This window comes from Oryx dammah, unplaced genomic scaffold (genome assembly GCF_014754425.2).
Source record: "Oryx dammah isolate SB20612 unplaced genomic scaffold, SCBI_Odam_1.1 HiC_scaffold_26, whole genome shotgun sequence".
NCBI classification, from domain to species: Eukaryota; Metazoa; Chordata; class Mammalia; order Artiodactyla; family Bovidae; genus Oryx; species Oryx dammah.
In genome coordinates this window covers 56,010,432-56,236,621 of record NW_024070210.1, presented here as the reverse complement: position 1 = coordinate 56,236,621, position 226,190 = coordinate 56,010,432, and the positions used below count along the sequence as shown (strand labels likewise).

The 226,190-nt window shown below is 42.2% G+C and overlaps 3 protein-coding genes and 1 non-coding gene across 7 annotated transcripts in view; 2 read left to right on the top strand and 2 right to left on the bottom strand.

Annotated features, from left to right (window-relative positions):
• HERC1 (HECT and RLD domain containing E3 ubiquitin protein ligase family member 1) overlaps positions 1-34,478 on the top strand; it is a 194,134-nt gene extending 159,656 nt beyond the window's left edge. Inside the window, exons 56-79 of the mRNA XM_040226709.1 lie at positions 756-807; positions 1,916-2,115; positions 2,516-2,621; positions 3,760-3,906; positions 4,249-4,350; positions 5,390-5,563; positions 6,814-7,107; positions 12,515-12,580; positions 12,755-12,880; positions 13,707-13,845; positions 15,139-15,320; positions 16,243-16,398; positions 17,116-17,238; positions 18,418-18,520; positions 20,070-20,239; positions 21,613-21,751; positions 23,676-23,845; positions 24,883-25,052; positions 25,317-25,482; positions 26,299-26,375; positions 27,138-27,390; positions 28,081-28,233; positions 30,653-30,958; positions 33,832-34,478. Coding sequence (XP_040082643.1) covers positions 756-807; positions 1,916-2,115; positions 2,516-2,621; positions 3,760-3,906; positions 4,249-4,350; positions 5,390-5,563; positions 6,814-7,107; positions 12,515-12,580; positions 12,755-12,880; positions 13,707-13,845; positions 15,139-15,320; positions 16,243-16,398; positions 17,116-17,238; positions 18,418-18,520; positions 20,070-20,239; positions 21,613-21,751; positions 23,676-23,845; positions 24,883-25,052; positions 25,317-25,482; positions 26,299-26,375; positions 27,138-27,390; positions 28,081-28,233; positions 30,653-30,958; positions 33,832-34,017 — 3,760 coding nt within the window. The 3' untranslated portion in view covers positions 34,018-34,478. The remainder of the gene's footprint in view (positions 1-755; positions 808-1,915; positions 2,116-2,515; positions 2,622-3,759; positions 3,907-4,248; positions 4,351-5,389; positions 5,564-6,813; positions 7,108-12,514; positions 12,581-12,754; positions 12,881-13,706; positions 13,846-15,138; positions 15,321-16,242; positions 16,399-17,115; positions 17,239-18,417; positions 18,521-20,069; positions 20,240-21,612; positions 21,752-23,675; positions 23,846-24,882; positions 25,053-25,316; positions 25,483-26,298; positions 26,376-27,137; positions 27,391-28,080; positions 28,234-30,652; positions 30,959-33,831) is intronic.
• A 5,393-nt stretch (positions 34,479-39,871) lies between these two features.
• FBXL22 (F-box and leucine rich repeat protein 22) lies at positions 39,872-44,415 on the bottom strand. The gene is made up of 2 exons (XM_040226707.1): positions 43,942-44,415; positions 39,872-40,862 (listed from the first exon to the last, which is right to left on the bottom strand). The coding sequence occupies exons 1-2, from the start codon at positions 44,274-44,276 to the stop codon at positions 40,517-40,519; spliced, it is 681 nt and encodes a 226-aa protein (XP_040082641.1). The 5' UTR covers positions 44,277-44,415; the 3' UTR covers positions 39,872-40,516.
• Positions 44,416-46,845: 2,430 nt separating this feature from the next.
• On the bottom strand, positions 46,846-139,791 carry USP3 (ubiquitin specific peptidase 3). Of its 4 annotated transcripts, none has more exons than XM_040226705.1 (17): positions 139,427-139,450; positions 112,032-112,092; positions 110,949-111,070; positions 109,113-109,195; positions 107,996-108,127; positions 94,304-94,387; positions 90,974-91,055; positions 89,935-90,017; positions 88,601-88,714; positions 85,960-86,073; positions 81,065-81,211; positions 77,684-77,790; positions 77,426-77,506; positions 55,991-56,109; positions 54,682-54,795; positions 54,479-54,546; positions 46,846-50,536 (listed from the first exon to the last, which is right to left on the bottom strand). In XM_040226705.1, exons 5-17 carry the CDS (start codon positions 108,022-108,024, stop codon positions 50,371-50,373), a joined length of 1,308 nt encoding a protein of 435 aa, XP_040082639.1. In that variant the 5' UTR covers positions 108,025-108,127; positions 109,113-109,195; positions 110,949-111,070; positions 112,032-112,092; positions 139,427-139,450; the 3' UTR covers positions 46,846-50,370. The 4 variants fall into 4 exon arrangements, with proteins under 4 accessions (XP_040082639.1, XP_040082638.1, XP_040082640.1 ...); XM_040226704.1 differs by lacking the exon at positions 139,427-139,450 and adding an exon at positions 114,594-114,618; XM_040226706.1 differs by lacking the exon at positions 109,113-109,195 and having other exon boundaries at positions 139,427-139,632.
• TRNAS-GGA lies at positions 102,320-102,391 on the top strand. The gene has a single exon. It is a non-coding gene; the product is annotated as a tRNA-Ser (tRNA).
• Positions 139,792-226,190: the final 86,399 nt, after the last annotated feature.

The window sequence follows — 226,190 nt, the reverse complement described above, 5'->3', positions numbered from 1 at the left end:
TTTTACCTCAGTCACTTGTGATTTAATATTCTGTTGTTATACAAAGTTTTGGGGCCATGTATATAAATGGAGAAGTCTGTGTAAGAAAGCCATTGAGTTAAGAGATAAAACTGAAACAGTGATATAGGATACCTTGGTCAGAGTACCTCCCAGTAATGCTAGAAATTCCATATATGAAGAATGATTCCGTTACCTTAAACAGAAGTTACCAGGTCAGCAGCTTATGGGGCCACTAGTTAAGTAACATAAATTCATGAAGCCAGTGGTTGGAACGTGTCCGACTCTTTGCGACCCCCTGGACTGTAGCCCACCAGGCTCCTCTGTCCATGGGATTCTCCAGGCAAGAATACTGGAGTGGGTTGCCATTTCCTTCTCCAGGGGATCTTCCCAAACCAGGGATCAAATCCAGGTCTCCTGCATTGCAGGCAGACGCTTTAACCTCTGAGCCACCAGAGAAGCCCTCTTGGAACGTGTGAAGGAGGGTAAAAAAGTCAGAAGAATAGAGCTTATTATACAGAGTGAAGTAAGTCAGAAAGAGAAAAACAAATATTGTGTACTAGCACATATATTGGAGAAGGCAATGGCACCCCACACCAGTACTCTTGCTTGGAAAGTCCCATGGACGGAGGAGCCTGGTAGGCTGCAGTCCATGGGGTCTCGAAGAGTCAGACATGACTGAGTGACTTCACTTTCACTTTTCACTTTCATACATTGGAGAAGGAAATGGCAACCCACTCCAGTGTTCTTGCCTAGAGAATCCCAGGGATGGGGGAGCCTGGTGGGCTGCCATCTGTGGGGTCGCACAGAGTTGGACACGACTGAAGCGACTTAGCAACTTAGCAGCAGCACATATATATGAAATCTAGAAAGATGGTACTGATGAACCTATTTGCCGAGCGGTAATGGAGACACTAGACATTGAGAATAGACTTATCGACACAGCTGGCGGGAGAGGAAGGAGAGGGTGGGATGTATGGAGAGAGTAACATGGAAACATACATTACCATATGTAAAATAGGTAGTCAGTGGGAATTTGCTAATATGACTCAGGGAACTGAAATGAGGATGGGGAACAAACTAGAGGGGTGGGATGGCAAGGGAGATGGGAGGGATGTTCAAGTGGGAGGGGCCATGGGTAAACCTATGGCCAATTCATGTTGATGTTTGGTAGAAACCAATACAATATTGTAAAGCAGTTATCCTTCAATTAAAAATAAATTTAAAAAAAATCAGAAGAACCCAGTGAAGACAACCGTATAAACATAAAACTTGTCCCAGATTCTCATAGTATTAGCTATTTTTAGTGTAAGAGATTCTTCTTTAAAAAAAAAACCCTCTTTTTCATATTTTGATAGTCAGTAGTCAATAAAAATAACTTTAAAAATGGTGATGAAAGATAACATATTCCCTCTGAATTAGAATTTCATAATTCATTCATCCAAGTAACATTTATTGGGCTTTGACTGCAGCAAATATATATAATGCAGCAAATATATATATTTTAATATATATATATATAAATGATGAGTTAGTTAGTGGTTGGAAATAATGTAATAGTATCTGATTTGCATAAAATGTCCATTTCAAAATAGTTGAGTGATAGAAGTATGAAGAAATGAAGTGAAGTGAAGTTGTTCAGTCGTGTCTGACTCTTTGTGACCCCGTGGACTGTAGCCTATCAGGCTCCTCAATCCATGGAATTCTCCAGGCAAGAATACTGGAGTGAGTTGCCATTTCCTTCTCCAGGGGATCTTCCTGACCCAGGGATCAAACCTGGGACTCGCACATTACAGGCAGACGCTTTACCATCTGAGCCACCAGGGAAGTGATAGAAGTATAGGTCATAAATTACTGAGTTTTAAGTGTTTGTAAAGCAAGCATTACTATGATATTTTTCTCCCTCTACCATTTTAAGGATACTCTTATTAGTATGAAGTGGGACCCAACGGGTCATATTCTTATGACATGTGCCAAAGAAGAAAATGTGAAACTCTGGGGACCAATTTCAGGGTGCTGGCGCTGTCTACATTCACTCTGCCATCCATCTATTGTAAATGGCATTGCTTGGTGCAGCCTTCCAGGGAAAGGATCCAAGTTGCATTTACTGATGGCCACGTATGTTATAAATTTGTGTGTGTGTGTGTCTTAATCTTTATATTAGGCTGTTACTTGCATTTTAAGTGTGGCTTCTCAAGAATTTTAAACTGTTTATTACCAGTTATTGTTCTTAAAATGTATAATACCATAAGATTACCTTAGAGAAATAAAGAACAGTTTTCCAATGTGAAGCTTTGGCTATGCAATCCAAAGATATGCCATCTTCTTTACCCCATGTAATATTGGTAAAAACATGGGTCCTACTTGTATTTCTTGTGAAATTATAGCATACCTACCACAAATAAATTTTTAAAATACATTGTAGTAGTTCTGTCAGGTCTTAATTGATAGCTGTTTGAAAATATTTTTACTTCTACATATTGACATGGTTTGGTTTTATGTGATCAAATTTTTCAAGTGGCTGTCAGAGTGGCTTAGTATGTGTTTGGCGTATTCCCCAAGATACCACACAGACCAGCGTGACTAGTTCAGAAGGATGGTGGGACCAGGAATCAAGTTGCCAGGTAAGTGTTCTACTGTTTTTTCAAGACTTCATTTGAAACCTTAGATAGTATCTGTTATCAAATAGTCCTCCTATTGGTATCTCAAACGTCAAGAATGGTTAGGGAAATGTGAATAATTGTCATACTTTGTGTGCTTTTTGAATTAGCTTTCTTTATTATTATTTTTTTTGTAAGAGATACCATAATTACTTGTTAAGGGGAGATACTCAGTAAATATCAAGTGGTGATCATTTATGGTATATAATTGACACTACCAATAGGTGAGTCCCAAGTTAAAGGTTTTTGGTACAGTGAAGTAGGAACACCACAGGAGCACGCCTATCCAAAGTATCTCCTACTGAAACCAGAATTCCATCTATAGAACCATTCCTTTATGTTAAACAGAGGTTAAAAATTAGAGTAGACAGGAAATTTCCTGGTGGTCCAGTGGTTAGGACTTGACACTTTCAGTACTAGGAAGAAAATACCACAGGAGCAAAGGTAGGAGCACTTGAGATAAATCTGATTTGCCCTCTCTGCTAAAAAGTAGCCCTTTGGACAGGCCTTAGTTATCTCATTGCTAAAACCTGCAGAGCAAACATGAGATTAAGTTGAGATTAAATACCATGTGACAGACAGAACCATAACAGAAAAAGGAACCTGTTTGTATAGCACCAGCATGTGCAATTCACAAATGTTAGAGGCAAAAAATGAAAATTACATAAAGCAAAATTTGAAAATTAAAAGTAGAAGTGGCCTTCCCTGGTGGTCTAGTGGTTACGACTCTGCACTTCCATTGAAGGGGATGGGGCTTGATCCTTAGTCAGGGAACTAAGATCCCACATGTTTCATGGCAGTGGCCCCCCCCCCCCCCCACAAAAGGTAAAAGTCAGAATTTTTCCTATTTCTGAGGGATAATTGAAACAAATGTAGTCTGTTTGAAGAGTAGGGAACTAGATTACAAGTACAATAGAAAAAAGATGAAATAGCATCAGTGAAGGAGAACCAGATTCATATCTTATTATTTTCTGTCAGGCTAACCCTTATGAGAAAGTTGTCCTTCCCTCTTCCCAACTTTATACTGAAATATAAAATTTCCAAGAATGAATTATAAATTGTTTTAATTTCATTATTTGTTAAAAATAAAAATTAATTGCAGGATGGATATAGGAAATCAGTTGGAGCCAAGTGTGTTTATCAATTGCGAGGACACATCACCCCTGTCCGGACCGTTGCCTTTAGTTCTGATGGGTTGGCCCTGGTGTCTGGTGGATTAGGTGGCCTTATGAACATTTGGTCTTTAAGGGTAAGAGTATAGATGTTATTTTCATCTTCAGAAATGTTTTTATATTAATTTATATACAGTAAAAGTTAACCAATCTTAGGAATATTTTGTGTAATAATATCTTGATTATTGAAGAAACCCTTTTCAGAATTCTCTGCCCTTTAATTTTTCTTAGTGATGTATTTTTAAAGTTCTTTAAAAAAGGCCCTAGAAAATTGGATAGTAATATGCAGTTGGACATTGCCAAATTTAGCTAAATGTAGGTTTTAGAATAAGTTTTTGTGAATGTTAAGTCTCAATTTAAAATGTAAGTAATGGCTAACCAGTTAAGGAGTGTGTATTGATGAATGCATTTAATTTTAGGACGGCTCTGTCTTGCAAACTGTTGTGATTGGCTCTGGAGCTATTCAGACCACAGTGTGGATTCCAGATGTTGGGGTGGCTGCTTGCTCAAATAGATCAAAGGTAATTTTATAATTAAATCATAAGTTGTTAACCTCTAAGGTATCTTTGAAATCGTAGTCCAAGGATCCGACTTTACAGAGAAGAAAACTGATATCCAAGATAACGCAACTGTCTAGTGGCAGAAGGAAAACTAGAACCTAGTACTCTTCTATACACTCTGCTTTGGGGGAAATGCTTAGTTATTGAATGACTTTCCACTGGAAGTTTCAAAGAGAACTTGTTACTTTCTGCCATGAATTTTGAGATAGGACTAAATTATCTTAAAATAATTTTCCCTAAAAAGAAGGACCACCTCATAAACCTTTCACTCAAGTATTCAGAATAGATTTTGGCTTTCAAATTTAATGTTCTAGTAAAAAATACTAGCCGTCTTCTGTGAAATAATTTTGTGATGACATTATCTCTTACAGTCCATGGGGTCTCAAAGAGTCGGACACAACTGAGCGACTTCACTTTCACTTTATCTCTTACAATATTGCCTTTCATACCCCTAATGAGTAGTGCCAATATCCTGCTTTGGTTTATATTTTATGTGGTTAAGTAATATTAAAATAGAGCTATAAACATGCATGAACAGTCCTACTAGATGTAAAATGTAGACTCGGACCATAGATAGTAGTGGACTGCATAGAATAAACCATCGGGCCATAGGGCAGTGCTGCTTCTCCTGTAGATGTGTGTCAGTCAGCAGAGTACTGCTTCCTCTAGTATCCCTTTGATCATGTCAGACTGTTAGAATATACTGGATGATTTTCCTGTAACTCCTATGAAATAGCAAATAATTAATGTCTCTTTAAGAAGAATCAGCTAATCCAAGGTAGTTCACAAATTTTATAGTTATTTCTTATTCACTTGTTTTTACCTTAGACAAAATTTAGGATATTTTGAAGTTCCTAGGCATTAAAAGTATAGCAAAAAATGTCTAAAAGGCAAAAGTATTTAATGCAGTTATTGGAAGGAATTTCTCATATATAAATGGTGGTGGAATTGTCTCTTTTATTTAAACAAATATCATGTGGCATGGTTTCTTTTTCATCAGGATGTTTTGGTCGTGAATTGTACAGCAGAATGGATTGCTGCCAATCATGTTTTAGCAACCTGTAGGACAGCACTGAAACAACAAGGTATTCTGGGATTAAACATGGCTCCCTGCATGAGAGCATTTCTGGAGCGGCTACCCATGATGCTTCAGGAGCAGTATGCATATGAAAAGGTAACTGATTACAGTCACTCTTGCAGATATACAGATGACTGGTGCTTTGGAATTTGAACTGTAGCTTTGAATTTATCCCTTAAAAGTATGAGATCTGAGTAAAATAAGTGGGGCTATTTGGGCAGAAGCAAATGAAAAAAAGTCATGCCTAAAATTGTTGTTCAGTAATCCTAAACCTGTTTTTACTTTATTTTAGTGGGAGTAAAATTTTTAAATAACCCTCAGATTTGTATAGTGCTTCTGTCATTCTTTTTCAGATTATTTGTTCATTCAAAACCTCTTTAAACCCCTGTACTTCAGAGTACATCATCTTCCCTTTTCTAACCCAAATATCTATTTTTGTGTAGCTTTGCTATCCCAAAGTTGAGAAGTGGAGTGGATATGGGCATCAGAGTGAATATCCTGTCCACTTAATCAAGTGAATCTTTGTGGAAAGTTTAGTAGAAGAGCTAAGGTTGAACTAAATAAGTAGGGTCGTTAAATACTAGAATGGGAAATATGGAGTTTGGACTTGGTGCCCAGGTTATGATCCTGTGTAACCTGTCTTCCAGCCCTCAGTAGTCACAGCATGCTGCTCTGAAGCAAAGTTCTTTGAGGTTTTTCCTTTTTCATTTGTTTGTTTGTTTGTTGCTGTGCTACACTGATCAGCTGTTACCATACCCAGTTAATTTCAGTGAGGTTTGCCCAGGTTTTCTTTTCTGAATCACTCAGTCACTCACAAAGTTGCTCTAGTACATCTAGAGAGGACCGTGGAAGAAGACTGTCTTTGGTGGCTTCCAGGGTTCTTTTGGTAAAGGAGGAAATGTGAGAGGGTGCAGGTCTCCATGGTTCAATTTTCTGCCCTTTTTTTGCTATTGTGAACTGACAACAAGAAACTGTAAAACTGTAATGAAAATATGCTAAATGCAGTGTAGTGTCTTGGGTTGAATCTTGGAGCAGAAAAAGAACATTAATGGGAAGCACCATGAGGTTCTATGGTTTAATTATTATTGTAACCAATGTTAATTTCTTAGTTTTAATTAATGTACCATGGTTATATAAGATGTTAACATTAGAGGTGATTGGGGTTTTATAGGAATTCACTGCACTAATCTCTATAACTCTCTATGTGCCTAAAATTATTTCTAAGTAAAAAGCTTAAAAAAGAACCAGTAAAGTTAAAATATGACTACAGGCTTTCAGAATGCAGTAAGCTAATTTATAATATTTGGCAGAGGCCCTTCAGCATCGTATCCCTGCCTTTCTCTTAGCCTCATGTGGTTTGTGGAGACCAGCTTGTTCACAGCCCCTACATGCAGTGTCTGGCCTCCCTTGCGGTGGGACTTCATCTGGATCAGCTGCTGTGTAATCCGCCAGTGCCCCCACACCACCAGCACTGCCTCCCTGACCCTGCATCCTGGAATCCAAATGAGTGGGCCTGGTTAGAGTGTTTCTCCACCACCATAAAAGCTGCTGAAGCCCTGACCAATGGAGCACAGTTTCCAGAGTCTTTTACTGTTCCCGATCTAGAGCCTGTTCCAGAGGATGAACTTGTACTCCTGATGGTACGTGTAGTATGAGCTACCACTATATGTAACTGAGATTGTGTTACATGGATGTTTAACAAATAGCAGACCAACAGTAAGTATTTGCTGGCTTGAATAGAAGCAAGAAGCGCCCCCTTAGATAAACTCAAAATATTTTGCTTTCAGATAGTCACATTCAGTCTGATAAAAGGTTTCTATGGTGACAGGGATTGATTATGAGAATTGTGGAGCTTGTATAAACTTGCTGGTTTTCAAAAACATCGTCTCATATTTTCTATTTTCTTGTTCTTAGGTATCTTGTTAGTATACATGCATATTTGTAAATATATTTTACCATCTTTTCCTGGCCATCTTTTTAGATTTATTCCACATATAGATTCTAAATTATTTAGCGCTTCAAACATGTTTAATAGAATATGAGAAGGCATTTTAGTTGTGATTTCTTTGCGATTGTATTTGAGAGTGTCTAGACACCAAACTGTGATAGAGATAAAATGCCTGGGTAGATAGTGCAGGCCAGCAGTTGATCTAACAACCCCCTTACCTAATTAAGATTTATAAAAACAAACATTTGAATATATAAATACACATACAATGTAAAATATTGTATGTTGTTCATATATTCAAATATATATTCACATATTTGAATATATCCATTTATTGAATATTTATTCATTGATAAATGAATTTATCAATTCATTTATTGAATATATTCATATATTAATAAATATGTGAATTGAAGAAAATGAGCAAACTCCGGGAGATGGTAAAGGACAAGGAAGCCTGGCGTGCTGCAGTCCATGGGGTCGCAAAGAGTAGGACACGATTAAGTGACTAAACAACAAGAACAATCTAAATGTAGATTATTTTAGTCAGGAAGTATTCTTCTGAGCTCATTTCTCTCAAATATGTCATATGTAGATGAGGAAAATGAAGCCTAGCAAGATGAAGTGACCTGCCCACAACTGTTCGAGTTCACAGGGGTGATGGCTCCTGCAAATGACCTTGTACCTGTGGGTGCTCAGAAGTGATTAGCTTTGAATCTCCAATGTGTTAGTGATAGTTGATAGTAAAAGTGTTTATCACCTCAGTGCAGTTCAGTCGCTCAGTAATAAGCGAGTCTTTGCGACCCTGTGAACCACAGCACGCCAGGCCTCCCTGTCCATCACCAACTCCCGGAGTTTACCCAAACTCACGTCCATCAAGTCGGTGATGCCATCCAACCATCTCATCCTCTATTGTCCCCTTCTCTTCCTGCCCTCAATCTTTTACCCCATTAGGGTCTTTTCCAATGAGTCAGATCTTCACATCAGGTGGCCAGAGTATTGGAGTTTCCGCTTCAACGTCAGTCCTTCCAATGAACACCCAGGACTGATCTCCTTTAGGGTGGACTGGTTGGATCTTCTTGCAGTCCAAGGGACTCTCAAGAGTCTTCTCAAGAGTCCTCTCTCAAGACTGTCAGAGTCTTCTTTGAACTTCTCCACAGTTCAAAAGCATCAGTTCTTCAGTGCTCAGCTTTCTTTATAGTCCATCTCTCACATCCATACATGACTACTGGAAAAGCCATAGCCTTGACTAGACAGATCTTTGTTGACAAAGTAATGTCTCTGCTTTTTAATATGCTGTCTAGGTTGATCATAACTTTTCTCCCAAGCAGTAAGCGTCTTTTAGTTTTATGGCTGCAGTCACCATCTGCAGTGATTTTGGAGCCCTCAAAAATAAAGTCAGCACTGTTTCCACTGTTTCCCCATCTGTTTGCCATGACGTGATGGGACCGGATGCCATGATCTTCGTTTTCTGAATGTTGAGCTTTAAGCCAACTTTTTCACTCTCCTCTTTCACTTTCATCAAGAGGCTCTTTAGTTCTTCAGTTCAGTTCAGTTCAGTTCAGTTGCTCAGTCGTGTCCAACTCTTTGCGACCCCACGAACCGCAGCACACCAGGCCTCCCTGTCCATCACCAACTCTTGGAGTCCACCCAGATCCATATCCATCGAGTCGGTGATGCCATCCAACCATCTCATCCTCTGTCATCCCCTTCTCCTCCTGTCCTCAATCTTTCCCAGCATCAGGGTCTTTTCCAGTGAGGCAGCTCTTTGCATCAGGTGGCCAAAGTATTGGAGTTTCAGCTTCAAAATCAGTCCTTCCAATGAACACCCAGGACTGATCTCCTTTAGGATGGACTGATTGAATCTCCTTGTAGTCCAAGGGACTCTCGAGTCTTCTCCAACACCATAGTTCAAAAGCATCAATTCTTCGGTGCTCAGCTTTCTTTATAGTCCAACTCTCACATCCATACATGACTACTGGAAAAACCATAGCCTTGACTAGACAGACCTTTGTTGACAAAGTAATGTCTCTGCTTTTTAATAAGCTGTCTAGGTTGGTCATAACTTTCCTTCCAAGGAGTAAGCATCTTTTAATCTCATGGCTGCAGTCACCATCTGCAGTGATTTTAGAGCCCAGAAAAATAAAGCCAGCCACTGTTTCCACTGTTTCCCCATCTATTTCCCATGAAGTGATGGGACCAGATGCCATGATCTTCGTTTTCTGAATGTTGAGCTTTAAGCCAACTTTTTCACTCTCCTCTTTCACTTTCATCAAGAGGCTCTTTAGTTCTTCTTCACTTTCTGCCATAAGGGTGGGGTCATCTGCATATCTGAGGTTACTGATATTTCTCCCGGCAATCTTGATTCCAGCTTGTGCTTCTTCCAGCCCAGCGTTTCTCATGATTTACTCTGCATAGAAGTTAAATAAGCAGGGTGACAATATACAGCCTTGACATACTCCTTTTCCTATTTGGAACCAGTCTGGTGTTCCATGTCCAGTTCTAACTGTTGCTTCCTGACCTGCATACAGATTTCTCAGGAGGCACGTCAGGTGGTCTGGTATTCCCATCTCTTTAAGAATTTTCCACAATTTATTGTGATCCACAGTCAAAGGCTTTGGCATAGTCAATAAAGCAGAATTAGATGTTTTTCTGGAACTCTTGCTTTTTTGATGATCCAGCGGATGTTGGCAACTTGATCTTTGGTTCCTCTGCCTTTTCTAAAACCAGCTTGAACATCTGGAAGTTCACAGCTCTTGTATTGCTGAAGCTTGGCTTGGAGAATTTGGAGCATTACTTTACTAACATGTGGAATGAGTGCAATTGTGCGGTAGTTTGAGCATTCTTTGGCATTGCCTCTCTTTGACATTGGAATGAAAATTGACCTTTTTCAGTAGTTTTCCAAATTTACTGACATACTGAGTACAGCACTTTCACAGCATCATCTTTCAGGATTTGAGCTAGCTCAACTGGAATTCCATCACCTCCACTAGCTTTGTTTGCAGTGATGCTTCCTAAGGCCCACTTGACTTCACATTCCAGAATGTCTAGCTCTAGGTGAGTGACCACACCATCGTGATTATCTGGGTCATGAAGATCTTTTTTGTACAATTCTGTGTATTCTTGCCACCTCTTCTTACTATCTTCTGTTTCTGTTAGGTCCATACCATTTCTGTCCTTTATTGAGCCCATCTTTGCATGAAATGTTCCCTTGGTATCTCTGATTTTCTTGAAAAGATCTCTAGTCTTTTCCATTCTGTTGTTTTCCTCTATTTCCTTGCATTGATCGCTGAGGAAGGCTTTCTTATCTGTCCTTGCTATTCTTTGGAACTCTGCATTCAAATGGGAATATCTTTCCTTTCCTCCTTTGCTTTTTGCCTCTCTTCTTTTCACAGCTATTTGTAAGGCCTCCCCAGACAGCCATTTTGCTTTTTTGCATTTCTTTTTCTTGGGGCTGGTCTTGATCCCTGTCTCCTATATAGTTTCACGAACGTCTGTCCATAGTTCATCAGGCACTCTATCAGATCTCGTACCTTAAATCTATTCCTCACTTCCACTGGATAATCATAAGGGATTTGATTAGGTCATACCTGAATGGTCTAGTGGTTTTCCCCACTTTCTTCAATTTAAGTCTGAATTTGGCAATGAGTTCATGATCTGAGCCACAGTCAGCTCCCAGTCTTGTTTTTGCTGACTGTATAGAGCTTCTCCATCTTAGGCTGCAAAGAATATAATCAGTCTGATTTCACTGTTGGCCATCTGGTGATGTCCATGTGTAGAGTCTTCTCTTGTGTTGTTGGAAGAGGGTGTTTGCTATGACCAGTGCGTTCTCTTGGCAAAATTCTATTAGCCTTTGTCCTGCTTCATTCTGTACTCCAAGGCCAAACTTGCTTGTTATCCAGGTGTTTCTTAACTTCCTACTTTTGCACTCCAGTCCCCTGTAATGAAAAGGACATCTTTTTTGGGTGTTAGTTCTAAAAGGTCTTGTAGGTCTTCATAGAACCATTCAACTTCAGCTTCTTCAGCATTACTGGTCGGGGCATAGGCTTAGATTACCATGATATTGAATCATTTGGCTTGGACGAACAGAGATCACTCTGTCGTTTTTGAGATTGCATCCAAGTACTGCATTTCAGACGCTTTTGTTGGCTGTGATGGCTACTCCATTTCTTTTAAGGGATTCCTGCCTACAGTAGTAGATATAATGGTCATCTGAGTTAAATTCACCCATTCTAGTCCTTTTTTTTTTTTTTTTTCCAGATATCTGTTGCTTGGAGTACATTGTGGCTTTTGGCTGTACAGGATAGAAAATTACTTTACAATTATGTTGGATATTTGTGATAGCAGGTAGGGAGTGGGAAAAATTAGATATCAGAATATGAATAAAGAGCAAAAGACAGTGTGAGTTAGCATAGGAAGTTATAGTGAGAGAAAAGAACCTGAATTTTTCAGCCAATCAGTATATGAAATCTTGGAAATTTCAAGTGATAATAGTTCACTTATAACTCTTTAGCCAAATAAGAGAGTATTATCAAAACAAAAGAGCATAATAAATGTTCTTTAAACCCAATTTGTTAATATTTATATACTTATTTATCCATAAAATTTTTTTTTCTCTTTATATGATCTTTTTATTAGAAAAGGAAGTAGAGTTAATAGAACTGAATTGAACAGTGTTTACAGAATCATTAGAGGTGTAAAGACAGACAGAAAATGGGAGAACAAAAACCCTAAGCAAATGTGAAACCATTCTAGTCCTTTTTAGGGAAATACTAACAATGCATAAAAATCAAGTCTGGCATGATTGTAAAACTGCTCTTAATTTCTCATAATATTACCAAATTTTTTTTTTTTTTGAAAGAAAACTTAGTTGTTAGTTAAGAACAAATGAATCTTTTGCAAAAAATTTTCTCAAAAAATGGCCTGGGAAAAAGGAGGGGTCCATTTTGGTCTTCTTCCTGCTTGTAACTGAACATGTGATCTTGGGCTTCTCCTTTTCTCTTAAAAAAAATATTAATTTGATCATTTTTAAGACTTCTTAAAGAAAAGATAAATATTGATTAAGCAAAGTTGATCCTGATGTTTGCCCTGTCTTATAGGATAACAGTAAATGGATTAATGGCATGGATGAACAAATTATGTCTTGGGCAACTTCCAGACCTGAGGTCAGTAAAGAGGGCAATAACTTTATGGTGGTTCTTCGTAAATCTTCTGGTTCTAAATGCTTATGTGTTTATACCCTGGTGTCCCCCATAGAGGCTTCTATACACTTAGTACCCAGTAGATGCTTATTTGAATGAATTAACAAATCATATTTTGATTTGTTTGTGGTTTTCTAGGACTGGCACCTGGGAGGTAAATGTGATGTCTACTTGTGGGGTGCTGGCAGGCATGGACAGCTGGCAGAAGCTGGAAGAAATGTAATGGTACCTGCAGCAGCTCCCTCATTCTCACAGGCCCAACAGGTAACTAGGAGGGTAAAGAATTGGAGAACTGACAGTTCTGATTACCTTAAGTTCAGTAGCTTACTTGGGATAGTTTGTCCACTGCATAATCTGTTGTGAGGAATCCAACAAAGTCATGATATAAAGCTTCTAAATAAAAGTTTTATAGAGTTTTTATCAGACTTAAGTTTTGTTAATATTCCGAAATTTTTCTTGTTTTCAAGGATAATGAAGTAACATCATGATGCTTTAAGCCTGCCCAGTACATATTTATAGATGTTAAGATATAGCTGATTATCAATTCTCTCTTTGGGGTCATAAACTTGCTGGGATCTTTAGCCAGATTTCATTGATACCCCTCCTCTCTTCTAATAATTGTGGTACTAAATCTCCAAACTCTTCTTAAGACTCCTGCTTTCACTTCTGTTCTTCTCTACCTCAGTAAGCCCCAAGATGCACTACTCTTTTTTGCAGATATCCCCTCCAGTTTCTGTTTCTTGGTGGCCTCCAGCCATCTTTACTGTTTTCCCATCACTGTTTCCTTTTTCTTCTTTTTATCTATTTTCTTCTTAAACTCTGCACAACTGACTGAAAGCTCTGTAGATAACATGTTTCTAAACTATCTTAAATCATCAGATGAGCCTCATACATCTTTTAGTTAAGTAAGCAGTTTTATAATAATCAAGGGCTTATAGGAATCCCATAATTATGTCAACTCTTCCACTTTAGTGAAAGGATGAAAGAACTGATAAAGGTATCCTAGATATACATGGAATCATTTTAAATGTTTGCATATTAAAGCTATGTAATAGAATATAATATATGTAACTTTGTGTTTTGATACTAGGTCATATGCGGTCAAAATTGTACCTTTGTCATCCAGGCCAATGGCACAGTGTTGGCTTGTGGGGAAGGAAGTTATGGCAGATTAGGACAAGGAAATTCAGATGACCTACATGTGCTGACAGTCATTTCAGCCTTACAAGGTAAATTATCCTCAGTTAAAAGCAGAGCAGAAACTGTGGCCTGTTTGTAAGAATGTTTGTTAATTACATTGCAACTCACCCAAACCTTTGCTAAATAAAGTCATGTAGGGTTTTCACTTATATTTATGTTCTTGTTTAGGCATGCACAACCTTAATTTTCCATATTTTAAGTTGTATTATTTTACAAGTTGTCATAGCATTGCTAGAATTCAGTGATATAAATTGCTGTGGTAATACTCACTGAAGATTATAAATAAATTCCTTAAAATTGCTGAATTGTAATTTGGTAACTATTACTAGCAGTAGTAGGGCTTCCCAGGTGGCTCAGTAGTAAAGAATTCACCTGCCAATGGAGGAGACACAGGAGACATGGGTTCCATCCCTGAGTTGGGAAGATTCCCCTGAAGGAAGAAACGGCAACCCACTCCAGTATTCTTGCCTGGAAAATTCTGTGGATAGAAGAGCTTGGCGGGCTACAGTCCGTGGGATTGCAAAAAGTCAGATACCACTGAGCAACTGAGCACACACGCAATAGCAATAGTAATCAGGCATGTGCTTCATTAACAATAAACATTAATTTACATAGAAATGTGCATATATACTAAAGCCTTTGAAAGGGCATCTCCATCAGAGTACTCTGTGACTTGGAGAAAGAATATCTCTGGAAAAAGCACTGCAGGGGGCCTCTGGCTTGTTTCTTAAGTTAACTTTTACTGGCTCTAAAGTCAATAGACAAAGCAAATTGAGTTTTTTAAGTAAAAGCATTTAAGTAACATAAGTTCATAATGAATTCTTGAATAGCTCTAAGTTCTCTTCCTTCAGATCTAAGTGTGAAGAGCACAACATTGGGGATGGGAGGGCTTGGTTCCTGTTCAGTTCTATTACATCCTGCCTCTGGTGCCTTGCATCAGCTACTAGACCTCTTTGTGACTCAGTTTCCCTAGTTGTACAAGTGGTGATGATAATATCTGCCTCATAGGCTCTGTGTGAAAATAGAAAATGAACGATCCATGTAAAGCACTTATAGGAGTGACTAGAACATAGTCCTTAGTGACTGGAATTGCTCCTATCACCCTTCTTCTGTTCCTTATCATCATCATCATTTTATGTTACTGCTCCCAAATTTCTAGTTTATGGCTACAATTTAGATTTAAAATTAAAGATATTCTTTTTTATTTCTGTAGTACTGTTGTGGTATTTTTTTTATTCTGTGAGACTACTTTGTAGTGGCTTCAACTAAAGAGGGAACTTTTACCACCCAGTGACTCTTGTTGCATTTCTGCTCTGTTGCAGGTTTTGTGGTGACCCAGCTGGTGACTTCCTGTGGTTCTGATGGGCATTCAATGGCCCTGACTGAAAGTGGTGAGGTCTTTAGCTGGGGAGATGGTGATTATGGCAAACTCGGCCATGGGAACAGCGACAGGCAGCGGCGGCCCAGGCAGATCGAGGCCTTACAAGGAGAAGAAGTGGTGCAGGTCGGGCAAGATATGAAGTTTATCTTTGAATGTAAACATACTGGGTTTAGTTCTCAAGATTGGGTAATGAAAAAACAGTAGTAAAAACATATTACCCCATCATAAAAGATCCAGTGTTTTTGGTGGTTCACAGTCATTCTTGAGTGTCTCAGGGGTTTAAGTAGGTTTTGGTATTAGAATGGACTGTTTTTCCTCTACCAACTGGTTGACCTAGGCCAGGGTGCTTCAGGTCTTTGTAAAAGGTGAGGTTTAACTCCTGTGCCACTGTTCTTGATCTACTACTAAATGGAAATCTTTACTTGCAACCTGTCATCATTATTACAAAGGTTGAGTTTGTATACTTTTTTCTGGAAAATCAATTAGCAATCTAAAATAGTGTTGTCAAATTGCATAGTACCTTAGAGTTTACAGGGATTCCCTGGTGGCTCAGAGGATAAAGCATCTTCCTGCAATGCAGGAGACCCAGGTTCAATCCCTGGGTTGGGAAGATCTCCTGGAGAAGGAAATGGCAACCCACTCTCGTATTCTTGCCTGGAAAATCCCATGGACAGAGGAGCCTGGCGGGCTACAGTCCACAGGGTTGCAAACAGTCGGACACGACTGAGTGACTTCACTTTCTTTAGAGTTTACAAAAAATTTCCCTATTCATTAACTCATATAGTCTAGGTCATCTCTGCAGCTGAAGAGCAGCAACAGTTCTTCCAAGGTGTGCTGTTTATCTTGGTCTTTCTGAAGATGATGAGTAGTTCAGACTTGCAGGATCAGGAGGGCCACTTGGGTGGATAGGACATACTGGTCTTGAAGATCCTGAGTTGCCAGTGGAGTTTATTTTAAAGATTATTACTGTATTAAAAACCCAAATGACTGATTTCTTAGTATACCCTCTTATTAACATTTTTGTTCTTGTTGGTTCTGTTTGTAGATGTCTTGTGGCTTCAAACACTCAGCAGTGGTAACATCAGATGGCAAACTGTTTACCTTTGGGAATGGTGACTATGGTCGTCTGGGTCTGGGCAACACCTCTAACAAAAAACTTCCAGAGAGAGTGACTGCACTGGAGGGATATCAGATTGGACAGGCATGGAATGAGTCAATAATATGTTCTATCTGATCATAGTTTCTTGTTTCCTCTGTGTGCACTTAGATACTGTCCTTTCAGGAAGATTAGAATCACCAGTTGTACTTATCCTGATGTACCTTTTATTTTGCCTAATTGGTAATTGGTTAACAAATGAAAGTCATAATTCAGGATGTGAATATTTCAAACTCCTCTTCATAATACTACTTGATATGAAACCTTTAAATAATATAGTAACTCCTGTTCAGTATCCTGGAGGTAGATGGCTGAATTACAGCATATTGGTAGCTGCTACTCTTAAGTAATAATTGTCCATGACCTATACATGTTGAGATTCTCTCTTAATGAAAAGAGGAGATAAAATATTATCTTCTACTATCTTTTATCTTTTATTATTCCTTAGACTGTCTCTGGTGTGAATGAATATTTTTTAATCATATGTACTTTTTTCCTGTCTTGTGTACTGTCTAATTCAGAGTTAGCCATAGATATTTGAAAGCTTTTTCTTTGAAGAAAAGAAGGTTGTCTTTTGTTTGTGAATGTTAAGAATATTTTCTTCATGACAAATTTGGTTAACATATGTAAAACCCTGAAACCAATAAAAATCTTCTGGAAACAGCCAACTCTTTGACTGAAGTGAAGAAAAAGGGTCCCAGAAATGGATATGTATTTTAGGTATTGTGATTTGCCTTACTGACCACCTTGTTCTTTCTCCAGGTGGCTTGTGGCTTAAACCACACGTTGGCAGTGTCAGCAGATGGCTCCATGGTGTGGGCTTTTGGAGACGGGGACTATGGAAAACTAGGTTTAGGAAATTCCACTGCAAAATCTTCACCTCAGGTCAGTATTGTCTTTAATCTAGGGGTGCAGACACCATGGTTTTCTTCTATGTCAGTATGTCTTTTTAGTTGGAAGTAATTTACTTCTAACATTTTTGGTAGTTCATAATGAAATATAGAAGCTTCCTTTGCTTATTCTTAAATTTCCATCACTCTAAGACCTTATTTTCGGAGAAGGCAATGGCACCCGACTCCAGTACTCTTGCCTGGAAAATCCCATGGGTGGAGGAGCCTGATAGGCTACAGTCCATGGGGTCACACAGAGTCGGACACGACTGAAGCAACTTAGCAGCAGCAGACTTTATTTTAAATAAGTCATTAATTACTAAACTGGATATAAAAATTCTGCAAGGGCAAGCATCTGTCTTTGTTATGGACAGAATAGTGTAGAACTATCCTCCATATAAAGAAGAAATAAGTATATATATATTCCAGGATATCTTATGGAGGGAAGTGTGAACAATCTTTTGTAACTCTGCTTGTGGCTGCCATTTCAGCTTGTTATTGCCACTGAATTATACAGGTGTTTGCCTTTTCAAAAGTAATAGGAAAACCCAGTGCATAAACAATAATTTAGAGTCTTTATGCACATTATAGAAGGTTTCTCGGCTCTTCAGAACTCTTGTACATTCTCTTTATGTGGATTTTTCTAATATGTTTAACGAACAGTGTGATTTACAAGTATTCAATTTACATTCAACTCCAGATTTCACTATCATATGTAGTCTGTGACATCTTGATAGGTAGATTGGTAAATATTCAGCAGTAGGTACAGAAGGGAAGGAAGTCCTCTCTGAAGAACATATAAAGCATTATTGTTACCTCTGAAAGTAGAAAACAATCTGACTGGGAGCAGCCTTTGGCTTTACCTGGTCTTTTAGTGTTCTTTAAACAGCAGCGAGTTCTCTTTGGTTTCTGTTGTGCAGAGCAGTGTTTCCACTTCACATGGGGTCTGGGGGATTTTAGTCAAACATCCCGTACCCCCTATAGAACTTGCCCAAATTCAGGTAGTCTGCAGAGCAGTATGAGAAAATAACATTTAGGAGTGTGGATTTGACTGGAAATAGGTGGGTGACTATTAATATTTTTCTGGAAGATAGTCCTTGAGTTTATACATACCAGTAGGCAAATTTGAGTGTTATTCTTTTTAAAGTATGTGCCTTACCCTTTTACTTTGCAGAAAGTTGATGTCCTTTGTGGAATTGGAATTAAAAAGGTTGCTTGTGGAACTCAGTTTTCTGTTGCATTAACCAAAGATGGTCATGTATATACCTTTGGTCAAGGTAAGGCATTTTCCAGGCATTAATTATATTGCTTATTTTGTGCACACATGTATTGAAGAAACATGTGCCCTCCAGCTGTATAGAAAATGCTTAAATTGAGTCACTTCTTATTCTGGGTAATGAGTGACCCTCATTCCCCAGCTACTTTTCAGCTCCTCTTTCATGATGTTTGCTGTTAGGACAAACTCTCCTGCTCATTGATCACCCCTCCTACCAGAGCCTTCATTCTTGCTAGAAGAATTCCTGCCAAAGCCTTCCCTTCCTCATCTCTGCTGCCTTTTTGCCTTGCTGCCGCAAACACTGCCTTGACCACCAGAGCTCCTCTGGATCCTGCCTCACTTTCCAGCCCTTGCAGGGACTGGGGGGTTCAGGTCTTAGGAATTCACAGGCATTCAGGATTCAAATCTTAAGTAAATCCAAATCTAGGCATCCACAGTGGGATTCCCTGGAAATGTGTTCACTTTTGTAAGTGGAACTTCCTGGCAAGTTGTAGTGACTGAAGGGTGTTTCAGGCAGATGTGAGGAAAAGGAAGAAGTAAGCTGTGATTGAAGTTTCTAGTCTTGGAAGAATGTTGACACCACTGACAGGACAAGGGGTTGGTTTGGGGGAAAGAGACGAGGAGCTTAGTTTTAGTCGTATTGAATTTGGGCCATGTACTCTAGGCTACATGTATGGAGAAGTCTGGCAAGTTACTGGGGATTTAGGTCTGCAACTCCAGAGAGATTGCTTATAGAGATGTTGGTTTGCCTAATGGATAATGTTGTAGTTAAAGCCATATAAATAGGCTCTAAGAAACCCAGGGAGAGAACATGGGATAGAAAAGTAAGAGGATAAAACTCTGGAATGTGAGTAAAGGGCATGTAAGCACAGGAAGAGGACTCAGGAGAACTGGCTTTGAAAGGAGTGGAGAGAGAGAGAGGTAGCCGGTGAGCCAGGACAGTGCAGTCTCTGAGGGGCAGGAGGAGCTGAGGCCACATTATCAGAAGGTAAAGTAGAGCTCCGTGGGCTGCAGTAGGCAGTTAGGAGCTATTTGTGGCTATTGAGAGTAGTTTCAGTGCAGTGATGAAAGTGGAAGTTAGGCTGCAGAAGGTGGCCAAGCCAAACAGCATGTGAAACAACAGGAACTAGCCTGCACTTTGTAGAAGTTTGGCGGCAAAGATAAGGCGAGAAGTTGGCTGTAAATTTGAGAACAAGAAAGGTTGCATGATGTGTTTTGTTAGGCTGCAAAAAGTTTAGAGCCTTTGTAACATGTGCAAGTCCTCTCAAGTATGAGGATGCTAGAGGTAACCTCTTGGTTTGAAGTAAGCTAATCATTTTAAATTTAATTTCATTTATTTTTATGAATAAGGAGATTGTGACATTTTGCAAAGAAGCAGTTTTAAACTTTATCCATTCAGAATACAGTATACCTTACCAGAAAACCAGTTTTTGCCCCAGTGAGATATATATATGTCATTGCCATACCACCATAGACATTAAATGACTCATTAGAAATTAGAAAAGGACTATGGTGTACCATCCATAAATGTCCTTTTGCTATTTTTTCAGATCGCTTGATAGGTTTGCCGGAAGGGCGTGCTCGCAATCACAATCGACCACAGCAAATCCCTGTCCTGGCTGGAGTGGTCATCGAAGATGTGGCCGTTGGAGCTGAACACACACTTGCTTTGGCATCAACTGGAGATGTGTATGCCTGGGGGAGCAATTCAGAGGGTCAGGTAGATTTACTTCACTGCTGCTCTCTCATGTCTAGAAATCTGACAGAATTGTTCATCTGGCAAAGAGATACGCTAGAAACTCAGAATATCTACACAAGGCCTCAGGCACATCATTGTGCTCTACATCAGATTATTTGGAGTCCAGTTGTGTGTATCTCTCTGTTGCTTGTGGCCTAATAAATGTATCATTGTTTAAAGAGAAATACGGCAATACAGCAAATGTAGTTAAGGGGATTAACTCAACATGTGTGTGTGTGTACACACTGAGAAGTGTCTGGCACATAATAAACGGCATTTTATAAGTATTTGCTACAGTCATCATTAATCATCATCATTTTCACTACAGTAATAAGAGAGATTACGTACTGGAAGCATCAGTTGATCTGAAAAAATGGAAAGAATAAAACAACAATACTTTTATGATATGACAGTGTACAAAGTATATTTGTGTTTGTTCAGGAGGTCTTGTCACTCCCATTATGCAGAGCAATAAACCGAGCCTGTAAGAGATTGACGAAAGACTCAAGAGGTTGATGTGTTCAGCCTGTCCTATATGTGGAGCAGGGACGTACTTTGATGGAGGAGGTCTGAGATGCCTGCTACTATAGTGGCTTTCAGCTCCACATACAGAACCACATCCCCTTCCTCTGTAAATCTGCTTTATTTATGGCTGCCTCTAGAACCAGCAGCCTTCAAGTTCAAGGTCCAGTATTGTTTATAGTAGCCTCATTTTGGCTCTGTGTTCTCATCATCATTATATTAACAGGTGGGGAAGCTGGTCATCACTCTGGTTGCACATTGTCTTAATGAGAAGAGTTGATGTGGGGACACCTTTGGAAGGTCCCTGGTGGACCTTGACATTATCCTGCCTGATGCTGTTGAGGTGCTCAGCCACCAAAACACTGGGTGTCGTAGTCAGGCCCTAAGAACAGAGATCTGGAGATGAGAATTTTATTCTGTGTGTATTTTTATAATTGTTTATTTACTGTTACACAGGCAATCTATGTTAAAAATCAAGAAATCAGTGTGTTTTAAGTAAAAACTCTAGGGATCGTTCTGTTATATATGTAATTTTTTTTAACTTTCCAAGAATTTATTTCCTGTCTAGAAGTGGAAAAGATGTTTTCAGTCATTGAGACTCCTTTGCTAGATTTGGAATGGCCTTGTTGCAGGTTAATTTATAGGAGACAGTAATGAGCTATGAGGATCATTCTGATAGAGAAAATAAAAATTAACTTCATTATTTTCATAGTTACTTGATACAGATAGTAACTTATTTATGTCTGCTATCCTCCAAGACAAAATTTTATCATCTTGGCTTCCTCTCTTCCTCTTTCTAATTGAATATCTGAGTATTTGTAATTTATTCCCAGCTTGGCTTAGGTCATACCAACCATGTTCGAGAACCAACCCTGGTAACAGTTCTGCAAGGGAAAAATGTCCGGCAGATCTCAGCTGGCCGCTGCCACAGTGCTGCATGGACAGCGCCGCCTGTCCCGCCGAGAGCACCAGGTGAGGGAGGAAATAGCTGTGCTGCGACAACCTCTCTTTGACCCCAGCTGCGCTGTCTGCTTGCCAGCTTCACACTGCATCCAGGCACCAGTCTGAAGCCACCAGACCTTCCCCCACACAACCAAAGCACTCTTTGTGCTACAGCACTGTAGATACTTTCAAAGCAGGCAGTTCTCCTACAGACTTCATTGCATAGTAGTCCCTCTCTGCTCCCCAAAAGAAGAAAACATATTACTTAGGCAAGCAAATTTATAATTTTAGAACAGCAGTGAAGTATTTTTTTATATGTAAAAGTGATGAATTACAGCTTTCTAAGGCATGCTGTTAATAAAAGATGAAAAGCCCTGAGACCACTTGTCAAATTCTCCACCCTAGTCAGTGGTTTGAAACGTGATGTTGTCTGTACAGTGGCATAGCAGAAAAAAAAAATTGTTACCATTTGCTCCAGTGATGGGATACTTCTATCTTTTGTGTGTTTTGCTTTTAATTTATTATGAAACCTTCTAGATCTACAAAACATATAAAGAAAATTAAACGCATCTCATTCCCCACAAGTGTAACCATTGCCTTAAGTATGATATTTATCATCCTATGCATTTCTTCATATTTGGGCTACCTCTTTCGTAAACCATCAAGTCCTCTCTGGTATCTGAAGCACTGGAATGTCCCTGAAGTGACCTTGTGCCTGAGAGCTGTTTTCTCATCCCTTTTTGGAGCCACCTACTTCTTGGCCACAGGTCCTTGGGGAAAACTCCCCATACCGATCATTTTCTCTTAGATACCCTTAGAGAGCAAGGTAGGCCTGCCAAGTAGATTCCAAACAAGAATGTTCTAATAGAATGAGGAGTGCTGCCAGGCCACTGACAATTTCAGGTTCTCAGGAGCTTCTTCAGCTTCCAGTCGGGTTTCCCTTCCACTTCAGGACAGAGACTAGACAGCGTGGTGGCTAAAGGTTCAGACTCAAAAACCACATTGCCCAGGTTGAATCCGCCACTTAGGGGCTGAGTGACCCTGAGATTCAGTTTCCTTGTCTATAAAACAAGCATAATAATAGCACCTATTATAAAGAACTACAGGAGTAAATGTATCAGTTCTTATGAAGCTCTTAGAACAGTGTCAGGCATATAGAAGTACTCAGTAAATGTTTGTTTAGTCGCTAAGTCATGTGACTCTTTGCGACCCCCGTGGACAGAGGGGGTCCATGTTAGCTTTAACTAATAGGAAAATACCTCTGAGAACTGAGCTGTACAAATGTTTATTTTCAGGAAACTCGAATAAGTTGAGTATCTCATTCTTAGAGTTTTGTGCATTTCTGTAAGAGGATACCCATGGATACAGTCCTTGCAGTCTTTGCTTCTACAGAGCTTATTCTTTAGTATAAAACCTCCATGAATCGTGGACTCATATCTTTCATTCTGTCATGTTAACTTTCTGTCAGAGCCCTAGTAAGTGTGGGAGGGGGTTCTGCTGAGTTGCCCATTTCCATTTTCCAGAACTTCCTCTCTGGTCCTGGTCTACACCTTGTGTTATTATGAAGATGTCAAGAATGAAATGTTATTGAATGTGAAAGAACGAATTTGGGTTTTTTGTTTTGTTTTGGGTTTGTGTGTGTGTGTGAAGAAACTAAGTCCATAGTTAAATGGGAAAGTAAATTAAAGGAGAAAAAAGTAAGTTTCCATAATGATAAATAAAAAAGATGTTTTACAAGCCAACACTAGTGCATCAAAAATTTAGGATGAATTGATGGATAGAGAAACTGATAAATAAGTGATAAAGTATACATAGCAAAATATTAATTATAAGTGGTAGGAATGGCTGTTCCATCATATACTTGCAACTTCTGTGTGTGTTTGAAAATTTTCAAAATGCTAAAAATGAAAACAATGCATTTTCCTTTACAAGTGTGCATTTGTGTTCTGGGCAGGTGTGTCGGTGCCTCTGCAGCTGGGCCTGCCCGATACAGTGCCCCCCCAGTACGGGGCTCTGAGGGAGGTGAGCATTCACACTGCGAGGGCCAGGCTCCGGCTGCTTTACCATTTCTCTGACCTCATGTACTCATCCTGGAGGCTGCTGAACCTCAGCCCCAACAACCAGGTAACGCGCTGGTTAGGAAGCGGTACCCGTGCTGTGCTCACCAGGTCCCTGGGCCTTTTCTTCAGCCTTCAGATACTTCCTCCATGGCTAATGCTTTTAGCACCCAGAAGATCTAGAAAAGGCAACAATTCTGTTCTTATTTTATTGCTGGATTAAGGATGATCCAGATACAGGTTATCATGCTGTTGGACACAAAACGGTCTTCCTTCAGTGTTTTGGTTTGTCGAAAGTTCAAGAAAGTATGAATGGCTGAGCATGTATTTTCTACAAACTGTAGTACATGATTTTAAAACTTAAGCACACAAAAGTATTAATACCTCAGTCAAAGGGGTTATATATAAGTGAGTGTGAGAAACTTTGGAGGCTTCTTGCTGTCCTTACAAATGAACATACCCTGTGGAGGGGTAGTGGGGAGATAAAGTAAATTTGGCTGATTTGATTGTCTTTGTAGAACAGTCTAGTAATTTAGGAAGAAAGCAAGCTGGCTATGTTTGTTGGTTTAATGTGTAGGCATGCCTGCCAAAATGTGTATTAGTTTGTAAAACTGTTAGTGAAAAATCCTTTTGGTAACCCAGTTATGGGTATATGAGAGATATGAGAAATTATTGTTGGAAATAGATAATCAACCTGGCAACAGAATACTGTGCAGCACTAACAGAATGTTAGCATCCTGTTTACAGTTAGTGAGAGAAATGTTTATGGTATAAATTGAAGTGAGAAAAACAGAAAATTTATATAAATAGTACAATCTCGAAAATGTGGAAAGGAAGGCAACTGGAAGGAAGTGGATAAAAGTGTTAATGGGGCCATCTCCATATGGTAATATTAGGGATGATTTTATTTGTGTGCTTATGTATATGTCCTTTTCTGTATTTTAAAAATAATAATCATACTTTATCAGAAAAATATTTTGAATAAATTGCTAATGAGGACTAATGCCCAGATTTATGCTTTTAAAGTGCATTTCTAAAAGTGACATGTTACTTCTTTTAAGCCCCAGATTGTACCATTTCTGCTAAGCTTACTTTCTGTTACAGAATAGTACGTCTCATTATAATGCTGGAACATGGGGCATTGTGCAGGGACAGCTTCGGCCTTTGTTAGCCCCAAGAGTCTACACCCTCCCAATGGTGCGCTCTATAGGAAAAACCATGGTTCAAGGCAAAAACTATGGACCTCAAATTACTGTAAAGAGGATATCAACCAGGTTAGCACATTATATATGTATGTTTCATTAACTGGCATATTTTGAGATGGACTTACGACTGACTAATCTCTGTGAACCTTAGCTTCCTCATTTGTAGAGTAGAATAGAAATAGTATTTTATGTCAGTACCCTCTGTAATTACAGTGAGCCTAGCACAGTGTTTGGCTGTTGTTAAGCTGGCCTGTTCCTTCACTGATGGGAGAATATCTTCAAGTGACATTTGTGGAGCATTATATTTTGCTCTGTTTTCTCTTTCTTTTAAAGAGGACGGAAATGTAAGCCTATCTTTGTTCAAATAGCGAGACAAGTAGTTAAACTGAATGCCTCAGACCTCCGTCTGCCCTCCCGAGCCTGGAAGGTTAAGCTAGTTGGAGAAGGTGCTGATGACGCCGGAGGAGTGTTTGATGACACAATCACAGAGATGTGCCAGGTATATTCATGCAGTGTCCCCTCCTGAGTTGTCTACTCGGATGGTAGGCATTTTACTATTTCCAGTGATGACTGTGGCATGTTTTTATAAATCTAAGCAAGAATTCATTTGTGATACTTAAATAAAGCCATGCTATTAGTAATGTATATGTGAATTATTGCAAGGGTTTGTGAAATGAAGATATGTTTCTGAGTTAGTGCCAGTGCTTGGCCATCTACCAATGACTTACCATCTGTTGTTCTATGTAACAGACAGAGGAAACAGCAGTGACACATATGTACCCTTCTGTAACAGACAAATCCAGGACCACTCATGTGCTCGCATTTATTTCGGTGCTTTTAGAACAAAGAACAGCCAGGCTCCAAGAAAATTAGAAAAACAAATCTTAAGAGTTTGAACAAGTCTATATTTTAAGATCTACAGTCACAGTTTTACTTCCAAATCAGCTCTGATGCTTCCAGCTTTGCCTCGTATCGGGATTTTTCTGATAAATCTGTATCTAAAATAATACTTAGCTATCATTTATTAAGTTTATTTGAATGTCACTATACCCTGCTCAGAGATACCTCAGCTCAGGCCCTGGATTGGCTTTTTCATCTTTATTCTGTATACTGCAGGACATTTTCTCCATGGGGGAGTTCCTAAATTCATTTTAAGTTCATTTAAGCCATGAAAATAATTACAGAGACTGCTGTTTGTCATATAGCATTATAAATTCCTCAGCATTCTCTTTTCAACATGATATTTAATGTTAATTGGTTCGTTTTCTTGATACATTTAACTGCATTTCTAAAGCAATTGTTCATTCTTCTACAGGAACTTGAAACTGGTATTGTGGACCTTCTTATACCATCTCCCAATGCTACCGCAGAAGTGGGTTACAATAGGGACAGGTAAGGGCAGTCAGCAAGTTTTACTGAATGTCTGCAGTAACAGTGTATATTTACTATATGCTAGGCACTGTTCTAAGTGTTTTACATGTATTATCCCATTGAATCTTCATTATAGCTCTAAGGAGTAGGAACTGTTACCGTTCTCCTTTTACAGATAGGAAAGTGAGGCACTTACATCATGACTTGTTATTTATTATGAAACCAACTGAATTATAATATAGAGGAATAGAGGAGGTGCAGACTTAAAAATGAAACCAGACTTCTTTTATATTTCTGAAGGCCCACATGGCCTTCCCTCAATGAATTAAAATTCATTAAAACCTTTGAAATGCTATCCAGTCACAGAAATTAGTATTTGCAATCATGTATTGTTCCTGTGTTTGTCAAATTTTGAATTTTGGATCCTGCTTTGTGGACTTGTAAATGGTAAATGATTTTAGGAAACAGGGCGTCTTTGAGCCGGTAGCTTAAGGACTAACAGAGCATTCACTCACCCTTTTTATGGTTCTTCAAAGGAATTCAAAGTACAGTCCCTGTGCCATCCAGAACAATAGCAGTAGGCCATATGTCACTGTTGAACACCTGAAATGTGGTTACAGGAGCTGCAGAACTAAATTTTAAATTTTATTTAATTAAATAGCTGCATGTGGCTAATGACTGCCATATTGGACAGCACAGGTCTAGACTAATGCTTTAGCTGTTTAATAACTTGTTTCTAATAGAAATGAGGACAACTTTGAAGTATTTCCTTTAATTCTTCAGGTTCCTTTTTAATCCTTCTGCCTGCCTCGATGAACACTTAATGCAGTTTAAGTTCTTGGGAATCTTAATGGGGGTTGCCATTCGCACAAAGAAGCCTCTGGACCTCCACTTGGCCCCTCTGGTGTGGAAGCAGCTCTGCTGTGTCCCACTCACCCTGGAAGACCTGGAAGAGGTGGATCTGCTCTACGTGCAGACTCTCAACAGCATTCTTCACATTGAAGACAGTGGGATTACTGAGGAGAGTTTCCATGAGGTAAATCCTGGCTGGTCCATGTTTCTGCTGGTGTTGATGAGAATTTTCCTGTGTAAAACTCAGATATAGCCTTCCTCTTGCTGTCCAGCTGACCCATGCCATATAACCATTGCTACACTTAGCAGTTCAACCTAGAAGTTTAAATAGCTGCTAACAGAGTCAGCTCCAGCACTCAGCTTCTGCTCCTTCCCCTTTAATCCATTCTCTCTGCTTGTTAGAGTGAAGGACAGAGAGAACCCAGGAGGCCTGGGATAGCCAGAGTTCATCTAACCTGGTTTGGAGACAGAGATTCAACTGCATTTTTAATGAAAACCAGATGAGTCACCACTCCCTGCTCATCAAGTAGCCCAAGAAGTTCCCCACCTTTTTGGTACCCACCAGGGACTGATTTCATAGAAGACAATTTTTCCATGGATGGGGGTAATCAAGGGGTGATTTGGGGATGACTTAAGCACATTACATTTATTATGCACTCTATTTCTATTATTATTATATCAGCTCTACCTCAGATCATTAGGCATTAGATCCTAAAAGTTGGGAACCCCTGAAGTAGCCTAATCAGCTATCTCAGTTGCCTTGTCTTCATCCATAAGATTTCTGATGTTGCTGATGTTCTGCTCTATTTGTGTTTAACACTTTTTGTGGTCATTTCTACCATGGAGTAAAAATTCTTTTTTCTTCTATTCATAGATGATTCCTCTTGATTCTTTTGTTGGCCAAAGTGCTGATGGCAAAATGGTTCCTATAATCCCTGGTGGAAATAGTATCCCACTCACATTTTCTAATAGGAAAGAATATGTGGAGAGGGCCATTGAATATCGACTTCATGAAATGGACCGACAGGTGAGAGGAAACATTTTGAGAGGTTCACATGAGAGGTTTGAGAGGTTTGCTTTTGACTCCAAACAGGAGCTGTCTGGTTTTTAGTGAATTTTGGTGTATGAGTTCACGGTGTTGGTTAATCTGTATCTATATTTCAGTCCCTATTCAGAGACTTTTCAGGCCATATCTCAGGGTCTGCTCTCTACTCAGAGCCTTGGGTGAGCCCTGGATTGGCCAGTGTTTGGCTGGGAGGCCAAGCCCCCGTCAGGCCTTCAGAACCTGCCTTCTCACTCGCACTCTTCCTCAGTCTTCTTTGTCTTCACGTCTTCCTGCCCCCCGGCCCAGTGTCCTGCTCCAGCTCAGTCAGGGTCCATGTGAATGAGTCCCTGAAGACCGGCCTTGTGATCCCATGAGGGCCTCTTTCCTCCAGGTCTGTAACTGTGCAGATCTTTTTTGTCACCTAGAAATCCCTCAAGCTATCACATACTTCTGAGTTGTAGACTAAGAATTAGGCTGCAGAGTTTGGGTCTTCTTTCTTCAGTTAGCGTGTGAGACGTTGAATGAAGAGTGTCTTTTTTATACCTAACTTATATATCCTTGTTCTCTGCTGATACTGAGTAAGCATTTAGTAAATGATGGGAATATGGTAAGTGACCTTAGAAATGAATGCTGTGTCCCAAAGCGGTGATTTTGGTTATATAGTCCTTCATAGCCAATTCAGTAATACCTTATTTGCAAAAGATGTTGGGCTTTTCTCAAGACTTGGATGTGGGGTCTGAGGCTGTGTAGTAAGTTGAATTATATATATTGTTTACTCTTCACTCCTGGTTCCTTCTTCGACTCTGGCTTTGGGCCAAGTCCAGTCAGAAAACTATACCCCTTAGCTTAGTAAGGGTGGATCCTGTCAGCAATGTTGTTGACACAGTCAGGGCTTAGGATTTGTCTCTAGTGTTTAAAGATGCTTACTCCTTATAGACTGAATAACTGACCAGAAATTCCCTGGTCACTTCGAACATGCCAGATGTAGTAGCATCCCCCCGCACGTGCAGTTTTCCCCATAGTTACTCGATGGGGAGATAGAAATTACTATCACCATTTCAGAAATGAATGCATGGAGTCCAGAGAAATGAAGTAATGTGCCCAAGGCAAAGCCACAATCACAAACCAGGTTTAACTGTGGTATCCAGGCTCTTGTGCTGACCTTTCCTATGAAGCCCAGATTGACCTGTTCTCCAGCAGCTGTGCTCTGCTCTGCCCTGGCTTTGTTCCTTTCTTGATAACAAGGCCTTCTTCCTCTTTCACTTCCTCCTTGTCTCTTAGAACCCCGTGTTCTTCCTATAGCTGTCCCAGTTGTTCCCCACTCAGGCAGCCATCCGTGTACCTCAGCTTGTTTTTTGGCACATTTTGGCCGGGCATTCCCTTTTCTGTCAGCAGAGGCTGTCCTTATTGCCCGTTCATTCCTTAGCCCTGGGCATGACAGCCTTACACAATCATAACTCCATGGCCTTCCCCAAGATGTGGCTTCTCTTCAGGTTCTCTGGTTTGGCAGATGATTCTGAACTGACCAAGAGTGGAGGAGTTGTTTATGAAACAAACCTTGAACAGTGGTAGGTCTGTGTGTAGAGTATGCTCTATTGTATAAGCTTGGAGTGTTTTCGCCAAACAGACTATGTAGGCAGCCTCTGACCGCACCCCTTCGGCACTCCTCAACTGATCTGTTCTCTGCACTGTGCTAACAAAAGCTAACTACCCAATCATTACAGACTCAGTTAAAATACCTATCATAATCATGTGAGCAGCAATTATTTGCCTTATTTTTTCAAATAAGAAAATTAAAAGTGGCAGGACTGGGATTTAGTACCCATCTCCTGATTAAATTCTCTGTCCTTTTTACTGCCTTCCTATGAAAGGACTTCTCAGTTTTACTTTCTTCTTTGTACTTTTCTAACTTTTTTTTTTTACAATCAGCACAAATGACTTTTACAAAAAGAATATAACTATTTTCAAAAGAAAATATAAATTACACAGACAGTAGAAGCCCTAGACACATCCTCCAAAAGCTGCTTACCCTGGTGAGAAGATGAAGTATTCCACAGCGCAGTTTTAACAGCCTGTGGCCATGTGTGGTTAGGAGTGTGAGTGAGTGGGGTTGGCATTAGAAGGGCCCCTATGGGCTAGAGTTTTGTGGGGCTGGGAAGGTAGGCCCCTGAATTGACTTGACCTGGAACAGGAAGGAATGTATGAATCCCACAAGCAGGGAGAAACTCTAACAAAGGGTCAGAGGCAAGAAGGTTGGACCGTGTGCAGTCATGCCAGTTCTGAGGGACAAGTAGAGGGTCTGGGAGCAGACTAGCAACATGAGGTGCCCGACCCGATTGGGTCCACCATGGGTGCCCAGTCTGCACACAGATGTTGAATGAACAACCTCTCCTGGGAGCAGGTGGCTGCAGTCCGAGAAGGAATGTCCTGGATCGTCCCTGTGCCGCTGTTGTCCCTCCTCACAGCAAAGCAGCTGGAGCAGATGGTGTGCGGAATGCCCGAGATCTCCGTAGAAGTCTTGAAGAAAGTGGTACGGTACCGGGAGGTGGATGAGCAGCATCAGCTGGTGCAGTGGTTCTGGCACACACTGGAGGAGTTCTCCAACGAGGAGCGTGTGCTTTTCATGAGGTTTGTGTCTGGAAGATCTCGACTGCCAGCCAACACTGCTGATATTTCTCAGAGATTTCAAATCATGAAGGTTGATAGGGTAAGTAAGATATTTTTTCTTTCTGGTAATGTCTGCCTTTGTTGCTTCCTAGTTGCTTGCATGTTGGCCTTCAAGTAGGCCTGCCAATTCAGGATTAATGCTTGGAATTTCCAGATTTTTTTTTTTCTTTTTAATCAAGCAGGAAAAACTTGTTTAGAAACATCTCATAACTTCAATTAAAAAAAAAAAAAAAGTCCTACATGGATGTAGAAAACACACCACAACCAACAACCTTCACTGAATCTTTCAGTGTCTTCCTGAGTGAAAGCTAAGCTTGGCAGAAGGGCCATCATTGTTACCTCTGCGTCGTATTTCCTGTGCCTTTTCATCATGTGACTTCTGCACTGGGACACGGTCTTGTTTATTTGTTTTCATCAAGATACTAACCATTAACTGGTGCACGTGCTCCAGGAGGACCGAGACGACACGGGGAGCAGCAGTAACATGCTCTGCAGCTACGTGTGTGGTGTGTATGACGGAACAGGCAGTGCGGCTTCTCTGCAGCCTCATGAAAGGCCCCTGCTGCAGAGCACCAGCAGCCCAGCTGCCGTCTTGACAGATGGCTCAGGAATAAAAGGGCTTAGAGCCTTAAATGCATGCTGCTGCCAGAGTCAGCTTTCTTTCTCAGGCACCCATCTGACCATGTCACTCTTCTCCTTTTACACTGTTCTGGGCCCCCTTGTGTTGATTCCAGGAGAAATACTGACCACTTTAGCGGTCTTAAACACCTCCACAGTCTAGCCTCTGCCCTGCTTTCTGATATCACCTCTTGATGCTTAACTATTTCTGGCCATTATGGCTGCTTGCCTTTCTCCTGATAGACCACACTGTTTTTTGGTTAGTTGTTTTGGTGGGGGAGGGTGGGGGTGGTTATTGGCCACACCGCATGGCTTGTGAGTTGTCAGTTCTTCAACCAAGGGATTAAACGTGGGCCATGACAGTGAAAACCTGGGATCCTAACCACTAGGCCACCAGAGAATTTCCAAGACCACCCATGGACACTGTTTTTAAATGTCCATGCCTTTGTGTAGGCTCTTGCCTCTGCTTTTAGAAAGTTCTTTTCCTATTCCTTTTCCATGTATGCCTGTCAAGCACTTAGTCATCCTTTAAGCCCAATACCAATGTCATCTCCTCCAGGAAGCCCTCCTGGATGCTTTCCTATGCCTCCTAACTATTCCTTAGGGCAGACTTAGATCTCCTTATGTCCATCTCCTGGACACTTAGTACATCCCTTAAGCCCAACATTAAGTTAGAGGTGTCTGTGTCCCCTCTTTCTCCTTCTCAACCCCCTAAAAGCTGGGTAGTCCTCTAAGCTGGGCCCATAGTGTTTATTCCAGAAACAGCAAGGAAAATAGGACCTCGTTACAAGGGCCTATACCACCAGTTTCATCAAGTTTCAGTATCTGCCTTTCTGGTGTTTTTCCAGTAACTACCCCTTGAAAGTTGCTGTAGTCAAAGCTGGCCCTCTCCTGAGGCTGCCTGCCTGGGCTCCATTCCTATGACTAGGCTTGCTGGAGAGGCCTCACACAGGAAAGGCTATGAAAAGAGCCTTCCCATGAATTTTCTACATGACTTACCAGAAACTAAAAGCTGTGAATCTATTTTGTTGCTTCAGAGAGGAGGAAATGGTTTGCTTCTATTCAGTTCTGGAAAAAAGCCTTGCCTTATATATCTGTTCTGGGCTACCCTGCCATCCCAGGAGTTAATCCACTAAACATCCCTGCCTGGAAAGTCTTATCCTCAGGAAACTGACCACTATTGGTCTCTCCTTTGTGACTTTTAAACCATTTCTCCAATTTCCAGATCAGAGCCACCTGTTGACATTCCCCTTTATGGTCTTTGTGGGTTGTGGTTTTTCGGCGTTCGTCATTGGCTCTGGCACAGCTAAGCTTCTAGGCCTTCCATCTCCCACTTCTTAGAAATGCACTCATCTGATGTCGAGTTCCAAAAAGGAGGGCTGGTTTCCAGGAGTTCAGTGAGAAAGAGAGGGCAGGTTCTTTTTTTGAAACTTTTTTAAAAAATTATAAAAACAATGTATATCATTACTATCATAGATAGTTTGGAAAACAGTTGTGTTTGCAGGGCAGAAGAGTGTTTGCAGGGAGAGACAGGAATCCTGTCCCTCTAGTGGTACCCATTTTCACTTTTGTGTAATTCCTCAAGCATACACATTTTTGCATGACAGGTTTGGAACTTTATATAAATTGTATTTATATTCACCTAATAATCTATCCCCAGCACTTTTCTGTCTTGCTACTAAGCATCATAATTCCTGTTTTAAATAACTGTATCACCATCAGTTAAAGAGGTGGGCTGGGATTTCATTAACCGCTCCTTCCTCATCAGAGCGGTGGTAGGATGGCAGGCGAAGGGTGTAGAAGGCTCACTAGGAAGACAGTGAGGGGAGGAGGAGTGTGGTGACTCCCTCAGAATTGTTCCTTCCATTTCACTGGCTCTGTTGGCGCATCTCCATAGCAGCTTCAAGTTTGCACCCTCTGGTGAAAGGGAGTGAACTCTGTTGCCCTGTGGCAGGCACCACGTGAAGCATGTTCTCCCAAGTAACCCCACCAGTCAGGGCTCATTCTCATGTCACACGGGAGGGCCTTCGAAGAGTGAGGAGAGGGAAGAAGCATCTTCACCAAAAGCTAGATGGCCACAGGACACCAGAGCCTGCACTCTCTCTACCATGGCCAAGCCTCTGCTTGCTCTCCAGGTGGCCATGCAGTCAGTCCTATTCATGGAGCCCACCTGCAGGCAGGGAGAAATGCTCTCCTGACTTGGGGGGCGGTGGTTATGAGCAGCACTGCTCCCCACCCGCCCCTGCCACGACACCCTCATGCTGCAGTCACAGCTCTGGGTCTCTCTCTCCACAGCCTTATGACAGTCTGCCTACCTCACAGACCTGCTTCTTCCAGCTGAGACTGCCCCCCTACTCTAGCCAGCTGGTCATGGCTGAGCGCCTGCGCTATGCCATCAACAACTGCCGATCAATCGACATGGACAACTACATGCTCTCGAGAAACGTGGACAACGCTGAGGGCTCCGACACTGACTACTGACTGCCGAGGGTGCCATCACCCCTCTTTCTTCTCAATAATGTTCACTTCCAGTTTAATGTTGATACACTTTATGGTAACTACATAGATGTTTTAAGAACATAAACTGACGTTATAAACAGTGGCCACATTTAGTTACTCTAAAGATAACAAAGAAATTAGATGTTTTTATTTTTCTGTGATTGTACAAAAAAAAAAGACAAAGTGCTCTCAGTCAGGTTTTTCCCTCCATACTTTTGGTCACTTTTGATAAGTTTGCATGGAACCATTTTGGTGCATTTTTAGTTGGGAATGGTACATTTTTGTAAACCCGCCCAGTGAACATGGAATTGTACATTGTGTATAATTGTTCATTAGAAAGGACAGTTTTACATGAATATTCATATATTTATTTTGTTTTAATTTGAATTGCCTGTGCAGGGTTCCTTATGCAGAGAAATAAAGCTGATTCAGGAATCAGTGTATGGGCTGCTTTTATTATTGGAGCTTTGATGAAGAGAGAGCTTTCAAGTTTCATTCTGACAGCTTTTTGATCCATCAGAAGCATTCCTTCACACCGGACTTTGCTTGGAAATGACAGAGCAGAGGCCCACATGGGTATAGCAGCCCGAGGTGAAAGCTTCTATTCACTGGTTCTGTCATCCTCAGCCTCTCACTGGGTTCCCTCATCACAGGCCCTTGTGTCAGCCACTTGGCCCATACTTTTGCACCACGCTTCCGCCTCCTCCAGAGCTGGTTTAAAGTGCAACACACTCATAGGAGCCTTCTTAAACAGCCCAGGATACCTGGTACAGGATACAGCTCTACTGAGTTCTGACACCACCCCCCGCCACCCTTGCCACCCCCATACTGCCCTTTGAGGAACCAGTGATGAAATTAATGAGCAGGGCAGTTTACAATAACATGTCATCTACTCTGGAAGGTGGCCAGGTGGGCACTTACGTGAATGAGTGACTATGTGAATGTGTGAATGAACATGAGAACTAAGGAGTGGCTTTTATGTCCTTGAATGATGGTAGGGAGTTGTACTGGGCACTAGGGAAAGGATTACACCCTGGTGCTTAAACGCAGCCCTTGAAGGCTCTGGGCTCTATGCTCATTTGCTCAGGCATGTCAGAATGAGCATGTGGTTCTGGGAGAAAGGGCCATCTGGAGAGCAGCTGTGAACGCTCTGGGAGTGGGAACAGGGAGCAGGCACAGCCTTCAGGTGGCTTCTCTCTTTCATCCATTAGAAGTTCATGCCCCACTAGACTTCCAGTGTACTTCATGGACAAGGTCAAGGCTGACAGCCTGCTCAAATGAGGTGCCAGACAGCTTTACAAGTACTTGTTTTCCACAAGGTAGGTAAAAGGCGTGTGTTTGCAAAAAGAAATTGGAAGGAAAATGTGGTTTTGCTTGCCAAGATAATGTGCATGGATATTTCCCAGTGAGTATGCCTAATAATATTTAGAATGATGACATTTTAGTTTTATGGAAAAGAGATTTTAGTTGGAATTGTGTCTCAGGAGGAGACCATAGCTTCCAGGGTCTGGGCCTTTAATACTTGACCTGAGAGCTCAGTCAGAAGCAACAGTGAAGGTCCTTGTGCTTGCAGCACCCACTCAGTGAGTGGGAATGCACTGTCAGGGCCTCTAGGTCAACAAGGAACTGCAGAGGAGAGGCCTCTGTGCTGCGGAAGTCCTGGACTGCACCACAGGGTTCTCTCCAGGCCCTCTGGGCTGGTTCCTGGTAACCAGTGGTTCTTCCCTCTTGCTGAGCTGGGCTGAGGGTGTGTGAGTTGAAGGCTATGTCTGTAGTCTCAGAGACTATTTTAAATCAAAATGAGGCCTTGAGCTTCATGAGGCTCTGGGCTCTGCTGCCACAGTTTGCTCTGGACTCGGGGAAAGGGCACCCACAGCAGGCTGATGCTCATGCTTCCAGCTCCCACCTGTCAGGCCTAACGGTTAGCTTCTCAGGAGCCCTAACTCTGTGAGGAAACTTACAGAGACACCTTGGTTTTATAAAAGATGCCATTTCTTTGCAGGAAACCTGTCATTTTGCTTCATTCTCTCTACTTTTGGAGAGAGGAGAAGCCAGGAGTCCCTGATCTGAGGACCTGAAATCAGCCTAGTGCAACTATTTTTCCCCCCATAGTTCACTTTTAACCCCCACAGAGGTTTAGGTCTTTTTCTTTGCTTGCTGGATTTATTCAGTTAACAAATCCTTGCAGTTTTTGTCACCCTTAGATGGTCTCGAGACTTTTACCCCCAACCTTTAAGATTTCCTCAGAGGCCTTTTCAAAATGCATCTTTTCTGTGGGCCTCCCAGCTTTGTGGCCTTTGCCCAGCACTGCCAGCCAGATGAAACCTACATCTGGTGAGCTTGGGTTTAGCAAAAACCAAATCTTGGGCATTGAATCCCAGAGTTGAAGGAATGCTAGAACTAAGGCATCACATGGTCTCTCCTTTTACAGACCAGGAATTCAAGGTCAGGAGAAGGAGAGTGCTGGATCACAGATACTTAATAGATGAGAGCTGGGAGTCCTGGCTTCCTGTCAGCACACTGCTAGTGGGGTTGAAGGAGCACAGTCGGTCCCCTGCAAAAGCTTAGCCTGTGCCGAAACAGGCCAGTGTGTCCCTTAAGACAAGCTTTGGAAGGCAGCATCCCCCCAGCAGGTTCTGCGTCCTAGGGAGCAGTCAGGAGCCCCTGACTTCAGAGCATGTGGCCCCAGTCTACGTTTTCACTGAGGGTCGGCCCTGACTTAGGAGCATGTGGCCCCAGTCTATGTTTTCACTGAGGGTCAGCCCTGACTTAGGAGCATGTGGCCCCAGTCTACGTTTTCACTGAGGGTCAGCCAGTATGATGTGGTGACTGGGATCAGCCTCCCACTAGGGGGGTACTGTTCCGCTCTGGTGCTGAGGTTCTGCACCCTCCCCCTAGCTTTCACTTTGGCTGCCTTGCCCAAAACAGAGTGAAAAGAGTTAGCATTCAGGACCTAGGCAAAGTCTGTGGTCTGTTCTAATGGAGGCTCTGAGGGCATAGATAACCCCCAGGCCCATTTCCAGGTGGCTCTGGGTCAGGCTCCCATCTCCCCCAGCTCGTCCCTCTCTGGAGATGCATTGGGCTTCCTGTCTTTTCTGAGCTGTGCCTGCTGATACCAACCTTATGGGAACTGGAGTCAGTCCCAGGTCTGGCTTAAAGGTCATGTCTTTCAACATGTGTTGCTGCTTCCCAGTGCCTGGGCCTTGTGGGTTCTGCCAGACATAACCCCACCATGGATGTGAGGCTGCCTCTTCCTACCCTCCCCGTTCCAGGCACTACACAGTTAGATATAATCTTGTCACAGTGTCACCGAAAGTGTCCTGGTCCTGTTTTACAAATAGAGAAATGGAGGTTCAGAGAAGTCATAACTTGTCAGAAGTTACAGATGGCAGAGCTGGGAGAGAACTCAAAACTCCTGCCCAACCCCAGTGGCACATCTGACTAGGCTGACTCCCTTGAAGTAGTGCCTAGCCCAGCCCAGGGCCAGTACCCAGTAAATGATTGTGAGATGAATGGGTTGGTGGGTTAATTAAGTATACAGTGCCCCCTGGGAATATGCAAATCTGAGAAAAGACTGTGAAAGCTGTGTTTGGATTAAGCAGGGCACTGTGTTCTGTCCACTGCCTTTGCTGTGAACAGTGACTATTAGAAGGCAGGCTGGAGAGTCAGTGCCTGCCTTCTGGAAGCATCTCAGATGGGCCTGGGCTTAGGGACCCAAAGCTCCCCTGCAGGGGGCAGGGCCTAACTGGAGCCCTAGAAACAATGCTGGACACAGCTGTCGGCACAGCTTCAGTGCTGTGATCACTAGTCTTGTTACATGGGGGTTTACTAGGCATCAAAGGGAACTGAACGCTCATTATAAAAGAGCTTCTGTGGGAAAAGGAGCCTCAAGGGAATGCAGGTTACTGACATTCCAACTGAATTTACAATAACCTTTGTTTGCTTTACAAACACAGTCCCATGATTCTTAAAAGAACTTTGCAAAGCAAGATTTTCTTGCTATCCCAATACACAGGTAAGAACGCTGAGGTGTGGAGAGGGCAGACCTGTGCTTGGTCAGAGGAGTGCTAGAAACCAGGATCCTGTTGTTCCCCAGACTAAACCACCAACTCAGGGCAAATGGGACCTCTGGGAACTGGGGCTTATCAGAGATGATGAAAGCAAATCCATGGGGTTTAAGTGGCTTCATTTTAAACAAACATTTAACTCCCTGGAAGCCTGAGCTTGCTTTCAACATTGTTTTCAGTAGTGGCTGAAAAATTAATTTCCTTTTAAAAACCTCTCTCCACTGTTCAGAGCAATGGTGGATAAACTATAAAGTCACCCAGAGGAAGCCTGTGTATCATCATAGGCTAATGGTGGGCCCTCTCATTCCACTGAAGCTGGTAACTTTGCAAGGCTGGCTTTTCCTACAGGGGGATGAAATGGGATTTTATTTCTGGGCTAAGTGCCGGTCCAGCCAGGGGCCCAGGGGCAGCAACTGAGGCCTTCAGCAGTCCCTGGAGGGGTTTAGGCAAGGTGGGATGCTGTCTGCCTGCTCAGAGACTCTGCCTAGAGTCAGCACCTCTGGGCCTTCACCATCATCATCTTGGGGCCCTGGTGCCTGCTGGGGATAGCCTGAGTGTGGGGATCTCTAGCTCTTGTTTCATCCTCATAATAACCACTGAGGTCTCCTTTATCCCTTATTTTTCTGATCATCTCTTCTGCTCACCTTGTCTCCTCACCTCACTCACTCTGTTTAGCCGCAACATACCAGCCATGCTCCTAATCTGGGGCCTTTGTGCTGGCGGCTGTTCCCTCTGTCTGGAATATTTTCCTCCAGATGCTGCACCCCTCCACTTCATTTCTCAGATACCTCCTTCTCAAGGGAGCTTACATTGTCAACCTCTTTTAAGTTGCTTTTCCTTTCCTGGCCCTAGTCAGCAGTTCCCAAATATCTTTTACCCTGTACTTTCCCCTCTTCCCCAGTACTTTTCTTATACACTGGCTTGTACACTGTTTCTTCCTCCATTAGAACATAAGATCCATGAGAACAGAATGTCTTTTTTTTTTTCTTGCCGTTTCCCCAGTATCTGGGCAATGAATAAGGAACCCATATGTTTGGTCAGGCCCCTCAAGATAGCTCTTCTCTTGTTCTCTGTAAGTCCCTTGCCTGACTAGTACCTGTTTCACCTAAACCCTACACATATAGGACCGATCTTCCTAGATACTTGCCGCAGGCCCCAGCTGATGATTGTTCATATCAAAGGGTCCCTCAGGGGCATGCCCCGCCATTGGTTTCCTTGGTAACTAATGAGCCCACCTGACATCAATTCCCCTATAACTGGTCATCTCCCCTCCCCTCTCCCAAGCAGACTGCCACAATGTCCTGCCTGCTGCATACAGTGGGGTGTCACTCCAGGACCTTGCTTCAGACATGTAAGTTTCCCCTAACCATTAAACCATTGATGTCTCTGTTGCTGACTCTGGGCTCTTTCTCAGAATTAAAGCTGAGCAAGTGCAGGCCTTGTAGGCCCAGGGGGTGCAGCCCAACACCAGTGAGTAGGCATCAAGAGCCCCTTTCACAAAGAAGAAACACCTGGTCTCAGGTGGGTCAAAGGCCTTGATCTCAGCTGGTGATGGGAGTAGCCAGGGTGAATATCGCCCACCACTTCACCATTCTCCCTGCCTTCCCCCCTAACTCCCAATTTTCCCACTGTACCTGGAACCAGGAGGCTGCAGGATGACTGATGACTGAAAGCCTCTACTTTGGTGGCTAAAGGTGGGACAGCAGTGACTAAAGCTATAAAATTGAACTCAAGGTGTGTGCCCAACGTTCAAAGCTAGCAGGTAAAAATTTAACTTGGCATTGGCTTTTAATGGTTTCGTTAACCAAAGATTTAACCAGGGCTGCTGCTTTTAAGTCTTTACTTTGGGATTGTCAAATGATTTTCTTCGTTTTTGATGCATGGGAGAACGGTAGAAAACAAGCATAGCTGCAGTTTATGAAAGAATCATCAACAAGAATTTTCTAGGATCACTCAAAGCGAGTTGGGGGTGGGCACGGAGCAAAGGCTCGACTCTCTCAGGCCCAGGGTTCTACCCCTCCTCCTTCTGGCGCAGCAGGGAGGGGCTGAGGAGAGGGCTGCCCCTCACACACCTCTGGGGAGCTCCGAGTGGCCACACTTCCCCACGGGGGTGATTTAGGACACCCCCGTCCCCTTCCCTCCCCGCAGCTGCAGCCTCAGCCGCGAAGGATGGGACAGAGCCCAAGTGGAGAACCCGGGGCGCAGTGCTGGTGTTTAGCGAGAAACAATCGAGTGTTTTCCAAGCATCCGGCCATCAAATCTCGCACTCAGCCAATGTATAAAATCGTAATATGGGGTAGGCGCTCGTATCCCTGTCTTGGCTGAGGATGTGGCGGCTGTCTAGGAGCCAGCGTTCAACACAAGTAGCTCCTTCGGAGACCCGGGGCCGGTGTGCTGCCCGCGGCCCGGCGGGCCTAGCGCAAAAGCAACTTGCGGAGGGCGGCGCCGGGCGCGTGCGGGCCGCGCGGGAGCTGGTCCGGGATCATGGCCGCGCTGTGCTCGGCGCGCAGCGTCAAGCGCGGGCACGCGGCGCGCAGACGCCTCAGACCGGCCGCGCTCACGTTGCGGCAGAAGTCCACGTGCAGCGTCTGCAGCGCGCGCCCGTGCGCCGCCACGGCCGTCAGCGTGCGGTTGGTGACGCGCGCGCAGTTCTCCAGGTGCAGCGCGCGCAGGCGCGGGCAGCAGCGCAGCAGACGCGCCAGGCAGTCGTCGGTGACGTGGCCGCAGCCAGACAGCGTGACGGATGCCAGGTTGGGGCACCTGCGGAGAGAACGCGGGCCCGGGCCGAGGAGGATGCGGTTAGCCTGCCGCCCCCGGTCACGCCCCGTAGCTCCCTGGCTGGTTGGTCCCAGTGCCAACTCTGGGAGACCGCATCTTATAGAGGAGTACCGGGCCTAGCTCTTGTGGCTTAGCTGGTAAAGAATCCGCCTGCAATGCGGGAGATCTGGGTTCGATCCCTGGGTTGGGAAGATCCCCTGGAGAAGGGACGGACTACCTCCAGTATTCTGGCCTGGAGAATTCCATGGACTGTATAGTCCATGGGGTTTCAAAGAGTTGGATCCGGTTGAGCGACCTTCACTTTCATCGGACCTAGCGAGTTTCCCTTTGGGAAGTTGCCCGCGGTGACACGACCGGGATCTGAACTGGGACCCGCTTCCCTTGCTCTTCTGCTACTCCACCTCACCATACTTGGCTATGAGTGGGCTTTCAGCCCCAGGAGCACAAACCCCCGTCCTGGTGTGGACATAGGCGATGCTGGTTTCTAGGAGGGTGAGGAAAGCGGTGCATGGTGACAGCTCAAATCTAGCTTCAAGCTGAGGCCCTGGTGATCATGGTAGGACAGTACAGAGAGAGTTTCCCGTGAAGTGTCTTAGAGTCAGGCCCATTCCAACTCTTGGCCATCGGGGCCCCCACTGAGTATTGGTTCCGAGCTCTAGAGCCCTGGTTTCAGTTCAGTTGACTGAGGCAATTACTGCAACTCCGCTGGGATGCCAGCCTGCCAGAAGTCAAGATCCACAGGTAGCTAGACCCAGGCCTGTTGTGGGTACAGTCAGGGACACGGGTAGCTTGTCCAGAAAGCATGGGGGGAGGGGGGTGTCTCTGCACCAACCTTACCAGCAACTGCTTGGGGAAAAGATCTTGAGCAAAGTTGGACGTGGCTTCTTTGTGCTGCGACCTTGTCACTCTTTACCTGGTATGTGTTTGAGGTTGGCTGGGAGAGAATAATGCCCACCAGTGGGATTGTCCTGAGGACTAAATGAGATTAGAAGTGTCTGGAGTCTGTGCAGGGCCTTCTGTGGGTGCTTCTAAGCCATGTTTCCTGGGAGCAGGCAGGACCAGACTGCTTCCAGTCAAGAACCTGTCTCATGGGTGCAAGTCTTGGCTTCCTATTGCCAGAGGAAGCTGGAGCCAGGCCACAGAGGGTTTCCCTTTCCCCATCAGCCTCCCTCAATGCCCCTGGGCTGCACCTGACCGAGCCAGCTCAGCTCCCTTTGCTTTAGGAAGGAAGGAACTAAAATAGACTGGACATGGCTGCATCCACACACCAAGAACACCCCATCTTTCCTAGCTTGCACATCTTCCTTAGTCTTCATATCTGCCTTCCACCCCCAGTTTCTCGAATGAGGAAACTGGCTCAGGGAGCTCAAGTGATTTGCCTGTGACTTATTTGCTGTCTGACTCAGGACAAATACCTGAACCTTGCTGCACCACCTCTTCATCGGTCAAGTGGGAGAGAAACTGTTACCTTCGGGGTGGTGGTGAGGTTTAGGTAGGCGTTCAAGCCCCAAGGCTGTTAACATGATTCCTTCCTCTTGAGAACCTTTAGAATAACCCCGAGGCAGGAAGAAGCCAGCAAAAGAAACCATGGACTCCTTGCCCAGCCATCCTCAGCTGTCCCCAGGTGATTGCCAGATCTAGGTTTGCTGCACAGGTATCAGTACCTACTATGTGCCAGTGCTGCTGTGTCATTTAATCCAAAATTAGCCTGTGAGATAAGGCAGTTTATCCCATTTCACAGGGGAAGAAATGAAGTTGAATTAATTTAAATATTTGGGCTGGGGGGTCACATGGTCAGACAGTGGGGACTCAGCCCCAAGCCCTTTGCTTTTTTTATGACACTCATGACCCTTGCTATACCCAGACAGGTACAGTCCACACCTTGCTAGTTTGGGGGGTTATACCTGCTTCTCTTACAAGAATGGAAGAAATTTAGGGCAGACTTTTTGCCCTGTACGTATCACTTCGCTGTCTGTTTACTGGGTCTGGTTAAACCCATCAAAATGGCATGGTCTCATTAGGGACCAACCCCAAATCCATCTATTTTCTTCTATGGCCTTAAAAAAAAAAAAAAAAAAAGGAGCCACTACACTATTTGCTTCTGTTCCTTGTTAGGCTGCCAGAATACAGCAGCTGTTAAACCTGGGTGGCAACAAGCAGACTGAACCTAGTTTGTTAGTGAACGAGGGGGTCATTTCCTCAAAGGCAGGTCAGGACTGGTAAAGGCTCAGAGCGAGCCTGGCTCAGGAGGACTCTTCTTTCATGGACTGCTCTGGGCAGGAGGCTGTGGCGCTGGGAGTCTTGCCACTGTGGGGTCGATGGGTCAAATATAGGATGTATTTAGGACATACTTGTGCCAAAAATTATTCCGTCTACCTGAAGTTCAAATTTATCTGGGCCTCTTGAATCTTGATTTGCTAAAATCTGGTAATCCTAGACTGTGGCACAAGTCACACAGCCTGTCAGACTTTTGGTTTGCTCATTTGAGAACTTGGGCACTCTTTAGTTTACTGATCCTCGCAGTAACTTTTGAAGATAAGTAAGTTTCTCATAAGGAAACCATTGTCTGCACCCTTGCTGGAGCCTGGATTGGTTCATCTAACCCAGAGCCGAGCAGCCTAACCCTCCTTCAGCTGCACTTCACAGGTCTTGGGGTTTGCTTGCCAGGAGCAAAGTCAAGGGGGTGAGCTGATTGCTGAATCTTGAAGCCTTTTCCTGGGGCCTGACACTGAAAATGAAGGCCCAGCTGGACCCACCCAGCCCTTAATGGCTGCCAGGGGGGACAGCTGCCAGAAGCACAGGGAGAGGCTGAAGTCTAGTTCTTCCTCTCAGCTGAAGCAGCTCCAGGACCTGAGGCTAAGAGGAAGATTGGCACCCTTTCCCCCCCATAATTCTGTCCATCCTGGGGAGACTGCGTAGTGGGTGGGCCTGGAGAGTCTGCCTTGGGCCTAGTCTGAGGCTCCCCGAAGCAGAGACGTCTTGGTCTCATAATTTACTCTTCCCAGACCCCCAGGAGCCTCCCAGAGCTCTAGATGCCAGCGCTGCTCAGGAGGCGGCCTACCTGTCGCACACCTGGAGGAGGAAATCATTGACTAGGCTCTCGTGCCGGCTGCAGATGTTCCTCTGGAGGGCGCTCTTGAGCCAGTCCTCGATGCTGCACACCTGCACGCGGCTGGAGTGCCAGCAGATGGAGAGGCTCCTGAGTGCCGGGCTCAGGAGGAAGTTGTCCTTCTTGAGTTCTGTGAGGGAACGAAAGTGCAGCAGGGGCCACAGTGCAGGGTCCTCAAACACGTCCTGGAGCTGGGGGCAGGTCCTGGCAAGGTTCTTCCTACTGTCCTTGTCCAGGAAGGAGAAGAGGTGCAGCAGGCACTCCCGGTTGAGCTGGGTGATGTGCATGGTACGCAGTGGCCACACCGAGTGTGGCTGGAGCCCGGGACCTGACCTACCTCCAGCTGCTCCTCCCCAGCTCTGGGCTGGTGGACATATATGGTTGAAGAATGGTGTTTATTTTTGGCCAACAACTGGTGCTGGCGCTCTGAGGAGGAGGGAAGCCCAGACCCAGACATACGTGCGGCAGTCTGTGGCTCGGCATATGTTTTCAGCAGAAAAGCAGCATATTGAAGTTCAATAGCCTCCTTAAAGGGGATTTCTTTCCTTTTAGCTGACAATGGTGTTAGGCAGAGAGCTCTTTTGGCATTTTCATTCGAGGTGCTGGCTGGACCACCTTTGTCCGGGCTTGCAGTCTCTACTCACTGGGAGGGACTCTAATTGTAAATAGTATCTGGTTTTATTTCCTGGGACATCAATATGAGTCTTCGGATCTACTTTCAATATGAAGAAACCTGCTGTCTATGAAGAACTAAAGGTGATGGTTTTATGCTCGAAGGTGTAAGCAGAAGCTGTGGTCGATGCCCCTTTTCTGTATTATTTTGTTCCATAGTGGTTTCCAGCCTAGGCTGAGCTACCTTCAAATCCTGCTGCCCCCCTCCAAGCAGAGGGATTTCCCAGTTGGCTCTGTTTTTACCCTGAGCTTTTTCATAAGAGATTTGTGTTAAGTAGCTTCTCGCTCTCCAGGGTTCTTCTGTGTGTGTGTCACATTTTAAACTTGTTTACTTGGCTTTACATTTTTGCAGTTACATGTCCTGCTGTATCTAATCTATGTTTCCCCAAGTGCCAGGATGTAACTCTTAATACAAAACTGCTTGAAGCAATTATAAGTTGAAGTATTTCACTCTTGCCCTCTAAGGCAGCCACACATCCTCCTCGTGAATGTGAGTAGTTTAGTTCCCGGCAGTTAAGCTGCTAGGTAGATTGCCTGGAGATTTCATTCATGAGTTCTCCCTTCCTAACACAAAACTGAGATTTCTTAATCTGTGGATCCATTTTCTAGTACCGCTTCGCTCCCAGTCCTTCACCAGACCCTACTGTATTTCCCCTCCTGTGAACTCCTATGTCTGTGTCTCCTATGTCTTGCTTGGTTTGGGGGCTGCAGTCGTGAGAAGAGAACCATTGTTTCTCTGCTAGACGAGGCCCCCTCAGTGGTTACTGTTGGTTCCTTTTCCCACATAATTAGAATCAGGAGGAATGGGAATACTGTTTCCACTTGTGTGGATGAAGCACACGTGCCAGGACCCTCTTCTGGATCTGAGGCTCGGTCAGACCTGGTGCAGCTTTGCCTGTAAAAGCAGAATGCAGCCGAGGGGTGAGAGTAGCCACTGTGGCCCGCTCCTGTGCTTTGAGGAGCCAGGCTCAGTGGTCCCCTGTGCCCAGGTTACCCCACCACTGCCAAGGTCACATGGAAAGCGTGGCTTTTCTTAAAAACAACATACATCAAGGAATAGCCAAAAGCAAGATGTATTTCTCAAGGAAAGGGTTACTAGGAACTGCTCATATTTCACACAAATCATTTTAATTGTTCAAATGACAGCTGACAGCCAGAGTCCCTCTTTGGGCTCTAGTTAAACTAATTTAAAAGGTACTGCTGCACCACAGGTGTGTTTACTGGAAAGCCTTTAGGATTTCCCTCCTGAATCCTTTCCAAACCAGTACTTTTAAGAGGGCTGATCCCTGGAAAGAGTTGGTTCTTTCACCTTCTTAAAGGCAGAGTAGCGTAAGCATGCCAGGCACAGGGGAGAGTCATTTTGGTTCCTTGTGTCTCCCAAGCTATACTTCAGCAGCTCTGCTTGAGCAGCAAATATGGGCAGCGCTGGGCCACTTCGCTGCTCCTCACATGGGGTGGTAGCAGGCACCCCAGAATATAGGGTGGGTCCACAGGCATGCCTGCCTGCAGGGAGGGCTGTGGCTCACAGCCGGGTGTTCTGACAGCTGTTCCTCCAAGCTCCTCCCTTTCTGCCCCGTGGAGCTCAGCTCCTCCACAGCCTCTGACCAGCAGGGCTGCCAAAAGGAAACGTGCGATTTGGGAACTGGAGGCAAAACCGTTTGGGCTGCAGGCATCTCTGTCTTCAGTTTTAGAAGACTGATAGAAACAGGCAAATGAGTAACAGAAAAACGATGGGTGTGGACACAGGGTGGTTCTCAAAGGAGCTTACTGTTAAGCAGGTATTGACTTTAACAGCGGCACTTGTTTCCCTGGATCAGCCCTCTAAAAACAGCGGCACTTTGATCCTTCGCTCAGAGCCCCAAACCTGGTTCCTCAGGGTAGTCTGGTTCTGACGGAGGCAAGCAGACCTCATTCTTATAAAATCAGCGTCACCAGGAAGGACAGGACGAAGTCACGCAGTGCGGGTGAGCTCCCTCGGGACCTGACTGTGCCACTGGATGACCTGCTGCCACCAGCCCTGCCCTCCAGGTCATTCTGTCTGGGCTCGAGTGTACCAGCAGCCCCAGGTGAGGAGGGGTTCGTAAAACTCTGCTACCTGTTGACTCATTCCAAAGGCCCGTAGCTTGAGCAAGTGCATCATCACTTAGCTCCACTGAGAGAGGTTCAGAAATAATAGTCAAAAGGGAAGAGACCAGATCTTTAATGATACTTTCCATGAAATAGTTCAGGTTGGTGAAGCAGAAAAGGGCTGTGATTACATCAGTCACTTGCACAAGTAATCCTCTCAGCATCATACAAACTAGGTTTCAGTGGAAATGATTACCTCTCACACAACCAACACTCGCAGAGGGAAGTCTGAAGTCCATCGCAGTCAGACCTGGGGGGAAGGTCCTCACCCAGCGAGGTGATGCAGACCTTGGACACAGCATGACGCCACCTACTCCCATGCCTTCCTGCGCTGGGGGCACCCTCCCGCGGCCACGCTCTGGCCCACTCTTGTCTGTTCCTGGCTGCAGAAACAAACTGCTCAGGAGCTTCTCCAGGGCCCACGAGAAGAGGCCACTTCAGCTACAAAGGGAACGTGAGAGTTTAGGGGACGGTAGAGGTGGAAGTGGGATAAGTATATCTAAACAGACATATGTACACACACTAAGCCAATGAAGGAGAGGTTTGGCTTTAAGAAATAAATATGTCCCCAACCCTAGAAACCAAGCTGCTGAGTAGGTTCCATGGGTGAGATACACATTTAACACTTAACCAGGGCCCATACACTTTACTGGTTTAATTCTATTACATTTGTCATCACTAGACACTGAGTAGAATACAGTGGATAAGCAAAGGTTTTCTCCACCATGGAGAGAGATTTGTGTTGCCACAAACTGTTTCTTTCACCCACCTGTGTGGGAGGACTTCTGAGGAAGCTTTGTTCCGAGGAGCCCTGTGCCTCAGCGCGAGGCCCTGCCTCAGCACTGCTCTCTGAGTGGGAAGCCACACGTGCTAGAGGCAACACGGCGCCAGGGAACAGCCCTGAAGAGCACGAAGGTCAGCTTTCGAAGGAGGCGTGATAAGGCTGCACAGTTAAATTTTCAAAATAGAAACAGGCACATTCACATCACTGATGTTCAAGTGCACAGTTCACATGGATCCAGTCGCTTTTCCAAAGAACCTTCATGGTATCCTTCAGGCATGTCTGCTTTAGTAAAATGAAGACAGAAACACTGCAAAATTCAAGAGAGGAGGTGTGTTCATCTCCTAGGCCAACAGTGTTGCCTGTGTGAGGACCACTTTCCCCAACACAGTAGTCTAGTCTGTTGTAAGTTCCATTTGGTAGAAAGGCCATTTTCCTCCATCAACACTGCTCGAGGCTTTCTTGTTGGAATTATAACTGCTGCCCACGCAGTGATCTAAGTGCAAATGTTAGAAGTTACAGCTGTGTATCTTCTAAGCAAAAGAGACTGGATTCATAGGAGCGAGGTCAGAGGAGATGCACATTTCTAGTTCAGTGACGTGATATTAATATACTGATACAGTAGATCAAATTGTGAGACTGTCATTTCTGCAGTTCAAAAAGTTGTTCCTTGACGTATGTAATTTACCATTGTAAACTGTTTTACATACATGTTTTCCTCTTGGTTTTATCTTCTGGGCTCTCTAAGTTGTAAGATTACATGGTGGCAAAGCTTTTTTCTCTGCAGTGAAACTAGGCCAGCAGTGTCAGAGAGCTCCGCACACAGGTGGACCGTCCAGCCCTGGGTGGTCCTGTGCCGAGTGGCTGCTGAGAGCTTCAACCATGACCAGTGTGACTGAAGAACTGAGTTTTCAATATATTTTTAATTAAAATCAACACTTAACTATACGTGGCCAGTGACCACTGTATTGGACAGTAGACATTCAGACATAATTTGCTCCTAGTTATTTTAAACGGTTTAGCAGGTGTGTTCTGCTCTGAGAAACTGTAGGATTTTTCCAGCTAATATTAAAGTGGGAATGGAGCAGCTCTGCTCCCACAGCTTCAAATATCCAAGCTAGGGGGAGTGCCACTCAACTTTCTTTTACATCCATACACTTAAAATCTGGACCATTTTTTTCTAACAGAAAAAAATAATATGAGAAAGTCTGATTGGCTAGCTTAACATAAACTAACTGCATTCTGCTGCCCCGTAACAACTTGTAGAGAACTGGGATGGGAGGAAAATACCGACGAACAAGGAGCTAACATGAAAATGGGCGTGTTCCTCTCACACAGGCCCAGCCGGAGCTCCCTCCTCCTCTCACTAATTTGTACGTTGTGCACCAGCACCCCAAGATCAGCAAGCTGGCTGAAACACCTCTGGAAAGCACAGAACCCCAAGACCAGCAGGCTGGCTTGAAAACACTTCTGGAAAGCACAGGAAGCTTCATTAGATGGGATTCTGGTTCCAGATTTCAATTTGAATTAAAGCTAAGTAGTGCTGGTGCCTACCCACTCCAGTGTTCTTGCCTGGAGAATCCCAGGGATGGGGGAGCCTGGTGGGCTGCTGTCTATGGGGTCGCACAGAGTTGGACACGACTGAAGCGACTTAGCAGCAGCAGTGCTGGTGCCTACTTTTCTTGAAAACAATTTTAAAAGTCTGCTAACCTAAACAAGAAAAACTCTACTTATTCAAAGTGAAGCTATTTTCATTTGCTCTGCTATGAGGATAGGCCAGTGAGAGCTTTAAAGAGTTGTTAAAACTTAAAGACTTTAGTTTCCTCCTGTGGACTCCAGTGTTACCCGAAGTTTAGGTGACGGTCAGAATCAGCTTTGGAAGGTAGCATCTCAACCTCTGGTGGCTAAGTAAGAAGTAGGACTAGAGTGGACATGCAGTTAATCCCAGTGCTACAACCAATGGGGGAATTAGGTGCTGACTCAAAAAGGCAAACAGGACACTACAGTTTCTTCACACTGCATAAATAACGCTTGGATAACATGTAGCTGAGTCACAGAATTTCTGAAACACTTTTAAGTGTATTTGGTCTTATTTGGACTGTTCAGTACCCCTATCTCATCTATGAAAGTGCCCCCAAACCAAAAAAAAAAAAAGTAATTCTTGAATTTGCAATGTAGGTACAACTGAATCGACCGATTTATTTAGTTAGTGCTGATAAACAGCACCTTTGAGAGAGAGCAAGAGCAGCAGTCACCTGGTCTATTTAATGATGCCCTTCCTGTTCTCTTTTACAAGCAGAAAGAATGATTACTGAGCAGTCACTCAACTCTCGTGAGCCACAAATTTATGTGCACACATGATACTTGGTTTAGAGCCAGCCTGATCTCCCTTGGATCTGTGAGAAGGCAGCAGGTGGTTACATTGCTCTTCACAATCGGGAACATTTCTCGCTTTCAGCATATGAGAGTAACAAAGCATTGATGTAAATGTGCCTCAAAGTGAGAACTGAACATTAATATAAAAAAGTCAAATAGAACTAAGTTCTTGAAACTACATATAAAAACTGAATTATTACAACTAAAGCAGCAAATCAAAATATCTGCTGAGGTTTTCTGGTAGAACTAAAAAAAAAATTAGTTGGTGCCCATGTTCAATAAGTCACTACCATTGACAAAATAAAACTAAACCCAAAACAGGAAACTGAAAAGTGCATAATGAAATTAACTCTTGGATCAAGTATTTATGGAAAATTGGAAATGTCTGTCCGGTATAGTTGACGAATAATGATTTGGAGGAGGTATTAAAGTTTGTCCGATCCAGCTTTGGCCTGGCGTTCCACATAAAAAAGGATGTAGGCCTTGGCCTTCACCACGGTGTCTTCATCAGTCAGTGTTACAGTACTGTCATTGAAATGGAACCAGCGACCTTCATGAGTTGCGTATGCTGTGTAATGTCCAGAACCAACCCTGTAAAGAAAGGTCAAATGATCAAAGAAAAAGTCTACAGAAGTCACACAAGAATCCGTGCAACCATATAAAATATCAGAAGGACAATAAATTTTAATAAGTACTGTGTGGAATAAATTCTAGAGATCTGTAGTTTAAGACAGTTGATTAAGCTCACGTTTATCCTCTTGAAACCCATCGAAATGACAAGGACCACAGTGACCCTGGAAAGCAGGGAAGAGTGCCAGGGACTGACCAGAGCTGACGATTTTCTGGGACACACAGAGCTGTGTTCACACGGCACTGGATCAACAGAAACTAAACATCAAAGGAGCCTAACAAGCAGAGGCCAAGGCCTATGGAAACGTGGAAAACTTAGGACCAGATTTCCCATCAGTCGTAGAAGAAACCTGAGCACAGGACAGAAATCTGCCTCCAGGGAAGCACTTTCTTTCCGACTTTGACCATCAAAGGCTTTTCTTTCTCAGCATGACCCCCCACTCTCACATGGAGCCCCAGAGTCAGTCCTCCTGGTTAGGAGAAAGCTTGTAGACAGAACAAGACCTTCACAAACTGCTAGAAAGACCACTAAAACATTTCATGAGCTGAAGACACCAGACTAAGAGTATCCCTGTCAACTACCAAACAAATACATCTCAAGTAATTTCTTAAGTCCAAAGAAAAAAACAAGCAAATGAGAATCAGACGTGTAATGGACTTATCATTTATAACTATGAATGGTGAGGTCAATAGAACAATGTCTACAAAGTTCAGAGGGAAGAGGATTTTCAACATGGATAGTGGCTTGCCAAGTCTGAAGCTAAAACTAACATCCTCAAGCAGATCAGAAAAAGGAAGGAATACACCCCTAATACAGGCTTTCAAGGGAAAAAAGTAATCAAGAATGTTATATAACAAAGTAAGAAATGTACCTTTAAAGTAGAGAACATGAAGTTTATTCTAAATAATACCTGTTTCCATTTAAATATCAATTGGCCAAGGAAATCAGCAGTCTTTTGGAGTAATGACTACTCAGGATTTTGTGGACAATAGACTAGTTGTGAATGCTGGGCTCAAATGAACCTTTCTCCATTTTGCTTTCGTGTGCCTTCTCTTCATGCTTTGCAACCTATCTCAGGAATAGTCTTTCTCACCAAGACTGAAGGAAAGTTCTACCAGTCACTCAGTCATGTCCAACTCTTTGCAACTCCATGAACTGCAGCATGCCTGGCTTCCCTATCCTTCACTATCTCCTGGAGTTTGCTCAAACTCATGTCCATTAAGTCAGTGATGCCATCCAACCATCTCATATCTGTTGTCCCCTTCTCTTGCCCTCAATCTTCCCTAGCATCAGGGTCTTTTCCAGTGAGTCAGTTCTTTGTATCAGGTGGCCAAAGAATTGGGAGTTTCAACTTCAGCATCAGTCATTCCAGTGAATATTCAGCGTTTATTTCCTTTAGGATTGACTGCTTTGATTTCCCTGCTGTCCAAGGGACTCTCAGAGAGTCTTCTCCAGCACCACAGTTCAAAAGCATCAATTCTTTGGTGCTCAGCCTTGTTTATGGTCCAGCTTTCACATCTGTACATGACTACTGGAAAAACCATAGCTTTGACTATACAGAGTTTTGTTGGCAAAGCGACGTCTCTGCTTTTTAATACACTCTCTAGGTTGATCACAGCTTTTCTTCCAAGGAGCAAGCATCTTTAAATTTCATTGCTGCAGTAACCATCTACTGTGATTCTGGAGCCCAAGAAAATAAAGTCTGTCACTATTTCCATTTTTTCCCCATCTATCTGCCATGAAGTAATGGGACCGGATGCCATGATCTTCGTTTTCTGAATGTTGAGTTTTAAGCCAGGTTTTTCACTCTCCTCTTTCACCTTCAAGAGGCTCTTTAGTTCCTTTTCACTTTTTGCCATAAGGATGGTATCATTTGCATATCTGAGGTTGTTGTTATTTCTCCAGGCAATCTTGATTCCAGGCTGGGCTTCATCCAGCCCAGCATTTTGCATGATGTACTCTGCATACAAGTTAAATAAACAGGGTGACAACATACCAGTCTTGACGTACTCCTCTCCCAATTTTGAACCAGTCAGTTGTTCCATGTCCAGTTCTAACTGTTGCTTCTTGACCTGCATACAGGTTTCTCAGGAGGCAGGTAAGGTGGTCTGGTATTCCCATCTCTTGAAGAATTTTCCGCAGTTTGTTGTGATCCACACAGTCAAAGGCTTTAATGTAGTCAATGAAGCAGTAGTAGATGTTTTTCTGGAACTCGCTTGCTTTTTCTATGATCCAACGGATGCTGTCAATTTGATCTTTGGTTCCTCTGCCTTTTCCAAATCCAGCTTGTACAACTGGATAGTCTTGGTTCACGTATTGTTGAAGCTTAGCTTGAAGGATTTTGAGCATTATCCTACCATGTGAAATGAGCACAATTGTGTGGTAGTTTGAGCATTCTTTGGCATTGCCCTTCTTTGGGACTGTAATGAAAACTGACCTTTTCCAGTCCTGTGGCCACTGCTGAGTTTTCCAAATTTGCTGCCATACTGAGTGCAACACTTTCAGAGCATCATCTTTTAGGATTTGAAATAGCTCAGCTGGAATTCCATCACCTCCACTAGCTTTGTTCTTAGTAATGCTTCCTAAGGCCCACTTGACTTCACACTCTAGGATGCCTGGCTCTGGGTGAATGATCACACCATTGTGATTGTCCAGGTCATTAATACCATTTTTGTACAGTTCTTCTTTGCATTCTTGCCACCTCTTCTTAATATCTTCTGCTTCCCTTAGGACCATACCATTTCTGTCCTTTATCGAGCCCATCTTTGCATGAAATGTTCCATTGGTATCTCAAATTTTCTTGAAGAAATCTCTAGTCTTTCCCATTCTATTGTTCTCCTCTATTTCTCTGCATTGCTCGCGTAAGAAGGCCTTCTCTCTCCTTGCTATTCTTTGGAACTCTGCACTCAGACAGGTGTATCTTTCTCTTTCTCCTTTGCCTTTGCCTCTCTCCTTTTCTCAGCTGTCTGTAAGGCCTCCCCAGACAGCCATTTTGCCTTGTTACGTTTCTTTTTCTTGGGGATGGTTTTGATCACTGCCTCCTGTACAATGACAGTTCTTCAGGCACTCTGTCCAGATCTAATCCCCTGACTCTATTTGTCAATTCCACTGCAAGGGATTTGATTTAGGTCATACCTGAATGGTCTAGTAGTTGTCCCTACTTATTTCAGTTTAAGTCTGAATTATGCAATAAGAAGCTCATGATCTGAGCCACAGTCAGCTCTCAGTCTTGTTTTTGCTGTTTAGAGCTTCTCTATCTTCAGCTGCAAAGAATATAATCAATCTGATTTTAGGACTGACCATCTGGTGATGTCCATGTGTAGAGTTGTCTCTTATGCTGTTGGAAGAGGATGTTTGCTATGACCAGAGCGTTCTCTTGACAAAACTGTTGGCCTTTGCTCTGGTTCATTTTGTGCTCCAAAGCCAACTCTGACTGTTATTCCTGGTATCTCTTGACTTTCTACTTTTGCATTCCAGTTCCCTATGATGAAAAGGACATCTTTTGGTGTTAGTTCTAGAAGGTCTTACATGTCTTCGTAGAACCGTTCAACTTCATCTTTTCCAGCGTTAGTGGTTGGGACATAGACTTGGATTACTGTGATTTGAATGGTTTGCCTTGGAAACTAACCGAGATCATTCTGTCATTTTTGAGATTGCACCCAAGTACGGCATCTTGGACTCTTGTTGACTATGAGGGCTATTCCATTTCTTCTAAGGGGTTCTTGCCCACAGTAATAGATATAATGATCATCTGAATTAAATTTGTCTATTTTTGTCCATTTTAGTGAATGAATCTGAATCTGTTGTAGAGGGAGCTGGGAGAGAGTTACTGAGAGTGGTACACAACTGCAGGTCTTTACTGCCCTATTCCCAACCCCGAGAGAGCCCGCTGGCATACTCACCCAGAGCCATGGTGCACCACCACAGCAGCGAGGTCGTACAGGCAGTTCTCTGGGCCACTGTTCTCGGGCTACAGATCAGGGGAGAAGGTATCCCAGGACTGAGTTAGGAGCAGTGGTCAATGACATCAGCATCTCCCTACCTCAATGACCTCCACCCGCTCTCCATGAAGACTTGATTTTACTAACAAATGTAATTACGTTACCTCTAGTAAGTAGCATTTCATGTCTAGGCCTCGAAGGGGAAATTCTACATATGTATCAACTTTGTTTCTTAAATATGCTGTCCAATGAAATCTTTTCAAATGTAAGCATAGCACCTGGATGAGAAATAAAGACAAAAACTATAAACAAGCACTTAATTTACCTTTCAGTCAAAATTAACTACTTGATGGTACTAATATCTCTTAGATAATATTTTAGGCAGTCTGTCAGTTTTTCTTTTGATCTTGATATTGGTTTCTTCCATGAATACCTTTTTATGATACTGTGATTTATGTGTTTAGTTTTGTCTCCTTTCCTGACACAAGATCCTAAAAGCCTTGAAATTTCCCAAGTGAAGAGAGCCACACAGAGTGACCTTTTGTTAGTGAGGTATGGGAGCTTGTTGCCAAGAGAACCAATCAAGAAATTGAGTTAAAACTTTTCAGTCCTACCTCCCTGACCCCCAAGAGGGGAGAGGGACTGGAGGCTGAACGATCAGCAATGGTCAGTGATTTAATCAGTCGTGTCTGGGTAATGAAGCCCAAAGGACAAGGTTTGGAGCGCTTCCAGGTTGGGGAACCAGAGCTCTCCCACATGCCACCATGCAAGGCCCCAAATTCCATGAGGACAGAAACTCCTTTGTTCAGGACTTTGCCCTTTCTGTCTCTTCATCTGGTTGTTGATTTGTATCCTTTAACATATTTTGTCGTGAATTGATAATCTGGTGAGCAGACAGGTTTCCTGGGTCTGTGAGCTGCTGTAGCAAATTAATGGAACCCAAGAAGGGACAAGGGTCATGGGGACCTCTGATTTCTACCTGGTCAGTCACAAGGAGGAGTGACAATGGGGACACGTGACTGATGTCTGCAGTCCAAGCAAGGAGTCGCAGGAGCCCTCAGTTTGCAGTTTGTCCCTTCAGAAGCCTAAGCCCAAAGTAACAGCCTGGGTTTGTGATGGTGTCTGATGTGGAGGGCGATCTTGTGGGGCTGAGCCCCTTCACCCTGTGGAATCTGGTGCTCTCTCTGAGTAAAGAGTGTCAGAATGGAGTTGAATTGTATGTAGGACACCCATGGTGTCACAGAACTGCATGTTGGTGGTGTGGTGGGGAAACCCCACCCGTCACGCTCTGTAAATAGTGATCAGGATATATTTACTTATGAATTCATAAAGGGCTTAGTTTTATTGAAAACCCTAGAGACCAATGCAGAACAGATTATATAAATATAAAATTAGAAAAGTAATTTGTCTTCCAACCAATCGTAAGCATTTTCCCCCTCAAAACTGCATTCTACCGGGAAATGCAGCGCTTACCCTAGGCAGCTTCTGAATCCAAAACTTCTTAGTGGACTTCTGCTTCTTCTTGCACTTGTGGCACATATATAACTCTGTCTCATCAAGTTCTTCTAAGTCAGTAAAACTGCGAAGACAATCTGGAACAAAATTGATTTTGGCAGCATTAAATGACGATGCCTTTCATAGAGGAAGTGTACTGTAGGAAAAAAAAGACTGTGAACTTTGAAAGTGAACAATTTGGGTTCAGATCTCAGCTTTATTAACTATGTGACCTTAGAAGAGTCAGCTTTTCTCTTGCAAAATGGAGACCCTCAAAAAAGTCTACATTGAAGAACTGTTGTGAAGAAGAGAAGTAACATGTATAATGTGCCTGGAATCATGTCTAACATCTGGTGATGATCAGTTCATGACAGATGATATTATTGTAGTTGGGTTTACTATTATTAGTAAAAGAATTAATCTGAATAATTCTGACAGAAGTGGTTCCCTAATGAAATCAAGGTTCAAACAGCAGTTTTCTCTCAATGTCTTATATAACAAAGGACAGAACCCCAAGTTCATAAAAAAGTCAAATTTAGATCAAATGTTTCACAGTCAGAATTTATTCAAAAATAAACATAGATTACAAAAGGCTTCATCACTGACCTTCCTACAATATCACCAATGAATCCTTTGTTTCACACTCTACTCAAAATCCTGTGAGATGGACCATAGGTATATTTTTTCCTTTCAAAGATTTAACTGTGTCATCTGGGGTGTAGTAAACTTTGGCCCCAAGCCAAATCCAGCCACCTGATTCTGTAAATAAAGCCTGCAATATAATCACACCTATTCATTTATATACTCTCTGGCTGCTTTTACACTACAGCAGCAGACCCGAGCAGCTGTGACACAGACTTTATTTGTTGAAAAGCCTAAAATAATTACCATCCGGCCCTTTATAGAAAAAGTCTGCTGATTCTGGCACAATTAGTAATATATTCAGAAATCCATATAAATATAATGAATGCATTGTTCTGTGAGAATATACTATTTTTTTAGAGAAAAATATGAATGCCTTTGTATCCACCACTCTGGTAAGGATATGCATTATCTAGTACTAGAGGAGCCAGGGTTTATGTGAATGGCATCCCCTAGAGTTGTGGAGGGGGGGGCCAGCCCTGTTCAGAGCTTCCTAGGTGCCTCTTCCCAATCCGCGCCCCCACCCCACCCCAGAAGTACTCACTATCCTGACCTTTGTTCAGTCATTTCTTGGCTTGTCTTTATAGATCATATATAATGCCCTTATGCATCTTTAAAACAATATGATGCTTGGTTTGAGAAGTTGGTTGGGTCGCAAGCACAAACAGCATATAAGGAAAGGCAACATTGTACTCGAGTCTTCAGGTCATAGTCAACCTTGGCATTACAGAGAGTGTAAGGAAGAGCCCCTTCAGGGAAGTTAGTGGGGCAAAGTCTAGCAGGGTTTATGAGTGGGCCAGATTCTACACAGACCAACATGTGTCCAGAGGGCCCATGTGCTTTTTTTTTTCCAGCATACTTTTTAAAACCATAACGTAACATCAGTTTCAAGTATTTATATATATTGTGAAATGATCACAATAAATCTAGTTACAATTAGTCACCATAAGTTACAAACTTGTTTCTTCTGATGACAGCTTATAAGATTTATTCTCAGTGACTTCCAAATATGCAATAAAGTATTAACTGTAGTTAGCATGCTATTCATTACATCCCCATGACTTACAAGTGCAAAATTGTACTTTTTGACTTCCTTTACCCATTTTACCGACCCCACGCCCTGGATCCTGGCATCTACCAATCTGTTATCCTTATATATGAACTTATTTTTGTTTTTTAAATTCCGTTAAGTGAGGTTGTGACTCATTGGAAAAGGCTCTGATGCTCGGAGGGGTTGGGGGCAGGAGGAGAAGAGGACGACAGAGGATGAGATGGCTGGATGGCATCACTGACTCGATGGATGCGAGTCTGAGTGAACTCTGGGAGTTGGTGATGGACAGGGAGGCCTGCTGCGATTCATGGGGTCGCAAAGAGTCGGACATGACTGAGCGACTGAACTGAACTGAAGTGAGGTCATACGGCCATTTGTTTTTCTCTGACTTACTTCACGTAGCAGAGTACCCTCAATATCCATCCATGTTGTCCCGAATGACACAAGATTTCTTTCTCCTGACTAAATTATATTCCATTGTGCATGTGAATGAGTATGAGAGAGTGTGTGCGTGTTATCACATTTTCTTTACCCGTTCATCCATCACTGGACACTGTATCTTGGCTATTCTAAGTGCTGCTGCAATGAACATGAAGCTGTGTGTATCTTTTGAAATTAGTGCTTTTGTTTTCTTTGGACAAATACCCAGCAGTGGAGCTGCTAGGTCATATGGTGGTTCTGTCTGTAATTTTTTGAGGAGCCTCCATACTGCTTTCTTTAGTGGCTACACCAAATTACAATCCCACTAACAGTGAGTGAGGGCTCCCTTTCTCCACACCCTCCTCAACACTTGTTAGTTGTTGTCTTCTTGATGACTGCCACTCTTATAGGTGTGAGGTGGTATTTCATTGTGGTCTTGATTTTTATTTCCCTGATCATTAATGACGTTGAGCATCTATTCATATACCTGTTGGCCCTGTTTGTCTTTGGGAAAATGTCCATTCAGATCTGCTCATTTCGTACAGATCTGCTCATTTCTTACAGCTGACTCCACTTATATGCATATACTTTTTAGTAGCAAATGCCCCCAACTCCAGTCCTCTTGCCTGGAAAATCCCATGGATGGAGGAGCCTGGAAAGCTGCAGTCCATGGGGTTGCTGAGGGTCGGACACAACAGAGCAACTTCACTTTCACTTTTCACTTTCATGCATTGAAGAAGGAAATGGCAACCCACTCCAGTGTTCTTGCCTGGACAATCCCAGGGACGGCGGAGCCTGGTGGGCTGTCGTCTGTGGGGTCGCACAAAGGTGGACATGACTGAAGTGACTTAGCAGCTGCAATACTATACAGTCTGTGTCTGGTTGAACCCATAAAGCAGAACTGTGTATATGAAAGGTTGACTATAAATTACACATGAACTAACCCCCTCATTGTTCAAGGGTTGACTGTAATCAGGTTTTTTTTTTTCCTGCTATAGAATTGTGCAAATTTTTTAAAATATATTTTAGATATTAACTCCTTATCAGATACATGATCCAAATTCAGTAGGTTGCCTTTTCATTTTGATGATTTCCTTTGCTTTACAGAAGCTTTTTATTTTAATGTGGTCCCACTTGTTTATTTTTCATTTTATTACCTTTGATTTTGCAGTCAGATCCAAAAAACCATCACCAAGACCGATGTCAAGGAACTGACTGCATATGTTTTCTTCCAGGGATTTTAGGGTTCAGGTCTTAATGTTCAATTCTTTAATCCATTTTGAATTAATTGGTGTGTAAGTTAATGGTCCAGTTTCCTTCTTTCACATATGGCTGTCCAGTTCTCCAAACACCATTTATGGAAGAGACCATCGTTCCTCCATTGTGTATTCTTGTCTCTGTTGTCATAAATTAACTGACCCATGTATACATGATTTATTTCTGGGTTCTCTATTTTGTTCCATTGATCTGTACATCTGTTTTTGTGTGAATACTATACTATTTTGATGACTGTAGCTTTGAATTATAATTTGAAGGCAGGGAGCATATAATACTTCCAGCTTTTCCTTTTCTTTCGAGAGTGCTTTGGCTATTTGGGGTTGTTTGTGATTCCACACAAATCTTAGAATTATTTGTTCTAGTTCTGTGAATGATGCTACTGGTACTGGTTGTAATGTCTCCTCTTTCATTTCTGATTTTTATCTATTTGAGTCCTCTTTTTTAAAATTGTTTTCAGTATGCCTTTCATTTAGTCATTTATTTACTTGTCCGCGCCCCATGGCGTGCAGGATCTTAGTTCCCTAGCCAGACATTGAGCCCATACCCCATGTAATAGAAGCACAGAGCCCTAACCACTGGACCACCAGGGAATCCCCAGTCCTCTGTCTTTTTTGCTTGGTAAATCACAGCTAAAGGTTTGGCAGTTTATCTTTCCCAAGAATCAGCATTTAATTTCACTGATGTTTTCTACTGTCTTTTTTGTCTCTATTGCATATATTTTTGCTCTGATCTTTGTTATTTCCTTCCTTCTAGTAACTCTGGATTTCACTTTTTGTTCTTTTTCTAGTCCCTTGAGGTATAAAGCTGTGTTATTCAAATTTTTCCTTGTTTCTTGAGGGTAGGCATTTATTGCTCTGAGCTTCCCCTTCAATGAGCTTCTCAGATGGAGCAGTGGTAGAGAATCTGCCCACCAATGCAGGAGACACAGGGGACCTGGGTGCGATCCCGGGCTTGGGAAAATCCCCCCGAGAAGGACACAGCAACCCACTCCAGTATTCTTGCCTGGGAAATCCTACGGACAGAGAAGCCTGCCAGGCTGCAGTCCATGGGGTCACAAAGAGTCAGACATGGCTAAGCATACATGCACAGCCCCTCTGAGAACTGCCTTTGCTGCATCCCATAAATTCGGTGTGTTGTGTTTCCTTTCTCATTTCTCTGAAAGTATTGTTTGACTTCTCTCTTGATTTCTTCTTTGAACTACCAGTTGTTTAGTAGCAAGTGGTTTTCAGCTTCACATTTGTCACTTTTCCAATTTTCTTCTTGTAGTTGACTTCTATTTTCATACCATCATGGGTGTGAAAGATGTTTGATAGCATTTCAGCTTTATTAAATTTATTAAGACTTGTTTGGCGAACTTCCTAGTGGTCCAGTGGTTAGGAAGCCACACTTTCACTTCTGAGGACCCAGGTTTGATCCCTGGTCCAGAACTAAGATCCCACAAGCCATGTAATGTGGTGGGGAAAAAAAAAAAAACACCACAACTTGTCTTGTGGCCAAAAATGTGACCTGGGGAATATTCCTTGTGCCCTTTCTGCTGCTGCTGCTGCTAAGTTGCTTCAGTTGTGTCTGACTCTGTGCGACCCCACAGACGGAAGCCCACCAGGCTCCCCCATCCCCGGGATTCTCCAGGCAAGAACACTGGAGTGGGTTGCCATTTCCTTCTCCAATGCATGAAAGTGAAAAGTGAAAGTGAAGTCGCTCAGTCTGTCCAACTCTTAACGACCCCATGGACTGCAGCCTACCAGGCTCCTCCATCCTTGGGATTTTCCAGGCAAGAGTACTGGAGTGGGGTGCCATTGCCTTCTCCGTCCTTGTGCCCTTAATAATGTGTATTCTATTGCTTTTGTATGGAATGCTGTATGTCTGTCTGTTACATTTATGTGATCTAATGTATCATCTAAAGCCAGTGTTTCCTTATGGATTTTTTGTCTGGATGGTCTATGCACTGATGTAATTGGGGCATTAAAGTCCCCACTATTTATTGTATTGCTGTTTCTCACTTTAAGTCTGTTAATAGTTGCGTTATATAGTTATGTGCTCCTGCTTTGGGTGCCTAAATATTTACAAATGTCACACCCTCTTGTTGGGTTGACCCCTTTATCATTATATATCACCCATCTTTGTCTCTTATTGCAGTCTTTGTTTTAAAATCCATTTCGTCTGATATGCCTACCCTAGCTTTCCTTTGTTTTCCATTTGCATGGAATATATTTTTCTATCCTTCTACTTTCACTCTGAGTCCTTATTATCTGTAGTGAGTCTCTTCTAGACAGCATATACAAGGGGCTTGTTTTTTTACCCATTCAGCTGCTCTGTCTCTTGACTGGAGAACTTAGTACATTTACATTTAATTTTTGACATAATTAACCATAATTATTGATGGGTATGTGCTGATTACTATTTTCTTAATTGTTTTCTGGCTGTTTTATATAGTTCCCCTCTGTTCTCTTGCTCTCTTCCTTTGTGGTTTGAGACTTTCTTTAGTGGTATGCTTAAATTTCTTTCTCATCTTTTGTGTATTTACTACAGGTTTTTACTTTGTGGTTACCAGGAGGCTTACATATGAAAGAGTTAGAACTTTATAACAATCTATTTTAAGCTGATAATAAGTTAAAACACAATCTAAATTTCTTCCTGCCCACATTTAAGTCACATCCTTTTATACTGTATTTCCCTTAACAGTTAATTATTGCAGTTATAGTTATTTTTACTACTTCTGTCTTTTAACCTTCATACTAGTTTTATAAGTGATTAATCCACTCCTTTTACTATATATTTACCTTTGACAGATTTACACTTTTGTATGTTTTTGTAATTAGTGCCCCTTATTTTCATCTTAAAGTTTCTTTAACACTTCTTATAAAGTTAGTTTAGTGGTGGTGAACTCCTTTAGCTTTTGCCGGTCTGGAAACTCTATCTTGCCTTCAATTCTCAGTGATAAATAGGCCAGGTAGAATATTCTTGATAGAATTTCTTTTCTTTCAGCACTCTGAGTATGTTATGTTACTCCCTTCTGGCCTGCAAAGTGTCTGCTGAAAAATTAAGATTCTCTCCTTGTTTTTGACATTTTAAGAATAATGTGTCTTGATGAATTCCTTTGGGTTCAGTATTTTTGGAAATCCCTGGGCTCCCTGGATCTGGATTAGGGGCATTTTCAGCAATTATGTCTTCAAATTAAAGTTTTCTGCTCCTTCCTCTCTCTACTCCTTCTGGCACTTCTGTAATACAAATGTTCTGTGACTTCAATAGTTGGTACTTGTATTTTCTATCTCTTTGTTGGAAGTTCTGTTTGTTCACTCATTCTTCCCCTGAGATGGGTGAGCATCTTTATGACAATTATTTTGAACTCTATCAGGTCAATTACTTATATGTTTATTTAAGTTTTTTTTTTTTTTTAACGAGGCTTTGTCTTGTTCTTTCATTTGGACCATAGTCCTTTTGCTTGACTCCTTTTGCTTGACTCTATGTATTAAATACAAGAGCCAACTCCCCAGTCTTTAAGGAGTAGATTTTGTATAGGCGATAAACCTTACTGCTTAACCATGCTCTAGCTGCTGGCTGTCTTTCAAAGCTTTCTGATTGTCTAAACTGCTGCCTATTTTATTGTTAATAGTTCTCAGGAGTTGAAGGTATGCCAAGACCTGTCATTTTCCCAAAGGGAAAAATCTCAGGCAGCAGATTTTAAAGTATGCAAATATATACAGTCCTATGGGATCTGGAGGTGTCCCTCCCACCAGAGTCCAAAAAATTGGGGTCCAGACGAGGGTATAAACTTCTTTTCTGGAAGATACCAGTGATCTATGAGATGGCCTCCCTGGCCTCTGTTTCCTGAGAGGACTTCTGTAAGCCCCTAGATGTATGGCAAACCAGAAGCCTGCCCCTCAGGCCAAAGCTCTAGGACAGGGAGATTGGCCTCTCTCACAGGAAGACTGGCCGTGCCCAGCGCCCTGGGGGTGGTGGCCTACGCTGTTACAGTCCTATGTGACCGAGGAACCCAAGCCCTCTCCCCCGGGCCTCTGGAGACAGGCAATCAAGGGGCAGCCCATAGGCTGCAGCCACAAAGACAGGAGCAGCAGACGTGTGTGAAAGCTCCCCTCCAGGAGATACTGGGGCTGTGGAGCACAGCAAAAGAAGACCTCACTCACCGTCCATAATCTCTGGAATTGATCATTGTGAGCCTTAGATGTGTGTTTAATTAAAACCCTACCCTTCCGGCTGCAGCTATGATGTGCTAATAGGCCTCTTTCAAAGAAAGGCTGAGCTCCTAGTCTGTTGCTTCTTGTCCCTAGAGGGGGGTGGTTGTTTAAGAGCTGTTGCTCCATTGGTTACAGTCCTGTGGGACCTGTGAGCATGACCCCTGCTGGCCACCAGAGTCAGCTGATATAAAGGTGTCCCCTGAAAGCAGCTGCAAAAATCTGAGGGCCAGACAAGGGTGTAAGCCTCTTGCTGGAAGATACTGGTGAGCTAGGGCAAAGCCGAAGGTGAGCACAAAGGTTGTGTCCACTGGCCTCCATTCTATGAGAGCAACTCTGTCAGCCCCTAGGACTGTGCCAGATTGGAGGCCTGCCCCTCAGGCCAAGGCTCCTGCACAAGCAATCTCAAGACTGGGTGGACTTCAGTCTGTGTTTCTGTGCAATGCTGTGGGGATGGCAGTTGGCCAAGAACTGTCTTTCCACTGTTAATAGTCTCACAGGGCCCAGGAATGCATGCCAGGTGATCAAGGGGCATCCCTAGGTGGGAGCTGACACGTGCAAAAGTTACCTCCAGGAGATGCTGGTGCTCTGGAGTGTGGCAGAGGACAGCCCCAAGATGGTGCCTGCTGGCTGGAGCCCAACAGAAACGGAGTATAAAGATGGCACCCCCCAAACGAAAACCACATACAAAACACGGCATCTGCAGGGTCTACCAAGGCAGAAGAGCATGAAGGTGGTGCCCTCCAGCCTCCATCCCTAGAGGGAATCCCAGCAGGCCCCTGCCTCTCAGGCTGATGCTTTAAGATCAGCAGATAAGCCTCAGAGGCAAGTCCTGGTGCTTTTCAAATGACTGCTTCAGTGTGGAGCCCTGAGAGCCTGTGCATGAGCCCTTTAAGAGCCACTTCCACGTCTCGTGGGTCTAGTGGATGCAAGCCCTGCTAGTGTTCAAAGCTAGATATTTTGAGGCCTCACCTCGCAGGTGCAGGCCTTAAAAGCTGGGGTGCCTGGGTGGGTTTCAAACCCTTCCCTCCTTAGAAAGAAGCTCTGGGTGAGGGGTTATGGTGACATTATGTCTCAGCCTTTCCTACCCACTACAATCTGGTTTCTTTCTTACTTGCCCAACGTGCAGGAGTCTCTGTTAGTTTTTAGGGGTTTTTTTCAAAGCAAATTGTTCCATACGTAGCTGGAGGTTTGTGCATCCATGGAAGGAGGCAAGCTCAGGGTCTTCCTGTGTCACCATCTTGAGTTGGAACCCTCCCTCATGCATTCTTTTTTCTTTTAAATTTAAGTATAGTTATTTGCAATGTTGTATTAATTTCTGCTGTGTAACAAAGTGATTCAGTTTTATATATACATATATATATTCTTTTTAAAAATACTTTTGCATTTTGGTTTATCATAGGATATTGAATATACAGTTCTCTGTCCTATACATTAGGACCTTATGTTTACCCATTCTGTGTGTAATAGCTTTGTATCTGGAAACCCCAACCTCCCCCTCCATCCTTCCCCCTGCTTTCTCCCCATTGGCAGCCACAGGTCTGTGCTCTGTGAGTCTGTTTCTACTTCATAGATAGGTTCATTTGTGTCTTATTTTAGATTCCACATGAGTGATACCATATAGCATTTGTCTTTCTCTTTCTGGCTTACTTCACTTAAAATGATTTCATCTATGTCGCTGCAAATGGCATTATTTCATTCATTTTTATGTCTGGGCGGTGTTCCATTGTGTATATGTACCACATCTTCCTTATCCATTCATCTCTCAGTGACCATTTAGGTTATTTCCACATCTTGGCTATTGTGAACAGTGCTGCTGTGAATAGCGGTGCGTGTATCTTTTTGGATTAGAGTTCTGTCTGGATATATGTCCATGAGTGGGATTGCTGGACCATACAGCCATTCTATTTTTAGTTTTCTGAGAATACTCCATACTATTTTCCATAGTGGCTACATCAACTTACATTCCCAACAGTATAGGAGGATTATTCCCTTTTCTCCATACCCTCTCCAGCATTTGTTATTCATAGGGTTTCTAATCATGGCCATTCTGACCAGTGTGAGGTGGTACCTCACTGTAGTTTTGATTTGCACTTCTCTAATAATTAGTGATGTTGACTATCTTTTCCATGGGCCTGTTGGCCATTTGTGTTTCTTCTTTGGAGAAATGTCTATTTACAATGTCTGCCCATTTTTCTGTTGAATTGCTTTTGTTGTTGAGTTGAATAACCTGTCTGTATATTTTGGAGATTAATCCCTTGTCGGTCACATTGTTTGGAAATGTTTTCTCCCATTCTGTAGATTGTCTCTGCATTTTGTTTCTGGTTTATTTTGCTGTGCAAAAGTTTGTAAGTTTGACTGGATCCCATTTGTTTATTCTTGTTTTCATTTCTATTGTCTTGGAAGATGTAGAATTAGAGTCCTTATGCATTGCTGGCAGGTCTGACAGTACCTCAGAAAATTAAAGAATTACCATATGATCTAGCAGTTCTACTCCTAGGTATATTCTCAGAAGAACTGAAAGCAGGGACTCAAACAGGTATTTGCACACTTATGTTTTCAGCAACATTTTTCATAATAGCCAAAAGGTAAAACCAACCCAAGTTTACATCAACAGATTAATGGATAAACAAAATGTATGTATGTACAATGGAGTATTAGCCTTAAAAAGGAAGGCAGTTCTGATACATGCCACAGTAACAATAAACCTTGAAAACATCATGCCAAGTGAAATATACCAGTCACAGAAGGATCATAGTACAATTCATGGAAAGTAGAATGGAGGTACCAGGGCTTGGGAGAGAGGAATGGTATAGGTTTGATCCCTGGCTGAGGAACCGAGATCCTACATGCTGCAGGGTACAGCCAAAAATTTAAATATAAGACTTGTAAAAAAAGAAGTGTTTAAAAAAAGACCTGTTAAATAGTATCCTATAGAGAGCAGAAAATAAAAGTAGTTTGTTAAAGTTACTGAATCACTTTATGTACTACATAAATCTAACAGGGTAGTAATTTGGAAGTATGTACAAATAATCCACATTTTGTTTTACTCCCCCAAAGCAAATATATGAAAGTGATACAATAAGTTAAAAATATATAAAAGAGATGAAAAATAGTTCCATTTCTTTCTGAATCCCATTACCCACTAAGATAATCACTGTGAACAGGTGCACGCTGCTCTAGAATTTCAGTGCACATATTTTTTAAAATTTTATACAAATGGAAGAATTCATGGGATAATTCTATATACATACTTCCATAGATAGTGTTTGACTCTATAGTATTTTGTGGCTTTCTTTCTGTGGCCTAGCTATTGGTCAGTTGTAGGATCAACAACTGTAGGATCAAGCTATATGATCAGCTGTTGATCCTAACACCAATATATGAGTTCCCTCCTTAGGAAACATACACTAATATTGCATGTAATCTGTCTTTATCATCTTGACCAATTTTGCTTTACTTACACTTTCTTGAATATAACTGAGACTTAGTATTTTTCCGGATGTTAAACTGACCATGTGCATTTCTCTCTTTGTTGAGATTTATTTTTGACTGCACCGGAGCAGTGTCTAGTTGCAGCACACAGGCCTCTCATTGTGGTGGCTTCTCCTGTTGCAGGGTATGAGCTCCAGAGTGCAGGCTTAGCAGCTGTGGTGCACAGGCTTAGCTGCCCTGTGGAATGTGGTGTCTTCCCAGACCAGGGATCAAACCTGTGTCCCAAGTATTGGCGGGAAGATTTTTAACTACTGGACCATCAGGAAAGTCTTGCATTTCTTTCTTATTCATGTATTTGCCAAGTACTTTATATATATATATGTTACAAACATTAGTTTCAAGTTTATTAACTCCTTTTCCACTTTGCTTATGGCATCTTTTACCATTATACAGTTAAATTTATTAATTTCTAGCCTTGGTGATATACTTAGAAAGTACTCTCCTGCAATTATAAAGATGTTTTCTTATGATATCCTTTTTAATTTTTCACACTAAATCTCGAAGCCTAAAGTTAATGGGAAAACATGAACGTTAGGAATGAAATTAATGTTTCCCAATAAATTTTCACTTACACAATTTATTGACTAATTCTTTATTTTCTCCACTAATGTGAAGTGTCTTCTTTGCCATCTAGTCAATTCCCATGTACATATTTTCTAAACCTGTACCTGTTAGATTAGTGCCTCTAGGACACTACTTACATTATCTCTGTCCTACTCCATTATTTTTGTTTTAAAACATTTTAGTTCCTCTTAAGAATATCTGCTTGTAGAAGAAATTCTGAACTAATCAGAATTTGGGGAGTAATTTGGGGGTAAACGGACATCTCTACCATATTGGGTCTTCCTATCCAAGAATATGACACATTTGTTTATTCTGGCCTTTTTTGTCCTTCTATAAAGTTTCACAATTTTTTCATCTTGCATATTTCTCAGTAAATTTATCTTTAAGTACTTTAGAGTTTTTGAATACAACTATGAATAGGATCTTTTGCTATGCATAAGAAGGTTAATTTTTTTTTTTGCCTGTTTTCTATTTGGCCATCTTACTAAACTTTTTGGCTCCAGATTAAGAACTTATTTATCAAATTAATACCTGTGCTTATTTTTGTAAGTTGAGTGCTAGAAAAAGCAGGTCTCCTGCCCAGTCCTGTATTTCAGAGATAGCTAGTGTTAAACATTCTTTCATAATTTCCAACTGATTCTTTTGAAATGTTCTAGGTATGTAAGAATTTAGTCTTTCCTCTTCATTACTTAATTCTTATTTGTCTTCCTTATCTACTGCCTTGTCCCCCAGCAGTAGTTCTCCTGGCTGATTCCTAACTGTAATGGAAAGTCATTAGTGCTTCACTGTTAACTGGATGATCACTGACAGCCTTCAATGGATAATCTTCAACAGGTTAAGAACATGTTTATTCCTATGATAAAAGGGCTTTTGCTGCTTTTAATCAGTAATGAATTTGGAATTTTACCAAAACCTATTGGGCATTTTGATTTTTCTTCTCCCAATAAATTATACTTTTATACTTTCTAATATTAAATCAGTCTTGCATTATTGAACTAAATCCTACTTGATCTCTATATATATTGTTTTAGGACAGTCCTGGATTCTACTCGCTAACATTTTATTTAGGATTCTTTGATTTACAGTATTAGTAATATTAAACTACATTTTCTTTCCTTTTGGATGATATTCTTGTTACGATTTAGGCCTGAGGTTATTTTCAGTTCAGTTCAGTCGCTCAGTCGTGTCCGACTCTGCGACCCAAAGAGCCACCAATTCCCGGAGTTTACCCAAACTCACGTCCATCGAGTCGGTGATACCATCCAGCCATCTCATCCTCTGTCGTCCCCTTCTCTTCCTGCCCCCAATCCCTCCCAGCATCAGAGTCTTTTCCAATGAGTCAACTCTTCGCGTGAGGTGGCCAAAGTATCGGAGTTTCAGCTTTAGCATCAGTCCTTCCAAAGAACACCCAGGACTGATCTCCTTTAGAATGGACTGGTTAGCCTCTCACAATATACACCCTTTCAATTACATGATTTCAAATGTCTGTCATGTTTCTCACCATCACTGTTCCTTTTTAAATGGAAACTAACCTGGCAACCCACTCCAGTATTCTTGCCTGGAGAATTCCATGGACAGAGGAGCCTGGCAGACTACAGTCCATAGGGTTGCAAAGAGTCAGACACCACTGAGCGTGACTAACAACGTTAACAATTACAAATCCAAAAAGCACAAAAGCAAACTACTAGCCAAGCAGACTTTTAAGCACGTAAAAGCAATAGTTTTACACATTTCCATTCCCATTTAATAAACAAATGTGTATCACTCAACTAAAACTAATCACACTATGAACCATCCAAGAAAAAATAGTGCCCTTAATTGTTATTAATGGCAAACAAAAAGAGAACCATACCGTATCATATATTTTTTAAAGCTAACAGTAAGGTTATTATTTATTTATTATTGAAATATAGCTGATTAACAATATTGTCTTAGTTTCAGGTATAGAGCAAAGTGATTCAGTTATGCATACATATTTTTTTTTCAGATTCTTTTCCCTTATAGGTTATTACAAAATCCTGAGTATAGTGTGCTACACAGTAGGTCCTTGGTGGTGATCTATTTTATATATAACAGTGTGTATCTGTTTATCCCAAACTCATTTATCTCTCTCTCTACTTTCTCCTTTAGTAAGCATAAGTTTGTCTTCTATGTATTTGACTCTACTTCTGTTTTGTATTTAGTATTTTTTTTATTCCACATGTAAGTGACACATGGCAGATACCTATCTGACTTACATCACCTAGTATAATGATCTCTAGGTCCGTCCATGTTCCTGCAAATAGCATTATTTCATTCTTTTTTATGGCTTAATGATATTCCCCTGTGTATATATATACTACACCTTCTTTATCCATTCTTCTATCAGTGGACATCTAGGCTGCTTCCAGGTCTTGGCTGTTGTAAACAGTGCTGCAGTGAACACTGGGGTGCATGTGTATTTTCAAATTATGGTTTTCTCTGGATATATGTACAGGCGTGGGACTGCTAGGTCATATATATGGTAGTTCTATTTTTAGCTTAAGGCACCTCCATACTGTTCTCCACAGCGGCTGCACCAACTTACATTCTCACCAAAAGTGTAAGAGGGATCCCTTTTCTCCACACCCTCTCTCTAGCATTTATTGTTTGTAGACTTTGAAGATGGCCGTTCTGACTGGTATGAAGTAATACCTCTTCACTGTTTTGGTTTGCATTTCTCTAATAGTGATGTTGAGCATATTTGCATGTGCATTTTGACCATCTGTATGTCTGTTTTGGAGAAATGTCTGTTTAGATTTACTGCCAAGTTTTTGATTGGGTTGTTTGGTGTTTTGTTATTGAGCTACATGAGCTATTTATATACTTTAGAGATTAGTCCCTTGTCGGTGGCTTCATTTCCAAGTATTTTCTCCCATTCTGTGGGTTGTGTTTTTTTTTGTTTTGTTTATGGTTTCCTTTGCTATGCAAAAGCTTTTAAGTTTAATTAGGTCCCATTTGTTTTTGTTTTTATTTTCATTATTGTAGGAGGTGGATCCAAAAAGATATTGTTTCAGTTTATGCCAGAGAGTGTTCTGTGTTTTCCTCTTCAGAGTTTTATAATATCTAATCCTACATTTAGGTCATTAATCCATTTTATTTTTGTGTATAATGTTAGAAAATGTTCTAGTTTCATTCTTTTACATGTAGCTGTCGTTTTCTCACTTATTGAAGAGACTGTCTTTTCTCCACTGTACAGGCTTGCCTCCTTTGTCATTGATTAGTTGACCATACGTCTGTGCGTTTATCTCTGGACTTCCTATCTTGTTCCAATTGATCTATATTTGTTTCTGTGCCAGTACCATACTATTTTGATAACTGTAGTTGAGGTATAGTCTGAAGTCAGGGAGCCTGTTTCCTCCAGCTCTGTTTTTTACCCTTCTCAAGACTGTTTTGGCTATCCGGAGTCTTTTGTGTTTGCATACAAACTGTAAACTTTTTTTGTTTCTAGTTCTGTGAAAAATGCTATTGGTTATTTGATACGGATTGCACTGAATTTGTTCATTGCTTTGGGTAGTAGAGTCGTTTTTACATTGATTCTTACAATACAAGAACATGGTGTATCTCTCTGTGTCATCTTTGATTTCTTTCATCAGTGTCTTACAGTTTTCTGAGTACAGATTTTTTGCCTTCTTGGGCAGGTTTATTCCTAGGTATTTTGTTCTTTTTGATGTGACAGTACATGGGACTGTTTCCTTAATTTCTCTTTCTGACCTTTCATTGTTAGTATACAGAAATCCCAGAAATTTCTGTGTCTTAATTTTGTATCTTACAACTTTACCAGACTCACTGATTAGCTCTAGTGGTTTTCTGGTAATGTCTTTAGGATATCCTATGTATGGTATTGTATCATATCATCTCAAAACAGACACTTCTTTTGGAACCCTTTTTTTTCTTCTGATTGCTGTGGCTTAAGACTTCTAAAACTATGTTGAATAAAAGTCATGAGAGTGGACATCCTTGTCTTGTTCCTGATCTTAGAGGAAATGCTTTCAGCTTTTCGCTGTTGAGTGTAATGTTAGCAGTGGGTTTGTTGTATGTAGCCTTTATTATGTTGATATAGGTTCCCTCTATGCTCACTTTCTGGAGAGCTTTATTTTTTTAATCATAAATGAATGTTAAATTTTATCAAAAGCTTTTTCTGAATCTATTGAGATGATCATAGGGTTTTTATTCTTCAGTGCGTTAATGTGGCGTATCACACTGATTTGCAGATACTGGAAAATCCTTGTATCCCTGGCTAAATCCTACTTGATCATGGTTAGGGGTCCTTTTAATGTATTATTGGATTCAGTTTGCTAGTATTTTGTTGAGAATTTTTGCATCTGTGTTCATTAGTGATAGTGGCCTGTAATTTTCTTTTTTGTGGTATCTTTATCTGGTTTTGGCATCAGGGTGATTGTGGCTTTTTCAATTGAGTTTAGCAGTGTTCCTTACTCTTTAATATTTTGTAATAGTTTCAGAAGAACAGATATTAAGTCTTCTCTAAGTGTTTGATAGAATTCACCTCTGAACCCATCTGACCCTAGACTTTATTAGAAGTTTTTAAATCGCAGTGTCACTTTTAGTATTTAGGACACGTCTGCTCGCATTTCTTCTGGTTCAGTCGTGGAAGGCTGTACGTTTCTAAGAATATGTCCATTTCTCCCAAGCTATCTATTTCATTGGCATATAGCTGCTTATGGTAGTCTTTTATGATCCTTGTATTTCTGTGGTGTCCACTGTAACTTAGTTTTTCGTTTCTAATTGTATTGATTTGAGCCCTCTCTCCTTCTTTTCCTTAATGCGTCTGGTAAAGGTTAATCAAGAACCAACTTTTAGTTTCACTGATCTTTTCTATTGTTTTCACTGTCTCCATTTATTTCTGCTCCGATCTTTATGATTTCTTCTACTAATTTTGAGTTTTGTTTTCCTTTCCCTAGTTGTTTTAGCTGTAGACTAGGCTGTTTACTTGAGATTTTTCTTGTTTTCTGAAGTAAGACTGTCTTACTATAAACTTCCTTCTTAAAATTGCTTTTTCTATGTCCCCTAGGTTTTTTAATGCGGTGTCCATTTGGTCTAATGTGTCATTTAAGGCCTGTGTTTCCTTATTGATTTTCTGTCTGGATCTGTCCATCGATGTAAGAGGGCTGTTAAAGTCCCCCACTATTGTGTTACTGTCGATTTCTCCTTTTATGACTGATAGGAGTTCCTCAATGTATAAGACAAATGCTATGCTGGGTGCATATTTACAATTGTTATATCTTCTTGGATTAATCTTCATTATTTTGTACTGTCCTTTTTTGTCTCTCATTTTAAAGTCGATTTTGCCTGATATGAGTATTGCTATTCCAGCTTGCTTTGATTTTCATTCATATGGAATACCTTTCTCCATCCCCTTTCAGTTTGTATATGTCCTTAGATCTGAAGTGGGTCTCTTGAGGACAGCATGTGTGTGTGTGTGTGTCTTGTTTCTATATCCATTCAGCCAATCTGTGCCTTCTGAATGAAGCATTTAATCTGTTTACATTTAGGGTAATTATCAATATATATGTTCTTAAGGCCATTTTGTTAATTGTTTTGGATTTGTTTTTGTAGGTCTTTTTTTTCCCCTTCCCTTGTGATCTGATGAATATCTTTAGTGTTAGGTTTGGATTACTTTTTCTTTTTGTGAGCATGTATCTTATAGGTTTTTGGCTTGCAATTACCATAAGGTTTTGATATAGCAGTCTATATACATATATATATAAAAGATTAAGTTGCCAGTCTCTTAATTTCAAATGTATTTGTACTCTACTCACCATTGCTGGTCTTGATATTTGTGTGTGATTGATTTCCTAATTTTACTGTTTGGTTGCCTTTACAACAGTGAACTTTCCCATTAGCCATTTTCTCATTTTCAGTTATAGCCTTAACTTTTCTGTCTAGAAAAGTTCCTTTCCTATTTGTTGTAAAGATGATTTGGGTGTGCTGAGTTCTTTTAGCTTTTGCTTGTCTGTAAAGCTTTTGATTTCTCTGTCAAAGCTAAGCAAGAGCCTTTCTGGGTAGAGTATTCTTGGTTGTGTGTTTTTCCCCTTTCATCACTTTAAATATATCATGCCACTCCCTTCTGGCCTGCAGAGTTTCTGCTTTAAAAAAAAATCAGCTGATAACCAGACAGGAATTCCCTAGTTGCTTTTAATATTTTCTCTTTAATTTTTGTCAGTTTGATTAATGTGTTTCTCATTGGGTTTATCCTGTATGAGACTCTCTGCACTTCTTGGACTTGAGTGTGCGTTTCCTTTCCTTAGGGAATTTTTTGGCGATTCTCTCTTCAAATACTTTCTCAGGCCCTTTCTTCTCCTTCTGGGACCCCTATAATGAAAATGCTGGTACATTTAATGCTGTCCCAGAAGTCTCTTGGACTGTCCACATTTCTTCATTCTGTTCCAAAGCAGTGATTTCCAGCAATCTGGTGTCCAGCTCACTTTTTCATCTGCCTCATTTATTCTACTATTGATTCCATCTACTATATTTTTCATTTCAGTTACTGTTCATCTCTGTTTTTAAAGCATCTAGCTCTTTATTGTGTCCCCTCAGTCTATGCCTCCATTCTTTCCTGAGATCGTGGATCTTCTTTACTATTATTACTCTGAGTTTTTCTTCAAGATTGCCTATCTTCATTTTGCTTAGTTAGTTGTTCTTGGGTCTTATCTTATTCCTTCATCTAGAACGTATTTCTCTGCCATCTCATTGTATCTAATTTTGTGCATCTGTGGCCTCTATTTTCCAAGCTGCAGGACTATAATTCTCCTTGGTTCTGGAGCCTTCCCCCTGGTGGGTGAGTTTGGTCCAGGGACTGGTACTTGCCCATTGGTCGGTAGAGCTGGGTTTTGTCCCTGATAGGCAGGGCTGTCTCAAGTGATGTTTATAGTGACTGTTGGGTGGAACCAGGTGCCAAAATGGCCACCTCTGGGAGAGCTCACAATGATGAGCCTTCCCTGGGGTGTTCACTACCACTGTCCTTGCCCCTACAGTGAGCCACAGCTGACCCCCGCCTCCCCAGGACCCCTCTTAAGACCCAAAGGTAGGTCTAGTCCATGCTCCTACAGAGTCAGTCCTCTGCCCTGGGCCCCAGTGCATGTGAAACCTCACGTGCACCCGCAAGAGTGGAGTCTCTTGTCCCCCCACTCCTGTGGTGCTCCTACAGTCAAGCCCGACTGGGTTTCAAAGCCAAATGCTCTGGAGGCTCTTACTCCTGATTCCAGACCCCCAGGCTGGGGAGCCTGATGTGGGGCTCAGAACTCCCACTTCTTGGGGAAGAGTCTCTGTGATATGATTATTTTCCAGTTTGTGGGTCACCCTCCCACCAGATATGGGAGTTGATTATAAAACAGAAGCATTCCCTCCATCTCACTGTGACTTCGTCTTTGGGTTAGAATATCTTTTTTGGTGGGTTTGAGCCTTTTTTTGTCAATGGCTATTCAGCAATCAGTTGCGATTCTGGTGTTTTTGTGAGAGGAGGTGAGCTCATGTCCTACTCCACCGTACTGTCGCCTGCCTCTTTCTCATTCTTGAGCAGAAGTTGAGCCCTGACTCACAGGCAGATGTCTTTGATGGTTCATCATGAAAGATAATGCCACTGTGTGCTGCTGTGTCTCTATTGTGCAATTCGGTTACCTTATGAAAGTTTCTGAAATAAGGTGCCTTTTCATCTTGAAATTTTTCTAGCCTTCTGAGTCCTTTACACCTTCTTGAAAACCTCATTTTGTTGTGTTTCACAGATACTGCATGGTTTAGACATTCTGAAGCTGACAGTAAGCTCTTTTAATAAAATAAAAATCAAAAGTGTGAGGATTCAAAGGAAAGTCAGTTGAGAATACAGGAAACATGTTTCTGGGCCCCCTGATGCTAATACCAATCTGTATCAGATTTCAGTGAGTCTGTGCCAAGAAAAATTCTATTTGGGATGTGAGGCAAATGCAACTTGTCACTTTTCTTGTTTGTAGTAAGTACAGCTTATAACCACCTGTGTAAACTGTGTCATATACTCTCCTGGATGGTCTCCAGAAAGAAAAATCTCTCAGTATTAGAGCATTCTGGGATAAGATTAATTGAAATGTTACAGAAAAAAATAAGAACCAAGTATATGACCAGTTCAGGAGGGGTGGGAGGAATCAGCACTGAGGAAGAGGAGGGCAGAAACATGAACAAATGAGTGTCTCTGTGTCTTGGAGTCAAAAATCATCTGGACTAAAGCAGTGCTGTTAAACAGGAAATATTATTCAAATATATACCCATATATATATACATATATATATACACACACACACTGAGGAATAACGTTAGTGTTCTTATTGAAATTTTAAGATGAATCCAGTCTAATTTAGATTATATAGTTTAAGGCTAATTCCTTTAAAATTTTCATTGATTTCCTCTCTAAATGATCAAATAATGTTTGTTTTATGCTTAAATTAGCCTGAATTCCCATGCTGTAAATATACAAGGAAGATGATCTGACATTTGCTATCAAGTAAACTCTGATATTTTCTTAATCTCAAACAGGCCAGAAACAGTTTGAGAAGTGGCATGAATGGGGCTTCCTTAAATTTATTCCATACTCTTGCTCAAAAAAGACAGACAACACTATCAGATAGATGGAGAACAAACTAAAACCATCTACAAAGTGTCTTCATATACATTTTGCTGAATACTTTGACTCTAGAGCAGCACTGTCCATGCTGGAACTTGCTGCAATAGTGGGAACGTTCCGCATCTGTGACGACCACTGGCCATATATGGCGACTGAGCACCTGAGTTTTAAATTTCGATTAAATTTTAACAGGCACATGTGACTTTGTGGTTGCATGTTGGACAGTGCGGTTTTAGACCAACAGAACCTTCTTCTGTTCTGTAAGAAAAGATTACATAATATGTATATAAATCATTATGACAATTTTACTTTAAATGGTTAAAGGACAAAAGAGAGTTACTTTTGGTGTACATGCCCTTCAGGGTAGAAACTTTGTTATCTGCCTTCAGTGTAGAGGTCCTTAATGGCAGGACACATACTAGATCCTTTTTTTTTCTATCCTAGTTTCTTCTTTCTCTGACTGAAAAGAATAATTAGTCATTTTAGTGGTTGATCAAGCACAGGTCTTTTGCCTTGACTATAGTTAATACTCAGGAAGGAAAAAATTTGTTCAAAAATCGCTTAAGTGTGAATTTTAATTTTCCAATTAAAAGCAAGGCCTCAGGCTTAGCCAACAGTTGTTATCATCAAGAGCTCTCAAATTATCAGTCATACAAAAGAGTAAATGACACAATTTATAAAGCTTTTCTGAGGTTCTCTCTCCCTCTGGATACTACGGGAATAGCCATTTCATTAGATCAGAAGAAAAGTTCTGTGATAGATTTACAATTATTAAAAAGAAGACAAGAGTCTGGGGCAGAATGGATACATATGCGTGTATGCATGGTTGAGTCCCTTTGCTGTCCACCTGAAACTATCACAACATTAGTAATCGACTACACGCCAATACAAAATAAAAAGTTCAAAAATAAAAAGAGAAAGATAAGAAATATTTTACACTTGACAGCAGGTCAATACCTCTGGCAGGTATTCTTGCTAAACAACTTTTTTAGACAGGAAGACACATTCAGGTTTGACTTAAGTTATAGCACAAATTCATTAAAACAATCAACAACACAGCACTTACAGATGAAGCTTATAAATGTATTATTCAGCTATTTCAGGGTAGGGGAAGAAATTCCAGAACATTAAAGTATCTTTACCTCGTAATGAACAAGTTGGTCCGTTTTCTTGATTCTTAGAGCGCTTATTTCTGAACTGACTTGGAATATCTAATGAAAGGTCTTAAAAGGAAATAGGAAAACAGAACTGTTAAAGGAATATATAACCACACAAAAAATAATTTCCAAAAATGATGTATTTTTAAGGATTTATCTCTTTACTGTCTTAGCTTTCAAAGGAAACACTGCAGTTATTGTTTTAATACAGTATCATATCATCACATGCCAAATATGTCTTACCTAGGAATGGATCAAACTTTCTAGATTCTGTCCCACATATGAGACAGTTAACTTCATTCTGGAGAATGCCTCCGAATATAGCCGTGACAACCGTAGATGCTCCATTTCTAAAGAAAATCACATTGGAAAATATCTCAGTAAAAAACTAAAATGTATGTAAAAGCTCCTCTAGGTCACTCCCCACTCCCTTTGGGGGATATATAATTTAAATCACAGAATAACACAAAAGCTTAAAAGCTAAATAGATATATACCAAATAAAAGGTTTAAGCCACTGGCCTTCCTCTGATCCCTCTCCCAATCCCACTACTTTCTATAATACAAAAGTTACTAACACTGAACATTTACCATTGCTAACAGATCACATACATACTTGTACTCAGCAAGAGGACCCCTTGTCCCTCAAATATACCCCTCAGGAACAGGAAACCCCCATATATTAGATCCTTCGGAAGATTTCTCATCATATGGGGATCTCTCTAACTTACGTTACTTTGAAGAACCACCTTCATCAAAGATAGTTTAAGATTTTTTTCAGATGTTCACATTTGGGGAAAATGAGGTAAACACATTTAACATATACTTAGTCATCACTGGTAGAGAGATGATTTCACAATTAAACACAAACAATGTAATTCCCTTGTAGAGATAAAAATGTGTACAGCACTGTAAGAACAGTAAGACACCAACTGTCCGAATGTTACTTAACCTATGTGTGCCTCAGCTTCATCAAATGTGAAACAGGAATAACATCCATCTACCTTAGAGGCCTGGTGATGAGGAAATGAGAATATAAGTACAACGCTTTTTAGACAAGTGCTTACCAGAAAGAAAGCCCTTTGAGTAAGCATGTTTGATCTGAATAATCAGGGTCACACCTGCCTTCTGCCTGTCTTCTCTTCCCCAAGTAGACACCCTGGATGTGCACCTTGCTCTGTGACAGATGTGTGGCGTGCCACCATTTGGAGAGGAACAGCTGACAAGGTGCATGTCAGTCACAGTATGATTAGCAAGCACTTATGTACTCAGGCGCCAGGCTCCATTCTAAATACTTTCCATGTGCTAAACTAATCCTCACAACAACTCTGAGGTAGAGAAGATGATCCCCATTTTACAGACAAGGAAGCTGAGTTTCAAAGGTTAAGTAACTTGGCCCGAGTTCACATAGCTGGCTTGACCTGAGCACCTTCTCTGAACACTATGCTCCTTCTTTTAACAATATTGTATTGATGGGTATATACTTTGGTAAAAAATATTTAAAATCCCAAATGGCTCCAGGTTTCACTACAACCACAGGAACCCACATAAAACTGTCAACAGAACAAATAAAGATAAATCAGAATATAAATAAATGAAATTAAATTATTATGGTACTGAGGTTATTTTATTGTGTACTTTCATTAACAGCACTACAGTGAACACAAATGTGAACTTTTGTGCACTTATGCAGTTATCTGAGCCAGTATATTGCTCTTTTTTACTAACGGTAATTTGAGGTGGTTTCTGTCACTTGCAGTTAATAGTATTCCTAACACACTGAACCATACTTTGAGTTGCTCCAAATGAAACCTACTGCAATGATGAGACAGAAAAAACCTACCCAAGCAAACCTATTATTTTAAAAGTTCTGCTTCGTTTTCTTTGAAAGGGCTTCCTTCTATACTGGTAAAAGAAATACACTGCAGCTTTTTAAGTTGTTCATAGATACATGACTTTAGCATTACAAAGGATATACCCCCCAAAAAAATACTGAAAATAAAGGGTTTATGACTGATCCTTTCATACTGATATTCACATACTCTGCTGCCTTTAATTAAAATGGAAACTGCTTTATTAAAAAGCAGTACATTTAAACTCAACGTACTTCTTCCTTTACAATTTCTTCCTCTGAAAAAAAGATATTAATCAAGTCTTGGCTATTTTAAAACAAGATTCACAAATTATTTCAAAATCACTATTCTACTTATTATAACTGCACACCAAGAAAAGTGTAAATATTAGAAAAGTGTAAATATTACTTGGACAGGCTGTTATGCTGAGAGGGTCCTTTATACTTGTACTAACGATTTTCTATACATTAAAAAGAACCCACCTGCTATTCATTTCTACCATCCTCACCCCCACCTTCAGTAGGGTTTGATGTATTTATACGAATAAATACAAATATAGGAGACCTTTTTTGTTGATTTTTTTTTTTTTGTAGTTTTACCAAGTCTCATCCTCAGATCCTGAAATGCATCCTCCAGTGAATTTAAGGAAATATAAAGAAGCCTGAGTTTTTAATATCTGAGACAGGTACAGCTACCCACTCCAGTATTCTAGCCTGGAGAATTCCATGGACTGTACAGTCCAGAGGGTCACAAAGAGTCGGGCACGACTGAGCAGCTTTCACTTTTATGTTCCTAACTCACTGCTGCTGCTAAGTCACTTCAGTCGTGTCCGACTCTGTGCGACCCCATAGACAGCAGCCCACCAGGCTCCACTGTCCCTGGGATTCTCCAGGCAAGAACACTAGAATGGGTTGCCATTTCCTTTTCCTAATGAAGCTTAAAATCTACTATTATTTAAAATATCATTAAAAGATATGGATTAATACTGAAAACTCAGGAGTTACTAAAAGAACAACCTGTGACTATCACAAAATGTGATACCCCTCACTTCACAAGGACTCGCCTTCTTAGAGTCCAGTTCAGTATCCTCTGTGTATGAGTATATCATCACATAAAATACAAAACAGAATTTGTTATTTAATACTATGTTTGAATTGATGCTCGCAGCAGGGACATTTCTACCAGATCACAGTTCCTTCCCCCTCTATACTCGTTTCTAACTTGAACATAGATACAAGGACCTTGAGAACCAAACATTTTAAGAAGTATGGCCATTCATACTAATTGCCCTTCTCTGATACAATCAGATTAACTATGAGACTACCGATTTATGAACTGCCAGGCAATAATACTACAGCAACCCTATATATTATTTTCTTTCGTTCTTTGGGAAATTCATCTAATAAAAGTCCCTTTCCTGCACAGATAAAGTTTTTCCCAAAATTTGAACACAAGGAGACAAATAACCAAAATCCAAGCTGAAATAAAAGTCGATTATGTCTCCTTTAGCAAAATAAACATTCTGATCTCAGTGTATATTTGGGAGTATTAGTACTTGGGAAAGCAACCCAAAAGGTTCTTTTGTTCATATTGAGGCAAACCCCCCCCCCAAATTCAGAAAAGTTATCAGTGCCTCAGTGTGATTAAAGAACAGGTTAAAAATATAAAATTATTTTTGGAAAAGTTAAGTCCAAAATGAAGCCGTAGGAAAATACACATTCAAAATATTTTAAGCCTTCAGGATTAGTGAACAAATAGAAATGAAATCTTACATGCAACATTTGTTACTTGCAGACAGAGTAGAATTCTCTTGCAGAATTGACGAGCGGGAAATACCGTTGAAACCACCCTGGAGTTCCAAGTGCAGGTGGTCTAGCAGGTAGCGCATGAACTCATGGGCGTCCTGCTGCTGATAGCCCCTTGAAGCAAACAGACACAGTCACTTGAGTGGCTCTGCCTCCCTGGCCAGACACGCTGGAGGGTGAAGTGATGGGAGGGCCGCAACGCTGCGCTCAGAACACAGGGAGGCTCCCTCACCCCTCATCCTCACTTCCTTCTTGTCTTACACATAAAATTACCTTCAAGACAGAATTCCACTTCTTAAAAATAAGTTTGGAAACACGGACTAGTAGCGCGAATTGGACTTTGTGATCTCAACTGACCTCACCTAAGGGGAACACTGAGAGGCAAAAAGGGGGCTGTATGACCTGCCTGAAGTCCTACAGCAGGAGAGTAACAGAGATGGGACCAAACCCTGTCTCCTGGATAGACTGTGAAGCTCCTCATTTCCCACACAGCCTCTCTAGGAGACGCTCACATGTTAAAACTTCACATCATACCTGCACCGGAAAACTAGGTCTAAAGTTTCATTAAAGTTTGTTTTAAGAAATAAAATCTTCGGATTAAAAGATACTAATTTTCAAACACTGGCTGAAAGGAAGAAAAATTTTATCTAAAGAGCTAAAGATGTCCAACATTCTATGCTTACATCCTAATCTCTGATTCAAAGGACATTTTTTTTAAACAAATAAAATTTTCAAAATGCATTGACACATATACAATTATGCTCTAGCCTAAAACTTGAATATGTATAGCCACATATTCTGGGGTTATTTCTTATACTCTATTCAGTCAGGAAATTCTATGGAATTCTTATGCTAATACATATCAATGACAAGTACCGAGTAATGAAATCTCACAAAATTAAGCTGGTACAGGTAGAAGGGTTAGAGGTTTATGTAGATAAGTCAGCAGTGATGTCTAAAGTACATTTATAAAATTATGGATAGGAAGGACTTCTGCCTACATTTTTTACCAGCATGGAAGGTTCTCTTTAATCTCTGCCCTAAGTGACAAGTTTTCTGGCCTGGTCTGGAGTCAAAATTTTCATCACCCTTCTAGGCAGTGGTTCCATAAACAAAATTTCTTTTAACCATATTTTCCCCCTTTTCCTAAAATTTCTCCTGGAAATAAATTATGGAAACGATCTGCCTAATCAATGGAATTTACATAGAAAGTCAGTATTTCACTGTAACTTTTTCTAAACTATTTAGTAACTAAATAGTAATACATATGTTGTTCAAGTATTTAAGACTCATGAATAAAATGTTAAACTTAAGTTAAAAGTAAAACTATTCAAAGTTGATAGTTCCTTTATATATATCTAAGGAGATACTTTTTGCCAACAAAGGTCCCTCTAGTCAAGGCTATGGTTTTTCCAGTGGTCATGTATGGATGTGAGAGTTGGACTGTGAAGAAAGCTGAGCGCCAAAGAACTGATGACCCCACAGACTGCAGCCCGCCCAGGTAAGCATCCTGGAGCGGGTTGCCATTTCCTCCTCCGGGGGATCTTCCCGACCCAGGGATCCGACCCAGGTCTCCTGCACTGCAGGAGGATTCTTTACCAACTGAGCCACCAGGAAGCCCTATACACATGACGGGAGTAACAACTATAAGAAGAAAACCCTACCTCACAGCCTTACCCCTGGGCACTGGGCAGTGACCCTGCACTAAGACTATCCATGACACGACCTCAAGACCTAGGTCCAACCAAGAGAAAATTATTCTTTGAGAAACCCACTCCAGTAGTCTTGCCTGAAAAATCCCATGGACAGAGGAGCCTGGTGAGCTACAATCCTTGAAGTCACAGAGAGTAAGACACGACTTGGTGACTGAGCAACAACATGAAAGTGGGGAACAATCTGAATTATTACAGAAAAAGAGAAAGCCCTGCTGAGAACACAGAGACATGTTACTCTGCTCAGTCGCTCAGTCATTAATGAGATCTAAGAGGCCATGTTTTACAGGAATCAGTCCAGCAACGCCATCCAAATTTCTCAACATGGTCAGCTTTTCCAGTTCTTTTCTTTCATCGGTAGGAATAACAGAATGTGTAAAATTAAGTAGCTAAAAACTGACTCATGCTCACAGCTAGAATAAATAAACTGGTAGAGGTAATGGGCAGATTTAGATGAAAAGCAGAATTAAATGAAGGGGGAACTGAGTCACCATGCAGTCCAAGCAGAAGAGTTCAGAGAGCAGAAGAGTTCAGAGAGCACTTCCGAAGAGTTCAGAGACAGCTGGTGGGCCTCACGTGGGCATGCAGACAAGTTACTACAAGTTTACTGTGAACACATCTATCACTGACCAGCACCATAAAGACCTGGGTTCTCATTCTGGTCCTAACACCTACTAGATGTATAAAACTGAACTGCTCTCCTCTGTCAAAGTTTCATTGTCTTTAAAATGAAGCTAACACTTCCTGTGGATAATAACTGCAGCCATGAAATTAGACGACCCTTGCTCCTTGAAAAGAAAGCTATGACAAACCTAGACAGAGTATTAAAAAGCAAAGATATCACTTTGCCGACAAAGGTCCAAATAGTCAAAAGCTATGATTTTTCCAGTAGTCATGGATGGATGTGAGAGTCGGCCCATAAAGAAGGCTAAGTGCTAAAGAATTGATGCTTTTGAACTGTGGTGTTGGAGAAGACTCTTGAGAGTCCCTTGGACAGCAAGAAGATCAAACCAGTAATTCTTAAGGGAAATCAACCCTGAATACTCATTGGAAGGACTGATGCTGAAGCTTCAATACTTTGGCCACCGGATACAAACAGCCAACTCACTGGAAAAAGACTCAGATGCTGGGAAAGATTGAAGGCAAAAAGGAGAAGAGAGTGGCAGCGGATGAGATGGTTGGATAGCCGACTGAATCATGGCTAGTCCATTGAATCATGGCTAGTCCATTGAATCAAGTCCATTACCAATTCAATGGACATGAACTTGGGCAAAGTTCATGGGAGATAGCAAAGGGCAGGGAGGCCTGGCGTGCTGCAGTCTATGGGGATGCAGAGAGTTGGACATGACTTAGCGACTGAACAACAGCAATGCTTCCTACCTTGATGGGAATTCTCTTGTTTCTTAATGAAGATCAGATATAAAATACCCAAAGTGCTTGGCACGTAACAGATATTCAACAAATGGAAGCACTTTTTATCTGGTAACAGAACACAAGGATTAAATCCCTATCAAGAGTCTAACTAGGTCAGTTCAGTCGCTCAGTCGTGTCTGACTCTTTGCAACCCCATAGACTGCAGCATGCCAGGTTTCCCTGTCTATCACCAACTCCCAGAGCTTACTCAAACTCATGTCCATTGAGTCAGTGATGCCATCCAACCATCTCATCCTCTGTCATCCCCTTCTCCTCCTGCCTTCAATCTTTCCCATCATCAGGGTTTTTTCCAATGAGTCAGTTCTTCACATCAGGTGGCCAAAGTATTGGAGCTTCGGCTTCAGCATCAGTCCTTCAATGAACTTGGGACTTATTTCCTTTAGGATGGACTGGTTGGATCTCCTTGCAGTCCAAGGGGCTCCTGAGTCTTCTTCAACAGCACAGTTCAAAAGCATCAATTCTTCAGCGCTCAGCTTTCTTTATGGTCCAACTCTCACATCCATACATGACTAGTGGAAAAACCACAGCTTTGACTAAACAGACTTTTGTTGGCAAAGTAATGTCTCTGCTTTTTAATATGCTATCTAGGTTAGTCATAGCTTTTCTTCCAACAAGCATCTTTTAATTTCATGGCTGCAGTCACCACCTGCAGTGATTCTGGAGCCCAAGAAAATAAAATTGTCTAACTAGGTGATTGACAGAAATTTCTACCAGTGATTAGCAATAACTTAACAATCATTTTTACCTTTCCTATTTAGAGTCAGATAATTCTAAAATTCTTACAAGATATTCCTTCCTGAGAGGAGATTTAAATCACATGAAATATAAAAGAAATATCCTTCCAAACAAAGACCAGGGTTAGCAATAGTCAATTACATCTGATCCTCAAGGCCACACTCTTCAGGAAGGCAACAAGTTACAGTCCTATTACCCTTCAGACACTTCTCCACACTACCCACAGATCTGAACCACTCTGAGACAAGCAAGCAAGTTATACTGCTAAGGTTTACTACACCCCGCTGGCTTTAAAAAAGGAGAGGAGCATGTACTAGATGCCAGAATCATGACTAGTAAGAACCATGATGTGCTTCAGAAAGATAAAATCAGCAGAAGGTGGCAAAGGCTGTTGTCAAACACCCGCAGTGCTTCAAATCTGCTGCTCGCTACAGGGCTGATGAGCCTAGGAGAAGAGGGGCTTTTCTGACAGCAGGGCATTTCCCTCTCAAGTGAGACTAGATAAACAACATGGAAAACTCAGTGACTCTGCAGCCATGTAGGGAGATGATCTGTTCATTTGTTACTGTCTGAAAAATGAGTCTTATGGACTTAACTACAGTCTGGAATACAGTACCATGGTTTTCCACTGATTACATTTGGATTTTTTTTTAGCTGAAATAAGACAGTATATGATGATAATTACTGTTTATAAGATTTTAAAACAATCAAGGAAATTTTGTCCAGTATGTTTTTCTAGAGCACATAAGTTATTTATAAGGTCTTTGTTTTTATAACAACAAAATGCCCTGCTTTTTGTTAAAGACATTTCTAAGGTCTATTATTTAAACACATTGTCTAGTAGGATATATCCAACTTATTTTCTCCTTAAAAAACAAAACAATCTTCATTACTGAGAATACCACTTGTTGGAAACTGTTTCAGGAACAATGTAAGGACTAGTATTAATGTTTTAAATATCCTTCATTAAATATTACTTACCTAAAATTGGGCATAATCTTCCAAACAACATAAAATAAGGACTCTGGGCTAAATGCAGTCTGGCTACCTTGCCATAAAGCACAGAGTGTCTTCCTAAACTCTTCCACCAAAGACCTGGAAGAGAGGAAGGGATGATGAGACCCCGCGGCATTCGCGAGAGGCTAGTGTTTTAGTACACAATGCCAAACTGTCTAAAATTCACAAATATGAAAACATAAAAAATTTGGTCTCTTCTGAACTAAATCTGACAGTTAAGTAACAGCATCTCAAAAACCCATACAAAAAGCAGTAATTACTGGACAAAACTAGTTTTTTAATTATATTGTGAACTCTTGAATATGCCATCATACTTATTAAGTAAAGCAATGGATAAGTTACAAACCAAATTACTTACTGATGCATATTTTAAAGTATGTAAAACAGGTAACAGAATCTCTTGTCCGCCTCCTGGCTCTCTCCTTCTTGCCCCTCACTAGAAGCATTTCTCAGACTTGTTTGGGACTGTCTGCTCATCTCTGCCACAGAGAGTTAATCTGATTGCAGAGTTTCGAAACTCACCTCTGTCCTAGTGACTCTCAAATCCAAACCTCAAATCCACATTTTTCGCACGACTGCTTTTATCCAGGTGTCTCCAGGTCCCAGCAGGAACTTCCTACTGGGCATCCTCTGTCTCTTCTCACCCAGCGTGTCCTAAACCTGCTCCCTGCACTCTCCCTATGGCTGCCCGGGCTCCACCCACTCCTCCCACAGGAATACAACTTCCACTTTTTTCTTGGCACATGAGTTCATGGAATAAAAAATTCTGAGTGTGTCCAACTTCTGACAGATCCAGAGAAAGAGTGCTCCTGCTTCACTCCTTCTTTCTGCCTTCCGGCTAGAGTGAGGTTGACCGGTGGTTCCCCAGCAGCGCTGTGGACAATGTAGATGAGAGCCACACCCAGGGATGGTGGACAGGGCGTCAGGTGAGCCCGGAGAGTCCAAGAATCGGAGCTAGGTGGGCAAGCTCCAACTTTTACAGAAGAAAATAAACGAGGGGTGCTTAAGTCTCCGTTAGTTTCGGGTTTCTGTGCACAAAGGTAACCTTAAACACCTCCTCAACTGCAATGACTATGTGTCAATACAGCTACCATCCTCCTAGAAACCTGGTTGATGCCACAGAGAATCTCGCCACCTTCTTTCCCAACCCCTGTTATCCAGCAGGTTCCTGAGATAAAGATTATGTTTTTTACTTCCTAGTACCTAAACCCTCATCCTATGTTTGAGGAACTCCATCTTAAGAGTCTTGTGAGAGTCAAAGGCTGCCTCCCACTATGGAAGCTGAAAACACTAAATACTTGCTCCTCAGCCCTCACCCCACTCCCTCCTTGCAGCCAGGATTCAGGTACATGGCCTTAGTATGCCTATTTGAAGCAGGAATTATAAAAGAAGCTATGACAGTGCCAAGTCATTTCAGGTGGCAGCGAGCATCTTCAGGAGCGTGGGGGCAGGTGGGGGGGAGATGGGGGGGCAATCACAGCAGCTTCCACCCAGCACCAACTCCAGCAGTGCTGGCAGTGGGAAAGCTTAGGCGGGGCACATGGACAGTGGTCCTAATAAGGACACCTTTATGGATGACTGGACTCTAGACCTGATTTTCCTCCCATCTGGTAATGGTAAGTTCACCAAAGGCCTTCAATAAATTCCTTTTCTGCATAAAATGGCCAGAGGCAATTTCTGTAATTTGTAACTAAACCCTAAATCACACTGATGCATCGAGCACTACTAATTCTTCCCTTTTGGGCACAGGTACTTCTTCCTCTTCATTTCACTGCTATTCCCTCTAACCAATTACTATGAAGTGTGAAGCCTCCTTGAACGCAGGCACGTTCTGGCTCATCCTGCACACTGCTGCCAAAGCAGACTCTTAGAACTGCACTCCTCGTGGCATCATGCCCTCCCCGCGCCAATGCCTGGCTTCAGTGCATGCTCCTCCCTGCACACCATTCCAACACGGTCTATGCTCTTCTCCCGCAGCCAAGCAGAGGAACAGCGTCAGACTGTTATGTACTAGACTATGTGTGGCTTTTCAGAATGTGTGGGGATGGGGTGTGTGGGAGCAGGGATGGGCAGACAGGGAAAACATTACATTGTTATAGCCTCATTTCAGTAATGTTAAGATGCATCTTACAACCATGATAAGATGATACAACTTCTGAACCCCAACAGAACATGGTTTGTATTTGAATACATATCGTTTTGGTTCTCAATAATCACTTGTCACTTCCTCCTCCCACATCAACTAACAATTGACTGTATTGCCTGCCCCACAATGAATTTGATAACTGCAAATTAATTATTCAAGACAGGTTTACCTAACCCTATCACACAAATTAATTCACAAAGACTAATGACATTCATGCTGCTTCATTCACAGACATCAATTTTAGAATGCCCCAATCCATAGACTCCACAAGCACAGTGCTGAATTTATCCTGCCTGCTAGGTAAACAGAAGTAAATGAATTCCGACAGTTATTAAGATCTCCAGCTACATACTGAAACACAGCTGTTAAGAGCTTCTTTTTAAATGTATGTGCCTATTTATCATAAAACACAATGGAAAGCACCAGTAAGAATATGTTTGCACATATTCTGAGACTCACACGTTGCTGTCCCCCTGGCTTCTGGTGTGGTATGTTCGCCGTCCTGCTGTCTTCCCATTCCGTAATTCCACGGCAGGCAGTTCTTTGAAATAACAGCAAAACTGCTCAATGTTACTATTTTAAAAGGAAGGAAAGAAAATTATTTTTTTAAAGGTCCTAGGACCTGTAAAGAAAGTACTATGAGACCCACATATGGATTTTGAAAATGTGATCTGTCAATTTCTCATTAAAGTGGTATTCAATGCAATCTCTTACATCATGTTTCTTTATTAAGATTCCTCTTTTGTTCCCAGAAAACAATACAAGTAAATAACTTTGCAAAAATAAAAAAAGACCTTAAAGCAAACTCTCTGTTCCCAAAATCCTTAATCCCCCTTCCCATTCAGAGATTATCACCATTTCTTTCTTTTCAGGGTGTTTGTTTCCAGGTGTTCAATAATTTCCTCCAGCAGAAGCAAACTATGAGAGCAACCATATTGTTTGAATACATTATACAGAGTAACAAGGAGAATTCAGTAGCAACTAGAATTTCTTCTTCAAGCAAGAAAAACTGAGAGCCAGTCCCTTTAAGGAGAGAGCACATGTGGCTTCTGGCCCTGGGAAGATAATTTATTCTGGTCTTTGACACCACATTAGAATCTGAACGTGCACAACTTTCTAAATAATCTCTTCTAGATAACTTAGGTCAGCCTTGTTGCCTGTTTTATTTTTCATTGCTCATCCTACACGTTGAGGATCCTCTAAACATCTGATCTAATGACCATACTTAAGACTCAACTAATGACTGAACTGAGTTCTCTGAACAAGGTTCCTTACAGCCCAGGGGTCTGCGAACTATGGCCTACAGGACAAATCTGGCCCCGGGCCAGTGAGCTTTTCCATTTTTAAAGTGAGTTTTGTATTTTTAAAGAGTTGTTTAAAAGGGAGGGAAGTATTGAAGGGAGGAGGAAAATATGTGAGAGGGCCTGGATGTGGCATGCAAAGATTAAAAATATTTATTTAATCTGGCCTTTTTCAGAAGTTTGCTGGCCTGTGGTCAAGCCTATTTAAGAAGTGACAGGAACTAAATAATAACTGCTAACAGTTATTTACTGCCAAGCACTGCTCTAAGCACTTTATGTAAATTATACCCTATCTTCCCAGCTACTCCGTGAGGCAGACTATTATCCCCATTTCAATGATGAGAAAACCGAGGCACAGGGAACTGAGGTAACTTGCCCCGAGTTACCAGGCTAGAGTCAGGGCCAGAGACAGAACCTGAACATGGAGCCCCTGCTCTTAACCATTCCACCAGAAACTGACATTAGATAGTTGAGGTCTGACCGCGACTTTACCTGAGCGACTGCAGGATGGCATTCATGAAACACGTGTTCCCCAAATTCCGAAGGCCCGTGGCACAAACGGCAGTGGTGCTGCCCTGTAAGACGGAACGGGAGGCGCCTTCAGTGATGCCGAGAAGGCCAGCTGCTTCAGACACCAAAGGGCAAAGGCCTGTATCTGAAACTCTAGCATCAGGCCAGGGTGGAATCAATCCTTTTCAGTCCGATGAGTATTTCAAATTCTCTTTCTACACTCTGTATAAGTGTCTGTATATTTTTAGAAGGCTGTTTCTGATCCTAGGACTGTTCTAAACGGAAACTTCATAGGAAATCAGCTTTAATAAGTACTATGGAGTACATGATGTAAAAACCAAGAAGGTCCTTAAAAGAAATAAGTTTAAGACTTCATGACTTTATTATTGTTTTTATTTAGTCACTAAGTCGTGTCTGACTCTTTTGTGAACCCATGGACTGTAGCCTGCCAGGCTCCTCTATCCATGGGATTCTCCAGGCAAGAATATTGGAGTGGGTTGCCATTTCCTTCTTCAGGGAATGTTCCTGACCCAGGAATCAAACCGAATGTCCTGTACTAACAGGTGGATTCTTTACCACTGAGCCACTTGGAAAGCCCTAATACCTTCATAAGACTACTAAAGCTACTACAAAGTGGAAAAAATATAACTCAGGAACAAAACTTACCATAACTTCGGACCCACAGAATCTGCAGTAGGGACCTTTACCAGAAGGAAGCAAGGATCTCTGAGACCCTATGCAAAAGGGTAACAAGGTACACGAGGAGGGCTTAAGAACAAATGCTCGCTAAGGTACTGGAGCATGGTGGTAATGCTGATGGAGGGCAGGCACCGACAGACTCGCCGGGGTATTTAGTCACATCGAGGGTCGTTAGTACCAGTGCCAAACACTTGGTAAAATATCCCAAATACAAGACATACGTTTATAAAAGTTCATAAGGGAGTAACATTAATGTTAAGAGTTGTAATCAGTGACTAGACCTCAACCAATTCTTGTATTTGAATAAATTTTAATTACTTACATTTACTTTTAGTAACTTGCTGTTCAGTGATGAGTTTTCCAAAAGTTTTCTTTTCCTATGCCTGTCAGCTGTGAAAGCTGAGCTATTAAAACACAAACAGACAGACAATCAAAAAGACATTCCTACACACACACCACCCAGCAGGACAGAGAGCAAAGGTGGCTGTGCTAAGCTGTGAGGGTACAGCCCTGGCTGACTGAGTAGCCAGGCCAGGGAGGGACCCATGAGGCCGCTGTGGCCCACCAGGACTTCAAGTACTAGGAGTTCCACTTCCCCTGGAAATCCCCACTGCTCCTCCAGCAGGGTGGGACTAGAATCTGCCACCTCCGGGCACTTCCCAGAGAAGCTGGCCAGGTAGATGTGGTCTCTGAGATGGTCCCTCTCCTCCACCACTCTGTCTACCGATGGTGAGTCTCCAAACAAGAAAATACACACACCACATAAAAAAGGGAAACCCTGGTCTGACACGATTATTCTGACATTTAACTTCAACTCTCAAATACTCTATTTCTTTCTTAATTTTGGTAAAGGTATCCTCTTTTGTTTGTATGTTGTAACAGATGATCACATAATCTGAGACTGTGGAATGATAAATACATTAGATAAGACATTTACCAACTCCTTTGATTCAACTATGCTACGAAGCATGTTGTAAAACAGATCCTAAACAGCACATAAATTCTGAATTAAAATTATTTAAATTTTCACAATGAAAGACAGATCTTGTTTGAAATTTATCAGAAAGTAATTCCTATCTTCAAAGGGTCACTTTAAAATGATGTATCAGGGAACTAATCCAAAGGAAGTAAAAGTTACTACTATTAAACAACACAGACTTTTAAGTCTACCAACACTTTTCCATCTTCCAAAATTATCAGGTTAATCCAAAGAAAATATGTGATTGTTTTTCTTTCCAGAATTTCCACATGAACTGCCTTGAGAGCAGTAGATCTAGTGACAGTCAGCTGCTTCCAAATCTAAAAATATTCTTAGGAAAAATGTCTTCAGAACTGTATGTGCCTCTCATACACTGATGACAAGGTAAGAAGTGATCAACCCCATATGAAGTATGAAAGAGAAAGTGCCTTGAAAAGTGAAAGTAGCTCAGTCATGTCAGACTCTTTGCGACCCCATGGACTATACAGTCTGTGGAATTCTCCAGGCCAGAATGCTGGAGTGGGCGGCCTTTCCCTTCTCCAGGGGATCTTCCCAACCCAGGGATCGAACCCAGGTCTCCCACATTGCAGGCGGATTCTTCACCAGCTGAGCCACAAGGGAAGCCCATATGTAATATAATGTCAAGTTATTCCTTCACAAATTCTGTGAGGAAAGAAGCTGAGTCACAAGCACAGTGACAATGCCTAATAGCTAATTTTTATTCAACCCATACAAATAAAGCCTTCAGCTTTCTAAAATATGTTATTAAATTTTACCATTGGTGATTCTCAAAACGGCAGAATCCTTTAGATCCATGCTATTTAACAAGGTAGCCGCTCACTACATGTGGCTAGTAAATTTAAGTTAATTCAACTTAAATAAAACATAGAATCCGGTTCCTCATCATGCTGGCTCATTTTCAAGTGCTCCACAGGCACACTCGGCCAGTGGCTACACAGGGTGATTACACAAGGTTTCTGGTGCACAGTGCTGCCCTAGAGACAGGCTGGACAGTCGACAGTAAAACACAGACGCAGTCATGGATCTTCCATTGTAGCTTCCAGCACAGATTCAAGGCTACGTTTGAGAAGCATCAAAATAAACTTAGATAATGTTTCTCAACAGAGAAGAAGGGCTGCAAGGTACATTTTTCAGTGGGGCCAAGGAGAAGTGAAGACAAGGCAGTCTGTGACACCTTTTACCTAATGAAGTGGTCACTGGAAATAAAAGATTGGAAAGCTGCTTATATAAAAGCATGCAGGTTCTTCAAAGTCCTGTTCACCCTCTGACTTAGTTCTGATGAATCTGTCATTGAGATGATAGTCTTCTCTTAAGAGAAACTCTAGGTGGCAGGGAGAAATAATTTGGTGGCTACCTCCTTCTAACAAAGAATCAGGTTACTAAGATCTTTACAATGACATCATCACACCAGAGAGTGATATTACAAAACCTACTGTAGGAATCTCCTACTTCACAGTTAACTGTGACCATTTCAGACCAAACTCAATAGTCTAGACCTGTGTGTCTACAGCTGTGTCTCCCAGACAGGGCTCCTGCTGCCCTGTTCAAATTAAGAGAAGGGAGGAAGTACTTTGAAAAAGTGAGGTGCCCCCACAGGACAAGCCAAAACATACGTAAATCCAAAGTATTCTAATTAGCTTAGATTTTAAGGAAATCATTTCCTCCCTTTCAGCTTATAATCTATATTTAGTCAGAAACATGCAGAGAGACTTTGGTTAACCACAGCTAGACAGTGTTTAACTTAGAGAACTCCGGTCATTCTCTATCACCACACAATTTAAAAATACCCTACTGGTTTTAAATGTAAGTTTGCTAAGGGACTCCCACTTCTGGCATGTTCTCCCAATGCCATTTATACATCAACTGTCAGAATAAATTAGATGGCACCTGATGATGGGGAGATTTACACAGGTTTCACCTGCGTCAGCAATCATTCCAGGACCACGCTTCCATCCACTGCAGCGTCAAAGACACTGCCACTGGGGCTTCTGTTTACTGCTTGGATTTTGGGTCCAGTGAATTGTATCTGACTAACCTATTTGGCTTCAGCCAAAAAAAAAAAAAAAACCCCAACTATTCACAGTAGTTTAATTTCTTTATGATGACAAAGCATTTCACAGCTTCCTATACTTCCAAGTGATAAATACTGGTCATAACAAAAAAGAAAAAGAAGAAACTAGGATCTTCTGCTATCATATAGATGCAAAGTAAACAATAATATAATTAAACCTATTTTCACTTAAAATTTATACATAAATTTCAGAGCTTCTAAGAAGACCCCATTAATTTTCTCATATTTCAGGTAACCCTATAATGATTTTGGATCATTTTCTGCCCTTCCCTTGCACTAGCAAAACTCCTCTTGCAAATCAACTAAGGAACTTATAAGATGGTGGGTAGTAACTAAAAAACAGGCTCTGGAGCCCTTGGATACAGTTTATGACAAATACTAAATGAAATAAATGCTGAGTTATGATCGCTGACAATTTTCATATACCTAACTCCAAAGTTTATTTTGCTCACATTTCAATCACACTAAAAACACTGAGTGTGATGAGGTTATGGAACTCATCAACAAAAATCCCACTCAGAAATTCTGAAAGACCCTTCAAAGCCCTTTCCATCCCTTCCTTCCCAAGGCCTATTACTTACTTTTCCAAGTTCTGTAAGTGTTCTCTGACTTTCTGTACCAGTCCCAGCTTGGTGTCATTAACCACAAAATCATCACAGCGATAACTGCAAGGAAAATATTAATCAGTGTGTGTAAAGAGCTTGAGGAAACCACAGTAATGAAATCACTAAAACCATGCTGCCAAGATGGTCACGTGGTTCTGCAGGCAGTTACAGTCAGTGGTGAGTTCAAAGAGGATGTAGAATCCACACTGGAATGTTTTTAAGGAGCCTTTTTAAAAAGCCACGTAGGCAGTGAACACTAGTTTCTTTTCACATTTTTATTCAAAAGCTCTTCAATTCCTCTTTGAAAATGAAATAGGCTGCAACATGTGTTATATTCCTTTTAGTGGTGCATAATACATGGAAAACGAAATACAAAGCACCAATTCTATTCATGTAGCATGAAGCCTAAAGCTTTAATGTGATCCTTCCCAACTCAAATTAATGGGGAGAAGAGATGTAAGAAAAAAGCAGGAAAAAGATAATTAACCTGTAGGGATATTTGAATAAAAAAACTAAAAGCTATACATTTTACACGCCAGCCAAGCTGCTCTGTCCATGAAATTTTTTAGGCAAGAATACTGGAGTGGGTTGCCATTCCCTTCTCTAGGGGATCTTCCTGACCCAGGGATAGAACCTGGGTCTCCTACATTGCAGGCAGATTCTTTACCGTTTGAGCCACCAGGGAAGCCCCTTTTACACATAATTTAAATAAACTAAACTGAGAAGAATGAATCTTTTCATTCTGCAATGTTAGAAAAGAAAAGTATAAAACAGTGGCTATGTCTTGCAGGAAACAAACGCTTTGGTGAAAGATGTTTAAGATGTTCTTTAGAACTGATATTGGGTGTGTGTGTGTGTGTGTTTAGCAAGTCAATAAGCAAATAATATAAGGAATCACACATCATAAACTCTAACCTGTACATAAGCATTCAATTTTTTTTCCTGGAATATGGCCAATTTTAACTGAAACAACTTCCAAGCTAGTACCAAAATATTCTTTTGAACTGCAGCTTTGTACAAAACCACTGATTAAAACTACCCAAGAATAATGACAATAACAATGTCATTCTTCTGAGCAAAATTTTGAATACCTAGCAATTAGTAAAAATTAGGTCAAATCTAGCACAATCCAAAAACTGTTTCTTATATACCTGAAACCAGGCTATTCAAAAATTGTAAAGAGGATGGGTGAAAGTAATTTGTTTAAAAAAAGATTACACAAAAAACATAGCTTGTGTCTCTTAGTCACAATTTACACATGTAATTATTAAAAAAGCCCCTCCCCCAAAATCTGACTATCTAATGCTGTCAATCAAGAGTCTCTAATATTCTCCAAGCTCCCATGGTCAATCCTTAACATTTCTACTAATAGCAAAAGCTACCATTCACATCCCAGACTGTTTCTCTTTGATCAAAGCCATCAGCAATGGGAAGAAAATAATTCTTTATTGGTTTTATAACAAATACATAAAGCAATTAAATCTGTGGGAAGTTTCAGTTCCTTGCTTCTTCTCAGCATAAATGTTAAGAGGGTAAGGCCTACTCTATAAATCTGGGATTAGGGCACTTGGTTCCTCCGTGAATCCCAGGCACGCACTAGAGCGTGAAACTGTATTGTTACCCTAATTCCTGCTTACCTTCTCATTTTAGATTGGCATAAACATATACATGCACTTTGGCTAAAAGAATTACCCAGTGTTCAAAAACAACTCCAATGCTACTGTTCATCTGGGGAATGAAGTCTAAGAGCAAACTTAGATGGCCTTTCACATATTTACATGCTGCTAGTCTATCTAATTGAAAAGTGAACCCCTTAACTTTCACACACACACACACACAAATGGTTGCTTTGTTTAAAGAAACAAATGGCTTTAAATTATATGAAATAACTGACTATATTCATATTCAATTCTTTTTGGTGGTAACATGAATTCAGCCTTTAGCATTTGTTAAAGGAACATTTTCATATATCAAAACAGATTTATGTATGGCCTTGCTCCATTCTGAACTAATCTGCCTTAACTGGGTCTATTTACTTCATCTCTTTGAGTGATCATCACTAAAGTGAGTAAGTTGCTCTAGGCTCTGGAGCTGTGCTATTGTGGCACAGCTATTTTTCTGTTACTTTTCTATGCACTAATGAAGCACTGTAAAGTGCTTATTTCAATATTTTATGCAGAAAGCAGAAGTTACAGTGATACCTACATAAACTGTAATTTGTAGTTGAATTGAAATATTTATTTTCATTATAATACAATCAAATTACTTTTTTTGGCTCAAAAACTAAAAATGAAAAAAAAATTTTAACTTCCAAATCAAGGTGCGCCAATGAGGTAGAGTGTAATTTTCCTAAGAATGGTAATTATGATTTAACACAGCAGAACCAAATTAATAAGCTGAGTATAAAAAAGTTTTAAGATAATAGACAATGTTGAGTCATTTTCAGCAAATGCAGTGTAATTTAACAAGAAGCTGCCTCTCTACAGTCAAAATATAATCAATGAACTCTGTCACAATGAATTCAGAATGAAATGTGTAACAAAATGATTTCTCATTGACTTTAGGGATTTAATCTTATAATTCTGGCAAGCTACAAAACAGCTTGAATTCTTGCTCAAGAAAGAAAACCATTTTTAGATGGAGAGATGAAACATTAATTTAGTATTTCAGTTAAGGGAATTATGTTTTAAAAGTTGAGAGAAAGATCATAAAGGATATTTTACAAAAAGTGAAAGATCTTCAGTTGATTCACCAAGAACTGATTCAACATTTGAAAACTATAAATACTTTTATTTTTAGCTTTAGATAAGTTTTACAAGAGACAGTGGCCAATGAATACCTAGGGTACGTTTTGTCTCAAATGACTTCCAAATTGAAACGTCCTTATCTACTTGCCAGAGAAGGCAATGGCACCCCACTCCAGTCCTCTTACCTGGAAAATCCATGGACGGAGGAGCCTGGTAGGCTGCAGTCCATGGGGTCGTTAAAAGTCGGACACAACTGAGTGACTTCACTTTCACTTTTCACTTTCATGCACTGGAGAAGGAAATGGCAACCCACTCCAGTGTTCTTGCCTGGAGAATCCCAGGGACGGGGGAGCCTGGTGGGCTGCTGTCTACGGAGTTGCACAGAGTCGGACACGACTGACTTAGCAGCTCAGCAGCGTCTACTTGCAGTTATGGCAAGTTCAGTTCAGTCGCTCAGCCGTGTCCAACTCTTTGCGACCCCATGAATCGCAGCATGCCAGGCCTCCCTGTCCATCACCAACTCCCGGAATTCACTCAAACTCATATCCATCAAGTCGGTGATACCATCCAGCCATCTCATCCTCTGTCGTCCCCTTCTCCTCCTGCCCTCAATCCCTCCCAGCATCAGAGTCTTTTCCAATGAGTCAACTCTTCACATCAGGTGGCCAAAGTATTGGAGTTTCAGCTTTAGCATCAGTCCTTCCAATGAACACCCAGGACTGATTTCCTTTAGAATGGACTGGTTGGATCTCCTTGCAGTCCAAGGGATTCTCAAGAGTCTTCTCCAACACCACACTTCAAAAATATCAATTCTTTGGCGCTCAGCTTTCTTCACAGTCCAACTCTCACATCCATACATGACCACTGGAAAAACCATAGCCTTGACTAGACGGACCTTTGTTGGCAAAGTAATGTCTCTGCTTTCGAATTATGCTATCTAGGTTGGTCATAACTTTCCTTCCAAGGAGTAAGCGTCTTTTAATCTCATGGCTGCAATCACCATCTGCAGTGATTTTGGAGCCCCAAAACATAAAGTCTGACACTGTTTCCACTGTTTCCCCATCTATTTCCCATGAAGGGATGTGACCGGATGCCATGATCTTCGTTTTCTGAATGTTGAGCTTTAAGCCAACTTTTTTCACTCTCCTCTTTCACTTTCATCAAGAGGCTTTTTAGTTCCTCTTCATTTTCTGCCATAAGGGTGATGTCATCTGCATATCTGAGGTTACTGATATTTCTCCAGGCAATCTTGATTCTAGCTTGTGCTTCTTCCAGCCCAGCGTTTCTCATGATGTACTCTGCATATAAGTTAAATAAGCAGGGTGACAATATACAGCCTTGATGTACTCCTTTTCCTATTTGGAACCAGTCGGTTGTTCCATGTCCACTTCTAACTGTTGCTTCCTGACCCGCCTTAAAAGCAATCAAACTCATGTTGCAAATGTTTTTTAATCTTTTACATCTGTCACTTTCAGTTAGACTGGAAAAAGCTACTTTCTATCAACACAAACAAGAACCAGTTATGTGGGATCAAAACCCCAGATTTACTGGAATTAATTCCCTTATTTGATCCACTTCACGTTAACAAACTGAAAATATTTGTGCTCTGAAGTGGACTGTATCATGGGTGCAGTTATTAAAATGATGCAGTTACTAAAGCTGGTCAGTATACATGTACAAGTGTTCTGACTCATCACCAGTGGAACTGTTATAAGAGACAGAAGATAATGAATTTAATGACTACATGCTCTTTGCCAACATTCACTGCTTGAGTAATGGCAGATTTTACAAAGGTTTACTGTTCTGTTAACTCTAATTCAAGATTTTCTAGAATCAAAAGGAACACCTGCCAATATTCAACATAAGAGAAAACATCACCCCATGACTTACATTTTTTACCTATAGCACAGCGCCCATGAAGGAGCTAAATTTAAAGATCCAAGAAGAGAGAAAAAGCTTGTTTTTGACATAGCTAGACAGGTATGAGAATTTATGTTAAAATTTAAACTATTCATACTATAAGTTAATAATGGTTTTACACATTTCAACATGAACAAATATGCAAGAGATTTAAAATGCAATAGCATTATGTAAGTTGGCTAATAGCTACAAGAAAAATTGAAGAATGCTTTGTTGACATGAATAAATTTAGAGCTGATTTTCAGTTTACATAATGGCCCTTTGAATTTGATATGGATAATACTGAGTTGTTACAAGGGTGAGTGGATTTACCTAACTTAGATACAGTTTTGAAATTGATATGCTTTTGCCTCAGTCAATTATTCTAAAAAAAAAGATGTCAGTCCTGTCAATACAGATGTCAAGTATTAAAGAAAATGGGGGGGTTTTGGGGGTACTTTATTGGAAAACATTTTAATAGTGTTTGGAATCTACATTTCCAATGGCAACGCTTATGACTGAATACAGATCAAGCATTTCTCATGAAAAGTTAGCATCTGAATGGAAGTGTGCTATATGTGTAAAACATCACACTGGATTCTGAAGGTTTCATATTTCAAAAAAAGATACAAACTGTCTCTAATAATTCCACATGGATTACCATGTTGACATGGTAATACTGGGTTGCCCAAAAAGTTCATTCAGGTTTTTCCGTAAGATCTTAGAGGGTCAATATATGTAACACCTTATGACAAAACCAGAACAAACTTTCTGGCCACCCAATATTTTGGATAACCAGGTTAAATAAAATATACAATTTAAATGAATTTACCTGTTTGTCTTTGCTTTTTTATTGTGGCTACTAGAAAATTTTGTATTACATACATGATGAATTATTTCTCTTGGACAGGACTGCTGGCCTAGAAAATATCTAAGACACTGGCTGCTCTACTATTCTATAATACTACCATTGTCATAAAGAGGTAAGAAGTATAACTTCAACGAGCTAGAAGAAATCAATTGATTTTGGCTGAATTTCGTCTTAAAAAATTTTAGGATTTCACAATTGTCCTTATTTCCAAGAGTAGATTTCAGAAATCTTACAGTCACTAAGAAGGACATTTATTTCTAGGCTTCTAACTTTCGTCCTGTCTGAACTCACCACACTATACAAGCATTATCTGATGACAAGGATGAAAGGAAAGCACCTGCTTCCACAGGTCGAAACTTCCAGGGGCGTCTGGCATGTGGTACAGGGCCAGTAAATGTCAGCTTCCTTCCATTGTGTAAGCCGGGCTGCCTTGTAACACACCCTTCTCTAGCTGCCCCCATTCCCTCTGTTTTGATTTCTTCTTCCTCCCTGGCCCAGAGGTCAAAAGAAAATAAGTAACAAAAGTAGGAAATAAATAAGGATTTAAATGCTGTCTGGTGCCTTAGCCTTGAGCTGAGACACTGCTTTCAAAGTGGAAACTCTCTCATTAATACTGGTATTAAAAAGTCCCAAGATAAACAGAAGAAGTTAAAGTAAACAAGTTCTAAGAATCTCTTCCTGCTTTGCAATTATGTTGAAGATATTAGGTGAGAATTATGCTTGCCTCTAACACCTGAAAAATATGAGCCACCATTCTTGGTTTTCCCTCCCAAGGAGATTACACCAGAGTAAGAAGTACAAAGAAGTACGTAACTTGTAGGCTGTGTTCCAGAGCTTCTAGACTGGGCATCAGAAACTTGGAAGGCATGTCCCATTTTGAATAAATATTGTTATAAAATACAGCTAAATGTCTTAAGGTGAAAATACACCTGGGTCCCAAAATGTAACTGAAATAATATAAAAAGTTGTTCTCTTTTTCTTCTTTCTACTGAGAAATTGGAGCTGAGGTGCAGGTTTTGGCATCTTTTCATTCATATAAATAGGACTTCATGTGTCTAACAAACAAAAGTCAGGAACTATCTATATTACACAGCCAACTTTTAGGCTATTGAATTAATACTAAAGCAAGTTTAAATTTCATGATTTTAGGCGATTCTTCAAGTAAAGATGGACCTCTACTAGACTACTTGTCTGATACAGAGAATATTTACTTCCATATTTACTGAAAAGAAAGAAATGCTTAAGAAAATTGAAGTAAACTGGACACTAAACACAAAAAATAATACTTAAGAAATCGTATTAGACAATATGTTGAAATGTTAGATAAGAAAATGAGATATAAAAAGGCAAGGAAGGAGGATTCTTATCCTTCTCTACTTATAACACATTGAGACAAAGTATACTATCATCTCAGCTATGTAAAAATTAGTCTCAATCCAAATTCCTTGAACCAAACACAATGCTAGTTTTAAAGTATTTTAAACCAATAGTTAATAAACTGATTAAATGTAGAGTAGGGTATTATATACATACTGTTGTTCAAAGCAGAAGATATACAAATAATTTTACTACCTTGCACCCGGTAGCAGGTAATTTTTCATAAGAAATACCAATTATTTACACTATTAAATAATTTGGTAAAAAAATGGATAACATCATAACTAATTTCAAATTCTGCTACTCTAATACCAAAAAAAAAAAAAAGGCAAAAAAAAAAATCACTTCATGGCAAATAGATGGGGAAGCAATGGAAACAGTGATAGACTATTTTTGGGGGGCTCCAAAATCACTGAAACGGTGACTGCAGCCATGAAATTAAAAGACGCTTGGAAGAAAAGTTATGACCAACCTAGACAGCATATTAAAAAGCAGAGACATTACTTTGCTAACAAAGATCTGTCTAGTCAAACCTATGATTTTTCCAGTAGCCAAGTATGGATGTGAGAGTTGGACTATAAAGAAAGCTGAGCACTGAAGAAATGATGCTTTTGAACTGTGGTGTTGGAGAAGATTCTTGAGAGTCCCTTGGACTGCAAGGAGATCCAAGCAGTCCATCCTAAAGGAAATCAATCCTGAATATTCATTGGAAGGACTGATGCTGAAGCTGAAACTCCAATACTTTGGCCACCTGATGCGAAGAACTGACTCACTGGAAAAGACCCTGATGCTGGGAAAGATTGAGGGCAGGAGGAGAAGGGGACAACAAAGGATGAGATGGTTGGATGGCATCACCGACTCAATGGACATGGGTTTGGGTGGACTCTGGGAGTTGGTGATGGACAGGGAGGCCTGGCATGCTGCGGTTCATGGGGTCGCAAAGAGTCGGACACAACTGAGTGACTGAACTGAACTGACCATTTCAAAATTAATTATTAGTTCCACTTGTTTTCTACTAAAGTCTCCCTGAGTTCTCTGGGCATTAAACAATTTGAAAGCAGAAATAATTTGCTCTTTTTTTCCAAATTTGCAGGGTCTTCCCCGGTGGCTCAGAGGTTAAAGCGTCTGCCTGGAATGCAGGAGACCCGGGTTCGATCCCTGGGTAGGGAAGATCCCCTGGAGAAGGAAATGGCAACCCACTCCAGTACTCTTGCTTGGAGAATCCCATGGAGGAAGGAGCCTGGTAGGCTACTAGTCCATGGGGTCACAAAGAGTCAGACACAACTGAGAGACTTCACTTTCACTTTCACTTTTCCAAATTTATACCAATTATTTACTTATTCTGTCTTATTTCAATGAGTAGAACTGCAAAAGTAATGTTTAATAACAGTGGTGATGATGTAAGTAATGACTGGAAGTATTTGTCTTGTTTCTGATTTTAATGGAAACAGCTTTAGTATTTCATCAATTTGTGTATGATGCTTGCTTTCTTTTGGGGGGACCATCCTATTTTATTAGTTTCCTTTTATTTCAATGTTATTAGTTTTTAAGAATCAGAAATTGTTTATTTATGAATGTACTTTTGCTTCTAATGGTACAATAATCTGGGATTTCCTTTAAAAATGAATGTATTGACAGACTTGTGAAACTGAATCAGTAATTACATATTTTTCTTTTTGACACATCTTCCTGGGTTAGACTGGCTTTAAGTTATACTTATTTACAACGGACATTTTCTTTTTGGAGTTTCTATCAGATTTTTGTCTTATGGTTTTGAAAGTTTCATAATATTAGTATACTCAATGTTAAATTTTAATAGTCTGAGGCTGCACCATCTGGCAGAGTAGCTACCGGATACACGCTGCAACTTAAACATTAAAATAAAACATAACATTCGACTCCTCAGTCCCACCAGCCACCTTTAATTGTTCAACTGCTACTATATTATATGACACAGATGTCACGCTCAAAACAAAGAAAACTCTCTTTCTCAACTTTAAAATTCTACAGCTTTTTCCATTCCTGTTGTTAGTGCTATTGAAGCTACCCAAGTCACAAGGCTCCACATCATATTCCTGAAGTACTAACAAACCTCCCAGACCAAGCCAATCTTCACTCTCGTGAAACAAGAGGAAGTCATCACACAAATGAACCTGATTTTTTTTTTTAAGCAACAGTAAAGAAACAAGTCTTTTAATCTACTGGCTATACAGCAATCTTTATATAGTAAGTTGTGTACAATACTAATACAAAGAAAATAAAAAACTTTTATGCAAAAAGTACCCCTCAAGAAAGAGCAATGACAAATCGATCATTAAGTTTTAAATTATCTGTCATCCCTTGTGTAACAGATACCATAATGTGATGTCTAGAGCAAACTCTGACCTCCAGCTTTATTATAATGACAGATATTAAAATGACAGATATAGTTACAGAGAGCAAACCACAAACCAAGCAAAGCTGATATTCCAATGACTTCATCTATTTCAAACCAAGAAAAGTTAAATCCAAAGAACTCTTTTAGAAAGCAAGCTTATTTTTAAATCCTCTTTTATTCAATTCTAATGTACTGCCATCAACTAAACCAATTTTGGAAAACTAGAATACCTGCAGAGAAAACCCATTTCCCTTGTTAAAAGCAGACAAGTACTAGCTTATTAAGAGCCTTTTGTTTTCAGACCATGAGTTAAAGTTTCTTTTTAATAAAACTTCAAAATACTGTTTTTAAATAAACAAAATTCTTCCTGTTCTCTAATCTTTACAACACTGAAAATCTGTGTCCAAAAAGTTTATAAGGATAGTCAACAAAAGATCTTTTTAATCACAACTGCCTTTGAAAATGACTCAGCATCCATTTAAGCCCACAAATAAAAGCTTTACTTTTATAAGTTTTCATTAAAACTGCTATTTGTTATGGGTGTTTAAAATCTAAAATACAAGTCTTTTTTCTAGACAAGTGGATCGACTCACATTTCATAATATTTCTTTGTTTGAAACAGTGCTTTAAAACATTAATTATTTTGCCAGGAAGGAAAAATTCCAGTAATTTAGTTTTACTATTCCTTTCATACTTCTGAATCCTCAGAAATTCAGTTTTGTTGATAAGCTGACAAGACTATGTCAGATGCCAACAATGACTTGTTCAACATTTTAAATCTATTAACTGTAAATGTCTGGTTATGAGTGATGTTGAGCATCTTTTCATGTGTTTGTTGGCTATCTGTATGTCTTCTTTGGAGAGGTGTCTGTTTGGGTCTTCTGCCCATTTTTTGATTGGGTTGTTTGTTTTTCTGACACTGAGCTACAGGAGCTGCTTGTATATTTTGGAGATTTGACAATGTTTCTTAATGAATTCTATCTAAAATACAAGAGGAAAAAAAGTCAAATAAAAGTTCCTAAATTTAATTTTTGTTTCTTTTTGATACAATAATATGTACCACATACAGTTCCACTTGCAGTGACTAGAGGAGAGAATTTGGAGTGGGAGGAGAGGAAACATTACACACAAAAATCTGAACGCCTGCCCTTGTGTGAAAATCTGGAGATTTTCATTTTTATTAAAATTTTCACTTGTCTCCTGAAAGAGTGGGTTTGTGTCAAACCAAAATGATTCCTTCTGGCACTGGCTTCCCTCTTTTGAAATCATGACCCACTTTATATTGTTCTGCCTCCTTGATGCGTGCTTCTTCTGGATGTGCTGTTTATATAGGAAGTGAAGGGACCTGCTCTGCAAGACTGTCCCTCTCAGGAAGTCAATGGAATGGCTCACATATGCTATGATTTGGCTCTTTTTCAGGAAAAATGTTCTGCAGCTCCTCAGTCCTCCAAGAGGATAGAGAGGGTACAGCAGTATAGTTTTGGTATAACCTTCACCACTTTTGGAAAACAGTTAACAAAATTCAAATCTTTCGAACATCTACTGCCTACTCAGCACCAGACACTGAGTACTGTGGACGATACAAAGATCTGACAAATGGTTCCTGAAGTCCCCAGGGACATTTACAAATAACTAACATGCACCAGGAAATTACAAGTATCCCAGGGACTGTGAACTTAGGAGAGATTATATCCAGCTACAATTGGAACTTGGGGTGGGGGAGGGGTGTGCAGACAGTTCAGAAATAAGTTCATAAAGGATATGCAAAAACAGGACAGGGCAGGGACTCATGGAAAGGGGAAAGAAACGATAGAAGAACTGCAGCCCTCAGAGCAGGTTTCAACTTCTTCAGAGGACACAGCACATGGAAAAAGAGCCTTAACATTAGCTACAGTCAAAATAATAACTAATAATCAAATAAGTTAAACCTAATACACCAATATTTTATCTCTGAAGCAAACCAATCAGTCTAACCACAAGAAACATATATACAAGGAAAATCTACACACTGAAGCAAAATTACTAAGGAGCACTGGAAAATACACGGACACACACACACTCCATACAGAAAAAAGAAATCCTTTTTTCTTAATCCTTTTCTTAATCATTGAGAGGTGTGGGAGAAATGTTGAACTACAGCTCCACCAGCTTACCACCATCACAGATTCCTTTTAGGCTGTCAGTATAAAACTGCAGGATGATTCCCTAGCATTTTGTTCTAAACCCACAAATGAGACGGTTATGTGACCAGCTGCAGCTCCCTTCCTGCATTTCAGAAGCTCTGGGTGTCCACACACTTGCAGCTCTGTATAACCTCACACAAAAGACTGGCAGTTGGCCAAGAAGCCCCTGCCATGGTATATATTCCCCAAGGTTCAAGATCTACCACTTAATTCCAATTCAGCCATGAAATGACTTGTACTTTAGTACCCTATACCAAATGAAAGCAAATTAAATTCCAGTCCAAGTTATAAAGGTATTCCTCCAAAATGCAATATGCAAAGATGTTAAAGTACATAGTCTATTATTTTTAAAGAGACCTACAAATAGAATTCTACTCCATTAAGAAAATTCTAAGATAATTCTTTAAATTTCTTCAAGAGTTATTATTCCTTCATAATCTTACCAATAGAAACAAAACTCACTGTACACAGAGACCCAACTGTATTTCCAAACTTTCCCATTAAGCATCTCATGCACATTGCTAATTATCCAGAAGAATGAAAGTTCTCAACATCTGGTGCATACAGACTGACACAAGCTACAATGATGACTTAGAGACAGATACCTCAAGGATGATCTTAATTCCTGCCGTTGAAGGAGAAATACTCACAACTTTATAGAAACACACAGTTCTGTCAGTTAGATGGTTGTGTCATTCTAGTATATAAGTGTCCTGAGGGAAAGGGGACAATCTAATGAAGATACGTGAACACCTTGGCTAATGCTTAATTTTTGTAGGAAGGAGTGTTTCATGAGATTAAACAACAATAAACTGAGCACTAGGTTCAGAAAATCCTCACAAGATTTTCACTTTTACTGATGTTTTTGCCTGCCTCTAGCTTGTCTCTCAGGTCTGGACATGGTCCACACAAAGAATCACTGAAACAGTAGTGATCTGGAGGACTAAATCTTAATATGGTTTATTTAGCAGCCACAGCATTATAACCGTAAACTTGTAAAAATGTAAACTTGGGAAGCCACTGACCTTTTCTCCCTGCCTTTTGATGGACACCTTTCTACAATACAATAGTCAACCAATGATATAGAAAGCATACAACTTCAGTAGAAAGTGTGAATCAAAAGCAGTATTTGGACCTTAAATCCCCATTCCTGCCCAGTATTGCCTTCATGTATTGTTTTTGCCACACAGCATTCGAGGGCTGTATGGCAAAAACAAAAACCAAAGGGCTCCTTTCAATGTCAAAACCTTTCAAATTCAGTAAAATGATTAAAAACAATAAAGATTTATTCACAGTTTACTAGTCAAGGGAAGAGATTTGCTTCACACCAAAGTAAAACTGTAAAATACACTGACTCCCTGAGCATACCAAATGGATGTGGATCGTTAAATATCACTTGTAACCTAAATAACCTGTTCTAAGTAGTCAGAAAAATTCTCACTTTATTATCATTTGTATGAAACAGACATGTATAGTGTATCACAAAGAGAGAATAAGGCCTCCAATATCCTTTTACAGGATGTGATACTTAAAAAAAAAAAAAAAATTAGCCTGAGGACTTCCCTGGTGGTCCAGTGGTTAAGAATCTGCCTACCTATGCTGGGGACTCGGGTTCAATCCCTGGTTGGAGAACCAAGATCCCACGTGCTGCAGGGCAACTAAGCCCGATGCAGCCAAATACATAAAAAGAAAAAATAAGTTAAAAAGGAATTAGCCTAAAAGACTATATGCAAAATTCTTAACATTTACCTACAGAGAAGAGGAGGAGAGTGGAACTGTGTTTGGACAGGAGAGACTGTCAAAATAATTTTTTAAACAAAGAAGTGAAGATTTTAAGATTATGTAACAAGATGTAAACTGGAACAGTAGGAACATGGATTTCTATCATGTTATTCTTTAATTAAAAACAAAACAAGAAAAAGAAAATAAATCATAATGAACAGCAATAGTTACCTTTCGTTTCCCTAAAGCTAAGTGGGATGGGAAGAAGAGGCAGCCAAGAAGTGGAAAGCGCCATGCAAGCTTACATCTGAATGATCAAGGACAGGAAGTCCTGACAGCCCCAGCCCTCTGTGCATCCCCACAGGTCCAGAGGGCAGGGATGGCAGCCCCCACTGGCTTAGAGACTAGGGGAGGGGAAAGAGCCAGGAGACAAGCAAACACTTGTACACACATAGTAAAGGAATATCATTTTCAGAAAATATTAATACTTACCAGTATGTACTGTAGCTACTGCAATCCATACACACCGTGTGCTGTGCTTTTTCTTGCTTTTCTGATTTCTTATGGTTGGTTAAGGGTATTTGTGCATCTTCATAATGTTTTTTTGCATGGCCATTCACATACCTTCCAAAAATCAAATGAAAATATATTTTAATCTAAATACTGCTTTGGAAGTTCAAGTAGCAGATGATAATAAAATTAGATGGTAATCAAATAAGAATGAGAAAGAATTCCTCCTAATAAAGTATATTCAATCCTGTAAGAGCATTCATCACTTTGTGATTTATTAAGCTGAGTTCTTAAAACATGCTCCTTTTTTGCAAACATACAATCAACTTTTAATTATACACAAAACTGGGCTAGGCAAGGAAAGGCGCTATCTATTTAAATCAGTTTTAATACCACCTATCAACTCCTTTGCTGATTCTTTTGCTAGCCTTTTCCTTTTTTAAGCTTTTCTCAGGCTGCTAGCCCCCAACTCAGGCTATTATTAAAGACAAGCTTTGTAATCTGAATTACTCAATCACTGCCCACAGGGCCACAAGCTCTGCCTGGGTTTCTGCTTAATATAAAATATGAGAGTCAGACATGGAAACAGGATAATCTCCCATCTCTTTCTCATCAATATGGCTTCAGATCTTTTATTTGAATGCCTGAATAATCACTCCACTAACATGGAAATAGGGCTTGTTTAAAAGAAATCCTAACAAAACACAAATCATCTCAAGCTTATATAAACTGTTATTTCTTACTACATGGACAAAGATAATCAAAGGTTGACTATAGTCATAAAAATTTTCTAACACTTTCCAACTCAGATTTAACAAATCATTTTATCACAAAAAGCAAAATGAAATTTAAATAAAGTTTCATCTATACCTTCGCCTAAACACTGTACAATATAATGCCATAACTGACTACTACTTAAAGACCTTCATAAAGCAAAAACTTTCCAGTTACTAGCGAACAGCCAGTTTATAGACGGTAAGGACTAATTGTAAACTAAGAAGGGTCAAAACAAATGTTGCTTACGTAGTAACAAAATCTGCCCAGACAAATAAGGTGACATTCTCATAAGGTTCCTTAATTGTACAGGAGCAACACTTACCTTGGAGAAAGTAGGATAGTTTTTGGTAAGCAGGGAGGATCACGGGCTTCCCTGGTGGCTCAGACAGTAAACAAACAATCTGCCTGCAAAGCGGGAGACCTGGGTTTGATTTCTGGGTCAGGAAGATCCCCTAGAGGAGGGCATGGCAACCCACTCCAGTATTTTTTCCTGGAGAATCCCATGGACAGGGGAGCCTGGTGGGCTACAGTCCATGGGGTTACAAAGAGCCGGACACGACTGAGCGACTAAGCACAGCAGAGGGAGGATCAACTACCAAGCCCAGCCTCTCTATCCGAGGAAAACTAGAGGCATCAGAGGCACTACTAATGTCAGAATGTGATCATGTTTCCTCCCATTTCTTTTTTTCACTATAATAAACATAATGAAGACTTGTGTGTAGGGTCTTCTGTTCACAAAAGTGGACTAAAATGAATTTTAAAATATAAATAATGATTAAGAGTATAAATTCAAAAATCAGACAGCCTAGGTTTAAAAGTAGGCTTTGTCACATGCTGGTCTGGTAAGCTTGGGTGAGTTACTTCACTTCTCTACTTCTGTTTCTCATCTATAAAACTGAGATAACAGTACTTATACCCTATGGGCTGCTGCTGCTGGTGATTATTATTATAATCCATGGCTCAGAAGGCACGCATGCATGAATGAATGAATGTCAGTTTTATTTTACTTGTATTTTCCTTTATATGCTTAATTACTATCCATTCAGAATCTCAATAATGTAACTGCTTAGAAAGTCATCACATTAAACATAGTTCAAGATAACACACTGGACAGATCAGAAAACATCCAGTATTTAACTAAAAGATAACTTCCAAGGAACCCTATGGGTTCAATGTCTAATCAGCTCAATAGCCTATGTTTACATGTTTTTATACTGTGCCATGAAAAACAACAGTAATGTTTATGAGTACCCTCAGAATCCCATAAAGTCAATATGGAACAATAATAAAGGCATTACCACTTTCAAGTCTTTGAAAACTGATCATCTGAACAGAGTATATAGTTCTTTACTAACCATACTGTAGCCTCTAAATGTACTAGATGTTTTCATGGTTGCTATAATAAATTTCAGTGATAAAGATGTGTACTACAGAGGACATTAAGATTAGCAATGTTTTGGCTAATATTCAAATACATATCAGAAGTTTACAGTCATGTGTAAACTAATATAAAAATAAACATTTCCCTCATCCAGCTTTAGATATTAACCAGATAATTTGGTCTAAAAAAGGAAAAGTGTCATTATATAACATCACAGATTTTTTAACAATACGAAAACTGGAAAAATAACTTAAATGGAATGGTGTCATAATGGCCAATAAGATATATAACTCAAATATGCTACTGATAAACTATATTTCCTAGTTCAAAGAATATTCAATGTAAGACTCCTCTATAGACAAGAGATCTAAATTACTAAAAAATTCAGAATTCTTGGCAGTCAACACCCAGGATTACATGATAAAAGCAAAATAGCCAATCAACTGTATAAAATGAAGATTCAAATGCAAGGTACTCTTATTATCTTCGTAATCTACTTAATCATATTTCTCTGGAACTATGTCAAATTTCTAAACCTAAGACTGATTGCAATTGGAAACATACTACCTACAGAGCGTAGAAATTTTTCCATTTATTCTTCTAATACTTACTTAGAGAACTAAGTGTTGCTTGCTATTAAAAACCTTAATCTCTCTAATTTTTGAGAGCTTGTCAGGTCTTTTTGTTGACATATGACCTTCTAGATTTTGGTTGTAGAGCACTAGGAGGCAACTGGAGGACAGAACTATATAAATTTTATTGCATTATAATTCTCACCTCTCAAAATCTAGGAGAGGAATCTGTCTCTTCAAGTGCAGAATTTAAGTGCTTCTACTTTTCTTCTTTTTTTTTTTTTTTTTAATGTTATCTGTACAAAGTATTTTCAGGTTCCCCAAATCCTAGAGATTTCAAAACCACAACAACCACAATTAAGATATGCAGTTAACATTTTCCAAAAGCACTCTTAAGTGTACATGGAAAAAAAAAATACTCAATTCCAGACTGAAAATATGAAAAATCAAACATTAACTGAATGAAGATGCTTTCTTCATGCACTGAGTGTTTACAAATAATAATGGGGAAGCCACCCACATAAGCACAATATAAACTCAGACTGTAGGACTTAGTATGGTTTCCCATCCCCTTGCTGCTAAGCTACTGACTTCTGAAGTAAATTCAAAGCAGATTTTCTAACCTAAAAGAGCCACAGAAATAAAGTGCCTACTACTTGGCACACCAAGTCTGATACTTATTTGAGTTTGTGATAGAAGAAAGAGTTACTAAAATAGATGATATTTAAGTAACATCATTTTGAAGCCAAGAACTAGGAGGAAATGCTTAGGCTTGAACCGGGCTTGGGAGTGTTAAGTCCCTAGAAAGCAAAAATGTCTTAATGGAACAGTGAAATATTTGGTATGTCTTAGACACCATTAATAATGAACTTCACAGTGAGACCATTTTCAAGGGAATTCCTTTATCTGTTTTGTTTTCAGAGGAATGATATGGTATCTTGGATTTGATTCAAAGGTCAGTAAAGGTAGGGATGAGGTAGGTAACAGGTGAAACAAAACTGGCCACATGTCAATCAAATCTTACTAGTAGACTGTCTTGATCATCAAATTCTTCTGAGTATCAACAGAAAGGTGTCCCTCCCCACCCCAGCCACTAGAGTTTCCTCAGTTCCAGTGCTGAGCAAAGGGATTCTGTTAGGAAAGGGAAGCCCTACAGAGAAATACGTACACACCATGATTAAACAATGGTGCTAAATAAATCCAAATCGATGAAACTTTGACCAAAGCTGAAAGGTAAACTGAAAACAAGCAAGCTGGGCGGTTAGGTAATAATAAGGATGTCACCTACCTTCCACAGTGGACACTTGAACAAGTCAGACAGACCCAGGGGCTTTTGTTGGACCGGCACACTAATAAAAAGAAAAATACACAATATACCAATTGTATCATGTTATTTCCCAGTTTCTCCCCTAATCTGTAATACCACATCCTGTGATTAAGTTATAAATTCCATGGCTGCTTAGGTGCATGGAGATCACAAATCCCCGCTTTGTGAGTGCATTCACACAAAATGGCTGCCTAATTAAAGGTACACGGCAAGGAACCCGAACACATGTCCACAGCAGCTGCTCGCTGTCACTGTTGACTCAGCTCAAACAGGTTAACTACAAGGTAAACACATTTCTCCTTCATTACTTAGTCCTTTCTGCCATAGTCTCTGACAAGTTAAGGACGATCTATTGTCTCATTAAAAATATTTTTAAGTCTAATTCTTTAAATCACATGTCTTTACCATACAGATCATAAGCTACTATAAATGACAACTCTTTCAGTTTATTTAGTGAGAGGCAAAGCCTAAGGATACAATTCTGAAGACTAAGCCCAATTCTTCCCAAATTAATGCCTCAGTTGCATTAAATACAATTCTAAAATTATAACTGCATGTAATTCTTGCTGAGGGTATAATCAGGATATTAATTACTTTGAGTATTTATTATAGGGATGAGGTAAGCAAACAGGGTATGAAAACTTTTAAAATATTGATTACAATTTTGCTTGCTGTTTACGTATTCAATTTTTTCAGCCCTATAAACATAACAGTGATTTTAAAAGGGAAGGGATGTAAGCATCACCTGAAAACAACTTTTTCAAAATACACATGTTCTCCAGGCAGAGACATCTACATTGAGGTGCGGACAGAAGGACCAAAGAGCATGTCTGTTTTGAGGAAGGTAACTTCCCAGGTGACTCCCTGAGACAACTACCTGAGAACCACTAGGCAGCCTCCTAGGGGCATGAGAGGGACAGCACAGCCAACACTCAGGATTATAATAAATCGACAGCCTGGCACACAGTATATGCTCAGTAAACACTTCTTGAGGCAAATTCAAATGTCTTAGTTCAAGATACTAAGCTCTTCCAAGATCTGATCCCTACTATATCAGTCTTGCCTAATCAATACGTCACAATCAGCCTTTCTTATTGCTAAGAAAAATTAGCCAACACTAGAAGTAAAGTGACTCAAGAACTACAAGCCCTTTCAATGTATAATGAAACACATTATATTGATACAATGAATATCCCAAAGATATTTAATTATAATACCATTGTGTGACCTGCTGTTTACTACTGATTAGGACTCAAATTCCATGAAGTTACAGGTAAAATTGTAGGATTTTATTTGGTAAAGATAATAGCTGTCGAGCATACTCCGAGGGCTATGGTTTTACTACCCTGCAGGACATTCATTGATTTTATATCTAACCTAGCAATTTACTTCAACATTCATTCTTTGGTGTCTGCATTCACTCAATCCCTCAAATGCTCTTGGAACCAGCTTTACCATCCCACTGGTTCCCTCATTAATGAGTTAAATAAGCCTTTGACATACATTCATTTTATATTTGTTTAGGAGGGGAGGAGAGGGCAAGGAGGAATAGGGGAACACAATCATACGCTGCGCAAGGGACTCTGCCTGTCTGTCCAGCACAAGGCTCTATCTGCACCCAAGGAAGTCTGTGCGTGCATGCTCAGTAATGTCCAACTGCAGCCCATGGACTGTACCCTACCAGGCTTTTCTGTCCGTGGAATTTTCCAGGCAAGAATACTGGAGTGGGTTGCGACTTCCTACTCCAGGGGATCTTCCCCACCCAGGGACAGAACTAGAGTCTCCTGCATTGGCAAGTGGATTCTTCAACTTTACACCAGCTGGGAAGCCCGTAAGAAAGCTTTCAGTGGTAAAAGTCCCCTTCCAGTTAACCAAGGGCTTTACCTTACCTTTACCTTTCCTTATTGCATTATGTCAACTGCTAAGGGCCATCCTGAAGGCATTTTAGTTTTTCACTCAGTTGGGTCCAAGTTTGTTATACGTGCATATAAATCACATGACAAAGACTAAGAAGAAGAAGGCCAAACTGCTAACAGCTATTTTCCGCAGGTACGTGGGAAGACCACTGTGAGGCAGTCTCTGCGATTGGCTTTTTATGTGTACACACCCCTGTGGCATCCGATTTATATCAATAAAAACATGATAGTCTTATAGTTTGAAACGAAAGACCTAGAAAGTATATTTTTTAAAAGAAAAATAAATTAGAACACAGTTTACTTGAAACAGATAATCCTGGTCTGAAATACAATTTGAAGGGCTAAAAAACTACAATATTATCTAGTTGTATTCCTCCACAAATCTTTTTCTTTTAGTAAAGACTAAGAAATATTGTATTCAGTCTGGAAAAAAAGTTTAATATGATCCTGAAATAAGTAATTATAATAGTAAGCTGTTTTGTTTTTTAAGATTCGTTTTCAGTTCAGTTCAGTCGTTCAGTCGTGTCCAACTCTTTGCGACCCCATGAATCGCAGCACCCCAGGCCTCCCTGTCCATCATCAACTCCCAGAGTTCACTCAAACCCACATCCATCGAGTCAGTGATGTCATCCAGCCATCTCATCCTCTGTCGTCCCCTTCTCCTCCTGCCCCCAATCCCTCCCAGCATCAGTCTTTTCCAATGAGTCAACTCTTTGCATGAGGTGGCCAAAACACTGGAGTTTCAGCTTCAGCATCATTCCTTCCAAAGAAATCCCAGGGCTGATTTCCTTGCAGTCCAAGGGACTCTCAAGAGTCTTCTCTAACACCACAGTTCAAAAACATCAATTCTTCGGTGCTCAGCCTTCTTCTAGAACTGGACATGGAACAAAAGACTGGTTCCAAATAGGAAAAGGAGTACATCAAGGCTGTATATTGTCACCCTGCTTATTTAACTTATATACAGAATACATCACGAGAAACGCTGGACTGGAAGAAACACAAGCTGGAATCAAGATTGCCGGGAGAAATATCAATAACCTCAGATATCCAGATGATACCACCCTTATGGCAGAAAGTGAAGAGGAACTAAAAAGCCTCTTGATGAAAGTGAAAGTGGAGAGTGAAAAGTTGGCTTAAAGCTAACATTCAGAAAACGAAGATCATGGCATCTGGTCCCATCACTTCATGGGAAATAGATGGGGAAACAGTGGAAACAAGTGTCAGACTTTATTTTGGGGGGCTCCAAAATCACTGCAGATGATGAAATTATCTGACTGCAGCCATGAAATTAAAAGATGCTTACTCCTTGGAAGAAAAGTTATGACCAACCTAGACAGCATATTCAGAAGCAGAGACATTACTTTGCCGACTAAGGTCCATCTAGTCAAGGCTATGGTTTTTCCAGTGGTCATGTATGGATGTGAGAGTTGGACTGTGAAGATTCATTTTAGGTGGACCATTTTAAAAGTCTTTGTTACAATGTTTCTGTTTTATGTTTTTTGGGGGTTTTTGGCCACTAGGCATGTAGGATCTTAGCTCCCCAACCAGGGACTGAACCCACACTGGCTGCATTAGAAGGCAAAGTGTAACCACTGGACCTGCAGCAAAGTCCTCAGGCTCCAAGTTTTTAACCCTTAGACGGTTTTGCTTTTTGAACTATGGGAAGATTATTTTTGCCCCGCCTTTGAATGAGGAAAAGAAAACCTAGAACAAAATCACTGTTGTGTTCCCTACCAAGTGTTCATCCCCTTTCCCCACCCTGATGGTTGTAAAGTGTATGCATGGACAAAAAATACATACAATATTGTGATCTAATTTTTCTACTCAGTATAGTAAATGCATTTATTCGTGTTACTAAATTAGAACATGCGTGCATGCTCAGTCACTAAATTGTATCTGACTCTTTTGGAATCCCATGGACTGTAGCCTTCTAGGCTCCTTTGTCCATGCAATCTCCCAGGCAAGAATACTGGAGTGGGTTGCCATTTCCTACTCCAGGGGATCTTCCTAACTGAGGGATTGAACCAACATCTCCTGCATTGGCAGGCAGATTCTTCAGCCACCAGGGATGCCCACTAAATTAGAAGAGTGTACTCTCATCTTATAAAATCTCAGTTACCTCATAAAGTTTTAATTCCTTAGTTTTAAATTTCAGAAAATATGCTAGGCTGAGGGAAGGAAGAATAGGGAAGAAACTGCCTAACAGGTGTAGGGGGTGATGAAATGTCTTGGAACAAGATGGGGACGATCGCTGTGGATGTACTGACTGCGCTGCCCCCAACCTGCCCCCCGTGGCCACAGGCTGACTCGGCACTTCACTGTTGAGTACACAGTTCTCCTGGTTGGAGAACTAAGATCCCACAGCTGCACACCGTGGCAGTAAATAAATTAAAAAAAAATTTTAAGGTTAATCTTATATGAATTATACCTCAGTTAAATAAATAAATAGGTACTTAAGACAGGGATAAGGAGAGAGAATAAAAGGAAGTAAAATAGCATCGACATTTCAAAACACTAGAAACAAGTCAGTGTGTCTATTACTAAATCTCAAAAAAAGACCTCATTTTCTAAATTAAGAAACCAAATTTCTTCTATCACGAATATTTACAATAAGAAAGTTAAGATTTAATGTGTGATAGGACATTTGGTCTTGGCTATTTAAAGGACAGTACTCTCTGAGTGCGTAATACTTTCACAAAGGAAGAACATCTGAAGGCTAGGAAACTACAGGGAATAGGGTTATTATGAAGCCATTTATTACACTGCTTTGGTGAATATTCACTCTGTTTAAATATCCCTTATCCAAATTATGAAACCTTTAATGTACCCAGGAAAATTATAAAATAGAAGAAAAAATGCTGGCTGCAAGTTAAACGCTCAATTATTGCTACAAATAGAACAGGTCATAACATGAGTAAAAGACTACTACAAATAATCAAAATCATTCTAATCATCTTAAGGGGACGATCTTATTATAAAAGGTAGTCTCAGTTTACAGACAGATGGGTTTCAGATTTATCTGTAGGATGAACACATTTCCTGTGGAAACTGCATTAGAGGTTTGCAGGCTATTCTATAAAACTCTATAAGAACAATTACAAAACTGAAATACTATATTGTGTGTGTGTGTGTATAAAATAAAACCATACATAGTCAATAAAAATGTTTTTAAGCTATAAACTATTCAACAAAACATAGAAATATTAAACAAAGGTTTTTATTTTTTAAATGGTAAATGCTGGTACTTAAGAGAAAGCGGGTGATAAGGATGGAAACTTATAGAAGTTCAGAATGATAAGCCATAACTGAGAACTCATAAAGGCCCTTTATATTAGGCCTAATTACACTTCAAGGTGATGTCAGGGCAAGGAAGCCATGCAGTGTATTTCTCACACTGTTACACATGGCCACAGGAGGGTCACTGGATCTCATAAACACAGTCTGGTCTTCTTTCCAGGTTATGAAATGTCCTCAGAGTTACTCTCCTCCAGCAATCTGTCCCATATGCCAAGACTCTTGCGGCCTCGAGCCGAGGTCTCCTCTCTCAGCTCCTGGGCATCTCAGCCTGGGGGACAGACACTGACTAGTTCCCCTCATTCTCTTCCTGCTGCTCTCAGGGTCCTGGCCTCAGGACCCTGCCCTGTTCTCACCCTCAGCCACAAGCTCTGTAAGTTGGCAGAAACACCCCTTTGAAGGGGGTAGAGACTCTTGATCCTCTCCAGAGCTAGGGCCATTCTGCACAAGGTAGAAGCTTTGACACAGGCTGGGCAGGCAAGAGAGGTAGAGGAGCCCCAGAGTCTAAAACACTCTCATATTCATGCATTCTTGCTAAAGCCCCCAAAGGCTTTAACTCCCTGGAAATCCAGAAGTGACAACTGATGGTGGGAAGGCATCCAAGTGATCTACAAACCAAAGTGGTTTTACTCCCTACTATTCCTGTGAAGGGGCTTCCCTGGTGGCTCAGTAGTAAAGACTCCACCTGCCAATGCAGGAGACAGGAGTTTGAGCCCTGGGTTGGGAAGATCCCCTGGAGGAGGAAATGGCAACCTACTCCAGTATTCTTGCCTGGGAAATCCCATGGACAGAGGAGAATGGTGGGCTACAGCCTATGGGGTCATGAAAGATTCGGACATGACTTAGCAACTAAACAACCACCGCGTTCCTCTGAAGGGAAGACTGATCTGCTCCTTTACCAAGAGACAAAGAAAGGCAGGAAACCAGGGAGTCCTGGGCTCAAAGAGGTCTATTTACACACGGATACTTTCAGGTTGTGTCAGAAGACAAATGGCATCCACACTGAATATAAATTTCTTCCCACTGATTTTCAATATCCTTAGCATCCACTACGTAGACTCTAGTAAGACAGAGTACTCTTGATATCCAAGCCCCATCAACAATTCTCCTGGACCCCACTTTTTAATAAAGCAACATGCACAGCACTACGACACAACTTAGCCACTGTCTCTACCCGCAAGAATAGTCCAAGCTCACGGCGCCGACGGGCAGGCGCTTTCTAGTGCATCCACCACTCAGCAGTTGCTTCAACTGGCAGAGAGGCTCTTAAGCTTCTCGAGAATTCACAGTTGTGAGGATGACCAGGGTTCTAGTCCTGGCCCTCCCATTACTACTTAAAGGACTGAGAACATCACTACTGTGCTGGGTCTGTTCCTTCACCGTAAAATGAAGACTGAGTGATAAGCATGTCCCCTGTAAGTGTAAAATTATTCCAAGAAGATAAAGCCCAAAATAGATGAAATAATATCATTCCCTATAGATAAAATCCTTCCACTCTCCTAATTTTCTTAAAAGGCTTAACAAAAAGATTAATTGCTAACGTAGTATAATTTTCTAAATCAACGCTCTTCAGCTTTTTTTTTCTTCTTCCCTGCTCCACAATGCCTGAGAGGCAAGCATTCTCAGCACACTGCCTGTCAGTGACAGTGGAGTCCCTGCTGTGGAGTCACTGTTCAAACCCACTGGAGACAAAAGCGCTGCTCCAACAGGGAAACTCAGATCACCACCCCCTCCACCACCAACACACAGAGTTTTCTGAGTGCACCCCTCTAAAAAGTTAGCAACCCAGAAGAAAATATTCGTAACTTGCTGCTGCTGCTGCTATGTCGCTTCAGTCGTGTCCTACTCTGTGCGACCCCATAGATGGCAGCCCACCAGGCTCCTCTGTCCCTGGGATTCTCCAGGCAAGAATACTGGAGTGGATTACGTTTGTTTTAAAGAGTCAAGTTCATTTTTATCTATTTAATACTCACCTAGCACATACTATGTGCCAAGCACTATTGCACTTTACTGTGCCACTTTATAGATATTCCTCATTTAATCCTCTAGAGTCCAAAGAGGTGTGTACTATGATTTGGCCTGTTTGATAGATACGTAAGCGGTGGCATATGACTGAGAAGTTACATACCTTGCTACATTAGTAAGGGACAGAACTGGAACTCAAACTCAGTGTTTGAAGGCAGGGACTGCTGCAAAGCAGAAGCCCAGCAGGTTGTTATTTTTGCTTTAAAAAGATTCCATACTATGTGTTCCTGTAAGTGTTATATACCTGAATATAAATTGTTTGACATCTCGAAGGATATATAGTAACTGTTAACAGTCACGTAAAAAGAATGAGATGGGGGACTGGAGCCACACAGCCCTACTTTCAACTATGCTGTCTGAATTTTGTCATAAAGCATTACTTCTTTTACAACAAAAATTAAATTTAAATGTCTTAAATTTAAAGATACTGGTATTATAAAGCTGTCTTAATAAAACAGACTTATTCTAAATTATTAAGCATGAGTGGTAAGTGAAAACAAAACCCAAAATTACAACTCTATGGGTCTGAAAACACACCAATGAAAAAACATTTGCAGCTGTTTCTCAAAACACACATTCACAAATACTCCATAAAAGTATCAACAGTCGAGTTACTCCTCTTGAAATCGAAGGATAGCGCAGAAATATCATAAAAAAATTCTATAAATATTCCAGTATACATACGAGTAGAAATAGACTCCAGGACTAACCCAGTTTACCCTCCAACTGATGTATTTTTAGATGCGTTGCTGTTGTTCAGTCGCTCAGAGAGCAAGGCATATAATCTTTATACCATAAACGCTCTCTGAACCATATACTCACAAGCCTATTCTATGCTAAAATTTCTGAAGTCTATCTTCAACTTGAATTCTCTGAAATTACTGGGGTAAGGAGTGAGTGGTAAAGTCACATGGATAAAGCAGGAAACGGGCTGTAAGGTAGTCCCCACAAGAAGAAATCCGGCTACCCTAAGCAACTGCCAAAGTGCCAAAGCAGCCAAAATCACTGTCTGTGTTCTCACTCCCACCCTGATACCGCTGCCCATTCTGAGAGTGGGCACCGGGTTCCCAGGGAACAGGAGAATTCCCCTATAAAGCAACAGGCAGTGCCCAGGGCTAAAGAAGTGAGCCAGCGCTGGAGGAGGAGGAGACCAAGCTTGAGCACCCAATCCAAAGTGCTCAGAGCAGCAGGCTCACAGAGGATGACGGGACGGAGCGAGCAGGGCCAAGGCAGCGGCAGCAGTTAAGAAATAAAGTTTATCTTGGTCGCCTCTCCACCTTCCCCCTCTTGCAGCTCTCTCTTCCTCAGTTCCATTGTTATTCAAGGCTGGCAATCAGTTAATCTCTCCTGAATCATTAGATAAGTAAATTGCTTTCTGGTAAGGTCATGGTTCAGTATTTCTTACAGCCATTCTTTCCCTTCTGTTGAATGGCCCTATGAAAGATGAAAGATAACCACAAATTCTTGAATGCTCCTCCCACTGAGAGGCAGGTCTGTGTCCTCTTTCCTTGAATCTGGACAGGCTCTGTCAGTGCCCTGACCAGCTGAACATGGCAGACGGACCAGGTGTCAGTGTGCAGGTCTCAGTTGTAAGAAATTGACAGTTTTCTCTTTTTATTGCTTGGAATGCTTGCTCTTGGGGTGGCCGGCCACCATGGAAGAAGCCTAAGCACCCTGTGAGAAACACAATATGAGAAAGCCAAACAACGTAGAGAGACCTTGCAAAAGATGACACCTTAGTGTGTGCTGGGGACAGGGGCGCAGAAACAGACTGGGAGCACAGAGGCTTGTGACAGGTGAGTTAAGAGGCCACCAAGGAAGTGGATGCTCCAGCTTAAGGAACTCCAGCTGGTTCTTCCTAAATGCCTGACCTACGATCATAAGCAAAATGAAATGATTGTTTTAAGCTACTAAGATGACAGCATCCACCATTCACCCCTGCCAAACGACTCATAGGAATGAGTGACACTGCCGTTTAGTAGAGGTGAGGATGAGACCCTTTAAGAGGCTCTATCCTGTAGGAATCAAAACCATCCAAAGACTAGACGATACCCTCTGCAACAGAGGTGGTAAGACAGTAAAACACTGGGGTCCGTCATCAACTGAGCTGCCAGCATCCCTCAGGACTGGCTCTCTCTGTATCCTGTCAATATTTTAAATCTAGATGTGCAGCATAATAAGACAACCTAATTCTTGGGCGGAATATCACATAGTACAAAACGACCTTCAAAAATCTCAAAACCGCTATTCCCATAGCAACCCCAAATTCTTGATGAAGATTCTTAAGAAAACATCGCTGGCACTTGCAGGAATTCCTTTTCTCTTCATTAACAGCTACAGAGCCTTATCCTTCATTCCTTTTGCCTCTCTGGATTATGTTCCCTAATAAACATTCTGGGAAACCTCACATTTTACTTAAGGTTGGATTTGAAAATCTAATTGAATAATTATGAGTCAAGAATATCCTCCTCCGTTTCTGTTTCCAATTCTCTCTTCACCCTACGAGTGCTGACATATTCCTCAGCCAGCCTGATTTGATTCCCATCACAAGCATCAGCAATGTCTGATCCCAGCCGTCATAGCTGGGGTCAAGAGCCCACATCCTAACCAGACTCCCAAGACTTCTTAAAGATCTCAACAACGTGTATGGGATTTTGGGGTTTGGGTTTGTTTTCAGTACAACTGCTTTACAATGTCACCTTGGCTTTTGCTGTACAACAGAGTGCATCAGCTATATGAATATATATATATATATATATATATACTCCCTCCCTCCCACACAGCCCCCAACCCACCCACCTAGGTCATCACAGAGCCCCAAGCTGAGCCTCCTATGCTTTGTAACAGCAGCTTCCCACTACCTACTTTACACATGGTAGTGTAGATATGTCAAGCCTCATCTCCTCATTTGTCCCACCCTCCTCTTGCCCCGTCAGCCCAGTGGAAGGAAGTAGGGGAAGGACTCTGCTCCACATCATTTTGGTTGAACTAGGCAGAGGCCTTGATTCCCTGTCGTTGACCTTTAACCCCGCCAAAAGAATTCCTTCCTGCTTTAATACAAAAATGTACCAAAGTGACTTGGTTACCCTCAGGAATGCGACTATTACTCTGTAGACTCAAAAGGAACATGTCAGAGGCAAGCATGGGCTCCAGAACCCATGTAAGTCTTCTGTTCACCTTCTAGCTCTCCCATTATTTTATTCTATGACCTTAAGGAGTTGGTCTCAGAGCCTGCCTCCTCATCTGTAACAGAGGACAAAGACCACCTCTACCTCAGATGGCTATGGTAAGGGTTTCATGAGATGAAGCGCATGAAGAGCACAAGGGGCCTAACGAACAGAAAGCCCCAGTGACTCTCAGTTCCCCTCCCTTAAGAATATATCAAAATTAAAAAAAAAAAAAAAACCCCGCAGCTATCTGGGGTTAATTCTGTGACAGCCGTTCTACACAAGGCAGTTAACATATGTCCACATATAGCATGACTGCTAATTGTTCAGAAATTTTTCCCTTAGTTTACACACATTAAAAGGATGGGAGCTGACAATTCCTTTTCACAGAAAAATTCCAAATAAATAAGTCAGTAAAAATCCTTCAGAAAGTCCTCTGGTATCTGACTTCAAATTAAATTATTTTTAAAACATCAAATGAATGAGATAAAATATTCTATTTTAATAAGCTGATCTCAAAATTGGTATGACTATATACACCTTAATGTCAGAATCATTCAACTTTACACAGTTAATGTAAAATACTTCAGAAGCAAATGTACTTTAGAAGCACATTTCAAGGAGGTTTAGACAACTGAATAAGATGCTACTCAGATAAAACTCTTAAGTACATAAGCAACTTGGGTGTCAAAACCATACTGAGATATACTAAACTCTGATGTATTCAGAATAGAGATTAAATCATGGTACACCAATCTAATCAATCAAAATACATTGTACCTTGGTCATTCTAATATCCAATATGTGGGGTTACAAGTCTTCAAAAATATTTTTTAAATTTCTAACTTTTGTTTTAACAAAGAAGCAAATAGAAATGATTTCAAATCACACCAGATTTAAGATATGGTGATCAGGGACTTCCCTGGTGGTCCAGTGGCTAGGGCTCCGTGCTCCCAACACAGGGGGCTCTGGTTCGATCCCTGGTTGGGTAACTAGATCCCACATGCCATGACTTGGCACAGCCAAATAAATGAATATAAATAAATATTTTAAAAAAAGATATGGTGATCAGCTTATTTTTACAGACAGTAGGTTTAAACTTCTACTCTAAATAATTCAATTCTATTTTATCCAAGATAAATAGGATTACCTGGTTCTCTTTAAGGGACACTGTCTTTGGCTCTCAGAGGCTAATTTTCAGACTGTGCTCAAGCCAATTTTTCAAACCTTTTTCATGTCAGGACATGCACAGAAAATGATAACATCTGTATGGTGCATGTACGTAAATTGAAGAGTCATCACGGGGGCCAGAAGTAATCTGCTTGGAGGCTCCAGCCACCCTTAGGCTGAGGGGACTATTATCTCAACACATAGGTAATCTTTTTATGGCCCTTCTGATGGAAAGCTATGTTTCCCAATCTTTTACCTGGTTTTCTAGTAACGCAGGAAGAAGTCCCCCTTCTACTCCAAGGCCCACTTGTTGGAACAAAGGCTTTTAAGTCATCAACCAGCTGAGAGGACCAGCAGCATTATCTAGGAATCCAAAGTGCTCCTCTGAGTTTATCCTACTCACTAATGTGCTGAGACCCACTGGAGAAAATGGATGCCCAAATCCTTATTTCTGTCCTAAGTATAACGGTCCTATCCTACCACCATTCCATAACCTGAGGGAGCAACCAGTTAGCAGTATGGCATGAAGGAATCTAACACAAATTAAATTAAAAGAGAAAACTACTAGAAACAGTTGCATCTGAGCACTCAGGCAGTAAAATAGCACTGACGAGTATGTAAAAGGAAAGGAAAAGTCAACTGATTAAGATGAACATGGATGTAGACTAAAAATGTTTCCAAGGCCACTTCTAGCTCTCTGATGTCAAGGTTTCCAAGACAAAAATATAATTACAATAAAGTACTTCACTTCCACAGCCTTGAATATATTTGTAAGGTCACCACAGATGCGAAGATAGGAGCAGGCAGACAAGTAATTTGAAGCACTATAAAATCACTTACACAATACTGCTCACACAATTGAAAAGTTAAAACTTTCCATCTTCTCTGAAGATATCCCATAATACAAAAAAAAAATATTTGTACAAGGCTTTTAGCTGCAGCATTATCTGATATTGCAAAATACTGGAAACAACCTAAATACCCAAAGAGAGGAGACCATTCGAATTCATTGCGAACCACAACAAATGGAGCACCATGAATGGGTTAAAAATAAGGAAAATATCTGCAAACATGGAATGATGTTCAGAATATACTATTAAATAAAAGAAATCCCAAAAGAGCATACTTAGTTTGTTTCCTTTTGTGACAGAAAGAAAATACTCATATATCTGCAATCTTTTTTTAACAGGAAAGAAACAAGGATAGATCAAAATAATTGGTTGTTTATAGAGGGTGAATAGGAATGAGAAGTGTGAGGTAGTAACATTTCTTGGTATGGTTTTAACTTTTGTAACTGTGTGTGTGTGTGAGAGTCATTCAGTTGTGCCTGACTCTTTCCAATCCCATAGGCTGTAGCCAACCAGGCTCCCCTGTCCATGGGATTTCCTAGGCAAGAATACTGGAGTGGGTAGCCATTCCCTTCTCCAGGAGATCTTCCCAACCCAGGGATCCAACCTGGGTCTCCTGCATTGGTAGGCAGATTCTTTACTATCTGAGCTACCAGGAAAGCCCATACTCACATTTTATATACTCAAAAAAAGTAAAATAAAATCAGCAAGGATAAGGCAGAAAAAAATTTTTAATGGAAATCAAACAAAAACAAATGAAGCAGACTGTATGTCAAATAAGTGTGTTAAAAGAGGGAAGGAAAAGGAAGGAAGACTAACACAATTTTTTAACATAATACTTTATATTTTGTGAGTATACAGACAAAAAAACACCATTAAGAATATTAAGCTCTGGTTACAAGCAGTTTTCTTGCAACGGTGTGGGTCAGCAGTTTAGAACTACCTTCTCTGATTATGGCATGCAGCAAACAAGTCCATGTGTTGAGGACAATGGGAACCAGACTCTCACTGCTAAAAAGGGCGTTACAAATGCAGAAAGTGCTAGACTGGAATCAAAGGCATCAAAATGAACTCATGGTTACACAAACACACAAATACAAACAAATATATACATACACACACATACACATTTTCATATTTCTTAATTCCTATTTGCTGAGAGATCTTAGGTTATAAACATTATTCCCCACTAAAAGGAATGATGGCTACTTGGAGAAATAGATTCCAAGACAGGGGCAGGCTGAGTACAAGATGAGCCAGGAGCACCTTGCCATGCCAGAAAGTAAGGGCTCCAAGAACAATAGGGACATGTCAAAATTATGGCCTAAGAAGGTCTCCACTAGCCAAATCTGGGACAACTTGATCTTCAAAATAAATAGCAATAGCATGTTAAGAAATAAAATGAAAACCTGAGTTCATGTTAATAAAATAAATGAATAAACGAGTGAGAAAGGAAAGCACGTCCCCATATATACTTAGAAGAAATAAGTTAAAAAATCAACATCCTGCAACCATCCTAGTAACAACTGATTCAATCAAGAAGCATCAGTGGATGCTAAATTACTAGATTAATGTTTGATGAGGAATAAGACAATTATACGTAAAATTTCAAAGCATCTGCTACAAATTAGTTATTAATAACAAAGGGAAAAAAGTAACTTTACAAAGAACCTTGCAAATATCACCTTAATAAAATAAATATTACCAAAATGAGACAAATCAATTTCTTATGCCTCTTGATATAACACCCTGAGAAGACACATTGCTTCTGCAATATTCCTACCAAAACCTTGCACAACTTGAATCTAAAAAACTCAAGTTGAAGTACACTCTACAGAAATACTCAAGATGTGAAAGACAAAGAAAGGATAAAGAATCATTGGAGACTGAAGGAGACTGACAGAGTTCACAACAAAATGAAACACATGGTCTTGGGCGAGATGTAGGGGAGATGGGTGGGGCAACACAACTGGGAAATAGCTGTGAAGGACATTATATAAAGACATTATTGAGACAATGGGAGAAATCTGAGAATGGAATGTGCATTCAGTAATGCTACTATACCAGTCATTAAATGTCCTAATTTTAACCAATATCCCATGCTTAGTGAAAAGAAAGTCCTTGTTCTTCAAGGGAGGATAAAACATTTATGGATGAAGGAACATTAGGTCTGCAAATTATTCAGTGATGGGAGTGGGGGGGAATATATAGAAAGAAGGTACACATTTAACACCAAGGCGGCAAAATGTTAACTCATGAATAGGTAAAGAGTACAAGGGAGTTCTTTGTATTATTCTAATAATGTTCCTTTAAGTGTGAAAGTGTATCAAAATAAAAACGGTTTTGAGATTTTTACATTTTTATTCTTTACTTCCTATTAAAAACATACTTTTTGAAAATTACTATAACACAAAGGAAAAGGTTAAATTACCATTGTACAGAGCCAAATAGTACTATAAACCTGGCAGTAACTTCCCTTTATTAATGGATGACAAACTAATCCAGTAAAAATATTATAATAGATTAATTGCAGTAGTCCAAATGACCTTACAACCATGTTTCTTTTATACATCCAAACTCTGGCTCCCAATTTCCCAAGCAGAGCCAAACCTAGAGGCTTATCTACTCTCTCTGCTGACTCTGGTAATAGCAGCAGTATTTTGCTCTGCTTATCAAGGAAGGTAAATCTGAGTTTAAACTTTTACTCAAAAACAGTACTACAAAATTTCAGTTTTAGTGATTTAACTCTCTAGATGATTACTAATAAAATCCATCTCTGATACGGCAAAGCATGTTTTTACCCTAAAAACTGCATTTAAAAATATTTCATTTAAAAATAAACACTAATTGGGATTCCCTGGTGGTCCGGTGGTTAAGACTCTACACTTGCAATGCAGGAGACGCAGGTTCCATCCCTGGCCAGGGAACTAAGACCCCACATGCTGCACAGCACGGTCAAATAATTTTAATTAAACAAAAATAAACACCAAATTAACCATGGCAGACCAATTTCTCTCTTATCTCCTCTCCACCCCATTTCACTAAAATGACAATAAAAAATTAAATCGATAGTGACGCACAAAGAGAACATGTGAGACAAGCAAACTCCAGCATGCTTCTGGCAGTCAGGAAGAAGCTGAAGGAGCAGTAACAATCTCCGCAGCGTTAAGAAAGCTGCAGCCCAAGTGCCAGCAGAGAAGAGTGCGGCCGGGAGGCAGTTCTGGGCTTAGGGACCTGGGGCACAGCAGACAGCAGGGTAAAGGTGGCACTAAGAACAAGGGGCCCAAGGGCTGCAGGAACGATGAGCTCATCGACTTTCTACGTTCTCACGTCAGGACATCAGCGGCCGGGTGTACAGTTCCCAGAGGGAATGCTGAAAAAAATGGTGCGAAAAAATAAATATCCACACGGACATCTTGACTGTCTTCCTCCAATGAAGAAGGCGGCCTGTCCCCAACTTCACGGTGAAGCCCAATGTATACAAGCCTCACAGAGCTTTTTAGTGCCCCACCCTTACATGAAAAAATAGATAAAATAAGATCCTGTGAAGGAAAGCTCTAGTTTGAAAGAATCCTTTTGAAAAGAAAAAGAGGAATCCAGAGACAAGAGAAACAATGCAGATAGCACAGAAAAGCCTCAGAACAAACTCTAAAACCTAGGAGTAACGAGAGAAGATACTGCGAAACAACAGCAATAGGATGTATGAAAAACCAATGGTCAGAAAAAGGAGGAGAAGTGCTTAAAAGCAAGAAATATTATTATCAAAATTCAACAGAAGGGTAGAAGGAAAAATAAAAACAAGGAACTATCTCAGGAACTAGATCCAAAAGGCAAAGAAATAAAAAGATAAGAAAATTACAGGTTCTACCCACAGTGCTCAACATTCAATTAATAGGAGTTGTACAAAGAAAAATGTTCAAACTAGGAGATTTAAGTATGGGAAAATTAGTGTACTCTCAAATGCACAGATTGAAAAGTCCCTTGAGAACCCATCACAAGAAAAGAAAAACTAAGCCATGCCAAGACACATCACTCTGAAATTCCGGAACACCAAGGATAAAAGGAATATCCTAAAAGCTTTCAGGAGAAAGAATAAAAGGCTATATATGAAGAAACAGTCATCAAAAAGGCATCACATTTGTTTAAAAAAAACAGTGAAAGCCTAAAAACAAAGGAACACTGCTTTTAAAATTCTGAGAGGGACTTCCCTGGCAGTCCAGAGGTTAAGATTGTGCTTCCAATGGGAGGGGCGTGGGTTTGATCCCTAGTTGGGGAACTAAGATCCCACAAGCTGTGCTGCATCACCAAAAAAAAAAAAAAAAAGATTCTAAGAGAAAAATCTTTTCTAACTAATAGTCTATAGTCAACCAAGTAGTCAAGTACAAAGGTAGAATAAAGGTGTCAGACTTAGATGGGATCAAAAATGTGGCTCCCCTGAGAAGGGAACTAGATGATGTACAATGGTCTAATAAACCAAGGAAGAGAAAGACCTGGGATCCAGGGAATGGGAGATCTAAGACAAGAGGACAGCGAGGGGATCACAGGATAAAAACTGTCCAGTTGGCTCAGAGAACAGTCAGCTAAGATGGAAGAGAGGGCACTCTAGGAAGGAGAGCCTCAGGAATACTACTACTAAGAGATTATGTGTTTAAATGCTTGGAAAATAACATTCATAGACATTTGACAAATGTATACATTACATTTGGGAGAAAATGTAAAGAAAGTAAAGTAAGCAATTTAAAAAAAAAGCAATTACTAACTAAAGGAAAAATAAAATTCCAGAAAAAAAAAGTAATCACAATATTAATAAAAATTTGTGGTCTGGTCATATTGAGAAATGGAGAGGGGGCAGGTAATGAAATACTAACGTCCAAGATGTCAAGAGATGCTACCTAAAATGAATAAATTGAAAAATAACAATGTATTACTTAGAAGTATGGGTAAGCATGAGGGAGAAAGCTAACAGAGCTGAAAGGGGTTGTCTGTGGACATCAGGACTGAGGGTGGAGGGAAGGTACCTGCTGTTCTATTTTAAATCTTCTGATACTATACTGTATGGCGTAACTGTATAATGTACTACTTTTCCAAAACACCAATCTTTAAAAGGTAAACTGATATAACAATCATATCAATTCATGAAGTTGCCTAAACAACTTTTTTTCATCTTAAAAAATGCCTATCACCTATTACACAAAATAAAAATTACAAACGCTGTTTATCATTTGGGGCCAGGCACCTACTGAACTCCCTGTATACCACAAAGCTAATTTCCAGAGCTAATGGTATGTGTCCTCTACTAGAGAATGTAATTTCAAAGCTGGCCGAAATTTATCATCTATATGTTAACAGAGCCAGATACCTACAGAGCCAGAAGAGAGGGCATCTGGTCCTGCTGATTTCCTACAAAGAGGCAAATTCTGATCCACAAGACTGGTCCCCTCACTTGGTCGAGCATTTTACTTTATTTTGAAATGCATTTCTGAAATCAGTCCTCAAAAGCAATTGAAAACAACATATGGAAATAATGTACGTGAAACTACATATGCTCAATTATAATGTACTAAACATCTTTTATTATTCATTCTATCACAGACTCAGACTTGTTCAAACCCACTTTGGTTAAAAAAAAAAAAAAAAGACACCTATGAAGCTATTATGCTTTTATCTGTTCTACAGTCTTCAGCTAAATGCTGGAACTGTGCCCCTACCTACAAATAAGAGGAAAGGATGGTAGAGAGAAGGATTGAAACTACTCAAGTCAAAGCAGATTACTAAATCAGAGTCAAAATGGCCACTTCTGCCTTTGGAAGACTAGACACAAATAACCACAGAAAAATTATCAGGAGCTTATACCGTTTCAAAAATAACTCTCCTTATGAAGCTGATTATACAGACTATGAACACAAAAGCCATGAATCGCTTAAGAAAAATTCTGGCATCCAATATTTCCATTTATTTAATATAGCAAGATCTGATGCAATTCCACACTTTGCCAACAACCTGAGTAAGCAAATCCATAGTTAAATAGTAAAAGGATTTTCAAAAGAAATTAATCAAGTCATAAATGTAAACACCACACAACTATTATTTCAAAACAAAAGCAAGTGTATACAAGACAAGAAAAGAGGCACACATGTATTTTATAGGAAGCACTCCCTCCCATAAATCAACAAAGCATTTAAGATGTTAAGGGACCTCATTATCAAAGACTTTACTCAGAGAGCAGGTTTAATATCTATGTTGTATAATCCTTTTTCTAGCTTTTTGTGGTTATACAGTATAGCTTAGCACTAAGTACAAATCTGGGGGTGGGGGTGGGTGAAATTACCACAGTTGTATTTACTGGTGTGCTGGGAAACTATCCTTTTAAAAATCAATGGGACTATTTATGAAGAAATGGAAATAAAAAACATAAACTGGGCATATACTTATACTCTGCTTAAAGGGCTAGATACCCAGTATTACAGAAAATAAGTACCTGTAAACTCCATTAGCTGTTAAAATTATCTGATGCAAAGCCAAGAGTTGGAATTTTTTTTTTTTTTACAACCAATAGGTACATTAAAAAAAATCTGACCCACATTTCCCCAAAAATCTATATTAATCATTCAAAGGAAAAAAGTCTCAAAATATATTTTTTAAATGAGGTTCTAAAAAGACTACACACAAACAAAACACTTGAAATAAGTGAAATGAAACTGATGCAGTTAAATTAAATTAGAATTAAGTTCTCACAGCATGAATGTTGAGCTCTGGCAGCTACTTCATACACATAAGGTGAAGCTTGAGTCTGTTGTTGCAAACAGTTTCTCCAACTCCAAAAGAGCTCACAATTAACATTCAAAATAATTCAGATGGAAACTAGAGTAAATCTCAGTTTTACTGTGTGACACTAAAATTTAAAAACCACTCAATCAATAATATAAATGTCAGCCCCAGATTAAGTTAAACAGAAGTTCTTTAACAACAACAACAAAAAAAATTAGAATATTTTTCAACATTTATCTATCCATTATCCCAGGGAAACATTCTGTCACCAAAAAAAAAAAATCGCTGCGTAGAAATTTCAGCATGATCTTCACAAACTCTGACCAAAACAAAGGAGATCTATTATCTAAAAAGGAAAACCTGAGCATGGAAGTAAAAGCAAAGATTTAAAGAAGTTAAATCAACAAGTGTCCTGTCTTACAATTGGTTAAATTAAACCTGCAGGAACATGACAGTTAATCACCAGCCTGCTCTGCCTGGTGATGAGATAGTTCAAGAACAGTCCATGAAATTAGGAGTCTTCAGGACAGGTCAAGGATAAATAGGCAAGTAGATTTCTAAAGGCTGCCTTAAACCCAGCTAGAACAAAGAGAAAATATCAGGAAAGAACATCTACTCAAAATGGAAAGCAGCCTGCTGATAGAGTTATTCAATCCTAAAGCAGAGTACAAAGTCTCTAGATAAAATCCAGTCGGTTATAATATCTTTTCAAAGACACAAGCTGGTTCATATTCAAAATAAACTCTCATTTCTCTCCTCAAAAGGGTCTTAGAAAATTTAATTAGCTAGTGGTGATTAATGGTGAAGCATCTAGCTAACACAAATACTCAGACAACTACAAACTTCACTTTTCAAGGTACAAGTTTTGTTTCAACGAAAGTTTTCAAAATCTGAAGTAGCCTTCTTAAGCTTACCTGTATATTGTATATCTGTAAAAAGCAAACATATACCTGTTTTTCAGTATGTCTTAAGTGTGTGGGGCGGGGTGGGGTGGGGACAGGGAAAGGAAATCTTGTTTTAAGCACTGCAGCCTAAAGATTATAAGTAACTTCTACAAGAAATATGATTGGAGAATCTTAAAATATAACGAAATGCAGTCAACAAAAGATACTGCCTAAAAGCAAAGATTCAAATAACCCCTGAGCTACCAGCAGCAAGAGCAAAATTCTCTATCTTAAGAATTCTCTCCCTCCCCCACCCCATAACAAACAACCTCCAAGAAGAATCTCCTCCAGCAGAAACAAAATGAACAAATAGGAAGGGGCCACGTTTATAAAATGACAAAGAGCTCACTGCATTTTACCCTTATCCACAGCTATGGTGAGAAGGCTGGTTCATGATATCTGAACTAAAGTAAAGCTCATTTCAGCCTACAAAAAAATTCAATCTGAACCAAAATTTAGACATTCAAAAACAGTGTTCTTCCAACTGTATTAACAACCTTGTTCCACCTTGCTGGCATTTTAATCAATAAACAGAGGGAGGAAGAGCTAATTAAATATAGAAATTTAAAATAAATTATTTCCAAAATGTAGAATTTAAAATACACTTTCACATCAAAAGTCTTCAGAGGAATTACTTCAAGTATGTCTCCAAACCCTTATAATCCTTTAAATTATCAAGCAGTAAGTAACTAGATGACAAAATAAAGACCCTGCTTTTAAAAAGGCAAGCAAAAAGTACGGTTTGAATGGTATCTGAATTTAAGTCCTGGGCTATCTCTAATATCCCCAAGCATCTTGAGCAACTCTGTTAATCTTTGTCTCAGTTTCACAATCTATGAAACAGGAAAAACTACAAGGATGGGTAGTTAATTAAATTAGTCAGGATTAAATGCTGGCCAACTGCTTTGAAGTCCCTTTATGTTGTTCTCAGTTCTCCTCCTCCTCAGTAAAACTAGTAGATGAGAAAACATCTGGAATTACTATATACACTAACATCGGCAGACTCACAGCAGTTAAAAGATGACCTCTGTTTACAAGTTTCTAAGCCAAAGATCATTCAACAACCCAGAAAGATTTCAAGATACAATTGCAATAAACAATATGTAGGTAAATGTCCTTTCATTGTGAAAGATACCTTCTCGCTACATTCTCAGAACAGACTATTATAAATCACAGGGCATCTTGAGAAGTCTTGGGGCGAAACAATTCTAGGTAAGATGAACAAGCTGTTGCTGCTGCTAATGGTATTCTCGGCATTCTAAGCTGTCAATCAAGGTAAGCTTCATCACAAATAAACCCTCCAAAAAGTACCAGCCCCTGCTGAGAATCTAAGTACTTCCTTCTAAGCCATCTGTCCAGGAAAGCTCTACTAAAACACCTAGAATGCAGTGGCTCTTGTGTTTAAAGGAGCTATGAATAAACATAAAACACTAAAATATATTAACAATATATAGCTCCCACTTCAAACACTGATAAGCTACTATCCAAGTCCACTTGGATGCTTAGGTTGAACACAAAACCCACGGTCTGGACACAATCAAAGGACACTACTATTTTCTTTCAAAGAAGAAAAATATCTACTATAGCTCAAGAAGTGGGAGAAAACTGCAAAAGAAAAAAACAACACAGGTTAGGGGAAATGCCCTTGTAAATTACTCCCTGATGGAAGAGGGACTCAATTAAATTTTAAAACAGGAATTTACTCAACGAGCTACAAACCAAGTTACTCACTGTTCTGCTCACTGAGCGACAAACACTAGAAAAACATAACTATTTCTAAATTAAGTTTAAAGGATTCAAAATTAATCTATCATGTTCCAGTAAAGAAGGAAATCGCTTAAATTTCAAAGTGGAAAAAGTAGGATGTTATAAGAGCCTAAGGCTAATGCTGTAAAAGCAAAGAATGATGAGAATGAGCTATTTTGAGAATAAATGAATAACAAGAAACTGAAACAAATTCAGTTCAAATTCACCCCTCAACCCCGTCCTTTCTTCTGCTTTTAGGCCATGAAGGATATTTTTTGTATACTACTAAGAATACTATTCGGAGAATAACTTCAGATCCATGTGTCAAAACTTCTTCACAACAGCAAAATGTTAGGCTCAGACCCTAGACTGCAGCCTCTTCAAACGAACACATGGAGCACATTCTAAATCCCAGCTTCTTCACATCTACTACCAATTATTCAGAGACTTTGGAAATAAGCTTAGGCTGCTTTAAAGTTCTAGGGGCTGGGATTCCAGGTGGGATACTGCCAGAAAAACTAGAAAGACAACTGAGTTTGGCTTAAGCTTACAGATCTTATCGAAAAGTGTATGAAATTTAAATATTAATCTTCAAAAGTATCACAGGCCCACTGATTTTTAACTGTCCCATCCACATTTACTCCTAAAATGTCATACCTGCCCACCTATAAACACAGAATGTCAAAAGAATAAATTCATCACACAGAATGTCAAAAGACTACAAATTCATCATGGTAACAAGACTGCAGATGGTCAGTTCCTCACAATCCAGTCAAACTGAACTTTACAGACTAAAAGCCAGGAGTGGCGACTGGTGAAAGCATTTTGGGGAGAAGCTCACTTCCTATGCTCTCCATTTATTTTAAACACCAAGTTTAAGGTCAATCCAGCCACCATCAAAAGGAAGAAAGTTCCTTCATTCATAAAGCAAATATTCACTGAGTGTCTTATTACATGCTAGCACTTAATTTCATACAGGGTTACTACTAGAGAACAGTAAGTGCATTTGACCTTACAATGAACAAATGACCGATCCTATCTAGAAAATTTAGTCTACTGGGCATACAAGAGACTTCTTTAAATGTAGGTTGTGAGAGAAATCTGGTACCAAATAACCCATCACCCCATTAAGGTGATACCTCATTTTTAGCTCAAGCTTTATCACAAATGACAAGTTTATTACCACTGAGACGGGATCAATAATCAGAACTCTATCCAACTAAGTGTATCTTCAAAAAAGGATTAATCTCCAATAACCATACCAAACTGCAAAATATTTACTTAATCTACACATACTTTTTTTAGGTAATGTGAGGCCAAGTGTGTACTAGAAACTATAAGAGGATTCCTCAACTCTTTAAAGAATCAGGGAAAATTTTTTCATGCCTATGATATTAAAATATCTTCAATTTAACTGGCTATTTAACCCGAACCCTTAAAGTCTTTGGCTCACCTTCGTTATGAAAACAGTTGTGTTTAGAGCATTTTTTTAACCAATCTGGGTTTTCTCCCCAGTATTTTGCCACTGGTTCAACCCTTTTACCCACACACACATATACAAATGAAATGCCCAAGTCTCCAGCTTCTGAAAATAACATCTGGTATGTGCACTTAACAAAAACCTTGAAAGAATGACCTCGTTTTTATTTAAAACATTTTCATTTAAAAACGAGAACGAATTTAGAAAAATTAGACATAAATCAACTTTTACCTTATTAGGAGATTACTATTTTCAACACTTACCTTAAGCCACAACATGGATTTAACTTCTAACCAGTTAGCTTCCTGTCTCTCCCCAACTAGATTAGACTGCAACTTTTTTGAGAGCAAGGGACTGACTACTGGACTCCATCATCCCAGCTTATATATTATAAATTCTGTGAATCTCCACGCAGACATAAATGCTGCTAGTTTTAAGACCTTAAGGAATTCTTTAATATTTGAAAGCTATTTTGATAAGAACAGCTGTCCTTAACTGTTAGTATTGTTGTATACAAGCGGGTTCTCAGAGTGTGATCCTGAGCCCCTGAGGGTTTCGAAAACCCTTCAGGGGTACATGAGGTCAAACTATTTTCATAAATAATACTGATGTTACTTTTATTCTCTACCCTTAATCTCTCACAAGCATGCAGTGGAGTTTTCCAGAGGCTACCCAATGTGTGATATCTCAAGAGACCGAAGGCAAAGGCAGATGTAAAAATCCAGCTGTCTTCTATTAAGCCAAACAACAAAGACAGTTACAAAAATTAAAATAACGCCAATCTTCTCACCAAATTTTTGTTTTGAAAATTCATGTAAATTACTATTTGTTAACAGGTAATGGATTTATTATTATTAATTGCAAAGGATATAGTATGTTATTTATAAATATAATTTTCAATACAACAAATATCAATAGCTATAAGCCATACAAACAAAGGCTCTTTGGGTTCTCAATAATTTTAAGAGGGTAAAAGAGGCCTGAAAACAAAAAGTTTGAGAACCGCTGTGGTACACAATTACATAACATATACAATAATATGTACCAAGGGCTTTCCACAGATAAGAAGCTCAAGTTAATTCTGAAGTATAATTACTTCTTACACCCCCTAATCTTGTTGAGTAATAGATCTCCTTGCAAAACATAATTCAGCATAAAGCCAGTCTGTCCCAGTCCCTATTTAAGGGGCTTTAGATACTTAAGTATTCAGAGTCCTTTTTATAAAGATGTTCTGACCTATAAAACCACCTATTACTTGAATAGTGTTTGGACTCTCTCAAAGTTTGCACAAAAATTACCTTGTGCAACCTAACAACCTGTGAAGTAAATGTGAAGTATTACCCTTTTTTTTTTTTTAAACAAATAATACCATAAGACTTAGGCTCAAAGGAAACAGAACTACTTTCCAAGGATGTATTGCTACCTAGAAGAGCCTAGGATGTTGGTCTTTTGCAATATGCTTGGCTGCCTTGAGGCTGTTTCACTGTGATGTAACTGCAAGCTCCCAAAGAAAACAGGGCAAGGGCATTACTTTTATTGTCCCAGTGCCAAAACAGGGATTTTCCCCTCCCTAAAAAGAACACAATCAGACTCAGCACTCAGTCACCACGTTATTCCACACACTGGCTACTCTTTTCATGCCCTACCGAAAAGAAAAGGAAAGAAGACATTTGAGAGTGTTGGAGAATAAATACCAGAATACATAACACTCCAAGATGATGAATTAGCCAAAGACTCATAGTTAATAATTGTTCAATCACTGAAACAACAGGCAGGCAAGAACAAGATCAAGCTCAATATAAAAATATGAGATTATATCAATAAATGGATGCCAATAGGTTAGTTAGTGGGAGGCCCGCATGAAATGGGCTCAATTCACAGAACTTGAGCAGAAGGAAAAAATCCACATAAAGTTGCAAAACTAGCTTTATTGGTTCTACAAATGAAAGCACATGACTAAAATCACCCTCCCAAAGCAATGTCAGAGACAAACTTTGTTGCAAGATGCAAAGATGCCATCTTAGCCCTTGGACAGAAACAGCCCCTCCCTTAGAGCTAGCCATACTAGTTTGTTCTTCATATCAGCACAAGCCTCTAAGTTATGTTCCATTTTAACTTAAGTTCCTCAAGAGATGTTCAATCTTCCGCACCTCTTTCCCACAGTCAAGTGGACACCCTGACTGACAAAAGCAAGGCTGACTCACAACAGGATATCTGTCACTTGCATAAACTCTTCTCCTTTTTCTAGATGCATGTGCCCAGTGAGGCCATTTTAAAATTTGATGGGAGTTTACCTAGAAAAAGCCATAAGGGAGCTGTCTGCTTTGTATCCCTGTAGAAAGTAATCCACAGAGAAAGTAATTTCATCATTCCTCATGAGGTATGCTTTTACTAGTGTTTACTTTGGTCATTTCTTCCTCCAAATCTCTTGGGAAAAAAAAAAGACACAACTTACCACAATCGCAGCACCACAGCTACAATTAGAGCTAATGCAGCATCAACTAATAAAGCAATTTGACACACCTTATTTGTTGTTTCATACTCAACATTCACTGTAGAAGAAACATTCTTGGTAAGTTTTCTGCAACCTCATAAAAGAACTGCGATACTGCACTGCAAAATCAATTAACCGGTTATAATCTTTATGGGCTTCGTGCAGAAAAAGACAATCTGACTTTACAAAGGCAAGCAAAGCATCAAACCTCTCAGAGCTCAAGGAAGCCACAGTTATCTGACACCTTATACCAGGGTACATTTTTCTTTGTGGCTGTTGCCTGTGATTTTCTTCAAGGACATAATAATCACCATTTAAGAAGTAACCTGTCAAAAGTGTTAAGGCATTCTCTAAACTATCTTCCTAGCTCCGGCCCATAATGAGAAACGTCACACAGCTAAACCGTACCACTGCTCTTTTCTTCTCTTTATTTCTTCAAATGAACTTAAGATTTTTGAAATGCACAATTTACATTCTACACTCCAACCCAAGCTGCCACCGATTATCTCAAAGCTAATAAACAAAGACTCTATCGGCTGCACCAGGGCCCTACCAGGAAGTAATCAAAGCAGTGTGGCCGGTGCGATCCTAAGTCGCTAGAGCAGACAATAAGAGGGCACTGGGGCTTCCAAGAGGCCCGGCAGAAGGAGTTAAGATGCTTAAGCAATGCAAAAGCATTACATAAACCTAATAACTGTCCTCCAGCACATGGACTCGGAAATCCCAAAGCAGTTTCAACCCACCAAGAAGACCTGAAAGGCAGCGCGAGCCGCCCCTCCAAAGCAGCTGCTCCATCAGCCTTCTGAGCTTTTTTAACCCGCAGCCTGTTTTCAAACTTCCCCCTCCCGTGCTGATGAAAGCCTCTGACCTCGGCTTCCAGAGTTCTGAGCACCTCTCGGGGTCGCGGCTCCCGCCCACCGGGCGTAGATCGGGTCGCTGGAACATAGGGGGAAGCGAAAGGAAGCGGGGCGGGAGCAGGTAGTGAAGGGCCCCAGCGCGCCCAGCAGCCCAGACAAAGCTGCCCCCAAGAGCGGAGCTTTTCCTGTCCGGTAGAGGAGGGGACACAACTCGGGCCCCGCCACACGTGCGGCCGCCTTGTGGGGGCCGGACACCCACTCCCGCAGCCCCTCGACCCGGCGACACGGGCCAGCACAGCCCCCGGCCATTGCCGGGCGACGCGGGGGCGCGAGCCGCAGGCCAGGGTCCCGGCTCGCCGCCGTCCCCACGAGCTCGTGGCCCCCGCGGGCTCGCATCCCTCGCGGGCCTCTCCTTCGCCGGCCGGACCGTCGGGCCACGGGAAACAAAGGAGCCGCCGCCGCCGCCGCCGCCGCTCCGCCCGCCGCCGCTCCGCACCCCTCACCGCGTACCCCTCCCCAGCCACCGGGCCCGGCTTGCCGGCACCGCTTCCCGAGTCCGCGCGTCCGCCGCCCGCGGCCCCTAGACGGCAGGCCCGGCGGAGCCGGGGCCTCGGGTGCGTTGCAGGGCCGCCTGGGGCCGCACTCACCGCTGCAGCACCAGGACGACGGGGAGCCGTTGGGGAACTTGGCTGAGTCCGGAGCGATGCAGACGCTGGAGCTCAGGTGCGGACACTCCATGGCCACCAGGAGAGCTGCGAGAAGGACTGAGGCTCCCGGACCCGGCGAGGCGGGGGCGGAGGAACTCCGAAGACTCCGTCTGGGGTCGCTCCTCGCCGGGCGCTCGGCCGACGGCGGCTGCGTCCCGAGCCCTTGCGTCAAAGAAAGCAAAAGCTTCCGGGCGCCGGGTTTTCTCGCCCGCCGTCTCCCGATGTCCGGCTCCGGAAAACGTGGTACTCCGGGATCCGGGTTCTGCCGCCACCCCTAGGTTGGGGGCTTCCGTCTTCCCAGGCCGGCCCCGCCCCGCCCCTGGGTAGGCCCCGCCTCCAGGCCCGGCCCCGCCCCCGTCTTCCCCAGCCGGGTGAGGTCCGCGCGCTCGCAGGCGGGTGACCTAGAGTCAGACTGCTCTGGGAAGAGACTTTTCCAACTCTGCCCCGAGCAGCCGCGGCTTTACCCGGCCCCGAGAAGGGTGGGGCGCCAAACCCGGGCACACCAGTCCGGTCCGCTGCTTTTTCCCCGGCCTGGACGAGCGCTCGCAGTCAGAAAACTGATCCTGCATAATGAGATGGTCTGACTACACCAGGGTAGAAAATCTGGTCACGAAAGAAAGTGTGAAGAAGAAAATAAAAACCACATGGGCAGACAGAGAGCCCCCATTTTACACACTGTGGCTCAGACTCAGAGAGGTTAAAGGCCTGGTCCGCGGTGGCCCAGAGGGCTGCATGGGTCCCAGAGCAGTACTGGTTTGGTGGTCTGCTTCCTGCAGCAGGTACCATACTGACCGGGTTCTAGTTCTGGACTAGGTTCTAGACATGTGGCCTCAGCCAGCCACTTAGGTGCGAGATGGCAGGGGCGATCGTGAACCTGGGTTCAAACCCTGTCGCTATGAATCACTATTGGCCTTACCTCGAGCATATGATCGGACATTCAGATCTCAACGTCCAGTTTAAGCGAGATAGCTGTAACCTAGGTTTGCTGAGCGGGCGGTCCCGGTAATCAGGTGATAAAAAGGGAAGGGATCTAACGTTTGTTAAACACCCACTGCTGTCTCCTAGCCAGGCACTTAACACACAATACCTCATTTCAATCGCGCACCACCCCGCCAGCTGCTGTTACCGTCCTCCCTTTTTACCGCTGGGGAAACCGAGCCTTTAATTAGTTAATCCGCGCCGGGATTGGATCCCCGCCTCTCTGACCTCTCAGTCCAAAAAAGAGCATAGGGCAAGCCTCAAGAGGCCGCTAGGGCAAGCGCTACACCCAAGCGAGCCCGCGACCTCTCCGGGGAACGGCCTTGGGGGCGTCCCGGGCTGTTAGAAACAGTGCCTCAAAGGTGGGGCTCCTTGTAAAACCCGGCGAAGGAGCAACAGGCCAGGAGGCGGGGAGGGGGAGGTTGATGTGGCAATCCTGCGGGCTGGGAGAGAGGAGGAAGGAAGGTCAGGAAATGATTAACCGGGCCGGGCCGGGAAGAGGTTAGAGCGGGGCACCTCCCCGTAGTCAGTCCTGGAGCAGTCGAGGGATGCCCTCAGTCACCTCTCACGACTCGCCATACCCCGCACCACCCGCCGCCACTCTGCTTCCGCCTCGTGCTCCTCTGCCTAGGTGTACACTCACCTGCAGCATCTCTGCGGACACTTTCCCCCTCCTCCCCCACCCCATATCCCCCTAGTATTTCCAACTCCTCAGCCAACCCGCTTTGGTTGCTTCCCAAGTTTTACTTGACTGCTTTAGAGCAAGCCATTTGGAGGTTTTATGACAGAGACAGAGTTGTGGAAATCGCAGCTGCTCAAATCCTAGTTCAGTTGCCTACTTGATGACCAACTTTAGCAAGTATCTCTAGTCCTCCCAAGCCCCCCCCCCTTTTTTTCCATCCGTAAAACTGGGAAGATAATACTTATCTCACAAGAAGGATGTGAGAAGTCATGAGAATTGCCACCCCCATAGTAGGTAGTCAATAATTTATAGTTTTCCAATGCTGCAAATAGTGCTTGAATAAAAGTGGCTAAACCAACCACGAAATTTAAAGTTTTTACATTTAAAATGTTTTAAAATTATAGCTTTTTAAAAAATGGCAGCATGTGAGAGAATAATTCCTAAGAAGGGGGAGGATAAACAATAAATGTGACCTCAGCTCAGGCTGTCCCAACCCTCTCCTCCTATCAACCGATTCTTATCCAAGGACTAGTTGGATCAAGCTCTATTTCCCTCTGGACACCTATCCCCATTTATCATTCATGCCCCCTCATTTAACCCTGAAACATGCCCTGAGCTCATGCTGGTCTTCCCTCTAGCATGTAATGTTTCCCTTTTCACCTTCATGAAAACTCAGTTTCCTTGTCATCTAGATTTCAGCTTAAACATCACTTCCTCAAGGGAGCCTTTCCTGACCCTGCCCCACATCCTGGTTCCCTCCAGGTGTGCGATGCCCCTGTTTGCCCCCATATTCCTCCTTTTAAAACACTCTTCAGGCGTGTATTTATTTAATGTCTGTCTTCCCCTTGACGGTCCATAAGGGTAGCAAACAGTTCGCCTGGTTTCCTGCTGTACTCCTAGGAGTGGAACATGGAGGGTATCCAGTAATCGAGAGTTAGATCATGAAGGAGTGATCGATTAGCAATGTCTACCATGGGCAGATGGTTAGGAAGTGGCCCAGTATATGGCAAGTAATTGTCCTGCTTAACCTCTCAATCTCTAAACTTCCCTTCAGCTTTGAATTTATGATTTTAACAGTATCAAGAATGTGAATATACCTTGTAAGGTGCAAACTGGGGGGAAGGAGGGGGGGAGAGGTGGCTGAGGGGAAAGGAAAAGTTTTATTAGTCTTCTCTCTTTATCTAGAATAGAAACCTCTTCAAGCAGGGGTCCTAACTTAATCATCCCTGACTACTATGGATCACAGAGGGGTAACTATGACTATCAGGCAGTTCAGAAAAGCTGGGCAAAATCAGAAGACCCTCCTGGGACGTTTGCTTGGTTTACCTAAAACTTTACTGTGTCTCTGAAAGTTTTCATACTGCTAAAAAAACATTTTTTTTAATCCTCATGGTGAGTAAATGTGTCAAAAGGGGGAAGACCACGGGTCATACTGGGGAATCTGCCTTTTTAGTCCCTCCTTTCTTCAGCTGCGTTTATTCCAGTGTTCACTGTTTGATTCTTGGCCTGCATCCCTCTGGCGCTGGAGAACTCTGACTTACAGGAGGGTGAGCCCGGTGGTGCTGAGCCAGCCTCCATCACCGGTGCCCAGAACGCGCAGCCTCTGGAGTCCCCTTAGGGGCGGTCGCAGGGGAGGGGTTAGGAATAGGAGGAGAGAAAGGCTCTTGCCCGCAGAGGCGGGCGAGTTTTAAAAGTCTGCATTTTTCAGAGGAGAGGAATGAACAATTCCAACCGTATTATCAAAGGAGGGTGGGGAGAAGGGGCTGAGCCTGGAGCGGGAAGGGGGCGGCTGGGGAGGGGGATATATGTTGCCGAGGGAACCAAGATCAGGACCCTTCTCAAGGTTGTCAAGACCATCCTCATCTAACTTTTAGACTCCAGGCTTCTGGCAGAATCGGTGGTCCTGAAGCAAGGATAACAAGCTGACCGGGCCCTGGGGAAGATGTCTTACTGAAAACACCAGGAGAGCTAGGTTAATGATTTACCTTAGAGATTTTCCTAGGAGCAAAATCTCCTTAGATAACCCAGGAGGAGGCTTGGCAGGTATTCGGAAGGAGGGGAACAGGGTGAGGAGCAGAAGCTCAGGGACACTTTTAACAGCTTGTTTAATTTTACAAGAGGCACTTATCTGATACTTCCTTGCTTGTTTACTTGTTTATCTATTGTCAGTCTCCTCCAGGAGAACAGAGACCTTGCTAGTCCTGTTCAATGCCTGATTTCCAGCTCCTGGAATTCAGCCTGGTGCATGGCAGGCAGGTCCTTAGTAACTATTTCTTGAATGATTAAATCAATGATGGGGCTGGGTGTGGGCTTCAGCCAGCTAGCCATCACTGGCTGTCATTCTCTCAGTTCTTTTCATTTACCCCTTTCTATTATCTCCCTCTGAGAAGGCAATGGCACCCCACTCCAGTACTCTTGCCTGGAAACTCCCATGGACGGAGTCTGGTAGGCTGCAGTCCGTGGGGTCACTGAGAGTTGGACACGACTCAGTGACTTCACTTTCATGCATTGGAAAAGGAAATGGCAACCCACTCCAGTGTTCTTGCCTGGAGAAACCCAAGGATGGTGGAGCCTGGTGGGCTGCCATCTATGGGGTCGCACAGAGTCGGACACGACTGAAGCGACTTAGCAGCAGCAGCAGCAGCAGCATTATCTCCCTGCCCTAGATTCTTCAGTGACTCCCCATGTGTGGCAAGATAAAACTGGAAACTCATTGCCATCACAGTCACTCATCCCTTCTCTTTTGTTAAAGCTTAAAAAAAAAAAAAAAAACTATTCCAGCAATATCTAAAACGTTGTTGTTATTTAGTCACTAAGTCAGGTCCAACTCTATGATCCCATGGACTGTAGCCCTCCAGACTCCTCTGTCCGTGGGATTTCCCAGGCAAGAATACTGGAGTGGGGTGGCATTTTTTTCTCCAGGCAATCGCCCCCTCTCCCCTGCCCCGCTCAGGGATCTTCCCTGAGTCTCTTGCATCGGCAGGCAGATTCTTCACCACTGAGCCACCAGAGAAGCCCCACTATCTAAAATAGCTCCCTCATTTTAGAAAATGTGCTTTTCTCCCCCACTTTCCCTTCTGCTTGGCCAGCTGACTCCTCTCCCATGAAGCATATAGCCTCCTCAGAGAAGCCCTCCACCATTCACTCAAGACTAAGCCTTCCCTTCACACCATCACTCACTCCATTCCTGCAGCCTGCACGTGGTCGTGGGTTTTTCTGTTTTCTGTTTCAGTCTCCTTTCGGAGCAGACGCTTTTCTTTTCAGTTGTGGATCCTAGGCAACGAGTTCAGCAACTGAAGATATAAGAAAAAGATTATTGATTAAATGTTGGAAGTGCCCCTTTCAAGAGTGATTATATCAATCATTGTGTGTAATATTCCCCTAGGGATTCACTGAAAGGTGCCAGACACTCTATCAAGTGATTTCCATTTCTTCTTAAATCCCTACAGCAAATATCTTAGATACAGGTAAAATCCTTTCCTTTTTACTAATGAAAGACCTAAAGCTCAAAGAAGGTTTAAATAATTGCACAAGTACACACAATACGTAATTGCTCTTTCATCAAAAGTGGTTTGCACCCCTCACACACATGGTCAGAGAAATAATTTTGCAGTATTTTCTGGGGATAGCTGAAGTTCCTGACAATGAAGAAAATTCTTAGGAACCACAGGACACAGAAAAGCCTTCTGAGTAACGAAAGAATTTATGTTCAGCACCATTATCATAATCATTGTATAATCAACATCTAAATTTGTATTCCTTTTAACGCTTCTCCTCTTTGTCATTGAAATGTGAACTTCAGGCAGTTTTATGAAGGAGATGAGGTTTTCTTGTTTAAAGACCTACTTTGCAGCTAAAGCACTGACCAACCATGTAAAACCAAGTGGCTCCAGCAGCAAACAACTCTAATAAGTGAAGGAATCCCTCTTCTCTCTGGGCCCCAGCCTCCCATTGGTAAAATCAGGGAGTTGAACCCCCTGGGCCTTGGCGATCCCCAAGGGCCATTCTAGAGCGGACATCCATTGATCCTGTGATAGCTCATGGCCGCCAAGTGACATTAGCAGAAGTAAGCCCATCCTTGTATCCTTCAGCAGTGACTGCTAACTGTTCACCCTAAATTTTTTTTTTTTTAAGACTGACTCTTTTTAAAATTATTTATTTATTTAGCTGCGCTGTGTCTTCATTGTGCAAGGGCCTTCTCTAGTTGTGGTGAGAGGGGGCTGCACTCTAGGTGCAGTCTGTGAGCTTCTCATTGTGGTAGCTTCTTCTCTCGGTCAGAGCACAGGTTCTAGAGCACATGGTCTTCAGTAGCCGCAGCTCTCAGGCTCTAGAGCACAAGCTCAGTAGTTGTTGCGCACGGACTTAGTTGCCCCAGGGCGTGTGGAAACCTCCTGGATCAGGAATCGAAGCTGTGTTCCCTGCATTGGCAGATGGATTCTTAGCCACTGGCCCACCAGGGAAGTTCCCCAAATCTGTTTTCTTTTCCTCCTAGGTTCAGAAAAGACATTTCTCAGCTTCCTTTATAGCTGGGTATAGTCATTTTTATTCAATAGACTGAGCAGAAATCACTGGCTGGCACTGTGGACAGCTGCCCATGACAAAAATACTTCAGTGTAGAGTTTTGCTTATCAACACGTGGAGGAAGTATATTAGGTCAGGTCCAGGAAGAAATGTTGGGTCTTCTAGGCTTCAGAAGAAAGAAAGTCTGCTCCTCCTTTCTGTTTCTCTTCAACCATTTGTTCATTTATTCAACAAATATTGTCTGTACTCCTGCCACATGCGCACTAAAAGTACAAAGACTTAGAGCTATGAGCTATGTGGGGACCTCCTCTGTTGACATCTCTTTGCCACTATCAAGATGGAAAGTATAATATCACTGCTTTCCCCTTGCTTCTTCAGTGACCGACTGGACATCAGATCCTCTGAATTTTTAAGTGCTGTCTAGACATGGAGTCTTAAGCCTTAAAATTGTGAAAATGACTTCACACTTAAAGGGCCTGGCTGGTGCTTGGTATACAGTAGACCCTCAATGAATGTCCATTTCCTTGACTCCTTGTCTAGTAGGAGGGTTGATGTGGGAGATGGAGGATGGTAGCCTGAAATCACTGATAGCCCAGAAGGGTAGGTTTTTTATCCTTTTTAAAGGAACCCAGGACAGATTATTCATTCAATAAATATCACTGATGCTCAAGACTCACAGAATATAAAACTGAAACAACACGAAATCCCATCCTCAAAGGGACAAGGAAAGGAGCAAGAGAAACAGACAAGCAAAGAGGTAATTGCAGCCCAGCATGATAAGTGCTATGACGGGAAGTACAGGATGTTGCCTAGCCACAAACAAGGGGCAACCCACCCAGGCGGGTGGGTGGGGGTGGAGGAAGCATCAGGCAAGACTTCCTGGAGGAAGTAACATATGACCCGAGCCGTGAATGATACACGGACGTTAACCAGGTAGGGTGGGGGAGGGGGACATAGCATCCCAGGCAGAGGGAACTGTACCTGCAAAGATTCAGAGACTCAGAGAGAGTCTGAGACTGCCAGTCTGGCTGGAGAGTCGCGTGCAAGGAGGTGAGGTCAGCAAGGAAGACAGAAAGATGTAAAGGGCTACTGAGCAGAGAACTCATGGAGCAGAGAACTGCCATGATAGAGAAATCTGGGTCCCCAGGATTCAGGAATCTGTCAGGGGTTGCAATCTGCCAGGTCTTGGGAGAGGGTATAAGGGTGCTGAGATGCAGTGATAAGACAGAGGAAAGAAAGGAACGGCTAACAGTCTGTAAGATGTTCACCTGCATTAGTGATCTGAGAAATGGAAATGAAATCCACAGCGCACACCCAGGTAGAGCCAAATAGGAGAGATTAGAATGCAGATGCGACTCCCACCTGCCCACTGTAATCATTACTGGACCCCGACACTGTGTCCTCTGGGAGCCTACAAACCCCTGGGAGGGAGAGGCTCATATGCTTTAAGAAGTAGGATTTGGGTGGAGAAAAGAATCCTAGACTTAGAGAACCTCTACCTCTACCTTAGAGAACCTCTACCTCTGCCTAATCTAATCTGAACCTCTGTCTGAACCTTATCTAATCTGACAATTCAGCTATCTGGAAAGTGAAGTCCTGTGTCTGACTCTTTGCAACCCCATGGACTGTAGCCTACCAGGCTCCTCCCTCCATGGGATTCTCCAGGCAAGAGTACTGGAGTGGGTTGCCATTTCCTTCTCCAGGGGATCTCCCCAACCCAGGGATCAAACCCAGGTCTCCCACATTCCAGGCAGGCACCATAACCTCTGAGCCACCAGGGAAGCCTTGAACCTTATCTAATCTGATAATTCAGCTATCTGGAGTATCCAGCTAACCAGAAAATGAAATTCTCACATATCCAGATCATCGGTTTTTATAGTCCCAGACCCTCCCATGCCTGGTGCACTGGAAAGAAGTGGGGCTTTGGGTTTGCTCAGATTGGGGTCCTGCTTCCACCACTGGCCTGCTGTGTGAACTTGGCCAGCACCCTGACCTCTCTGGAGCCTCCATCTATGAAATGGGAACAATAATACCTGCTTGCAAAATGGTGATGTTCCTCCTCTGTCTCCCTTAGCCAAATACTTAAAAATATATATTCATTCATGTATTTATTTATCTGGCTGTGCCGTGTCTTAGTTGCAGCACATGGGATTTTCAATCTTCGTTGTGGCAGGCGGGATCTTCAGTTGTGGCACGGGGATCTAGTTCCCTGACCAGGGATCGAACCCATGCCCCCTGCATCGAGAGCACAGAATCTTAGCCACTGGACCACCAAGGAAATCCCTCCCTTAGCCAAATACTTAATGTTTGGAAACAAAGAGCAGGAGTCCATGTATCATGGTTAGAACCATTTTTTGAAGTCACCAATACCCATAATTTATGCTTTTATGCAATCACACGAAAGGTTATAAGCATATTTTATAATTCTGTCACCTAGAAAGCTCTGCTGTGGTTGACCCAGTTATAAATTGGCAGCAACAGGAGAAAAAAAAAAGATATTTCACCATTTTTTTCATCCAAAGAACAATGACGGAAAAGTAAGGAAAGGGCCTTAGAGCCCATTCAGCCTTTCTCAGTTCCCTGTGTAGCGGCTGGTGCTTTCAGGCTGGAAATGGAGATCAGAGGTAACAAGACTTCGTGGAAAACTACCCTAAGAGCCCTTAAGGCAGAATGATTAGAGAACTGGAAGGGCCAGAAGTTTCACAGAGGAGGAGACTGGTCCTAGAGAGGTGACACACTTGTCCAGCAACAGAGAGTCCTCTGGGCAACTCCGGACACCAGAGTGCTCTTTGCTTCCCAGAGTCTGTGCAAAGCAAAGTTGAAAAAGAGATTTTTCACGCATCTTATTTGACTTTTCCTGTGTGCATAGGATGTGCAAGCTGATTCCAACGCAGAAAGAGATGACTACAGAGGGCAGGCTTGGGCTTCCCATGGGGTGCTAGCAGTAAGAACTGCCTGCCTGTCAATGAAGGAGACACAAGAGACGCAGGTTTGATCCCTGGGTCAGGAAGATCTCCTGAGAAGGGCATGGCAACCCACTCCAGTATTTTTCCCTGGAGAATCCCATGGACTGAGGAGCTTGGTGGGCTACAGTCCATGGGGTCGCACAGAGTCAGACACAACTGAAGTGACTTAACACACGCACACACACAGGCAGACTTGCTTCCCCCACAGCCCCCAAACTGGTCCTAGGCGCTCACCTTCCACATGCATCGCCAGTTCTGCCGGTGGTTGTCCATAATGGGTATTTTTATTGTTGACATCCTGATATTAACTTGGTTATAGTCATTTACCTCTTTTTCTTATCACTGAATCAAAAAACCAATTATGTGAATTGAATGCGCAGGCAATCGGGTTCTCAGTTTCACTGAGGTTTTACAGCACTTCAAAGACAACTTCATCTGTACTTCCTTAAACAAGACTTTCAAAGTCAGAAAAGAGCCTGAATCTGTAACAGGCAGGGGGCACTTACTGTGCCTTGGCTGAGATGCAAAGACTCTTCTTTCTCCTGTCTCAGAGTACCTTTCCTTTCCATCTCCCCTGCCCATGCCCACGACCTCTTCCCACCCCAGGACCCTCAGTGTTTCCTACTGGACCACACCTCCCCGGCATCCAGCCAGAAAAACACAAAATCAGGACACTCCCTTCTCTGAACCCTAGCCACAGGCCTTGAAGGGGCCTCACCCTCAGCCTGTGCTAAGACTTGGAGCTTCCATGACTGGGGCCCATCCTCTAAATGTCCCCTGCTGAGTGGCCAGCCTGCAGTGGGTCTTGGCCAAAGAAGGGAGGAACCACGCAAAGGCCACATCCCCACCTCCCACTGCCAGTTCTCACTGCAAACTTGCATCACCACTTCCTGTCTGTGCTCTACTGGAAGCTGTCAGCAGCTGCCCACCGCTCCCAGGAGCAAGCCTAGAGCCTTCCGTGGCCTCAAGGCTCTTGACCCACCTGCCAGCCTTGTTTCTCTCCACACCCCCACACAGGCCCGACTGCTGGGCAGATCCTTAGTGCTCTCACCCTGGCTTCTTGCACAAGCTCTCCTCTGCCTCTTTCACTCCAGCCTGTGAAAGTCCTCCCACCTCCCGAGGCACAAAACAAAGCCCATCTTCAGAAAACTGTGTAAGTGAAAGGGTTAACTGACTCTCTGCAACCCCATGGACCGTAGCCAGCCAGGCTCCTCTGTCTATGGAATTTGCCAGGCCAGAACACTGGAGTGGGTAGCCATACCTTGCCCCAGGGGATCTTCCCGACCCAGGGATGGAACCTGGATCTCCTGCCCTGCAGGCAGATTCTTTACCATCTGAGCCACCAGGGAAGCCCATCTTTGGAAAAATCCTTTGGAAAAATTCTGCAGAATTCTCTGGCAGTCCAGTGGTTAGAACTCTGAGCCTTCACTGCTGAGGGCCCAGGTTTGATTCCTCATCGGGGAAGTAAGATCCCACAAATTGTGCAGCGCAGCCAAAAGGAAAAAGATGCACACACCCATATAGGTTAAGCAAATGTGGCAAACTACTAACATTTAAAAAAGAGAAAAATTCTGCCCAGCAGCCATCTCTTTCATATTTTCTCTCTCCCTCCCTCTCCTCGTCCTCTCTTCTTTCCTCCCCTTTCTCCCCTTCTCTGTCTCACACACAGCATGGATTGATCTCCCTTCTTCATCTGTGTTCCTGTGGGACTCTGCTTGTCCTTACAGACAGCACTTATTTCAGTCTGCTTTGGAATAGAATCCCTCATGTTTAATCCACCTCCCAGTAAGAAACTGTCTGCCTAGAATGCAAGAGCTACCCACCCTCATTCAACTGGATATTTATCAAAGTACTGGCCCCAGTGTTTTACATTTAGTAGGTTCTCAAGAAATGTTGTGTCCTGGAAGACAGTGACCTGATGGACAGAGTCTTGGCTTTGGCAATGGATGGAGCTGAGTCTGCGTGTCCCTCCACCTGTTAATAACTGTGTGAGGATTTCCCTGGCTGTCCAGTGGTTAAGATTCTGTGTTCCACTGCAGGGGCTACAGGTTTGATCCCTGGTCAGGTAACTAAGATCCCACATGCCGAGTGGTGCAGCCAAAAATCAGTTAAAACAACAACACAACAACTCTGTGATCTTAGACAAGCAATACACTCTCTCTGAAACTCTTAGGTTCAAAAGCTGTAAAGTGGGGGTTATAACAGTGCCTGTCCCACAGAGTGGTAAAGAAAGGTTGAGATAATGTGGGTAGAACATGTAACTCTTGCCATTCATAAAGTAGGTTCCTAATAAACACAGGTCATCAACTTCACCTGATACATGCTTTTGAAGCTCTTAGTTTTGCCTTGGACCCCCTAGAATGGATATCTGGGAAGAAGGCTGCTAGAATATTCCCACTGGAAGACAAAACTGACCTCCTTACAACCTGGGCCTCCTTGTAAGGTCAGAGGGGATGGCAAAGACTGAAAGAATTCTGAGGAGTGGGGGCGGGGTTGGCAAAAGCTGGCAGCCCTAGGTACCCTAGGAGATGGACCACACCCTTCCCAACTAATCTAGTCAGACACTTTCCAGGAAATCAGCTCCTCCAATCTCATTTAGCATCTACCAGAGAACTTCCCCAAAGCCACGGCCAGACTGGAATGGGAACCTGAGTAATCAGAGATAGGAGAGGCAGCTAGGAGCACTAAGAAAGGGAATTTCCAAAGGAACTTGACCAGTGCGTGTCTGGCAGCGAGGGTGGAGGAACAGAGGCTCAGAGGGCGGGACTCTAGAGGACCAGGGAGCCCCGCCTTTGTGGAGACTCGCATACTTGCCAAGTAGTGTCCTGATCGCACCTTGGTTTCCAGGAATAGACATCCTGGAAAAGATGAAGGGGCCAGGGTTCAGTGTGGGGCAGAGAGGGGTGTGGTGGGAACAGAGCAGGGTCCTCTGTGTGGTGGCACCTGTGGTTCTCAGGACACATTATTAAAAGGGGGCTTTGATACATTTTAGTCTCCTGAGACTGGGTGGGACCATCAGTTCTTCACAGGAACTGAGTTCCCTGAATAAACTGATCTGCTACTTCCTTCTGTGCACCAGCAACCTGTTCAAAATCAAGTTCCCTGTGACGGGGCAGTGTTGTGTGACTAGCAGTGGGGGTGACGCTAGATTCCAGTGTTGCCATGTGGCAACCTTTCCCTTAGGACCTTGGCACTTAGAATGAACTTCTGGGAATCATGAAGGCCAGTCACCCTATCACCTGTGAGGAAACTGGCACCTGGAGAGGACGAACCAATTCACAATGTATACACTATCCAATCACCACCAGGGACACTTTAACTACCTTACATATTTGTTAAGTACCCCTTAAGAAATCTGAAAAATAAATTAAAATTAACAAAAAAAAGAAGCCAAGCCAGAAAGAGAACAAGGTCTCCTCCCCATTCCGGGGTTTCTATCTTGTTTCTCTGTGATAGCCCCATAAAGACATTTGGGTGTGGTGTGGTGTGATGCAGGCATCACCATATGGTTGAAAAAGATAAATCTGGATTTTTTAATATAAATCTGGACTTGACTACAACATGTGAATCTTATGTATTCTAATCTTAAATCAGAGCCCCAACCTACTCCTTGCCTGGCTTCTCAAGTTTTTTATTCTCATGGGGAACTTGTGTAAATAGTTTCTAGATTCACACTCTGCAGGACTCGTGGGGTGGAGATGGGGAAGGTCCTCGGCATGATAGGTAGGCCTTGATCAGCCCACTCTTTTGAGTGCTGGGTGGCAGGCAGGCATTCTCTCTTCCCTTCCTTAGAAGATCTCCACCCTGTTTCAGTCCAAATGAGGCTTGTAGGCAAGGAGACACTCTTGGGAGGTAGTACACGGCCCCTCTTGTGGGGAAAGGAACAGACTGAGGGAAAAATGGACAGTAACTCTTGTGAATTCAAGGAAAGCACAAGTAAATGAAGCCTAAAGGGGGATGTCAAAAGGACTGATGAAACCACAAAGGGAAACACAGTCACTCACGCAAGAACTCTTTTACTGATCACTTAATTGAATCAGGTATAGTTCTATGCACTGAGCAAATCAAATCAAGAAGAATGCAGAGACCCATGCACGTGACCCAGGAGAGAGTCACTCAAACTCAAGGTCACGGACAGTTCCTCAGTTAAACGGAAAGTGAGGTTAGAGGAGGACCGTGAAAGGAATGAGATCGTTAAAAGCTGGCCAGAGATTTCAAGAGATAACATCCACGCAGGTAACATTTTAAAAAAACTGAAAGAAAGGAGACAGAGAGAGGATGCAATTTGAGAACTACTTTGGAACTCTAAGGAATAAACCAAAGTATCTGCACTGCATGCTGGGATAATTCATTCACGCATCAAGGACTTGCTGAACACTTCCTAGTTCTCTTACCATGCCAGGCTCTTCACTGTTCCTTGCCTCCACCGGACACATCCCCCACCCTGCCTCTAATATATCAATGTGCTCTTCTTTTGAGGGCTTCCCCCCAGTGAAGGGCATCTTTCAGCAGATAGGTAAACAAACTGAAGAAGCTGTCATAGGAGAAGGAACACTATCCTAGTAAGGACCAGGTCTAATTAATCTTTGTACCCCAGCACTGGGCACATAGTAGGTACTTGGGAAATGTTTGATGAATGAATGAATATCACTGCTAGGCAATGAGAAAGCCCACTTTTTCGAATCAGAAATATTAGCCTGGGGAGTTCCCTGGTAGTCCAGTGGTTAGGACTCCACTCTTTCACTGCCAAAGGAAAGAAGTATTAGCTTGGTTATAACTCAGTAAAAAGTGCATTTTAAAAATGTTTTTAAAATCTACTGAAAAACACAAAAAGTGGTTGAATGATGGAATTATGGGAGACTTTCTTTTTTCTATTTTCCCCATTTTGTATATGGCAGCAACATTTCTTTATAATGAAAATAACTTTTAGCTCATCTCCACCCTGCTCCCTCCCCCTACAAATCAGTGAGAATTACAACTTATTACCTAATTTAAAAAATGTTTTTGTGCCATATAAATTATGAAGTCTCTGAAAACATGACCTGAATTTTATAATGCAACCAAATAAAATTTATCACATTATTCTGATGTGTTTGCTGATAGGCATGATCATTTATAGGCAGACATAAACAACAGCTCCCATAAAACATTTTGATTAGCATTACTTGAAAAGGCCAAACTGGGCTTTCTGTCAGAGTGCCAGGGGAGAGGAGACAGAAACCAGGCCAGGGGGATGTGACTCTCTTGTCCTCAATGGGGACCTCACTTTTCTGCAGAGACTTTCAGGGCCTCTGGCTAGCAGATGTGCAGGCCTCCAAGTGTTGGCAGCAGAGCATGGCAGTAACTGGGGCCGCTCAGGCTTCACAAAGGAGCTTTTCACATTGACAGGAGTGGTGCTACCACCCCAAACTCTCCTTTTCCTGCCAGGGTCAGCTTTCCAGATGTGAGAAAGCCCATAAGGATAATGCCTAAAATGTCATAATAAAAATTTATTTGGGCAGCAGAACTAGTGCCTTTAGAGGGCTAGAGAGGGGACATGTTTATTCACATACAGATATTTATTGAGAATCTACTATGTACTAAGCATAAAGTGAAAGTGAAGTCGTTCAGTTGTGTCCAACTCTTTGCGACCCCATGGACTGTAGCCTACCAGGCTCCTCCCTCCATTGGATTCTCCAGGCAAGAGTACTGGAGTGGGTTGCCATTTCCTTCTCCAGGGGATCTTCCCGACCCAGGGATCGAACCTGGGTCTCCTGCATTCCAGGCAGACGCTTTAACCTCTGAGCCAAGCATAAGCAAGGTCCTATACATATATGAGGGCTTCCCTCGTAGCTCAGCTGGTAAAGAATCTACCTGCAATGCAGGAGACCCGCGGTTCAATTCCTGGGTTGGGAAGATCCCCTGGAGAAGGGATAGGCTACCCACTTCAGTATTCATAGACTTCCCTGGTGGTTCAGACAGTAAGGAATCTGCCTGCAATGAGGGAGACCTGGATTCAATCCCTGGGTTGGGAAGATCCCTGGAGGAGGGCATGGTAACCCACTCCAGTGTTCCTGCCTGGAGAACCCCCATGGACAGAGGAAGCTGGTGGGCTACAGTCCACGGGGTCGCAAAGTGAGACATGACTGACCAGCTACAGCAGCAGCAGCAGCATACACGATGGGGCTTCCCTGGTGACTAAGTGGTAAGGCATCTGCCTGCCAATATAGGAGACACCGGGCTTGGTCCCTGGGTCAGGAAGATCCCCTGGAGGAGGAAATGGCAACCTACTCTGGTATTCTCGCCTGGGAAATCCCATGGACAGAGGAGCCTGGAGGGCTGCAGTTCATGGGGTGGCAAAGGAGCTGGACACAACTTAGCCACTAAACAACTACATACATTCATGATATCATTTCTCCCTTCCTTCCTCATTTCTTTCTTCATGTTATTATCCCCATCATACAGGTAATGACACCGGCTCAGAAAAGTTAAATAACTGGGCTTAGGTTACATAGTTACGCTTTGGGAACTGGGGGGAGTGGGGAGAAGACCAAAGCAGGAAGAAGGGATCCGAACTCAGCTCTAACAGACTTGGAAAGCCATGCTATCCACACTTGACAACATAACAGAGACTTGGTGTTTCAAGTCTGTATGATCATCCGCAAGCACTCTGGGTCTCAGTTTGCTTGCTTAAAAATAAAGGGCTTGAGAAGTATGTTTTCCAAGTGTCCTTCAAGCGCTGACCTCTTTGTCAGTGTTCCCACTCCAACCACTGTGAAAGCTCTGCAGTATGAACACTCCCTGGTCACCAGCACAGAGCAATACCAGGGACACGGGTCTCTGGGGATTGCCCTCTAGAGGACATTGGTGGTGTTGCCAGAGCCAGAGCTCCCACTCAGAGTACAATCACACGGTCAAAGTCAACTTTAATTACTGCTTTACGTTTAAAAAAAATGGATTTAGAAAACATTCTCACAGCCCTTCCCACGCTCACCAGGGCAATGCTGCTGGAACATTTAATGATGGGGAGCAATGGTACACTGAAGACCTACTGGTTCTCTGAGTCATATTTTAAAATTAGATTCTATTGGGTTGTCCAAAAAGATCATTTGGATTTTTCCATCAGATTTTATGGACAAGCCTGAATGAACTTTTTGGTCAACCCAATATTTTACTTTCTACTCCTCAGTTTCTTTTAGGTCTTTTGAGGCCACTTACTGTTCCAGTGATGGTTTTGCAGAGCTGCCAAACTGTAATAATAAAACAATATATTTGTCTCTACTTAGTTATTTTTACTATAGTAGTCAACTTTTGATTATTAAATATATGCATGGGGTACAACATTCAAAAGTCACTACAGAGTTTTCAGTAATTACGTGACCCAAAAATTCTACTCCCTGGTCTATATCCCCCCAAATTGAAAACAGACGTTCAAACAAAAACTTACACACAGATATTCATAGTAGCACTTTTCACAATAGCCAAAAATTGGAAACAACCCAAATGTCATTAGACTGACACTAGATTAATGAAATGGGGTATTAATATATCCATACAATGGAATATTACTCAGCGAGAAAAAGGAACAGAGTCCTGAAATGTGCTACTATTTGGATGGATGTTGAAACATTACGCTAACTGAAAGAAGCCAGATACAAAAGGCCACGTGTCATTTTTAGTCCATTTATATGAAATATCCCGAAGAGGTAAATCTATAGAGGTGCTCATATCTGCAGGGTAGTAGTTGCCAGGGTCTGAGGGAAAGGGCGAATGGGAAGAGACTAATGTGTATGGGGTCTCCTGTTGGGGTGATGGAAATGTTCTGTAGCTAGCAAGTGGTGACGGCTGCACAATGTCGCTGAATTGTACACTCTAAAGTATTTTAAATGCTAAACTGTATATTATGTATTTTACCACAATACAACTAAAGAGCATTCTGTAAAAAGGAAGCTCCCCTTTCTCCAGGTCCCCTTCCTGAAGACAAAACCAACAGTTGGCACTCTTCCTCCTCTACTCTTCCAGAGATTATTACTGTATATATGTCCATAGTGCGCATCTATCCGTAGTGTTCATATTATTATATATGTGCTTATATTATATATACCGTAAATATGCATTCTTTTTCTCCCTTTTTTTTAGGACACAGAGTGTCACACCATCCTGCAGCTTGCTTTTTCCACTTCAGTTATTTTGGATGGTTCTAAGTCAGTACTTGTTCTTTTTAATGGCTTTTAAGCTTTCCAAAATGGTAAGTGAAGCATACTATCTCATGACAATTTTAATTTTTATTTATTTTCTTATGAATGAGATTGAGCATCTTTTCACGTGTTGAGACCCACTTATTTTCTTAACTTTGAATTTTCTTTTCATATACTTTGCCCATTTTTATGTGAAGCTGTTCATCTTTTTCCTTTTGGTTTGTAGATGCTCTTTATAAATTAACAGTATTAGCTCTCTATGGTATGAATTATGAATCTATTACCCAATTGTCTTTTGACCCTCCAACATTCATATAACCAGAAGAATTAATTTTCCCTGTTTGAATTGCCTGGCATGGTTTCTGTTTTTCTGACTGGATCTTGACTGATACATTTGGGTGGTTTTTTCTCCTTATTAATTTCTGAGAGCTCTTTGTTCATCTATCTAACAACTTTGTACAGCTAACCAATCATCTATCATTCATGTTGAAATTATTTTTTAGTTTGTTTTACCTTTTGTTTTGTTTTTCCTTTTAAATATGGTATTCTTGTACAGAAATTTAAAAATTTTATGCACTTAGACTTATCAGTATTTGCCTTTACGGTGTCTGGATTTCATGGCATACTTAGGCCTTCATTCTAAGATGATAAACATATTCACCTAAATTTCCTTCCTATATTATTATTTTATGTTTTACATTGAGTTTTTTTATTCATCTGGAACTTATTTTGGACTAAGGAGTGAGGTGGCAATATAACTTAAATGGCTTTCCCAAATGGAAAATGTTTTTTACTTAACTGTCTCAATATCATTTATTGAATAGCCCTTCCTTTCTCCTTTGATTTGAAATGCCAATTTTATCAAGTATTACATTCACAATCTACTTCTGGTCTTTTAAAATTGGCTTATCTATTTCTCAGTCAGTAATACTTTACCTAGTAGCCAGAAACTAGTATTTGATATTAGGGTCCCATCTATGTAAATACCTCTACTTTTCAAGTAACTCTTAGAAGTTGAGACACAGTAAAAGTAGGGTCTAGTCCTTTCATGTCAGAGAAGCCAGATGTTGATTGAGGAGGAAATACTGAAAACTGATTTTCTAAACCAAGGCTTCTTGAATATTTTTTGATCAATAATGCAAATGCATTTAAATGCCAGATTTCAATAAAAAATTAGGGTTTTTTTTGTTTGTTTTCTTAGAGAGTTCCTAAATTTTATCTCCCAATTCTTTTACTGAGCTGTCATCTCTGTTATCACATTTTTAATTCCAAGGGCTTTTATTGTATTCCAAATGCTTCTTTTAAAAAAAATAGTCCTTTTTTTCATGGATACTTCTTTTCTCTTCCTGAGGATTAACCATAAAATATATCTTTTTTCCTCCTCTTTTCTGTATGTGTCTATTTTCTTTGAGTTCATTGTTTTGTGTGTTTTAGCTGCTATCCTTTAGAGACTTTTTCCTCAATTATATGATTTTTGGCCTTATTTAAGAGTGAAGCATGAGAAAACTGATTGGAAAATCTGTGTGTGTGTGTGTGTGTGTGTGTGTGTGCGCGCGCGTGTGTGCGTGTGTGTGTGTGAGAGAGAGGGAGGGAGAGAGGGAGAGAGATAATAGGGTTATTGATTAAAAGGCTTCAGGCAGGATAACCAGGCAGAGACCAACTTGTATATTTAGGTAACCTTCAGCTGTCAATCTCTCAAGCCCTCTCCCTTGGACAAGTTTCACCCAGGAAGAAACCTCCAGTCTCCAGCCTGGTGGGTCCATATCTGGCTGCCTGCTCCTTGGGAGCCAAGCTAGGGAAGAAACTGGTGGGCAACACAGGGACGCTACAAAATGGGGAAATCTGGTGGGAAAAATTTGATGTTTGATATCTTAAAAAATAAAATAAAAAGTACTACTATGTGAAAAATCTATGTTCAAGACCAGTAAGTATGCTGGGTAAGGGCCTCTGAAAACATGAGGTGTCCCTGTACTAAGAACTGCTAATACAAGCATGCATTTGAAGCTCAAATAGAGCATGTATCCTTTACTACACTTTCTAAGTTCATTCGTCTCTGGCCACTGTAATGTCACCACTTATCTGAAAGAGTACACACTACTGAGACCGTGTGGGTGTGTGTGTGAGTGTGTGTGTGTGTTGGGGATGGCATGGTGGTGGACTGGGGAGTTCTTTGGGAAACAATTCCATTCCAGGAATCCCGGTCTACTTCCTTGCAACCTCTAGGATTTTGTGCTGTTGAGGATCGTTTCCGTGGGCTGTGTGGCTTCTATAAAGCTCTCAGTTGTTTCTCCTTCCTTTTTAACAGGATCAGATGTGTGGGAAGATTTTGCTTTGAAATGTTTCTATTCTAGCAAGAAGGCTCATTTTTAAATACAGAATGTACTTGTATTAGCCCTGTACTCTCAAACTTCCAAAAGGAAGGTCTTTTCTAAATTTTCTGAATTTCGTGAGTTTGTGTTTATTAACTCCCACTGTTTGCAAACTATTTTGCCATGACCTACACATTCGCTGAAGAATTGATGCTTTTGAACTGTGGTGTTGGAGAAGACTCTTGAGAGCCCCTTGGACTGCAAGGAGATCCAACCAGTCTGGTCTGAAGGAGAGATCAGTCCTGGATGTTCTTTGGAAGGAATGATGCTAAAGCTGAAACTCCAGTACTTTGGCCACGTCATACAAAGAGTTGACTCATTGGAAAAGACTCTGATGCTGGGAGGGATTGGGGGCAGGAGGAGAAGGGGATGGCAGAGGATGAGATGGTTGGATGGCATCACTGACTCAATGGATGTGGGTCTGGGTGAACTCTGGGAGTTGGTGATGGACAGGGAGGCCTGGTGTGCTGCAATTCATGGGGTCGCAAAGAGTCGGACACGACTGAGTGACTGAACTGAACTGAACACATCATTTAAAAACAGGAAGTTAGCTTTTAATCATTAGGCTGAAGTCAAGTGCTTCAGAAAATAGAAAGGCTTCAGCCTGAGAATTTAACATGACATAAGTCACAACGGGGAGGTAGGTGACCCTGGCTTTGCCTCTTGTTCAGTCTTTGGGTTTATTCATTGTTTGCCCATCTCTCATATTCCTGTTTTGCACATGGCCTCATTTAACACTCTGGTCTATACCAGTCAAATGAGCTTCTCAGTCAAAATGCAAGAACTCCATTAATATGAACTTCCCATGTACAAAAAATAGGAAAAAAGGCCTTATTCTCCCTGCTATAAAATAGACCATTGTGTGAATGAACCATAATTCATTTACTAACTCTCTTGCTGATGGATAATGTCTGGGTTGTTTCCAGTGTTGTTGTTGTTTTTTATTACAAGTAATGCTGTAATGAATAACCTGGCACATCCTTCCTGGTGCACATGTACAAGTTTCACAAAAGCAACAGTTCTCAAAGTGTGGTCCAAGAACCCATAGGGGTCCCTGAAGCCCTTTTAGGGGGTCCATGAGGTCAAGACTACTTTCATAAGAATTTTCACTTTCATTCTGTTAGGCACACACTGATGAGTTTTTCAGAGGCTGTGTGATAAATACACAATTATCCAAAAAGTCTATTGAAATGCTCCTACTGTTTCCAATTATATATTCATATGAGGCAGTCTTCTGTTAAAGCTAGTCAATAAAGAGATTTGCAAAATGTAAACAATGCTACTCATCTCCTTAAATTTTAAATTATATATAGGGACTTCCCTGGCCAGTGGTTAAAACTCCATGCTTCCATCTCAGGGGGCACAGGTTCATCCTCTGGTCAGGGAATTCAGATCCTACATGCCACACAGTATTGCCAACCAACCAACAAACAAAAAAACCAAATAAAGTATACATAATTCTTTTTCATAAAATATGTTAACATGTACTGGGTTTCAATCGAAGAATGGGCAAAAGACCTAAATAGACATTTCTCCAAAGAAGAAATACAAATGACCAATAGGCACATGAAAAGATGCTCAACACTGCTAATTATTAGAGAAATGTAAATCAAAACTGCAGTGAGGTACCACCTCACACTGGTCAGAATGGCCATTATTAGAAACCCTACGAATAACAAATGCTGGAGAGGTTGTGGAGTAAAGGAAACTCTCCTACACTGTTGGTGGGAATGTAATTTGGTGCAGCCACTATGGAAAAATAGTATGGAGGCTCCTCAGAAAGTTAAAAATAGAATTACCATATAATTCAGCAATCCCACTCCTGGGCCTATATCCAGACAAAACTCTAAGGTAAAAAGATGCATGCACCTCAATGTTTGCAGCAGCACTGTTCATAATAACCAAGACATGGGGACAACCTTAATATCCATGAACAGATGAGTGGATAAAGAAGACGTGGTGCATATACACAATGGAGTACTACTCAGCCATGAGAAAGAATGAGAAGATGCCATTTGCAGCAACATGAACGCACCTAGAGATTATCATACTAAGTGAAGTTAGAAAGAGGAAGACAAATACCATATGATACACTTTTCGTATGTGGAGTCTAAAATAGGACACAAACCTAAGTACGGAACAGAAACAGACTCACAGACACAGAGAACAGACCTGTGGTTGCCAAGGAGGGGTAGGTTGGGGGAAGGATGGATTGGGAGGTTGGGATTGGCAACTGTAAGCTATTAGAATGGATAAACAACAAACTCCTGCATAGCACAGAGAGCTATATTCAAAATTCTATGATAAATCCTAATGGAAAATAATATAAAAATAATGTGTGTGTATATATATATAACTGAATTGTTTTGCTATACAGCAGAAACTAACACATTTTAAATCAACCATATTTCAATTAAAAAAAAACATGTACTGAGCTTATTTTTAAATTAGTTAATATTTTTAAATGTTTCAATTTCTAAAATAGTAAATATGATAAATGTAACCCATATAAACAAAAGTTCTTTGGTATGGGATTTCCAATACTTTTTAGGAGGATAAAAGAATCCAAAAAGCTTGAGAGCCAATGCCCTAGGGTACATACCTAAGAATGGAACTGAAGAGTTGCAGGGTAGGTACATATCCTGCTTGAAATGATAAACATCATAATCTCCAAACATTAAATTTTGCTTGATATTATTTATATAGAACCTTACCCCCCAAAAATCAAGAAAATTAAAGTATACATAGCTCAGAAATGCATGCATATTTGCTAAAACTGAAAACAAAAAAGAGAGGCCAATGTTAGGCTCAAAATGCTAGACTACCTTTTGTGAGAAGGCAAGTGGATAGCTGGGAGGAAGCTGATTGGATTTGTTCTTTTTAAAAATTCATTTTCATTATAGTTTATTACAAAATATATATAGTTCCTTGTGCTATACAGTAGTGGGCTTCCTTGGTGACTCAGAGGTTAAAGCGTCTGCCTGCAATGCAGGAGACCTGGGTTCGATCCCTGGGTCGGGAAGATCCCCTGGAGAAGGAAACAGCAACCCACTCCAGTATTCTTGCCTGGAGAATCCCATGGACGGAGGAGCCCGACACACACACATACAGTAGTACTTTGTTGTTTACCTATTTTATATATAGTATTTTGTATCTGCTAATCCCAAACTCCTAATTTATCTCTGCCCCCACCCCCCCACAGATTAGTTCTAAGGCTCAATGTTTATTATTGTGGTTTATAATTTACAGATATTCTTCATTTGTCTTTTATATATATTAAATATTTATATAATTTCTTTATTTACTAAAAATACAAATAAGAAACAGTTTCTGCCTTCAAGGGGCTTCTACTCTGCTCCTTAGGTCAAACTCCTCGTCCCTGTGGGGTAACAACCAACTGAGAAGCTGATCCAGGGCTAAAAGCATCAGCTCTATTGTTGGTAAAGCAAGCTGAGAAAGTGGAGACCAAATGGTTTCTCCTCCCTTCTCACTTGATCCAGGTGGTCACATGCAAACTGGAGGTAACTTGCTGAGCCCTTTAGGAGTGGCAGGGCCTCCTTGGTAGAGGATGAGGCAGGAGAGAAACCTCTGAAGGGAAAAGGAGAAAGGGGGGCCCCCTTCCTGGAGAGCGGAGCGGAGACCCCTGGACAAGGCACACCCAAACCACCAAGATGCTGAGCAGAAGGTGACAGACGCTGTGAGAGGGCCAAGAGCAGGTGAGCAGTGCAAGGCAGAGGTTTTTGTTTTTTGCAGCTAACACTAACAGTGTGATGGAAAGCTTCCCAGAGGAGGCCACAAACATTTTGCCTCCACAAGAAATGGAGTGGGGTCTGGGCCAGCAGTGGGGAAATGGTGAGTACTAACACAGAAGCTGAAGTGGCAAGACCGGTCAGGGGGTTGAGGGCTGAGCTGGGGCTTCTGTGATCCTCACAGGATGCAACTGGCTTCTCCGGACACTAAGGATACTTCACCTGAAAGTGAGTTTAACAGGGTGGGGTCACAAAGCTGGGCAAGTAGGCAGGGTTGGGAAAGGGTGTGTGTGTGTGTGTGGGACCCCTCCCACTCTGTCCCCTCCCCAGGTGTAGGAGAATCCTTCTAGCTGCTGCTTCCTGGGCAGGCACAGGGAGACCCAGGGAGGAGGCACAGGGGTTGTGCCCTAAAGCAGAGTCCCCACTTCACCCCCCAAAGGGACAGGTGACCTGAGTCTGTGACCTGGTAGCCTGCCGCTTCTTGACTTTGGGCAAGGAGCAAGAGCAGCCACACTCAAGGGCAATCTACCTCCCGTGTGTCAGGGTCTTGTTTCTGCGCGTCATTTTCTTTGTGTTTCATCCTCATGACAACTCTGTGAGGTGGACGCTAATATCTCCTATTCACAGACGAGGAGCCTGAGGGGCAGGGCAGGTAAGGAGTTATCCAAAGTCATGCAGGTGGTAGGGGATGGCACCCAAGATGCTAGAACCCAGTTCTGTATGTCTCTCAAGGTGGTATCCCTTCTATTGTATTGCTTTACCCTTCTGGCCTCAGTTTCCCCTTCTATAAAATAGGAATAATGTCTGTCTCAGATTCATCATGAAGACGAATTGCATAACCTAGCACAGTGACTGACTCTCCTCCTTCACTTCCCTTCCAGCCCCAGGTGCAGGGTCAGGTCACACACCCTGAGGTTGCCTGTCTACACCTCTCTGGGTCTGGCTATGCTCAGCTACTATCAGGACAGGGATCTGTCCAGAGAGGGCTGGAACATGAGTTCCACGGCTCATTTTATATCATTCATGATCTCATGTTTCTGAAGGTGGGTCCTGATTTAGTCGCTAAGTTGTGTCTGATTCTTTGTGACCCCATGACTGTAGCCCATCAGGCTTCTCTGTCTATGGGATTTCCCAGGCAAGAATACTGGAGTGGGTTGCCATTTCCTTCTCCAGGGGATATTCCTGACCCAGGGATCGAACCCCAGGTCTCCTGCATTGCACTGCAGGTGAATTCTATACTAACTGAGAGCCTCCAGGGATGTTTCTGATAGTTAGAGTGTTTGCTTCACTGACTTTAGGGGAGCCCACCTTCCTCTTTCCCTCAGTCCCCTCCATTCGCACTCACACCCAGGCCCAACTCATATCCAGCTGTTATCAGAGACTCCCACTTTTGACTTGATTCAAAGCCAAGTTACTCACCACAGGCAGCAACTATGAGAGACCACAGTGGACTCACAGAGCAAAGAGAATCCCTGCCCCACAAACTATGGAAGGGGCCCCAGCCCTGAGCTTGCCTCCTCTTAGACACGCTTCATCAGGGTTGCATTTAAAGGGCCAGTGGCCCTTATTTGAAAGGCTGGTTAGTCATCAGCCAATTCCATTTGCTTTGATTCTATTTAATTAGATTTAATTCCTTTCAACAGTTAAGTGCCAGATGCTGGGCAAGGCTAGTGTGTTTAGCCTGCTGAAACTTGGCTCCTCAGAAAACAACTTCGTTAGGGAATTAATTTCAGAAATGAAGTTTGATTCACAGATATTTTAACTGTTTGACTCACAGATGTTTTTAAGACAAGAGATGGAATGAGAGGGAATTGGAGGCTCTGTGAGTTTTATTATTATTGAGGGGTCTAGTTCTCTTGCCCGTCACACTGAAGTCCCCTGAAATCAAGTTCCTCTGTTGAGTTTATGGCTAACTTCTCAATTCAGAACCTTAGTACCTGTCTTGTCCCACATCTGTTCCCCTTGGGGTTGAGCAGTATCAATGAAAAGAGGGGACTGAAACTGAGTAGAACCCTGTTTCTACTAGACAGTAGACAACAGCCCCTTCGTTCTCCTCTTTATTGTTCGTAAAAAAGGCTTTGTCTCCTAGGCCTTCCCTGAGGTCCAAAGAGCAGACTCAGGCAGTTACTAAGTAGGAAAGAGAGGGAATGCAGAAACAAAGGATAGCAGTTAAACAAGGAAAGTAAAGATAATAGTTCAGCAATAAAACTATTATACCTGGTCCCAGGCCTAGTCCCAGTTCCTCTACAAGGGATACACAGAGTAATCTGATATGCATCTTTGAGCTGTTCTACAGGAACTAAGACTCCTCCCCCGCTCCCCACCAAGTCACCAACCCACGTGGATGTTGACTGCTACACACTGAACATAATCACATAGACCCCAGACTGGTTGGAACCAGAAGGCTCATGATGGAAATCCCTGAAACATTGCCCTGCTACTTTATCACCAACCAATCAGAAAAAAGTCACACACCCTGCATCCCTCACCCTAAATTTTGCCTTTGAAAACCATTCCCTGAAATCTATGGAGGAGTTAGGTCTTTTGAGTAAGAGTGGCTCACACTCCTTTGCTTTGACCTAACTAACTTCAGTTCTGAAATAAGACCACTGAGCCTCACCAGGAGGGGCAGAATTCACTCACATCTTACCCCAAATAGGCTGTGCTGCTGCAGAACCCAACTTGGGTCTGCTCATCCCTCATGTGGCAAATCCAATTTACCGAGACTAGGTTGTGGTGAAGGAAAGTACATTGTTAATTCCAGGTACCAAGCGAAGAGAACAGGCATCACATGCTCAAAAGAACTAAACTCCGCCATAGCTTTCAGGTAAAGGTTCCCCCTCCCCACCCCCCAGAGTTTTTGGTGAAGTATTTGAATATCTTTATTGCTTTGCAAGGCAAAGGAGGACAAAGCAGGCTCTTGCTTCTCAAAAACTATGTGTCCCCTTAAGGAAGGCTTTTTAAATGCAATGTTTGGGGTGATGGCTGTAGGGTGCATGATTTTCTTCTGATTGGTTGGTGGTGAGGAGGTAACAGGGCGATATTTCAGGAGTCTCAATCATCAGCCTTGTGGTTGCAACCGGTCTGGGATCTAAGTGCTTCTCCTATGTGTAGTCACCACCTTCCACCTGGGTTGGAGGATGAATGTCTTAGTTCCTACAGAACAAATCAAAGATGTGTATCAGATGCTGTATACCCCTTGAGGAAGAATCAGGACTCTGTTCTATTACTGAGCTATTATCATTACTTTCCTTCTTCAACAGCTTTTTTGGTTTGTTTCTGCATTCCCTCTCTTTCCTACTTAGGAAATGCATGAGTTTGCTCTCTGATGCATGAGTTTGCTCTCTGATGCTCAGGGAAGGCCTAGGAGACTAAAGCCTTTTCCTACAAGCAAGAAACAGGGCACACGGAGGGGCTTTTGTTCCCAGGATGGCCCCGCAGGGTCCTGCCCGGTTTCAGCGTCACAGAGAGTTGCTCCTACAAAGTAGTTTGGAAACGTGTGTTTGTGCCATGATGGAGCTGGAAAAGGAAAACCAAGGGAAAAATATAAAGCAAGGGGGAAAAGCAAACAGTTAAAGCTGGTCCAACCAGCATTCTCCCAATTGGATATGTCCGGTTCTGACATTCTGGCTCATACATGGAAAATACATACTCATCTATTTTGACTGAGCCTCAAGACAGTATGGGAAGAGTAAAAGATACCAAGTTTAGCTGGTAAAAATAAAATGCCTTCAGCCAGTACTTTGCAGGAGAAACTATACCTGGCAGCCAGACCTTAGGAAGGGAAACAAAACAAGATGAAGGAAAAATCCCAGCAGAACTGAAGAATGTTTACATTCTTGTCACCACAAATGTGAAGTGAGCTCAGAAGCCAGTGGGAGTTGAAGAAAACAGAGTTAAGGTCGAGGCAGCGGCTGCTATGTGCAGAGCCCCCTCCTGGTTGCCCTGGCAATGGAACATCACCTTACAGGAATGAAATAACATTAAGAAGAAACCCACAAGCGCAGGAGCGTTTCTGGGTCTACAGACTTGCTGTTTTTCTCTGACTTTGGCCTAGGGAAGGCGGGAAACAGGGAAGGTAGCTGTGTACGGCTTTTACTCATTGGCACCACTGCCTGGGAGGAAACTTCAGGAACCCAGGACTGGCATGGATCCAGAGGGCAACCTCCTGGAGGCTGCCTGAGGGGCTGGGATCAGAGACCTACACCAGCCTGATCATTCAGGAGGGGTTAGAGACAGAAGGGCCTGAGCCTACTTATTAGCTGGCTCATAACTCTTGAGCTTGTCATGGAGAAGACAAACTGAACTGAGGACATCCATGTCCCCAGGGTGAAGGGAGAGCAGATGCATACACACAATTAGCTGTAACAGAAGCCAGGTCGAGGAGTGTGAGCCAAGCACTACAGAAACACTTTTCCTCTTCGGTATTCTCTTCCTTACAGGCCATGTTTTTATAGAAAAAAAAAAACTGAGCAAATAATAAGCAAAAGCAAAATTTAAGGCCACTCTGTATTATACCACCTAGAGAGGACTGTCATTAATCTTTTGGAGTATATCTTTTCAGACCTTTTTCTTATACAAATATATGCCTGGGTTCAAAACATATATATGGTCTATTTATATATTTTTTTCTGAGACAGAATTATACACTATATATAGGATTTTACCTTTTGGCATCTCTCAACACACCATGAATATCTTTTCAATTAACATGTATACATTGGCATCTATCTGCGTTGCATCCACTATTTGACTATAAAATAATTTAGCTAATAATAATAAGGTAAATAGATAGGGGGGTTCCTGTCCTTCCCCTTGAGTCAAGTGAGCGGGGTGCTCCAGGGGCAACATTCAGAGAACCTGATACATATTTCTTACAGTTTTTGGAGCCGGCATTGGTGTCAAATCTTGCCTAAGGAGTCTAAAGGGCAAATGCAAGGTGGTTGGCAGTTGATGGACAAGATAAAGAAGAGGGGCTGTGCTCAGATTGGCCTCTAGTCCCAAGGTTGCCAGGTGAGGATGCAAGAGCATTTCCCATGGACCAACCACACACTGGAGAGAAACAAGTTGCTTGGTGATTGCATCAACATAAAGGTTACAGTGGATAAAGGAGTTCAGACTTTATTTTGATGCTAATGAGGACCCATTGGGAGGCTGAGATGAGAAACCTGGCTATAAGAGATGAATCTACTAATTATGTGTAAGACTACAGGAGGCAGGGGAGATGAGAAGACAGGGAGTCAGTTCAGAGGCTGTTAACCAAAGTCTGAGAACAAGGTTCCCTCCTTCCAGGGGAGTTAGAGGATTGGCTTCAAATCTGGTCTCTACCAGACTTGATGAACTTAGATCACTCACTTCACTTTCCTGAGCCTTAATATCACTTCTATAACAAGGGCATAAAAACAACTCCAAAGGATTTCCCTGGTTGTCCAATGATAAAGAAGCCACCTGCCAATACAGGGGACATGGGTTCGATCCCTGGTCTAGGAAGATTCTGTGTACCATGGGGCAACTAAGCCAGTGCACCACAGCTACTGAGCCTGCATGCCCTAAAGCCTGTGCTCCGAAACAAGAGAAGCCACCACAGTGAGAAGTCCACACACCACAGCTGGAGAGTAGCCCCTGCCTGCTGCAACTAAAGAAAGCCCAAATGCAGCAACAAAGACGCACTGCAGCCAGTTAGAAAAGAAAACAACCTCAAGGAGTGATGAAAATTCTTTGTGCTTTGGAACCTGTTAAAGGTGATGGTTGCACAACCTAGGTAATGTGCTAAATGCCACTGAAGTGCACACAGTTATAATACTTAATCCCATGTTATGTGAATTTCACCTCAATTAAAAGACAAAAAAGGAAATTACCCAAGAGTCTGGTGGGTTTGTTTTCATAATCACCCTTATGTGGGCCAACACGAAACTAGCTTTCTTCCCATACTTGCATTAGCCCTTCTGGGCCCAGGATCTCTCCATTGCCTCAGAGCCAGCAACTTATCTGGGTCCCCTTAACGTTGTCCAGGCTTGCAGTTCAACCTGGTTATTAAAATCTCAGTCACTGTGCAGTTTATAATTTCAGTATCATTCCTCCCCTACACAGAGTACGCCTGCGCTCCGCTGGGTGAGGGTGAGGAAGGCGGGCTGGGAGGTTGATCACAGTCGGAGGTTGCATAACTTGTTTGCAGTAACTTTGCTGGGGCTTCCCTCGCCTGAGTCATCACCATCTGGCTCCTGGCTGTGGCCTCATCTGGGTGTGGCTGAGAGCAGGAGGGCCAGACTCTTCACCTGCTTCAGTCAGGACTGTACCACAAGAGGCAGTCTCCCCGTGGGCGCTGAACTAAGCTTTCCTCCAGCAGCGTTCAGACACGGAGGACTCCAGAGAGGGGCTGTTTGGGGTGGAGGACTGGTTGTCCCTCATTCCAAAGCTCCTCTCAGTGCTGGCTCGGCTGGATGACCATCTGGCAGCCTGAGGCTCTCCCCTCCCCCCCCCACCACCGCCCAGCTGACGTCTAAAATCCTTCTGAGAGTCCTTCTCTGTGTCTTCCTAGCTCCTGTTCGGCCCAGCTACCTAGGGTGAAGTCACCCTGCTGAATTCCAGCCCAGAACTTGCTTTTTCACTCGCCACTTGTTAAGAGACACATTTAAAAGTCCCCTCTGGCTTCATGCTCGATTTTTCATTGACTCACAGCTAACATTTTCTTTCGGTGACTTAACAAGGACAGATGACAGGCATGGTTGATGGCTCCTCCTTCATTTGTCCCTGGTCTACCACAGCCATTACATGGTGGACTCTAGAAAGACAGCTGCCGAAGAAAAATGGATGGCAGAGAGGGAAAAAAGGAAATCAATCTTAACTTTTGTCCCCAAGACAGCCTGAGTCAACGGAGAGCATACCCACCAGACCCTGAGATGCCAGCACTTTAGACCTTCTGACTCTTCTGAAGGGAACTGTCACAGGAAGATGTATACACAAAGAGCAGGGGCTTTTCAGATTGGAATGGAAGAGGCTGAGAGGCCCACCCCATGCCCTGTTCCTGGCAGCTAAGGCTAAAAGTGCTTACGACACCGAAATCAAGGTACGAGATATGCAGGGCAGTAACCTCCTCGTCCTCTTTTCTGCATAAAGAGCTCCTATCTATTCCCCCAAGTCCAACTAGCTACTATACTTCTGGGGAGCCTCACCCACCCACCGAGGGGCAGGGAGGACTCCCTCCTCTGTGTGCCCCAGGGGGTGCACCAGGGGTCCATGAAGCACTGGGTGTGGAAGGGCAGGACCATTAAGAGAGGGCCCCTCCTCGCTCCCCTGCGGCTGTGCCCCTTGGAGGATCCCTGGACGTCAAATGCACATGTTCTAAGCCACCCTATTAAAAATCATATAGGCACATCCCTGGTGGCCCAGTGGCTAAGACTCCACTCTCCCAATGCAGGGGGCCCAGGTTTGATCCCTGGTCAGGGAACTAGATCCCGCATGCCTCAACTAAAAGACTGCATGCCCTAACGAAGACCCAGTGCAGCCAGATTAATTAATTATTCAAAAAACCATATTTATCTGGCTGGATTTTGTTAGTCGCTTGCACCTATCCTTGAACTGTTAGCTCTTTGATGACAATAATTTTTTTTTTAAAGCGTAGCCTCAATACCTCCTAATGCTGGGCACAACGTAGACACTTGACAGACGTGCCAGGCCGAAGCTGCCTCTCCCCAAGCCCACAGCCTGGCCAGGAAGGCTGGCACCTGGCTCTTCAAAGCAGCACAGCAATTAGCTGGGCCTAAGCTGAGGGCCCGGCTAGTGGCGGCTTCCTCCTTGGAAACCCCTGTGCTGTTTGCCTTCACCTGCTCCCAGCAGCTCTTCCTGCCCAGCTCCTCCCACCACTGCCTGGCAGCTCCCCAGCACTGACCGCTGCACGACTGACCCAGGGTTTATCTTAGAAAGTCAGCCTTTGGGCCTCGTGTGTGGGCCGAGCTCAGTCAATTCATCTCTGAGTTAGAGAGAACGTCAGTGATGTGAACTGATGGGTCAGCGGTGGGGGAGAGAGCAGGGACAGACCTGGGGTCACATTGTGGCTCAGCTCCTAGCTGTCTGATCGTAACTTCCTAGAATCTCTGTTTTCTCCACTGTTCATGGAGATTATTGAACACACACACACTCAGGCCTGAATTCATAGGGTTACTGTGAAAAGTAAACACGGTGACACATACTACTAAGCTCCTGGCTGTGTGCTGACACATGGCAGGTTCTCAAAAAGTGCTCACTTCCTTCCTTTCCTCCTTCCAGCTAAGTCTCTTCCAAGTCCAAAAGGCTATGAGCCTTTGAAACACACACTCCCATGTTAAACTATAACTTGGGGAGGTTACCAAACTGCTAGAAAGTGGATCTTCCCAGAGGAACAAGGATCTCAGGCGACAGAGACAACTCTGTGTCCCCACAGATCAGGAGAGGGTGCTGAAGGGGATAGAGCTCACACCTCACACCTGAGCACAGAGATGAAGGCAGGGTCAGTCCACGGAGAATCATCAAGTAAGTGAAAGCTGGGGAGACCTGGGCATGACCGTGGGGTCAGAGAGAGAGAGAGGGCAGTGACCGAGAGTGGATGAGACTGCACTCCACTGAGAGCAGAGGGCTCAGCCGGGGACCCTCTGTGCTCCTACAGCCTCACACAGACTCCCAAGAAGACAGAGGGAAGAAGGGGGGAGGCACCTGATTCAGTTTCCTTTTCAGACCCAGGAAATGGGGAGATTTGAGAGATTCCCAACTGAACCGAATGGCAGGGTCAGGGTTGAGTGAGCCAGTCAACTCACTGTTCTCCCACAGGGCAGTGGTTCTGAGAGTGGTCCCTGGACCAGGGTGGCCTCAGCATCACCTGGGTTTGCCAGAAATGCTGATCAGCAGTGCCCGCCTCACACACTTCAATATATTTGCTGTTGTCTAATTGCTTTGAGAACCATCACCTTGGGGAAAGCTTTTCTTCACTTACCTGAAATTTCCTTCCCATTTTAAGTGGTAGGAGGTGGCATGACACTCAAATGGTCATAACCTTTCGAGACCACAAGACCTGAGCTCAGACAGACTCCGCTTCTAAGTGGCTGTGTGGCCTGGGCAAACACATCAACCTCTCTGAACCCTGATTTCCTCAAGGATAAAACATCTGCCTTGCAGGATTAACTGGTTAAGGTTGGAGAGAATGTGCAGAAAGCACTTAGCTGAGTGCCTGACACATAGTAACTGCTCATCTTCATCATCACTATCATAACCACCCCGACTGTGAAGAGGCCCCTGGATGAGTAAAAAGTGGAGATGCATTAAGGGTAATCACCAGGCCACGTGGGGATCATCTGGCTCCATGAGTGTTTAATAAGCTGCTCAGAATGCCCCTTGATGCCACTTGTTGCCTGGCTGCACCCTCATTAAGCCAGGAATGACTTTAAAAAGATAACAATTCCTTTCACATTTGATGAGAAACAAGTATCTAATTTGGATATAGCAAAGGAAAACCACTAGGAGAAAAACCACTCTTGCTACAATACAACCCAGCCATGTTCCTGCCCCACCCACTTCCCCTTTCCTCTCAGATAAGTCTCTTAAGCACACAGTAGCACCAGGCAAATATTTGTCGAACAGTGAATGAATGGACTGGCTCAATTTGATTTGAAAATGCCCTACTGTTGTGCAATAAAAGGAACCATTTGTGGCGGGGCCTTCAGCTTCCTGGAGTGGAGCTAGGGCAGCACTGGCCACAGCAGCCAGGTGGACAGCACAGCGCAATCCTGGGAAGGCAGACACTAAGGGGACAGGAAGAGACCACTCTGGCCAGGACCGGGAATGGAGGTGGCCTGTTTTAATTTAGCGAAGGCCTTCCACCCCGAGCTCTCCGTGTCAGTGTCTGGCCCACCCACTAAGCCTGCTGGGGCTTGCCCATGCTGGAAGGTCCTATGTCCTGTGGCCTCCGCAAGGCAGAGGGAACTGGAATCAGAGCACCAAGACTGGTGAGCCCATCTGCTTCCCCATGGGTTGGAGGTGGGGGGATGTATACGTCATCCTTCTTGTTCTGGCCAAAATGCTATCCACTAGGCCCTTGGCATCTTGTTTCACTCCCCCAAACATTGTACAGTTTTCGTCTGTGGCCTGGCTCCTGTCCCCCTCTACTCCATTTATCCTCCCCAACTGCGTCCAACATGGATTTTTTCATCACTCCCTGCTCACAGAATAAAGTCCCAGTGTCTTAGCAGGGTATTCATACTTTGCAGTTTGTCCCCAGCCTGAATGTCCAGCTTTACTGCTCACAGCCAGGCCTCGTCCACGTCTAACTCCTGCCTGCCAGCGTCCTGCTCTTTCATACCACTGGCTGCTGACTAGAAGGTCTTTCCTCCTGTGGTCCACCTGGAGGATGCAGATACCTCTTTTTGAAACCTGCTCAAATGTAGCTTTCTATGAAATGGTCCCGCCAGCACCCAAGCATCTTCCTGAATACTTTCCCAAGTTTTCACTCAGCCTAGAAGTCTCCTTTTCCAACCACAAATTCCTAATATTCTTCAGGACGTGACTCTAGTATTGCTTTAAAAGTTTTGTAAATTTCTTTTACATAGTTTCAAACTTAAGCAAAGTTGCAAGCATAGGACAAAGAATTCTAGCACATTTTTCACCCAGATTCCCGGATGAAGGAAAATATTAACGTTTTCCTACATTTGCTTTATTTAACCTTCTTCTAGATCTCTTCCTCGCTATGTGTATTATTTTTTTCTGAATAGCTTATGAGTTATTTGCAGACATTATACTCCTCTATTCCTTCAATGTGTATGTTTTCTAAAACCAAGGACACTCTCTTACATGATTAGAGACTAATTATCAAAGTTAGGAAATTAATTTTGATACCAATTATTACCTAATATACAGACCTTACTCAGACTTTACAAATTATCCTTTACAATTATCCTATAAAACCCTTTACAGCAAAGAAAATTCCCAGATCATCATTGCATTCAGTTGCTATGTCCCTTTAGAATTCTTTAATCTATAACACTTCTCTGGTCTTTTTTTGTCTTTCCTAACAATGGGCATTTTTGAAGTATCTAGGCCAAGTATTCTGTAAAATGTACCTCATTTCAGGTTTGTCTGATGTTTCCTCATGATGATTTATGCTGTACAGTCTTGGCTGGGGTACCCCAAAGGTGATGCTGGGTTCATCTCAGGGTATCATATTGGGAGGTATATGATGTCACTCTGTCCCATTCCTGGGGATGTTAAGGGACTCTCAGCCAAAGGAAATGGCAACCCACTCCAGTGTTCTTGCTTGGAGAATCCCAGGGACGGGGGAGCCTGGTGGGCTGCCGTCTATGGGGTCGCACAGAGTCGGACACGACTGAAGCGACTTAGCAGCAGCAGCAGCGGTGCTCATTTTACAGGTGTGCTCAGTGAAGGTGAATAATTTGCCTAAGGATACTTGACTGGTAAGTAGCAGATCCAGATTCAAATCCAGGCCTATCACTTTTCATAACACTGAGGCACTGGAGACAATGGACAGTCAACAATGATGACTGGATGTTTAAAACAAACGAATCTAACACCAGGACCATTGAAAAACTGAACACCCTCCTACATCAGTGAGGATGTTTTTTATTCATTTATCCCTTCAACAAATATTTCTGGTGAGTCTGCTGTGTACCAGGCAGTGCTACAGATCACAGAGATACAGTAGTGAACAAATAGCACACATTCTAGTGGGACTCTGCAGATACCAGCAAATCCAGCTGAAGTGCTTAAAGAGTAACACGAAGGCTAATAATAGAGCTGATCCAGGGTTGATTAATTTAGCAGCTCAAAGACGTCCTGGCTAAGATTTGTGTTCTCTGAAATTCTTTTAGCTTTCCCTTTGGGGATGCAAGATGTTTGCCTTATGTTTGAGCAAGATATCCTCAAAGGAAATAAAGGGGATATTCCTGTCATGGTCTCTTTTTAGATGGGAAAAGAAAGTCTTGCCAGAATTTTTCTAGCCAACTTTCCTTCCACCTCCCTGGCCAGACTATGTCACTAGCCTACACCAATTCACCATATGGCCACTCTGGGCTCAGGAAGTCCAGATTGCACCCCTACCCACCCACACCACCTCCAGGCTCAGCCTTCCCCAAACCACTTTGTTATCAGAAGAGTAAGAAGAGAGTGAACAAAAATTACAGTTTTCTTTAAGGAAACAAAGAGGACTTTGCTTTAAAGAGGCAAAGAGGACTGGACTTCCCTGGTGGTCCAGTGGTTAAGAGTTTGCCTTCCAAGGCAGGGGGTGTGAGTTTGATCCCTAGTTGGGGAGCTAAGACCCCACATGCCTTGGGTCCAAAAAACCAAAACATGAAACATGAAACAGAAGCAATATTGTATTGATACATTCGATAAAGACTTTAAAAATGGCCCCATATAAAGTCTTAAAACAAAAAAGAAGCAAAGAGAGGGAAAGGATGTTGAGTGAGCACCTGATAATATTTTCAAATCTTCTATTCCCTAATTTACTGAATATTTATAGACTCTTGGTTATGCAACTATAAGTTTGTGTCATTGCTATTCCCATAGAATCCTCCCTCATGATCCAGAGGTTATTGGTTCCAAGATGCCCATGGACATCAAAATCTGAGGATGCTCAAGTCTCTTAAATGAAATGAATTCAGAACCCACAGATAGGGAGGGTCTACTGCATTCATTATATGAAGTTCTACTCTGTTTTTCTTACCAAGTCATATAATGTCTCTCTCTTTATCCCTGTATCTCTTGTCTCATTCCAAAATAAGGCAACTTTTTTGTAAAGGTACAGAATCTTAGCCAGGGGAGTTTTAAAAATATTTATTAATAATAACTGGTTCTAGGATGTGTACTGACCATGGCACAGGGTGGGATCCTGGAGAGTCCTGTTGGACCAGGCACTCACATTTAGTTGCTGGATAGGAGATCCAGGAAGATCCTAGTGGGGGGGTCAGGGAGGATCCGGGGGGACACTCAGCCTCTACTATTTCCAACGATATGGAATTACTTACTTCAGTATTTTTTAAAGCTTATTTTTATTGAGGTCTAATCGATCCATTAATATTAGTTTCAGGTGTACAATATAATGATTCAATATTTGTATACACTGTGAAATGATCACATAATAAGTCTAGTTAACATAGGTTCCCTTAGTTACTAGTTTTATTTTTTTCTTGTGATGAGAAGTTCTAAGATTTACTCTCTTGGAAACTTTCAAGAATGCAATATAGTCTCATCAACTACAGTCACCATGCTGACTATCACATCCTGGTGACTTACAGCTGAAAGCTTGTACCTTTTGACCCCCTTCACTCATTTTGCTTATTCCCCACCACCACCCTGCCCCAACTCCCACCGCTGATAACTACCAACTTCTTCTCTGTGTCTATGAGCTTGGGTGTTTTATTGTTTCTTAGATTCTACATACGAGATCGTGTGGTATTTGTCTCTCTCCCTCTCTGATTTCACATAACGTCCTCAAGGTTTGTCTGTGTTGTCTAGTGAAGTGAAGTCGCTCAGTCGTGTCTGACTCTTTGCGACCCCATAGACTGTAGCGTACCAGGCTCCTCTGTCCATGGGATTGTCCAGGCAACAGTACTGGAGTGGATCGCCACTTCCTTCTCCAGGGGATCTTCCCAACCCAGGGCTTGAACCCAGGTCTCCCGCGTTATAGACAGACGCTTTACCGTCTGAGCCGCCAGGGAAGTCCTGGTGTTGTCTAAATGCCAAGATCTCATATTTGTTATGACTAATGTTCTGTTATATATTTGAGATATACACACACACACACACACACATATATATAGATCTTATATCTTCTTTATTCATTTACCCATCAATGGATATTTGTCTTATTTCCATGTCCTGACTTCCATAAGTAATGCAATAAACATGGGGTGCAGATATCAAGTTAGTCTTTTCATTTTTTTGGATACATACCAAGAAGTGAAGTTGCTGGGTCATATGGAAGCTCTATTTTTAATTCTTTGAGGAACCACCATATTGTTTTCTGCAGAGGCTGCACCAATTTAATTTCCACCAACAGTGCACGTGTGCTCCCTTTTCTCCACATCCTTGCCAAGACTTACTTATTGTCTTTCCAATAACAGCCACTCTAGTAGGTGTGACGTGACCTCGTTGTGACTTTGATTTGCATTTCCCTGATGATGTGGAACGTGGAACATCCTTTTATCGGCCATCCATATGTCTTCTTTGGAAAAATGTCTTTTCAGATAGGCCCATTTTTAAATCAGATGGTTTGCCTTTTTGCCATTAAGCTGTATGAGTTCTTTAAATATTTTGGATACTAACCCTCTGTCAGATATGTGATTTGCAAATATTTTCTGCTATTCAGTAGGTTGCCTTTCACTTTGTTGATGGTTTCCTTTGCTGCACAGAAGCATTTTAGTTTTATATAGTCCCACTTATTTAGTTTTGCTTTTATTGCTTTTGCTGTTTCAGTATTTTAACAACTAGCATGATGGTGCCCTTGTGATGAACTGGACATCAGCTCCAATCTTCACAATGACCATTCCCAGTGTCAGTGTTGTGATTACAGCACAACCCTCCCAGTGTTGGCCCATGGTCAGGCATTTGGGCTGCTTCCAGTTTTAAGTACAATATGAAGCTCAGTTCTAAACATCTGCATATGCACCTTTATTTTTTATATTTCACAATACATAAAATGTATATTTATAAATATATATCTCATATTTTTGTTTCCTTGTAACCCATTTCTCAAAGTGGTGTTTCAAGGTCAAATGGTATCATCAGTTTGGTCATTTGACTTAGTTATTTAAAAAGTACTTAAGCTGGCAGAAATTACCTTGTAGATTTGTTCACAAAACTTCAAAAAATGAAAGCCTATTTGTTGGGTACTCCTTACAGCTATAACTGGTGGAAATTAACAATCATTAGACACCATCATCCCCTTGGATCACTGCCTTGTCATGGCGAAGGGGCTTGTGTAACTCAGTGAAGCCATGAGCCACACATAGGGCCATCCAAGATGGGCGGGGCACAGCAGGGAGTTCTGACGAAACCTGATCTGCTGGAAGAGGGAATGCCAAACCACCTCAGTATAATTTACATGAGAACCTCATGAATTGTATAAAAGGACAAAAAGATAAACATCGAAAGATGAGCCTCTCAGGTTGGAAGGTGCCTAGTACACTACTAGGGAAGAGTGGAGGAGAACTAATAACAGAGCCAGAAAGAATGAAGTGGCTGGGCCAAAGTAGAAACGACGCTCAGTTGTGGACATGTCTGGTGATGAAAATTCCATGTTGCAAAGAACAGTACTGCGTAGGAACCTCGAATGTTAGGTCCATGCATCAAGGTAAACTGGCCGTGGTCAACCAGGAGATGGCAAGAATAAACATTGATATCTTAGGAATCAGTGAACTAAAATGGATGGGAATGGTTGAATTTAATTGAGATGGCCATTATATCTACTACTGTGGGCAAGAACCCCATAGAAGAAATGGAGTAGCCCTCATAATCAACAAAAGAGTGGTATAGTCAGCAAAAACAAGACCTGGAGCTGACTGTGGCTCAGATCATCAGTTTCTTATAGCAAAATTCAGGCGTAAACTAAAGAAAGCGGGGCAAACCACTAGGCCAGGCAGGAACAAATTAAATCAAATCCCCTATGAATATGCAGTGAAGGTAACAAATAGATTCATGGGATTAGACCTAGTTAGCAGTGTGCCTGAAGAACTATGGATGGAGGTCCGTCATATTGTACAGGAGTCAGTGAACAAAACCATCCCAGAGAAAAGGAAATGCAAGAAGGCAAAGTGGTTATTTGAGGAGGCTTTACAAAGAGCTGGAGAAAGAAGAGAAGTGAAAAGCAAGGGAGAAAGGGAAACGTACAGCCCACTAAATGCAGAGTTCCAAAGAATAGCACGGAGAGACAAGAAGGCCTTCTTCAATGAACAGTGCATAAAACTAGAAGAAAACAACAGAAAGGGAAAGACTAGAGATCTCTTCAGGAAAACTGGAAATATCCAGGGAATATTTTACCCAAAGATGGGCACAATAAAGGACAGAAACAGTAGAGATCTAGTAGACGCTAAAGAGATCAAGATGAGATGGAAAGAATACACGGAAGAACTGAAAAAAAAAATCTTTATGAACTGGATTACTACAGTGGTGTGGTCAGTCAGCCAGAGCCAGACCTTCTGGATTGTGAAGTCAGGTGGGCCTTAGGAAGCACTGCTGTTAATAAAACTAGTAGATGCGAAAGAATTCCAGTAGAACTACTCAGAACCCTAAAGGATGACGCTATCCAGGTTTTGCATTCAATATGCCAGCAGATCTGAAGATCCAGCAGTGGTCACAGGACTGGAAAAGGTCAATCCTCATTCCGTTTCCCAAGAGGGGTAGTACTAAAGAATGTGCTAACCATCGGACAATTGCACTCATCTCCCATGCTAGTAAGGTCATGCTGAAAATCTTGCTAAAGTTAGGCTTCAGTGCTGTGCAAACCAACAACTTTCAGATGTCCAAGCTGGGTTTAGAAAAGGAAGAGGAACCAGAGATCAAATTGCCAACATTCACTGGATCATAGAGAAAACTGGGGAATTCCAGAAAAACATCTATCTCTGTTTCATTGCGGAGAAGGCAATGGCAACCCACTCCAGTACTCTTGCCTGGAAAATCCCATGGACAGAGGAGCCTGGTGGGCTGCAGTCCATGGGGTCGAGAAGAGTCAGACATGACTGAGCAACTTCACTTTCACTTTTCACTTTCATGCATTGGGGAAGGAAATGGCAACCCACTCCAGTGTTCTTGCCTGGAGAATCCCAGGGACGGGGGAGCCTGGTGGGCTGCCATCTATGGGGTCACACAGAATTGGACACGACTGAAGCGACTTAGCAGCAGCAGCTCTTTCATTGACTACCCTAAAGCCTTTGTGTGGATCATAACAAACTGTGGAAAGTTCTTTAAGAGATGGGAATACCAGACCATCTCACCTGTCTTCTAAGAAACCAGTATGCAGGTCAAGAAGCAACAGTTAGAACCCTGTATGGAACAAATGATTGGTTCAAGACTGAGAAAAGAGTACAACAAGGCTATCTGCTGTCACCCTGTTTATTTAACCTATATGCTGAGCACATCATGAGAAATGCCGGGCTGGATGAGTTACAAGCCGGAATCAAAACAAGCAGGAGAAACATCAACAACCTCAGATATGCAGATGATACCACTCTAGTGGCAGAAAGTGAAGAGGAACTAAAGAGCTTCTTGATTAGGGTGAAGGAGGAAAGTGAAAGAGCCACCTTAAAACTAATTTTTTTAAAAATTAGTATCATGGCATTACCTCTCATTAAGAAGAAGAAGTCACTCAGTCATGTCCGACTCTTTGCGACCCCATGGACTGTAATCTACCAGGCTCCTCAGTCCACGGAATTTTCCAGGCAAGAGTACTGGAGTGGGTTGTCGTTACCTCTCATTACTTAATGGCAAATAGAAGGGGAAAAAGTGGAAGTAGTGACAGATTTCCTCTTCTTGGGCTCCAAAATCACTGCGGATGGTGACTGCAGCCATGAAATCAGAAGACGATTGCTTCTTGGCAGGAAAGCTATGACAAACCTAGATACTGTGTTGAAAAGCAGAGACATTACTCTGCTGACAAAGGTCCATATAGTCAAGGTTATGGTATTCCCAGGGGTCACGTACAGTTATGAGAGCTGTAAAGAAGGAATAGCGCCAAAGAATTGATGCTTTCAAACTGTGGTGCTGGAGAAGACTCTGAAAGTCCCTTGGACAGCAAGGAGATCAAACCAGTCCATCTTAAGGGAGGGATATCAATCCTGAATATTCACTGGAGGACTGATGCTGAAGCTGAAGCTCCAGTATTTTGGTCATCTGATGCAAAGAGCCAACCTACTGGAAAAGTCCCTGATGCTGGGAAAGACTGGAGGCAGAAAGAGAAGAGAGTGTCAGAGGGTGACATGGCTGGATGGCATCACTGAGGCAGAGGACATGAACTTGGGCAAACTTGGGGAGATGAGGGACATATAGTGTTTTCTCATATGTTATTTTTGGCTGCACTGGGTCTTCTGTGCCCTGAAGGCTTTCTCTAATTGTGGCGAGCAGGGACTACTCTCCCTTGCAGTGCTTGGCTTCTCATTGTGATGGCTTCTTTTGTTGCGGAGCACAGGCTCTAGAGCGCGCAGACTTCAGTAGTTGCGGCGTGTGGGCTCAGAAGTTGTAGCTCCCGGGATCCAGAGCACAGCCTCAATAACTGTGGCGCACAGGCTTAGTTGCTCTGCGACATGTGGGATCTTCCCGGACCAGGGGTCCAAGCCATGTTTCCTCCGTTGGCAAGTGGATTCTTTACCACTGAGCCATCCAGAGAGTCCCTAACCAAATGTTTAGAAACACCCTTGCCCACTTTTTCATAGACGACTGTTGCTTGGGAACTGGAAAGTGGGTGAGCACTGGTGTAAGGAGAGCTGGGTTCAGATCTGGGCAATGTTACTCTACTAGCGGCCGGGCTCTTGGCAGTCTCTCAGCCTGTCTGGACCTTGGTTTACCCAAGTGTAAGATGCCATCTCTCACAGCACCAGGCACAGCAGGCACTGATGGCCTTCATCTGTTCCTGACCCTGGCCTGAGGCCTGGTCACCCTTGTCACACTCCCACCATGGTCCTCTGAATGATAAACTATCAAAGTGCCCTGGAAAGTGCCAGTTCTGCACCTTAAGGTAGCGCATAGCTTGCCACCTTCTGGTGTAAAGAGTTAGTGTCCAGATGACTCTGGGGATCAAACTGCTCCCCCTTGTGTCCCTCTGAGGATTTGCCCCAAGGGTCAAGTTGCTGAAGTAAGCTGGGGGGAGTCTTCCACCTAAAGTGGCCCTGGGGTTCGAGGTGTGGCTTTAAGATAATGTCCTTCTTCTGCCAGTGCAACTCTGGGGGAGAGATGATGCAGGATTTTTAAAGTTGCCTATAAAGGAAGTTGTTTTTGCTTTTGGAGACTGTGAAGGGGCTCTTTGCAAAAGCAGGAGGTTTTTCATCAGTGATTTATTAAACCTTGTTTCGAGAGGCTGACAGCAGTGGTCAATCAGTCCACAAATATTTACAGAGCACCTATCAACTGCCAGACACATGCTTTGATAAACAGCCTTGAATAAGACAGGCAGGGTCCCTGGTCTCCTTGTCTAGTGGGGAAGTTTAGGAATAAGATTTAATTAATATACTTTCTTCCATTTGTTTAATTGAAGACTAAACTACATCTAACCAGAAAAATTTAAAACACAGTATTTCACCTTCTAAACACAGTAGCTATTTTTATTTCAACACCTTCCAGTTCTTGTACACTTGTGTGTACATTTTTACAGAGCTGTAATAATAAAATCCAACATTCAAAAAACTAAGATCATGGAATCCAGTCCCATCACTTCATGGCAAATAGATGGGGAAACAATGGAAACAGTGACAGGCTTTATTTTCTTAGTCTCCAAAATCATTGCAGATGGTGACTGCAGCCATGAAATAGATACTTGCTCCTTGGAAGAAAAGCTATGACAAACCTAGACAGCATATTAAAAAGCAGACATTACTTTTCCGACAAAGGTCTGTCTAGTCAAAGCTATGGTTTTTCCAATAGTCAGGTATGGATGTGAGAGTTGGACCATAAAGAAAGCTGAGTGCCGAAGAATTGATGCTTTTGAACTGCAGTGTTGGAGAAGACTCTTGAGAGTCCCTTGGATTGCAAGGAGATCCAACCAGTCCATCCTAAAGGAAATCAGTCCTGAATATTCATTGGAAGGACTGATGCTGAAGCTGAAACTCCAATACTTTGGTTACCTGATGTGAAGAGCTGACTCATTTGAAAAGACCCTGATGCTGGGAAAGATTGAAAGCAGGAGGAGAAGGCGACAACAGAGGATGATTGGATGGCATCACTGACTCAATGGACCTGAGTTTGAGTAAACTGCAGGGGTTGGTGGTGGACAGGGAAGCCTGGAGTGTTACAGCCCATGGGGTCACAAAGAGTCGGACATGACTGAGTGACTGGACTGAACTGAACTGATAATCATAAAGTATGGTATTCTGAAGTTAGATACATTTCACTTACAATAAACACTTCTCTATGTTGCTACTTAATCTTCACAATTATCCGTATAGCTCTAGAAGAGGCAAACATGTGGCTGTATCAAAATCTATGTAAGAAGACCCCTAAGCTTAGACTCACAATTGCTTTCCTTTTTTTCTAGCTAAAGTAGATATTGCTGATGTTAACTTCTTCATGCAGATTTTTATTGCATTACTTCTCAATGATCATGAAGATGGTTCATCCTGTGTGTTGCCATATTGCTTCCCCAGAGAGCTGTTACTAACTTAAGTGCCACCAATATTATATTCATGAGTTACTTTTGCTGCAACATCAGGCACATTGTTGCTTTTACACATTTTGACAATTAACATTTTTAAATGAGGTCCTAAATCTGCTTTAATCTGCAGTTTTCTGATGCCAGTAGGCAGGTTCTTTTTTGTGCATGACTATAACTGCTTATGTGAAATGCCTTGGAATTGTGATTAAAATTTTGAATGAGTGCCTAGTTTGATGTCTTCTTTTAGAAAAGAGAAAAGCAATAGAGGATTGCAGCACTGCAGCCCAGGATGTGAGAATGGCACTTAGTGCTTTAATAATTGGGTTAATAACTCCTTCTGGAATCTTCCTAAGAAAGCTTAGCTGTTCCAGAATCTTAAGTGCAAGTCTCTTCTGCTGCCCAGAGCTATTAATACTAAGTGAGAAAAGTGATTCTGTAACACCCTTGGCTGTGCTGGAGTCAATAGTGGAAATGACATAAGCTCCCCCTGTTTATGAAAAAGAGCTGGACATCAGCCTAAGTTACAATAATGCAAATGAAAATTATGTGACTGGAGAGTTAACTTGTTTCCTAGTGACTCTGAAGAAGTAGAGTGTCCTTAAGTGTTGTAAGGGTCCATGGTTTAAAGCCCTGGCCCAAAGAAGAGAAGTGACTCACTTAAATTCCCACAGCAAACTAGACCCCAGCACTGGACCCCCGTTGTATCTTTCCTGTGTCCTGACTGGGAATGTGAGTGAACCTGTGATTGTCTCCTTCTTGGGGCTACCCTCCCCTCATGCGGCATGGCCTCCTCCCAGCCTGGATGGTCTCTGGAACACAGCTCTGGGAACACGTTCTGAGATGGGAGTTGGTCTCCTTTGCCACATAGCTTCCTACAAGAACCCTGGGCCTTTCCTCTCTGGGAACTCAAAGTCTTGCACCATACATGGTTCTGAGCAGTAGCTAAAATACTTTTCCAAGCACAAGTCCTTCTTCTGAAAGATGACAAATGTTAGAAATGGGACCTGTGTGAGGGTGAGTGATTCTGACTATATCAGTAAGGTTTGGTTTAACACCTCACCGCTTTTTTTCTGGCCTGATTAGATGGTGGGAAATGACATTTGATTAACACATACCTATAGTAGGCACTATCTCATTTAACTTCTTAAAAACAGCTATGGAGTAAGAGATTCAGAAATGGAGGCTCAGAGAGGTTAGGTTACTAACTCGACCAGCTCCTGGGGCTAAGATGTCACTATCTCACTGATCCTCACTAAGGAAAGGAATGGCCAATCAGAATCACATAGGAGCATTTACAAACTACTCATGTGTGTTTCCCACTGAGAATCACCGCACCCTACAGGGCCATATATAGCATCTGTCTTCCCAGGGTGCCATCCAATGGATGCTCTACTCTAGACAGGTGTCTGCCAACTGGTGACATACTGTAGTCAGCTCACTGTACTGGCGGGTCCCACATCCCCTGATATAGACAGCTGATTGTGCTTTGCAATTTTCTGTGAGAGACTTGAGCACCCACAGATTTTGGTTTTCTGTGGGGGCTGGGGGCTGGTTCTAGAACCAATCCCCTGCAGATACTGAGGGTCAACTGTAATAGACAGGATATAGAAATCCATGTAGAGGGGCTGTAACAAAGATAAGGAAAACAAGCATCTGGAAAAATTCCTTAGAGATGAGTAGAAGAACCCTAATGATTGAGACACAGGGGAGTATAATTCGAGACCAGAGAGGAGAGCAATCTTGGCGGGAGGGTGCAAGAGGACAGGGCCCAGGGCAGGCTGACTGGTTTCCAGGAAATATGTGGTGGGGGAAGAGGATTTGGCACAGGACTTGGGAGCTCCTTGTGGCAGAATCTATGTCTACCACACTCAGAACAGAGAGGCAGCAGCTGAGGGAAAAGCAGCACTTGACCAAGAGTTCTAAGACCTAGTCCTGGCTGTGTCACATCAGGCAAGTCACATCACCTCTCTGTGTCTTTTTCTTTACAATAGGCATAAAAATAACCTTCTCTGGCTACCTCTCAGGGGGATTATGGGAACTGACAGAGTTAACTTATATAAGAGTGTTTTATAAATTATGAAACACTGTGCAAAAGAGAGACTACTAGGTACATCAATAAGTTCTAATTCATTGTCACTCAGAATTTCAGCCCCTTAGTGTGTTCTTGGCTATATTTTATTGGCAGCATTTGATGTTTGTTGAGATCCTCTGCAGTAAAGCCTGGCACAGGGAAGGTTTCCTACGTTACTGTCTCCTGATCTTCCTGTATCTTTAGCCCAACTAGTATGACTTTCTACTATGTAGAAGATACTCTGATAATAGTCTGATTGGCCTTTAAAAAACCCAGGTATTGTTCTTAAAAAAGAGTTTTTGTTTTTGTTTTTTTTTGGTGAAAAGTTCACTCATATAAGAGTGTATATCACATGTAAGCACAATTTAAAGAATAATAAAACAAACTGCATAGGGTGACGCTCCCACTTGTCCTACCCTGATTATTCTCTTCACTGTACATACATTTCCTCATTTGTGTTCATCTTTCTTTTGCTTTTAAAAAATAAGTTTACCACATATATACTATCCCTAAGCAGTATCATTTAGGTTTTCATGCCTCTGAACTTTTTAAAAAGGTGACATTATAATTATTCTTCTATAACTTTATTTCACATCAGTGATTTCCCTGTGTGGACAGATGCAGCTGTAGTTCACTCATTTTCATTGCTGTATAGTAATCCACTGTGGGAATGAACCAAAATTTATGTATCTGTCCCACAGTGAACAGACAGTTGGGTTGTTTCCAGTTTGGGGATATTATAAACAATACTTGTATATGTCTCCTGCTTCATATGTATAAGAGTTTATATAGATCCCACTTACCATCACATCAAAAAGAATAAAACACATAGGAATAAATCTACCTAAAGAGGCAAAAGCCCAGTACTCTGACAACTATAAAATGCTGATGAAAGAAATCAGATGACACAAACAAATGGAAAGATATACTGTGTTCTTGGATTGGAAGAATCAATGTTGTCAAAATGACTGTCTTACCCAAGGCAATCTACAGATTCAATGTAAGTCCTATTAAATTACTAGCGGCATTGTCCAGAGAACTGGAAAAACAAAAATATTTAATTTGTACGGGAACACAAAGACCCCTAAGACCCAAGCAATCTTGAGAAAGAAGAATGGAGTTGGAGGAATGGAGTTGAAGCTGACTATACTACAAAGCTATAGTAATCAAAATAGTATGGTACTAGCATTAAAAACAGAAATATAGATCAATGGAACAGGATAGGAAGCCCAGAAATAAATTCACACACCTATGGTCAATTAATCTATGACAGAAGCAGCAAGAATATACAATGGAGAAAAGATACTCTTCAATAAGTGGTACTGGGAAAACTGGACAGCTACATATAAAAAAATGAAATTAGAACATTTCCAATACCATGCAGAAATAAAATTAATCAAAGACCTAAACGTAAGACTCGATAGTATAAAACTCCTAGAGGAAAACATAAACAGGACACTCTTTCACATAAATCACAGCAATATCTTTGTGGATTCATCTCCTAGAGTAATGGAAACAAGAACAAAAATAAACAAGTGGGACCTAATTAAACTTAAAAGCTTTTGCACAGCAAAGGAAACCATAAACAAAACCAAAAGACAACCTACGGAATGGGGGAGAATATTCGCAAATGATGCAACAGACAAGGGGTTAATCTCCAAAATATAAAAATAGCTCATACAGCTCAGCATAAAAAAAAAAACCCCAAACAACCCAATCAAAAATGGGCAGAATATCTGCATACACATTTCTCAAGAAAACATACAGATGGTCAAGAGGCACATGGAAAGAGGCTCAACATCACTAATTATTAAAGAAATGCAAATCAAACCTACAATGAGACATCACCTCACAATGGGCAGAATGACCATCATCAGAAAGTATACAAATAATAAATGCTGGGGAAGATGTAAAGAAAAAGGAACCCTCTACTGTTTGTAGGAATGTAAATTGGTACAACCACTATGGAGAATAATATGGGGATTCCTTAAAAAGCTAAAAATAGAACTACCATATGATACTGCTGTCCCACTCCTACACATGCATCCAGAGAAAACCATAATTTGGAAAGATGCACGCAGCCCAGTGCTCACGGCAGCATTATTTACAACAGCCAAGACATGAAAGCACCTTGATGTCCATCAACAGATGAATGGGTAAAGAAGTTGTGGTACATATATACAATCAAATACTACTCAGCCATGGAAAAGAATGAGACAGTGCCATTTGCAGCAACACGGGTAGACATGTTGCAGCTAGACGTTATGATACTAAGTGAAATAAACCAGACAGAGAAAAACTAATGTCATGTGATATCGCTTATATGTGTAATCTAAAAAACTGATAAAATAACTTATTTACAAAACAGAGAGAGACTCACAAACACAGAGAACAAACTTCGGCTACTGAAGGGGAAATATGGAGGTGGGAGGAGAGGTAAATTAAAAGGTATATACATATACACTATGTATAAAACAGATAACCAACAAGAACCTACTGTATTTAGCACAGGGAACTATACTCAATATTTTATAATTATCTATAAGGAAAAAGAATCTGAAAAGGACTGCATATAAGTGTGTGTGTGTATATATATATGTATGTATGTATGTACAACTGAATCACCATGCTGTTCACCTGAAACTAACATAATATTGTAAATCAACTATATTTAAACTTAAAAAAACTGTCCAAGAAAAAGTTTATATAGGTCTAGAAGTGCTAGGTTGTATGGAATGTATGTCTTTTAATTTTTTTACTGAAAAATTTTCAATTGAAATACAGTTGATGTACAATATTATGTTTCAGGTTACTACATAATGATTTGACATTAGCATGCATTATGAAATGATCACCACAATGTATAGTAACCATCTGTTCCCATACAAAGTTATTACAATATTATTGACTGTATTGCTTATGCCATATACTATAACCCTAAGAAGTATGTATATCTTTAATTTTGTAACATAAAGCCAAGCTGTTCCCAGTGGCTGTACCAATTAACATTCCCATGAACAGTGTATGAGAATTCTCACTGTTCTACATCCTTGCCACTGCTTGATATTGTCTTCCAAATTTCTGCTAACCTAATAGCCGTGGAATTGTATCTCAGTTTGGTTTTAGCTTGCATTTCCCTTATTACTAAGGAGGCTGAGCAACTTTTCACATGCTTATGGTCCTTTTTGTATTTATCTCTGAAGTGCCTGTTCATGTCTTCTGCCCATTTAAAAAAAAAGAAGTTGTTTACTCGTCTTATTGATTTGTAGTAGCTCTTTATAGATGCTGGATGCTAATTCTTTGACAGTTAAATGTGTTATTTTCTCCCAGCCTTCAGCTTGTCTTATGCTCTGTACCATTTTTTGTGTGTGTGTGAATAGAAGTTCTTAGTTTTAGTGAAGTCAACTGCAATCTTTTCTTTTGTCTTTTCCTTTCACTTTTATCTATTGCCTTGTTAAAAAATTATTATTATTATTTTTTAACCTGAAGTAAGAAAGATAATCTGTATTTTCTTCTCTAAAAATTCCAAATGTCTTTCTTGGGACTGTTCTTTCAAGCTCCTGAATATTTCCATAAAATGTTTCTGGATGCCTGAGGTTATTTCCAGTCCACTGGGCCTCCTCTCAGCACACAGGGCATTGAGTTCTGACAAACGCCAAGAGAAAGACTCCATTCATGGAGCGGGCTGGTGGGCACTGCCAAGCTCAGCTCTCAAAGGCCCCATGTGTCCTTCACTCTCCAACAGCCTCAGACCTCTAGGGGGCGCCTTCACACCAGGCATCAAGCTCCCTGCAGTCTGCCCTGGCTCAGAGGTGGTGCCCAGCTTCTGCCAAGGATGCTCTTACCTCTCTCTGGGTAGCTGCCCCCAGCCCTCACCCAGCCTCACACTGAGCTGACAAGGCCAGGCCTCTCTTCTTGTTTTTGAAAGAGCCACACAGAAGCTTCCTAGCTAGTCCTGCTCTCAAATCTGCCCTCCCCTCCTGCTCTCTTCCTTCCTTGGAATCTTCTTGATTCCATATTGTCTTCTTGGGGCCCCCTGGCAATAATCTCTTACTAGGGCAGATGCTGCTATGATTTAAGCTTATCCCAGGACCTCCATGGTGGTCTAGTAGTTAAGAATCCACTTGCCAGTGCAGAAGACATGTTTTTAATCCCTGCTCTGGGAAGATCCCACATGCCGCGGGGCAACTAAGATCGCATACCACAAGTACTGAGCCTGCGTGCTGCAACCACTGAAGCCCTGTGCTCTAGAGCCTGTGCTCTGCGACAGGGGAAGCCACTGCAATGAGAAGCCTGCACACCACAGCTAGAGAGCAGCCCTCCACTCGCCTAAACTAGAGAAAGCCCATGCACCACAATGAAGAGCCAGTGCAGCAAAAAATAAACTTAGATCAAGTTTACCCCAAACCTCTGCAGCATCGTAACTGCTGTGAACTACACGCTCCCCAAAGGATCAAAACATTTAGGGGCCACAAAGGGTATAAAACATAAATTTAAGGCCTCATAACTTTGCCTGTTTGTATTCAATTTTGCCTTGCCTCTTCACCTCCACCATTTGATCGCTGGCTTTATGACTTCAGGATAGTGTAAGCTACTGCCAGGACCACTCTGGCCGAGAACCAGGGTGAGGCCTGCAGCCTGGGATGTGGAAGGCAGAGGGGCCACATGGATCTATGGGGTATATAAGCTGAATGTGGTGCACTTTTCCTGTGTTTATGTGAGCTCAGCTTCCCAGGACAGCTAGCACTGAGCACATCTGCGTGTATGTAGGCACATCCCGGTTCATCCACAAAGGGCACAGTGGTGAGGGAAGCAGGCAAGCACATGATGCCAGTACTGAACAAACGCTGAAGGATGAGCTGTTCCAGAGTCTTGCACTGTGCGGCAGCTGGGCAGTCAGGCCCGAGTTATAGATCAGTCTAAGCATCTGTAAAACACTTTCTGTAAAGGACTAGATGGTGTTTCAGGCTTTGTGGGCTACATATATCTCTGTTGCATGCTGTTTGTTTATTTGTGTGCCTTTAAAAACCTTTCTCAGCTTGTAGCCCATATAAACCCAGGTTGGGGGTCTGTGGGTTAATCTACATTGCACTGACAAACTCCCAGGCTAAGTGACTTGTCACCTAACGGGTTTGTTCTGGCTCACTTCACCATCCAGTGCAGGCTGGTGAGTTTCCTCTTGTCCTTTGTGCAGTGACTCAGGACCCAGACCGTCTCCCTCTATGAGGTCACCATCTATGCCACCCCCGTTAACTGAAAGAAGAAGAGAGGGTTGTAGGCTTGAATGAGGTCTTTTAAGGGCCACATCCCTTCTGTGTACACTTTCATGGTTGGAACTCAGATGGTCCCAACCTAACAGCAAGTTGTTTGCCTGTGTGTTAGGAAAGAGGCAGCAAACTGGTGAAGCCCAGTATGGTTTCTATCACAGAGTAAAAAAAGTTTAAGATGCTTCTGTCTCAGCAGCCTTTAGGATGTACCTGGGGAGAAAGAGAAGCATGTTCAGTCGCTCAGTTGTGTCCGACTCTTTGCGACCCCATGGACTGCAGCACGCATGTAGAGGGGCATGTAGGAAAAGTTGATTAAGAAATTAAACTGCAAATGCTATGTCAATGGTATTCTGAAGACAGCAATAACTGAAATATAACCAAGTTCATAGGACCAAGAGATCAGACTGAGCTGGAGTTGCTGGATAAAATTTCAAGGACAAGGTAGGATCTGAATTAGGTTTTGAAGGAGTGGCAAGATTTTGAGGAATGAGAACTGTTCCCAGGAAAACAGGAAGCAGAGTAAACAAAGGGTCACAGGGAGAAGGTGTGAAAGCCCAGAGCTAAGACAGGTAAAGACCAGGCCCTAACCAGTCCTAATGATTACTGATCAGGTGAGTCTCAGTAGTCTGATTTGAGGGGAGGTTCCTAATGAGGGACTGGGGTGGAGATGGGATGTTGAGGTGGGGGTGCTCAGGACTGCAGCCAGAGGTGCTTCCTAGAAATTTAACCTCGTGCTGAAGTATTTTAGAATTTTAACAACAGGACAGCTCCATCTGAGCACAAAGGCTAAACATCTGCCTTATATTGGAGAGAGACAGCTGAGGATGGAAAGACAGACTGGAGTTAAATTGTGAAGGGCTTTGAATGACAGGGTGTTTGGGATTCCCAAAACAAAGATGAACATCACTTATTTTTAGAGTTAAAGCTCAGGGAACCCCTCCCCCTATAAATATCTAATAATAAATGATTAAATAAACAAGTGTATCTATATAATGGAAAAGCCTGTAATCATTAAAATCAAGTTTGTGAAGACTCATTAATGACATGGAATAAGTGAAAAAAAAAAACTATATAGAGTACAATACCAAGTTAATAACTACAAATATGAAGAACCAACATCACACTGTAAACTGTGGTTATTTTTGGATGGTAGTATTATACTTGATTTTTTTGTTTTCCTCCTTACTTTTTTCTATAATGAGCACATTTTACTTCTATAGGGAATATGCAATAAATGCTCTTTTCCAAAAGCAAGGCTTAAATGTGGAGTTCGGCGGAGTGGCTGCCATTGCTACTGTCTTATTCTTCCTAAGCAGGCGAACTTGGTCCTCACTTTCACAGTAAACAGGACCTGGCTGCCCACGTGATTCAGTTCACAGTGGCAGGCCACCCTCTGTCTCTGCGGAGTTTGACTCTGCCTGCACTGAGCAGAGCACTGGGAAAGCATCTTATTGTCATCATTCCTCAAAGGTCCTCGGGTGTACTTGTAATTCCAGCAATTCCCTGAGGCGTTGGGGGCCCAGAAAAGGCATGTGACCTCCCTGAGCATGCGCAACAGCATCCTGGGCATGCCAAGGACCAACACAGAACCTTAGGCAGCGAGAGCACATTCAGATGCAAATTCTCACTTTAGCATTGAGAAAACTGAGGCCAGGAAGAAGACGCTTGCCCAAGGTCACACAGTGAATTAGGGCAAGCAGGGACTTGGGTCCATGGCTTCAAGGTCCTGGGCTCTGTTATCAAGTCACAGGCTCTCAGACAACTGTCTTTCCTGGGTTTTGGTCAAATTTGGTTTTTGTCTACTCATAACTACACAGTCAGATGTATTTTGGGCTACAGTTCACGGAATGGTGTCTATTCTTGTGTGTTTAGTTTTCACGGCTCCCTGGTGGTATGGTGGTACAGAACCCGCCTGCCAAGGCAGGAGACTCAAGAGACACAGGTTTGATCCCTGGGTTGGGAAGATCCCCTGGAGAAGGAAATGGCAACCCACTCTAGTATTCTTGGCTGAGAAATCCCATGGACAGAGGAACCTGGCGGGCTATAGTCCATGGGGTTGCAAAGAGTTGGACACAACTGAGTGACTGAGCATGCATTCACACACTCATTCATAATATATATATATATAGTACAGGTTTCTTCAACTAAATTCTGATCTTGTTTAAGTCTAATGCAGTATGAACGTGGTGAAAATATTCTTTGAAAACAGCCAGGAAGTTTCTCAGAAAGTTAAATGTAGTGTTACTCAGCAAATCCCCTTCCAAGGTATGGACCCAACTGCCTATGTCCACACAAAACTTGTAAACCACTGTTCATGGCACTATCCATATAACCAAAAAGTACAAACAACTTAAACATCCATCATCAACCTGTGAGTGGATAAACAAAATGTGCTACAGATGTGGAGAGCAAACCAGTGGTTACCAGTGAGGAGAGGGAAGTGGGAAGGGGCAAGAGAGGGGTAGGGAAGTAAGAGCCACAAACTGTTAGGGATAAAATAAGCTACAAGGATATATCGTACAACATGGGAAATATAGCCAACATTTCTTAATAACTATAAATGGAGTATAACCTTTAAAAATTGTGAATCATATATTATACACCTGTAACTTAACCTTGTACAGCAACTATATACTTCAACAAAAAAATTTTTAAGTGCTATATACATACAATGGCATGTTACATGGAAATAAAAAGGAGTGAAGTAGAAGTGCTAAACAGGGATGAAGCTTTAAAATATATGCTGGAATTCCCTGGTGGTCCAGTGGTTAAGAATCCACCTGCTAATGCAGGGGACATGGGTTCAATCCCTGGTCCGGGATGATTCCACATGCCATTGTGCAGATAAGTCTATGCACCACAACTGCTGAGACTGAAGGCCACAGCTGCTGAGACTGAAGGCCACAGCTGCTGAGAGCCAGGCACCCTAGAGCCTGCGCCCTGCAGCAAAAGAAGCCACTGCAATGAGAAGCGCTCACACTGCAGCTAGAGAAAGCCCGAGCGCAGCAACGAATAACCAGCACAGCCAAAAACAAAGCAATGAATACTTTAAAGCACATGCTAAGTGAAAGAAGACAGTCACCAAAGACCACATGCTGTATAATTCCATTTACATGAGATATCCAGAACAGGCAATTCCACAGAAGCAGAGAATAAATGAATGGTTTCAAAAGGCTTTGGAGTGAGAATGGAAAGTGACTGCTAATGGATACAGGGTTTCTTTACTGAAATACGCCAAAGATTTTTACAAAGACTTTCAGGTCCTCACAGACATATTTACAGCTTTCCATGAGGGACCAGAGTTGACACATGAAATTCCAATTTGAACCATAAAAATTAAGAGTTGCATCAAATGTTTTAGCATTGTCCAAACACAACTTGCATCTAGAACTCCTTTAATCCACCCAGACCAATTCTAGGAGGAAGGCAGAGCAGAATAACTGTCCTCTGTCTCTGACACACACACACAAAATGAGGCTCAGGCAGGTTAAGTAATCTGTTAAGGCCACTCGGACAGTCCCTGGCTGAGCCTGGCACACGAAAGACTGCTCCTCTCTGCCACTGGGTCCTGAGCCCTCCCACCAATCATGACATGTCAGAGGATTCTCTGCAACTTCAGAGAAGCTCTGCGGATAAGGAGGCAAGCTAGAGAACCCCAAGAAAAGGTACCCTCAGAGGTGCAAGCTAACAGAGCTCATCCTATTCGCACCCTTCTCTTTGGCACCATCCCACAGCTGAGGACTGAAAAATGTCACAGTCTTGCCAACACTAAAACAAGTGTGTTTGGGATCCAAACACCCATCACGCTATCTTCTTGCCCCTGCTGTTTACAGGATAGCAGAAAGGCTGCAGGTTGCCAGTTTCAGCGGGTAACCAGGCTCCCTTCACCCAACATCTCTTGGCCTGATTTGTCCCCTGAAAATTCTCAGGCCTTTGGAGGAGTGCAGGGTGTGGGGGGCGGGATGTGGTGGGAAGGCAGAAACCATCCCTAGAAGGTTTCAAGTTGGTAGATTTGAAAATAGTGATGCTGGGGCCTCACCTCTAGAGACCTGAGGTGAGCTAGGGTTTTTAAAGTTTCCCAGGCATTCTCATGAATGGCCAGGGTGGTAAACTGCCATACTAAGGTCAAGGATTTGAATAGATCCCGCTACCCTACTTCCATCTAGCCACTCCATCCTAGAGATTTTGCTCACCCTGAATTTGAAATGTTGTGCGAATGCCTTTCCACATAAATCAAGTCATGGGCATGAGATGTGGGCTGGAAGAAGGCTGGTGAATTTCTTGACTCTATCACTCGCTGTCAGAGAGGCAGTATATAAAGGAAGGTTATGGACACAGACCTTCTGGCCTTGCAGCCCAACTCCACTGCTAAGTCATTTAGTGGATCAGAATGTACTGCTAAGCCATCCTAATCCTCAGTTTCCTCATCTGTGAAATGGGCCTGTGGGCTGTTGAAGGGACGTGGGCTGGGAAGAGAACATACTTGCATGACCCTGAGCATGAGTATCTCCTTAAGTTTTGCATCCTGAGCACCTCGCTGGCTCACCTTTGTCCTTGCTCTGAGGAGGGGCGAGGAGATAATGTGTGCCCAGCATGTCACCCAGTGCCTGGCACATTTCAGGAGCTCAATAAATGTTCATTAAGGGCAAGAATTGGGCCTACGACGCAACTTTTAACTCAGCCAACTTCACTGTATTTTATTCCCCTCCCAACCAATTAAGCTCCATTTCTTTCTCATAGAGAACAGAGTTGTGGTTCCCAAAGGGGAGGAGAGTCGTGGACGGAAGGGTTGGGAGTTTGGGATTAACAGATGCAGACTATTAATGGATAAACAAGGTCCTACCATATAGCACAGGGAATATCCTGTGATAAACCATAATGGAAAAAGAATGTGTGTGTGTGTGTGTGTGTGTGTGTATATATATATATATATATAAATAACTAAATCACTTTACTGTACAGCAGAAATTAATACAACATTGTAAATCAACTATATGCCAATAAATTTTTTAAAAATATTAAAAATTCCATTCCTTTCTATTTAAGTTAACCCAATTCAATCTCCCTAGTCCACCCTCCCCCAATCCTCGAAGTTTTTCAAACTGGTCAAAGCACCTTAATTTGATATAGTTCAATTCTTCTAACATGTCTCCACTCACAAAGTTGGCATTTAATAACAACAAAAATTCAATACATCCAGTTAAATTTGAATTTTTGATCATTAATAAGTTTTAGTATATGTCCCATGCTATATTCAAATTTAAATTTGAAATAAGTTTTAAAATAAAAATTCAAATGTAAGCACACTGTGTTTCATCTGGCGACCCCACTCACTCGTTACCACTAAGCTCAGTTGGGTGCTGTGCCTGCTGGTGCTTTTTCTTTCCCACCATATAGTGCTTATGTGATAAGACAGATTCTAAGCTCTTCCCAGAAGACTGGGAGCAATGAGGAGATGTGAGCTTAGCGAACCTTGCTTTATTTCACTTACTTAGCAGAGTTCCCGGTACTGTCTGGTGAAGATGGGAAGTAAGTGAGAGAGGGAGGGAAGAAGAGAGGAAGGAAAGAAGGAAGAAGGGTGGAGGAGGGGAGAAAGGAAAGTTCTGGTTCTCAACTAATAATCGATCACATGAAAACAGATGAGCAAAAATTACTACCTCATGTGCTTACTTAACGCTTTGTCTTTAATTAACATGGGTCCAATGTCTTAAATTGGAGAAGGAAATGGCAGACCACTCCAGTGTTCTTGCCTGGAGAATCCCAGGGACGGGGGAGCCTGGTGGGCTGCCCTCTATGGGGTCGCACAGAATCGGACACGACTGAAGCGACTTAGCAGCAGCAATGTCTTAAATATTACACATGGTTTATATGTATATCACTTGATCTTTGTCTCTTGAGACTTTAGAGGTGTTATTTTTTAACCACAGGCAGCAGACACAGTTGGACGCCCACTCACCAGTTACTCCAGTAGGTCCCCACCTGCCTCTTCTTGCTGGTGACGATTACAACGCTGCTCTGCTCCTCTCCGCCATTTCCGAGACTCAGAAGAGGGCAGCCCCACTCCCAGCTCCGGGAGACAATTGTGACGGGTCCCTTCCTTTGCTAATCTCCACGTTAATTCCCTGACATGAATCTAACTGATGGAATGCTGGAGCAGTGCTGTTGAGGGACTTGGAGGTACGGTTTCCTGGCTCTTCACAGAGCTGCTGTCCTGCTCTTTTCTTTTTTTTTTTTTTGTCCTGCTCTTTTCCTGCTGAACTATGTTGTGTCTGAGGACGCGGTCTGGAGGTGGAGCAGAGACCCACAGAGCACGAAGATAGAAGGAACCTGGGGCCTTGGCAACAGCACTGAGCCAATAAAGCCAAGCCTGCCTGCCCTCCCTCCCCCTTCTCATTATGTTATAATAAGACTCCTTATTGTATCAGCTGTTTCCAGTTGGGTTTTCTGCAGCCGAAAGCATCTTCATTGACGCACTCCCTCTTATAAATAAGAGAATATTGAAGCCTAAGGAGGCAGATGACCTGCCAGGGTTGCAGAGCTGGTAGACTCCAGAAAGGGTCCCAAGTCCAGCTGCATCTGGATTCAGGTTCCAGGTTGTCTCTGCCTCATGCTCCCTTGTTGACCATGTCCTCCTTCTGGTCTGCCACTGTCACTCAGGTTCCCACTGCTTATTTAGCTGTCTCTTTGGGTTAAGATATGAGGACCTTTATAAAAATGAAACTACATTTGTATTTTACTTCTGAATGTGTAAATGGGCTTCCCTGGCAACTCAGCTGGTAAAGAATCTGCCTGCAATGTGGGAGACCTGGGTTCAATTCCTGGGTTGGGAAGATCTCTTGGAGAGGGGAATGGCTACCCACTCCAGTATTCTGGCCGGGAGAATTCCATGGACTGTATAGACCATGGGGTCACAAAGAGCTGACACGACTAAGCAACTTTCACTTTCACTTTCTGAATGTGTATGTGTATGCAGTGTGTTGTGGACCACCTTTTTTTCCCTTGGGAGGTGAAAATTTATCAGTTTATACTGTCTCAGCATGTTACTACATGGACATACCTGCTAACACAGACTTTTCTTACAGTAAAAGGGATTTTTCTCCTTTAAAAAGTACATTTTTTTCTTGAGGAATGAAATATTTTCAAAGTACGTATTTTCATATTAAGTAGAAACTATGAATAATTGATTTTCTAAAAAATAGTTGTAAGGCATAGGGCTAGTGAGAAAGAGATCTGAGTGCTTTTAAATTTGCTTTCAGGCCTCTCCTAATTTGTTCCTCATCTTTCACATAAACTACATATCTATCAAAATACAAAGATTTCATTCTCTCGGCTGAGAATTAAAGGCATTTAACTTGAAAAATCAATTTTTTCTATTAAGAAAAATAGAGTGATGACAGGGTGTATGAATGTAATGCCCCAAATCCTACACTTAAAATGGCAAATTTTATGTTACATATATATTTTGGTGCAATTTAAAAAATTAATATCCAAACGCCTTAAGTTACATACTTTAAAAGGATGAATTATATGGTATGTGAATTATATCTCAATAAAGCTGTTAAAAAAATAGAACCAACTATCATTTCCATTAACAAACTGTCTCTGTTCATTTAAGTTTTTGAAAAGGTGATTTGATAGCTAAATAATTTCAAATGCATTAATAAAAGGGATCTATGTATGATCAGCCATTTCCAAACATTAACGATAGTTACCATGGCCTTTATAATGACTTTTTGGGTGTAATGTTGTATTTTTACATAATTCAAACTTACAGCAAAGTTGTGAGCATTTTACACGTTGTTTAAATAATATATGACAATACAGACACATGAATAGGGGAAATTCAGATAATCTAAAGTAAGTATTATGACATCAGGAGAAAACCCATTGTATAAAATAAATGCAACTTTGAAATAACTATAACAATTTTAATACCACTGCAGTTCAGCATATAGCTGTTTCATGACCAGTCATAAAACAGAATTTCCTATAAAAATGTATGAGCACCTAATAGGTAAAGAATTTGTGCGCTAATTATTACAGAAATGCAAGTCAAAATGCAAACCAAAACTACAATGAGGTAACACCTCAATCAGTCAGAATGACCATCATTGAAAACCCTACAAATAACAAACGCTGAAGAGGGTGTGGAGAAAAGGGAACCTTCCTACACTGTTGGTAAAGGGGAAGGTAAATTGATGCAGTCACTATGGAGAACTACATGTAATTTCCTTAAAAAACTGTGTGCTCAGTCACTCAGTCGTGTCTGACTCTTTGCGGCCCCATAGGCTGGAGTCCACCAGGCTTCTATGGACAAGAGTACTGGAGTGGGTTGCCATTTCCTTCTCCAGGGGATCTTCCCGACCCAGGGATCAACTGTGCAACTCTTGGGTCTCCTGCATCGGCAGGCAGATTCTTTACCACTAGCACCACCAAGGAAGCCCATAATCCCACTCCTGGACATATATGTGGACAAAACTATGATTCAAGAAATACACTCACCCCTATGTTCAGAGCAGGACTATTTACAATAGCCAAGATATGGAAACAAGCTGAATATCCACTGACAGATGAATGAGTAAAGATGTGGTACGTATATACAATGGAATACTACTTAGCCATAAAAAGAATGAGATAATGCCATTTTCAGCAAAATGGACAGACCTAAGATTATCACACTAAGTGAAGTAAGCCAGAAGGAAAAAGACAAATACCATATGATCTCACTTACATGTGGAATCTAAAATATGACACAAATAAACTTACCTACAAAACAGAAACAGGCTCACAGACATAGAGAATAGATTTGTGGTTACCAGGGGGAAGAGGAGTCGGGGAGGGGTGAATTAGGCGTTCAGGATTAGCAGAGACAAACTAGTATATACAGAATGGATAAACAGTAAGTTTCTAGCGTATAGCACAGAGAACTGTATTCAATATTCTGTGATAAACCGTAATGAAAAGGAATATGAAGAGGACAGATATATATCTGAATCATTTTGCTGTATAGCAGAAATTAACATGACATTGTGTACCAGCTATAAATTAAAAGAGTAAATTTAGATACCTTCACTAGGGGCAGATGAGCCCGTCAAAAAAAAAAAAAAAACCAATTTGTGCATTGAAGTTATGTGTTCAACATTTTCTCACAATAAAGCCAACCAAAATATACATGGGCATACTTTGGAAATACATGTAGGTTTTAAATTGCTTTTAAACTATTCAATGTTCAGTTCAGTTCAGTTCAGTCGCTCAGTCGTGTCCGACTCTTTGCGACCCCGTGAATCGCAGCACGGCAGGCCTCCCTGTCCATCACCAACTCCTGGAGTTCAGCCAAACTCATGTCCATCGAGTCGGTGATGCCATCCAGCCATCTCATCCTCTGTCGTCCCCTTCTCCTCCTGCCCCCAATCCCCCCCAGCATCAAAGTCTTTTCCACTATTCAATGTAAATAGCTACAGATGTGCGATTTTGTAGCAAACTCACATTTTCTCTCTCACAGGCTCTGGTCACCCTCCCCCAGCTCCACAGCGCCCTCTGTTGATTCCCGGGGGTATGCCCTTTCCCAGCCGCCCCCCACCCCCACCCCCTTCCTTGTCCTGCTTTTCTGGGCTTGAGAAGAAATGGTTCTGTCCCATGACTGACTGTGGCGGTTCCTCCTCGTCGCTCTAGTTTGCTGATCTCTGGGATGACCCAGGGACTGGCACCCTGAGCTGTCTCAGTTGTCAGGACGTTCTGAATGGGTGGATAGAGGCCCCAGTGGGGGCAGGACTCCAGCAGCCCCTTTGACATTGGGTGGTCCATGAGGGATCTGACCTCATCTTTTCAGCTGCCTTATTCCATCCCTAATGGGTAGCACCCCACCTCTAGCATACTATCCCAGTGTCTTTAACCTTAAGGCCCCTAGTGCTAGGGCCCCCAGCTCAGCTGTAATTTTCAAGAACTATGATTAAAGGAGGTGGCCTTACACAGGGAGCTTGGTGCTCTGTGATAACCTAGAGGGGTGGGATGGCGTAGGAGGGAGGCTTAAGAGGGAGGGGACATATGTATGTTGTCGTCATTGTTGCTCAGGTGCTAAGTCATGTCGGGCTCTTTTGTGACCCCATGGACTGTAGCCCACCAGGCTCCTCTGTCCATGGGATTTCCCAGGCGAGAATATTGGAGTGGGTTGCCATTTCTCTCTCCAGGGGATCTTCCCAGCCCAGGGATTGAACCTGCATTGGCAGGCAGATTCTTTACCACTGAGCCATCAGGGAAGCCCCGGACATATATATACTTACAGCTGTTTCACATCGCTGTACAGTGGAAACCAACACAACATTGGAAGCAATTATCCTCCAATAAAAAAAGAAAAGAAAAGGAGGTGGCCTTAAACCTTCTCTTTATCTCATCCTAAGGCTCAAGCCCCCTCTCCCCTTCCTCCAAATTCTGATCAGGCAAGAAAGCTTTGCAGCTCAACACAAGATTATTATCATGGGGTCATTATCTTGGTTCTCCCACTGTTGGTTTTAAGGCATGGGACCCATCAAATGGCCCCCTCACAAAGGGGAGATGGCAAAAAAATGATCTTACTTTACATAAAGGTTCATCATAAACCCCATCCCAATGCATCTTGCAGAGGCTGGGGGTGGAGTGATGGTGTCCAGGTGGGAGAAATGGGGTTCCGTTTCTGGAGAGATGTTTTGCCTTTCAGAAAGGTTTTACAGGGGCTAGGTGGACCCACAGGTAGAGTTGCTCTAAAAAGGCAAGAAGTTTCCAGCTGTGGGCTCTCAGAGGCAATCCTGGAATAAAGGGAAGATCCTCCTTATCATGACTTAACACGTTTACAGCAGGAAGGGGGCAGGGCACCTCTCCTTGGCAGGGGTGAAGTGGGGTGGGGCTGAGGCTGGGCTGGGACTTGAAGAAGGAAGTCATGTGCTGGAGAGAGGGGAGGAGCTTCCCAGTTGGGGAAGAATGTTAGTGAGAGTCTGCCCTGAAAGGCAGGGCCTGTCCGGGAAAATCAGGAGTGCCCGCCTGGCTGGACTGTGGAGTGGCTGGGGCTGGGGGAGGGAGATGATTCTAGAAACTGGGTTGCAGCCAGCTGTGAGGACTAGAGTGCCTAGGTAAGGAGCAAGGGCTTTTGTTGGCTTAATAGGACGCTCTGAGAGTCTTTAAGTAGGAGAGTAACGTCACAGGATGTGTTTAACTTTTCTATATATTGTCCCATTATGATCAGGACTCTTACAATGAATTATATGTTTTAAAAGTTTCCACTTCTAACATGTTTTTTAAAGTAACAGGGTGCACATCAACATCCCAGAACAAAAATTTCTGTGGGGTTTTATTTATATAACCAATAATTAAAAGTAGATCCATTCTATGGGTAGCTATTTTAATATAGTAACATAGTATATATTTTCATTTCTCTTGAATTATAAGCCCTGCTAAATAATTGTTAAGTCTGAGCAAACCTACCAAGACTATAGACTAATGCTTACTATTTTTATTTTCATTTCCCCCTTTTCCTTTCTTTTCATTATAAATTAAAAAAAAAAAAAAACTTTTGTGGGGGAAGAACTTCACCCAGCAACTACTGACATGTATCTGTGCTTCCTGGGCATACAATATTTTCCCACTTCTGCAGGGACAAAGGCAAATAATTCAGTAAATTTTATGCTCTTAGAAAAAGTAGCCAAGTTTCAGAATCAAAGTACTTTTGCTAATCATTCCCAGTTCAAATTCACCTTGAATATTGTTTGACTATTTTTCTAAAACTACCTATACTTTCTCCCCTTTATTTTCACTTTTGATTAAAAAAAATCAAATTAAAAAAAATTCAAATCTACAGAAGAGTTGTGAAGATATTACAACAAATGCCTGTATACCCTTCAATCCGATTCACTGGCTGTTAACATTTTACCTCTACAGATATTCGAAAGCACACACACATATACATACACACATGCCTATATACATACACACACACACAGTCCAGCCTCACCTAGTATTTCCCTTTTTGCTTCTGAGCCACTTGAGAGTAAGTTGCAGATATCATAACTTTTCACCCTAAATACTTCAACAAGTAACTTATAAGCATGAGGAGATTCTTTTATATAATCACAATAATCAAATGTAGGAAATTCAACCTCAATACAGTCATGCACATTCTTTAATCAAACTTAAATTATTCCAATAATATCCTTTAAAGCATGTTTTTGTTTTTTTTTTCCAATCCAATATCCAATTTAAGATCACACGTCTTATGTACTTTTCATTCTCTTTGATCCACTTTAGCCTGGAAGTGTTCCTTACACTTTTGTGTTTTTCATGACATTGACATGTTTTAAGTTTATGGGGCCAGATGTTCTGTCCCATGTTCCTCTACTTGGATGTGTCTGAATGTTCTCATGATTAGACCCACTTTATGACTCTGGGGCAGAAGCACTGTGCCCTTTGCAGTGTATCCAGAGGAGGCATGTGAGTTGGTTGTCTCGTTATTGGTGATGTTAACTTTGATCTTTTGGTTAAGGATGTATTTTCACACCTCTCAACTGACAAGAAACACTTTCCTTTTTGCAAGTAATAAATAATTTGGGAAAAGATTTAAGACTGTGTAAATATCTTGCTTCCCAATAAATTCTCACCCAATAAATTTAGCATTGAACTGCAAGGAGATCAAACCAGTCAATCCTAAAGGAAATCAGTCCTGAATAGTCATTGCAAGGACTGATGCTGAAGCTCCAATACTTCGGCCACTTGATGAGAAGAACTGACTCATTGGAAAAGACTCTGATGCTGGGAAAGACTGAAGGCAGGAGAAAGGGACGACAGAATATGAGATGGTTGGATGGCATCACCGACTCAATGGCAATGAGTTTGAGTGAGCTTTAGGAGATGGTGAAGGACAGGGAATCCTGGCATGCTGTAGTCCATGGGGTCACAAAGAGTTGGAGATGACTGAGCGACTGAACTGAACTAAATTTGAGCATCCATTGAGGATTTTTTTCCCCCAAATCCTCTATTAGTAGAATAGTTTGAAAATGGTGATTTTCTTACTCATTTCTTCTACACTTATTATCTGATGTGACGATGACCTCTCCTTTCACATACCATTTCCTATCCCATAATTACTTATCTGCTATATGTTTGTATTTATAAGTGTCAGTATGGGCTAATAGATTCTTTGAATAGGATATATTATAATCTTTTACATTTATTATTTATGTTGATACCCAAACTGTCCCTGGTTTTTCCAATAATAAAATTTTCACAGTGGCTTCTGTGTTTTTTTTTTTTTAATTGACTAGGGTATTTTCTATGAATTAAAAGACTCTAACTCCCTTATTTTCTGGCCCCATAAGATGTTCCAGCCTCACCTGGTATTTCCTTGTCCTAGTCCTGGAATCAGCCATTTTTCAAAGGAATGCTTGTTCCTTTTAGAGGAGAATGGTTTTTAGAAACCAAGATTTTGAGTGTATTTCAGTTGAACTTTAGTGACATCATTTGAAAGCTAAAAAGGTCTGCTTTCAGCAGTGTTGATTTACTCCCCACCCTCCCCAAGTACAAAGGCTCTTACTTTTAAAAACTATCCTTAATGATAGTGATACACGAAATGATGTTGAAATTGCCTGTTCAAAACATCAATAATACACTTATACGTATAATGAGCACATTATGCGTGTAATCTGGGGTTAGCCAGAGACTTGTCATCTTGGCCACATGTTGTGCTGCCAGGCAGAGGCTTCTAGGAGACCACGTGGGTGCCTCCCCAGTCATGCACTTCCATGCTGGGCTGGAGCCTGGCCCACATTTGAATAATTTGTGTTTGGGAATTACAGTGAAGCTTTGGCATTATGTTCTTGCAGTGCATTTTTTGGAGTGGCTATATTGAGTGCCTCTGCCCTCAAAGACAGGGGGCAGTGTCCCATGGCTTTGTCAAAAGGGTGGTGGAAAGAGTCAGAGCAAGATCCAAGAGTCTTGGTTATTAAGGTTCCTCGCTTCTCCCTTGAGCAGATGTCTTTGGTTTCTGGAGATCTTTCCATTCCCCAGGTAAATGCCTGGTTTTGCCTGCAGTGAGGCCAGCTGGGTAAATCGTGGGATACATAGTGACGGTAGTTCTCGAGCTGTCCAGGTGACAGAAAACCTGGAGGCTGTGACACTTTTAGTCTCTGTGCATTGAGCACCTACTATGTGCCTGGCACTTTGTGTGCGCTGTTGTGTCTCACTGGCCCTACACCCTGCAGGGTATACATTATCCCTACTTATTCCCCAATAATAAAACTGAGGCCCCGAGAGGTGAAATAAGTTGCCCAAAGTTGCACAGCTAGTAAGTAGCAAGACTGGAAACCAGGGCTGACTGACAGACGCCACTCCCAACATTAAACTACACTATTCCATGAGGCCCGAGTTATCAGCTCTACCACCTCCTCTGGCTTATAGAGATGTGAGAATTCATGAACGAGTCTTACCTCTCCACAAAACCATCAAGCTGAGAGACTGTGCTTGTAGAAGTCCTGCCCTCCTTTCAGAAAGATTTCCTGTTGCCTCCATGGCCACCACCATGCAGATGTGACAATAATTGCACAGCAGGCAGCGAGGGAAGCATTTCTCTCACCCTGCCCTCGGGGCACTTCCCAGCCTTCCCTGGAAGCTCATCGTGCGGACACATCTAGAACATACCACGGGCCATCGAAACTCGTCTCTGGCTTTCATGCTCTATTCGCACTCTCTACTTCTGTTTCTGTCCATTTCTGGCCCCCCTGGTCAGCAGAGGCCAGAGTTGTAAGGAGTTTATCTTAAAATCTAGTCTTGGTTTTAAAAATTCTGGCTCATAGAATCTTACATTCACAGAATTTTAAAGTTGGAAAGAATGCTAAAGATTACCCATTTAAACAGAATAGAGAGCCCAGAAATAAACCCACACACTCACAGTCAATTAATCTTCAACAAAGGAGGCAAAAATATACAATGGAAAAAAAGACAGTCTCTTTAGCAAGTGGTGTTGGGAAAGCTGGACAGCTGCATGTAAATCAACGAAGTTAGAATACTCTTTCATACCATACACAGAAACAAACTCAAAATGGCTTAAAGACTTAAATATAAGACATGACACCATAAAACTCCTCGAAGAGAACATAGGGAAAACATTCTCTGACATAAATTGCAGCAACACTTTCCTAGATCAATCTCAGAAGACAAAAGAAATAAAAGCAAAAATAAACCAATGGGACCTGACTGAACTTAAAAGCTCATGCATATCAAAGGAAATCATAAACAAAATGAAAAGACAACTTATGGACTGGGAGAAGATGTTCGTAAACCATGCGACTGACAAGGCTTAATTCCCAAAATATACAAACAGCTCATACAACTGAAAAATAAAACAATACTGGAGTGGTTGCCATTTCCATCTCCAGGGGATCTTCCTGACCCAGGGATCGAACCTGGGTCTCTTGCCTTGCACACAGATTCTTCACTGTCTCAGCCACCACGGAAGCCCACAGTAAAACAAACAACCCAATCCAAAAATGGGCAGAAGACCTAAATAGACATTTCTCCAAAGGAGACAAACATATGGCCACCAGGCACACGAAAACATGTTCAACATGTCTTACTAATAGAGAAAAGCAAATCAAAACTATAATGAGTTATCACCTCACACCAGTCAGAATGGTGTCGTTAAAGTTTGCAAATAACAAAGGCTGGGGAGGGTGTAGAGAAAAGAAAACCCTCCTACACTGTTGGTGGCAATGTAAATTGGTGCAGCCACTACGGACAACAGTATGAAGGTTCCTTAAAAAACTAAAAATAGAGCTCATAGAATATGAGTATATGAGAATATGATCCAGCAGTCCCACTCCTGGGCATTTATCTGCAGAAAACCATGGTTTGAAAGAGTATATGCATCCCAGTGTTCACTGCAGCACTATTTAAATAGTCGAGACATGGAAGCAACCTTATATATATATATACACACATAAATATATGGAATATTATTCAGCCATAAAAATGAAATAATGCCGTTTGCAGCAATATGGATGGACCTAGAGATTATCACACTAAGTGAAGTCAGAGACAAATATCATATGACATCATTTCTAAATAGAATCTAAAAAAACAATACCAATGAACTTATTTAGAAAACAGACACAGACACACAGACATGGAAAGCAAACTATGGTTACCAAGGGGAAAAGGGAAGGGGGAGAAAAATTAGGAGTTTGGGATGAACAGATCTACACTATCACGTATAGCATAGATAAAAAACCAAGGGCCTACTGTAGAGCACAGGGAACAGCTGAAACGAACACAACATTATAATCAACTACATTTCAACTTAAAAAAGGAACAAAACAAAGCCAAAATGGAAAAAAATAGATTACCCATTTAAATCTCCTTTATTTACAATTGGGGAAACCGAGGTCTAGAGCTATTTAGACGCCCACTAAGGTTACAATGTGAAATCAGTGGTCAGAACAAAATATCACAAGAAGTCAGGCGATCCCTCTCCCCTTGTCAGTTTACCCCAGAATTTCATTCTTGTCTGACACTTTGATTGCTTTTCAAGAACCTACTTCCGGGATCCCCTTCATCGAGAGATGAGGCTAAGTGGGCAGGACCTGTGGGCGGGCACGATGGAGGGGACAGGAGATCACTTACCCTCAACCCCAGGCCACAGCTTGGGCTTCAGTGCAGCCTGAAGATGCTGGTCACAAAGCAGGAACGACAGAGAGCACCTTTGCCTCGGAAACCAGGCACATTTTGAGGGCACAACTCCATGTGGCAGGAGCGGGCCAGGGCATTTAGCAAAGCCCCTCAAATAGATGCCAATGTGAGGAAGTCCCAGTGGCAGGAGAATTCAGGACCTGGGTCCTGGCCACCAGTAGCCTGGAGAACCAGCGCTGATCTGCTAGAGAGCTTTGGCCCCAGCAGAGCCCCGGCTTGGGCTCAGTGAACGATTACCTTTGAAATCACCTGGGGAGCCACACGAGGATCCCGTGTGTTTCTGAGGTTTCTCCTCCTCTTGAGGACAAAGACCAGTATTTCACTCCTATTCCACAGATTCAATTCTAAACAACCTAAAGCTATTTCTTTTTTTTAAATCCAGTCTGTCTTTAAAATAAGAATCTTGTTGACAAGATTCACGGGAAGTGTCATAGACTTTGAAGGCATTTTTATAGGAAGAGCTCCCCAAAGGCTTGGAACAGTGATTCTCAACCCCTGCTTGTTTGACCTGGTGAGATTTGAAAACCTCCCCCTCGCTCTGGCCCCGCCTGCATAATTCAATCAGAACCTCGGGGAGGTCAACCACATCAGTAGTTAAATCTCCCCAGGTGGTTCCAGTTCCAATGTGGCCGGTTATGACCCCCTGGTGGAATTAGTAGAGTCTCCCAGGCAACCTTTGGAAAGGACAGCAGAGGTCTGGATAGCTAAGTTTCCACGTGATTGCTCCAAACTATCCTTAAGCACAGGCTTCCCTGATGGCTCAGACATTAAAGAATCCGTATGTAATGCAGGAGACTCAGGTTCGATCCCTGGGTCAGGAAAATTCCCTGGAGAAGGAAAAGGCTACCCATTCCAGTAGTCTTGCCTGGGGAATTCCATGGACAGAGGGGCCTGGCGAGCTACAGTCCATGGGGTTGCAAAGAGTTGGACACGACTGAGGGACTAACATAAACACACATCCTTAAGCACCTTGTTGGTCCAGTTACCCCTGAGACAGTGGGGCACACCTAAGTTCATTTCACTGCTCTGACTTGATTTAGGTTCAGTCAGACCAAGAACTGTGCTTTATAGTCCTAGATGGTACCTACAGACGGCTTCAGCCTGTTACACAGATTCGAGGTGGAAAAGGAAGAAAGAAACAGCCTGTAACAAAACAGAAGTGTCTTGCTGTCATTCCATTGGTTGGTCCTAAGGTTGCTCTCTCTGCCTCTTCCTCATTGTTACTGGAAGAATCCAGGTGTTGTTGGTGATCTTGAAAAAGTGGCTTTGAAGCTCAAAACAATAAATAACCTTTCCAAGATTACCAGACTCATGGGTATTCCTCCTATCTGTAAAACGGGAATAATACTGACCTCATAGCACTGGAGGAAGGAATGGATGAAATTATGTTGGTTAAACTCCTGACCCAGTGCCCTCCCACTGACTAGTAGCTAATGTTTGTATTTGCTGATGGGTCAGACCCTTCATTATAAAGAAAAATGACTCAAAAAAGTTTGTTTTTAAAGATGATAATTTATCCTTTGTATTTTAATGTGCATAAGAAAGGTGAATTTCCAGGTCTTCACTTTGAACTGCTCAGATGTGAATACTCAGCTCACAGTAACTTATGATGGTAATGATCCTCTGGCAGATGTTGATTCAGCATTACCCTAACATTGTAGTGTGTGTCTGCACGCGCGCGCATGTGTGTATGTGTGTGTGTGAGTGTGTGTGGGCATGTGTGCTCAGTTGCTCATTGGTGTCCAACTCTTTGCGACCCCATGAACTGTAGCCCACCAGGCTTCTCTATCCAAGGAATTTTCCAGGCAAGAATACTGGAGCAGGTTGCCATTTCCTAATCCAAGGGATCTTCCCTACCTAGGGATCAAACCCACATCTCTTGCATCTCCTGCATTTGGCAGGCAGGTTCTTTACCACCGTGTCACCTGGGAAGCCTAACGTTTCGGTACCATAACAGAAATCGGAAAGTGTAAAAATCTTTAAAGACACCATCTTTCATGATCCAAAGAAAGAATTCACATATTTGATGTACTTTCAGGTTCTGACTGCTTTTAAAGTCAGGCACAGGGCTTTCCTCGTGGCTCAATGGTAAAGAATCTGCCTGCCAATGCTGGAGACACAGGCTTGATTCCTGATCTGGGAAGATCTCACAAGCCGTGGAGCAACTAAGCCTGAGAGCCACAACTGCTGAGCCTGTGCTCTAGAGCCTGGGAACCGCAGCTACTGAGCCCACGTGCACTAGAGCCCGTGCTCCATGACAAGAGAAGCCACTGCAATGAGACGCCTGACTGCAACTAAAGAAAAGCCTGCTCAGCAGCAAAGACCCAGCACAGCCAAAAGTAAATAATACACTTTTTTTTTTTTAAGCCAGGCACAATAGAACTCAGGGGGAAGAGACCCACCATCAACAATAGTTATAACCCTAACACGTATAATATGCTTTAGTTTTCAAAACATTTCCCATATTCAATGCAGTAACCTTAGAAGAAAGGCAAGGGAGCCTTATACCCATTTTACAGATAAAGAAACTGTGGGCTAAAGGTACTCAACAGAGCTAGGTCTGAAATCTCTGCTATTTCCAAGAAAGCACACTGATTCCATAGTTGAAAGAGGAGAGATTGAGTCCACTCAGAAGCTATGTACAGTTTATTCACTATTTACTACTACGGGCCAGGCCCTGAGTGTTGGGAAGGACAGTGATCACAGTGGACATGGTGCTGTCCCCATGGAGCCCACAGTTAATGCAGTTTATGAGTATAGTCACTCTCCATCTCCAATTTGTTCCTCTGCTCAAGGTAGCTGCTCTTTCCAACTCCACCTCAGCAATGTGTCTATGCATAAGATCCAGAAAAGGCAGCTACTTCTGCTCATCGGTCAAACACAGGTCTCCTCAAGCCCCTGGCTGATGGCATGGCATTCAGTTTGGCCAGCTGGTGCCCTCACATGAGGGTGATCAGAGCCCCGCACATGCCATCTCTCACCTCTCAGATGCTTGAGATCTGTGGGCCACACATAGCCCAGGGGCCCAAGGCTTGTCCCCACTTGTGGATCCAAAGCTAACAGGAGAGCCTCCTTGGTGGGTGTTTCCTTTGCCACAGGTTGGATCATAGAGCTCTGGCCTAGGGCCTGGTGACTTCTGTGTCAGATGTCAGAGGTGGAACAGTGAAGGAAAGGGAGGGTGGGGAGCTATTTTCAGCTTGTTCCAATGGCTTAAAACACCAGCTTCTCTTGTGCCTTATTTAAATGAACAGTCTTGGCCTAAAAAAAAAGTCAAAGCTGTGACTCAGTTGAGCTCCTGAGTTGCTCAAACTGCCCTGGGCTCCTGTCTGGGGCTATTATGAACCACATCTTTGGTTGGTCTGAGGTGGACACTGTGTTTAGGCAACTGAAAGAGCTTTTGGAAACCATCCCCCTGGATTTGGGGGCCAGGATGGAAAACACTGTTTAGGATCCTAGTTTGCTATTTTGGCCCACTCTTATTTTTAAATTGTGTGGGTGGGACTTGCCCATTCAAAGAAAAGTTCATTTCTAGCTTTCCAAAGCAGAGAAGATGGGACGTGTAGACATACCAAGGTAAGCCCAGGCTCACCAGATCCTACCTAAGGAACCACATGTGCTGTGTGTACCAGGAACACATTCCTTTGGGGAGAGGAGCCATAAGGCAGGGGCATAGTGGGGTAAACATGTCCATATCAAACCTCTTCTCAATACAATGCTGGCCTGAAGAAGCGTGCAAAATAGGGAGGGTTAGCCTCTGGTGTTCCATGCTGCCCTCTCATTGCACAGGTCCTACTACCTGGCCCCACTGCTGAGTCCTGTCTGTCTGTGTCTTCCTTTCCCAGACAGTGCCCTATGCTCCCAAATGAGCTCTTTGCCTCACCATACCTGTCTCATCAAACTACTGCTCTGTATTCACATAGCACCCCAGTAACAGGAGGAAAGTGTTTCAGTGTCCAGCCTGCCTGGGTGCAGAATCAAAGTGGGATGCACAGACAAGAAGAGGTGGCCTGGTGTGAGGGCAAATGCGGGGGTTCTGGGACTTGGTCCGAATCCGATCCATGCTGTTTCCTGGCCAGGTGATTGTAGTCTAAGGCTCTTCACCTCTTTGGGCCTCAGTTTCCTTTTCTGTGACAACTTCATGGGCCATCAATCTACAGAAACATCTCTGTAAATGGTTTCAGCAAATACAAATACAAGCAATGATGATGGGCTTTGAAATCAGCCTTTGGTGGTAATGTCAGTGCTAACATCACCCCAGCCTCCCCTCCTACACCAACAGACTTGACTAAGTTACAGTCAAACAGTGATGGCAGTGATGCTCATATGCACACATGTAGTATGTGCAGGGCAGGCTCTGTAGCCCGACTATTTGGCTCGTATCGGAAGGCTTCCAATTCCTGGCTGAGCCCTTATCTAGAAATGAGGGCAGGGCTTCCTTGGTGGCTCAGCGGTAAAGACTCTGCCTGCCAATGCAAGAGACATGGGTTCAATCCCTGGTCTGGGGTTTCACATGCTGGACTATGAAAGTCTGTGCATCACTACTGAGCCTGTGCTCGAGAGTCCAGAAACTGAAACTGTTGAGCCCACACACTGCAAATACAGAAGCCTGGGAGCCCTAGAGCCCGTGCTCCACGACAGGAGAAGCCACTGCAACAAGAAGCCCAAGCAACGCAGCTAGAGAGCGGCCCCCACTCTCCACAACTAGAGAGGAGCCCAAGCAGCAACGAAGAACCAGCAGAGCCAAATAAACAAATGAATACAAATTTAAGGAAAAGAAATGAGGATAATGACAGTGTTCCTCCCTTGCCCCTCCTCCGCTTCACAGCGAGGTTATAAAGATTAAATGAGCTGATTCATGTAAAGCTCTTGGAACAGTGCCTGGCATCAAGAAAGCATTCAATAAATATTCTTATAACTAGCAGTTTACATTTGAAGAGAATGCTCAGATGGGTTATCTGATTTGCATTTGATTCCTAAACACGCTGGGACAAGCAGAGAATCATATCATTTCACGAGTAAGGAAGTTCAGATCCAAATGGATGAACTATCTCACCTGGAACGGAGCCCAGATTTTCTCACCCCCAAACCAGTGCTCTTTCTCTGCCGTATGGGCAAAAATACCTTAAAACTAAACAAGGGCTCATGACACTCAAATCAGAGGTCAGTGTTTTTGTAAATTCTTGTCAAGGGCTAGATAAAATCAAGCAAAGGTTTCAATGTAGCTTTTGAGTGGTTCCCCACCCCAATGTTTGTAGCTTTCCAGAGCTGCCAAGGCAGACGTGACCTGCCAGGTGACAACAGTTCTGTAAAAGTAACTTCAGGGGGATGATAAATTTTCCCCAAAGTAGACTCATGGGAACAGTCTGAGCTCTTTCTGAGTTGCCCTAAGGTAGGAATTCCTCCATCCAGCTGTAGTGAGGGACTTTCTTCACTGGATTTCAGCTGCTCTTATTAAATTCCCACTCCAATTTTAAAAATACAAATTTAAAAAAAAATTGGTTAAAGGCAGAATCCAATATCGCAACCTGAAAAGCAGTTCCAGAAATATAGATGAGCAAATGCAACCAGAGCCCTCTGCCTGCAGAAACACGGATGCAAAGCCCTGATGCTTTCATTCTGGTCTCGCTCTAGATCCATCAGGCCATCCAGCTGTCATTCTTCCACCCAACATGTACGTATTCAGCTCTGACTCTTGAGGCCACCTCTTGAGTTACTTGTGGCTCATCAAGCAGGCATGGTTGGCCACAGCTAAGAACAGTAGCCTGGCGCCTCTCCTCAGGGGCAATCCTGACTCAGAGCCATAGCTTGGCCTCCTGGTGTGTCCCTTCCCTCCCTCTTTCCCTTTTAATCTGGGTCAGTGTCTTCAGACATGGTGAGGATGGTGATTCCCTAAAGCACGGCTATTATTTTGTTTCCATATTTGGCCCACCTGGATGTCATGTGTTTAATTTCAAAGCATCATTGGACCCATTTTTTACCTCTGTTTCTTGGAAACAGAAGAGCTGCCTCTTGGGTCCTCCCCTGCCACGTACACATGGTTCCACCCACACTTCCTCACCAAAAGAACCCAGAATGATGCCTCCCTGTTCACTGTCTGGCATCCACGCCTGAGTCACATGGCTGTTAGGAGCAAGGATGCCCTGAGCTCTTCTCCACTGATGACAGGTAGGGAAGGGTGGGGAATGTGGGGAGAGAGTGTCAGGCAAAGCAGTGAGCCCACAGCACTAGGAGGCAGAGACCTGGGAGCTCCCTGGTTCCTGTCCTGGCCCTGCCAGTAACTAACTTGCTCTCAGACCCCAAGCAAACAGCTTCACTTTTCTCTTCTTCAGTTTAGCTACAGGGCTATAGGGCAGACCACTAGAAACAGAATGAGTGAAGTCACTCAGTCGTGTTCGCCTCTTTGCGATCCCATGGACTGTAGCCTTCCAGGCTCCTCCGTCCATGGGATTTTCCAGGCAAGAGTACTGAAGTGGGTTGCCATTTCATGTGTTAAAAGGTTCCAGTCTTAGGGTTTCACCGGTGGTCCAGTGGTTAAGAGTCCACCTTGCAATGTAGAAGACACAGGTTCGATCCCTGGTCTGGGAAGATACCATGTGCTGCAGAGAAACTCAGTCCATGTGCCACAACCACCGAGTTCACGTGCTGCAATGCTGAGACTGCAGCCTGCATGCCTAGAACCTATGCTCCGTGACGAGAGAAGTCACCACACTGAGAAGCCTGCGCACCGCAACTAGAGAGCAGCCCCCACTTGCCACAAGTAGGGAAAGCCCAAGCGCAGCAACAAAGACCCAGTGCAGCCAAAAATATCCAAATAAATGAACTACATTTAAACTAGTTACTGTCCTACCTAAAAATTAGTTACTGTGGATCGTTCTAGGGGAGAGTCCTGCTGATTCAGATGCCTGACTCCTACCACTTGCTCAATGCTTTTATCTGACTATGAAATAAGAGGAGCCACCTCCACCATCTGGGGCTACAGGATCATGCCCAGACAGTTCTAAAAAGGGTTGAGAAACCCGTCACACAATAAGCTCATACAACTCACAGGGCAAGTATCAATACTTATAACTGAGAAATGATATGGCTATTGGTGCCTCTTGTCATAAATATGTTACATGGTTTTGAAATCTTTAGCAACAGTGTGTTAAAAGTCACCGGTATAAGAATATTCATTTGTGTATACAGGTCTTTTGTGGTCTTTTTCTCATAGTCTGTGCATACATCTGTTTATTGCTGTATTTATCCCACTTCACTTATTTTTTTAAATTACTTTTTTATTCCCATTTCCCTTGATGGTTCTCCCTTGAACTGGTCATAATTTAAAAATAAGATTAACAACAATGCAGAAATAGACTCACAGACATAGAAAACAAACTTATGGTTACCAAAGGGGAAGGGGAGAGGGATAAACTAGGAGCTTGGGATTAACAGATACACACTACTCTACATAAAAGAGATAAACAAGGACCTACTGTATAGCACAGGGAATGATATTCAATATCCTGTAATAAACCATAATGGAAAAAATATGAAAAAAAATATGTGCATATACATGCATAACTGAATCCCTTTGACATACGCCTGAAATATTGTAAATCAACTATACTTCAGTTAAAAAAAAAAAGATTAACAACAATTCAAGCTTCATTGTTCTTACCTCTGTTTATTGGAAGAGTTTTAAATACCCTGCTCTGATTTTTAAATGGATAGGATAGAATTGAAACCATCAAGCAACAAAACTTGATGAAACAAGAATACTAGAATTCTGAAACTATTTGTAGGGAATTCTTTTTTAGATCCTCAATAAGGGCAAAATCTTTTAAGAGCAGGTTTTTGGAAACAGCCAGAAATGAGCTGGATTTGCCTCTGAAGCTTTAGCAGCTCTGTCCCTAGCACCCTCTAAGCAAACTTCCACATTCCTCTTCCTGCCCGGGGCTAGCTCTCTAAGCTCCATTTTCCAAGACCCTCTCAGGTCTACTTACTCAGCTGTGGGCGCGGGGTGAGACTGCCCTGAGACCAGGGGAAGAGGGCACTCGCCCTTAACCTTCCACTTTATGGGGCTTGCTCTAGTCCTCCTCCAGCCCTGCCCTTCCCCGTGGGGTGAGAAGTCCACCGGGCCAAGTGGCTGTGCCCTCGGCAGCCTGTGCCTCCCTGTAAGACCACTCTCAGGGTACCAGGGACCCCCAGTTCCCTGCCCAAGGGCCTCCAAGCCTAACTGAAAATTTTCAGATGGTATAGCTGCTGTGCTTCCCTCTGGCTAAGAGAGGGCTGAAGGGAGCCCCTCGTGTCGGCGGGGGGTGGGGTTTCTCATGTGTGGAGGTGCATTCACCGTAAGGCTCCCTCATGGTGTGAGACAGAGCTAAGAGTGACAAGAAAATGGGGCAGGGCGCCTACAGGCTGGGGCGTTAAGGGCTGGGCCACCATTTGTGGACTTAGGACTTTGAGGAGTGTAAATATTCTAAATCTGAGCCTGGCACTCCATCCTGTTACAAAGGTACATTTGTCAAGGTAGGAGGACAGGTCATATTTTATTTCACTTTTTTAAAAATTTCACTTTTTATTAGCTTGATTTATCACCTTCAAACACAGAGGCTTATGGATCTGTACTCTTGCCTTTGTATGTGAGGGCGGCCTGAGCTGGGGCAGGCCTCTTTGGCCTAGTACCTACCTCCCAGCCCAGCCCTGTTGGAAGACCCCCAGCTTTGCCCCAGATCCTGATTTATGGGTCCCACAAGGCCCGGAGACAGCCCCACCCAACCACTCCACCCAGTTTGGGTTCCTGAGAGCCCCTGGAAAGGAAGTTTCCACAAGTGGGAACCAAACCTGGTGAATCAGGCTGGGGCTTGAACTAGATCATTACCTTTATTTGCTGCAGGACGCCGGAGACTATTACGGGGGAGGCTGCCTCTTCAAGGCGGCTCCATGGGAGATCTGGGGCACAGGCAGCATGATGGTTGGCGGAAGCTGAAGGTAGCTGGGGTTCTACCAAAATCTAAAGTTGAGAGATCAGGTGAGTCAGAGCAGGAGAGAACAAAGCCCAGATCCAGGGCAAGACCATAATGGAGGCCTTGAAAGCCCACTGCAGAGTCAGTTATAGGAGAATCAGCTGACCAGTGGATGAAGGGTAGCATTACCTGCTTAGGTCTGAATGTTTATGTCTCTCTGAAATTCATGTGCTAGGTCCCAGCACCTAGGGTGATGATATAAAGAGGTGAGGCCTTTGGGAAGTAATTAGGTCATGAGGGTAGAGCCCTCATGGTTGAGTTCCTGCTATTATAAAAGAGACGTAGAGGGACTTCCCTGGTGGTCCAATGGTTAAGAGTCCGCCTTCCAATGCAGGAGATGTGGGTTTAATCCCTCGTCAGATAACTTAGATCCCATATGCCACAGGGCAACTAAGTGCTACAACTACCAGATCTGTCACAACTAGAGTCCCTGTGCCCCCACGGAAGATCCCGCATGGCACAACCAAGACCAACACAGCTGAATGAACAATTTTAAAAAGAGAGAGAGACCTAAAAAACTTGCTTGCCCCTTTCTCCATGCATGGAGACAGCAAGAAACTCCCAGTCATGAACCAGGAGGGGGTCCCTCACCAGACCACCACCATGCTGGCACCTTGATTTTGGATTTCCAGCCTCCACAATGGTGAGAAATATGATTCTGTTGTTCCAGACAGTTTCTCCAAAGAAGACATACACATGGCCAATAAACATGAGAAGATGCTCAACATCGCTCCTTATTAGAGAAATGCAAATCAAAGCTACAATGAGATATCACCTCACACTAATCAGAATGGCCAAAAAACCCACAAACAATAAATGGAGAGGCTCTGGAGAAAAGGGAATCCTCTCGCACTGTGAGTGGCAGTTTAAATTGGTACAGCCACTATGAAGAGCAGTACAGAGATTCCTTAACAAACTAGGAATAAACCTACCATGTGCATGTATGCATGCAGTGCTAAGCTGCTTCAGTTGTGTCTGACTCTTTGCAACCCTATGGACTGTAGCCTGCCAGGCTTCTCCATCCATGGGGATTCTCCAGGCAAGAACACTGGAGTGGGTTGCCATGCCCTTCTCCAGGGGATCTTCCCAACCCAGGAGACCCTCATCTCTAGCAGCTCCTGCATTGCAGGCAGATGCTTTACCACTGAGCCACTGGGGAAGCTCCAAACTACCATATGACCCAGAAATCCCACGACTGGGCATATATTCTGAGAAAACCACAATTCAAAAAGACATACGTACTCCAATGTCCACTGCAACGTTATTAACAACAGCCAGGACATGGAAGGAATCTAGACGTTCATCGATAGGTGAATGGAAAAAGAAGTTGTGGTACATATACACAATGGAACATTACTCAGTCACAAAAGGAAGGCCTTTGACTCAGCTCTAATGAGGTGAATGAACCTAGAGCCTGTTATACAGAGTGAAGTCAGTCAGGAAAACAGATATTGTTTATCAACACATATATGTGAAATCTAGAAAAATAGTACTGGTGAACCTATTTACAGAGAACTTGAGATGCAGAGAACGGACTGGTGGACATAGCAGAGGAGGGAGAGGGCAGGACAAATTGAGAAAGTGGCGTCGACATACAGACACTCTCATGTATAAAACAGATAGCTGGTGGGAAGCTGCTGTATGACACGGGGGGCCCGGCATGGCACTGCGTGCCTGCCTGCAGGGATGGAATGGGTGGGGGGAGGGAGGAGGTGCACACATAACTGACTGATGCCTGTTGATGTATGGCAGAGACCACCACCACGTGGTCAAGCAGTTATCCTCCACTAAAAAAAATTATTTAAAAGAGATTTGTGTAGAAGCTACTCGGGCTGTGGTTCAGCAGTCCAACTGAGCTAATACCCTTCTGGAAATGTGTTTCCCAACCCCCCTCTTGTGGGGAGCTCTGCAGGGGTGGGAGGGAGCCCTCATTCTGCGGTGGGGCAGAGACCCAGGGGCTGTGCTGTGACAGCAGATTCAGGAATGCCTTCCCAGGAGGTGGGTTCAGCACCTGCAGCGCTTCCTGCAGCCTGGCACCCTGCTCTCCTTGGGGGTCTCTGCAGGCTCTGAGATGGGGAGTCCCGTGTCAACACGAGTGACATGGGGACCAACCACATGGAGTGAGGCACTGAAGCAGAGGACAACTTCAGCTGGCAGGGGGTGAAGTGCCAGTTTCTCCAAATGCATTCCTGACTGCCCTCTCTCTTGCTGGAGTGCTCGTGGCTGAGGAGTCTAGACTCTTCACTCCACCTAGAGTCCCCTCTACAGGGAGGCATTGCTTTCCTCCAGTAGGGGTGAATAAGGCCTGACATTCCAGTGGAGAAGACGGATAAGAAAGAAACAGATACACATATGACGTTTCAGGGAGGAATCCTGCCCTAAAGCAGCGGTCCCCAATCTTTTTGGCACCAGGGTCTGGTCTCATGGAAGACATTTTTTCCACAGATATGGGTAGGGGATGGTTTTGCCTTCGCCCACCACTCACTTCCTGACCTATACCCCTGCTCTAAAGGACATAAATCAGGGAGTAAGGAAAAGGCGATGGCACCCCACTCCAGTACTCTTGCCTGGAAAATCCCATGGACGGAGGAGCCTTGCAGGCTGCAGTCCATGGGGTCAGACACGACTGGGCAACTTCACTTTCACTTTTCACTTTCATACATTGGAGAATGAAATGGCAACCCACTCCAGTGTTCTTGCCTGGAGAATCCCAGGAATGGAGGAGCCTAGTGGGCTGCTGTCTATGGGGTTGCACAGAGTTGGACACGACTGAAGCAACTTAGCTGCAGCAGCAAGGATAGCGGGTGATGAGAGGAGGGGCAGACTTAGACGGGCTGGATAGGGAAGAGATCATGGAAGGCTTCTCTGAGGAGGTGACGTTTGAGCAGAGGCCCAAGAAAGTGAAGGACTACACAGGCACTGGGGAGAGGAGCATACTGGATGGACACCTTGTGGGCAGAGCAGAGTGAAGCGAGTGATGGCGGGAGGGTGGTAGAAATGAGGACAGAGAGGTTGCCAGGGCCTGGATCACATAGGGCCTCACTGGCTGTGGCAAAGACTTCGGGCTTTGTTTTTTGTGACAGGATGTTGTTGAAGTGTTTGAAGCTGAGCAATGATCTAATATGACACACAGGGAGGGGGGTCCCTGTTGTATAGACTTCAGTGGACAGAGGGGGCCCAGGTTGGACCCTGGAGGCTCCTACAAATCTCCAAGTCAGAGATGCTGGCAGCGTAGACTCGGTCAGATGTCCTCATCTGGGACTCAGGGAGTTCATGCCCTGAGATTGGGGCGGGAACAGTGACAGAATACATATATATATCTTTATTTTCATTACCCTTCAACTAAATTTAACCTTCCCTTCATTTATCAATGTAGGCAACAAATCACATTAATATGATCATTGCCTGTGACTTTGTCAACACTACCGATGTTTTCATATCACATTATATATAGTTACTGCAGGTCTAGAAACGTTGTCTGTATTCATCACTACCTTGGAATTAGAATAGTTATTAGACTTGTCACCAGCTATTTTCATTTCATGTGGTAATAATAAAGCACATATATTCATATATCAAGTTTATTCTTTAAAATATTTTGATAACTGCATTTCAATATGATTGACTTCCTTTGTAATCCTCAGTGCTTTATTTTATGTATTTAAGAATATTGTTTGGATACAGGGATTCATCTGTTCAGTTCAGTTGCTCAGTCGTGTCCAACTCTTTGAGACCCCAGGAATCGCAGCATGCCAGGCCTCCCTGTCCATCACCAACTCCCGGAGTTCACTCAGACTCACGTTCATCGAGTCAGTGATGTCATCCAGCCATCTCACCCTCTGTCATCCCCTTCTCCTCCTGCCCCCAATCTCTCCCAGCATCAGAGTCTTTTCCAATGAGTCAACTCTTCGCATGAGGTGGCCAAAACACTGGAGTTTCAGCTTTAGCATCATTCCCTCCAAAGAAATCCCAGGGCTGATCGCCTTCAGAATGGACTGGTTGGATCTTGCAGTCCAAGGGACTCTCAAGAGTCTTCTCCAACACCACAGTTCAAAAGCATCAATTCTTTGGTGCTCAGCTTTCTTCACAGTCCAACTCTCATATCCATACATGACCACTGGAAAAACCATAGCCTTGACTAGACGGACCTTTGTTGGCAAAATAATGTCTCTGCTTTTGAATATGATATCTAGGTTGCTCATAACTTTTCTTCCAAGGAGTAAGCGTCTTTTAATTTCATGGCTGCAGTCACCACCTGCAGTGATTTTCGAGCCCCCCAAAATAAAGTCTGACACTGTTTCCACTGTTTCCCCATCTATTTCCCATGAAGTGATGGGACCAGATGCCATGATCTTCGTTTTCTGAATGTTGAGCTTTAAGCCAACTTTTTCACTCTCCTCTTTCACTTTCATCAAGAGGCTTTTTAGTTCCTCTTCACTTTCTGCCATAAGGGTGGTGTCATCTGCACATCTGAGATTATTGATGTTTCTCTTGGCAATCTTGATTCCAGCTTGTGTTTCTTCCAGCCCAGCGTTTCTCATGATGTACTCTGCATATAAGTTAAATAAACAAGGTGACAATATACAGCCTTGACGTACTCCTTTTCCTATTTGGAACCAGTCTGTTGTTCCATGTCCAGTTCTAACTGTTGCTTCCTGACCTGCATATAGGTTTCTCAAGAGGCAGGTCTGGTATTCCCATCTCTAAACAGGGATTCATAGGTTCTGGTAAAAAGGGTGCCAGGACAAGGTGGAAATAGTATATGTGGTGAGAAATGGTCAGGTTCTAGATATATTTTTCAGGGAAAGCTGGGAGAACTAGCTGATGGATTAAGTGTGGAATGAGAAGAAAGAGAAGCTGGCACTCCTGGGTCTTTGCCCTTTATAGGTAGGTGAAAACAGATGGTTTTACAGAGAAGAGGCAAATTGGGGGTGGAAAGCAGGCTTGGAAGGGCAGGGAATGGATTCTGTTTGGGGTCTGTTCGTTATTAGACATTCAAGAGCAGAAGTTCAGTAGACAAAAAAAAAAAAAAGAAGTTCAGTAGACGGTTGTATAAATGAATCTTAGAGCTCAAGGGAGAAACTGGGGTTGGAGATTCAAATGGGGAGGCATCAGCTTATAGGCTGTATTGAAAGTCAAAGGACTGGATGCAGGAAATATTACTGCATTCTTCTAGAGAACAGGACAGAGGTTAAGAAGAAAGCATGGTACCTACCATGGGCAGTCAGTTCTTTAAGCCTGGTCTTCCCCTACTAAGCAACACCTACTCTGGTCTAGCAGGCTGAAAAAACCTAGTATGATGAATCAAACCCCTCACATGAGGACCACAACAAAGAGGAGTTATCTGACCGGTACTGAGTCTGGTAACCAGAAAGATGGGGCTTCCCACGTGGCTCAGTGGTAAAGAATCTGCCTGCCAATCCAGCAGACTCAGGAGACGTGGGTTTGATCCCTGGGTTGGGAAGATTTCCTGAAGGAGGAAACGGCAACCCTCTCCCATATTCTTGCCTGGAGAATTCCATGGACAGAGGAGCCTGGTGGGCTACAGTCCACGGGGTCGCAAAGAATTGGACATGACAAAGCGACTGAGCATGCATGCACACACCAGAAAGATGAAATACACGGAGTTTCCTTGCATCTTCACAAGTAGAACATCTTTTCCCTAATCCAGACGCCTGCACACCTGTGGAGCCCCTGGTCATTTCACGTGCACTGGACTGCTCCAGCCACAATGTATTTCAGGCAGCGATTACTTTAGAAAGGTGGTAATTTAACCGCACAACCAGAGATGTTCTCATATATGATCGCTCATATTGATGCTAAACCTTAAACACTGTTTACCAGAAACCCAAGGGTGGTTAGTAATTTCATTTCAGACAGGAAAGCAGAGAACAGTCATGAGCAAAGTGACTGACTGGGCCTCAGTTTCCTTATCGATCAGCTAGACAGGCTCAACAAGGTGCAGCGAACATCCCAAGGCTCTAAAACAGGGTTTCCCGTTCTTCTGAACATACTTCCCCTCTTGAGAGTGTCTCGCAATTCCAGGCAATGCTGCCATCCAGGAAAAGGCGGGGAGAGTTCCAGGTGACTGCATTGCTGTTCTTGGCTGGCCGCTCTGATTTCAGGGACATTTTCTGACATTTAGGAGACTCCATCCTTTTTTTTTTTAATTGGAGTATAATTGCTTTACAATGTTGTGGCGGACAACTCTTCAATAAAAAAGGAAATTTCAGAATTGACTAGAGAGGTAGATTTCCTGATTATAGAACACTCTGAACAGAATACAAGAAGCCCAGAAGAATCCCTGATTTGAATTACCATAAGAGGATTTCTCAAGTATTTTGTATCACACACACAATAGTGTTTGCAAAGAGATAAAATGTGATGTGCTGGAAAGAATGTGGGCTTTGGAGGCAGGAGACCTGGCCCCAATGCCAGCACTGTCACTTTCCAGCTGTGCGATCAGGGGCAAGTTTCTGATGATAAGCTACCCCTGGGTGCCTATGTGTCAGTCCCTTTATAGAAATGGTGTCTTCCTGGCATGACAGCCAACCCCATTTTACACACAAGGAAACATTACATACAGGTCAGTGCAGTTCCCTAGCTTGTGGGTCAGGGCAAGAAGGATCAAGCACAGGTCACCTAGAAGATTCTGCAGGGAGGCCTGAGGGACAAAATGCCCATGAAACATCTGGGATGTAATAGTTGCTCAGGGCACACCACTTTCTTCTCATTTGGGGACTAAAACTAATACTTTGATCACTTAATTCACCAGCATCAGAGCCACTGAAAATATCAGACCCTCATCCAGGACTCTACTCTGTTACCAGGACTCTACTCTGTTACCACAAATTCTGTTTGCGGGTGTGGCTTTCTCAGTCTTTGCCTCGGCACAGCTGGGCTCTGCCCTTGAGGCTCGGTCTGCGTGTGGGTGGAGCATTTTTACAGATCTCAGAATCAGCTCACATCCACAGAGCATTCACCAGGGGGCCACGGACTACATCCAGCCTCAAGGTGCAGTTTCTCACCTCATTCTTGGAGCAGCCCTGAGAGGGAGAGACAGCTGATACCTCTGTTCAGAGAAGAAGAAACTGAGTCTTAGAGAGGGCCAGCCACTTTGCTAAGGTCACACACCTCGCTACCGGCAGCCAGGATTAGAAATGAGGTCAGCCTGACTCCTAAATTCTTCATGCCCCTGAGAAAATAGACATTTTTTTGGGCAAACTGGGGTTGGCTCATCTCCTCCCCGCTGTCTTCTTTAGCCTCCCCACAATCCAGTAAAACAAAAACAAGCCCCAAATAGATTATTTCTAAAATGAAGATTCCCAAGCATTTGGGAGGACACAGGGCTTTAAGTAAACAGCCATTGTCAAAGGGAAAGCTCTATGTGTTACGTGGCAAAGGCCATGCAGACAGTCATGCCCCCTGACTTACTAATTGCACCCCTGGGATTCTGCTGAAGTTATATTTAACATAAACAAAAACTTCCACAAGTATATTTATCATGAAGTTATTTCAATATCTATTTAGAAACAACGTCAAAGTCCAAAATAAGGAACTCCTGTGGCCCATGTGCATCAACACAAGTGGACATTACACAGCCGTTACAATGATGATTACCTAGTTTATTCAGAAACAGATAAACATTTATAAATATTATTGTGTATGATTAAGTGAAAATAGCAGAGCATCAAATACATGTGCAATGTAATTACAACTAAGCACAGTATATATGTGTGTGGGCAAAGCCTGGGAAAGAATTACTGAAAATGTAAACAGCGCTGTTAGGCTGATAGAATCGGGAAAGTGAAAGTTGCTCAGTCATTTCCAACTCTTTGTGACCCCATGGACTGGGGCCTGCCAAGCTCTTCTGTCCGTGAAATTCTTAAGGCAAGAATACTAGAGTGAGTAGCCATTCCCCTTCTCCAGGAGATCTCCCCAACTCAGCGATCAAACCCAGGTCTCCCACATTGCAGGCGGATTCTTTACCAGCTGAGCCACCAGGGAAGCCCAAGAATACTGGAGTGGGCAGCCTATGCCTTCTCCAGGGGATCTCCCTGACCCAGGGCTCAACCTGGGGGTTTCCTGTACTGCAGGTGGATTCTTTACCAGCTGAACTGCTAGGGAAGAGGTGCTTTTATTTATTTTTAAGCAATTTTGCTCACATTTAAAAAATTTCAAGAAATAAAGCAGCTATAAAGTTGAAAGTATTTGTATTATCCAATAGTTCCTATCACATTATCTTGTGCCCATTTCATGGATGTGTTTTTAAATTTAAGAAGATTCTTAATATATTTTTAATTATAACCCAAGCAAAACAAGCCATTTCCTGCACAACACCTGTTATGTCTTTCTTTCAGATCATTTGGATTCTTTTAGTAACATCTGAATATGGTTAGTAACATTTTTTAACTTGAAAATTTTTCAGACATATGAAAAATTTAGAAAATAACGTAATACCATATGTTTGCCTACTACCCAGTATAAAAACAAAACACCTAAAATACAGCTTTATAGGTGTACAGTGTACACCTTCCTAATCCCATCTCTCTGTCCCACCCTGTCAGCGTCATGACTCTCCTGAATTTGCTGTTCATATTTTTCAATTTCCACTATGTATATAAAGCTCTCAAAAATATTTGCTCTCGTTTTGCATGTTTTAAACTTGTCTATAAATTTCTGCAACTTGCTTGTTTTGCTCAATATGCTTTTTATGAGAATCATCCATATTGGTACAAATTGTTTATTCATTTTTTGCTGCTGTTAAGAAGAGGTGGCAAGAATACACAGAAGAACTGTACAAAAAAGATCTTCATGACCCAGATATTCACGATGGTGTGATCACTCACCTAGAGCCAGACATCCTGGAATTCGAAGTCAAGTGGGCCTTAGGAAGCATCACTACAAACAAAGCTAGTGGAGGTGATGGAATTCCGGCTCAGCTATTGCAAATCCTAAAAGATGATGCTGTGAAAGTACTGCACCCAATATGTCAGCAAATTTGGAAAACTCAGCAGTGGCCACAGGACTGAAAAAGGTCAGTTTTTATTCCTATCGAAAAGAAAGGGAATGCCAAAGAATGCTCAAATTACTGCACAATTGCATTCATCTCATACATTAGCAAAGTAATGCTCAAAATTCTCTAAGCCCAGCTTCAGCAATACATGAACCGTAAACTTCCAGATGTTCAAGCTGGTTTTAGAAAAGGCAGAAGAACGAGAGATCAAATTGCCAACATCCACTGGATCATGGAAAAAGCAAGAGAGTTCCAGAAAAACATCTATTTCTGCTTTATTGACTATGCCAAAGCCTTTGACTGTGTGGATCACAATAAACTGTGGAAAATTCTGAAAGAGATGGGAATACCAGACCACCTGACCTGCCTCTTGAGAAACCTATATGCAGGTCAGGAAGCCACAGTTAGAACTGGACATGGAACAGCAGACTGGTTCCAAATAGGAAAAGGAGTACATCAAGGCTGTATATTGTCACCCTGCTTATTTAACTTATATGCAGAGTACATCATGAGAAACCCTGGACTGGAAGAAGCACAAGCTAGAATCAAGATTTCCAGGAGAAATATCAATAACCTCAGATATGCAGATAAAACCACCCTTATGGCAGAAAGTGAAAAAGAACTAAAGAGCCTCTTGATGAAAGTGAAAGAGGAGAGTGAAAAAGTTGGCTTAAAGCTCAACATTCAGAAAACGAAGATCATGGCATCTGGTCCCATCACTTCATGACATATAGATGGGGAACCAGTGGAAACAGTGTCAGACTTTATTTTTGGGGGCTCGAAAATCACTGCAGATGGTGACTGCAGCCATGAAATTAAAAGACGCTTACTCCTTGGAAGAAAAGTTATGAGCAACCTAGATAG

Bases quoted from the DNA above. Each gene is read 5' to 3' on its own strand.
- FBXL22 (XM_040226707.1), bottom strand. From the start codon at position 44,276: ATGCACATCACCCAGCTCAACCGGGAGTGCCTGCTGCACCTCTTCTCC. The intron at 40,863-43,941 runs GTAGGCCGCCTC...TTCTCTCCGCAG, and splicing joins CTCCTCCAGGTGTGCGACAG to GTGCCCCAACCTGGCATCCG.
- USP3 (XM_040226703.1), bottom strand. From the start codon at position 139,517: ATGGAGTGTCCGCACCTGAGCTCCAGCGTCTGCATCGCTCCGGACTCA. The intron at 77,507-77,683 runs GTAAGACATATT...TTTCCTTTTAAG, and splicing joins AAAGTTTGATCCATTCCTAG to ACCTTTCATTAGATATTCCA. The intron at 56,110-77,425 runs GTAAAGATACTT...ATTTTGTTCCAG, and splicing joins ACCAACTTGTTCATTACGAG to ATTGTCTTCGCAGTTTTACT.